Below are 275000 nucleotides of genomic sequence, written 5' to 3'. Positions count from 1 at the left end.
ATTCCCTAGGACTTCACACAGTCTGTAGCTTTAGAGGGTTCACTGTCTAGAAAGACACTGTGGACAGACCCAGAACCTGTCCCTTTCAATGGAAGAAGGTAGGAGCATCAAGCTACTTCAGGTTCACGATATCTTACTTGATCTGTCTGTTTCTGCAGTGATGGAAAGCATCTTTGACAAGATTCAAACAATAATCTGCAATTCCTGCCATTCATATAGACTTTCTCATTTATGTCATGTAAACCAGTTACTTCACCAAACCTCAGTTCTGTCTGTTGCAATGTAATCTCTTCAGTCTTGTCTGTGCACATGCAGCCCTAGCACAGGGATTGTGCCTTTGATAATAACCAGAACTATCTATATTACAGTTGGAGCCCTGCACACCCAAATGGTCTTGGTAGAGGGTATATTCCCACTGATGGCACAGAGAGGTCAGTGAGCCCTAGCAGTGTATGTGGTCTTGGATGGTCCAGGCCTTGTAACTGGTGCTGACTCCAGAAAAGGCCCATGCCAGGGAAAAACACTACCTTGAACCAATGCTTTCACCATCTCTGCTGATAGCACCTCAAGCAGGAAGAGAAGCAAGGGGAGGAGGGAAGGGAACTGTTTTTTTAACTTAATTTAAAGCTTTTTATGAGATTTTCACAGCTGTGATCTTATCAGGGTTTGGCTATAGAAATTAAAGCAGCAATTATATTTTCGCCTTCCTGGAATGTAAAATAAAGTCTTGTGTAAAATGCATTAAAAACTGGAATGTAAAAGTGTAATTAATGTGGAGCAAAAAGCACATTGCGTCATTAACTTTTTTATTAATATTCTCATGCAGTGCAATTTCAAAGCTCAGTGCCACTCCATTTCCCCCAGTGAAATATCTCCCACACTTTCATTGCTGCTACCTTTAACCTCATCTTTAATGGGATGACAGCAGCTTTCCTCTGGAATTACATCTCTGCTCATCCATCTGTCCCACTAGATCCTTTCTCCTTCCACTTAGGGTTCCTATCAGGCTAGATTGCAATTTTGTTCCTACTGGAAAGAAAGAGGGACAGATACATGAAATATTCATTTGAAATCTATAGAGCAACAATGGAGATGCTTCCTTGTCTGGAGGAAGGAAAAAGGGTAGGTTTGTTTCTTCTGCTGAGCTGCGGGAACAAGGCTTCATCTTGGAAAGGCACTGCAAGATGTCTTGCTTGCAACCCTAATCTCTAGACTTTGTTTTCAGGTTCGTTCTAGATCTGTTTACTCTTGCTGTGTTAAGGCCTAATCCTGTAACTAACAGTTGCTTGGCACCATCTGGGTGCTGACTTAATTTCCCTTATTTTGTTGTCTCTGCATGCAGCAAGTATTTTTCAGTTTCTGCTGTGCAAACAGAGGCCCTATTTTTTCTGTGAGATGTCAACTCAGGCTCTTTATACTACCCACACAGCATTGAAGGGAAGGCTGATATATAGTCCTTTTCAGCATGGTTCCTTTCCCCAGTGTCAACTTGTGCTGCAGAAGGAAGAACAAGGCTGGAATCAATGCTTGCTGAAATAGGGGATGGTTTGAGTGACAGATCTGTAGTCCAATATGCAGAAAACAGGCTGAAAGGTATTCTGCAGTGAAATCATATGCTCAGTAGTTGTGCCCTGCACTGTTTTACAGGAGAGGCCAAGGGATAAGAAAGATCTAGGCTCACCACTCAATTCTTTCTCATTTCCAAGCGAATCAATTTTTCTTGACTTCATTCAGCTCTGGAATGGGCAGACACCTCTCAAACTTGCTTTTTGAAGACCTCCAACAGCTTGTCTGCCACAGAGTGGCAAATTATTTGTTTCCTGGCTCCTAAGCTTAGCTCCTAATTTCCTCTCATTTCATTAAAATTTCATGCCAACTTACAACTGAGGGTCTGAGTTTTAGTCTCTGTGATTAGTGTAAGGCTTGAAGTAGAGGCAAGACTTTGAGAGCTACCAGCTATTTACTTGGTTTTGAAATGCTTGTAAAAGTTTAGCCCAGATATCTGTCCACTGCATGTGCCTGCTGTGTGTATTCACAGATGGTCCCTAGTATCAGACCCAAAAGATTCCACCTGTATTTCCTGGTAAAGGTGAGATGTAAACAAACCTAGACTGTATTAGGAAAGATAGGACATTTACTGCATCTGATGATTTTATCAGATCCTTGATGGATATTGTAGAATGGGATTATATGCTCACCCATCCATCTGTGTAGAAATCCAGAGCTCACAAGTTGTTTAGATCTTACCCTGGTCCTGGGAAGTGGTTGAAAGTTTGCTTGCATCTCACTGGAAGTATTTGCAACATGATTGTGGCACTCTGATAGGTCATGACCATTAGAAGTGGAGGTGTACAAGTCATGTCAGGAAGGGGAAATTTGGAGAAAGGAATTTGGGTCTCTACAAGTCAACAGGGGTAATTTGGGTGCTGGGTATAGAAGAGAAGGCTTCTGTGAGTCTTCAGAAACACTCTCACCTATGCTGCCATGAAAGGCTAATTGACTTGTAGGGCCTTGGCCACGAGTTTTCTAGCACCATTAATGTATAGAAGAAAAATAAAAGATAGCCTTGTCCCAGAGAGCTTATAAAGTGCTCTGTCTGGGGAAAATTCCCTTGAAATGTATGATCAAGTCTTTACTGTTAACTGTCCTTTCTCCAAAGATCTGAAGTAGCTAATAATGAACAGAAGTTGTCCTTATGTGTTGGCCTGGGGTTGAATCCTAAAACTCACTGGATATGAGCTGGTATTCATTGTGATCTGAAGAAGACATCTGATAGTGTCAATCAGAGTTCCTATTTACTGGTTTTTCAACTGCTTGTCTAACAAACCCAATGCATTTCATAATGCATTGCCAGTACTGTCATCATTTTAGTGGGAGCTGTTGTTCACATTTTGACTGAAATTATTATTGCAATTGCTTTGAAATTATAAAAAATAATAATTTAATGAAAACCATCTCCATGGAAATTATGCTGGGTTTCAGATTAATTATGTATGTATTTCACACATCTGTGATTCTGAGGTCCTGTAGTAGCAATTTCAATCGTTCCTTTTCTTAAGGCTTTCTTCTGCAAAAAAATGTCACGAGGTAAAATGAGATTGTTTACCAATGTTATCCAGTAACAAAGCGAAGTTAAATGCAGGCTGGCATCTGGGTCTTCACTCTTTTGCAATATGTAGTTGACTAGGTTGCTGCTGTTTTCCAGTATCCTGTGACTGGACTTGAGGAGAGCTGTGCATTGTGTACTTGCCTGGTACTTCACAGTGCTTGAAATCTTGTAATCCCTCCTCAGCGAATGCCAGCTACCTGTCAGATGTTACTGAGTCAACTACACCTGGATTAGAAGAATTACTTATGACATGAACATTTTGCATTGATACCTTGTAATAAAACTATGCCGAGGAAGTGGAAATGTTTGGCTTCAAACATGGAATACTTTTTACAAGACAGTTGTTATTCCGTACATCCACATAAGCACTTCTGCTTGTCATAGCATTTGTTTTCCTCCTGCTGGAATTCTGCTCATCTGTGGCCTGTATAAAATAATTTATAGATGCCTTCAGGATTTCTCAACTCCCAAATGACCAATACAATTCTGATATAAAGACAGGACAGTATTTTGGGAAACACCATTTTTAACACATTTCCTGCAGTGATGGAAGTGCTCTACCTTAAACTGTGGTAGTGGTTTGGAAGAATGCTTTCCCAAACTCCGTATTAATCACCTCAGCCAAAATGCAGCCTTTTTTCTAGGAGATAATTGTCTAGAATGAGACAAAGTTATTAATTTTGTTATTAATTTTAAATGAGACTGATAGGCACAAAATTAAAATCTGGACTTCTGTTAAATGCCCTGGAGATTGGGTCAGTGGCCAGTAGAACTCTCCTCTGCTTTCATTTGAAAGTATTTCTTTATTTTAATAGGTTTGTTGGGGCAGTGGCAAAATGGAATTATTGGTTACTTCAGAGAACACACAATAAAAAGAGAAAGGGGGTGAAAAAAGGAAATGCTGTCCTGTCCCATCATCACCGTGTTGCATCAATCTAGTTTTTGTTAGTGCCAAAGAGACATATGCTGCTCTTTTTGATATTCAAGGTTATGTTGTAAAATGATGTTGTCACTACTGTCTTTGAAATTTCCACTGACAGATTAAGTCTGTGCTTACTGTCCTACTGCCTACAGGGCATTACCTTTAGCTCTTTCAGTTTCATGCTGTTTTATTGAGATTTTCACTCTATGTTCTTTGAATAGCTCTGTGGAGTGGTGCTGTAGGGTGCTGGTTAATACAGCTAGTTTAGATATTTATTCCTTGCAGTTTGCCATTTCAGGGTATGTTGGCACCCCTTTGAATGTTGAAGGATGGATATTGATGGTGATTTCAACTTTATCATGATCTACCTGCATGCTTTTCTGCTTTTGCTGGAGGGTGTGTTATCTCTCTTTAATATGATTTGCATATTTCATGCTCATTCAGCCCAGCAGCTCTTTTTCTCTTCACAATCGCCTTGAGCCTTTGATCATTTTCTTCTGCTGTTTTACCCCAGTTGAAAATGCCATCTGTAACCATACCATCAACAGTTTGTTGTTCTAGTAACAACCCAAATGGCAGTCTGCAGAAACAGCATTTCTCTGAAGTGTGCAGTCATCACAAATGAGAGTACTGTTTTTTGAATCCTATTGATGCATCCACCGTAGAAAAAGATTTGACAATCTTTCTCCAGTACTTCTTGTAGACAATAAAATGCATTCCTTTTGACATTGTTAGATACCTTTTAGCTCTGTACAGTAGTAAAAGATTCTTCATCCTTGTCCTACAAAAGCCAATAAGTTTCCTTGTTTTGATGATTCTTCTGATTACATTATAATTCATAGTTTATTTTAGCTTTTGATTTAGCAATCATAGAATGAGACAGCATGGCTTTTCCACCTTTATTACTTACTGTGTTCATTCTGACTCCTTGTAATACATCTTTGGCAGTTTTGGCTTCCTGGATCTCCAATTTATATACTTGCTGGATGATATCCAGGATGTAACATACTTTTTCATCCATTATCAGGTGCTCTTTTCCCTGGTGCTGGTACAACGAGTATTGCAAGTTGTATCCCTTGTAATTTATGATTCTACTACATGATCCTGCCTTCCCTTTCCCCCTTTCTCTTATTCTGGCCTTTAAAAAGAGTTATTTATGGTGGTTTTGATAATATATTGGCTTAAGCCCAGATATTCAGCTGAAGGCTGTTAAATGTCTCAATTCTCTAACTGGTAAAGCACGCATTTTAAACATCATTGTGTCCATACCACCTTGGAGGAATTTGGAGGGCCCTGGTGGGATGCTGCTGTACCTGCCTGTTGCTGATGGCTGCTTTATCTGCTTCAAGGACTTATCCAGAGCCACATGGTGGTTCTGTGCTAATAGAGGTAGCCTGAAACCCAGTCAACTCTCCTGGTTAGTGGGAGCTTTGGGTAGGAGGCTGGGCATCATTTGCAGGAAAGCAGGGATGATAGAGCTCATCACAGCAGCAGAATGGTTGTGCCTGTGTTATCTAGCATAGCAAAATTCTTGCTTCTTGTACTGGGAAGCAGTTGTGATCACTTTTTTTACCATTCTCTCTACTCCTAGCCCTTACTGGAAATCAAACTTCGGGGCAAAAAGCAATGTAGTTGCCTGCATCAGCTGACTACTACAACTCTGATGACAGCCCTACCCAGCAGATGCAAAAGATGTAAGAAGGGGCTGTCTGATGAGGGGAGTAGTTGTGGATGTGCTGGCAGAGACATGGCCTTTTAGAAAAAAAGTAATCAAATGCTTATTAGATTAAAATAACCACCTTCAGATGCACTTGGGAGCAGATGGGAAGCTGGTACAGTACCCAGAGGACAGGTGGGCTGTGCTTATGCCAGCTTGCTCTTCTAAGCAGGTGACTTGCTGTCTCTGGTCTAGCTGAGACTCTCCAGGGGTCTTTGAGGTGTTCCACTGTTTTGGTCCTATAGCATGAAGGAAGTAGAAGCCATATAGGTGCAGTGCAAAGCTGTGTTCATAGCTAGGCAGACAGCTGCCTGCTTTCAGACCTGAGCTGGCCTGATCTTATCAGTACACTGGGCTTCCAGCAGGGCAGCTGGGCATAGAGGACTTGCTGCTACCAAGTGCTGAGAATCTCCTGGGTAGTGCTGTGTATTTGTACTTCCTCAGCTGAAGATCAGCAATGACATTGGAAAGGAAGGAGCTCCTGTTTATTAGTATGGCCTTGCTGTGTAATAATTTGTGAACTGCCAGCATCTAGGGCCTTATCCAAAATCCACTAGAACTGTGGAAATATCTTGAGCTTTTTTAAAGTGATTAGTTTTCCCCGTGCACGTGAAGTTTCCCTGGGGGAGAAGCAGCAGTGGCTTTCCATGTTCCAGAGTGTGGCTGCAGACCTATGCCTTGCGCTGTGCCAGGGTGGCTCCATCATACAGTGGTCAGATGGCCTGGAGAGGTTAAATATAGCACTGTCAGTGGTGAATGAAACCAGGATCCAGGGATACCTCAGGCCCAATCACTTTCTAGCTAAACCTACCCACTGTCTGGGAAATACATACACTTTTGAAGACAAATGCTGGTTTCTGAGCAAAACCTGTGCTCCAGACACTTGAAAAATGCCTGGTCACTATTTTTCATTAGTACTGGAGTCATAGTACCTTCCCATTTACACCATGCTGAGGGGACATATGCTTAGTTCAGTAGCCCCATGAATGAGGATGGGAGACTTAGATGGTGAAGAGAGATTTCCATCTTCCTCTTCAACATTTCTCCCCCAAAGGTCCCTCAAACTGATTGAAATGATGTATGGGAGAAAGAGGGATTCACAGACAAGGAACTGGCTCTCTTTACAGGGTATACAGTGGACTGTGCTTTGTTCAGGAAGGACGAAAGCCTAAATGTCCCCATCCACCTTGTTACATTCAGAACTACAGGGACAATTACTGCTATGCTATTTTCTCCAAAGACTAGTGGCATATGGAAAGGGAGGACACCCTTCAGAACAGCTGAGTAAAAAAGGATAGCACTAACCAAACACACTGGTAAGGGGTCGAAGATGTCTTCCTTGCTTGGTTGCCAATACCCTCTTAAACTCACAAGCTAGCCCTAGAGAAGAGATTTGACACATTGAGCTATTCTTACCTCAGACATAGTTATTGCCTTTTCTTGGCGGTCATCATGAAGGTCCACTTCATCCTCTGCATGACCAGGTATGTGGATGACGGAAACTTGGGTTGCAAAAGTGGTGCAAATGGGGGAATTCTATTTCCAAGGACTTGAGAGGTCATGCTGGATCTTCTGTCTGTTCTGGCTGAATCTGTAGGAAAAGTATCTACTTTCCTTTTGAAGAAACAGTTAATCTTTGCATACATAGTCTTTTTGATATCTATCTCTAGTTTTCTCAGAACAATCTTAAGAAAAAATGCAGTCCACAGGATGGGGAGCTGCTTATGGTTTCATTCTGCGCTATGCTTGTTAAGCATTTGCTAGAGAAGTAGGTGCCTACACATTTTTACAGAGAGCTGGATGGCTACAGGGTCACTGGGTCAGTCTGCAGTCTGTCACAAACACCACCTAAGCTTGAAATAGACTGTGATCCACTTTAAGACATAAGAAAATGTAAAATGAAGCAGAGAGAAAGCTTGGCTGAGCATGGAACTGGCAGAGCCTATCCTCTTGCCCCTCTGTCCCAGATGAGGATCAATAGATAACACCCATTTGCTGACCACCACTTGTATCTTCCCATCTCTTTCTCTCCTTCTCCCTCTTCTGGCCAAATACTTCCTTAATTTTCTTATATAGAAATGGATTGGCAAGAGTCTTAAGGCAAGAGAGCACACCTCGTTCCCTAAGGCAAACTCCTTGATTGTTGAGGTGGTCTCCTTTAAATCTGTGCTGGAATGCGGTGGAGTATTTGTCTATGGCCAGACTCCAAGTCCGTGGTGAATGCAGACAGAGAGAATGGAAGCACAGAATAAGAGAAAGAGGAAAGAAGGAAAAGGGAGGCATTGTGACCCCTGTGCCGAAGCCTTGTGAGCGTGGCAGGGACTTCTGTGTGTTTGTGTGGAATGGGGGCTGTTTAGATAAACAGATGGCAACAAATGGCATAAAATTATATACCCATAATGTCAGTTCATAACATTTTGTTCGACATACTTGATTTAATCGCTTAGCTGACGATTTTGCTTTTGGGCCCATATGGTGGCAAATGGCAAATGAACCCTCTTTACACAGCAACTCCAATCTGGCACTTTTATCACTGAGACTTAGAGAAGAATCCAGGAGGAGAGAGATGCAGATGGAAAATGAATGAGCAAGCAGGGTGGGGTACATGTGTGGGAAGAGGAGGTTTTGAAGGTGCGGCCAAGGGAGTGTTCTCGGGACATGGAATTGGGGGGTGGTGGTGAAATGGGGAAGTGAGGGCTGGGGCAAAAGGAATCAGGATGTGCTATTTTTATGAGCATCTAAGAGATGAAACAAGGAATTTCTTAGCAGGGAGAATTTGAGTGAAAAACTTTGGAGAGAAAATACGTAAAAAGAAAGGCGAATGGTGCTAAGAGGAAAGAAGAGAAGTAGAGAAGGTGGGGATAGTAGCAGAATTTTAGGAAGTGCATTCAAAACTCATCTGAAAACACAGATGAAATGAGTGTGAAACCAAGAGAACCGATTGTTTGGCTGGATTCTTCAGAGGGCCCAGGAACAATGTCATGGGAAATGTACCAGATGAAACTGGGTTCTCCTGTGCTTGTGACCAGTGTGGTACTCCTGAGGAGGGCAACATGATGATGATGAAGTTCCCATGGCAGCTGACTTTGTCATCAAGATTGTCATAGTATCTGGCAGAGTCTTCTATCTGTGAAATTGCTTTCTCCAGCCTAGCTTTTCCTAAAGTTGTGATGAGGCTAGACTTTCACTTTGAATTTTTTTTCAGCCAAAGTATGATCTTGCAAAGTATGAAGGACTGTAAGTTTGCCTGGCAGTCAGCAAGCAGGGAGTTCCCCCAGGCACATCCAGTGTACCTAGGGATTCACTCCGTGATGGGGATCTCCTTTTGCTTATGCCAAGGGAAACATAGAAGAGGCAACTTTTGAAAGATGCTGCGCTGCTTCAGTGACTAGGGCATGGTCCTCAATAGGATGGAAGCAATATGATGTAGTAGTGCCATGCTGAGGCCATTGCCTAGCAGAGTGAGAAGTTAGGAGAAGTCAGAAGGAGCAGAATATATACTTTTTGATAAGAAATGTTTCCTAGCACAACATCAGCACCCTCATTGCATGTAGTTCAGAAAAAAAAAAGCCGAACAACACCACTCACTAAAATCCTCACTGAGTCCAATTAATTGTTCAGTAAGGCTCGGGGAAATCTATTTCCTGTGATTCCGAGAAGTATGCTGCCAGTGAAACGTCATCATGACAAGATACATATCTCAGCATAATGATACAAATCAAAAGGCAGAACATCACAAAAGAAATTTATAATAATTCAGGCAAGCTTTGTCTAATACCTCTTCCCCTTTTTTGTGTTCTTTTCTGACCCCTGTTCAGTAGGATAATGGCAGGCAGGATCTGCTCTTCTCACTATGTTGATCAGTCCAATAATTGATACAAATCTGATGTGCACCGTACTCAGGATGGTGAAGAAGGCCATGAGGAGGGCTAAGCTGCTGGGGAGTATACAGCTCTTTTATTGGAAAGTAGGGTCCTTCTAACCCACTGTTGTACGTCTCTCACTACTGGAAGATTCAGCTATAGGAGCTGAACTAGGTCCAAGTTTCCTCTTAAGATGTTCTACACATGTCTGAGCATACTGAGCTCTCAGTTTCACTGTTTCTCCTAAGTATTATTACACCTGTGGCTGGTACCTATCCACTGTGCAACTAGTTTGTAACTAATTAGTACTAATTAGTTACAGCCCGTTTGTTTGATTGAGGCTTCCTGGAGTTAAGCCTTGGTATGGCTCATGTCTATCAAAAGTTTGGGGTGACTCTAATATTTGTGGTACCTACAAACAGTCCCTTTCTGACGAAAATTAGTGCTGCCCCTTCTTCCCAGGTTTCCTTTTTTGTTCTCCTGAACAACTGGAGCTGCTTCCCAAACAATGCAACCCAGCAGGTGGCCATGTAGTAGCAGTTGACTGCGGACTGTGCCCAGCCTTATGATGCCACTGACTGGTGGTGATGGAGTCCCAAATTTGTTGCCAGAATCCACGCTGGAGGCTTATTGGCTTCCAAGGTAAACCTTGGAGGTTGGTTCCCCTCTTCTCCCTCCCCGTCCGTAGCTCTTAGGAGTTCAGTTTCAAAGTCTCTGCAAAGTAATTTGACACAGCTCCCTCCTCCTTCTCCTCCCCCGTTCACACCCCCCAGGCTCTTTACAACTAAACAGTTTGTCCTTTTCCCGACGTTTTGGAGAATCTGGGAACGTAAGTGCTCCAATAACTCATGTCTGAGCTCTCATTTACCCCCTGCCGGCATGGGGATGCTGCGCACCAGCCTCTCAGAATGCCAAATGAGTCGTGGCTGCCGCCTTGTCCCCCGCGCTCCCCGAGGCCAGCGAGAGGGACCCTCGGTCTCGACTGGGGCTGCTTGGAAAGCACCAGCTGGACATCCTCATCGACACCCAAGTGTGCCAGTTCTGGCAAGCCGCTGGAACTGTGAGGTGCTGTGTACAGGACAGGTGGCTTCACTGTTTAGGCTTTTTGGATATAGAGAAGGCAGGAAGAAGGTTATTCCCAGAGCTTAAGAAAGAAGAGTTTTGTAGCTTGGATTGTAAGGAGTGGCTTCATCAGGGAAATCCCCCTTTTAACTTTGGCTCTGCCACGGATGTGCCACATTGTCTTGGCTCAATCACTTGGCTTCTGCCCATCTCAGTTTCTTACATTGGCTGAAGGACAGAAAAAGATTCTCCTACCATCCCCATGCAGTTGCACACTGAGAACTGGTGCAAAATGTTTTGAGATCCTTGATTTGAGCAGAGCAGACTGTGGTGAAAACAGGGATGGGAAAAGATATCAACAATTTCAGCTTTTGGAGAAGTGGGGATGCTTCTCAAGCTCTGGGTTTTGCGGTTAATGGGCTGGACATCTACCAAATCTCCTTTGAAAACAGCTGAGGATGATTTAGGATTCAACTCCAGTCATGGCAGGGCTTCTTTTTAAGATGAAGGAAAAGTCTGGAATTGGGATTTTCCCTAAAACCACCCTTCCCCTCTGGCTCTGACTACATCAGCTGCTTTTCATTTGCATTCATTCTGCAGTGTATTTCTCTCCCCTTCATTGTTCTCCGAGGTGTGTTCCCTGGTGTTCTCCCAAAGGTATTTTTTAGTGTAACTGGCACAGTTTTCACTACCTGCCCAGTTCATGAGGCTCTGTGTATCCACGTAAGGAGTACTATTCCCATTTTGCAGAAGGGAGCATGCCACAAAGTGGTCTGGGGCGCTACCGGTGTCCTCCACTCGTAGCCCAAAACGGGAGATATAATACACAGTTCTCACTCCTGTGAACCTGTAAGCTGGTTGAGGTGTTCCCCGCACCGGCAGGTGGGTTACCAGCTGTTTGGTCGCTGAATGCCAGGCCGATTTCCTGTCACCCTGTGTACGGGCTGGCTGCTCAGCTCACATCACGCGGAGTTGCGTTCCTAAGGGATCGTGCCGGCAGTGAACACTGACCCTTTAGCTGACGGGTTTTGCTGCCATGAGGAGGTGGCTCCTGATCGGTCCCTGCAAGTCTTGCAGCCCCGTCCCCACGGGGCCGGAGCGGCGCCGCCGACCCGCAGGTCTCCTGGAGCGAGGGTGAAGCTGGCATTTCCCTGGAGGCTTAGAGGAGAGCGGATCAAAGGCGTCTCCCTCTAGAGCCCTCGCTTACGCTCCCCCTGCGCTTCTTCCAGGATTGCCTCGGGAGCGGGGAGGTGCCCAGCAGCGAGGGCAGCATCCCGTCTTCGGGATAGAGCAGCAGCCCTCGGCCCTGGAGCCTCACGGCGAGCTCTACCGCTGCGCCACTCACCATCCTTCCCCCTTTCACGCTCCCTGCCTGTGGCCCTGGCAGGCGACAGGAAGTGCCGAGGAGGAGAGCAAGTCCCTGGTGTCTCCTTTAGCTGCCATTGCAGTTAAATTAGAGCAGAGACCTGCAAATAAAGCACCCCCTCCCCTAGCCCCCCTCCCCGCTGCCAGAAGCTCTGCATTTCACTTCAGTGCCCACCGGGGAATTTGCCCATTTACTCTTGTTATTTGCATGATAAAGGCTGTTCTGCTGCCTTTTCTGCAGCCTGCCTTAAAAAGGCAGGGAAGTCGGAGCAGACAGGCAGAAGAGCCAGAGAGGGGTCAGGGCACCCAGCGCCGAGCCCTCCTCCCCCGGCCGAGCCCGCCGAGGGTGCCGCGCCCGCCGCCCCGGTGCGGAGGAGAGAGGGAGGCAGGCTCCCCAGCCCGGGGTTTTGCTTTCCAGTTTTGTTCTCATTAGCGACTCTGTGCATTCCCTTCGCTCCTCACAAAGAGGCTTATTCTCGCACGGAAATGTGCCCTTTGGGATTTACTGAGACAGAAAGAGAAAGGAAGGGGAAAGAGAGATACACGGAGAGAATAGGCGCAGATCCTGGGCTGCATCCAAGCTGCCTTAGCTGAAACTCAGGATGGAAGTATAAGGGTAGCTGTAAGCCTTTCTGGTTGCAGCCCAACACCTTGAGCCTGGATTAATCACCCAGAGCAGCCTGTGGGTTTCACTGGCTTTGGCCTGGCTTCTTCTGCATAAAACTAGTCTGAGCATTTTTGATTCAATGTAATTTCCTTGAAATAAGCTGAAGTGGAAATATTCTGCCACTTACATTCCAGTTTTCCCCCTAGTTCTGATTTAGCTGAAGAATCTTATGTCCCCTCTGACCAAAGAAAATTTACCAAAATGAAAACATGACTTTGCAGAAGAAACACAAATTTTGAGACCTAGTCAGCAGTCAGGAAATTATTCTTTGGCTAGCTTTATTAGGCAAGGGTGGCTGATGCTCAGCAGTGCCCTATTCCCATGCTTTCCAGCCTGATGAGGCTCCTTGTGCGGGTGATGAGGCTGGTGATTACACAGGAGCTGCAATGGAGATGCCTCATCTCTTGAGATGTTCACATTTGCCATGGGAATCTTCTGTTTGCCTGCTGAGCCAGCATGCATGCCCTTTGCAGCTGTGGAGCTCGGTGTAGGTGGGCCTTGCTTATGTACCACAGAGTAGTTGCACCTGTAAAAGTCTGTCTCAAATATTTCACAGCTCAAGTGTATACTTACCTCCCAGTCAACAAGCACAACCAAAGCCCCAGCACTCGGCCTCTGAAACGCTCTAGCTATGTTGGCTGCAGCTGCCCTCAGACTTCTCCCACAGGCTACAACAGCGGGAAACTGTAAAGGCTATAAAGGCAGGTTAGGGAAAAATGCCCAGAGAGAGAAAGCTCTCTCTTCTGTCTTGGATGTTGAACTGTGTCATGTGGTTTGGGGGGGGGTGGGGGGTGGGGTGGGTGTTCCTTCCTTTTCTTTTTTCTTCCTTCTCATTTATTTATTTTTAAGTGGCTTTGCTGCACACTGTGTATACAATAATGTGCAAGGTTAAAGAACTGGTGGAAGTTTAAGTAGGCACAAGCAGCAGTCATGGGTGCTGTATCAGTGCCCAGCTGTGTTTTCCTGAAGAGCCCATGACAAAAACTTGAAAGCCATCTCAATTTGTTGTGCTCCCCAGACCTGTATGGATTATTACTTGATGGGGAGAACTGCATTCTGACTGCATCCACAGTGGGCTTAAGAACTAGGATGCTGCTGATGTGTGGTCATGCTCATGCTACAACACAGAGTAAGACAATACTATTGCAGACCCTGTGACCAGTACTGTTGCAGTTCCTCACTGTTGCTCACGATGGGTTCCAGAAACAGAACTCTACAAGCTTGCTTTAAATTAGGGAAGCAGGTTTCTGCAAGCATGTGGCAGGCTGCACAGCCAGGATTCTGGCATCCTAAGTGGGTTCTGGAGCCAGCAGTCTGGGAGCTTGTGGCAGCTCAGGGCTAGTGCTTGGGAAAGGTTCCAGAATGAGGTCTTAGTGGCATTGCCTTTTTTCACTCTTGATCAACAAGTCCAGAAGGTCTGTTCTGACATCTGAACTCCTTTCTGTCTGGGAGACCTTTTGCATTTTCAGAATGGGTAGTGATACCATTTCCATCCTTTTTTGTCTGTGAGGAATCAGATCTACAGCCCTACCTGTTGTCTGAGCTGCTGTTTCCCAGCTGCAGAGCTCTGAACATCCTGGAACAAGATCACTCTGGAAATTTCTTCAATTGTCGCTACTAGTATCTCTGGTCCTCAGGTCTGGCTTTCTGGGACATTGATTCCAGTTTTACATCTGAGCATAAACATTCCTTCTGAGATTTGTAATTTATTTTTTGGTGGTATTTGCTGCACTATTGACCTAATAGAGGCAGTTTGACAAGAAGCTCTTGACTAGCAGGCTTCTGGGAGTCCTGTCAATCTCTTCTGATGGCTTTCATCTTGTACTATTTATAGGTTAAAACTCACTAAGCAGTGCCTCATGCATTCTGAAATGGCATGATTTACTTATTTACCTCCCTTGGCATCAGGAAGACTGGACATACAAGGAGCTTGGCTGTGACTGCTTGTTGCGCCTGAAAGGCACTATGGGAAAGATGGCAGAGGGATGTGGCAGGCATGATCAGTAATAAGTAGTCTGGCTGAGGAAGGCACTGCTGAGAGTATTGGACGGGTCTGTCTGGCTAGTGACATCCGGAAAGATGGAATCAGAATGCAGGGACTAAAACTGTGTAACTCCTGGTGCCTCCCACTGTGTGCTGGACTTCCACACCAGCTTAGCTGTGGTCAGGATGCTGTCATCAGGTAAGGAGAAGCAATTCTCTACTTGAACACAGACTTCCTATGTAATTCTGAGAAAACTACTCAAGGTAGGGTTTGTCTCACCTTGCTTTAAGATGCCTGGAATCATCTCATTCTAGGAGGCTTACTTACAATAGGCACAATAAGTTACCATCCAGATGTGTTAAGTCTCTCTCCATTGTCTATAGAGGGTCTACACAGATGAGACTATGGCTAGTTTTTGTGTGTCAGAAACCTGGTGAGATGAGCCTGAGTCTTGGTTCTTTGTATGTAGAATGGAAATGGCAGCACTGTGTAGTGAGATGACTGCAGTTACACACTGAAATGGCATAATGTCCTAAGATTCTGCATAGGTGTGGAAGAGGCAAGAGAGGAGTAGAGGAAGTGTCTATGGAGTAGTTTACCTGCCAGTGTGCTGTGAACTGGTATTTGGCCCTACATGAGTGGGAAGGTGTTAAGATTATTCTGGTAAGCCTCACAAAACATGTTTTCTGTTGTTTTCCTACAGTGCCATGTTCATGTTACCTAAGTTGCATTATCACCAGCTATCTGATGTTTTTTCTTGAACAACAGACAGAAAAGGAAGAGTACAGTATTTCCATCATCATCTTGAGAAACAGCATCATACATAGCTCAGCTGCTGTGTTTTTTAGAGGCCTTGAGATTATTCTTTCACTTTTTCAGGTTTCCTGCTGAAGTTTTCACTACCCAGATGTAACCATTAAGGGCTTCTGTTCTCTGTTTTTATCTGTTCAGATGGGAAATGTAAAGAAAAGTAGAATGAAACAAGAATGAAAGCCCTTCTAAGAGTCTCTTCCTCACTGCATTAAGAAGCCAAAGGTTATGAAAGGGGAGTTTATGCTGAAGAGATTCTTTGCAAGCCCTCTGAAGCAAGTGTTCTGCTTTTTATTACTGGTTTGAATTAAGATTGATTTTCCTGAGATTCCTGGTCTCCCTCTTGGGACTAGCTCCAAAAACCCTGAGGCTCAAATGAAAATGGAAGGTGCTAATTAAAAGCACCATTTATCTCTCTTTGAAAATAGACCCCAAGAGTATGTGGGGATTGGTGGGAGGTGCTCCTGTAAATAAGCTGCTCTCCTGTTTGATGCTGCAGGTATTCACTGCCAACGGGGCAGTTAAGAGTCATATATTAGTGTTAGAGATATGTAAAATGTTAGCTATGAGCTCGAGTTCTGTCCCAGCACAGCCACAGATTTGGGGTCTGAAGTACATATGACCTTCGGGCTGCCCTGGGCAGGGATTGCAGGTACTGTCCGAGTGTGTATCCAGGAGATAAGTGCATGTTATGCCTCCTCTGTACCCGATGTATAGAGCATCAGACCTGAGCCAGACGCTGTTAGCCCTGGACATCTTGAATTCATTTTCTAGGACATTGGCCAAACAGGGCTGTCACACTCTGACACCTTAGGACTGAGACCATCCTCTGGCTGCCTGCCTTGTTCTCCCTTTCTATCCCCCACCCTAGAAAGCCTTGGAATAAGTTGTGTTGGCACACTGAGAAGAGGAAGTTGAGCAGCCAGGGACTGATAATAGGGAAATGATCCAAAAACTTCCCGTACTTTGAACTCAACTGAGTGCAACCAGAATGGTCAGTTCACTTATTCTCCCATGAAGCAGACCTGATCCAAACTGCTGATCAGGATTATGCTACTATCTCTGCACAGAGCACATAGAGCTAGGGCTGTATTAGCTCCTTATTACTAACAGGACTGGGAAGTCTGCTATGAAAAATGATAGAATCGTTTAGGTTGGAGATTTCCAAGATCATTGAGTCCAACCATTAACTGCCAAGTCTACTACTAAACCATGTCCGTAAGTGTCCCATCTACATGTTTTTGTAGTGCAGAAGATGCATGGGAAATTAAAACTAGTAGGAGCACGAAGCCACTCTTATTTTGCTTACTCTAATTCACATTTTAGATGGTAAGGGGTTAGTTAAGAGGGTCAAAGTAAGAAAGCCTATTCGTAGCCATTTAATGAGATAGCAAAAGTGGATGCTGAATGTTTGATGTAAGAATACCCCAGGAAATGAAAGGGCATGCCTACCTACCTTTGGCTTCATGGATATTCCTGGTCTGACCACAGATCTTCAGAGTTGTTTGGATGAGGTGCTTCCATCGCATGGTTGTTCTTCTACCACATCACTTCTAACACATGGGTTATCCTCTTAGTGCTGAGTTTAGTGCAGTCTCCTTGCTCTTGTTATATGGCATCTAGAAAAGATTTGGATCACTTTTTGAAGCCAGAACTTAAAATTTCTGTCCTCGAGAGGCTTCTTACCAACTTAAAAGAGTTCAGAGAAAATATTACATAAGATTCCTGATCTCCTGTTGTCTGTTTCTTACCATGGGTAGCGAAGTGTCTCTTGGAACTGGTGGTCATGGATAGGTAATCTGCTTCTTGTCATTGCCCACTAATGCCACTGAACAAAAGTTCCCAATTTCTGCAGCCTAATTAGTGAAGTGCAAGAAACAAAGAGCTGGAAGCTGAGTGTAGTTTTTGACCGGTATATATGACAAAAGAGTATACATTTTTACTAACAGCAATAAAGGTCAGACTAAGCTTTGTGGACTAGACAGTGAGAACGCAGGGCACTGTTGCTTTCCAGGTCTGGGAGGGACCATATTCTCTGTTCTTCAAACAGCAAACTATTGCTTTGGTGACCAGAAAAATTCCATGATGACTGGGTTTCCTTGTCTTTCTGTGTATCTGTTGTTGATGACTGAGAGGAAGTGGCAGCAGTTTGGTTGTCATGGTGCCCCAGCAGCCAAACAAAAATGGTATACTTTTGCCATTGCAAGGAAAAGCTCTTCTCCAGAAACTTGGCAAGATGGTCAGTGGGGAGGTGATAAACAGTCCCTACTACCTATGGTGGGGTTAATGTCATTAGTTTCAATACAAATGGCATCCTGCAAGTGAAACTACAATCCCTGTGCTTGCTGTTGCTTTCTGCACTACAGCCACCACTCTGGAATGCTTCTGCTTGTGTTTTCTAGGCCTCTGTTGGCAGTTTTTGGGGTGTACCTTGTTGTGTACCAGCCCCATTGTTGCCAAGCTGAGGTATTCCCAGAGTAAGGAATCTATGTTCTCTAGTATTTTAGTAAGACACTTGACATTCTGGCTCATTATCTCAGACTACTCACTTTGCTTTATGCAGTTTATTTTCTCTACTAGAGAAGCAGGGATAAAGTTATCATTGCTCTTTGCAAAGCTTTTTCTTGTCCTGCAGTGAAAGGGGCCCTCCAACACCCTCTCAGAGAGACAGTCATTGAGTACAGGAAACACACCAGAGGATCACCAACAGCCCAGATGACATAGGCAGTATCCAGGACATTTCCCTGCCTGATTCCAGCAGGGAGACACAGGTGGCATCTTGGTAAACGCTTCACAGCAACTTGACCTGGAGCAACACAGGAGAGCGCTTGAGTTGGGTGTGCTCCCACTGCATGTCCCAGTGTCCCATCTTTGGCTGTTGGAAACCAGGTCTGGGCAGTGTGGAGCAGCCAGGCAGGAGGTGGTGAGGGCAGGAGGAGATGGGCGCATGTAGAGTGCCCCTGGGGCTGCCAGGCACCTCTCATTAGAATACATTTGTTCCATAATATTACAGCCGGCTGGCTCATCTCTCGTCTCGCAAGGCTGTTGCTTACAGAAGGTAGAGGCAGGGACTTGGTCTGGGTCCAAACTGGTGCAGCTCTGCCTCTCCTCTCCTCGGTCTCTCGCTGTGCGCAGAGCCGAGCCCCCTGCTGTGCCCTCGCCAGCTTTTACAGCCGCCCTGCCTGTCAGAACAAATGGTACGGCTCAGAAAATAAACTCATCTCATTTGTATGACAACACGGCCCCTCTGGTTACAATGCTGCACCATTGCTTTTAACAAGGCTTTAAGCTGTTCAGTTCAGAGACTGTTACAGCCCCTGGTTTATTGAAATACAAACCTTCTTCTGCTCAGTCATCCCAGGCATGTTCCCTAAAGCCTAACCTAGGCTATGATGCCCCCAGTGCTCTGAGCCCTAGCTGAGGCTGCCCAAGCTGAATGATAACACTTCTTCCTTCATGGTAGTCCGGGGTCCTGCATCCCATGTGCTACTCTGTACAGTGGAAAAAGGAAGAATGAAAAAGACCTTTATTGCTAGCTAGTGGAAGCGGCTGTGAATTTCTTCCTGTGCTATGTTGTGACTTCTTCAGTTTGTGTGCAGGGCCGTCTTGGGATATGGCTCTGATTGTGTGTGTGTGTTTGTGTGTGTGTGTGTGAACCCAGGGACTTCTCATTTCTGCCTCCCATGCTGTGAGAGTCTACGTGGTCATGAGGTTTGAGTTTGTGTGCTCCTGTTTACATGTGTGTATCTATCTGTGTTCATGTCTTGTTTCTGTGTGTGATGTGTTGGGTGTTAAGCATGCTTCTGCCTGTGCCTGTCTTTATGCAGCTAATGGTTGTGTATATTTCTGTCTCTCAGCTGTGTGTGTGTATTCCATGCTTTCATAAGTCTCTTGCTTACCAGTACTGAAGGGTGTGCAAAGGTCTCGTTATGTTGCACGTTTCCCCTTGGTGTGACACATTCTTGCAGTTCACAGGCAGGTGATTGACAGCGTCTGTTTTTAATGTGCTGCTTGGAGTGGAGTGGCCCAAAAAGAAACCCTGGAGTTTTAGATGAACCTAAAGGGTGCCATGTTAATAAGGAAGGAAAAAATTACAAGAAGAGGGAAATAAACATTCAGTATATACTTGATGACATGCAGCTCTTTCTAAAGCATACCATATGTTTTTTCCAATGATAAACAGAAGATCTGGTCCTCTACTGTCAGTCAGAGGTAGATTTTCTAGGGAAAATGGTTGCAGAATTGCATATGTGGAACAAGATAACCTGTTAACCTGATAGAGATGCATACATGTGCTGTAGATGGATCTATTATTCTCCCCTTTCAGCAGCCTTACTACAGAATAACTATTTAAGGTTGCTCTGTGTCTTCCATACCCTATTTAGCTTGTGGTGGACTGAATGTGTAACTATTTTATCTTCTCATTAGCACAAATGCTTAGAATCAAGACACTTGAATCCATACTTCGTGACTAGTTTCCTATGTGACCTTGACAAGTTGCTGTGTGTTTACTTCTCCTTCCCTTGCAGGAAGGGTAACCAATGATGGTTTACCTTATAGAGATGCCAGAGGGTGGGTATTGCTAACACATTTTGAGATCCCTGGAGTAAAGTGGTCCTGGCAATCAGAAACTATTCACTCTTTAGCAATATTAACATTGCTGATAGCCAGAATGCCATACATCCTTAAACACGTGATGAATTTCCCTTAGATAATAGCAAATCTCTGGGATGTTAAAAGCAAAGCCATGGCTGTCAGTAAAGCAGGGGGTCTAACATGGATCTGTCTGAAAAGGTTTGCTCTCTTGACTTGGTGATAGGCAGTGGCTGCTGCTCTCCTTGAGGACGTGGGTTCTGTGAACCCAATTTTCTGTACCCATTTGTTGGGTGTAGGGTCAGAGGCCTCTCTGCCAGTCTTCTAATGCCTGATCAGGGATTTCGATGGTGAGCACTGATGGAATGTGCAGCCATTTGTTAGTTAAGGACTTGGGGTTTGCAGAGACATGCACATTCGTGCTGACCAGTGCATAGACAGGGGAGTAAACAATGGCTGTCAGATTTACTGCTGCAGCAAAAATAAACCATTTGTCAAAGAGAGGATAGCATAGGGATGCCAACACCTTGAGGCCACCCCGCCTTGTGGTGTGATCTGGTTTTAGAGCTTGCGAACCAGGCAGGATGGGGCAGAAGTTCCCCTGGGATTTAGCTTGAGTCCATTCTGAAATGCATCCTCCAGAAAGGAGAGAGGAAAGTGGTGGGGAGTCAGCAGGAGGTACACAGAATATTCCTTTAAACAACATTATGAGGTCCTGGCAAATACTAGACTAAGTAAAAACCAGTACTAGCCTAAGTTCTATGCTCTAAATCATTTTGTCAAATAAATCAGCTGCTCCCAATTACAATGCCAGAAGAAGACTCTTTTCAGTATAGACAAAAAGATAGTTTCAAGGCTTTGCTGGGCATTCTACCCTATTTTAAGAGTACTGCTCTCTGCATACGGTACAGCAGCATTGATCAGAACATTTGCAGTAATTAAAAACCCCCCAGCAAGTTTCCTCAGGGACAGGTAGGTGACAGGTCAGTTAATTATTTTTAGGAAGCAAAGTTCCGTCTTCAGTTATGAGCAAAACAGAAAAGTAACTGCAAAATCAGCTTTTCCCAGGGGTGATATGATACTGCTATTAATATTGATATACTTCCCTCTGTATTTGGCAAAATTTTGCTGAATGACAATATACAGATTAATTTTGTATTTGGCAAAAATTAGCAAGAGTTAGTAATAAATTACTTAACTTGGAAATCTAAAGCTGATTTTATGACAAAAGGGTTGTGAATTTAACCTGAAGCACAGATTTTTTAATAGCAGGAATAGGTCTGGGAAGTAGAAACATTGATACAGGTCTGCCTGGTGGGAAGTTAGATGCCAGTCTGTACTGATATGTGTTGTGAACTGAGGCAGCTAGTTGTCCTCCCCTTACACATTTGTAGTATATTTCTGTATAGTTAGTGGCACAATACTGAATAAGATAGATTTGTCCACCTAATTTTTCTCTGGAGTTACTGACTCCCATGTTGACAAATTAAAGGGACCAAGGCTTGGTGAAGGACCAGGCTGTGCCTGGAAAATCAGTATGCCAGGGTACTGTTGCAACAGTCTCCCTTTGTATGAGAGATGCAAATTGAAATACATCACTCGTATGAGCTTCACGACAAGGGTGTGTTGTCCTGAAGCAGGGGGAGTATGGTCCCACTTGCACACTGGATTGTGACTGGATGTAGAATAATGTGGGTACTTGGGTACCTAGAAGAGCAAGCTCAGAGAAAAGCAGGAAATAGTGTAGCGTGGGCTGACAGTTCTCTTATTTGAAAGAGTGAGAGAACTGAAAGATACCTGTTAAGATCTGGGAGAGCCTTCCATCTTCCAACAGAAGGGAAGTGGGAAGGAGCAAACATCCCAGTGTTAAGCAGAAGTGGAGCAAGGAGATGGACTGCATGGTTCTAAAAATTTGTGCCTGACTATTTTTCTATGACTGTAACAATTAAGATGAATGAAATGTCTAATGTTTGTCATACAAGAAATTCAGTGAATTCCAGAGATAAAACTTGCAATTGCTGTAGATGAAACTCTTACAAATGGATTTGGTTTTGAAAGTCTTCACGGGCTGGACAAGGGTAAACCTGAAAGCTAGTGGCAAGAAAGTTATCCTGAGAGCTTTTGTACAACTGCAGAGCAAACACCACAGCACATTCTGTCCTGTGTAGCAGAACTGGCTCACATGAAGCCCTTGGAGAGACTCTGATGTGAGGCACCCAGCTGTCTGCCATGTTCAAGGAAGCCATGCTTATCACTCTAACATCCCCCTTCTAGAGACAGCCTACCACCTCTACCAAAAACAAGAAGGAAAGAAAGCCTAAAAAGGTGAAGAAGGAATTTCATTATGAAGTTAATTAGCTCCTGAGCCAAGCTGCACCTTTTCAAGGGGAGGAATTAGAGGGATTTAATTGCTTTATCAGCCTTCTCTTTGATTTTCAGCAATCAGGCCGATTCCATTTAATTTAACTGCCACAGATGAGAAGAAAATTGATGCACTCACCTGCCTTGGAGCAGAAAAAGAGAGTGAGAAAGAAAAGTTGGAGAAATTGGCAAATATAGTGTCTGCAGATTAATGAAAACCAACAGCATTTGCTCACAATTGGAAATGATCTGCCTGCCCTGAAGGTGTTTGGAGCTGCGTGTGTGCCGCTGTGCATGGTGATGTGAGACCCATCTTAATGGCAGAGAACAGAGAAAAGCGGGTGGACCTGCCCTGGGGAAAGAGGGAAATATATCTGTGAGATGATCAGGGATCAATTAATGAATGGATGTGCAGGGGGGTAGGCAAGAAGAGGGGAGGGAAGTGGCCAAAGGCCTCCTGCTGGCATAAAAGCAAGCAGAGGTCAATGTACTGAGTGGGCTTGGTGTGGTATCTGCTGTTATACAGCCAGAGGGCTGTATCCCACACTTGCCAGCTGAGAGGGTTGGTTCATGTTATAGGTAACTGATGTCTGTTTCTTTTGCCAAGGTGCAGGGGAGAGGCTGAAAACTGCAGTGCAGGCTTTTGGTATGTAGCATGCCTATGCTGAAGTGCTTTTCCTTCTCTCAGAGGGAGATTTGCTTTTGCTTCCTTCCATGTTCCTAGAAATATTTAATGCAGAGGTGAATGAGGCACAAAACTAATGTGTTGAAGACAAGGTAAATAGAAGTGATGGGAATAGCAGAGGATGGTTCTTGAAGAAGTGTTAGGGGAAAGTGGTGTGGGAGGAGCTGAGACCTGTAGAACTGTGATCCACATGAAGACAGTTGACTTCTTCCAGCTAAGGTGTGCCTCTGCAGAGGGCCTGCTGGTTTTTAGTCATCTGTTAAACAAGACAATTGCCTGCAGCTGTCTGTAACCACAATAACAGTCTGGGAAAGATGCGTGGTTCTCTAAACCTCACTTTTCAAAACAAGAACTCCTGGAAGTGTCTAAAGAAAATCCTTCAAAAACGGGCCCAAGTAACTTACATATTTTTTTTCAAATCATGACCAAAATTATAATGTGACTGTGCTGGAAAGCCTGATTATCAGTGACAGAGTACTAGGATTCCACAACACATTTCTTTGGGAGTACATGAGCTAATTTCTTCATCCTTGGTGGCCCACAGTTTCAGAAGGGCTCTTCCCTCACTTACAGAATGTCTTTGTTGGAAAACTTTGTGTCCATTTGATCTGTGCAGCAAAGGTGAGACTTCTCCCTGGTTCTCTGTCCAAATATTTGTTTCAGAGAAGATGGTAAGAGTGGTTGAATAAAAAGCTTTCAAGAAGATGGCATTTCCCTTTAGCTGTGTCTTCTCAAAAAAAGATAATCAGGGGAATGGATTGGTTTTAAGGGATTGTTTTCTACCAGAGGAGACTATTTAACTGAAACTTTTGACTGAAATGTCAGTCTCACTGAGATTTTGTTTCACAAAAGTTTTTGACAGAAGCCTCTAGGTAGGATTGTCACCTTCCATTTCACTCCTTTGAAAGCAAAAGGTGTTTTTCACTTTGAAATAACTTTTGTTCAGAAACATTTGAATCTGTAATATTCAGAGGGGTTTTAAATGAGAATTTTTTAAAATTACTGTATTTTATTGAAATGAAACATTTTGATTTACTCAAATTTGTTTCTGCCCGGAAATTTATTCTTTTTTTTCTGTGTGGATTATTTCCAGTACCACACTAAACAAATTTCAAATTTGGAAGTTTTTTTAAAAAATTATGATTTTCAATGCCTTTACAAATACCATAGCTGGGACTTTGTTTTCTCCTGGGATTCTGATTCTGTTTTCTGTTTCAGGTCTACATATTGAATTTAACAAATTGCTTATCACTGGTACTTCTCCCATTGTTTAGTTTTCATATTGTCTTTGGTTCAACCTGATTATGAGAACAATCTCTAATTATTTATTGAAGGACATGTTAAGTTTTGATTCTGTTAGCTACATTATTTTAGATCCTGCTGGAACTGCATGTTAAGAAATGGTTTTCCTCTGGCAAACAAAGGAAGATGAGCAGAAGCAAAGGAAAGGGAAGGCACAGAGGGACAAGTGACTTGGCCAGGGCTCCGCAGCAGTGGGCAATAGACTTGGGAATGCAGCCCATGTGCGTGGACCTATAGGGACTTGCTAAAAGCCTATAGTGTGGGCTGTCTCAATGTCTGTCTGTCTCTGAGCTCAATACCAGTGGTCAGTCTAGAGTAGAAGCAGGAGTATTTAGAAGCTGTCATCACCCTTACAAGTCAGTCTGTAGGTCTTGTGAGATGGACATGGTTCTTTGCTGGAATCTAACACCTTTAGGTATAGTTTTAAGAAGGACCAGCTCTGTGGGCTGTAATTAAGACTGTGGAAGAGAGTTTTTTTCTGGTAATTCTCTCTGCTCACCCACAGCAGGTTAAATGAAGGGGTTAATAAGGTATTATTTCCCCACAAAAGCCCTGACGGTGCATTTCCTCACAGCTTGCCTGCCAGGCTTGGCCTAGCTCTGTGGATCAAAGGCTGGTTATCGCTAATATTGAGCTGTTGTAACCTCTGTCCCCTTTGATTAAAGTGGTGCTGCTGTGAATTTCTCAGTTAATCATGCCTTGGCTTGCAGGGTCAGCTTGCAACTTGGCAAGTTCAGAAAACTACAGCAGAGGAGAGAAAGGTAAAATGTATTATGCAAATGTAATTATGATTGAGTCTGACTCCATCCGGCCAAGGCCTTGTGCTGCTGGAGAGGCTGGAGGGAGAGGGATCAATATCCCATCCTTTGACAAGAGCCTCTCAGCAAGAAAAGGGGAATGGAAAAGGAGGCTCTCCTTTCTTCTCCCCGAAACTTCCCACATGACTGAGGAGTGCTGGGTTTTGGGGGCTCTGAAGCCCTTGGCAAGTGCAGTATGTTCAGAGGAGAATGTGACCTCCCAGACATTTTCCATCCCTGGGAGCTATGATTTGCAGTTTTTCCTTGGACTACATTGAAATAGGAGCTCTGCCAAGCTCTGTTCAGGACCACTAATTGTGCTTTCCACTCCATGTCACTTCCCAAAGCCTCAGGATGAGAAGAATCAGCAGGCATCATGGCAATGTGGATCCAATTTCAAACTGCACAGTAAGATAGGTGTGTATGTCACGACGTGTATGAGCAGGGCTAAAGATGGAGGTTTGAGCCCCAGAAAGGCCATAGTGTGGGACATGAAATTCAATACAGTTGGCAGTGAATTAGGTTAGTGAACACAACAGCCTAACCTTGTTTTGAGAGTGATGAGGAATAGGGGACTGTTGAATACAAAGAAGAGATCTTAAGAGTTGAGTCTTGTTATGAAAATCACTCTGTTCTGTGTTTTGATTTTCTGACCTGCAAAAGAGTGTGATGGATTGCCCTGCCATATGGGAGTGGATATGAGAGTTCCTCAGCACTCAGGATTTGGGTTATTTTTTATTTAGTAAGGTGCCCTATTCTTAGAGTTTCAATAGCCCATAGAATCAGTCTGTCAAGAACAGGGCTATCTGCAGGCATATGGTAAAGCCATATGTACATGCAGAGATTTTAATGATGTAGAAATAGCAGGATGATGTACCAGTTTTGCAGCCACAACAGGAAAGCTTCATTGAGCTGTGTACTTTCCTAAGGAATCCAAGTGAAACAAACTATGGCTATAACTCCTTTTCTTGTCATTATTTTTGTCTCCAGGTGTGTTTTTCCTAACCATCTATTGAACAGGGTTTAACGCCTAGTTAGCAGAGTTACTCCATGAGCATTGTGCAACATAGGAAAGGTCATTGCCAGAGACTTAGTCCAACAGTAAGAGTGGCAGAGAGACTGAGCTGAAGTTTCAAACAGCTCAGCAGTGCATCCAGGAGCAGAACCATGTGCCCAGAGCTACAGCTCTCCTCTGACAAAATTTATGCTTTTGCTGGCCCTTGCTGACTTTAGCAGTGATTCTCAGATTCAGAAGGTTGCCTTCAGCCAAAAGGGTATTTGCTGTTTCCACTGACCAGGCAGTATCTTTTCTTATCATTCATAATCTATTGGGTTCCCCAACTAATCTGCTGAGTCATTACATCCTACCATCCTACTCCTGGGGGAAAGAGGTGTTTTCCTGCCACTACTGAAACCTGTTGTGCTTTCTGGCCTTGCTGGTGAGAAGAGAGAGGAAAAAGAATAAGATGTTTCTAGGGAGACTGATGTTCAGGAGTGCTAGTTATGGTAGCACAGAGAGATGTCCCAACTCCAGCTGTGCTGCAGTGCAGTATTGAGCTGGTGGGCAGGCAGTGCAGGGGCCTGTGCTGCTGCCGTGTACCTCTGAGGAGAGCACAGAGCAGGAGTGGGGAATGTTGGAGGAAGAATGAGCACGGCAGGGCATTCTTGATCAGACCCACTAATTAACTGCTTGCTCTTACTTACTCTAGTCTTTCTATTTTTGCATCATTTGTTTCCTTGTTCAAGTGAAACAGCGAGGAACTTTTTAAAATTTAAATTCAGAAGTGCTGGAACTGAACTCCTGCTGGGGAGAAAGAACTGGAGCTCTGCTCCCGATGGCTTTTGGGAACAGATTACAGTGTTTCATTGTCTCTTACTCCCTTCCAAAGGCAGGTACCATTCTGCTCGGTTGGGGCATGTGGTTCTTATTATGCTATCAAACCTCACAAGCATGGGAACAGAACCACAATGCCTGCTGGTGTTTCAAAGACCCTTAAGCTTGAATTTTAGTAGGTAACACATACAGACATCTTCCTGTTGAGAGCTTTCCCTCACTTTACATATATCTTTCCCTTGTGTGCTTCTCAGTGCCTTTGCACTGTTTCGTTGTTTTGCATTCCTAACATATGAATACTCTGTAGTTTTTGGAGCTGGTAAAGGTATCATCCAGATGGCTCGAAGGTATGACATGGTCCTGAGTGGGTTTTAATTAAAAATTGCAGTTAATAATAAAACATAATAAGAATAATGCTAAATTACAGCTTTTTCATCAAAGTGCTTTGGGAAGATAATGCCATACTGCTGTCTCTCTTGCATGCGAAAATTGTAGCTGGGAGAAATGATTCACCCAATGTTATGGGAGAGGTTGGTACCAGAGTCAGGAAGTGATAAGTGTTCAGGTAGTCCATGCGTTGTATCACATGCTCCCTTCCTACAGAAAGTGGGCTTTCTTCATCTTTTTGTTTTCCCAAGTACTGAACCTCCATCTGATTTCTTGTTCAAGCCTCCAAGAGAAGAAATGAGTGTTGAGCTGTGAGCCAAGAAATAACAGAGGTTGCTCAGGCCCCAAATGAGTGCCTTTTGTGATTCAGTCTAAGCACTAGTAACTTCACTGTCCAGGAGATAGTCATGAAACAGCACAGTCAGCAACACTGCTCCTCAGGACTCATTAGGGCTCTGCAGAACAGGAGCTGCACCTTGAACTTCCTCTGTAAACTGTGAACTACTGTAACTGTGAAAGAAAGGGTGTGATGGGCCAGAACCAAAACCCTTAAATCTCTGCTTCTTACTTCACACACATTATGTTTCCCCTGGCAAGAGTGAGGACCTTCAGTTCAGATGAACCTTCCAGCAACCTTTCTGTGGTTTCCTTTGCGAATCTTGATCATCTGTAAAGGTGATCAGTGAAGGAGCTAAATGAAATTAGGCTTCCAGGTCCTTTTGAAGTCCAATGGAAGCTGGACATCTCTAAAAATTCACTTAGTTAAAAAATCTCTAGCAGGGACATACAATGGGCTCATCAGAGCAGGCTTCTTTGAGCACTTAATGCCATATTTCTGCAGTCATTAGTATCTGATCTCTGCAATACTGGATTCCCCAGTAGTGCTAATGCAATTGAATCAGCTGCAGGTACAGGTGGAATTGCTGTTCATGTGATGGAGCACTTGGTAGGGTTTCTAGGCATGCAGTGTTTTTGTGCTTTACGGAACATGTGGGAGAGTTGTGCCTGGACAAACAGAAGTTATAGTGGGATAGGTCTGTGGCTCAGGTCATTACAGGCTTTTCTAAAGAGGTATTTCTATGGACAGTCCTTGCCATAAAATACAGTATTCCTGAGGCTGCTCTGATATACATTCCCATTTCCCCCTGCAACAGCCCAGGAGGTAATTGCTAACCCCCTTTAATTTAGAAGTCCAATATAGAAGCTTATCTCCTACTTTTCACTGTTAATTTTTTCAGTGGTGCCTGGCACTGTAATGTTCTGCTTTCTTTCCCTGCATCTTCCAGCCTTCCTTCTTTCCTTCCCTTTCCTTCTTCTTCCTCTTGTCCTTCTTTTCCCTCCTTTCTTCCCCTCAGTCCTCTACTTCCCTGCCTCTTGATTAAAATGTTGACTTTAACTTGGAATTAACCTGATTAATGTAATTGAAAGTAAAAGTCCGCTGCTCAGCACTTTGGGTGATGAGTGGAGATGGATTGAGAAAGAAAGCTTTCAGATTGAATACACTTCTCTCCTCTGGCTGTTAATTGCACCGTTTACTGGTACCTGACTCACTGACCGACAGTGTTTAGTCCAGTTAATGATGATACACAGTCCATACTTTCCAGAGATAATTAAAAAACATTCCAGCAGACACTGCTGCAGAGAGCTTTTCTATCTGTCGCAGTCAGCAGGCCCCAGGGGTTAGGGATTGTAGCATGTAAAGACAGAGAAGGCTGTTCTCTGGGTGCAGAGCTGAGCTGGCCTTGGTTATGCAGGTGTTTTGAAAAGTATCATGGAATGGTTTGGGCTGGAAGGGATCTTAAAGATCATCTGGTTTCACCCTCTCTGCTGTTGGCAGGGACATCTTGCATGCCTAGTCTGCCCAGCAGCCATCTCTGAATCCCAGATCTCTGAGCTGCTGACAGACAAATGGGCTCCTGAGGCTGCAGCCCCGCTCCAGTTGCTTGCACAGACCCTCACACTGGCCAGGGTCTTTCCAGGTCCCAATAGCTGATCGATCCAGAGAGCTGTTCCTAGTGGCTCATGGCTATGGGTTTCACAGCTGGACACTGGAGCTAATGAAGTAACTACTTCATATGTTCTCTTTGGTGTGTGGGTGAGCATGAAGTCTTTCTGGAGTTGGGAGCCTATTTTTGTACTTCCAAAGCACTTTGGCTAAGACAGGATTTTTAAGTAGATCACTCTCCCCACAAAGTCATTTGAGATCTTACCTATAGGGGTAACTCAGCACTGAGATCAGTGAGAAGTAGTCATTTAAAGGCTTTGTGCATCTGGATGTAGGTCTCCTGTGGCATAGTCTTACGTCTGCAAAATAGGAAGGCTCAGAATTCCTTACAGATGGGGAACTCTCAAATGACTCTGGACAGAGATTTACAGAAAATGCCTTGGCTGCCATATCCTAAAGACTCACATACACCAAAGTGGCAGTAGAAAAAAATTCTCCAAATAAGAGAATCTGGAAGCACATTGGCAAGGGATGTGGTGCAAACTCTTATATTGCTAAAGAAGTATTCATGCAAAACAGGCAATCTGTACCAAGGCCAGCAGTGGTTAATATATTTACTAAAGACCTGAAAAAGGAATAAACAAAGGGAAGAGGAATTTGCAGGTGGGACAAAGGTTGATATGCTGATCAAGATCAGGAAAGATGACAAGGAACTTGTGAGAGACTGACAGCAATGAACAAGTAGGTAACGCAAAGAATAAATTTACCCAGAGAAGGAATCCTGGAATAATCTCCTTTGACCTCCTGAGTGAGGCATATGTTGTACAGATTATATTAAGAGAGTAAGAACTGACTATTTTAGTTGACACTTTGTTCAAATATCCAATCACAGTGAATTAAAACTGAGGGCTATGTTTTTCATGTGAATTTCTCTTCTAACTTCCAAGCCACTGGTTCTTGTTAAGTCTTTCTCTGCTAGATTAAAATGCCCTTTTATACATTAAGTTTTCTCCCTGTTCAGATAGTTCTATGTTAGATTCAAGATTCAAGATTATGCACACCAAAAGCTGTGTTTTGCATTTCTTGTATGCCTTATGCTGTCAGCTCAGGGAAAAAAAGCTAGGTGTCACTGTGACCAACTCAGCAAACATAAGTATTCAGCATGTCCTCATCCACCCTCTCTTGTTCTGCTGCCATTTCCCCTTACACATGGGCTATGTTCTGTGACCTGACTATGAACAGTGTCGAAGCTCTGGGGAAGAAGATGAGATTTTAATGAGAGGAGTGGGGTTAGTGTTTATATTACAGTAGCAATGAAAGACTCTTGTGAGATTAGAGTCCTTGTCATGATAGGTTTTGTGTTTTGATTAAACAAACAAAAAAAAAAAGGCAAGCAGATAATAATTCAGCTTTGTAATCCAAATGATCTGGAATTTAAGATTATGTATCCTCACACATAGGAAATCAAGTATTGAATTTTGAACCCACAGAAAGGAACAAAATGAGACCTATGAGAACTGAATTCCTCACCTCTTGCCCCTTATTCCAGCACTGGTATTCTGCATCTTGGGTAACTTTTAAATTGGTATTTGTGTACAGAAAAAGAGTAAGACAGTGATTTTATTTTTTTTTCTACACTGTCTCCTGTTTCCAAGAGACTAGGAGTCTGTATGTAGCCATGGTAAATTGCTATATATTGAAATAAAACTCTATTAGTGATAGTAATGAATGTTAGGCTCCTTTCCTCTGAGCAAGTAACTCTCCTAGGGGATTTTCAAGCATTTAAATCTGGCCCATTCCAGACACAGTATATGGTCAGGCATTTGGTCTGGATACCTAGCCAAAGCATCCAAAAGTACTGAGTCCTATTTCTCTATCTAAAGGCATGTGTTGTTGTTTGGGGTTTTGTGGGGGTTTTTAGCTTTAAGTAGAAACTTTGAACAATCTCTGGTAATCCCACCTTTAAAAAAAAAAGTTGCCAAAACTTCAGAGTATGAATGAAGAGCTATGTTATGGCTCTGTTCCACACCCCTTCCCTTTACATTTTTTATTTTCTATTCCTGTATCTGCTTTAGCATTTGTTTCGTTATCTTTTCCATGGTTAATCCCATCTTCTCTGACCCTTCTCTCTGCCCTGTACCACAGCTGCTTGTACCCTTCCCCACCAGCTGCAAGGGCCTTTATCTTTATCTGTAGCCCAGGCTGTCTTTGTCAGATTTACCCTCAAGGCCATCCCATTTAGTATAGGAGTGCTTTTGTCTCCATTCAGCAGCAGGAAAAAAGAAGACTCAGAAGAGCAAAGGGACTTGGGTAAGAGCCACCTAGCAAGTCTTTGGAACAGTCCAGGGGTATTTAGTCACTGGGCAATCCTCCTCTAGATTTTCAGTGGGATTTTTTTCACTGAAAATTTTTCACATCATACCAGCAGTGCTCAGATGAAAAGACGAACCATTTCCTCACACTGGGCTGGTCCCTGCTCTTGACTGACCTGTGGCTCTGAAAGTGGAACATAATTGCATCTGGGGGCATAACTATGGTCCTTGAGACCTGTCCTGCTGGGTGCTGGGTGGGTTCTCAAGGGAGTTTGACCCGTCACAGTGGAGAGTGGTCCTGCTGTGGGTTGCCTTGAGCTTGACCTCGGTGCTGCAGTAAGTTTTTGATGGTGCCTGACTGTGTCTGATGGGTGAGGCTGTCTGAGGCAGAGCACAGTGGGAAAGGTGCTGGCATGGGACCGGCTGTGCTGGCATGTGCAGGAGGCCAGGCTGGCTGTTGTTTGCTATTCCCTGCACACACGCAGGGAGCCTCGTGCACTAAGTGACATCAAGGCTCATTATTTTCATCAGATGCCACATTTGTAACCTGTTACCAAGTAAATTGTGATAAAATAGACTGGAGCAGCCCAGAGCCTGAGTCTCTGTGCTGAGATGGCAGCTGTGAGCATAGCAGGCAGGTGCAGAGCCTTACAGGACTGCTGGTTTCAGCACCTTAAAGGAGCAGGGAGTTCTCATGGATAGCAGAGAGTTCAGGTCAGAACCAGCTTATTATGCATTTTTCGGTGGACGCTGTGTGCTTGGGATGAGGGTGAACTATGTAATTCCAGTAGTTCCAGGAGGGTAGGTCTTTTACCTCCCTTCCTCTCCTTATTCCTATTGGGGAAACTGAGAGAAGGGAGAACTATCAATGTCACATAGTAAATCTACAGCTTCATCTTGTAGCTCTTCATCCTGTGCTTGGAGCCAAGAACAGGTCCCTCACAAGTTATGAACCAAACAGTAGGGTGAACAGCAGTGGACCCGCAGTTTTCACATTTCCTTTCTCCCATAATGGAGTTCAGATGATGTGTGTAACTTGCAGTGGCAGCTGAGAGCACAGGAAAAACCCCAACTTACTACTGAGCTTAGTCTTCTGTCTTAAGAATTGCAAAGTCTGCCTGGGATGTTGAGGTTTTTGAAGAGGAACTGTGCTTGTTTCTGTACTAGAAGATACCAGCTGTTTCAGTTGCTTTGTCCTCCCAAGCCTCTGCCTGCCCCACAGAGAGAGATAAGTATATTTACCTTACATCATATTGTGAAGCTGGATTAATTAATATCTCCAGTTTGCATGTGGAGAAACTGAGGCAATTGGGAAGGTAAGAAATTTCTGCGTGGCCTGTCTTGTGACTTTGAGAGTTAGAAAGCTGAGAGGAGGAGTCTCTCTGGAGCACCCTCCCTCAGGATTTCTAGCCTGACATACACAGAAGAACATGCTGTGGTTTTAAGGACCTAATGGGACCTTTAGTGGAGATCAGATCTTCCAATGCTGTTCATATGCAGATTTGATCTAGCAAACTTTATTTGGCTTCTAAATAAATATATTTTTGCAGGATTAATAGATGCTGAACAGCAAATACTAAAATGCTTTACATGTGAACAGTGTATGTTACTTGTGGTGCTGCAGTGGAACATGCTGGAGGTAGTTATAATGGTAGTTGTAAATACAGAATTTCTTATGAATTTTAATACATCAAAAGTATTCTGTGATCCTGAATAGTTTTATAAGTTTGACTAAATAGCGTAAAGTAATTTTAGTACCAATGTAAATATTTCACTTTGGCAAAATTAAGACTATGAATTTTAGTGCCTTTCTGTATTCTGGTGTTTTACAAATAGAAGAAAATATTGAAGGGACAGTATTTTCAATAGAAGTGTAAACACTGGTCAGAAAATAAAGCTGGTAATATTTGCTTCAGATTTTTTGCTAAAAATATCTGTGGCATAGTTAAATTATGAAATACTTTGCTGATATGAAAGGTACATTGTGGGCTGGAGGGGGAGTGCATGAGCATTTTTAACTTTAGCTTTGTGCATCTGGGCTCTGGTTACCAGCTAACTAGCTCTTTACAGCAGCACTTCTTTAATGCTTACTGATCCCTTATAAATATAATAGCTGTGCTCTACTCTCTGCCCCAAAGGTCTTACAATTTAAATTGGCAGTTCAGAAGAATTATCTCCCTATTTCAGGAACTGGAGCATAGCAAGATCAGTGATTTGCTCAAGGTGACATGGAAAGTACAAAAACCCAGCACCAACTCGTTCCACTGTCTGGTTGAGATCCATCCTCCAAGTTACCCCCTCATTTGGGGACTGCTCTGTTTTCTGAGCTGGCTGTTCTGCCCCCATGGCTGTAGGTGGGGAGATGGCCAGCAACAAGGATGGGAGTGTCCAGCCAGCTCTGCTGCAGCTGTCACTGCTCTTTGCTGACAGTTGCTGTAATCCACAGTGCCTGCTTTTATGGGGATAATTAATCTCTTTTAATTAATGAAATCCTTCTCTTAATGCTCCTCCCCTTCCTTTCCTCTTTGCCTCTCTTCACCTTCCACAGCTGAAACCTACAGTCCTCCTCGAGCAGGGGCTGATAAAATCTTCAGCCTTTAAACATCTCTGTGTACTCATCTGTGGCAGTGCTGGTGGCTCCATCTGCTTTTCTCTTTTGGTGCAGTAGCAGCTTAATCTTCATGGCCTGTTATCTTTGAAGCACACTTAATTTCTCAAAAGAAAAACAGCTAAACATTTTAGCACCCGCTGCTTTCCTTCTTAGGCTGCTACATGTCATTGCTGTTTAATCACGGCCTGAGTTTGCAAACACTGTGTATGGAAAGGTACTCCTTTAAATAGACCTACCGGCTTGACCGGGACAACACATTCAGATAATACTGCTTGCCAGCACCTTTGCACTCCAGGACTGTTTATGTTCTTTCATTTTAATCCCTTAACTCCTACTCATAACCTCTCCTCTCTTCTCGGGGCACAAAGTCTAATTCTTGTCCTTGTGCTGTGAAACTTGTCATTCCATGTTGGGTAAATCCAGAAGCAGAGAAGAGGCTTGGGAACTGCTGGACCGAATGTATCCAGCCTGTCCACCAAGTTACCATGTCTGGTATTCCTGAAAATGCAAGGGCCAGAGTACCACTGCACAAGCAATACACAACACACAACAAAATATAGTCCTTGTCATTCTGTTCATCTTGGGACAAAAAACCTGGGTTTGGATTCACAGATACATGTCAGTGCTTAGTTGAAAGGTAATAGAATATTCCAATGAGCAGAGCCATCAGCATTATGAAAGTTTCCAGACTTTTGCTCATTCATCTGCTAATCACAGCACAATTTTCCCCTTTGCAAGCCCTGCCAGGTAGTTTGCTCTCTGTTTACATTTTTTTCAGCAGCTTCTTTTCCTCTCTCAATATCTAAGTTTACAGTGCCTTTTCTCCAGCTCTAGTGGCTTGTCTTGAGCTGGCAAGATGCCAACTGCCCAATACAGAGTGTTAGAGCCTCCCTCCCCACGCCGAGAAAAGGGAGAAAGGAAAAAAAAACCTGGAGGCTCTAAGATTTAAACTTAAATTAACTATATATAATTATACAGAAATGAGAAAATTAAAGGAAACTACAATATAACACACACACAAGTTAGAAATAACAAGAAGTAACTCCCCACTCCTCGCTGAACACAAATCCCACCATTCTAACTACAAATCACTCTAGGAGATTTTTTTTTGTTCGTTCCCATCCTTTTGGGTCAGAACATGCACACAGTTCAGTGGAAGGTAGAACTGCAGATTGACTCCTCAGCACAATGAAGGTCCAGGCCCACAAAGCAATACAGGGAGATCTATTGAAATCAGAAAACTTCCATGGCTCATACAGTATTTTATAGTTTAGTGAGAGAGAGAGAGAGAGGGAAAGAGACAAAAGACAAAAAGCATACTTTAAAAAGTGATCATAGGAAAGTGACTGTAAAAAACCCAAACAAAACTAAATAAAAAATCCTCTGTCTTGCTGAATGCATCTGCTCACACTCTCTCTGATTATGACTTTCCTCTTAGATTTACAGGTGTAAATCCAGAATGGTTCCCTTAAAGTTAATGTGAATAAAATTATTTTCAGCATATGTTTTCCATGTACTTAAACAAAATCAAGTGATTGCTGTAGCATCAAGTCACTATTACATCAGGAACTGTAAATGCACTATGAAAAGCATATGCCATTTATCTGTAAAGAACTAGATTGTTTTCTTGCTTGGACTGATAAGATCACAGATGATCCTGTGCAGGTCAAGGTGAAGTCTGATAGGCTGAATAAAGCCTTACTCAAGATGCAGAATTACCTGAAAAAGGAAGGGAGTAACAGGCAGACCACAAGGACTTAGTAAAAGCTTCTCTCATGGCTGCACACAAAAGGTCTACCCCAACTGTGACTCTGTCACAGCCAAAAAATAGACCCCAAGCATCCCTTGCAGAGACCTTTGCCTCTGGATTAGAGGCAATTTCAGCCAAGCAGTGATGTGGACATATTGACCTTTTCTCCTCAAGGACAATCTCATCCATCCTTAAAAGGAGACCTGTGGAGCACCTGTGAGCTCTCATGCCCCACTGTGCTTCTCAATCTGTAAATGAGTAGCATACACTAAGAAAGAGGCAGTGGGGTCTTCACTGACACCAAACATGTCACTGAGCTGCCCGTACAATGGAAGCTGGGAGAGCTGCTGGCCTAGGATCAGATGACAAGAAGAAGTAGCAGGAGGTGAGAAGTGCCAGGAATACTGCTTCCCAGCTGGCTATGGAAACAGTTTATGCCTGTGTCCGTCTGCACTCGGATCAAAGCCTCCCTAAATTATTAAGGTACTCTTTGAAAACTTTCCTCATGCAGAAAGCAAAGGCAGCTTGGCTTTACCTGCTGGAAAACAAGCACCCATTGTAAGTTCAGGGCCAAACCAAGGTTCCTCTGCTCACACAATGACAGCAGCTTCTGCCACCTTTATGGCAGGAGTTCTCTTCTTGTTACACCAGATTCTCACATATAGGTCTTGACTGTGTGGACCTTCAGTCCTTGCAGGCTTCAGTAGGTACTTTGCATCTAATTCAGCCCAGCCTTGCAGTCCTGCACTAATGCACTGATCCCGCCTTCTCCAGTGTGCTGGGCATGTGGAAATCGGTGCGCTTAATAACAGCTGCTGGCAAACTCACCTGGATGGTGTTGAGTGCTTCCAGCTGCATCAGTGAGAAGAACATTCAGTTTAACCTAAAAAATATTAATAAGATAGCACAAACTTGAGATTTCCAGGAGGTCAAGGGCAGTGTGTGCTCTTTTGTGCCATAATGCTGCAGTCACTGTTGAAATGTTGGGGCCCTGAGACTCTGAGAGCAGCAGCACACAGGAGACAGTACCACACAGAAACTAAAATTAAAAAATGGCCAGAGAAAGGTGAGACAGGGTCAGAACTCTCTGCTGTCCTTTAAGCTAACAATAACTTCCTCTTCTGGGGAGTGAGTCCAGCAATCCTTGTGTTAGAAGAGTTGTTTTGGTATATATCATGGGCAGATGTGGCTGTCTTACAAAGAGGGACTATTTGCAGTCTTCATATTGCTTTCTATTGCTTTATATTAAACCCTCTCCATATCCAAGGCTGGGATTACTTAGTCCAGCATTAGAAACTGTGACGTCTTTGTCATATTTCAGTTGTGTGTTTTCTTTTAAATGCCAGCACCAAGAGACATATTACTACATTAAAAAGTAACTTCCATTCTTAGGGCGGTGCTTTACTAGCTGTGTGACTGAGAAGGTGAATGGATTAGAAGGAAGATGGAAACCCTTGCTCATCCTTGACATTTTTTGCTTCTGAGGTTTTAATGCTGCTTTCTGACTTGCTGAACACTTGCATCTAGCAAGTTTATCAGCCAAATACCACTTTTCATCCTCTGGTGTTGACTAAGTCAACAGGCTACAGTCTTACAGAGACAGGCTGTTCCTACATGAACAGGTATCAGCAATAGTGCTTATGATAGTCCCCACTGATCTCCTAGAATCACAAGATTCTTTTCTCTGTTTAGTTACATTGCAAGGTCTGTGTCCTTAGTGTTCATAACTGTGGATGATGATGGTCTGTACCCCCTGAAACCCTCCCAGACCCCTCCACATAAATCATTATCAGATGCATCACAGGATAATTCCCCAATAAACAGTGGTTTGACAGTTTCATACTAGGAACTGATGACCTGTCGCCTAGCTCAGGCAGGTAGTTGCCACATAATGCCAGAAGATGATACTTTGAGAACAAATGCATGCTTCATAGAGGAAGTGATTATACAGAACGGTGTCCACAGCAGAGCTGCAGAACAGGGTCACACTAATTTCTTCCATCAGCAAAAAGAGCTCCTTGAGGACAAAGTATTGAGCAAACTTGTAATAGCAAAATACAGGGTGCTCCAGTAATGGGGATGTCTCTTGGGGTAAGCAAATGGAAGTTCAAAATATCCTTTCTTTCCACAGAATGAAATCTTTATTACCTATCTCTTTAGACAATAAAAGTGATCAGAATCTTCTTAAGAAAGTCTGTCCCAAGACAAAAGTAAATTTTCTGACCTGATTGTTATTAGATCCTCCACTATCAAAACTATTTCATATCTGATTTCTTCTGTCATCATGCCTGCTCTGTGAAGGGGTAATTTATTTCTGGCACCAAGTAGGGTAATTTTAAAAAGTTTTTGTTTTTCTGGTTATTTATAGTATAACTACAATATCTGCATGACATCAGCAGAAATTGTGGTTTCTAGGCATTCATGGTTCCTGTTACAGAGAAGCTATAATCTACTGAAAATTATGGTAGTCCAGTGTTCCATTCTGAATATTATCTGTAACTTGAGAGAATTAGTTTGTAATATGATCCCTTTTCTGAATATCTGAATATGAGGTTTTTAAAGGCCAAATGACAGTTGTATATCTGAGTTTTGATTTTTAAATTAATTATCTTCCCCATCACTTTTCAGCTGAAGAACAGGAATGAAATGAACAGAACTAGCAGGGATCTCTAAGGTCATTGAGTTTGTTTTTTCCCATGGGAAAATGACTGGTTTTTTTTCTCACTAGTACTATACTGTAATGATTACAAAAAGTGAAGAGAGTTGTTACTATTTCTACATGCATGATATGACTTGCCCCACAGACAGTTACCTAAGAGTCAGGGGTAAATATTATTGCAGACTGTACATTCTACAGATCAGTTAAAATCATCTTTGCACATGTAAATTACTCATTAGTTAAAATAAAAGATTCCATTCCTTTTTTTAATATGAAATAAAGAAACAGAAAATATTTTAAAATCTAAATTCCTCTATAGAATTTTGGTTATTAGCAACAAACAGATGCTAAAAAGCACACAAAGCCTGTTGAGAAACACTACTATGGTTGATCTTGGAAGGGATTTGCAAGGATCTGATATGCATTTCCTGATCAGACTGTGCCTTCCACCATACACTAAGATATTACTGAGTAAGTACTAACAGACTGGAGCTGTAAATAGAGATGTAGATAAATATATAGATACAGATTGTCATTAGATCAGATGTTTTGCTTCCTGGCTTTTGTTGTTCAAGATCTGTTCTTTAGAGATATTGTTGGGTCTTGAGGACAGAATAGATCTCTCTCCCTGGCTTGTATAGAACATCTCTCTCTTAAGGACATTGGCACAGTTATTCTAATTTGTCAGCTGGCCTGTGATGCTCTAAGATGGTTGTGGAGTTGTAAAACTGGAAGATTACCTCTGAGATAGGGATAGCTACAGGGAAGCAGTCTGGTATGCCTTCAATGTCTCCTCCAAGCTTTGGAAGGATCTGACTGGTAGCTCCAAATCATGAAGATACATTTTTGTATTCTGGGGCATTTAACTAAATCTAATAACTAAATCTGAATCTAATATCTGATGTGCTGGAGGGTCTATCTGAACTGCTAGGTAGGTGTGTTCTCCCCTCTGTGTACCCTGATAGGCAGGGCAAGGATTTCTGACCTCTTTAAATTGGACCATGGTGGAGTTAGGAGAGGTAAAGGCAGCAGGTTTTTGCTGAGATAGAACTGCAGTGGTTCACCACCTCAGAATTCTGCTTGGTTTGTGTCCCTGTTGTGCTGATAAGCATGGTGGGACAGGTGTTTATTTGGAGGGACACCTGCAGAAGAAATGCACTTAAGCCTCATATTTGAACATTCCTAAATGTTGGGAGAATCCAGATCAGGAATCCAAAACTTTGAAGTATAGCTCTGTTTCTTCAGGCATCAGATAAAATAATATATGGACTGGAAAGGTTCCAACAGTGCAGTTCTTTACTACACATCATGTGTGAAAGAAGAGTTGTTCCTGCTTCAGTAGGGCACTTCAATGAGCAGGTAGTGAGAGGCCTAAACTCTGCAGTGCCCATGCAGTATCACCACTCCCAGAATTTCTTTGTGTTTTTCAGCTTTTAAATAGAGAATGAAATTTTGGTTCTACAACCCAGTTGAAAAATCCATGTTATATTGGATTAAATCAGAATGCATCCCATTGTTTTCCAAGCAGACAAGAGAATGTGAAGAGCAGCTCATGCATCGTTTACAAACCTGTACCATATGGTAGATGTATATTTCTGTCTCTTATTTAAAGGTGGAGATATATCTTGGGGCCTGGCTTGATGTTTTTGTTGGGAATTGAATGTTTTCAAATCCTAAAGCCATGGCAAGGTGAAGAGTGGAATGGGGTAGTGGAGTACTGGGATGGACTGCAGAGGGAGGTTGTGTAACCCTTCATTGTTGTTCTTAAAAACAGGCCAGATGAAAAGGTTTAGTACTTTGACAGTGGTGAAGGCATGGTATTGGCAATTTCCTAGGGTCAATTTAGGCATATTTTCTGTGATTCTGTTAAAGGATACATTGTTGCTGTCATTATTATTATTTCTGTTACTACCATCTGAGGGGTGGCACTTCTCAGAGATCAGAATCTGGCATTGCCTAGTGCTGTACTTGTATGTGAGAGAAAGATGGTCTTGCCCTCAGAGCTTACAAATATGAGTCAAGAAGCAACGGCTAGTGTGGACTGCTGAGGGAATACAGTCAGGAGCAATGAGACACTATTGATCAGCAGGATAGGCAGTACTCATAATACATCAGCAGCCTAACTGCTGTCAGATTTTTGCAGGCATCATGGCTAAGGAGAATTGGAAGGAGGATAATGAGGATGCTTTGCAAATGAAATCTCCAGGCTCCCACCACCTCTGCTCCAGAGCTGGAGAGCAGCAGGATAATGGTTTGCCTCCCACTTCTGACTGTTCTTGTGTCCCTGCCTGTCACTGCCCACTCTCACTGAGGGCACAGGTTGTCCTCTTGCAAACTTGCATCTAGCCTGTATTGTAGCAGGATGGCAGGAGACAGAGCCAGGATAAGGCCTGGCCCTCTATCCCACATGCTGTGGGATCTCTTCCAGTGACAAGAAGTAAAGTTGATGAGTCTGTATTGAGACAGTGAAGTGACCCCCGTGCTGCTCCACATAATTAATAAATAAAGCACTGGGGGAGTTTTTGCCATGCCGGCTGCTATGACAGGGCTGTCTACGGTGCACTTAAGCATTAAATGACCAATTTCTGTCAGACTAACTTCCCAAGCCTCTCTCTCTCTCTCTCTCTCTCTCACACACACACACACACAAAGCTAGCTTCCTCGCTCCCTGCACTTGGAGTTTTTCAGCAACTGATGGCTCCTGGTTCATTTCTGTGGAATTAATTGGTCCCTGAATGAATTCTGTTGACAGGGCAATTTATCATGTGTTTGGGTTGACAGTGTTGGATACCGGTAAAGGGGGGGAGTGGTGTGTGAGTGGGATGAGGGAGATGGACAGGGTGGGGGTGGGTGGGAAGATGAAGAAGAGGAGGAGTAGAAGAAAGGAGAGGTGGAGAAAGAGATTGTTTAAAATAATAAAATGGGAGAGGAAAAATTCTCTTCCTCTTTGGCACCCTCCATTACAGCTCAGTGCAATGGATAATGTGCAAGAAGGATTGGAAGAGGAAGGGAGTGCCACTTGTCTCATGATGGGACGATACTGTTTTCCCACAATTTTCACTGTGGCTTGGGAGGGGGATAAAAATAAAGAAAAAACTCCAACAGCAAAAGCTCATAGTTGTTATGTGGTGTTTCTAGGGCTCAGACAGAAGCTCACACCTGTAATGCCTACATCTCTTTCTCCCTCATACTAAAGTGAGTGGGAAGTTAGGGACACATCTGGTTAACGCTCAGATTCTCATATGGGCCCAAATACTGTTTCAGTAGGTACTGAATGATGTCTAGCAGCTTGTGGTACATTGGTAGCTGTCGTGTCTTCTAGCTGGGAACATCCAAGGAAGAATCACATCTTGCAAAACAAATTCCATGATTTGGGTTCCCAGTGCTTCTTCAGTATGAATCAGAAAGGGGTGCCTGGTCCCATATATGTGTCATCTTCACCTGTGTCTCCTCCGCCAAACTTCCCCACACTGGGGGTGGGATGTTCCAAACACTCAATGTTGAGATCAATGAAAGGGTTACCAGTAGCTTTCTTGTGCATCTCACTGAGATCAGCATTAATTTTAAGAAGAAAACGTGAGTGTAGCAATTTTTTATGTGTGCTTCCTAAGTGTAAGTTTACATTGTTTGGTGTGGGGACCAGCTCTCTGTTGTAGGTTCAGACAACAAACAAAAATACATGTAGGAACTCACATACACAAAGTGACAGTGGTGGCGACAATAACTGAACAGTGATTTTTCTGCATAAAACTCATGTAAACAGAGGTTAATCAGAGGACTTGTGAAATGTGTGTGGTGCTTGGAAAGGACCAGTCAGAAGCGGGCAAATGTGATGGGTTACAGTCTCAGCGAAATCGAACATTGTTGATTGATAACAATAAGGTGCTTGTATAGGAATTGAGTGTCTTTTTATTAGAGGGACACCACAGAGATATAAAAACTTCATTCAGATTATTTATAAAGGTGGGGTTTATAAATATGAACCAAAATTAAGAACATAGGTTAGTAGTAAGGGCTCTGCAACATAGATACAAGTATCTGAGAAGCTCTAGCAGCTCTAAGTTGATAACAGGTAAATTCAGCCAGAAATAATGCGCGTATTTCCAACAGTGCAGGTAATCAGCTGTCAAAATACTATAGTTAGGGTTCACTGTATTTTCCAGCACTTGAACCTTTATACTTGGTATCAAATGTTCCTCAGAAACAGATTCCCTTAGCTCAGCTCCAGCTACTGGACCTGCAGCAGGAATTAATTCACAGCAGCCCTATGGGTATCTCATATCAGAGGCCAGACAAGATGATCACAGTGCAGTAGGAGTCTCCTCTGGGGTAGCTGTGGCAATGAACTTGAAAACAGCTATCTTTAAAGTCAGTGCCTGATTCCAGTTTCGCTTACGGACTGTTTACATGACTGTAACTCTTTTGACTTCCGAGGTCTGATTGACAGTGTTGAATACAGAAGTCAAAGTAAGCTTCTGAGAAAAATGGTTATGATCAGGCTATCCTGAGCCAGTGGGGTGAACATGACAAAGGACACATAAAAGGAGTAAATGGGCATACTTTCACTTACAATACTGAACCTTTGAGACAGAAACACAAACATTTTTATTAAAAAAAAATTATCCCTGAAAAGAGAGAGTAAAATCTGAAACAATGCAAACCTTTCAGTGTTGTGAAATACAGATGAAAACCCACCTGTGGTTGAAGAGGCAATGATTCAAAACTGAACTCTGCATAAAACAGTGGTAACACAATGGACCAAAATAAGCTCCAAGAAGGTTGCCTTTAGAACTAACCAAGATACATAGCTATGTTGGCAAGACATATTACTTAAAAATATTCAATATGCAGCTCCTGGAGCAGGCTCCACTATTAGAAATGTAAGCCAGAGTTGCAGGCTGTGTTTCCTCACTAGTAATGCTCAGTCTGTGGATTTAGGAGTATAGGATTTGTAAGACTGGGCCAGGCTCGTGTTTTGTGTGGTTGACCACCTCTAGCAGTATTCTCAACAGATTCTTAAGTGGAAGGTAGAACTGTGCAGTGGGCAGTCACAGGAACCATCTACAGTTTGTTTTGAGCTCAAGTCATCTGCAGGTTGGCTCAATCCCAGAAATGTTCGTAACTTTGCAGAATGTTTGTTGAATGCTTGCTCATGCCTCCCTGATGCCCAATCCTGTCAGACCTCAGAAGCTGAGCAGAGTCAGGCCCGGTTAGTGCTTGGATGGGAGACCTCCCGACAATGCTGTGGGTTCCAGTCCAAAGGACTTCACTGTCACCATCCAAGCTCGCTCAGCCATGGCAGATGAACCTCAGGAGTTAAAGGGTGGGGCCAGTTCTGCACACACTATGCCTCACCTAAAAATCCACTGTGCAGGCTGGAAGGACACACCCAAGTGGGGAGAGCCCTTCTGTAATCTTTGTTTGTGAAGCAAAGCCATGACGATGAATCCTGGATTTTTATCCTGTCTATAAAACTGTCCTGTCTTTTCTGGAATCTTGGTAACTTCCTTTAGTTACAAATTCAGTTGGTCAAAATACAAACTGTTGGGAGAAAATTTTAATCAACTTTGAATTTGCTGCTTTGTAATGTAATCAGTTGTCATCTTTTTCTTGTGTTTTTGTGACCTGCAGAGTCTGGTTCTGCTAAGGAAGCCTCTGGGTTGTCTTATGGGAAGTGTTCAAGAACCATTTTGATGAATTCCAATTAAGAGTCTTTCTGACACCAGGGGAAGCAGAGGTCAAAGAATGCCCTGAGCAGCACAGCAACAGACTACGTGGCACACAGAGGAAGGTAAGAAAATGGCACAATTGTTTTACAATTGTAAAATTGAACAGAAAATTCCTGAAGAATTTAAAAGCATTTGAATTTGGAAGGATCTTCGAGTGGTGCAGGTAAGATTTGCCTGAAGCCCTGTAGAACTATGTAAACAGTCTTGTATGCTTGGTGAAGAAAGTAATAATAATGCTATGCCTCATTATGTAGTGATCAATCTGGAATGGGAATTTAAAGAAAGTTGTAGACAATCTCATCAGAAATGAGAGTTTTTGTAGTCACGTGAGACTTGTAAGGAAGAATTAGTGTGGTTGCTTGAAGATACAAAATCCCTAAGTGCCTTCTGGCATGCTTGTGATTCAGGCAGGAGATCTCAGGAAATTGCTAGACATGGCAGTGGTCTGCATAGCAATTTGTCTTTAACCAGCTCTGTTTGTGGCTAGTAAAAAGAAATTCAGGGGACTAAACTCGCAGCCAAGTGATATTCAGTCATGGGCAGAAATGACAGATTCTCCCTGATATTTGTAGAGTCAGTCTCTGTCTTTAGCGCAGCACAAGTAACTTGTCATACCAGTATTGCAGCAGTAACTGAGCTTGATAGGAACTCTTCAGTGAGTCTGAGAGAGTTAACCTCAATGTAGATAAACATCCTGTAGGATTGAGAAAATGTAGTTGCCTTGGACAGAAAGGGAAAATCTCATTGCTCAAATTGAGAATCATAATTAATTGCATATACAAGTTGGTGGCTATCAATATCATGTATTTTCCAACACTGAAGTCATGCCTGAATTCACAGCAGAAACTTCTGTCTGCTACTTTGGAAGCCCAGAGAGTAGCATGAAGGGCTCTTTTCATGTGTTTATTCAAGGGATATGAAATCCTCCATGGAGGAGGTATGGCTAGTGCTTTTGTTCTTAAACTGTTTCCATCTCTTCTAATGACCATTTTCTTCTCTCTTTGGCTTCTTCAGTCTGGGATGTATCTTGGGTGACTTGTGCAGGATTTGAATAAGAGAGGCTGAAAACAGCTCATTTGGGATGAAAAATACACTTCAATGGGGATAGATGGCAGAAACAATAGCTGTTATTATTTTGGCCCCACTAACCAAAACTAGAATCCTGCCATTTTTTTTCAAGGTTGATCAGTTTAGGAGCAAGGCATATTAGGCCACTCACTAGTTTTGTGTGCCAAGGGAGAAAGAGTGTCAGCAAAAACATTTTCTATATTTTCTAAACAAATCAGATGATTAGTGGCTTGCAGATTCACCAAATAGGGTTAATGGGACAAAGTGAGAGGACCTGCAATCACAGCACTTATGTCTGAGAAGAAGGAGCATAAGGAAATTTTTGCAGCTGTATGATTTTTGTCAGTATATATATCCTCTGTTAGCAGCATGGGGAATTTCAAACTGAGTTTCTTTTTTGGCAAATTAAGAGCTGTTCTGGAGCATAAACCAAACTCAGTAGTCTAAGATTCCAGCTGCCTTTTGAGACTTTAGGTTGGCCATTTAATGTGTTCTCTGATGCTCATTATTACGGTACACAGATATGTTTGCATGAAAAACACACATGATTCTGTGTATATGCAACCAAATAATCCAGGCTCAATTTCTTGGTATTCTGGGTGGTTGTGCAAGGGAAGAGATACATCAAAGCTTTGATTTGCCTATATTGAAGCCTTTGTAATTCAGAGATGACACAAGCCTAGTACCTTTGCTGATGTATAGCTTACTTAGAAGGAAGGACTGCAATAAGCCTCCCAGTCACCTTTGAATGAAACACAAAAACAATGAAGCACAGCCCTGGGATAGGACCATGTAAACATTTGCTTTTCCCTGCCACACTCTTCACCATGGCTTCCAAAAGTTCTGGTGTCTCCCTCTCTTCTGACGGAACAGGTGAATTGTGTGTTCAGTCTTGGCTTGCAAAAGCAAACAGGTCTCAGAGCAAATGAAAATGCTATTGATTTTTTTGCTTTTGTTGTATCATCCAACTAAAATACATATGAAGAGGTAAAACATATGAACAAACAAACTATAATGGGTGAAAATATACAATCTGTACTCAAAGACAAAATTAGAAAGGCACACATGACAATAGTGGGGATAGGGATAAAGACTCTACCAGGTTTCCAGAATCAAAGACTGTTTTGAGTTCCCTTTAGTTTTGTTTTCATTCTCTCTCCTCCATTTGGTGGGAACTTGACATGTGGCACCTTGGCCCAGAGCAGGATTTTCTGGAACCTCAGTATTTCCAGGGAATTCACCTTCAAGGAGAAGAAATGCTCAACATCACCAGGATGTTTCACGGGAATGGTACTTTGTGGCCTTTCCCCCCAAAATATTTTGCTGTTCACGGTTTATTTCATGGTAGGTCTTTGAGACCTCTGGTGTGGGCCAGGAGCCCACTATGTTTGCTATGTAAACACAAAGCAGCAAGAGAATTTCTGCTACAGGAAGTAATACTTTAGTGAGAATGATCACCTGACACAGACAGAAGGGGGAGCAAAATGGATAGCTGGAGCACAAGGTATAATTTAATTTCCAAAAAGCTAAAGGTCAGTTGGTAGTGTACAACTGCATGTCCAAACAGGTCTCAAAGTCTTCTAGTAAAAATACCGAACTGTACATATTTACATGCCTAGCTCACATTTGGACCCTTTTGAGGAGCTGATCCCAACTGCAGAAACTGAGCCTTTGGAATACTCTGACAAACAGGAAACTGAATAAAAAAGGATTATGCAGTTCAGAATACTGACCAGTTTCTTAACATTATTGGCCAGTGAACCTTCAAAGCAGAGTTCTGGGATCGGAATAAATCATGGAAGGATATCTCAGTCCATTCCTGTGTGCATCTGCAACAAGAAAAGATGCTCATGAAGTGCTGGGCTTTTGGTGATTCTGGGAAGCTTATGGTGTTTGGTTAAATCCCTAAATATGGGTTACATAAGGGTTGCATTTTGGTGAGCTGCTTTGGGGAACCTTAGCCAAGCATCTCCCCAAATTACCAGTTTTGTGGCCATTATTTGGGCTATTGGTGTTGCTTCTGTGACCTGTCTGTTAGCACAGGTTCTACTATGCAGCATCCTAAAGTTTCTCTTCTGTTTTGTCACAGCATTTTCCAGCTCACTTGCTTAGACATTTTTATGTTATGTGTATGTATTCCCCTGACAGAAAATGATGAGGCAGGTAGAAAACCTGTGTTGAAAATTTATTATCTTTTCTTTAATTTACTTTTCCAGGAATTTGGGGAAAAAAATTACTTAGGGCTAATTGATGATGGTCTGCTTTGCTTTTATCCATACCTGCATAAAGGACAGGACAATCCAGCCTGCTGGTGTGGCTGGTGAGATGTGTGTCATTCCTTTTCTCTGAATGATCAGGTGAGCGGCAGTGAATGACTTGCCTTCCCTTTCAGTTTTGTCTAATGATAAGTAGATTGGTCAGGACAGGAATGATGTCTTACTTTGAACAGTACATAGCACGCAGAGTTGTTGTCTTGGTATCTGTAGGTGATATTAATATGGTTCATAGTCGCAGTACATATGGACTGTAATGTTTCTTTCCATGGCTGTAGCCCTTGGCTATGCTACTTTGTGTACTCATTCAGAGTAAGCTGCCTGCTAAAAGCAGTCTTTTAGCAGTCTTTTCAAGACCCTGAATAATGATGTACAGATTGTATTTTGACCATATATGTGGAGCCCAGTAAATGTGTATATGAATGCTAACTAGAATCACCTGGTAAATGTTTTAGCAGATTCATCTCTTCCATGAAAATCAGTACTTTATATGCCAAGTCTCAATCACTCAGTAAGCAAGAACTGTTATCCTCCACCTGCAAGAATAATGACATGAACTTAAACATCATAAAGGGCTTTTTTACTGTTTGTTTTTAAGCTCTTTTTCTTGTATTTTTGAGCCTGTAATTGAAAGTGGATAGTAGAACCAAATGAATATGAAGTGAAATGAACTTTCATGAAGGCTGGTATTTCCATCTTATATATCCTGTAAGGGGAGAAAAAGCACAAAACTTTGATGAGACTTGTGAGGCAACTGTGCAAAATAGTCATGTTCTGTATTCTGATTTTGAAAGAACTGGTTTGTTACTGCACTGCCAAGCCAGTTACAGTGATACCTGCAAACAGCGTAAATGATGTGTGATGGCTGAGCTGTTCTGAGCAAAAGAAAGTAGAAAGAGAAAATACAGGTACCTGAGATGAGATTTATGATGGGGTACCTAAGAGGCAATGTAAACCCATCATTGAGCAACAGCTCTGTGGAAGAAAAAGTTTCTTGAATGGTTCAGTGGCAACCTAATACAAATATGCAAATAAGAACACTTCAAAAATTGGGATTTTGAATGCAAAAGAAACAATTAATAAAAATTTGGCACACTTTTTTTGGGCAGCTAGCAGAGTTCAGAATTTTCTAGGGAAAACTCAACAAGTTGAGATGTCCTCTGACGTCTCATCTCTTTGAGGATAATTTCCATAGGTATGATCAGCTTCTAAGTGCCCCAGCTCCTCTCAAGCGCCATGGTGGGATATACTGCTCTTTGCTGGCATTTTCTTCTTCTTTTACGCCTTTATATGAAATGCTTCCCTTGACATGCAAGCAGTCTGCAATCCTGTTCTCTCCTAGCAGACAGGTAGGAATACCTTCTCTGCTTCTCCTCAAGGGTGACCAGATAGGCAGCTTTGGGAAGGGGTTTGGAATATGTCCTGTCTCTCCTCTGTGGTGTCGTGGCTCCATTCCCAGAGCCCCAGGAATGTAGCATGTCACATTTACTGCTCCTGCTACATCCTTTTAGCTACCAGAAAACCTGCACAGTTTAAGAAATGAAAGCATTCACTTAAGATGTCAGAAAAGCATTTCCAGAACAGAAGGTGATGCCAGTTCTTTGCCTCAGCAGAGTTGTGAGGAAGGAGCCAAACTGCAGATTGTATTGAAAGTGAGGAGGGTAAACTCCCCCTTTCTCCTTTCCCATCCCAGCCCCAACCCAGCCCCCAATAAGGCTTCATCCTTCCATGAATGGAGTCCCTCTGAGCATGATGCTGAGCCAGAGGAGTGACAGGTGCCTCCTGATATGCCTAAATGAGAAGAACCAATCGGAGAAGCCTGCCTATCTTTTGTTGTCATCTGGCTTTGCTCACGAAAGATGAGTTTGATTGACAGATGCATCAAGGTTCACAGTTTATTGGTTTTTGCAAAAGAGCCAGATCTGCCAATTTAGACAGGGGAGTGACACAAAACTTTCCATCTAAATGGACTAATTTTACCACAGGGAATTCCCAGGCAGAGCGCTCCAAGGCAGGCGCAGTCCTGTTTTATTTTTTAACAAGGACTGAATGACAAATATAAACGACAGTTCTAGGCTGACGGAACATCAGCATTTGACACTTCACAGGGGAGCGGTGAAATAAACAATAGGCAGAGAAATTGAATTAGAATCAGATGAGAGTCAGCTCGAGAGGGAGAGGAGGGCCTGATTCTCTACCAAATAATTTATAAAAGAGCAAACTGAATACTAAGTAGCTATAACACACTCATATCCTGGTTTATTAGCAAATTTAACATACTAGAACATTACACTTGTGTGATGTAAATGGATGGCTGGACAAAGGTGGATGGTTGAAAGTGTACGAGGAGTTTCTGTTCATGGTGGTGCAAAGCTCTTGTGCTAATCTTACCCTGTGTTACTGATAGACTCTAAAAAGTTAGGGAGCAAAAAGTATAATTTAGTTTAATTTTTCTTCTGTTCCCTCTGGCCCATTGTCTGCAGAATTCTGTCCAGTCTTCCTGTATTCTGGCACATACTAACTTTTGGGTACACAGCTTTGCATCTTGGGCTCAATTCTTTTACTGCCTTTTTTTTTTCCTCTGAGACTTTTCAATTTAAAATAGGCTATTCATGACATTTAAGAAAAATTATTCTGTGCAGAGTCTTTCTGGGACTTTCTGAGTGTGGACTGTGTCTGCTTGAGATAAAAGGTTGTCTCACCTGATAGTGTTAGCAAGCTATTTGCCTATTTCTACTCAGCTTTAACAGGGGGATAGGATATAAATTTTTTCCGATGGTTTAGGCAGCCAACTGTTAGCTAGATGTTGCTTGGTAGAAATTTGGTTTCCTGGATTTTACATCATGTTCTGAGATTTGAAGCATATCTAGAGAAGTGATTTTCAATGGTTTTCAATTAGCAAGCAGTAAGAACAAAAAACAATCAGTAGAATAGCTGCCAGTACAGCACATCTAAGTCCATAAGCTCACTTTTCCCAGTTACATTAAAAGCGTAAATTAAAAATTACTGGTCTTGATGTTAGAGAAAGGAGCATGAAAATAAGGGGCCTTGGACTGATTTGCTTGTTAGCAATGATTTGACTTTGTATATGAGCCTGAGAAGTGCCTTATTAGCTAGGTGCTGTAACTAACAATTGCTAGTGTATTAAGGATGTCCCAAATGCAGCTCTGTTGTTAAAACTGCATTCTCATGGATGCTGACATGAAAGAAAATGTTTCTTTCTTCTGTACAGAGTGGTTTTTCTATTTGTGTGAAGTTTCACACTGTTCAGTCTTATACCATTTTCTGTGTAGGTTTCGTTTGTATTCCTTTCATAAGTGTTCAACAGGATGTGTTTGAAATTGGTCTCAGGTTGAAGGTCATTATAGAGTCATAAAATTGTTTGGGTTGGAAGGAACCTTTAAAGATCACGTAGTTCCAACTCCTCTGCTGGGGTGGCACCACCTCCATCAGGTTTCTCAAAGGACTCATCCAACCTGGCCTTGAACATTTCCAGGGATGGGACATCCACAACTTTCCTGGGCAATCTGCTCCAGTGCATTAATACCCTTACAGTAAAGAATTGCTTTCTAATATCTAGTCTAAACCTACCCTCTTACAGTTTGAAAAAAACTCAAAAAACACCAAAATGATCCCTTACAACTTTTCTCCCAGGGCCAGAAGCCAAAGGCATTGCAGTTTCAGATGGTCAGCATTTACTTTCAAACTCTGGCAGCAGAAATTTAGGCTGCTTCTAGTAAAGGTTAATGTTGCCTCTCTCCTGAATCCTGGTGTTCCTGTTATAGTAATAAAGGGAACTGTGAAGAGCAATGGAAACAGTAAGGACAGAGAAGGTCCTCTGAATGTGTGGGGCAAAGGGGTGTATAGAGAAGCCAGTAGTACCTGAGCAGGAAATGTGGGGGTGCTGGATAGTCTCCCCAGTGTGCATAAGGAACACGTGAGGGTTTATACCTGAGAAGCTGGGAACAGAGAAGGAGAGAGTGTACAGAGAGTCCATATTTTCCACATGGTGGGCCATACCAGGGGTCAACACGCCTTAGGCAGAACTGGCAGGGCATGGAAAGGGACCTTGAAGGAAATGGTAGAAGGCAGGGCAGGAGACTGGGGTTGCAAGAAGCAGCCAGGGTTGACACCAGGGGTTCTCCTGCTGCAAGGATAAGGACCAGTGCAAAAAGGTCTTTTCCAAGCAGCTGCTATGGAATAAATTTTCTGGTATAGTTTTGAATCTGAAACTGATGAACATACTTTGGATGGGCATCTTCCACTAAAGTGTCACATAACAGAAGACAAGAAAAAACCCAAGTCTTTGATAAGCTTTGGTATCTGACCAGCTCTGTAAGCCTTGTCAGGAGTTAGTGGGCCATTTCCATGTCTTGTGACGTTTGAGCTGCTTCTAAAGGTACTAGACCACAGTGTCCCCGTGATGTGGTGAGATCCCTCCTTTTCATTGGAAGTGAATTTCTGACTCTTACAGTGGAAGAGGCACCATTAAAAGTGTAGCTGTAGATGTCTTAAGAACACTGAACTTAGAAGTTAAATAAAAATTATTTTGTATTTATTTTATATACATGTATAAATATACATATATACAAAATGATGTGTGGTGTTCAATACAAATTACATGATTTCCAATCAGTCTCGTTATTTCTGTGTGTACTTGGCTCATGATTTTCGAGTATGAGGGGCTGAAAATACATTGTCTAACAAACTTTCTCTGCTTCACTGCAGACGGCTCTGGAATCACACAAGTTAATTGTCCTGAGGATATTCCCAGCTTTTTTCTAAAGCAGAGAAGAATTCATGTACAGACTGTTTATTATGCATATAATCATTAACTGCTACTTGTCTAATGAGCTGATCTGATCCTTCCCTTAATATTTTAAAATATTTTCCTTCAGATATAACAATCATTGTGTACATTTACTAGATTATGGTTTTCAGGAAAAAATTTTTCCTTTAAAATATTGATGCCATGTTTGCTGTTCTTTCATTTTTACCATTTGCCAGGTCCTTACAGTTTTTCAGAAATGATAGTTGTGCAGTAAATTCATCTGCTACATAAATTAATACCTTCAGATGTATCTTTCCTTGCCTATACCTCATTAAAGAGTGTATTTATTTTTAAAGAAGGTTGCCATCATCTCAGAATGTTCAAACTTTATTTTTCTTGTCAGAGTAATCATAAAGAGGATTTCTTTAGTTAGTGTTGCATAAACTCTTACAATATCATTTTCCTCATTAGGAGATAGACTGTGGTGCTCTTTTTAGTTATATCATGTAACATTTTTACACTGAGAACTCCCATGGATTATGCAAGATTATTAAAGGAATATAATACTAGTTGGAATGGTGGAAATAGCTCTTTCATGCAAGTATGTCTTTTTGCAAGAAATATAAGTTCTTGAAAGTTGGAAAAGTTTTGCTGTGGTTCTACAATCAGTTATGGAGACTTATGGAGGGATGTCAGATTGAAGGTCTCTGGGCTGTATTAAGTGCAATACAAATGAGATGATTGTGCTGGTTTCTAAATCATTCTTCTAAGATTATTTTACCAGGGTGAATTTTGAAAATCCATTTTGCTTTCTTCTGACACATCTATCTCTTGATTCTTATCCCGTCTTTCACCTCTGACAGTGAACATACATTAGTAATTTCCTTTTATTCCAGTCAATTTAACATTTAGTATCTCATCCATCAATTAGTTCTTTGATTCTTATAACCTAAACTTTGGTAGATAAAGAAAATTCTGATGCATAAAAGATTTCAGAATTTTGGAACCCAGGTTTGGTCCAATTTTGACTGCAAGCCTATCCCTTCATCACATCCCAGGCCTGTTTGTCTTGTAGGCAGCAGACCCTGGAAACCTGAGGTCTCTGACTTCAGGATAGTTGCCAGGCAGTTTTGCTGCAGTGTTATGAAAATTGAATTGCTTTTACAATCTGTTTGGATTTTCAAAAATTGACTTTCACTTATGGAAAATGTCATTTTGGAGGATTTTCAGCCTATTCTGTTAATACTGCAAGTTAAAAATAGAAACTGAAACAAAAGGAAATGTTTTCAGTCTCTGATGAGTGAAAGCATTTCATTTCATGGCAGTACTTCTGCACAGGCTTTCCTTAAGATACACACACACACTGGCAGAAAATGTGACCAGCTGGTTTTCATGAGATATTGTGAAAATATTTTTTAATTACTACAAATTGTAGGAGCAATATTGATTTAATCTAGCCTGACTTCTTGCTACATTTTTGCTCCGCCTCTATGACCTTAAACTGCATATGACTTCCTGAAGAATTAATACTTAAAGGAGGAAAAAACTGAGTGAATGCCTCAGTATGTGGAATGTTTATAGCATACCTTAATATAATGTCCAGCTGTTTGTTAGGTGGATGATGAATACCTTGGAGAATGGGTTGTTAATGACTTCACATTTGGTTTTGCACCCCAGTTAACCAAAACAGAGATTTAGAGAGAGCAAGCTGTAATGAAACATCAGACTAAGAGAATTCCTCTTGTGAACGTAAAATCAGGGTAGGAGAGAAGTGGGGGTAAGAACTGAGAGCTGTTAGGCACCCTCCCATTACTGAAACCTCTCGCAAGGCCCTCTCAGTGCTCTGATGGAGCATCAGGGCTGATTCTGAAAGATTTTAGATCCTCCCCAGGGGCACACTCAGCAGGCGTTGCTTATCTCCAGTTGGGGCTAAAGGGAAACAGCCATAAAGGGGAAGGAGAGCTGTGTTTTACCCCACATCTTTCTGATGTTGTGGCTACCCAACGGCATTTTGATTTTCTGAACTACCTGGGAACACCTGATGTGTTATGGATCATTGGGAGTCAATTGAGTGAGATCAATAGAAGAGGGAGTACTGCTGGCAATGAATAGGAGCGTGTGGGGGCTGATGGGGACTCGGAAGGTGGATTGTACTGTGGGGTGTTGCAAGTATGTGCTGTGCCTTCCATAACGCAGCGTGGTTAACAATCATGGTGTTGTTTACATGGTGCCCAAAGGGTGTGAGGTGCAACAAATGTAACATCCCAGAGACCTCAAGGGGAATCTATTAGAGAGTGAAGTGCTGGTGGGTGAGAGAGCAAAGGAGAGGAAAAGAGAAACAAGCCAGCAGCCACAAAAATGACATACAAAAAAAAATTGCTTTTATTTCTCATGTGCACAAAAAAGAGAAAAGAAAAGGGTCAAACAGAACTGAAGTGATGAGGAAAAGCCAGGAGGGGCTGCAGTAACCTAGAATGTATGTGACCCTGCAGCTGGCACTGGCCCCCTCCCCTCCATGGTCTCGTGTCTTGCTCGGCCTGGAGATCATCAGCAGAGCTGCTCTACGGTTAGATTTGTCATCGGTTCTGTAATTGTCAGTTTGGTCCCTCCTTCCTGCTTTGCAAGTTTGACACTGTCCTGGGCCCAGCCAAGGGAACACACTGTGGTGTTTGTGGGTGCCTCAGACGCCCTTTCTCTGTCAGTGCCAAAGGGGGCAGCTCAGCTATGATTCTTGTTTCTTTTCCCAAAGGGGTGCTTTTCCTTAAGGACAAAAGGGTGGGGGTTTTCCAACAGTTCAGCAAACTAAAAATCCCTTTCGGAAAATGTTAATGTGCATATATAATTATATACTCAAGAGAAGAAATTGGCGCAGTGTTTTTTGTTTTCCTTTTCTTGTTTGTTTAACATCCTCACATTCATGTTGTGATTGATTCTGAAGTCTTACTCTGAGGTTGATTCATCACTACCAATGGGTCAGGAAGCATGCAAACTTCTCCCTGTTTCCATAGCAGGGCTCATTGCCACCAACCCTCCCCAACATATTTAGAGGTCACAGCAGTGTCAGCTTACATGCATCCACCTCACGCAACCCTTCCCGTGTCTTGCCCCATGTCCCATTGGGCCAAAAGGACATGGGAGCTTCAGAGAACAGGACTCAAAAGTGCTGCCCAGTTTTACATGCCACAGTCCCTGTTATTTTCAGCCAAGCATGGCATCTGAGAACTCACAAGATTCTTCCCCCAAGTGGAGACAGAAGGAGATCCAGTCTCACATTTCTGCTTGGTCCATTAGATAAAGCAAACATAGCAGCACAAATAAGAATGATAGGAGAAGAAAAAAGTGAAGGGAGGGCTAAGGAAGAAGAATAAAGAAACAAAGGATGATTTGCGAGAAAAAGGACAAGAGGGAAATGTAATGGAAACATTAATTATTAGTCACAATAATACTTAACAGTTTGATAGAATTTTCTATCCAGAATCTCAAAGCACTGAGCCAGTGCTAATTGATTCGGCTGCACAATCCCCCTGTGAACTAGAAACTATTGTTATTCCCATTTTAGAGAGGGTTGAAACTGGGATGGGCGGGGGGGGATTGGGTTTGACAAAGGCTTTCTAGAGTGAGAACCTGGGAGTTTGAGGTCCTAGATACTTGCTCCCATATCAGTAATGCTGTTCCCTCCCGAGATAGAAAAGTACACTGGGAATGAGAAATAATAAAAGAGAGGGATAGAAACTGAATGGAAAGAGGGTGTGAGAAAGAAAGATGGAAAAGGTAAAAAACAGCAGAATGGAGGAGAGGTTTTAGTCATGGACTTCACTGGATTTTGCATAATGATTTCTTCCTCCAATCCTTTTCATTTTTCCCTGTACATTTTTAAAAATAAAATTAAAAAAATTCCACCTATAAAAAAGCAACTGTTGGCCTGTTGGGGAAAGGGTCCTTCCAAGGTTTGGCTGTTCCCTCAGGTTCTGAATTTGTGCTGTGCTTTATTGAACACATTCTTTTGTTTTCAGTGAGCACAACGAGACTTGCACAGTACACACAGCGTGTTCCTTATCTACAGGATGAGACGAGGCTGTTTTAATAACTACCATGATGAAGATGGAGATGAACTTATATACAAGAGGAATTGCCTTCACATTACACACATTATCTTCCTACAAAGCAGCAATTGTTTTTTGCAAATAACATAATATTAAATAATTGGTAGAATTTTTGCGTTTCCTGCATAGTCCAGTCTAATGGAATCTATATGAATATTGATGGTTTTCTTCTGCATAATATCACCACATAAATCCCCACGTCAGCTACTAGACTTGGGCTATAATACTGCTTTACAATGCATCCACCGACTGTAAATCAAAACAACCAACACAAGAAACTCTTTGGCAAATGTAATTCAGTACATTCGCATGAGGGTCTACAGATGGTGGTGGAAGAGGATTAGACTGCCCAGATTTTTGCATAATTCTGCTTTCCTTTTTATTTTCCAAGTCAAACTACATGCTGTACTTATGAACTTTCCAGACCAATCCAATGCCTGGTGGAAGTCCTCTTTCATCAGTGGAGTTAGACCAACAGTAGATTTGGCCCTCCAAGGGTCAAATCAAGCCAGCTATGAGTGAGCCAACTAAATCCTTCTTTCAGACCCTAGCTCATGTCTCAAGTTTAGTGAAACACCATTATAAAAAATAAGCATTTCTGAGCTGCTAGGTTTTCTCAAGCTGGTTGGCCCCGGGGCTGCAGGTGGCCAAGTGGGAGGTTTGACAGTCTCTTTTCTCTAGCCTCCTCAGGAGCTTCTCCTTGCTGGTACTGGGGATTTATTGCCTCTGCCTTGACCACCTGCTTAGTGAAACTAGTGGTGCACAAATAGAGCAGAAGTTGTACTGAGAGACTAAAAGAGACACATTGCTAACAGAGTTCAGTGTCTATCTGATGTCTGTGAAGGAAAACGGAGTGGTGAAAGTATATTTTTAGAAATTGCACAGAATTTTCTTCTCTCATAGACTAAGATGGGGTAACAGGCCGAATTCTGGTCTTGCTATTTGCAGCAGGTTACTCAGAGGTAAGATGTGCAGAATTACAGTTTTAGCAGATCAGGAGTAACCTCTTTGATTTTATTCTGCATAAGAACAGATTTTAGCTCTATATCGTCTATGTAAACGTCCCCCCAAATGCCCTTATCATTTGGGCACCCCATTAAAGAAGACACAGACCAATAATCAGCTAAAGCCATGCAAAGGCTAAAAGAGTTAGGTGAAAGGGGCCTTTGGGATCAACACAGCTGTTTACTGATGATGGATTTCATACATACAAGTTAAACTTGGAGACAGAATACTGAGTCCACTACCACATCTCCTCAGAGGCTTTGAATTTTGGATTTTATACATGATGTTGGCTGTACAGATTGCTCCACTGTTCAGTTCTATGCCCTTTGGGGGTTTTATTCTCAATCCTTTCTTTGTCCATAGACAATAGCCCATGAGTTTTATCTGAAACCTCTCTAAACAATAAGGATCTACTTTGGCAGACTTGATGCCCTGGGGACAGGCTATAGCTGCCTTCATGTTTTCTTTGTGTAATTTTTTAGCAAGTGTCAGTGCAAGGAACAGTTTATGAGTTTGCTGACAATACAGAAGTAATAAACATTTCTATTGACAGCCTTTTGCAGAACAGTGTTTTTCAGTCACTTGGAAACCAAAAAGAACAGAGAATCCCTAGAGAATCATCAGGTGAGCATTTGGGATAAGGGGTAAATATTAGGGTGCACAGTATAGGATTGAAGATGAAAAGATGAGGCTGTATGTTGGGACTGGCTGGTAGGATGCAGGCACATGGATTTGAATGGGGGCCTATAAATTAGTAGGTGTATGAGCAGATGGACTGGGAATCAAAGGGGGGGTGGGCATATAGCAGGGCTATAGTGATTAGGAAATTAGGTGTTGGGCACAGATAATGAGGCTGTTGTCACTGGCAGCGGAGATCTGGAGAATAGGTGTTGGGCATATCTAAAATTGCAAAAGTGGGGATGTGGGTGAACTGAAGTCATCACGAGTACAGAGGTTAAGGTAAAAGGATTGAAGGCTAAGGGCTAGGGAACCAAGCAATAATCCCAGCCAATCCTGAATTTGTCCATCTCAGTCTCAGCTGTCCAGAGGGCAATCAGATGGGCCCACATGAAGCCCCACACTTTCCACCACACAGCGCAGTTAGAGCGCAGCTGGGCTTGTTTTCTTTGTTCGCCAACCAGTGACATGGAAAACGTTTGTTGATTCAGAGTGCTTTTTTTGTCGACTGATGTGTTTGGTAACTTTGTCAGATGTGACTTGTCCACACTGCTCCCCAGAGACAGGATTTGGGAAAGGGGGAGGAGGAGGTGACCGAGTGGAGCTGGCATCCAATCCTCTGCAATACCACCATCCCATTGTAGTGCAAAACAGAAAGGAAACAAAAACCTAGAGTGAAAGAGGAGCATCAAACGTCAGAGGAACTTGTCTGCCATTCAGGTGCTGGGGAGGGATGGGACTTGCTGTTATATTTTTGTAGGATTTTTAATTATTATTTTGGTTTTTTTGTTGGTTTTGTTTGCTTGGGTTTTTTAGAAAACTGGGGATTTTTTTTGTACTCTTTTACAGACCATCATGACAAAGCATAAAAACACAGTTATATTTATATATCTATTTATATATTTCTTCATTTTGTTGGTTTGTTTGTAAATGTAGCTCCATCCTCCTGTCTGAGCTGATTGTGTGTCACAGAAATTGTGGGTGTATGTGTGAGGTTCCTCCCAACTCTGGCCTGCAAAGTCACCACCCGTGAGGTGCAGCCAACTCTGGGGGAATCCATGTTGGAGAGTGGGGATGAGGTGCACAGAGAACCCCTCGTAGGGTGCAGGTCATTACTTGGTCCTTTCTTCATTGCCAGATGGGCCAGGGCTCTGTCCTGCCATCGCTGCTCTAGCCAGACTGTTCCCTCTGTCCTGGGAAACAGGGTGACCATCACAGGTTACACACATCAAGAGTCCACCACAGAAGAGTATATATCTTTGGGGAACAGTGTTTCATGAGCGGCATTCACCCCTGTTTCCCTGGCCCTTACTGCTCCCAGAAAGGGGTCCTGTAAGGCAATGGTTACCAGCTGCATTGCTTCCTAGTCCCCCTGGAGTCCTTGAAGTCGAGGGGACTTGGTGTGGCTGAGCTTTGCCAGGGGCGTTGGAGGGCACAGGAGAAGCCGCTTGGCTACAGGCTGTTCCCGGCGTGGGGCAGCGGTTGGGGAGGGAGGGGATCTCAGTCTCGTGTGGTGAGCGCTTGGTCTGGCGCCTTCATGGCGAAGAGGAAGGAACTGGATTGTGGGGAGGAACGGAGAAGGTCTCTTCACCCTTCCCAGGGATGAGGGAGGTGATCAGACAGGTACAATGTGGAGACCTAAGCTGTCGCCCTGCAGTTTCATGTGGTTTCCATGGTAACTAGTGGCGGTCATAGGCAGCGGCAGCAGTGGGAGGTGCGGAGCCCCGGGATGTGGCACTATAATAATAAGGGGAACCTGAAAGTTAACACAGGAGAAGAATGGACTGGTTGAAAGGACAAACAGTAAACAAAAAAGAACCAAACCAAAAAACACAAACAATCAAACTAAGAAAAGAAGTAAAGGAGAACTGAAAAGAAAAGGAAAGGTAGGAAGAAAGAAAAGCAAAGGAACCAAAAGAACATATTGTGGGACTGAGCTCCTACTGGGGTTAAAGAAAGACAGTCAGTGGTAGCCAGCTGAGGGCCACATTTCAGTGGATAGATGCTACTGTGGCGTCTGGATCTGACACCTCTCTACGGGAAGGACATCCTTTTGCTTCTTCTGACCATCAGGGAGTAAGCCCCATGAGCATTGTGCTGCTTTCAGCTGAGGCAGAGTTGAGTTTCTTCACAGTGGCTGGTATGGGGCTGTGTTTTGGATTTGTGCTGAACACAGGGTTGATAGCAGAAAAGTTTTTGTTATTGCTGAGCGGTTCTTACACAGAGCCAAAGCCTTTTTTTCTTTTCATACTGTGACACTGGTGAGGAGGCTGAGGGTGCGTGGGAGGCTGGGAGGAGACACAGCTGGACCAGATGACCCCAACTGGCCAAAGGGATATTCCATACCATATGGCATCATGCTTGGTGTATAAAGGGGAGGAAGAAAGAGGAAGGGGGACGTTTGGAGTGATGGCATTCGTAACCATTTTGTGTGAGGGGCCCTGTGCTTCTGGAGATGGCTGAACACCTGCCTAACCATCGGAACCACTGAATTAATTCCTTGTTTTGCTTTGCTTGCATGTGTGGCTTTTGCTTGCCCTATTAAACTGTCTTTATCTCAACCCACAGGTTTTCTAGCTCATATCTTTCTGATTTTCTCCTCAATCCTATTGGTGGGGGAGTGAATGAGTGGCTGCATGAGACTTGGCTAATGTCTGGGGTTAAACCACAAAAACATTATAGCACAAATGTCACACCTGATCCGTAGCCACAAGGAAAGTGTCAGGGCCAGATGTTCTGAGCATACCTGACAAGGTATAACAGGTCACTTTTAAAACCAGGAGGAGAGAAATGAAACAAAATTACAATGTTTTACTGTTTGGGATTTGGGTCACATTTGGCATGAAATCTCTCTAGGTGGTTATTCAATGTGTGTTAGTGATTGATTATTAAGATCACATTTACTGAGGTTTAACAGCCCTGGAATAAAATGTGCATCTATTATCCAGTTGTTAAACCTCAGTAAATATGTGGGTAATAATCACAACTGATTTATTTTACATAAAATAAGTCTCTTCCTATTCCCTTGCAAAGAAATGTTGTATTAGAAGATAAAATCTCGTAGTTTTTTTCCCCTCTAAAGAAACCACTGATTATTTCGGGGAGTCTTTGTCACTGGAGATGGATACATATCCTTTCAAGACAACTCTACTGGCTATTGTAAACCTAGTGATGCAGCCTGTTTCCTACTCTGGACACTGTTCCAACTGTTCCAATAGGAAGAATTTCTATGGAATTTACAGATCCCCAGGTTTAGACTCTGAGTTTAGTTTGGGAGAGGAGTAAAAGCTTATCTGGATTTTTAATAAGGCTTTGAAAGGATGGTGGTTGTGGCCTGGAAGAGCAGCAGAACCTGAATTTAATTTCTGATACAATCTGTAATAAACTGTGGATTCAGCCCATAGAGACGCCAGAGCTGAACTGGAATTCTGAACTGTCTCATGAAAGAGGAATCGGCTTCAGAACTCATACAAAACATGCATGAGGTATATACCCATTTCAACACTGGACTGAGAGTGAGGAAAAAGACCTCTCACCTGCCCAAATACTTGAAAATCCTCTTCAGAAACAAACAAACAAACAAAACAAAAAAAACAAGGAAAACAAAACAAGGAGACAAACAGAAGGAGCGCGAGGCTGGGGGTGTGCTGTGGGAAAGGTACTCACTTAGTAGTGCAGGGTTGCTGAACCGCCAGGCCTCATTGTAGGTCGTGTACTGAGGGTGGCTGTAGGGGTTCCCTGAGAACTCGCTCCCTGGAAGAAACCAAGGAAGGTGTGAAATACAGTTAGGAATAAACATTTATGTCTGCTATTCCATCAAGCCAGTGTTGATGCTGAAATCTGTATGCCAACAGGAAAACTAGTGTATGTAGCTTCCTTGCCCAGCTGGGACTCTGCTCTTCAGCACCCTGCAGTGCTTGTTCAGTGCAAAGTTGCTTACCCATACCATTAAAAATCATAAGACTGACCTCTTCACAATCAAGAAATTAGTTTAAATTAATGAAAATAAATAATTAAAGTGGTTTATTTTTTTGTTTCCTTATTTTTCGTTGCCTTCTGATTTCCAATTCTCAAGTTGCAGTTGGATTGCGTATGGAAGCTTTTTTTGCACTTAACTGTCATCTTTCTTATAAATAAAATCTAAGGTTCTCCAATAGTGTCAAGACAGCAGCCATGGGAGCTTGATGCGACAAGCTTACAATAAACTTATTGGAAGTAGCAGTGCTATTGATGGCAATAGGTATTGCTAAGTTTTGTTCATAGGGTACTGAGGGTGATGGAATATTTGTGGAGAAGAATATAATTCATTTTTGGAAATGAATAGGCTGAGTAGGCTGGACTGAATTGGTTCTGAGTAGGCTGGATTTAGATATAAAATAAAATAGGAAACACATGAATCACTTTCTTACTCTGTATGATGGTATTAGTCAGAAAAGTGACTTATACATGATTAACCCCACTTTTGTGCTTAGTGTGTTGCAGAGAAAGTTGCTGCATTCCAGCTTCAGAAAATAATTTTCTAATGTTTAGCACTTTAGGTACTGTGTTGTATCTGAAAGACTCAGTGCTACAGCTCCCTTTTCCACATTTTGTAAAATGGGCCCAAATCAAAACACTTGCAAACTTGCTGATCTGCTAAGACTCTGACCCAAGATTTGAATGTTTTAGAGTTTTCTTTAATATTTAGTTTTATGATGCAGAAGGAGCTGGAACTCCCTGTTTAATAGAAGGCTGAGGAGGTGTGGTGCTCCATTCAAAATAAATAAATCTTCCCAAACTTAAACATGTATCATTCTGTTAAGAAAAAATGTGACATTACCTGATCATAACATCAATTTAATGCAGTAGCAACAGACTACGGACCAGTAATGCCATCTGAAAGGCATTATGCACTTAGAAGACAGTAGAAGAACAGTGTGGCTATTAGTTTCTAGTCTGCCCCAAGGCAGGGGTGGAATTGTTACAGGAGAAGTGTTTAAAAGCACCTGGCAGTCCCTGCTGGCTACAATGGAACAGGAAATAACGGATGGCAATGCAAGATGCGATGGACGCCTGTGATACAATTACCAAAGAATGTCAATTGATTATACCGTAATCTCTGCAAATCTCCCCTCACTGGGATACTAAAGCCAAAACCACAGATTCTCAGATGCTGGAAGTGAAGTCTGTTGAAATCAGGGGATTTGCACTGCTTTAAACTTGAGGAGGATCTTTCCAGCCAGGTGTCTTAAAGGTACTCAGGGTAATAACCTAAGTATTCAGTGGAGAAATGTGTGTGCATCAAACCCAGTCAACATCCAAAGGTATTTCAGTCACAGTAATTTTTAGTTTCACCATAAACCCTTATTTTGTGTGACAGTTCTTGCTAACTACGGTTTTAATGATAATAACAGCATAATTCCATAGTTAGAAACATGCTGCACTGGAAATCCTGACAACTAGCTGGGAAGGAATAGAAATCTGCTAAGGTGGCCAAGATGCAATACACAGTCCAGAATTGTCTCTACTGAATGACTTATCTGTGGAATATACTGGATTGAGTTTGCCTCCCAAAGGAGAGAACCTATCCACATGAGAATGCCTCACATAACGTCACTTCATTGCATGGAGAGAAGTTATCGTGCTATTTCAAGACTTGCCTCTCACCCCCTTCAGAGTTGACACCCTAAACTGTTTATAGCGTTCCTAAGGCACGGGTTAAGTACAGGAGAAAGAGTCACAGCTATGGAGCGCTGGGGAGGAGGGAGGGCAGCCACTGGAAACAGTGTTTATTGACGAGGAGTGAAAGCATGCATGCAGCAGGATAATGAGCTTTTGAGCTCAACTGTGACCAAGAGGAACTGAGCTATCGCCTTCCCCAATCACTAATGAAACAAGTGTAATTTCCTCATCAACATTGGATTCTGTTTAACGACTCCCTGCCGCTGCCATCCCCGGCCCTTCGCAGGCTCCGCACTGCTCTGTGTAAACTGTAGTTCCCTCAGCTGACGCTGACTGCACTAAAACAGTTTGCTGAAATTTGGTGGCCTTTATGGGAAACAGGAAGAATTGAGGAAAGGATCAAAGGTGTTCTGTTACCTGTTCAGGAAACGTCTCAGATGAATAGGTTAAGTGTAGCACAATACCTGAATCATGCTTCTTTGAGTGACTAACCCCTGCTTTTTCAAGTGTGTGCTCAGGACTGCTGGCTTTCTTCCATGTCTACAGCCAGGGACCTTGAAGTTACAGTGAAGGGCAAACCCAGGATATGTACCTTATCACATCATCCACATAAACCTCAGAGATATTTGCATGCACTGACCATGTTGAATGGATGTACTGCTACAGGAGACTAGCTCTTCTCTAGGCTATGCAAGTAGAAGTCTAGTGAAACGTTGTCGTGGACTGAACACACCATTGTTAATTAGCACTGGTCAAACAACCTTCTCAGAAACAGTTTCCCACTGGAAAATGCTATTTCATTGAAATGAAAATGTCTTGCACAAGCTTGTCAACGTCAATGGAGTTTGGAAAGAAAAGTTCTGAAATTATTCCAAATTGAAACAAAGTATTGTGTTGCAACTCTCTTGTTCTGTTTCATTTTGCCTTTCTCATTTCATTTAATTTCCTTTCAATTCTTTTATTATTTTAATATGTCCTGACGTCTAGAACATGTTGACATTATTGAAATGTTTCATCCTGATGTTCACAAATTGAACTCTTTCAAGATTCTGTCTCCTCATACCAATGCAAGATGAAAACAAATACCAAAAAAATCAGAATTTGCATGGATTAGAAATCTGTTTTATGAATGGTTGTGTCTTTATCTCTGCATCTTTGTTTAGAGAAGGCAGAGCCTCTTTCTCTTATTCACACATATCTGAATAACAGGTTTGTTTGCATGTCAATGTGTTTCTTAAAGATACTTCCTGAGTGGTAATCTTGCTGGCTTCTTGTTTCCAGTGCAGTTAGAGCGCTGGCCCCTGATCTTTCTTGGCCTGAGGGCATGTAACAAACCATTGCCAATATCGTGTTTGTTTTGTCTGTTCAAAGTGGACTCTTAGAGGTTGCAAGCAAGCACAGAGGATTGATTTCATGAGGCCTATACTCTATGCAATCCGTGCTCTGGGAATCTTTACTAGCAGTATTTCTTGGCATCTGTATTTAAATCTTGTTGATTTACTCTTCTAATACAGAAACGATGAGGCATGAAGTGAGCCCAGCAGGTGGCATGTTCAGAAAAAATAAGGGAAATAGTTTTCACAAAACATAGGTAAGCTACAGAACTCCTTACCATAGGTTGCTGTGGATGTTAAAGGCTTATATGGGTTCAGGGCACATTGTTTAAGTTTGTGGAGGGGAAACCTATCAAGGGTGTTTAATATGAAATAGAAATATACTGAGTCTGGCTTAGGAAGTCTCTTACGTGCAACTTGGAGGCTGAGAGATCTTTTGAGAACGTACCAGTACATGCTTGTTGTATTCTTAACACTTCTTCAGACTTTCCCTGTTGGCCCCTGACACAAAGTGGTGGCTGCAGAGGTCTGCAATGCGACCCATTAAAGCCAAGTCTTCTGTTTCTTCCCAGGAAGCCTCTTTATCTCCATCTTGTTGGCTTCAGTCACATTAGAAGACAGGAACAGAAGGGCTTCCTGGCTGAGTCTGACCAGTGGGGTATGACTGAAACAGCCAGAACTTGATGCTCTGTTGAAAGATGCAGTAACTACTGCAGGATGCCCAAGTAAGCCACTGGAAAAACTTCCTCTGATTGAATGTTGACATCAGATTTAATGTAAAGATATCCTTTTGACTGGAATAATTTCGAGGTTTTTACTTTGAAGTATAACAACCTTTTTCCTCCTATATAATTATGTTCCTTTTCTTTTTAGGAGTATTTCTGTGGGATTTTTGGGATACTGCTGTCTTAAACATAAGGAACCTCCACATCAAGAAGCTAAAATAACCTATTCATGGATAAGGGAGCACTGAGATTAGTGGTCTTAAAATTTTTGTCCCAGTTTAGAAGTCAGTATCATTCTTGTAATGAGGACATTAAACTTACATAGCAACGACTGAGCAGTTGAGAACAGTGGAGAACAGTTGGAAAGAGCCTGGTTTTTTAGAAGTCTCTACTCAAAGAGCCAGTAAGTTTGGTATTATTAATAATGGCTATATGCTGTTACCTCCTATAAGTTTTGACCTTTAACTGATTTAAATATTGTCAACCAAATCTACGTTCTGTTACTGGTGTGTGTGTGGGAGGTGGTGTGTTAATTGATTTATATTGTCTTAGTGCTTCTCTGATTCTGGAACCAAACCATCTACAAGGATGTAAAAGGAGATTCCTTAAAATTTGCCACTAGGACAGGTTGCCCAGAGTAGTTGTGGATGCCCCACCCCTGAAAGTGTTCAAGGCCAGGCTGGAAGGGGCTCTCTACAACCTGGGCTAGTGAAAGGTATCTTTGCTCATGACAGCAGTGTTGGAACTAGATGATCTTTGAGGTCTTTTCCAACTCAAGCCACTCTGTGATTCTATGATTTGTCATTTAAAGATGTTAAGACTTTGGCCTGAGAACATTTCCTATCAGTGATATTTTCACTATCCTCAATACAGTTTATGCTCATTTAGCTATCTGTTCCAAGATCTGGATGAGAGTTAAGTTAGGCTTTCCACTCATAAGCCCCAGCAAATCATATGATAGTAATATAGGAGCTTTCTGTCCCCAACATTGTGCTGCTTTGTTTCTGGACTCATCCCTTCAGAAGTAGAGGTTGCGGAATGGACTGTGTACCTGCTCCTTAACTGCTGCGACTCACAACCCTGGGCCGTAAAATAAGCAGAAATCAGTGTTCAGTAAGTTCTGTGTTCTGGGCTACTGTGTCTGAGAAATGCAAATCCTGTCTCTTCATTTGTCTCCTGGAGACAACTGTTTTTAGAAGAGTGGGGAATAGAGCCTCAGGCAATAAAATCTTCAATTGCCCTAGAGCAAATGTCTCTCTTCTCCATAAAGAATGGAAGAATCCATATGCTGAGATAAGGTATTTCTCCAAAGGCATTGGGTAGCAAAGAAACAGTTTTCATTTGTATGTAGGATTAGGTAGATAGTTTCTTGGATTGGAGGCACAATCTCACAAACAGGAGATGGGAAGTGGTTAGTTGTTAAAAGTGCATAGTTAGTTTTTCCTGAAATGCTGTTAATCATTGCTCAGTTTTTTGCTAGTTTTGGCTATAGGCAGTAGGTCTCCAAAACCTGCAGGTATTAAATTACCATTGGTAATTTTCAGTTTGATGCCATGGCTTTAGATAGAAGGTAAATTGTTACCCTAAGTTAGTGGATAGGTGCATATCCTGAGCCATAAGCAGTGCATAATAATCTGCATGGGTAATTGGAAAATAATTACGTTAGTTAATGAAACCTAGGTTAAATAATTACCAAGTAATTGTCACAGGTTATAGCTAGCAAGTTGCCCATAGCAGCAGTGAATCAGTTACTAGGGGGAAAGAGATACATTACATAAAGGGTTGTTGGCAAAATTGGTTATAGGCACCTGATGATTTCTTTACAAAAAGAATAGCTCTTTATGTCAGCAAAGCAATAGCCAAGCCAGCTGTGAAAGCTCTTACAATGCTAATACACTGTTCAAACGTGTGTGCACTGGGTTTGGCAGCTGACTTACCAGGAACCATTCCTGCAAGAGTTGAGGTTGGGTAGCTGCCTTGTCCAGTTGGGGGAACATGGGGTGGGTATCCAGGCAAGGTGGTGCTTGCCATATCACGACCTGGAAGGGGAAAGAATCAGGTGATCAATAAGGATAAGAACTTTCAGTATTGATTTGATATCACCTTCTGTCCCATGGTCATGTGACTAGCAGCTTGATAGGCAACTGCTGTGCAGCCTTCTCTTTCATAAGTGCTGTCCATCCACTGGTAATTCTGTGTGAAGATTGTGGCAGTTTTGATCTCATGCTGTAAGGATGGATGTTAAAATCTTGTTGTGAGGCTCAAAAGAATTTGTTTTGTTTCATTGTAGATTTTGGATCTATTTTAACTAAATCAAAATGGCCCTGATCTGCACAGAGAATGGCACCATATTCATTGCCAGAGTAGCCGAGGTCCTGTCTATATGCAGTGGATGCAGTTCCAAAACTGTGGTGATACTGTTTTAGGGCATGATCAATGTGCAAGGCACTGGAAAGTGGTCCAACAGTTTTCTGTGCCTGTCTCTCTTACCACCTTTGTCATTTGCCTGCTTATGGTTTTAGGCAAGTCACTTCACCTCTCTGTGCTTCTTTTATGCTGCAAACTCTTTGGTGCAAGGCTACACTTTTAGTGCATTTGCACAGGGCTTAGCATGAGACCACTACTGGTTGGACTCCTTCCAGGTGCTGTTGTACTATATGTAATAATAGGATCATGCAAATTAGTTTGAGTCTCACTTAATTTTTAACACAGGTACAAGTTTTGTTTGTAATACATAGAATTGTGATATCTTTTCACCATCAAAGAAGTAGAAAGGGATGTGGACTGGGTGTTTGATTGTAGTTTATTTTTCATTTCTTAGGAAGTGCAGCTGAGGGCTTCTTGCTTGATGCCAGAGGCATTTCCTCATTTGGACTGGTTAGCCTGAAAATGGGCCAGCCAGAAGGGCATTTGCTGTTAGTGCTTATTGCATTTAAATGAACTAAAATAATCTCAGAAGCTGCTGGGATTTTCAAGCCAAAACAAAACAAAACCCAAACCAAAAAAACCCAAACCCCTGCTAAATAAATTAAGATAATCTTTCTCCCACAGCTGCTGAGAGATTTACAGCTCAACCTCCAACACTGCCTACTGAGATGTCAGCCTGTTCCAGGTATTCAAAGCCTTTCACATTTCCTAGGTGAGCTGTAGCTCACCAAGAAGTTTGTGCCATTTGTTGTTCCTTTGTTAAATTTTATCTCTCCTGTCTGTTCTAACTGGAGGGCCGGAGTCTGATTTGCCTTTAGAAGTGACAGGTTAAGTATGGCCCATTAACACCACCGGAGTCACTGGAACCGTGCTGGGATATACCAATGAAAGAAGAAGAGTTGTTTTGCAGCAGAATGGTAACTGATAAAGCAGGACCTGGAACAAGCATGAACCTTGGCTGGGGAACCAGAGATAACAGTTGTAAGGCAAAGTGAGAACTAAGAAGCATGGAGCTTAAACTGAAGGGAGGAAGTTTCCCTGGGATGAGGTGGGTTAAACCAGTGTCATTGCTTTCATAGGTCTTGACTAAAGATTACTGAAGTGATTTACTCAAGAAAACAGAAGTGCAAGGTCATTCTTTCTCCCTGAAGAGGTTCCTGACCAGTGGCTGATGTTCCTAGCTCACCTCCTCTTAGATAAAGGCATAGAACTACCAGACAATGGCCGAGCCATTTTCCAACCACTCCCCAATATCAATAAAAATAAATATGGAATGTCTCAGGGATTTATATTCTACACTCTTTTACTCTTTTATCACCATCATTCCTTTAGTGATTTGTAGCTGTGTGTTAAGCTGCATGAATAACACCTACTAGATGTAGTTATTTTTTCTCTCATTTTTTTAAGGCAAGAAATTTTTATGCTTAAAATTCTTGTTCTTTTAGTTTGGTTTATTGACTAATCTGAGATATAACAACAAGTGATGAGTGAGAAAACAGTGTCACTGAAAAGTTGAAGATAACATTATGTAGCAGCAGGCAAAATTAATTCATTTTGACACTTCCATTCAGGTGGGAACACATATACACTCTCTGCCACTTGATGTATGCACATATGCCCCTGTGCTTTTATTCAGACATGAATGCGAGAGGCTGATGTTCAAAACTGAGCATGGAAAATTTGTTGGGAAGTGATCATCTGTCTTGGAAAAGAAGATAACAAGTACTGTATCAGCAACATCACTAAGAGTCCCACAGAGAGGCTCTTAAAATGCTGTTACATACAAGCAGGCCCCTTGCATTACCTTCTGTCATTACAAACAGGTAGACAGGATTAACTAATTCTTGTACTCCAGAGCTATGGCAAAGCTACCTCAGAACATGCTTCCAACTCCAACCATTCTCCCTCCTCTGAGAGCCTTCTGAGTGAGGAACAGCACCTGAATCATTGTGACATTATTTCAACTTTTGAACTGTTTGTCCCATGTCTAATTCTCTATAAAGGTCCTAAGGCAGGTCCCTCTCCTGAAACACAGTGCCTTCTAGGCTAGAGGATGGGCATATATGACACCATCCCCAAGGAGCTATATTGTTGGAGAGAGTCTGTCAGGAGACTTCTTGCCTTAGGAAGTGCCCAGAACTCAGAGGCTCTTACTGGCTGCTCTAAGGTTGGATCAAGACAGTATTATGAAAACAAGTCTTCCTGTTGTTACTTTGTGTTTGCCTACATGGAAGTTTAGAAATTTAAATCTCACATGACAATACCAAGTAAGGATGTTGGGTCAAAAGAGAAGAATAATATAGGAACAAGAAGGAGGCAGAGGTAAGATATGTTTCTTGAGTGTTAGGAACTGTGCTTTATGCTAAGACTTACTTGTTCTGAAAAAGCCCAGAATACGTCCTTTGAAAAGTGGTCGGTGGTCACCTAAGATGATCCCCACTATTTCATCCCAGTCACCCTTGAACTTCTACAGTAATGTTGCTTCAGTCACCTTGGTCCAGAGTTTCCCTTAGTACCTACCTGAAACTTGTCCTTTCTCCTCATCCTCCCCTCCCACCTGCTGCTCATAAGTGCTGCCTTCTTCTGCCACCTATTTCTTCACTTATGCTCTTCCCTTAAGAGCCACCTACCTCAGGTCTGTATTTTTTGGCTGTAAAACATTATAGTCTCTCACACACCCTTCCTGCTCTTGATATTCAGGTGTGATGCTGGGTTTCTTAACTACTTGGTCTGCTGTGTGAAGGCACCAGCTCACACTGACACTCCCAAACCAGGTGACTCAAATTCTGCTCACAGCATAGCTGTGGCAGTGCACACCAACTGCCTATGTGTTTATCTGACTTAGTGGCTACAACACATTCTGAACGACCCAGGCAGGCCTAGAGCTGGCTAGGATCTTCAAGCTGCTATCATCTCCCTTAGGCCAGCACGCAGTACCTTTGCTGGGCTCAAGGACATTGTGGTTATTGAGGCAACACAGGATTTTGCTGTATGAGTGCTTCCATACCAAGTCCCAGACCCATCCAACTGGGACACCCAGGCACTTCTAGGTAGTTACAGCTTCTTTTCCCATTTTATTCTAAAAAGTGAAGGACAGGCATGAAATCTTGCCATGACTCTTCATGGAGTTGAGAACATATGCTGCATGTGGAGATCTGGAATGTACTTGCTCTGGATCCCACTTGCGCTCAAAGAGCTTGCAGCATTTACTGGCCTCCCCGTCAGACAAAACTGAACCCCTTGCCTTGTAGCATCCCCACTCAAAGGCTGGTTACCTGCTATCAGAGGCTGGCTGCTGGACTGCCCAAAGTGGGCACCATGATGAAGGAAGGCACTGTAGCAGGGCGTGGACGCATCGTCTGAAAGGGCCATGTGGAAGGGCTGAAGATCAGCCTGCCCAGAGCCGACCGGCGTGGTGGGGGTGAAAGGGGTGAGAGAGGCTCCATGAGGCTCTTGCTTTATACTGAGGGGAGAGGAGAGGTTTTCTGTGGTAGGGTAAGGGATGGACACAGACAAAGGGAACAGGGGAGGAAGAGGAGGGTGGGGAAGGGAGGAGAGGAAGAACAAAATGGGTAAATGAAAATGGAGTGGTTAAAATCTATAGGGAAAATAATTTTAAAACAAAAATAAAAATAAAAAGGTGTAGGAGTAGATCTGAGGAGCCAGTGCTGAGACAACAGCAGTAAATGCACCTGGGCGCTAGGCTTGGATTGCAGGGATGCCTCTGCAGGGGCAGCAGGAGATGAAGGGAATGGAGTGCAGTGGCAGAAGGGATGAATGGGATGCAGGAAGAGGAGAGGTGAGGGAGGGAACATGCAGGAGAGGGAGGACAGGAAGAAGCATAGGGTTGGGAAGAAGAATGCTCTGAAGCTTTTGTACTCCCTTTCCTGTTGCTTTCTCTTGCTTGCTGAGGGCAGGGGAAGATGCTACACTTACACAGTTTGGCCCAAGGAATTATACCACTTTGTCTCTTCAAACCCAAGGTAACCTTCCGCAGGAGAGCAACGCTGCTATAAGTATCTATTAAACAGGTTGGTGGGTGTATGGCCAAAGCTTCTCAGGCCAGCTCCAGCTGGAGTCTCCAGCTGGAGTCTGAGGTGGTTAAAATAAAAATAGGACTGTGCAATTAATAGGTGGATAGACAGATGAATCAATTGAATGATCTTGTTCACAGTGGCACACTTTGGAAATGTAATCAATTGATTGTTTGCAGAGTATAATTTTGCCAGATAGGTACCTTGACAGAGAGATGTAATGGAGGAGAGGAAACGTGGGGGACTTTTAAAAGGTCTAATTTTCATTGTTGTTTGCACTGGACCTCCATTTCTGATGTGTAGATTTGCATAGGCACAATAGATACAGCTTGCAACTGCTCCTAACTTGGCTGCCAAGTAAAAAGTTCAGGAATTGGAAAACTCTGTGACCTAAAGTATAGGTACTCCAGAACACCCATTGTTGTTGGGTCAGCAGGAATGGAATGCTGTATTTGAACATCTGAAGGCAAAGCATGGATGATGTGATCAGGTCCAATCCAAATCATCCGGCAAACCATCCATCCTCAGGTAAGCAAATTAATGCCAATAAATGAAGGCCATCTCTCTGCTATGACGGCAAGTGTTGCCAGTGGCCTATGAAATAAGTTAGTTCTGGTGGTTTTGATTTATACAGAGAAATACAAATGTGACATATAATTAGGTCATAAATCTGACTCCATTAATGTAGAACTGGCTTAATTAACTCTAGCCACCTTATTGTGAAGCTGTAATGCTCACCTAGACAATAAAGGGCTGGGCAGTTTCTATCTGTGAATGCTGTTTATTCTGAGATATTTGTTTCCTAAAGGTTTGCTACCTGGTGAAAATGATAGTTTGCCATCTGTGTTCTCCTCCAAGTACTTCTAATCTGGATGGCCAGTAAAGGTCTCTGATCACCAAGACTCCTTTGCACCAGGGACATATGTTCATGTTTCAATCTACAGAGAGGGATCAGTCCTGGCCAAAAGGTGTACAGTTCCTCTTCATTTAGTTTACTTATGTGCAGTCTGGTATGCTAAGTTAGGATTGTAATTTCTTTTCCTTTTTTTGTTAAGAAGCTCTGTTTGGCAAGGAATTTTTTTGTGGAGGATATGGGGAAGAGAAGCTGGAGTACCTGGATTTTATTGCACAGTTAATTAAAGTCACCAGAGTAGGCAGCACATCAGCACCCAGGTTCTGCTTTTTACAACTATACACTGTCCTACAATCCTACTGTGAACCTTCATGTGCCAGTCTCTATAGATGGAGAACCCACAAAGCTTATTTTCTTCTGCATCCTCTGTTATCAGATGGCAAAGAGTGCACAGATTTACCTTCAGGCCAGACAGGCTGAGTCACCACCAGCATTCTGGGAGTGCTTGAAGCCTTTATCCAAATAATGTTGATACAAGATAATTTGGATGAATAGATCTAACTGCAGGCAGAGGGCCAAAGTTCCCCTGGCTTTCACAGGCTGCACATGAAGTGATATTTTTCAAGGAAGCCACTTGACACTGATACGTAAATAAACTAGGGATGCTTTGGTCCTGGGCAATTTTCAGACTCGTTTTTCAGCTCTCTCTATTATACCAGAGACAGCAGGTGTGGAGAGCTGGTGGGAAGGAAAGGACAGAGAAGAAGGTGGTCACAGGAAGCGTGGGTGGGCAGAAGCAAGAGGTGCTATGGGCAGAGGTTAATCCTGTTTGCACAGCCCCCAGGCACGTTGGGTTTCTTAGTCCCTCCCCTGCTTTATTTCTCTTTTAAAGCGTGGAATTTTCAGCTATAATCCTTCCTAAACCACAGCATTTTTCAGGCTCTCTGTGTAAGTGAAACCATAATCTCTGGTAAAACAGATCGCTTAAGCTGCTGTGGCATTAGGCCAATCTGATCCAACCCCTGGATTTCCGCTCTGCCCAGCCACCACAGAGAGGATTTCAACCTGAAAGACTGTGTAAAGCCCTTGCAATGGGAACAGCAGAGTTGGGCCTTGCCTTGCAAATCTGAGAAGAGTTAAGGGACCAGGAGCTATTTGTCCTGGTGTTGTGAGGCTGTTAAAACCCCTGTCAAGACTCACAGTGGAGATGAGCCCAGCCCTCTCTTGAACACATCGAGGCTTATGAAGAAAAATTCCTTGCACCTTCCAGAGGCAGCACCACTTACTCAGTGCAGGGGGTGATAAAGAAGTCAGCAGTAACATGGCAAAGAAACCTGGACACTATAATGCTAAACACTTTTCTCTCTAAGAGTAGTGGAGAGGAGGTGAGGATAAGGTCAGACAGCAAATGACTACACAACCAAAACTCAGGCTTTTATGTGTCTGTTTATATATCTGTCTGTCTGTCCCTCTATGCTCTGCAACTGCACAGACAACTTATATCCCATGTATCTTTACTGATGGATGGTATTTACCATTTTTTACTCCTTTGTTGTCCAACTCTCCCCTGACTAAAAGCATCTGAACTCTGTCTCTGATATAGCTCCTGCCACTGCTATGCTGGAATAATTGCCCCAGCAGTGAATTATAGCTCCAAAGTGTGTCAGTGTAGATGAGATCAATTGATTGATCGATCTATCTACCTGTGAGTGGCACAGTCTCATTTTTCATTTTAACCACCTCAAACTTCAGCTGCACCATTTTTGTTTTCACTTTTCGTTTTCTCCATTCTCTAATTCTTTTGTATTTGTGATGGGTAACTTGACCCTTCCTATCCTAAGTCCCACTAGTGCTAGCAAGCTGTGGAACAGCGCCATACTGGCTTGTCTGTGTCTTCTTGGGAGTGTTCCTCACTAAGGCTGCATGACTGAACCCCAAGGTATTTGTCTTGCTCCTAAGTCTGGAATTGAATGGGGGGGTGATATGAGTTTGCAACCCCTTTCCAAAGCAGCAAAATCTATTCCTTCCCCAGTCTCCTTTCTTCTTCTAAAAGACAAACAATATCCTTGTTTATAAGTGACCGAAAAAAACCCCAAACTGCTCACTGTCCTGATAGGGGGAAACTTGAAAGAGTTCAGCAAGGTGGGAATATAGCTGGAAACAGAGAACCATGTTTTGTGCATCTCCTATTCCTCTCTTTCTGGCTGTACTTGCTGAGTTATGGCTGTTTTTCTTCCTTTCTAACCCTCTCCTCTCCTATTCTGGCAAAGAGCAAGAACTGATGATCCCTGGCCTAAATTCCCTCTTGTGAATGAAGGGATTTTAAGGAGACAGGGTAAGAGGAAAATTCACAGCTTTGAGTTCTTACAGAGACTTGTCTCAGCTTTTGTCATGCTTTCTCCTGAGGAAGAGATGGGAAACAGGGAGTGTTGCAGAACTAGATAAGCTTCTTGTTTTTCATTGCTGGCTTCCTGGAGGATAAGCTACCTGCATCCAGTGCTCCTTTTCTTTACAGTAAACAAGGAATACCAACATGGCACATCCATGCATAAGGGATGGCTTGTACACACTCACTCAACACTATTTACCATTTGGAAAACATTTCCTGAGATCTCTATCAAGTATTTGTATGACCCCAGTGCCCCATCCTGTAGAACACATATCCTTAAAGCATTGCTTAGGAATCACTGTTTTATCTGTGAGAAACTGAGCCCAGAAAAGATGTACCTATGCTTGTGTAGGAACCCTGTGCCAAAGCTGAATCTTACCTCAGGATTTTTGAATCCTATGTTTATACCCACCATTGAAACATCTTTTTCATCTGAATACCTTATAAAAGTTTCATTATGGCAAACAGAATGGGACTGGGTCCTCAGAACTCATGGACTGACACTATAGGCTGTGGAGTCACATCACTTTATTCCATGTGGGAACCTTCCCTGGAATTCCAGAAGCCATACAAAAGACCAAAGTGGACTGACACAGCATATTATTTGTTTTTTCCTTCTGTCATGTCAGAAGAACCACTTCTTCTGGTCTTAGTTTTCTAGATTTTCTTTTGCAAGGGTATTATGCAAGTTGCACTGAATATAGAGACCATCCTACTTTTTTTTCCCTTCTCTGGTCATAACAGACCTTTGCTGGAAGAACTGAAAAATGTGCAAAGACTAATCTACTTTTCATTATACCTTTCTGTTTTCCTGTTGACTGGAGAATGAGCTTTGTGTATTCAGGTTTATTTTCTGTTTCTGCACACATCCATCCATGTTTTTTAGCCCATTATATTGTTGAAGTGCATGTTTAGAGAAAGAACCTTGGATTGCTGAGAGTCAGTGCTATTGTGGCATCACATCACATGTCAAGTTTTGAAATCTATTTGCCCTATTTTTTCATAAAACTGTGTCTGATCTGATTAACTGCTGCTCTCCAAGTAAACTGACCTACTAACTCTGTATGTTACTTTGAAGTACAGAGTAAAGCATGGAGCTTCCAGTGTACCTGTGATCTGGACCTACTCTTTGAAGCTACTTGAGCACTGTTGAGTAATAGTTAACTGCTTGAGAACTCCACTGAAGTTAATTTCATATGGCTCTAAGTACATTTGTTTGCAGATGGAGCTGATGAAGGAAGTTACACTTTAAAGCCTTGGGCACAGGGGGGAAGGTTGTGCAGCTTGTGCACTTGGCAAACAGGAAATGCAGTTAGAACACATTAGTTTTTCACACAGTCTTCATTACAGGTAACTCCAAGGTTTCATCATAATGGTATTTTACTGACCATAAGATAGAATAGATCTTTCTGGGCAGCCCTCAGCAATCCTAAACTTAAGAAGATGGGCCAAAGATTGCCATAAGCACTCCATTTCTCTGAAAACCTGCAGGGGGCAATTTCAATTGTACAAGCAGTGGGTCTGAGTAAATCCAGTACAGCTGATGGAGATCAAGAGTTATTAACATCTGCTGACAGGTGTTGCTTAACACAGATATAAAGCACAATCTTTGCTGTCAGTGAGCAAATATCTACATCATAAAAATTTTTATCAAAGCCATACTCATTGGATCCTTCATTTAGCCTCAGAAGAAAAGGCAAAACCTGAATTGTGGGGAAGACAATATAATTATTTTCTCTAAAAAAAGCCCCCTTTTGTCCTGCCGCATAGAGTGTGGCAGCTGCAATGCTGTCCTCTTGCTGAAGAAAATTGGACTAGGAATGCCCATTCATTGCTACTGTCATTATATGACATTTGCATTCACTGGTATTGTTAACTTAAATGCTAATTTAAGGAAGGCAAAGATATTATTTCTTTTAAGTCCATTCATTTCTGGGTTTCTCAGTTCAATATGCCTTTCAAGTCCACAAGCTGCTTTCTTCAGCATCATAAAATTATTGTCAGTGAAACTTACATTGAATACATGGGAATAGTTTATGTGATTCCTTTCACTGCCTGCTATTCCTGTCTGTTCCAGGAATCATTCATCTGACCATCTATCACTCTCAGCCATTTGGTCCTGGAGAAGAATAGTAACACCTTTTGCCTTTCCAAATTCCTTGACAAGATAAGAGATACCATCTCTTCTTAAGGAGGGGAAACAGTTGATTAAATTTGGAGGTCCTATGGACTTCTATGTTTGCCAATTCCTCATCTTAAATATGAGAGACAGAAAATGCCTCCTTCGTTTTGGTGAGGCAGGGTAATACCAGCCTTTCAGCAGCTACACATTTCATTTTGAAGGCATTGGGGCATCCAGAGGTGTGCCCGGCAGGCTGTTGAACTGCTGGTGGCTGCAGCTATGATGCTGTGCTGCAGGGTGTGGGTCTGCATCTGTACGATCTGCCATCACCAAAGCCAGTCTGGGGCCCTTTGCAGTTTGCTAAAGAGGTTTGCTTTAAGTCACCTCAGTCAAGCTGTGACCAGATCCAGTGCTCGCTGATGTCAGACACTAAAGTAGACTGGAGCGAGATGGGAGATTTTCCCCAGTAAAAACAAAGAAAAGGGGAAGGAAATGTTCCCCCTCTCAGCATAATGATACAAGTACAATTGAATGTAACAGTAAGTTTGAGTCATGATTTAAAACAGCAAACTGGATCGACCTGTTTTACATTTCCACTGTGAAGCTGTTTTCTAAAAGGCTGAATTTTATGGGTGGTAAGAAATATTTTGACAAGTACAAAATTTACACTAAACATGGTTATTTCAGTGTTTTCTGTGTAGATGGACTGCATCATGTGCACATTTATTTAAGCAATTATGTTGTTTAATGTAATTTGTCTTCACATATTATTATATGGGAAAATAGTGAATGATGAGTCCATATTATTATTTTATTAGATTATTAACTTTTTACTTGTGATCTGTGTCAAGTTATATTTGGATGTAAATTAGAATTAAATTAAAAACAGTATTTGTAATTATTCATGCTAATTAAATAAAATGACCACAAGTTCCCTGACTTCCTAAATGTACTAGGACAGTAAAAGCTAGCTTTTCTAAGCAGAATCTGCATTAAAAATTACTTACAAAATGAAGGAAAGGATAGATATAAGGAGGAATTTGGACCGATTTCAGAACCCTATTTGAAAACTAATTGATCTCTCAACTTTAATTCTCTCAACCTTATTTCACTTAATTTGAGGAAAACAAATGTTCCTGCTTTTTCAAATCTTAATTTGTTTTTTAGCTTTGAGTGACTAGGTTATTGAACAGAACAAAATTCTCTTCAGTTCACTCACTAACCTGCAATGAAGGAAATAATATCTTTGCCTTGAAGGAGGCTAAAGTTGTCAAAAGATTGTTAATAATTTCAGAAAAATTTTGTATCCAGGTGTTTAGCCAGTGATTTCTCCATGCTTAGCGTCACAGCTTTCTTGAAAACTCATAGAAATCAGATGCTATTTAAGTACTATTTCTTTATGCCCTTCAGACATAGCAAGTAGCCTTTACATCAGTAATTCCAAATTTTTTTCATACATGAATAAAAAAAAATAAACCAAAACCAAGTCTGAACCCATGCCAGAGAGAGGAGGTCTGGAAGAAAGAGAAATTGAGGAGGTTTGTAGTTTTTTGGTGCCTTTGTTTGACACACTGTGAGTTGTCAGGATTTCTCACCCTGGATGATACTTGTTTTAGGGAAGAATTTATTTCCCAGAGAGAAGGAAACGTTTTCTATATAGAGCATAATGGCTGCTTTGGTGGGTGGTGATGACTTTAAGAGTTCTCTATTCCTGCTAATAGGTGCTAACTGTAGCACAGAAGTATCCATAAGCCTCCTCACAGGAAGAGAGGGGGGACACATTCTCCCATTTCAGTTAACAGCAGAAATTCCTGAAGTGATTTTTTTTTTGCATCTTATCTTCTACCTTTTCTTTGTAGATCTTGTGGTTGTAGTGTGCTCACAAACAAGGTCTGTTTAGTTAAAACTGGATTCACTTATAAGGAAAATTTTTCTTCACCTTTGCAGTTATTTTATGATCCACATAGTAGGTAAATCCTCCCCTTCAGTAGTCTGTTAATCAGCAAGTTTCAAGCAATACATGAAAAGTCCATTGTGCTTTATTTGCCACAGTGCTGCCTCTCTGATGGGTAACTCCTGGGCTAGATGATTGAGTTGGAAAGGGCTCTGTTCCTTAACTATTATTCTAAGTCTCCAGAACCCAAAACCTGGTTTGAAGACACCCCACTTCTTTCATGCATGGCTATTCCAAAAGGTGTGACTTGTGGTGCTTAAAGAAGTATCTTATTGTTCTCTTCTTGATTCAAGGCTTTTGTGAACACCCTTGTGCAAAGCCTCCTGTCTTGAGGTTCTCCTCTGCTCACCTCGGGCCTATTAGCTACCAAGTACCTTCAAACTTAAAGATTGGTGGAAACTAGTGAATAACACAAAGCTATTGAGATTTTCTGGTTTTGCTTAGTCCTGTACAGATTTAGACTCATCTTCCTGGACTGTTTGCCTTCAAAAAAAATAATTGAAGTAGAACAACTCTGAACAACAAAATTCTTGTAATGGTGTTCAACAGTATGTACTCGCCTTATCTTGGTATGTTCAAGCTTGGATCTTTGCTTCTAGGAATTCTGCTTAGTGTCCAAAGATAGTTTCCAAGAAACTGTGAGGGATCTATGCCAATCCAGCTGTGAGGGCCATGCAATATCAAGGCAAGATGTAGGTGGCCCACAGGCCTGTGTGTGCAGAAAGAGGTGAGGTAGTACACTCACACAGCTCTTAAGAGCTTTCTCTCTCTGAATCTTCAAAAGGAAGTTGAACATTTCTGCATTTTCTGTTCCATATGAAGGACAGCAAGAACATGTTTCCTAGCCTAGTGTCCTGCTAGTCCCTAAGTGTCAGCTCATCCATGGAAATTGCTTGCGTATTCTTAATGGGGAGAAATAAGGGTGTCCTGTCTGCTCCACGGTAGGAAAATGTTTTCGTTTACTTGCTTTAGGAGATGTGAGAAATAAATGGGCCATCTAAGATGTATTAGTAGAATAACTGTCTGAAAGGGAGTGTTTGATATTGGCCATACTAGACAATGCTGTGCTGTATGTAACTGTGGTGCTAAGCTGTGTCTTTGAACAGATGCCCAGGACTTTGGAGAAGACCTTCTGGAGGCTGCCTATTTTGTAGCATTTCTAGCTCTTCAACTCCAGGAAGCCTGCAGACAGATAAAGGGACTTGAGCAACACCATTTCTTAATTATCTCACTACACTTCAAGCTACATATTGTTGAAGTTTAGGTAGCTTTTGGAGGGGTATATTCTCAGGATGGTGTGAGGTGAGGGAACTTGCTGAGGAAGGCAAGAGAAGGGAAGGACTTTCTCTGAAGTCTTCAGGAAAGGCAAGAATCCAGTGCCACACAGCTTTGTTCAGAAAGACCTAGTGATATTTTTTTTCTGTCTGGGAAGACTGACCTGGGGAGATTTTCTAGTAGACTGAAGCTAAATCTTACACTGTGAAGTGACTGCACACAAAATATGTACCCTGAATGAGTAGATTTGTTTCATATTTGTTTCAGGTATCACCTGAAAGAGCAAAGAGGCATTTCAAGGATGACACCATAGCAGCAACACAGCCAACAATTCAGTACTCACTATTACTCCAATATCTCTTCTTGAGAGCAGGATCTGGGTGATACCAAAGAAATCTGCATGCTCCCAGCCACTTCCTTAATTTGCTAACTGGGTAGATCAGGAGGCATCTCTGAGTTCCTCACCTCTTTGGTTCTTCCCGAAAGCATTGCCCAGCCCCATAGCAAACATATCATGAAACATTCATCTTTAATAGATTATGCAGATTGAGAACATCAGATCAATGAAGATCAATACCTGCAACCATTTAATTGCCAGCAAAAACATTTTAAGAATGAGCATTATCTGAAGTCCTTTCTTGAGTAATGGCACCATTAATCCAAACATTGGATCCTGGCCTAAGTGTAGAGGAAAAACTCTCTGCCCCTTTTCCCCTGTTGCCTTACAGGGTGTTGAAGTGGTTTTTTCCCTTTTCATTTCCAGTTTGTGAGTTTCTCCATCATTGCCACCAGTGAACAGCTCCCAGAGCTAATAGTTCTGCCTTTGTTACTCTACTCTGCACTGATTGAAATGTCGCATACAGATTGAGATGTTAGTGCTAAGTTGCCACCTGGGAATGTCAAGCTGGGTCTGAAATGAACTTTCTTACTCTTGGATCCAGATGGATCAGATGGGGATGTTCTTGAGCTGAGCTGCGAGTGTGGCAGGGAACAGAGGGAGGATGGAATAGGGTGAGGGGGACATGAAGAAAATTTTTTGCCTTTGCATATAGTCTCTTCTGAGAGGCCAAATCTTTCTTCAGCTCTGCCCTTGTGAGAGTAATGTCCAAAACTTGTGTAGTGTTCCCAGCCTTTAAGAAGCCTGCTCTGACATTAACAGACTGGAAGACACCATCTTCACATAGGCAGAAGAACTAGAAAGAATAATTTTAATGGCCCCTTTGAATCTTAAACTCTGTTTGTAGACATGTCACCTTTACATCCAGCTGTGGGGATCTACCTTGCTCTCCTACTGTCTTTTCCTGCCAAAGACAGGAAAATATTTCTTGTAAGAATGTAGATCTGCTAAACAGTAGATGAACACCAGCTGAGTTGTGTCTTGCATATGCAAATATAAAGAAAGGTAGAGTAATTTTGCCACACCTAAGCAATTTTTTTCCTGGTTGGCTAAGAAACTGCGCAGCTACAAGGATTCTGAATCAAGTCTGATAACAGTAAAAGCCATGAAAAAAGTCAGGGAATGTCGTGTTTTCTAGACATTCTTTAAATAATGCAGTTCATCTCCCTATGTTCCCCATGACATTTTGCAGACCTCACACTGGATATCCTCTGTATTTGAGTTAACTGTTACTAATCCTGCCTGGTCACAAAGTTCTTGGTAGCAAAAAGTTGTATGCAACAGCGTGCCTTTGCTCAGTGTTTGCTGAACAAGCAATGACTGCTTGCCTCAGCCATGAGCTGCTTTGACATCGGGGCTGTTAGCTGGGGCTTCTGCCAGGAAAAGCTGAGATACAAACTCCAGCGTTCTTGATTCTGTGCAATTAGATGACAACTTTTTGGCCAAGAAACAACAGCTTCTTCCCTTGCTAGCAGGATTTAGACCTCTTTGTCATGAGTTATTTCTCAGCTTATGCTATGAGGTTTCTAGAGAGGCCATAGCACTTGTAAAGAAAGAATATACCAAACAGGACAAGTCACTTGAGCCTTGCCAGCCACTTTGGCTACCCAAGAGGAGATGTGCAAGTCTGTAGCAGCTGTGTGAGCAGTGACCATTGGCAACTAAAGCCTGAGAAGAAGGGCTGTGGCACAGAGTACCTCATTATGGCTCTAGGCAGACACAGGGCAGTCTAACACTAGTGTCAGGACAGCATGTGTGTGCCCTCTGGCCCCAGGACAACTCTGTGCTGCTCAGGTTCTGCATGTGCCACCAGAAAAGAGGATGTTTCAGTGAACCATCTGCTGCGGAGATTGCCTCCTATTTCTGTGTGTCCTGATTCCTCTGCTGTCATGCACTCACAGTTGCTACTCTCCCAGACACACCTGACTTTATTGTACCCACACATGAGGGAAGGCTGTGCACAGATTTCTTTTGCTATCTTTCATTAGAGACTCATGGGCTTAAGAAGGAGGGAGTTTAGCAGCCACAGTTCAGCAGACCTCAGAATAAAACTTAAACTATTTCTCCCCAAGAAAACCAAGCATAGATCATGGGCAAGCCATGACCCTGTTGTTCTCAGATACATAGGAAAAAATCACAGTGCATATTTGGACATATCTGTCCTCCACCGACATCCACCCTAAGCCCCATCTGGGCACACAAGTTCCCAATTCACATCTGGGTTTGCCTGTCCTTGAGTCACACTTGGACACCTCTAGGTGTACCCAAAACTGCCAATACTCTGAATTTCAAGCTTCTCTTGAGCCCTTATGTTCTGCACAGTCTTTGTGTCTCTTTCCATGTTTGCCACAGAGGGATATCTTGCATTAGCAGAAAAAGCAGAAGCTAATGGTGATGAGGGAAATAAATAAAAAGCTTGTTTCTGCTGTTTGGTCAGACAGCTTACCGGTCACCACAGGGTACGTCTGGGGTCCTGACACATTTGTCCCCAGGTCTGGGTTAGCAGAGCTGGATAGACTTGATTTGACTTCATCGAGACCAGGGGTCAGAGCTGGGAGGGAGTACTCATTACCCTGGGGAAGAGAGGAGAAAGACAGCTCGCTATTGATGGGACTGGAGAAAGGGAAGGGTGTACAGATGGGGGGGAGGAAGAGGAGAGATGCAAACCCCTGCACAGATGGAAAGAGGAGGAGGAGGAGAAGGAAACAGAGAAGATAAAGTGACAAAAGGGTTGTGGGGGGATTTCCTAGGGTAAACTATCACACCCACCTGCATGATGCCTTGAAGGGGAAGAGAGGTGAGGGATCTGTCCTGTTATCTGTGGTGTGGCTGAGCCTTCATTTAGTGCTGTGGGGATGGCTATCTGTGCCAGCCCAGGGGAAAAGAAAGGTGAAATCCACATCCCCTCCTCTTGGCTGAGTGGAGGTGGGAGGTGTTTGCCCTGGTGACAAGGACAGCTGGAGCACAGGACTGCAATGACATGACTAGGACAGGCGGGCTATAGGAGGCAGCCAGTGTTGGCCCACTGTCGCCAGGGTTTCTGTGTTGTCTGTCTCCCCTCCACTGTTACCTCTGTCCTAGCTTTTTAAAAACAAAGAAGCCTCATCCCCTGCCTCTGTCACTCTGTGCATTGGGGTATGAAATTGGGGAGGGGGGAGCCACATGGCTAACAGAAGGGTGGGAGGGGGAGAGCCATTGAATCTGAAAGGGTGTCCTGTCCGAAAGGCTCTGGTAATTGCCTTTTTATTGTGGCAGCCTCCAGACCAGACGCAGGAGCTGGAGAAATCGGGAAGGCTACAAAACAGCAGGAAAAGTTGCTCTGATTAATATTATGTTAAATTAAAACTGATTTTCTGCTCTTTCTTCTCTGTTTTTTTCCATGCACTTCCCCAACCCCCTCCTCACATCTCCCCCTCCTCCAGTGGGCTCCCCACATGCTGCCCCCTCCCCGCCCCTGTCCCTGCTTGGCTAGGACTGCCTAGTCATTTCCAATTCCTTCTTGTATTGATCTTCCTGTAGAAATCAGTTTTGTAATTAGCTGCAAATTAGGCCTTCTACTGGGGGTGAGCCTGCCCCCTGATTTATCACCAGAGTAATTCGCTGTGATCGGAGAGAAATTAAAATGAACTCAATTAGGCTTCGGATTTGCTTTATGGGCCCTGCTCAGAGTTTCAGGGGGAAAAATGACTGTGCTGGTGCTTAATAGTCTAATGAAAGTAAATAAAGGTTATTCATTGTAATAAACCCAGGGACTCTGGGATGAAGGGAGTCCATAGCCAGCCTCTCCTTCTTTTCCTTTGTTGGTTTATGGCTTGGGGCGGTTTAAAAAGACTTTTGATTTTCATTTTATTAAGACAAACAGCTTTTGGGATAAAAGGCTGGGAGAGCGGGGGAGTAAAGAAAAGGTGGGCAGAGCTGCAGAAGTATGGAAAACTAGGTTGGAGATGGGAGTCAGGTCTCAGCTTTGGGCCATGAAGGAAAATGACCCATTAAAACCCAACTCTGTGGCTTGTTGGTCACCTATGTGATCTAAGAGTGCAGGAGTTTCTGCGCAGTGTTGTGTGCCACTGAACATGCATGGTGGTGTGACCATGTTCATGGCAAGAACATGGATGCATAACTGCAGGTGTGTGTGCAGAGGGCAAAGCAGACAGGGATTTAGGAAAGCACAGTGTGTGTGTATATAGCAGGTTCACAAGAGGAGGTAGAGCTCATGTATACACCAGCATCAACACAGTGATATATAGTTACACCTGGAAAGTGCTGTAAAATGTATATGTGGTGTATGTGCAATAGTAGGTCAGTGTCAGAATGTGGGATGGAGAAGGGGAGAAGGATTTTGGTGAAGGAATGTTCCTGCCATCATCCTATCAGTGCCTGTGGGTTCCCATTACCAGGCCAGGCCCTCACCTGCTCAGATTTGATGTGCTCTGATGTTTGAAAGACGTCAGGATAAGAAGGACGCTCAAAAACTCGATCTAAAGCTTCCAGCTGCTGCTGGGTGAAAGTGTCGCCACGAAGGTGCTTCCGCAAACTGTCCACGCTGCTCTGGGAATCTCCATTGGGAACTGAGCCCTCGGATACATCTGCAGGGCACAGACAGAGAAAACAGGGAGTTAGCCCACCCTGGCTTGGACTGGCAAGGGATGCAGGACAAGGACAGAGTGGGGAAGAGTGGGACCCTCTGCCTCCACCGAGGTAGCTCTGTCACTCCCAAGGGAAGGAGAGGCTGCAGGAACCCAAGGGAGCCCCCTCATCTCTGCTGGAGTGGCTAGTCTGCTCCTGTGTGCTCTGTGGGACTCTCCTGCCCAGGATGAGTGAGGCTGTGGAGAATGGTACTTGGCTCAGAGATGAGTTTCGGTTCCGCTGATTTTCAGTGTTAAAAATTGCCAGATCTCTACTGCTGAGCATAAAATGGGAGCAAAGCACAGCAATTTGCATTGCTAGAAGACTACTGGAGAGGCAGTTCATAGAGTAACCAGAGTGCTGAGGATGGACTGTACTGGAGAGGAGTGAGGAAGCCTGCAATGGAAAAAAGGCTCTCTTACACCTTTAAGGGGAGTCAGTGTCTGTTGTAGCTCGCCAAACCTGTAAGCAGCTATCAGTGTTATAATTTCCTTCTCATCTGATCATACCCCAAATGAGTCTTTCATTCCCCTCTGATAAAAAGAACAATCTTGTTTCTGAGTCCATGTTTCACCAGAGACAAATCTCTCCCTGTGGGGCAACTGTCCCATCTAACATATGTTGGTTTCTGTCCCATTCGCCTACATGTAGCTTGTGATTTATCTTAACCTGTAACTGTGCTAAAACTCCCTCCAAAATGAGAAGAATCTATGCAGCCCCCCCTTCTTATCCTCCCTCCAAAATGAGAAGAATCTATGCAGCCCCCCCTTCTTATCCAAACTGAATAACTGTATTACAAAACCTAGTCCTGCTCCATGGGAATCAGCCTTCCTTTTACTGGGAAAACAGCCATTTTGGTAGAAGATTTCCCAGAACTGCATCTCTGCCCCTACAACAGTCCTCTGACATAGTTCAATCTCACTGCAGTGCCTCCTGCCACATCCCAGGGTGCTTCTATTTCTGTTGTGCCATCCAACATCTCTTACAGCCTACTCCTCCCATCCGAGGTGAGTCCATTGTAAATGCTCTGCTCCATCCAAAGCGAATCTTTGTCTGTGATAAACCATCTGATCACCTACCTAGTTTTGGTTTTTTCCCCCTTGTTATCCCCCAGCTCAAATGAGGTGCATTTATGTCGGTTATAACCACTTTTTATCTCAAGTGAGTGAGTCTCCTGCTATTAGCATCTGTCACATCCAAGGTGAGTCTGTCTGTTATAACCTCTTGTCCCAGCTGAAGTGAATCTTCCTCTGTCATAATCCCTCATCTCATCTGAGGCAAGTCTGCTCATTATAATCTTCTCCAACTGTGCTGAGTATCTTTCTGCTGTCACATCACAGCCTAACTTTGGTGAGCCTGGTTATAATCCCTTGCCTCATCCATGCTGATATACCTCCATACCCTCCATACTGAATCTCTACCTGCTGTACTTCATCAGACACAGGCCTGCCTGCCTTATCACTCTGTCTAATCTAAGGTCAGGTTGTCCCTCTTTTGCTGTGATCATCTTCCTGCTTTTTCACTCTTATTCCTCATACTTAAGCCTTTCTTGGTGGCCTCCAGTCTGTGAATCTCAGAAACTTGCTGTCTGTCAAGAAATTGGTCAAGGGTTCTGTATAGACATTTTGCCTCCTCCATCCAATCATGAGATGCTCATGGACACATGATACTCCCAGGACCCTGGAGTGGCATTCACTGTGCAGTGAACACCCAGAACAATGCAACTCTGCTGCTTCCTCTTTTAGCTCATGAGTGACGCCAAGATGGGTATTTTCCTGGCACTGTTAATACCCAGCTGGTGGCCCAGAGTTATGACTAAGCCTGCTGCCTTCTGGCTATGAGATATATCCGTTTATAGGTGATTATACGATATGATATAATCAATAGTACATTATATACAGTAGCGTAGTACAGTACTACTTGCAAGACCATAGAAAATATTACATATTGATTTGTCCCTGCCAGCAGCCTTCCCTCGAGCAGCCCCTTCTCTCTCTCTTTTTCACCCCAAGCCAGAGCAGGCCTATTTACTGGCACTGATCCCTGGCATTTTCTCCTCTCCACAGGCTTATTTGCACAAGGGGAAGTTCTCAGGTTCCTGAAATCTGGAGTTCATGACAGATTCGACTAAGAGAAAACAAAGCAAAGATCAGGCTTGCTGGACTGCACACTGTGGGTCAGGGCAGTTTTCATGTTTTATGTGGGCTGGGCTGTTATTGCAGGGGGTGGGTTTCAGGAGGACGTGAGGAGCTCTGGTCCTTCCTGCAGGAAGCTGGCACAGAATTCTTGGGTTTCTCCAATATGTTTCTCTATTAATGCTTGACTCAACCTGTCTGTAGCCTGTGAAGCTGTTTGCCTTTGAGGATTTTTCCACCTATCAGTCAGTGTGCATAACTGTGCACACCATGATGCTAATACTCATGGATATTTTTGCAGTAGATAATTATTGTGGTATTCTTTAGATTCTGCATCACTGTACATGCCTGACCAGGTGTTTGTCTGTGGTGGCTGGTTTAGGCTGTATTTGATTTTCAAGGATGACAGCCCTACTCTTTTCTTGGTGCTTGGTGTGAGTGGGTGGGTATACAGTAAAACTTCCACTGATTGTCATTAAAGTGGATTTTATCCTTAGTGAGTTGCCCTGTGTTGTTACACAGATTAGTGCATGTGTGCACATGTATTTGCAATTTCTGTCTGCCTTCAGAGCCCTGTGCACGTGTGTCTCCCGTGTGTGCACAGGCTATGCCTTTGTGCAAAGAAGCTGAAATCACAGCTTTCCCAAGTCGCTGTAAGAGTCTCTTTTCCTTCATTTATTCAGGGGCCCTTCAGATCTTGACAAATCTGTCACTCTAAATTTGCGAGAGATTATGGTGCTCTCTGCCTAGCATGGAGAGAGGTGATATATGATATCTGCTGCCCCTATTGATTGCCTGATCTGGTGGCAGAGGGCTGGCGAAATGAACTTGAAATGAACATCATGCCTCAACTCATTGTGCGTATAATACACTACTTAATCCCACATTTTTGAGTCGCTATGGAATTCAATTGATCAATCATGTCCCCCTGATAGTACTGTTTTAGGGGTTATTGCTGCTCTGTTCACTGACCTTTCTATCTATCTATCTATCTATCTATCTATCTATCTATCTATCTATCTATCTATCTATCTATCTATTTATGTGAGAGTGAGTGTGTGTGTACACACACGTAAGTGTGTATGTGTATTTGGGAAACTCAGGACCAGCTGATGAGAAAGGATCTATACAGTGAGTGAGGAATGAAAGAAAAGGATGAAAAAAGGAGAAGGGCAAAGAATGGGGTTAAAAAAGAAATCAGAATGTTCAAAGGAAGCAAATGGATAGGGAGGGGTAGAAAAGTTGTAAGGAGAAAGGCAGTGCTTGAGGTTAGGTGGAAACTTCTGGGGTGGTGCAGTGGAGGGGACTGTGAGGAGGAGGACAAGAAGGGATTGGGGCTTTCTGCCCTGGCCTGGGCTTTAAAGTCTGCAAATGCAAAGGAACTTTTGGCAGAAACCTACAGGCTACCTTGAGGTGGAGCTGGTCTAAACAGCTTGCAGTATTATTGGCCCTAATAATGGTAGGGCACATGAATTCCAAACTTCACAGAGCAATAATATGAACTGTGTATATAGATTTTACTTACGAAGCAGAGAAGATTTCACAGAAATGGTCCTGAGAGACAGATTTATATGTCTTGTGTTGCTAACATTGAAACATTCACAGATCATTTTATTTTCTTCAAAACCAAAGGACTGTAAATCCCCCATATTTGTTTTGTGGTGTCAAAACCTATAGAAGATGTGTTTTCATTTTTTCCCTGAAACTGCAAGGACCAGATACTTACATATGGCAACTTAGAAGCTGCAATTCTCTTCTAAGCTTATGACTCTGTGAGCTTGACTATCAGGAGAAGCCTCAAATAGTGTATTACACAAAGTATGGAAGCTGACAACCACATGGATATGAGCAAAGGTGGCAGAAGGGAGCAGAGAGAACTTTGGGGAAGAGATGGGGTCCAACAAAGGCCTGTGGGTGCTAGTCAGCTGAGGGCTCATGGGCAAAATTTGACTAGCAGATCCCATGAGGAATGGTACTGTGGTGGGCAATAGTCACTTCTATTGGTGAAGAACAGTGCTAGGAGTAAAAGCTTAAGGGATGGAGATTTGTCAAGAAAGCAGATATTGGAAAGGGTGCTGTTGGAAGGGCAGAAGCAAGGCTTCAGCTGCAGGATGAGTCTGGGGATGCCACCTAGGTACTGCAGTAGCTGTAGCATTAGGAAGCACCTTCACCTTTCCCAGTTTCCTTTTACTGGCAAAACAAACTCTGTGCAACTGTAACACAGGGAGACCTCTCTTTTAAATTGAAAGGATGCTTAACAAACAGCTTTAGAGGTGCACCATGGCCTCAGTCACTGTGTCCCTCACAAAAGAGCACACAGTTGCTGTCAGTGTGATCAGGACTGGCCTTGCACATGTGACAGGAAATATCTTTGCTCTTGAGGGGCTGCCGAGGGAGTGCATACAGCCAATGTTCAGCATAAACCCTCGACACAAGACACAGAGTTGATCCATGGGTGTCACAGAAGGATCCTGACAGATAACAAGAAACTGCTGTGCCAGAAAACATAGGAACAACCTTAACTACAGGGACTATGCCCAATATCTGACACAGGGAATATGCCCATTAAATAAATCCAAAACAAAGAAATGTTTCCAGGTCTGGAAGCCACAAAGACCTCATCATGTACAAGTAGCACAAAGCAGCATAATACAGTTACTTCCCTGGCAACAAGTGACAGGCAGCACTCTTGCTCAGGTGGTACGGGACTATCTCAACAAATAACTTGGAAGTACTGCTGACATAGAGTGACCTTTGTGGCAAAGAAACATGTAGGAAGGTCATGAGAAGCTGTGGAGATGCCACACAACCATGGAGACACTGCTCTCTTTTGGGGCAGGGACTATTACCATCCCCATGACCTGACTGCCTGCAGCCTTGTGGGGTTCTGATCTCAGCTGGGGCTTCACAGATCTACCAATAAAAATCACAGTCATAATAAAAGTGAATGTGACTGGCGTAAGAACTACCAGCCAGGTGATACAGCAGTACCCATCTAATTGTCAGAGTCTCTGAGGGAAGCACATCTGTCTGACAGAGCAGTGCTGAGCCGGCTGCTGCAATGCCATCCCTCTGCACCAGTGAGGCAACCCTGTCCTCTCGCACAGCCTGCCTGAACCATCCCTGCTACGGAGCTTAACCCAGAGCAGCCCTCTCCCACTCTCTGGGCACTTGTGGCTACACATGCTGCCCTTTCTCGAGTCACCCTTTTGTTTTAAGATTGCACTTTCCCTTTATCCGATTTCCCTTCCCTTTTTTCCTCTCTGATGTGTTCCTGTGTCCCCATGCAGCCCAGGCCTGTCAGGCAGCTTTCCTGACCATCCCGAGGGGCCTTTCCCTGCACTGCCAGTTGTTGCAGTTTCAAACTCAATTGTTCTCCTCGGTACTGAGGCAAATGGAGTCATTAATTACCTTCTATCGGCTGGGCCGAGTTCAGAACGCGATCGATAGCCAGTGCTTGTCATTCACAGCAGCCAGCCCTGCACGGGCCCTCATGCTGCATTCAGTGTGGGGCCAGGAGGGAGCCCAGCACTATCACACTGGGGCTTCGAACCCTGGTCTCAAACTCCCACTGGGAATAATGGACCTCCTGCCTCTGTGTCTGAGCTGACCCCCAAGCAAGGGAAAGAGCAAAGACAAAGACCTTGTCTTGAAGGACTGGATCACACATTTCACATGGTCAGGAGTGTCTGGTACTGGTGTTCTGGTCTGTACAAGCTGATCCAGTCCAGCTGTCACAATGTTTCTAGACACCATTTGCATCCTCAATAATTATTAAACTAATAGTGTACTTCCTACAGGAATGATGAGGGAAAGGACTGGCAGCCCCAATCTTGAGATCTTTTCACCTGTGCAACTTTCTTGCCCTACTCAGTGGGGTTTGGAAAAGGAAGGCTATACGTTTTGGTTACATTTCCTTCCAGAAGAATTTTTGCAATCTTTTAGGCAATGTGAAAGAAGATGTCGTCTCTAGATGGGTCAGTTCTGTGTTTCAGCATGCAGCAGCATGGAGTAGGGTTGCAAGGATTTTGACTGCTTTGATTGTGATAACTGAGCTGGTGAGGAGAGAGGTGAACCTCAAATTCAAATGGGAAGGAACACAAGTGACTGCAGAATAGAGACGATGGAGCTTGGAAGGGAGTGGTAAGGTTCAGTAGTGCATAGAGAGGGAATGTTGTCAGGGATCTACATTGTGGTGGTGAAAGAAGATAGAGTACAAGTTCAGGTTATGTACAGTATCCTGCAGAAACAGGGACAGTGGGAGATGAGTACTGGAGGATTAGCACCTCAAGGACGTGCATCACCCTTCGTGAACTCCACAGATGTTTGGATTCCTGTGTCCATTTGCCTCAAGGGGATCCACAAGCCTGAATTTCAGTATGCTAATTGATGGTATTGTGCTGATCCATATGCCTCTGTAATATAAGTGTGTCAACAACACACAGACTTGGGTGTATTTGTTGCTTACATGCTCACACTTGGAGCAGAAGGGCTTAGAAAGAAATGAAGATACTTTATGTTTTGAAATGAGGTTATAGCTCAGATGAGGAATAGGTGAGCAAAGAGGGCTGCTCATGCAGGGAAGTGAGTGTGCCTGACCAAGGAAGGGTGAGCTGTGTGCCTGTGCTTGACAGCTGGGGGCTGCACTGTTTTTAACAGAGTGATTGTGTATGACTAGGTACCTCTGATGTAGCAGGAATGGGCAGTGCAGCTTTAATACAGGGCTTACATGAGCAAAAATGGCAATGCTCAATGAGAATGTAAGTGTAATGAATTGTGTGTGCAAATGTGTAACGAAGTGTGTGTTCAGATCTGTCTTGAATTATCATGGAAGCATGCAAAGTGCATTTAAGGAAGTGAGTGTGTGTATGCATATGAAAATCATATGTATTTACTGCAGTATCTACGTGTATGATTGCAAATTTGGCCAATAGCCTCTGGGAAACTAAATCTGTGCAGATTTAGGGTTGTGTGTTGGATAGCAAAAATCAGCACATCCAGCCTTACTGAAAATGCCAGTAAAAGCCTTTCCATGTGTCAGGATGCAAGCAGCTGCTTCAGATGTATATGTAACACATACTACAGCATGTGTGGATGTGCAGATGAGGTGTGTTGGCCTAGGTAGTCAAAGCTTGTGGCTTCTGTGTGAGCATCACTGCAGCTTCATGAACTTTGAGAATGCTGGAGGTGAGTAGACATATTCTGCTCTAAGTCAGGTAGTTGCAAATCCACAAAAATTCCCTGACCTCAGAGAGGCATTGGAGTTTATACCATTGTAATGAGTGACAGAGCATGGGTCCAGTATCTCTTACTAGCACTATTAGACTTGTCTGCCTCCTGGACCCAGTACACTTGCTTTGTTTGTGTTGGTGGAATAGTGAGCAGCACTCTCACACAGTGGGCCAGATCCTCTGGTCAGTGTAAATCTGTAAGTCTCTTGCATTCAGTGGTTATACTGATTTACACATCCTGCAAGTTATCAGGAGGGTTATCTTGACATTTCTGCCATTGTGGTGTCGGCGGCATTGTATTTAGTGCAGAGCCCTCAGGGAGAGCTGCTATTGGAGGACTCCAGAAACTATGCTTTCCCTCTGCCCGAGAATATGTCCTTAGCATCATTGGCATGACTTAGCTCTCTTCTCTCACCTTCCTAAGCCAGTTTGTTGGGGAGCTACTTCTTGGCAGGATCCCGCTTGGTGAGCACATAAAAAAGGGTGGCATTTGTTAGCTCCAAAGGACAGAAGCAACAGAAAAAATTACATTGCATGCAGCCCTAACTATGCTTGTTTAGAGAAACTGCTTGCATTTATGAAGTCTTTGGTGCGGAAAGCAGGGTTGCAAATGACTGCATCAGAGCGACAGTAAAGGCCATTAATTTCCTGTTATGTTTTCCTGTGTTGGGGGCTTTATTAATTTAATTTTACACTGTTGAACAACAGCGAGCGCTGACACCGCCACACTTGGAGGGTTTTTTTCTCAAGCAGTGCTTTGCCTGACATGCAAATCAACACTGCTATCAGGACTGCTAGTGATGAGGGGGCACAGACCTGGACTGTTCCCATCCAGTTCTTGAGAATCCCTGTGATTCCAGTGGAGAACACTGAGGATACCAGTGCTAGGGCTCAGCAGATCTGAATCAGAACACGGACATCTCTAATCTACAGTCTAGAAAACATGAATTCCTCTTTAACCTGCTGGCTTCCATTGGTTGGTCCCCCACTAACATGCCTCAATACCTCGTTTTCTTCTGTTTCCCTTACTCTAGACTTTCTCTTCATTCCACTTTATTTTCCCCTCATATACACTTCTACCTTAACCTCACAAGTCATAGGAGTCTGTGCCTGCCCCTAAGCCAGCTGCCAGTGAATCATGTTATTGGAAGCTCTTCTGAGTCAGCACTAAACCTGTGCTCAAGCAGAGTGTTTTTAGAGCTGCCATTTCTGACATGCCATAAAACAAAGGCTCCAATCACTCAGAGTCATTAAAATTCCCATGGCATTTTTTGCAAGAGTGCAGACATTAACCTGGCTGTCCTGAACAAAATCCAGCCTGAGTGATTACCCACAGCATATCTTAATTCTCCTGTGGTTTCATTTGGACATGGCACAGCAAAATTTCACAGTTGATGCTCTGTATTGTTCAACATCTGCCATGGTCCACCTGAGAGTCAGCCACATTTCAGTAGTAAATGAGATCTTAAGAATGGGAAGGTTAATAAACAATATATGATATAGGATGAATTACTGCAAAATGCCATGCAATGAAAGGGCTACAAGCTTGTCATAGACAGCAATCTGCTTGAACTGTCACCATGCAAACTCTTTTTTTAATGCTCATTCCTATAATAACTGTAAATCATTAGTAGAGTAATTTATCATCTTTCTGCATGAGCACATGTAAAGGCCATTAGTGGTATATGAAGGAATCTATACTGATATGACCTCTATAAAATGTTTGTTGGAGATATGTCCCAAATTGTAACAGGTAGTCCCCAAACAACAGAGGGCCCAATTGTGGGCAGAAATCAGTTTCACAAATAAGTGAGGGCTGTGCAGAGAAGACCTATAAGTATCTTTGAGGATTAGCTAGTGCGGTATTGTTTTCAATTTGCTGGGATTTAGTAAAGTTGTCTCAAACTCTAGAATAGTTCTGGTCTTCCTGCAAAGTCAACTCTTCTATTCAAGGCCTACGTCTTCTCAGACTAGATGCCAAAAGCCAAAGCAAAAGAACAGCAGCTCCTTTGGGAAACTAGGCATGGAAGTATACCTGTGCTTTTTAACAGCCTTTTCTCAAGCATCTAAGAGAAGAGTATAAGGCACTCAAGACTTGATGGACATGTCATAAGCCATAGTCACCTCATTAAGGTTTAATCAGATGTCTATAAATCTATTCTAATGCAGATCTCCTAGTTTAAAAGCAAAATAGCACCTCTGAGCTCCCCCAAAAAGGCAGGGCCAATGATAAAAAGAAATCCTGACCTTCTGCACATTCGAATGGGAACAGTGATACCCATGACCTAGATCCTGTTCTGGCACTGAGCTCCTGTGTGTTTTTCTGTAGCTGTTGACCTCTGTGGGAGGAGGACTTCGTACCTTGAACGTGTTGGGGTGTAAGCAGTAGGATGCTTGGATCAATGAGGGAAAAGGGAAAGTCTGGATCTAGGCATTATTTTTAGGCCCCTTAACAAAACTCTGACATTTTAAAGGGCCTTAACATAGTAATTAATTGCATTTGACACCTATTCAAAGCACCCTTTATTTTATCTGTTTGATGCATGGAAAAATAATCTTCAAAGAATTATGGATGGAGACAGACAGAAGACACAGTCTGCTGGGTGTCAGTAATTAGCTACAGATACTTAACTGTAACTGCTTCTTTCAGGCCATCTACTGTTAACAGTTGTCCTCCATATGCAAGGTCTAAGAGCTTAGTCTAGCCTCTACAGGCCAATACAAAATGCTGTTTGTTTCAGGTCTTGTTTGGCAGCTACAGAGAGCTGGAGGTAATCCAGTGCTTCATGAAAAGGTCTTAAAATGTTCACAAACTGCATTTTTCTTTAATGCAAAGTCTGATGACAAAATTAAACATACTGGTTTTCCCATCTTTCTCCCTTCCACTCACGTTGCCTCCCTGCCCCTCATTTATCCGGCCAAGATTCTCACGGGCTAATCACTTGGTAAGATCTTGTTGCTTCCCCCGGGATCCAGTGAAACAAGGCTAGAGGATCTGATACTGTCACTTAGAGAAGCAAAGAGCTCCTGCTTTCCTTCCAAACAGCAGCAGCAGCTCCCATTTTGGGAGGAGGGATTTCTCTGGCCCTGACTGAGAACAAGGTGCTTAGTGTTTTCCTTTAGGGCAAGAAGACACTCCTCTATAGGAAAGATTTACATCTATGAACAGCAAGTGATGCTTAAGATTACATTGATGTAGACTTGGGAGTGCAGAGATCGCCAAATTAGGAGGTAGTTGGTGCACTGGGGATTGACTGTTGAGCTCCCTTGGGAGCTGGGATGTGATCAGGAAGAGAAAGAGAGAAAGGGTGAAAGCAGGAGCCATCATCCGCCAACGCCTCTCTAAAGGTTGGGATTCCTGAGGCCGATGCTGTCTAGTGCTGTCAAGGTCAGCAGGTTCAGGTTCACTGAACGGTCAGGATGGTTTGAATTACTGGCACTGCCTGCCGATTCCTCCGTTGATCGTGATCCGTCTTCCAGCACCAGCTGCGGGATGATGCTCCCCAGCCATGCGCTGTGCACGGTGTGGGGCACAGGGAATGTCAGAGAGGCAGATGCTCTTGTTAAGAGGATAAGGTTTTCAGAAGATTTAAGGAGCTGTGCCAATGCTGAAGAAAGGCACATACTCCATGTGCTGAGCATGTGGAGACCAGGTTTCCAGAAACAGCAGATCTGATCCATTTTTATTTTACCTGGATAACTAACCCCTTAAGCAAGCTTGAACCCCTTATGGGATAGTGAAGATTTCTGCCCAATGCTATATAGGTAGAATGTTTAGTGTGCAAGGACTTGCACATTAGTATGTGCAAGTCTTTGTGTAAACCACACTGCTTGGACATTTTCTCCCCAAACACATGTAGCTATGTGACCAAGCTAAAAGGCAGGGGTAGCCAGCATGTTCCTACAAGGCTGTCTGCAGAGAGCACCAGAAGGTGTTCAGAAAGCTGACTGAAAGTGTGTCTCCCAGCAGGCAGCCTTGGAGCTGCTGAAAGGGACTTCTCCAGGTCAGGCAGGGAGAAGCCATGTCTGCAGGGGTGAGAGCTTCCACAGTCAGGCTTCTAATGTCAGAGATGCGTGCCTGGGGTGGCACCAACATGCAGCTGAGTGTGCACACGTGTGTCTGTATACTGTACACTTGCTGTCCAACCATCCATAGCACCAATGATAGTAGAAGGAACCATGTGAGAAAGTCTGTTGTTGCAGGAAAGAGCAACAGAAGAGAATCAGAAGTAGTCTGAGGGCTGTGTGGAAGTCCATTGTTTGCCTTTGACAAGAACATCTCCACAGGCATCATTGACTGGCTTTCAATGGAGTCGTACTACAGAGAAATCTGGCCTTTTCAGTCTGTAAGCTCAAGTGCTTACTCTTTCTTCTTATTCTGAGCTTTGTTGTGTACTCCTGCGAGTCAGGTAGCTCCTGGGTGCAGTCAGCTATGTGTGCTTATTGCTATGTGTACATAGTTTTTGTATTCACATCTCTGCTTCTGCTTGCCGTGAACATTTCTACACCTGTTGAAAAGTCATTGTAGTGCTGAAAATGGGGCTGCAAGGAGCTGTCCATACCTGGTGCCCATATATGAGGCCTCTTGAGCAGCACTCTCCATTCTCACCAAGACATGGAAGAGAACAGGGTTAATGTCATGTAATGTCCTCCCTTAGAAGGGAAGCCTTCATCTCCTCTAAGCTCAGCACAGGTATTCTAAGCAAGTTCTCTGTGTGGCCTGGTCCCCATGCATTAGGAAGTACTTTGTACCTACTATGACCTCTGCTCAACACTTCTCCCCGTTCCCTCTTCCACTGCAAAGCAATGGGCTATGGCAAGAAGGGTCAGAGACAGTGCCCAGTATCATGCTGGTTTACATTAATGAGATACACACAGTGTAATCCAGCAGTGGAATCAGCTCTACAAAAGGAGGTAATAGCAGGCTGCCATGAACAGAGCAGCTCAGGTAATTGGTTTATCTATCTAGAAGCAGTAGTAGCAATCTCTGCACAGACAGAGTAGCAGTAAACTCTCTTCCTTAAGGCTATTTCCTTTGTCTTTTCAATTGCTTGCACATCCATGTGAGATAGAGAGAGAGAGAGGAAGAGAGAAAGCTAGAGAGAGGGAGAAATGTTAATTTGTGAATTAATGGCTTTTCTCTGCGGAATTGTAAATTCAAATGTCACCTCACAGGGTGACACTACGCTGGGCTGCTGAGGAAGCAATGATAAGATCCCCCCCACCCCCATGCCGACATATACCCATACCCCTCCCCTCCCTGAAAGATAGCTATGAAGTGGAACATGCTACTTTTAATTTGCAGTAACACCACAGCAGAGGAATGCAAGACCGACTGCTTTCCAACCCTCCCTTCCACAACAAGCTGGGCCACATCTTTCCCTTTCTACCTCTACCTCCTTCCACCCTCTTCAGCGCCTCCCATTTTAAACTGAGTCCAAGACAACACATTATCTCAACTCCCCCCACCCCAAACTAATCAAAGGATGAGCTAAGGGAGGGCTCTTTAGAATGGATGCCTCTGCAACACTCTCCTCTCCTGCAATAATCAGGTGAATTAATGACCCTGAAGTTAAAGTGAGCGCTGATACTCAGGCGTTGTGCAGCGTAGGGGAGAAAGCCTTCATTGTTTTCGAGCAGGAGGCGGGCAGCAGCAAGGGAGATTCATGGATGGAGATTGAATATGCAATTTTCTTTCACCTTGCCAAGAGCTGCCCCTGGGCTGTGCCTGGCCTAAATTTTTTTTTCCTCTTGCCATCTCTGCCTTATCCGGCCCTCCCACCTCCCTTCCATTCTTTCCAGAAAATTACCTTCAAAATTGATTTCCACTTTTACAAACAAATATAATGGGAACATGAGGGGGAAAAAAATCTTGGGCTGTGATGAATTAGGGCTGTCAGGTGCTTCCAAGTCTCCTTTGTTTTTGTTTTACTGCCCGTTAGATTCTTTGTTTTTCCAGCAACTGGGAATAATGCCCCTGCCCACACAGTCCCTATGGTCCATGGCTACCACAACAGGATATGTCAGTCACCTGATGTGATCACAGTGTTATCCCTGCTCTCCATCACTGTGAGCAAACAGCCACTACTAACAGACTGCCCCAGCCCTTCACACCAGGATGCAACTGATCTTGTGGAGATACTGCATGGTGACCTGGCTCCTACAGCCATGGCGCAGGTCTGTTGATTTGCCTCTGATCTTCTTCACCCTTCTGCTCCTGTTCTCTCTTGCCTTATTCAGCTGATTCAGGTGATGGAGATATCCCAAATCTCTTATCTGTTCTGATAGGTCTGCCTGAGTAATTGGCATGTCACCGTGATCCCGGTTTTGTCTCAGTGCCATGTCACCTTGATTCCATAGCAGTGTTTTCCTTATGTCTCATTGCCATGCCACTTGACCCCCAGACAGTGTCAACCCTATCTCTCGCTGTCATGGCATCCTCATCCATTGTTGTACCAGTCACCAACAGCCCTCTAAAATAACATTTACCTGCACATTGTTAGCTATTTCTAATTCCTTTTACAGTTTATTCTGTCACCCACTGTGCATTGACCTGCAATCGTCATGGATCCAGACACCGTGCTCCCTCTGACTCTAGTACTCTTTACATCCATGAAAAAATGTAAGTCACCTTCCTGATTGCAGACAGACTCAAAGTACGGCTAGAGTGAACAAGAAGATCCAGAGAGACAGGCATCTAGCAAAGCTAGGGAGCAGCCTTTGCAAGGTAGACACACAGAGCAGGCAGAGATGCTGGGAGAAGTTGTAGCTGCCTGACTCCTGCTGACACTTTAGCTGCAACAACCCCTCCCACGAAGGAGTCAAAAAGTGGAAGAAGATCTAACCACAAACTAAATACCCATAAATACTCAGACAAGCATTCTTTCATGGTATTCACACAATAAATGGAAAGAAAAGCTCTATGCATAAGTAACACCCACAAAACATAGCCAATAACTTTTAAAGACAAAAGAATGCAAACTGGGACACACAGAGGTACTAATGCAGGTGCATGTCAATTAAGTGTAATTTCTGAATAAACAAATAGCTTACAAAAATATACATACACTAACTAAAACCTGGAACTCAAAGTAATTTCCTTATGTTCACATATACAAAATGAAATCATGTAAACAAATGCAAACTATTTACATAAATAAACAGCCTTTATATGGGCAAGAACAACCAATATAGCTATATATATAGATAGATGTATACAACATACATATAAATATATAACCTCAATGCAAATACACATCTGTACAAACTATATACAGAAGTGCACAGCACTAACAGGCTACATATTCATAAGAAACCACAGAGGTACAGTGATACTCCAAGTATGTAACAACACATACACTCAGAATATACATACAAATATACAACATTCACATATATGCTCAAAATATGAATACAAATACCTGGCATTCAGAGAAATACATAGCATTAATACTGAGCCATATGTGCTCAGACATCCATATGATCCACAGTATGCATTCTCCTACTAGGCAGTATTATACACAGCTTAACATACACATTTTCCAGGTCTCCATGGGCATGCACAAAAATACGGGTCCAACCTGCCACTCACCCCAGTATATAAGCACAGATAAGTAGAAACCAGTGATCCTAACACAGAAATACAAAAAACAAACAGGCGTGCATTCCTAGAGACACAAATACACAAGCAGAGATGCGCACAAATACAGCTGAAGCCAGACCAGCTTGTCTTCAGAGAGTACCAACCCCTGCCAAACTAAGCAGCACTATAAGCTTTAGAAACAGAGCGTTCTATCCAAACTGCTTTCTGTGATGTAAGCTGTTAACTCTCCCTTACCTGACTTCCTCCTGAGCAATGCGTACTCCCCAAACTCCCAGGGTGTGTGCAGACACACTCACGCAAACACACTTTTCCTCTTTCTCTTGCTTACAGACTGACCTCCAGATTCATGGTGCAGCAGCCCACATTTCTGACAGTGCTGTGCTGCTTATTCATTGTCCTCTCCTTTATCCAGTTTCCCCTCTCCGCCTCTTTTCCCATACATACTCTCCCTTTTCTGACATCCTCCTGCAGTTTATTTAGAGAGGTGCAGGATGAGTAGCAGGTGCCTTTCTTAAGTCCTTCCAGGAGTCTCACCAGCCAAAGACAGTCAAGAGGGAGAAGTAGGTGTCTACGGAGAATAAACTCCCTCTTTGATTTATATTTTCATGTAGAATGGAAGGGTGTTACCTAGACCTGTGTGTCACACAATGAGCCTGGACATCCCCTGTGACTACTCCTGTTTGCAGTGATACACCATTGCTGCAAGATGCCAGTCACAGGAAACTCAGCCACACTGCATGAAACAACACAGTCCCGGAGAAAGAAGGAGGAAGACACTGGTAGAGTGTGAAACACTCCAGAAACTGCTCATTCTGTCTGCACAGCCATAAACTGCTGGGGGCACACACAACTGTGTGTGATGGCTGGAACATGGGGTTAGCACCTGAGGCAATGCAGCTGTATGTGTCTCTAGTGTCATTAATACTATTTTTGACCTGCAATAAAGCAGTCATATAGAATGACACAAATATGTCAGCCATGGGGACAAGGAATCACACCGTGAAACAATGCAGCCGTACCACAAACAGTGGTGCCGCTGTGTCACCTGCAGAGGTCCAAACACACCCTGTTGTCTTCAACAATACTATGGCTTTGGGAGCACAGAAATATACCTAATAAGCCCAGAGATGAACATACATCAGGTCATGACACAGTCAAGTGGAATGACTCGCCTATACTCTTTGCAAATGTATGCAGGCAGCATAAGAAAATGAATGTATTTCCCTACAGACAGTTAAGGGCTAGACCTCTCTGCACTAGTACAACTACAGCACCAGTAAGGCATCATTGTACTGCAGATGACAGCATAAGCACACTGTATGTCCTGAAACAACCCCACTATACTGTGGAATTCTAATATCAGACTTTATGAAAACATACCATTCTCAACATGGCACTGCAGTGACATAGCTATATTGACTTCACTGTCGTGGCCAGGTGTGACAGTCTGTTTTCAGCCAACACATTACATGAACTGCAGTAACAACTATATGAATTGCAGTGACAGTACAATACAACCTGCACCAGTGTATCAATAATGACCACATTGAAACAACCTTACTGCATGCAATGATGCAAACATACCACAAGAAACAATTCACAGCTGCCTCTGTGAAGAGTGTTATGGCCTTGAGTGTAATGGGGCAGCATAGCAAGTAGTGATACAGCTAATCTCATCATTAGTGTCACAAACCCACAAACTGAAGTGATAGTTACAACAGGATAACCAAACCACACTGCCTGCAAATGCATATTGATGCCACTGACAATGACACAAAGTCACCTGAAATGTCATAACTACATCTCCCAGATTATCACTGCCACTTTGAATAACCCAAATGGGATCCTACTTGCAGTGGCATACTCAGCTGCTGTGTATCTGCTCAAAAACTCAGACACATTACACATCTCTTCTCTTTGTGCTACTTTCTGCTTAAAGAATCGAGTTCACAGTTTTCTTCAAGACAGTCTCTGTCCTGAAGGAGTATCTTTAAAAACAGCTTTCAGGACTGGGACTGTCATGGATCTCCCTGCCTCACACTCCACCTGAAGGAGGCATTTGTAATTTTCCAATAAGAAAATGAGATCATGGCCAGGTAGGAAAAGTCGCAAGATAAACACTGTTAAAACCCTGCTCTGCAGTCAGAGTCCTCCCATTTGAAGAAAGGGAAGAGAAAACCATCTGTAACAAAAGCACTACTTCTCAGTAGAGGGTATTGTGGTAACAATAGTCAGAAAATGTTACATGCAGCACCAAAGAGAAGGGCAATGACACTGCCTGTCCTGTATCTAGAGGACTAACAGTGCAAATGTCCCTACTAATAGTAGGCAGCACCCTGTTCGGCATAGCTCAATCCCATTTTTAAGAGTACGATGAACCACCTGCACTGATACAGCTAACACTCTTTAGAAAACACCACCAGGCCTGTAGAAATTTTGGTGACCCTTTACTGTCCCCCTGCACTGACACAGCCCTGCATTGCTGACTATGAATGTGAATCACTCTAATCATCAAAATGACAGTGGAAGAAAGGGAAGGAGGAACTTTCTGCCTTCTTAGATTTGCTTCCCCACCTCTTCTGGAGACTCCTTTACTGCAAAAAAGCCAGAGTATTATTGCCATTTACAGTAGCAATCACTCCATCCCCTCCTCTCCCACAAACCTGCTGATATTGGCACTGATCACACTAACAAGCCTGTGGGTTTTATTACTACTGATACTAATAATACTAGACGCATTATGTATGCTCCCACCAATAACAGGCTGCAGATACAGTCCCTGCTAATGCCAATAATATGGGGGAATATTATCTCTGTCATTGTTGGCACTGCAGATATTATTACCAGTAATGCTGTCAAGTACTACAGATACTGTCAGGGATCAAGATTAATAATACTGAGAATGTTACAGCACCAATCTCACTGGAAGATGAATCCCAAATGAGAATTTGGATTTATAGAGGAAGTCTATTTGTGACCTGTTACGGAGAGAAAAGTCCTATGTCTCATAAGAATAGTTTTGTAAAAGTCCCTGAAGTTTCACCCAGCTGAAGATGCTGTGGCTGTGGTATGCAGGGAGCAGTTTGATATATCGTTTTCATGTTATCTATTTATCTGTCTATATCCATCTATCTAGCTGTCTGTCTGCTGTTCCCTTTTCTGCACATTTCTCCCTTTTTCTCTTTGTACAGTGCTCAAGACTACAGTATGAGTGATACTGATCTTTTATTAGTGCCTCTGAGTCACCCCAGTTATCATTCTTTTAGCTTTCAGTCAAGGGGTTACAAAACAACAAAAGTACTTGCATATTATTTTTCCCCTTTATCCTTCTGGACTTCATATTACTGCTTTGAAGTCTGACAATGGCCCTGCTGAGCTTGATTGGCCTGCCGTCACAGAATACTACAACACTAGAATCATGAAGAGCCAGGAATTCCTGCTTTCAGATGCAGCTTGATACTGCAAGACTCTCAGTGGTCTTGAGAAAGTCATTAAATGCTATAGGGCTACCTCTGTCTTAGGAAGATGGTGGGTGTAAGTGCTGCGGAAGGACAGAGGGAAGTTCCAGCAATATTCCAGCAATATTGGCAGCGCGCATAGAAATGCCACACTCTGTGCTACACAAATGGTGGTGAACATTTTTAGACAAATAATTTAAAAAATCATAGGAGACCAACTCTGTCTAATCTGTCACTGAAGTCAGAAGTTTTTCACTCACTGGTCAAACACTGAAACAAAAGGAACACATGGTCTTAACAGGACAAATCCTGACCCATCCTTCCTAGGCATTTACCTGAGGAAGACACGCTGAGTTTTGAGGAAAGACTGGTAAACAGACAGTTCCTTGCTGTGACTAGCAGACTAGCTGTCTCTCAATGCCATAGGTTTCGCAGGCCACCCTTGCAGTTGCAACCAGCATCTTTGGTAGGCTGGGATTTCCACTGTTCCCTTTAACTCCCTGTGAGGGACACACCTGGCTGTCAGCGTCCATCTCTGAGCCCACCTCATGCATCTGTCTGGCTCCTTCTGTCCAACTCGGGAGTTCTGCTACATCATCTTGACACATAATTATCTCTCTTCTTCTTAATCATCTGTGCTACTGTCTAATGTAGGCACCAGCTGCAGCAAGGAGGACCTAGGGGAGGGGGTGTGCTCAGATAGATGCTCCTCTGTCTTTCTCCCACCCTGTTCCCCCCAGCCATCACAGAGGTTGCTAACAAGGTTTTCAGAACCGGGGATTCAGGAACAGCTTGGTACTTCCCCCTTTCTGCTGAACTGCATTCCTCACAGAGGAATCCTTGCAGCAGAGCTAGTCCAACAGAGTGGAAAGAAAGAGAGCGGTGCTGTTTCTTCTGCGTCCTTAAGGAAAGAGCCACTCCCTAAACGCTGGGAAAGTAGATGTGCAAAGCTCACAAGGGCTTTTCAATGCAAGAATAAACCCTGCAGTTAAGAAACTGCAATAAAACAGTGTTCAGAAGCTCTGGGAAATACTGGGAAGTTGTATGCATCCAGCATAAGCATGAAAGAAATACCCACATTGGATTTCTTGACTTTTTCTAATCCCCATCTCAACCAGGAACAATCAGAATATTTAGACCTACAGAGTGGATTGCCCAGGGATGAGAGCAGATCCCTGGCTTTGCGAAACCTCCCCTTGGACCCTAGAACCTTAGGACACAACCCTGAAAAGGGATGATGTCTTTCAGCATTTCTTAAGGCCAGTGTGAGCCCAGATAACAACTCTTGGTTGGGGTGTTCAGCAGCTGGCAGGGGGTCCCATATGAGGTTTCTCTGGGACAGGAGCACAACATCTTCCTGCAGCCTATCTAGGATGGTAGGATGAAGGCTGTTCTCTAAAGCAGTTGCAACCATGTCATGTAATTGTCACCTAAAACTCTGAGAGCTAAAGACAACCAACATCTCCAGGGTTGTCTGGTACCTTTTTGATTCCTAGTGGGATATGTGGGCTCTTGGCCAACAGCAAGGAGTTGCAGACTGTTGCTTGCCTGAATAAAATCTAGGATGAGTTAAGGACAGACACAGAGAGTAATTCTTACTGTCAATCATAGTGAAATGTAACAGTCTTAGATGGCTGCTTGGTTGTTTCTGTGTTTAATTGTATTTTCCAAAAAACCCTTCAGGTTCTGAGACTGGAATTTGCTGTGTGGCTGCATCTAAAGCGGGATGATCTTTCTAGGTAGAGCCTGAATAGCTGCAAAAGCCAAAATGAACAGCTTCATTTCAAATGAGATGTGGAGGCACCATGTTGAGAGCTGGTGATCACCACACTGGAATGTATGAGAACAAGGATTCGCAAAACCCCCAAATAACTGCCAGGAGATCTGCACGACCATTAGAGAAACTTGTCATTCAATTTGAAACTTCTGTATTCCCTGTATATGTAATAATGGCAAATGCTGGAGGGGGTTGCAATACTGATAGTCTCTTGTTCCTGGCATGTTTTGACTTTGAGGTGTTGACTCAGTCCTTCCATTGCTACACTTTTCTCTTAGCTGGGCCCTACTGCCATCTAGCTGGGAAATGGATCTTCCTCTGGGGCCCAATCCAATTTCCAGTGACATCAGCGAAAATGTTCTCATTTGCTTTAATAGAAGCTGAATTGGGTCCTTGCCTCTAGTTTTACTCTGTATTGGTGAGAAAGGGGACATGATGACTGCCTTTTATTCTTAGGATTATTGTGTTTATTTGGATCAAAAACTTACAGATGTGAACCTCATCAGAACCAATGCTCAGACAATTACTAGTAAAACCCCAAAATGCAGCATCTCTCTCAGGAGAGCTTTCTCTTCTCACCACTTATCACAAACAACTCTTGTGTTCTCTTGCACTGCACAGCCTTGGAGTTACAGTACACACAGGACACTGAGCCACCTGTACTGCTGAGAGGTCCCTCCATGCAACAAGCAACACAACAAGCAACACAGCATCCTGAAGTCAGGGCTGAACCCAACAAACTGATCAGTCACTGCTCCTAGAAAAGTTCACCACCTGGCCCTCAATTTTAGAAAAAAATCAAATTAAAAGAGCAAGAGTTAAGGAAAAGGGTTTAAAAGCCACCATAACAGCACCAAGACCTTACCCACCCCTCCTGACTCAATCTGTCTAGACCTGAAGCTCCAGCTTTTGATTAATTTCAGGATCCCTTTTGCCCCGAGTACTTCCCAACAGGTAGGAAGCAAAAGGAGATAGCTTAATCCTGTTTCCTTGGAGCCCTAGCGAAAGGTTTGGAAAACAATCTTAGGGTCACAGTACTCAGAAGACCTCCTGTTCTGCTTTCAGACTGTTCCAGACATGGCAGTTCTGCTGTAGTAGATTCTACCCATTGAAAACTGGGCCCTTGTGATCACCAGCTACTGTAGCTCATGGCACGTCACAAGGCACGAACTTGATTGCAAGGGGAATGAAAGATAAATCCCACATTGCTGGTGCTTCTCCGAGACGGCATTTTGTTTGAAAATGAGTGAGTTGGGGAAACCATGTTTACCCACAGTTCAAAGTCCGGGCACCTGCTGGCACCTGGGGAGTTCAGTTCCAGCCATTTCCAGCAGTGAATGAACTTGGGATCAGCTCCAGCAATGGAGACGGCTCTCTGCCTGCTGAGCAGATGTCTGGAGATGCAGCCTGTCATGAAAGGGCCTCGGAAGAAGAGCATTCCAAGCCAGCAGGGCAGTGGCGGGGAACTGGTCTCTGTTGCTAAAACTGATCTAGCCCCTGGAGCAGCTGCAAACCTTGGCCTGAAATTGGAGCCTGTACATGGGGACAAAGAATATAAAAGGGAGGATGAGCTTCTCCCCTCGCCCTACCTTCATCACGTTTCCTCTTCTCGCCATTCGACCGAGGAATCCCCAGGATCCCGTTAATGGAGTAAGAGCCCACTGGATCATTGGAGGCACTGGAGACAGGAGGGGATGCTGTGCTGGGCACTGAACAAAAGGAAAAGGGAAAAAGGGCCATGAGGAGAGCAGCACAGCACTCAGGGATCCCCAGCTGAAAGCTATGCATGCCACCCGTCTCATACTGAAGCCTGGGCACTAAGCAGGTGGCCAGTCCCTCACACTGAAGAACATACACTCACTACTCTGCATCCCAGCAAAGCTGCATCCCAGCTTTGCTTGTCCATTTCTATACTGTAGCTCCAAAGCCTTCCAGTACAGGGACATTATTTACAAGCAAGTGTATTCCATCAAGAAGGTAAACCTTGTTGTTACATCACAGTTCAGAGCAGGGTTCCCATTGCATGCCAAAGTAACTAAGTCAAGTGCTGCATAGGCCACATTCTCCAGTGACTTCACAGTCCATCCATATTTTACCAGATCACTTCCTCTCAGCATTTTTTCACTAAGAGTGCACATGATCTGTCTTAAGCAGATCAGCTTCTTACATGCCCACCCAAAACACTCATTGAAAAACTATCTTTTTAGCATAGGTTCTTCAGTGTTGAGCTAATAAATTCAGCTCCCTACTAGAACAGCTGGTGAGTTGGTGATACATACAACCAGATTAGTGAAAATCTAGTGGTTCCTTTTGTACTGACCAATGTCAATAGGCAGAATCCTGCAGTCACTCAGGGCTGTCCAAGATTGCTCATGAATTTCCAACATATGACAAGTTATTCAGGTTAGAAATGATCACTTAATCAGGACTTTAGAAAGTAGAATTGGTAGAACTGTGCCTCCAGCAGACATGCCTATTATGTCCCAGAGTGTCCCAGTACTGGAGAGAATATCCCAATTCTCTTACAGACCACTATTCAAAATTCAGCTCATAAAGCGCTGACCTGAAGCAATCAATACCTCCAATACAAGCCTTCCAAGATGGAGCAGAACATGTCAACACTATCCAATGTAGAGACACACTTGCCATACATCCCAGAGCAATGAGAGATGCTAGCAGAAGCACTCAAAATCGCTATCCTGGCTCAGCCTTTACATTCCCTAGACATTGCACTACTGTTCCAAGAAAGAATAATATCTGACAACTCCATCTGTTGTGATCAGTGATTCCCAATCCAGTGAGCAAGTCCAGATTAAAAGGGCATCCAGAAATGGTCTTCCATATTGGCCCCTTAATTCAATTGTACTCATGAATAAAAATTGTGTACAGGATTATATCTACCAGCACTTTCCAGTAAACCTTTGTGTAGCAACAGATTCTCAATAACCCACAGAATCTAATACAGTGTATTAGGTCATAAATGGGCCACTGTATTTCACAGTATCCCAGAATATTGCATGTTTTCCCTGCTCTGACTTGTCACTAGATAAAGCTATGCTACCAACAGCAGACATACCCACCATACAGCGCACAGATTGAAAAGGACCTCATCACACATCTACCACAGTACCTTTAAACAAACTAAGAGACAGTTGGTCACTTTATTACAGCCTCTGTCTTCTGCTCACCTTGATAAACCAGTGAAACATCCCCCCCAGCAAAAAAATTCATTTCCTCAGTGAAATACACCCACGGGATACCTGACTGCAGAGCTAGAACAGTGAAGAACTTAGTTGTGAGGCAGCAGGAATATCTCACATATGTTTGTGTATTACTAACTCTAAGAAAGGGATCACTTCCAGCAAAAGGAGAGGAGAGAATTAAAATTGGGAGTAAGAGGGGGGGAAACAAAACATAAAGACTGGTTCTTAGCCAGCACAGCAGTAAATACTTCTCTATAGGAAGACGAAGGAGAGCATGAATGTGAAATGGATGTTAAGGCAGAATCTCTTGGACAAACCCCTACCTTGGGCTAGTTTCTCCATGATTCCCTTCTCTGCAACGCAACAAGTTAAACAAAGAACAGAAACCTCTGATTTCCAAGGATGCTTCTTTCCTCCCACCCCATCCTCCATTTTGCTCTGCTTAGCATCAGCTTGTCAGACTTTGTTCCCCCAAGTAAGCTTCATCCTCATTTCCACTTGACCTGTCACCACCCCTCATGCCAGTCTCCTTACCAATAGTATGTCCTGGTGCAGTCACACCGGTTCCACTCCCATCTGGTGTTGGGTGAAAAGGTTGCTGAACTTTGGTTCTGATGATCCTGGAAAAGAGCAAAACACATTCAGAACTCAAATGCAACTTCTCTGTGTCTTTGCATACCCACAGTCCCAGCCATCAGAACCTGAAGGCTTGATCTGAACTCTGGATGCAGCAGAGTAGCTTCATTTGCCTTGTTGTCACCTTGATTCTACCACTTTAATGGTCCAATTCTTGGTGAATTGTTCTAGTTCTGCTCTTTCGTCTTTATCCCAAACTTGGGTGTTCACTGCATAAGGATGGTGTTCAGTGAGTGAGCTAAGATCTCTTGTGTTTTAACAGCTGCATTATCATTTATGGTTCTGATCTGTGAGCATAAACACAAGGTGGTCTTTGCAGTTAAAAGACATATTGCTGGATTTACAAATAATGTAGTTTTAATTCTGTTGTCTACCTAAAAAATACCTTTACGAATGACTGAATGCCTTTGTGGAAGGCTTGCCCAAAGCCTTTGCCCTTCATAAATGAGAAGTTAAGAGCAGAAGGCATCTGCAGGGAGTGGTGAAGAATATAGATCACCAGAAGGAAGAAGTTCCATCAAACAGGGCAAAAATTGGCGTTTATCAGGTGGTGAATGAATACAGCATGGGAACTCAAAAAGATGCTACAAAGCTCATAGTATATCTCAGAATGAAAACAAACTGAACTGTAGTTCAGTGCTCCATTTCTTGTTACATGACATCTTTCACCTCTAGGTCACTGGTTTAAATCCAGGTGAGGTCAGTGGTGAAGGAAAATCACTAGCACCTAGTACTTGACTAGCAAGGTCCCTGACTACTGGCAGATATTGGGTATCTGTGACTCAGGAACGAATGTTTCACCACAGAACTCGACAAATAAGGCATGACCTGTGGAGGCATGGAGACCAAATTCCTTTCTAAGATTAAAACAAGCCTCTCCTCTCTTCAACCTCTCCAGCTAGGGTGAAGGCTGCAGATGCTCCTCAGCCTGAATTTCTGGAACTCTCAGCCCTGCATTACAATAGCTTTATTTTCTACCCTAAAATCTCTCCAGAAAGTGAAAGCAAATAGTACATTCTCCCTGCCCACCTGAGAGTTTCCCTTAAAAATTTGTTCTAAAGAATAAGTTGACAAAACTTCAAAGAGTAAATGCATGGCTGGTGGGTGGTATGGCATGGATAGAGACAGGTAAAGAAGTTGGGAGGGCAATTTTGAAAAAGCAGAACTTCTGAGAGGGAAAGCTTTTTGGGAAAAGAAATAGATCATCTTACCTCACTCAGCCTGTTAGAAAACTCTGATATACACATGATGAAGCCTGAGCAGTAGCTGGAGTGGCAGAGAGTCTGCCTGGGACATAGCTGGAGACAGAGAGTATCAAGGTTCTAGCTGGGGATGGAGATCCAGATCCTCACCCCATATTAGATCAGTGGTACCAGGTGACCTAATCTATAGCTTCTGAAGACCTATAACAGAAGGTGTCTCAAGGCCTCAGGACCAGATTCTGAGGTCATGCTATTTGTGTTACCTGAGGAGCTGATCTGAAAAGTCTGTACTAGGGCAAATAATATAACTTTTTTCCTTCTTTTCTTTTTTTTTTTCCTTTCTTTTCTTTTTTCCTCTCACATTCCCCCTAAAACCCCCCGAAGTGCCACTCTGGTTGTGTGAGTTTATTGATTTCCCCCAGCTCAGAGAAACAGAAAAAGGGGATGGGGTACAGGCAAAGGGATGGAAATAGAAAGCTATAAATTATTTGTGACAGGAAAGCAATAGTGCCAGAGTGCTGAGCACAAGTCCCGTGTCACTATTAGATTCCTTTTAGCCTGATGACACTGTAAAAGAGGTTAAGTGTCTGATGGAATCGTACACCTTGGGGGCAGGGGCAGTCCAGGAGAAGAACAAGCCACAGAGAGCGGGTATATCAATTCTCCAGGCCAATAATATTCCCCTCATTGATCGCAACACAAAGTTCAAAAATCTCATTATAGCTAGGCAGTCCTGGAACTTTTTAAAAATCAATAGAGTGATATAATGTATGTATACTTTGTATAAATGTATCTATCCATCCATCCATCCGTCTATCCAAAACCTGCCTGAGGGTGTCCAAGTTAACCTACACATTATACTGTTATGTTCTACTGTAGTGTAGCATAGTGAATGGATTAGAAGATTTCCCCTGCAGCATAAAATGACACATTATAAAACGTCCTGTTAGCAGGGAGGTGACATCAGACAGTTCCATTCATAGTGACATATGACATCAGATTCACCATTCATACTAGGAGATGGCATCAGAAGGCTCAACTTCTGCTGAGGGGAACCAAACGATGAATCTAATTATACTGAGATGGCAGACCAGGCTGTGCTGAATCATGCTGCATGAAAATTGCAAAGTTTCAAAAAGCCATTTAGAGTAAAAACAGCCTGTGAAACAATGCAGATATAAAAATGCCTGTCCATAATACTCCAAAAACCCAGGCAAGGAATGAAAAGTTCAATTTCCTTCCCCATTCAGTTCATGGGCTAAGAACACCAGTTAGTGCCAGTTGTGACTGTGTTTACTGAGAAGTGTCCATTAGGAACTGGAATGGGGCTCACCAGCCCATTGCACCAAGTAGCTGTCAACTGGTAATGATTTTCGGTCACTACCAACCAGGGCCAGATTTCAGCTAGTGACCCAGAGGTGAAAGGCTCTGTTCAAAAACATTCCCTTTCTAACAATGAAACTGGTTTTATGTCAGAAGGTGCCCGGAAACTGTGAGCAGAGGGGAGCAGTTCTGGTGGTGCAACCTCCGGTGGCTTGGGTCAAATAATTCTTGGCATGAAATGCACAGTGAACCTAATGAGGCCTCAGGTAGAAGGTATTCTCTATGGCTAGAAGAAGAGGCAGGTCTTGAAGAGGATCTCCCCTGCAATGTTCCTTTGCCCTAAAGTCATGACTGAACTCTAGTGTTCTAAGGAAAGAAATTTCAGGATTGTAGCACTCAGTACAGCACACAGTAGTGCATCCCCCTGGGTCGATTCACTTAGGGACAGTGATAAACAGCAGGATAGCAAGGCATCGCTGCTCCTGCTTTAAGAGGCTTTGAGTGAGTCTTACCTACACAAGACCACCTAATGAAACAGCAGATGAAAGATGAACAGAGCTGACCTGGTCCTGTAGCAACAAATGCAGCATAATAATGCTGTCTTTAAACCTGGGGATTGCTGAAAGCTTCTCACGTTTTCCAGAAACTGAAAGACGTGCTAAGCCAGCTCTCTGCTGCCTCAAACCTAGGATTTCTGGATTGTTGCTGTATAAGAGGTTGCAAAACCTCAATCACCTCTTGGTGTCTTTGATGGCTTGTTCTTGCCTTTACACACTGAAGAAAGACAAGTGTTTTTGCAGACCACTTCCTAGGCCCATTCCAAAAGCAGAAGGGACACAAGTCCTGGCACAACAGTTAGCAATGCTGATTTCTTGAGATAAATGCCAATATTTTCAAACACCTTTCTTTTCTCCAAGAGAAATTGTCAATTTGGACTAAATTCCTCCCTGCTGTAACTCCATCAGTCAGTGACTCCAATAACAGTATTTGTATTTAATTAGGAACATAAACTGGTATTTACTGTAAATTCCCATTTTTCATTTTCCAGTGGGAGGTTTGTGCACAAGTTGTCTACTTTGAGTTTCAGAATATAAACAGATTTAATACATAACCTTCTGAAGTTTCAGCAACAGGACATTTATAGATCTTTGATTGCAGTAAAGCAACTGAACTTCATTTCACAATCTGAATTTAATATGCAGTATTATCTCAAGTAATGTCATATAATATCATTACAGTACACAGTATCATACTGAGAATTATACATCCATTCTTGAAATTCAGGAGTTACCACAGTTGCCTTGTAGTATCTGTTTCTAGAGTTAATATTACATACAGTACCAGCTGAAACCAACTGCCTGTTTCCAAATCCCTCTCACTTTCTTAAATGTTCAGTATTAGATCATGAATTTCCAAAGTTTGATTTCTATTTCATTATTTTTGTGAGTTTTCTTGCAACTCCTTGTGCTGATTCTGAATACAGACAGACAAACTCGAATTGAGAATGTAGGAAGAAATATTAGAAGTTAAAATTAGCTGAGCCAGAGGCCTTTCTGAGAAGCAGAACTTTTGCTCCTTGTATAAGCACACCTGTCAAGAAATTATTTGCTGATAGAATAACAGATCATAGTAAATTTCCCTTGCTACTCTGACATTTCTATCAAAACTCTCCTGTAACCTGACATACTCTGCGGTTTCTCCTCTCTTACTATGGCTGGCAGAGTCTTTAGACAGCATCTCAAATAAAAAAAATCATACTAAGGCTGCTTAGGGGGAGGTAACATAAGTCTGAATCATCTGGAGTCCCAATCTAGCAATTATATTAATCCTGGAAGAAGAGAGTAAAGTTGCACTAGAGGAAAGAGTAGTGTGTTCTGCTGCTTCAAGTAGACTCTGGCAGATTTCAGAAAGCACTGGTATCCTCACTTTGATCATATTCCTTTGTTGTGGATTATTTTTCATAGTGGAAGGATACAGTCAGCAGAGCACCAAACTCCTTGTAATTGTTTTCAAGTATTCATATTTTAAATGCTCCATATTAGCAGCACATTACAAGACCCCAGGGTGTGCATTACTGGGCAATTAAAGTGGTTCTTGGAAGGCTAACACTGTGAAGCTTCAGCCTTTTCTCTGCAGTATGTCCAGGGGAGGCTGTGATGGCCAAGGCACACACACCCTGCTGTGCTGCACTGCTTAATTAGAGCAGGGCCGTACTGCTGAGCCACGGACTGTGCCGGCAGCACACACAAGGCAGCCTGCAGAGGACATGGTGCAGGGCTCAGTGAGACAGTGCTGCCTTCTCTGCATCAGATTGCTTCCTAGAGAAGGGCTTGTGACCATCCCGGTGCTGCTCGCATCAAAGAGAAGAGGCAGCTCTGGGGTCCTTGGTGACAGCCCCCATGGAGCCAACAATATCTCACCCTGCAGATTGGCGCTGCACAGGCATAAAGAGCTCTGAACATGGCTTTGGTTCAAACAGGAGTCAGTCTTACGTTTCTGTGCATAGGTTGAAACACAGCTGAATTCACAGTTGAGCTAAAGAAAAGGTGGGGGGGAAGCCTTGTTTGCACAAACAAAGTTCAGAACGAAAATCAAGCTTTGTAACACAGTGAGGAAAAACAGCCAAGGGATTTGGGGGTGAAGGAAGGGAAATAGAATGTCTGATAGAGCCTAATCCGATTTAGGGAAGGGCTTCACTTCCTTGCTCTGTCATGGACCTCTCTCATCAAGAGTTTGGACAAATGGCATTTCTCTCTGTGCTCTGTTTCCTGCCTGAAGTGTGAAGATAGGAGCATTGCTGTGCCACCTGGGGCACAGTGAGGACAGCTGGAAGGAGGAGTGAAGGGCTCAGACTCTCTAATAACGGGCCAAGTAAGTGCTTCAGCGAGCTGTAGCACAGTATTGGCTTCGTTCTCTTGCTTGAAGCAGAAGTGACATGTACCCTGCTGACAGCGGCTGTATGTGAAGGGAAGGGAAATAAGCAAAGGCAACAGGAATTGTATTTCAGCTACACAGGCTTTGGTGGTCGTGTTTGAATTTGCAGCAGCAGATGTAGTTGGGAAGATCAGAGCTGCAGTTGCCCCCAAAAGCCACAGCTTAATTTCTACTAGGACGTGAAGGGGGGGCAGTAGCTTCAACTGCTCTCAAAATCTACCGCAACTCTTAAAACCCTCAGAACAACAGCTGACATTGGCAGGAGCAGCAGATTCAGCTTCCTCACTAGCTGGCCTGAGGCTCTGGTGCTCCTTGCCAAGATAGCAGAATGCCTTCAAACCCTGCCATATTCAGGGGCCACAAGCAATATTCACACGTTCAAACTCTCTCCTATAATGAAAATTGCATTTTCTTCTCCCTACCTTTCAGAAAAGGAGAGAGAAGAAGAATGATAATGTACTATGTTAGTATATAAGCACAAGTATGACAGATTAGATTGATAATTAGATTGATTAGATTGGTAGTCCTGAAAAGCTCATGAACAGGGTCTATCTGCTTTCCCAAAGCTTCCAAATAGGTAAGAGGTCAAAATGGAGATGGCTTACATATCTCAAAACACAATCCCAGCCCACTCTGAGAAGATTTGACTCCTTATCTGCTGTTAATCTGTGTAGGTCCATCACCTTCACTGGAGCTACACTGCCATCATGCCTGCGGACACTGGGGAAAAAAATGCCGCTTTATTCCAGGTCAACCTGCTCACTACAGACAGCAGAGAAACCCCAGGCCTGCCCTTTTCTCTCACTGCATTTCTTGGCTGCACTCTAAGAAGACTCACAATTCACAGCATCAGTTTTACTATCTGAAGGGCTTAGAGAGGAGCTAGGATTTTTTTTGTTGTTTTAAATCAGTGACCCATGATGACACCATATGGTTTTATTTCGTTTAATTTGAACAGAGCATTAACGTTCAGCTTCTAGCAGGTCTCTGCCCATTCTAGTTCTGCTGTGCTACAAGACGCAAGACCAGACATAAGAGAGGTGGAAGGAAAGAAAGGAGAAAATGCCTGCCTTTTGGGAGTGAGCGTTGGCAGGACGTTGGCCTGCCATCTCATTCTGCTGAGCAGTAACACACAGCTTTGTGCCCCTGGTACTGATGGCACTGACAATGGTCAGCCCCATGTGTATAGGTTGCTTAGCCTGACCTCCTGGAATAAATTGTTGCATTAGGCTGTAAGAAACATTTTCTCATCTGGGAAACAGGTGTGCTTGAATAGTTGCTATGCTGTGCAAAGCTGTGGCTACAGGGCCATCAGGACCCAGACTGGCTGGCTTAAAGCTGACCAAAGTATATCTACGTGAGCTGCAATCAAGCAGTGACTGCAGCAGAGAAATGTCCTCAGGCAGGTGCTTCTGCTTTTATTACCCTCAGTGCACATTTGGAAGGCTTTCTTCCAGAAATTCATTAAACTCAAAACATCTAGGTGTCATACAGTCAACAAAATATTGGAAGTGAACTTGATCCCTGTTGTTGGACAACCCAGGTTTAAGGTGCATTAAGGAAATCTTATAGAACAGAAAGAGGTTTGCTGCTCTTGGATGTAGAAACACAGGCCTGGGGGGAACCACCTAGATCATTAAGTCCAAATCCTAATATCATAGGTAACCATGGAGCAGACATTCAACTCACAGCATCCATGGAAGTATCCATCCCAGCAGCTACAGGCCTACCATTCCCCCTCAACAAACTCAATCTCTACAACAAAAGACCAAAAGCTACAAAACCAACAAGCCCCAGGAAGAGAACAGGAGAGAAACATCACCAGTGGCTAGGTCCTCTTTACTAGCAAGACATTTCTGCCTTGAAAAGGCTTAGAAATTTTTGAGCTCTGAGGAATTAATAGTTTTCTGAGTATAGCTACACTGCAATGATTGCCCTTCAGAGTGGCATCTTCTATTACTTACAGACAGTCCAGCTTGGGTCCTGCTAGCAGTGTTGCTGCAGCAGCATGGAGCTGGCTTAGGGTATGGCCCCATGAGCTGCCAGCACACCGGTGACTGCCACGCAGCGCGGGCTGGAGCTGTCAGAACAGCAGCTGTGCCAGCAGGTGAGTTAAGAAGACCTCCAGAAACACATGGACTTGCCAAGGTTAAATATCTTAATCTGGAGTATGGGAACTTTTAATTGAAACATTTGCTTTGAGCCCATTTCCAGTTATTAAAATTCAGAAGTCTGAGCTGAATTCCTTGTGGACATTCATTTTGATTAACAGAAGACATGTGTGTACTAGGAAGGGAGTCTTGAACTGGGAGGAATCAGATAAATGTAGGTAACATTCTCAACCCTCGTGCAAGTTATGCCATACCTGGCATTTTGTGTAAAGCCTCAGATCTTGGAGATAAACAACTAGTTCTGCTTTCATTTAATACCAAGATATTTCTGTCTTTCATGGCTGCAAAGACAAGGTGGAAGTGTGACCTGGCTGCCGCCCAAGGGGCCAGAACTGGAGGCAAAGGAAAAAAAAATACATTCTTACTTACAGCCTTGGAAATTTTATGCAAGTCTCTTACTTTTGGAATGTATTGAATTAGGACTTTTTAACTTCTGGACTAGGCAGCATTGTGTATTAGCTGTGTATTATCTCTGTATCCTGCAGAGTGCTGCACTGCAGTATGTGCTTGTGTGTGTGTGTATAAGTAAATGATCCCCTTTACAGGGATGTCATTGTGTGTACCTCCCTCATGCTGGTCAGAACTGGGAAAATTTTTGTAGTGTACCCCTTGCCATTAAAAGAGTTTTTTCTGAAAATCAAAACAAAACCAGTGCTGAGAATGTGTAAATTTAGATCTAGTGTTACTTTTACCTTGGGTTTTAAAGAAACAAACAAAATTATATGAATGTAAGCTTTATCAGAATGAAAAAATTGGGAGGAGGTTCCCTTTAACTTTTTCAAGTAAATGAGAGACTATGCTAAAATATTAAAAATTAGAATAATATCTTTATATTTTATTGAAAAAGCAGGTTCCAACTCCACTGAAATGTAGCTGTAGAGTTTATTCGAGTTCTGATTCAAAACCACATTGAAAATATTCATATTCCTGTAAAACTTGAATATTTCCCTTCCTGTTCTAGTCCTCACTGTTCCTTGTATAATTTATTCCTTGCTTTATTGTGCCACCCAAAGCAGTTAGGCACAGGTGAGTTCTTCAGCATATGGATGCTTCATAGACCTCCAGCACCAAGTTGGTGCCTGCCTCTGCAGGAGGTAATCTACTTTTCTTTTTTATAGACAAAGCCATTTTTTCATAATGAAAAGACAAATCTTTAAGCAGTCTGCTTGGCTCACATAAGTCACTATCAGGCCTAACGTTTAGAGAATACAACTTGTATGTTTATGTGTCCATATTGTGTTTGCAAGTGCACTAGTTTGGTTCTTAGTATGTTTTACTTCACCACCCAACTGGCAAACTTGTTTATCTTTGCCTATAGGTCTGCTTTTGTAACTGTGGCTAATTGGAGTTAGACATTCGGGCCATATATTATATATTCAGTTACCATGAAGAATTAATAAACATTTGTTCAACCATTGTGGGTTTTAACAGAGTTTAATGGGAAAATAGTCTGTTCAGATGTGTGGCTTGTAACCATCACCAGCTAGCTATATGGATGGTTTTGTACAGCACCACACACTTATTACAAATAATAAGTCATAACCACCTAGAACTAATGTGTAACAAGGCTATAATATCTGTGATGTAATAGCTAACATATCTGAATACTGATACATGATTAATGGAGAACCTTGCTATATTATAAGGCCCACACCTGTGTGTATATTTGCATAGTTGTGTAAGTTCGTGAATGCAGATCTGCTCTATTTCTAAGTAACATCTCTGGAATCCATGTGATTAACTGTAGAGCTTGGGTTTCTGTGGGTCTTCACCAGCCAATTATATCTATATTTTTTTGCTATGGTTGCAATGGCCGATAGAGTACCCTGGGCCTCTAGATATACCCTTTTCCTAGCTCCTGTATAAATATAATCTCTGTCCATGGGAGTTAGCAGTCTAAGGGTTTATCTACATACAGCTGTGCAAAATAACTAATTTGAATTAACTGAATGTGTGAAATTAAAGTTGTCTAGTTAAACTACATTACACCTCTGACTCCCTTGTTTAGAATTAAGGCAGCTTTAATTTAGTTTAGCTTAATTCACTTTGGAAATGAAGTGAAATAAATTCAATTTAGGACACTTAAATTTTGAATGAGCACCTGAACAATGTTTTAATGCTTTTAACCAATGTACTTGCAAAGTTAATGCAGATTAATTTTGTCATTTAACCCTGTGTAAACAAACCAGTTGCCTATTCCCTGTCAATGAAACCATCTCAGCTGAGACTCCTTCAACAACTGCAAATTGACAACCAACATCCCAAGAGGAGCAGTTTAAATTATTCTCCCACAGGCACAAGTGTTTCCTCATCCTTACATTCCCATGCAGACAACTTTTCTCCTGGTGAGCTTTAGTAATCTCTAAGACTGATTTGTCCAGGGCTCAACATGTGAGCCAGGCACAGGCTGTGGTTAATACAGAGGAGGTACAGCAATCGTTTAACACTATCTGAAGGCCTGAGTTATAAATATTAAATTATTCAAGTTTTGCAGGTTAGGCTTTTGCACTAGAATACCATACTGCAAATTGTGAATAATTATTTCTGAAAATCAAGATATTATAAAGAATTTTAGTGATTTTATCCAGTTCCATTATTTTAAAACATGGTCCCCTTTGAATTAAGTACTTGTTCACCTAATGAATTGGGATGTCTCCAGCTGTAAATCAGCATGTGTTTAATTTTTTTATCTAGCTTAAGTCCAACAAGATCAGATGCAATCAGGATTCATGGATAGAGGAATACATAGGGACACAGATGATGGTGTTTTAAAAACTTTGCTACCTTTGTGGTTTTTCTTGAGTGTATTGTAGTTTAAGGAGGTAACATAAGGTGACTCAGAGATTCTACCTTGTTATTTTTAGGAGCTGTTGCAAAATCTATCATGAACAAAATAATCTTAGAAATAAGGCAGAAGCATATTTTAATGCAAAATAGTATTAATATTTTTAAAGCACCATTGTGGAAATTTAAAACTTTTCATTACCTTGCTTTATTTTTAAACCACACTGTGTATTTGGTCAGAAGATGTCTTAGGAAGGAAATACTGTCAAACATAATTTTTATCACAATGCAAAAAAGCCCTTGAAAAATTGCCTTTTGGAAAACCTCAACTCAAAGAAAGCAGCTGCCATAAGTCTTTGCTAAAAAGTCAACCAGGCAAACAAAAAACCCAAAGAAAGCAAAGAAAGACCACTTAAATGTCCCAAGCCATCAAGTACTGTTCGATTAGATGGTTAGGCTATATTTTATTTAATGTGCTGTTTTTATGGAGTTATTGCTAATGAATAATGTTGTTTGATGGCTACAGCAGCCTCAGATCTTTGACTGGCAGAAAAATTATCATGGTTTCACTAAAACAGCTACAGTATAATGCAATAACGAGACAGTCCTATATATTAATATGCTTGTGCAGAATGCACTTTAGTGTGTGTGGGCATCCATTTATGTGCAGCTAGCTAAGTAAGCACTGTAAGTAAAATCTAGGCTTGTAGGAACATATCAGTTTGTGTGACTTTTTTAGTGTGGATGTGCTGCCATAGGAGGCTGCTGTACTGATATACCAGTGTGTGCGTGTGTGTGTGTGTATGTGCTTTTTTTTGTGTGTTTGTATGCACAGGCATTTGCAGGTCTGGCTGTCTGCAGGTATGTTTCTACTTCTGTGTGTAATCTGACTGTGGTGCTTTCTGAATAACAATGAGCTTAGTAAAAGCAGGTACATATTTGTATCTGTGTGAGCATCTATCTGCATATGGATGGGCTTGCATGGTGTCTATAGATGCATTTCTTCTGTGTGGTTTGTGTGTCCCTTCTGTGAGATGGGTGACTTCTTGCAGTCTGATCTCAGTTGCTGTGTGTGCTTTCATTCCTCTAAAAGGCAGTGTCCTTCAGGAGCAAAACACTAACTGGGCATCAGGAGACTCTTTTAATTCACTCTGTGCCTCAGTTTCCCCTCCCAGCCTTTTTTATTTTTTTACAAAGACTGTGGACACATGCTACCTGCTGCTATGTGGGCATATGTAATGCCATCTGTGAATGGCTCTATCTAGTTCATCCAAGATCCTGAGTCCTGAGGGGACCTTCTGATGCTATGCCACTGCCTTACAGTAACATTCATCTCTGCACATGCCTGCCTTTGCGTATCCATGTTTGGGGTGTCCCTCTGTGTACTTTGTGGCGGTCTGTTTGTAGTTTTTATCTCCCCGTGTACAAACAGAGCAGGGGAAGATGGAAAAGAAGGAGTTATTAAATGCCAAGTGGATATGCAATAAATCCCATTGATTTTACAAACTCCAGCTTGTCTTCAATCTCCTTCCATTCTTTTTCCTGGGGGCATTGCAACAAAACCCTATTTTAAATACCTTTTCTTTCCCTTCCCCCTCCCCTCACTCCCAAAAAAGTGTCAATATTTTATTTGGATTTTTAACTTCGCTCCATAACAGTTGTTTGACCTCCTGACTCATGTGAGTCACATAAATTCTGGGACTTTATTCAGGAGCCATGTTCCTTCTATTGAATAAGCAATTTGGGAGGGTGAATTAATGACTTGTGCTGTTGCTGGAAAGTCCCTGAAGAAATATTAAAATTGCTTGCAGACTGAATCAATACTCACTGAACACTCAGCATGGGGACCTGGGCTTTTTAATGGCTACAAGCAGCGGCACTTGGTACAGAAAGGGGAATTCCTGTACACACAATGCATGCAGGCACACACAACTGACAGCAGTCTTCCCCCAGCCTTGCTGGCTTTTTCAGGAACAGCAAATTCTTGTGCACAACCTGCTACAAACTGATGCCTGCTGTGCCACGGAAAAAACTTGCAGTCCAGTTCCCATCTCCCTCCCAAGAAGATCAGGATTTGCAGGATTTGCAATAGCTGGCTGTTTGGGCCGTGTCTTGAGTGCTTGGGTTAGCATGCTCTGACATAGTCTGTGAGGCTTAAGGAAGGTTGATTATTTGTGGTATTATGAGCATGTTCTATGTGTCGCTTTACTTTTTTTTTCTCTGAAGGGGAAAGATACTAGTGCTGTGTTAGGTTTGGGTGTGCTCTTGTGCTTTGGGAAAAGGATTGGGCTGCTTCGCAGCAGCATGTCTGTGAGATGATTCTGTGGCTTTGGGTGCTGAACAGTTTTGCACCTCTCCACAGCATGAATTTATTTTGTTTCTGATATTCTTGTAGACATTGCTTTCTTATGTTGTGTTTTGCTGAGCCTTGAATGTCATGCACCCCTGCTTGTGTTATGACTGACTGTATGATGCCTTTGATTATTGAGCAAAGGTGTCACTTCACTGGATCAATCTATTTCAATGGCTGTGGGTGCAATCCTGCGTGGTTCTGAGTGCCCTGAAAGACCACCAGCCTCTCTAGGACATGAATGTGCTCAGTGTGCTGCTCGACAGGGCTTTTACTGTTTGCTACTCGCTAGGCTGACAACTGCCAAATGTTGCCCATACCCTAAGTTTTGCTCTAAGCCCCCTCTGGCAAGGGTGGGTTTTGTTACCAGAGTTCTCAAGTCTTCTTTGAGAATGTGGCCCCATGTTTTACCCTGTGGTTGTGAATGACTGTTTTGTAATCACTTGTTGGGCGGCTGTTATTGTGTATTAACACCAGGGTGGGTGTGCTTTGTATGACCACATGTCTGTCTCATTGATTCCATCAGTATTATTTTGTAATCGTGTGTCTCTGTGATTGAGTTAGTGTGCATTTCAGGGCTCCTGTGTATTGAATAATTATGTCGGGGATTGGGTTGTTCGACTGGGTAATGGCCTCTTTTCAGTGTTGTAAGTGAATGTGTCCTCCTGTTTCCCTGCCTCAGCTGGGGCAGGATCGTTTACACTAGGCGATTCCTTAAGATGCTGACAAGCACTTAAAGAATATCCCTTTGGCTCCCAAGCTCTCCCTGTCAGTGGGGCATGCCAAAGGTACATCTCTTGCATGTGTGTGACGCTCAGGGTGGAATGTCTGGCTGATTCTCAGCTGTATGCTCCAAGGTCTGTGCTTGTGAATATGTGTGAGAAGATTTCTAAGGCTACGTGAATATGTTTACATGTGTGCGCACCTTCTTACACGCTCAGGGGTTTTTCTAAGACCTTTCAGTTATGCTTTTGGGTAAGTTTCTTCACTATTATATGCAAGACTATACTGTACAGTTTCAAATAGATTTGACTGAGTCTGTGAAGGAGTCTATAAATTATTACATATCTCTTCAGTGAGGTGCACACTTGCCTTTGCAAGGGCCTTCTTATGTGACTTTCTATATTAATGCATTGAAGGGCATCCATGTCAGTTAGCAGATGCCTCTGATCTGTGTGTGACTGACTGGCAATGTTCCCAAGTCTGAACTGAACTGGGTGTCTCATGTATGTAAGAAAGAATGGGTTTCTGTGTCAGCAGCATTTAGCAGTAAATATATGTGTTAAGACATTTTAAACATAGAATGAATCTCTGGGTTTGTGCAAAGTTTTCAGACCTGTGTGGATATTGTGCAGTAATGCCTTAAGACAGTGTAGCCACATTTGGTCCCTTGGAAATGAACAAGAGGGTTCAGTTATTTTTCAGCTGATGATTGTGTGTCATTGCCACATGGATTTATTTGCTCTGCACAGGCAATGTGTCTGGCATCAGGCCTGATCTGTCCTTCCTCAGCCATCAGGATTTAGCCCAGCAGCAGTCACATCCAGACAAAGTCTATGAAAAAGGCTGTGAAAGATCCAGCAAACTTTCAGAAACCATTCTGATTTGTGCCCTCTCACCAAAATATCCCATCAGGGAAAGATCCATGACCTCTCTCAGTCAGGTCATCTATATATGGCTGGAATTTAGCAAGCCAGTGAGTTTAGCTTGTATTTTTCAGTGAGGTTGCTCACAGGTAACTCTTTACTCCTTGCATTAGCTCAAGCCTTGTTATTTCTCCTACTCTGTTATTTGTTCTCTCACACTCTTTCCCCCACTTCCTCCTCTGTATTCTGGCCTGAATTTGACCTTGAACAGATGACATGATCCTTAGCCCACCCACTGTTTTACCAGCTCCCACCCCTCATACTGGGGTAGTAGCATCAGGGTAATAGGGAGAAGGGAAAAAATGAGGGAGTGAGGAAGGGAGAGAGGGAAAGAGAAAGGGAGAGAGACCTGTTTGAAAAATAATTGGAGGCTGTTAAACAGAGGAGCCCAGCATATCACTCTAGTAATGGAAATAAATTCCATTGTATTTGCATTTTAATTTTCCACATAAACAAAGGCCCGGAGTGAGCTGGCTTCGCCAGAATCACCGGCCAGAATTTAATTAGAAATGAAAAGTTTATAGGGTCCTCTTTAATGCGATTAATGCACAGTTAACATTTATCACATACATATGCTGGAATCGCCTTTTTTAAGCAACCACCGGCCATGAAATGAATTTCTTTTCAACTTTTTTAGCATGTGTGAGGAAGGCTGTCTCTGGTGAGGCGGTCCAGTGAGCACACTCCTGACAGCTTGGTAAACTGCAGCCCACAGAGGCTTAGTAGCCCCCATCCTCACTGAGGAAAGTTCAAGGTGGCTTAGAGGGAAGCATGGTCTAGTGGTTAAAGCCTGAGGCTGGGAGTCAGGGGATCTGGGTTGTATTCCCAACTCTGCCACATGCTCACTGCATGACTGACTTGCTCTCAGCATCTGTTTCTCTGGGTGTTAAAATAAAAGAGAAATCAGCTGGAAGAAGATATCTCAGCCCCAGACCCCTCCGAGTCTCAGTCTCTCCAGCAACTTGCCCAGCCCTGTTGTATGGGATCTGCACTGGCCTCCGTGCTGTGCTGGCCTCTCAGCTTGTCTCCCTGTGCCTGAGCATTGCTACACCAGCTACAGGGACAGGGGAGCACAAGCTTGCCTGATGTGAGAGTCTGGGCCTCCTGGAATGACTTCTTCACAGTGCCCAGCTGCCTACACATTCATATGGTTCTCACATGGGCTCCTGTGGATCTCATGTTGCTTCTGCAAGATACACGTCTTCCTGCCAAGGAGCATGAGTCAGGAGTGCACCAAACTGCTGCCTGTGCAGTGTGGGAGCCCTGGCAGCACTGCCATGGGGGGACCTGTATTCACTGCTGAGACAGTTCCATGTTTCACAAGGGGATCCTCTCATGCTGGTTTGGTCCAAAAAACTACTAAGAACAACTTGTAAGATACCATTAAGAATAGCTTGTATGATACTGGGTCTGTCAACTCTGAACTTCAGATCCCGATATAAACCTAGTCTGGAGCAGCTACTAGCCCTCCTTGTGGAAGGGGTAATTATGCCTCTCTCACCCCGAGGGGCCCTGAGAGGTTGCCCTGTAAGTGCTTATAAAAAGCTTGAGCTTCTCTGCACAGGGATGCTAGGAAAAGCAAGCCTAAATCTAGAAAAGTTATCAATATCCTTTCCTTGCAGAGCACAATGCTGAGATAAAAGGCCAAAGGTGAATACTTCCCCTGTGAGCCTGTGCCCCAGCCAGAGCCAGAAGGGTTTCAGGCTTGTCACCTCCCTGCCTCCTCACGGCTCCCAGAGGAGACTGTATCGTCTCTGGTGTCCCCATGGTCCCTTCCTTATGCCCCCTCCCCTGCTCTGGCTGTGTGACAGACAGGGGCTACAACCCCCCTCTACTCCTGCGCTTCCTTCTCAGTCTTGCAGACAAGCAGAGCAAATAAACCAGGCCCATGGACACAGAGTGTTAGCGTGTTAGGGACACAGCAGGGGAAGGAGGAACATGAAACCTCTATTGATCCCTTGAGGAATGATGTCCCTTCCTTATCTTATCAGATTCTCTTCACTCTTCAATTATATTCTGTTGAAATTGGCCTCTTAACCCAAACAAGATAACCTGGGTAATGAGGAGAAGAGTGCAAGGGGAAGGGAGGAGAGAGGAGGGGAGAAGAGAGGAGGAGAGGGCAGGGTACAGTGCATTAAACTATAATTAGAAATATTTCCTTTAGCATAATCTCTTCTACCCTCATTATCCCCAGGTATCCTTTTCTTGCATCATGTATCACGTGAAGAACCACACATCCACTCCCTGATAAATATATCACGCCATATACACCCCTCATTCCCTCAGTTGCACGAGGTACCTGCAACAGGCACGTGCACCCACACTTGTACATGACATTTTCTTGTATATATTTGTCTGCCCTGCCATATGCCTTCTGTGTTGACATACCTCAGCAGATGCCACTTTGTTGTACACACACTTGCACAAATGTTTGTGTTACTGATGCTGCTCATCTCACCAGCTGCATTTCCCTTAGCACATTGGTGGTACAGCTGCCATAGCATCTTATCCCCAGGTCTGCCCTAAAGAATTGCTGACAAAGATGTGAGCATTGCTAGGACTCCCCCATGCATCTACTTACAGCCATAGTTCATCAGTACATTTGCAAGACTGTCTCGCCATCAAGAAGCAGTCACACAGAATCCCACGCTGAGCCCTGCAAAACTAGACAGGCTTCCCAAGGCCCATATTGCCATGCCTTTTCTCACCACTATGAATTGCTGAATGTAACTGCAGAGCTGCAGCATTGTTTCCATGGATAAGACTATTCTTAGTTCTTACACAGACCAGTAATACCTACTTGCTATAAGTCTATACTCCTAGCTGGACATGTTGCCCTAGCGATATGCCCATGCTCCTCCTTGTACACATGTCATGGGGTATAGGGCATGTCTCACCCAAATATCCATTACAGAGAAGATTGTCTGGAGGAACAATAGACACTCAGCGGTTTATCTGCACAAATGCACCTGTGTTTCCTTGCTCAAATTACTTCACTGTGCACAGAATGATCCTGGAGCACATTCAAATGATGTAGAAGGTGCTTTCATTTTGGAAAGGTGGTGCTCTAAGCAGTACTAACGTTTCATTTACAGGGCTGGCACCCTCCTCTGGCATGCTTCTAAAGATTGTGTTCCCCAGCATCACTTTATCCCCTGTCTTCCCCCGTGCCAGGGTCATTTCCTTCTGTACACATCCACCTGAAATAGTCCACAATCCCTTCCATTTCATGTCTCCCCATGCCCCCAGCTCTGCCAGTTTTGCCTGTTGGGCACCAAGAGCCATAGAAAGGTCACCCATAGTCATGTATTTTTCTTTAAATATTTGCAGGTCACAAAAACTAATATAAACTGCAAAGGAGGTTTAGGATAATAGCAATCCTCTTTTTACAAATTTACATATGCTTTCTCATGTGCAAGCATACAAACTCACCCATACATTTCTTTCCTGCTTTCCTCTGTTAAGAATCTGCACACAGCCAGATGCACTTACTCTGTCCCCATCCTGGCTGCCTTCATATGCACAGATTCCAGACTCAGGCACATGCGTAGCCTGAAATTGTAAAAGCCACGTAAGGGAGTTGGATGTCAATAGCGAATGACTCTGTACATCTTGTTTGGCACAGTGTCCAAAATTGCCTTCTGTAAAACCACAGCAGGTCTGATTTTGACAGTATCCAAGAAAAATCTGCCTTAACCTTTCCCTCCATCCATATCTCTTGCCTTTTCCTCCATCAGCCCTACCCAGCTGTGCTCCTTACCTATTCTGGAAGCTTCATTTTGTGGCTCTGTCTGGCAGAGTCGGCACCATGGATATTGTCTCTTTTAAACTCTAAATCTACTCTTTGTTCCATAGGGAAAGGGAATTTGGGAGATTGCACATTTCCACTCTGCCTCTGCCTGCACAGCCTTGGACCATTTGTACATAGCACATCCCAGAAATACACCTTCCTTGTGCATTCACTGTGCCAATATGATGTCTTTTTCTTCAGAAATATTATTCATTTCTGTTCTGTTCTCTTCTTTCTCTTCTCTTCTCTTCTCTTCTCTTCTCTTCTCTTCTCTTCTCTTCTCTTCTCTTCTCTTCTCTTCTCTTCTCTTCTCTTCTCTCTTCTCTTCTCTTCTCTTCTCTTCTCTTCTCTTCTCTTCTCTTCTCTTCTCTTCTCTTCTCTTCTCTTCTCTTCTCTCTTCTGTATTGATTTTATAAATGTATATGTAATTTTTTATTTATTTGTAATTTTTATATAAATATTTTATTTTTCAAGCTCAAAAGTCTACACTTAAGCAAGAGGTGGCCTGAATTTAAGCAAATGTTAACAGCAGGCCCTATTACATTGCACTGTGGTCTTTCTTTTTAGAGGCAGATAACAAAATCTTGTTCTTAAAAGAACTTTTAAAGAAATGTGAGTATATTGAAACAAATAGTCCCTTTAAGAAGAGCCCAAACATTAGTGCCTGAAGACTCTAGTGCAATTTTAAAGTGAGAGCTTAAAAGTGGGCAGTGGGATAATGAGGTTGGCCTCATATTTTGTCCCAGCTTGAAACAAATGATTACTAGTACTGAGAATCAAAGGACTAGGATATTTACTCTTCCTGACCCATGAAATGGGTGCTGTTATTGTTGCCTATACCTGTATGTATGTATGGCCAGACTTTGCAAACGAAGATTTGGGCAGGGCTCTCCCCACATGGGTGTGCCCTTCCAGCCTGTGCAGTGGATTTTTTAGGTGAGGCACAGCGTGCGCAGAACTGGCCCCACCGTTCAAGTCCTGAGGTCCATCTGCCACAGCCGAGCGAGCTTAGACAGTGGCAGTGAAGTCTTCGGGACTGTCACAGCACCCAGTACTAACCGGGGCTGACCCTGCTGAGCATCTGAGATCTGATGGGATGGGATGGCAGGGAGGCTTGAACTGCCAGGGGACTGTCCCCACTGAGACTCGAACTCAGGTCCTTGGGATTTGGAGTCCAGAGTGCTCTCCATTACACCACGGGACCAGAACCACGCAAACTATCCTGAAACTAGAGGTAGTGCAGGGCATCCTATCTAACAGATTCATGAGGATTTCTTTTGTGGCTGTCCTCTGGTTGCAATTTCTGCTTTTCCTTTTACAAATTAACAGACATCAGTCTGCCTTGCAAAACATGGATACCACCCTTCTCAGCTGAAGTTGAGATGGGCAGTGATGGGCATTTTGAGCAAATCTGATCACAGTTCTTGATGCAATTTTCCTCCCAACCAGAGATGGATATTTAGCCCTTATGCCTTGGACCCTGCAGAGAGGGAAGGGTTCTTCCTTTGGAAGGAGGAAGACCTGTTCAAAACAGAGCTAAACAAATGAAAACTAAATTGGCCCCCAGAAGAGAGCAATTATTAGAGACAAACTCCAGCATACCTCTGTGTATGCATGTGTGCATGTGTTGGGGAAGTTGCTAGAAGCTTGGGGAACAATACACTGTGCAGGTTTTAGAAATACTACCGGAACTGCAGAGCTAGGGGATGACAGAAATAAGAAATGTCCTATATCTGTTTTTCGCAGAGACAGAGACAAGCCACCAGTCTCACTCCCTGAGTTAACAGGGAGGTTTGAGTAAATGTTTCATACATAGCATTTTCTGGAAAGTGTATCTTCTGTGTATTTCTGTGGCCTCACAGTCCGTTAGCTCAGGCTTTCGGATCATCACTCTTCCTCCTCTCTGTCAAAACTATTACACATATAAATCCCAGGCCAGACAAAGGACAAAGGAATATCCTTCCCTGACTACATCAAACTCATGCATATGCTTCCTTTTGCCTACCAGCATTTTGTGTCACCATTTCCGTGTCTGCTCGGAGATACTTGTTCTCTACCATACACCGATATACATAGTATCCAACCAGCAGGAATATTTCCCCTAAGGTACCTCTGCACTGCACTCACAGTCCCTGCGTGAATGTCCTATACAAAAGAATGCAGTATAGTTCTGCTTTTTCCTTCCCTATGCCCATCTCAGAACACATCAACCTTTCAATTTTGCCTACTATATGTCAATGTACCCTCTGCGCTCCTCCTCAGTATCTATATAGACAGATGTATTCTCTCCATATGTCTCAAACAGTTCATGCATACATCCTGTCATTCTTCACACCCCAACCACAGCTATTCCTCTCCTATGGCTCCAGGATTGAACTATTGTGTTGTCCATTTCCCAGTGACAAGGGGTCTAGTTACAGGGTTATTGATTGGTTTTCATGCAGACAGATGGATCTGCCTTTGGTCTCCCCACCAAAATCCACCTCTGTATGGGCTGATTGTCACTGCTCCAGGGATAGGATTTCACCAGGAGACCACCCTCCATGCAAACATCCTTCACCCAGGCCACGGATGGTAATAAATGGAGTCAGGCTGAGCCATAATAAAAGCAATTGAGTGGGTTACCTGTGCAGACATGAGATTTATACCTCCTCATATTTGATGTGATTGTTTTATTGAGTTCTCAGTGCAGTTAGGATGCCATTTATTTATTTATTTATATGCCTACTTATCATGGAAGAAGGGGGAGGCTGTTGCAGTCTGGCTGGTGTTCAGCCTCTGAGCCCGAAGAAAAGGGCTCTCCAGTTTTGCTCAGCCTTTTACCTAGACTTGGACTTGATGAGTGAGCCCTTCCCAGATCTCTCATTTCCTATGACAAAGATGTTTCTTTCAGGACTCCTGAAACCTTGAGGACTGTCTGAATTATGAGCCCAGTAGAAGTTAAAGAGATGGTGTAAAGAAAGACATGTATATACTGATTTTCTAAGAGCCTCTCAAAAGGAATTCCTGTTTACCCTGTGCCTGTTTTGGACAGTGGGTTGTGATCTGTGCACAGAGCCTCTTTATGCTATTGCAATAGGTCTAGTAAGCACCAGCACTGCTTCTGACTCTGTCATCACATGTGAGCATTGAGAAATATTAGCAGGTGCAAACTGATTGGAAATTAATATTTGTAAGTGCACTCTGAGGAGTTTGGAAACCAAGTGATTAGATTTGTGATTTTCAGCTGAGTAGATAGCCATATAAGTGCTACAAAATCAGCCCTCAGTACTGGCACTAGAGAAAATTGGAGGCTAGTGCAGAATATCATACTGTCTAGTATTTCATCACAAGCCTAGCGGTGTTTTTTGTGGGGTTTCCAGCTCCTCTAGTCGAGTGGTAGCATGAGAATTTCAGTTCTCATTTAATAAAGTATGTTTTCCAGTACTTGTGGGGGCTTGAAAAGTGGCCTGTCAGCTCTCTGAAGACTCAAAGGACTGCATTGTTAAGGTGTTTTTAAAGTTGTTTAATGGGAGTCAGATATACAAATCCCTTATAAAATTTAGAGTAGAAAAGAGAAAACAAGTAAAAACAAACCCACATTGTATTACAAGTGCTCATGATTTTCATGCCAGTTACACAGTTTAGGCTCTGCCTTGGCATTTTTAAACAGTTGGGAGACTGGTAAATATGCTATACATGTATAGGCTCCAATGGATTAATTTGGGTTACAGTGGAAAAATCCTTGTTTCTTTTAGTCTCAGTTTAAAGAATAATCATTTGGGAGAAAATCTCAAACTCTTCTGATGCTTTGACAAGTGATAATCATCATTAGCTGTGTGGATGTCAGACTAATGACAAATGCTTTTAGAATTCTCTGCCTTTCCATTTGTAGAGACCTACCTCAGCAGTGGAATCTCTAAATATTTTGCTGGGTTTAAGTAGAGAGCCTAAACTCCAATTGAATTTCAACCTGCCTCGATTAAAGACAATGGAATCTAAGGGAAGTTCAGCCTTGTTCGTTTGTTTTGAAGTTATATATTTTTATTCAAGTAATATGAAAATCTTTTGTTTGAATGGGCTTTAGGATTAGAGATGTGGGGGTTTTGGTTATTTGATATACATCTGAAAATGTGACTGTTTTATTGGCATCATGTCATCATATCATAAAAGGTCCAGCTATCCTGTTTGACCATTATCTCTTTAGCCAGCACAAAATTATTTCTTATTGTATATTTGCTTGTTATTAATGCCACCTAGTTATATATATTCCAAGAAATCAGGAATTCCTATGGGATGCAATTCCACAATTTAATGGATCTCCCTATCAGGGGATACCTTCTGCTACCATTTAAATGTTTCCTTTCTTTTTTTCCCTCCCTTCATTCCTGGCTATACTGCTTTGTTTAAATGTGAATAATTCCTTTCCTGTTGGAAGTACCGTGCCCTTCAGATCACTATATTGTTCTCACCACTTCGTCATTTCTTGGCCAAGCCACTTATATTTTCTCCTCTTCTCTCCCAAAGTCAAATGAGTTTTTTCACATAATAGTGATTCTGGTAAATGAGATTTAGTTCCATAAGACTCACTCACCCAGCACAGAAATGCAGCTACCTCTATGGCAGAATGCAGCAATCATTCACTAGTTGCAAAAGCTTGAAAATATTTAACTTCCAGCAAAAAATCAAGCTTTCTGTACATCTATAAAAAAGGAAGGACTGGGATTTTTAGGTGATAAAGGGACTGATACGGTTCTGAACTTCAAGGTTCATGGAACAGGGAGCTCAAAACTTCCCAGGCACAACCAATTTTACTTGCTGACTGCCTCTGTTGAGCTAATATCTCTGCATTATGAAAATTAGAAAAAATGCTGCTAGCTTATTGTAGTTCTTCCCATACCATCTTCCAGTGGCCAGATATGATGAATAAGACAAAGAGAAATGCTCTGAGCATTCATTTACTCTTTCAGCTGCAGTAACATTGTCTGTAACCTCTGCTTTATGAGCCTGTCCTTTATTTGCAATGAAAAAAAAGAAGATAATACCAGGTTTGTGTCTGATGGAAAAGAGTGTGAATTTAAAGAAGTGTATTCCCTGTAATGAAGCCCTGTGTGACCCAACTGCATTCTCTGCTCAGTTGACAGAGACTGAAGTAGAAGTGTTCTACATTGAGAGCATGGCCTGATGCAGGAAATTGCATGGGAACTTTAGACTCAGCATCAGAGAGACGATTCCTGCTAGGACCCTGAATATCTTCTGTGCACGCTAGGAGGTGCCAGATTATGAGACCTGGTAATCAATATTGAGTACTGTTTTCTTCACCCCTCCTTTGCACCAACACAATGTCAGACAGAGGCAAATCCAGGCTACATGACAAGTTGAATATTTGGTCTCTACATTGAGAAAACTGACTTGTGACTACCAAATACTAACAGTGGTGATAGGTTTGTGTCACACACACACACACACACACACACACACACACACACACACACACACACACACAGACTTGTGAGTTAAACTCTCCCATTCAGCCCATGTTTGCTGCACACAATGCAGTGGTTGCTACTTTTGATTGCTATGAACAAGTTGCCATTAGAGGTACTCTGTACCCTTCCGGCTTCTCCCTAAACTCATTACCGGTCCCCAAGAATTCCAGATTTGTTTAGTGGGAAAAGTAGGAAGAGATTTACCCGTGAGTTTGGCTGGGATGTCCACTGGGGAAATTCTCGGGTTTGGATGGCTATCAACAGTGACTCAGAAAGCTCTGTTTGCATAACAGTGATTTCTTCCTCATATAACACAGCCCCTGCCCAACTGTGCCTGCCTTTTTTTCCAGACTCGATTGTTTCTCTTGAGACATTACATTTACCTCAATTGTGATTCTGTTCAATTCTATCTCCTTTGCATGAGCTAAAGCCTCAGCTGTTGTAAAACAACCTAGCTCCAGTTTTGAACTTTTCTCCTTATGTGTTGAACTCCATGGACATTTTTAGTGAAAGATCACACTGAGTTTTATAGAGGTAGCTAAAAGCTGTTATTTTCATTTTACAGATGGCAAAGCAGCCTCATAAGGACTCTGTGTGACCTGCCCAAGATCAATCAGAAAATTAATGGCAGAACTGGTAAGAGAAATCTGATCTCCCAGTATGACATTCTTTGCTTTAAACTACAGGCCAGCCCACAGCCACTGAAATTGGCCACATGCTCAATAATATTTCAGTGTACAAGTATATTTCACTCGTCTTTATAACCCAAGTCAATGTATGTGTCTTTCCATATGTAATTTTAAAAGCACATCGTTATTGGAGACTATAACTAGGCATCATTAGCCAATTGCTATATCCTGAAAATGGAAACATCTTCCTAAACCAAGTGTTTAACACTAGTAATTAATGCATACCCAATACCAAAAAGAAGATTGAAAAAACCTCTAAGAGTTTGACTGAGATAATACATCTGCTAAATTCTGTTCTCTGCCGTAGGGCATCAGTTAGGCCTGGTCTCGGGAACTCAGGGTCCAAAGTGTATCCAAAAGGCTGACTGAACTCTGCGATGCTTTAGCTTTGGCATTGCTTGGATAAGGACTAGCTGAGACCCCTTGTACTGAACCCGGGCACAGAAGAGCTGAGATAGAGCGACAGATCGGGGGGAGACTGTTTTACTTTGCCTGTCTGGACCTCATTCATTAATCCAAGAGAATTCATTAATTTAAGAGAAGCAGGAAATAGTGCTTGAACTACAATGCCCATTGTATCACTTTCAGCGAACAAATGAACATATGTCTGTGATGTATTGCATCCTATTCCTACTAAAGTACACTGTGTAATTAAAAAGATTTTTCTGGGGTAATTATTATCTTATGGAACCTGTGTTCTTAGGTTAACTGTGTGTGCTGCTAAACAAAGGAAAAATTCTCATTGACATCTGCCTCTAAGTTCATGCTTAGAAGACAGCTGCAAAGCTTAGGGCAGTGCCTAAACCCAGCTGAAACCTGAAGTGACTAAAGATAGCTGGTTATGGTCGTATCATAGATGAAAAAGTTTGGGCTAGCAGGGTGCTCTAAGAAGCAAGGTGCTCAAGTGATTTAAAGTAAACATTAATTGCTTACCAAAGAATTAAGATTTCCTGTCATTTGCCTGCTTCTCAATTATATGCATTATTTGTATGTGTGTGTGTGTGTCTCTTTACATATATATGAACATATATATATATGTGTATGTTTCTATATATGTATGTGTGTATACCTACACGTATGCCATTGGTTTATACCGTATGGTACCTTATGTAAGAAGTAGGAACAGGAAAGCTCTTGGCTCAGGGTAACTGCACTATCTTGATCCTGTAATTTCTGGTGCACTTTGCTTATTAACTAGTATGCTCTCTAGACCTTTTTTGCCAAAATTTAAAGAAAGCTACTGCCATAGCAGAAGACTTTAATATTTTTTCCCAAATCTTAACAGGATAGTTAAGTCATGTTTTTCACTGAAGCTTGCATTTACCCTTTATCTGCATGAGTTTGGTGTGAACAAGTTTCTGATAAATTTCAGTAGTGAATTACATCATCCCAAATGCATCCTGGTATTCTCCTTGCAATACTGACAGATCAGTGTATTGTAGGCAGACAGAATTAATGTATGACAAAAAAAATTAACAAAAAGTAGTTTTTAAAAATGTTTAAGGGATACTTTAGAAATTGAATTGAACTGTGTTGTTTGGTAGTCTCTCACCCAAACCCCTTTGCTAATGGCAGACTAATTCTCAGAAAGAAAATAAAATGTAATTAATACATTTTCAGAAACTCTTATAATAACCAAAATTATTTTTCCTATGCACAAGGCCAACTCCATTTTGAAGCACAGTGTTCACAGTCTATCTAGGAGCATAGGTAACTTTTATTTCTGTAAATTCCTTTCTAATTGTCTTATGATATTAAAACGCTCATGGATGTAGCTCTAACAGTTCTGGAGACTGGGACAATCAAAATTTGCTTTGGAAACTCCACATTTTGCAGAACTAAGAAGACAGATAATTATTGAAGGTTGTTTTTTAAAACTGTCTTCTGTCTGAAGCTTCTCAGAGACTCAGAGTTTGTGATTGTATCGCAGGAAAGGGATGTGCTGTTACAAAGAACTGACCCGATTCTCTAGGTGTATTTTTACAGTGGGAGAGAGAAAAATATGTATCTAAATTGTGAACTTAGTCCCTTCTTTGTGTTTGTGAGTTCTGTGAGCTGGAGTCACAAAACTCACGGGAGTGATGACGTTCACGCTACTCTCCACAGCTATAGAATCAGATCCGTATATACTCAATATTTCCTATTCCACTGCAATCTTTTCCCAGTTTGCTGTTCTGTTCTTGTCTAGGTTGAACTTACAAATTTTATGACCTGTGATATGATGGACTCACTTCCTCACAGATGTAAGGTTTGGGGAACCTCATACAAAGGTGAACAGTGGGAAGCTGGGTCTGAATTTTCAAAAGAAATGGGGAAAGATGAAATCATAGGAAGTCAAAATGCTCTTGAGCCTTGGGGACTATACACACAAATGCCATCGCAGTGGTGGGGTCACAGCTGAGCCTCTTTAGTATAATAATACTTAGCAGCTCCAAAACACTTGTCTTCAAAGTATTTCATAAGTGCAATCTAACTGACATCTGTTTCCACCTCCTTCTGAGAAAGATCAGTTTTCATTTCCAAAGTGGAGAAACTGAGGTACAAAACTCCAAAGCCCTGCCACAAACTGGTAGCAAAGGTGGGAGCAAAATCTGGCACTCAGCCTTCTGTTGGAGACTTCACAACCCAAACATGAGACATTGGGTTCAGCAAGCACAAGGCTGAAATTTCAGTGGCTTTTGAATGCTGACATCCCTGGTACATGTGTGTTGGGTCCATACATGCTATTCCTCCAAAAAGCCTACAGCTGTTCCTCTGGAATTCCATACTACCAACTCAATTCCTTACAGGGGTAACTGGCTGTCCTTCCACAGCTGCCTTTGTAAGGTGTCTGAATGTCAAACTGTTATTATTTCAATACCTGACTGAGAGAGTAACAGAGACCTGGAGGTTTTTTAGGAGGGTGTATAATTAGCCGATCAGTATTATGTTACCCTGTTCATAACTTAATAACCATTTTAATACAGATGGCACACACAGGGATAATTTCCTAGGGTAGCCTAGCAGTATATTACATAGACAGTGTGTCTGAGGGAATCTTTCTTAGCCAAGGTACATTCCACTACCTAATTCTACCTGCTGTTTTCAAGATGATTTGGGATAATTCCATATCATTTGCAAAATATTAAAACCCATTTATAAGGGATGCCAGATTTAGAAATACACAGTCTGCATTATTAGACTTATTTTTATAAATCTGCACAAAAAGTGCAAGACAAAAAATACCACCGTGTTTTCCTTGCCTTTTTTTTGTTTTGCTTCCCTTTCTATAACTACACCTTTTAAAAAAACCCAAACCTTGCTAAATTTGTTATGTATTAAAAGGGCCAATATACTGACTTGTGCATTTTTATCTATGTAGACACTAGAAAAGCTTGCATGCATATCTACATATACCCTATATACTTTTATTTGAGTGGAAAGAGACATACATTTGGGATTGAGTCCAAATTTCAGGTATTTTTACTCTCTCAGTGAGGTGGGTTTTGCCTGTGCATGTACCCTTTACAAGTATCCCTGTGTTACTCTGTTTCTAGAGGTTATACTTCTGTGGGCATAGTAAGGATATCATACATACATTACACTCTAACAGTGTACTTACTTTTACTGTGTGCACAAGAGTGCTGTGTGTTACCAAAGTGTGAAGTTCTGCTGTATGTTGTGTTTGAATGCGCAGGCATGTGAACAGTCTGAGCGCTTCCACGCGTGTTAGTAACTCGATTACATCTGTTACCGTCCCTTTTCTCCTGCACCGATCCCAGATTTTTGCCTGTCACATGGTTATTTTTGTCTCCTCAAACCTGAAACCAAATCTGAGTGCCTCTACCAACAAAATTCGCATCCTAGCAGCCGGGGCAGGAGGTGGGGTGGGAAATCGTTCGATAGTGCGGAATCGATCCTGCTGCTGCCCAGCCTCCTGCGAGAGCAGGGATCACATAGAGACAGGACCTCAGGGAGCGCGGGAAGCAGCACTACCTACCCGGGGAAAGGATCCCCGGCAAATTTAGCCGTTCCCTCGGGCTAGCGATGGGGAGTGAACCGGAGGAGTGGTTGCAAGACAATCCTTTCTCCCGCGCTCAGCGGTTCATGGATGTGAGCACGGCTTGGCAGCAGATAATGGCAGCCCTTCGGCTCAGGGCTCTAATACCCTGGAAAGGCCGACAGTTTTCTACACCCTGAGAGGAGCGTTGAAGGGACACGGGGAAACCTGGCTTTGGCGGCCGTCTCCCCGCCAGCCCGAACAGCCCCCAAACCTTGCAGCAGCGCCAGGCTGCTCGGCGGGAGCTCAGCTGCTCTCGCAGCAGCACGGTCTGCCCCGGCCCCCGGCTGCCCGCCGGGCAGCGAGCGCAAGCAGTGGCCCTGGGGCGGGCAGCAGCGAGCCCCGGGACCGGTCCGCGCACCCGCTGTCTGGGGCAGATGCTGGCGGGGCAGGCAGTCCGTTTCGGCCCCGTTTCCCGCCGGAACTGGGCTTGGGGGTCACTGCGGGGCCGGGGAGAGCCCGCTGGACTGGGGCCGGGGATTGACGGGCCATGCCCGGGGGTCCTGGTGCGGGCGAGGCACTGGAGTAGGGTGGATCTACCGTGATCGAGAAAGGACTGGGCCGTCCGCGCTGTTGAAAGGGGTTTTATGGGACCATAAAGATGGGACTGGGCCGCGAGCTGCGGGTTGCTCTTACCTGTTTATGGAGGAGACGCTGGGAACCGTGTCGTTGTCGCAGATGCCTTCGGCGAGTAGCCTGTCCCGGATCTCCCAGGCGAACATTGTCGGGTTTTGTCTCTTGTACTCGGCGATTTTATCCACTACTTTGGGGGTGGCCACTTTGGGTTTGGAGCCGCCGATGACGCCGGGCTTGATGCTTCCCGTCTCGTAATACCTGCACAAAGGGTGGTCAGTGACCTGCCGTGCCGGGAAGGGAACCGCTGTCCCCGAACACTCGGTGCCCAGCTGCCCTTTAGATCGCCCCACAACCCCCCTGCCCCGTGGCCCGCCTCGGCTTCGGGTCGCGGGTGCGCGGCGTCGGGCCGCGGCCGCTCGGGTGCTGCATAGCGCGGCCCCGCGATGCGCCAGACCAGCCGGAGCTGGGGCTGACATGGTCCCTTCGCCTCTCCAGGGCTCGCTCCTGCTCTCCGTTTTATTTCTTTTTTTTTGTCCCTTTTTTTTGTGTGTGAGAAGCGAGAGGTGCTGCCTCTCTTTTCCCCGCTTTATGCGCACACATTTCTTTCAGGCCTGAGGCTCCGGAGGCGAAGCCTACCGAGCGCGGGATCGGGCCCGGCGGCCGGGAAGGGGGCGTGGGGAACAGGCACTGCCGGACTCGCAACCCCCCACCCGACTCGGGAAGCTGGCCGGGCTGAGAATGCGAGAGAGCGGTGTATCTCCGCATCGGGATCCCTCGAAAGCGGGTGCTCGTACAGGGCAGGTCCATCCCACCTCGCCGCTGGCCATCAGCTCTGCTGGCGGCAGCGTCTCCGGCCCGGCCGTCCCCGTGGCACGGCAGCGCGCACACGGCGCGCACCGGCGGCTGGGGCTCTGCCGCCTGCTGACACCTCTCCGCATCCGAGCGGCCGGGCCAGGGCGCCCGTTCTCCCCGACTAGCCCCTGGGGATATTTCACTCCACATTTGGCAGTGATCGGTTACCGCGGGCATTTATTTATTTATTTGGCCTGTTGTTTGTTTATTTACCCATGTATTTGGTAAGGCTGCTCACGGATTGTTGTGAGTTAGGAGTTTGTTGTTGTTGTTGCGTTATTGGTTTGGGTTTTTTTGTTTGGGATTTGGTTGGGGCTTTTTTGGTCGTTTTTAGTTTGCCTTCTCCCGCTCCTACTCTTTCCCGCCCTCCCGCCCTCCCCTCTCAAATTATTTTGTCTTCCCAGGAGTTTTCAAACACCGCCAGTGGGAGAAGGGGGGAGGAGAGGAGAAACACGTCCTTGCCAGCTGGAGGAGGGGGCCCTGCTCAGCCGCGGGCTCCCACTGTGAAGGTGCCAGAGCCGCTCGGGGTCGTGGCGGGGAGAGCCCGGTACCGCCGGAAGGGCGGAAGGTCACACCGAAGCGGGAAAGGGATGCAGTCCCAGGGGAGGGGAAGAAGCTGCCTCTTTCCTTACCTGCCCAGGATCTTGCTGACACAACCGTGGCTGACCCGCAGCTGCCTGGAAATGTCACAGGGTCGCACCCCCTGGTGAGCCAGCTCCACTATCCTTTGTCTCACCACGTCAGGTAGGGGCCTGCCGTTCACAAACACCCCCCCGAGCTGGTTCACACCCCCGTGCCCTGCTGGGGAAAGAGAAATAAAAAAAAAACAAACACAGAACAACCCACGCACACCAGAAACACATCGTTAGTCGTGGATTCTTCACCACTCCCACTGCAAAATCTCTAGTCATTACAGCTGGATGAAGGTGATGGCAGGGGGTCGAGAATGGGGAACAAGACTTGGGGGAGAGAGAAGATGACAAAGAGGGAGAAAGAAGGAAAGAAAGGAAAGGAAAGGAAAGGAAAGGAAAGGAAAGGAAAGGAAAGGAAAGGAAAGGAAAGGAAAGGAAAGGAAAGGAAAGGAAAGGAAAGGAAAGGAAAGGAAAAAGGAAGAAAGATAAAAATCAAGGCAGAGGAAAAAGGAACTAAGAAAGAAAGCAAAATAATAGAGGAGAAAAAGAGAAAGAAGGGAAGATGGAAAGGAATGATAAGGCAGGGCGAATTTTCCCGAGCCAGAGGGGACTGCCCTCCAGCTTGCCATACGCCACCTCCTCTCTCTGGGCCAGAGAGCCGCTTTCACTCCTGCGATCCCGACCGGGATGCCGGAGCGGTGGCTTCTCAGGGCCATTGCGGTGGGCCGAAGACAGAGGCAGTGCCCGCGCCCGCTCCTCTCTACAGAGTTGGGCAGCGATGTACTCCCAAACTGTAGAGCTCGAGCTCTTAGCGGCTCCGAGCGGACTCTGCCGCAGTCCCCCTTCTCTTTACTCCGGGGCTTTTTCTCTCATTTTCTTTCCAGGATTTTCTATCACGTTGTCAATTATAGTTCCTCTCGAACTCCGCCCTCCCTCACCCCGCGGCATGTCCCCCATGCGAGCCGTCCTCTCCCGTTATTTTAGGAGGGCAGTTGAAGGGATTCAGAGAGAAAAAGAGAAAGGAAAAGAAATGGAAGGAGAGGGAGGAAGAGAGAAGGAAAATATTTTGGATCCCGCGGCCGGTGTTCCTTTATAGGCAGACCTCTCTGTCATCAGCTTTCGATCTTCATAGGAAAAATTCTTCAGGAAAAAGAATCTGACAGACTCATACCGGTCTGTAATTTTTCCCATCACACAAATGTAATTCAGGGAGAATTTTAAATGCTCCGTTATCTTCTGTTCCCCCCTTTACAGGCAAACCCGCACTCTCTCTCAGATAGGACTGCTAGTATGGCTTTTTCCCGGTTTGTCTTTCTCTATTTCGAGAAATACCTTGAGGGAAAAAATAAGTATGCACCTGCTAAGCGTAGGCACGAGAAACGGAGTCACAGGGATAAAGGGAAATATCTCCTTTTAGGACGCAGCACGACAGTTGGTTGTGAATCAAACGTCTACGTTAGAGCCGGGAGCAGTTCGCCTTTGCCCGGGTGTGGGGAGAGCCCACTCTCAGGCGGTACAGCTTCGCTGGAGCTGCTACCTTAGTGTCTCTATCTCCGGAATACCCAGCTGATATAGCTGTGGAGTGCACACTGTATTAAAGCTTTCCTTTCACACAACCCTAACCTCCTGTATTCCTCGCCAAGAGATCTTAGTTCGTTTTGCAGTTTGCTGAAAAATGATCTGTTTGTATTTTCGCTGATGTTTTTTTCTCTCCTGCTTCTGACACTGACTTATTGTCTCTGAACTTAGTGGAAACTCTCATTGCCCTGCGATCGATCCAATCCTGTCGCACAAATAGAGTTTTTTCCATCTCCCCCACCCCTTCAGTAACACCTTCACACATCCCCTCCCAGCCGCATCGGCCGGGGCGCCGGCAGGCTTCCCCTTCGTTCCCCGGTGAACCGGCGTTGTTTGCTGCATTCTTTGGTTAGTTTTTTCTAAAAACGTATTTAGGGTTTCATAGGAGAGGGGGCATATTTGTCTTCCTCCACTAAAACCCGCGTGTTTATGTTTATCTGTGCTTCCTTCATTTGTTCAGAACCCCTTCTGCACATGTTGCCTCTAAAGTTACAAGACAGCAATTTCTTCGGCAACTCCATGATAAATAATTCAAAGCACCTATTATAACTCGCATTACAAAGTATTAAAAGGCAACTGATGCAAAAAGATTAAAAATAAATAATTCAAATTATTGCAGTCCGGATATTTTTCACACGAGTTTGTTTTGCTCTTCCCCGTGGTTTTCTAAGGTTCTTTCTATCAGGGCAGTCTATATTTATATGTATTTATCTGCATATAAGCGCCGGCGTCTGTATATGGACATACCCAGTTGTGCCGCTACCGTAACGATGTGTGTTGCTGGCTGGCTGTGTGTCAGGAGCCTGCGTCCGCATTTGTTTTAATTGCTTACTAATATCCAGGTCTGTAGCTCTAGAAATACACTTTAGGAAACAGATCAAATGTTGATTTTTTTTTCTCTTCGGAAGCCAAAAACTATTCACGAATCTCCCTGGAGTTATTAAAAAATCAGCGACAGTGAAATACCTCTTTCGTCTGCCTATTTGTTCCGGATCGTACCGGAGGCAGAATTACTGCAATCGCGTCTGAAAGCAGGTCGCACTGCTGAAAACTAAAAATAATGCCTAATAATGGACTGTTTGCTGTTAAAGGTCGTTGGAAATTAAACTTCACATTTTAAGCGATTTATCCTGGAAAGCGATTTTTTGAAAACAGAAGGACAGTTACATTCATGTTTGGTGATCTAATAATGAGTTTGTATTTCTTCGCCTTCCGCCTCACGGCAAAATCTGGATTTTTTTGTAAACTTTAAGCATTTCTATTTAATATCTTTTCGATTTGTATTTTACGCAGCGGGCAGGGCGTGTCCTCAAAAGTTTCAGTGTCAAAAGTTACAAATTGCTCTTAATTATTCATTTCCTGACTCAACATGCTCTCAATCTCTGCTTTCTGCTTGTATTTTTCTGTCTTTAATTTAAATCGCTTAATTATTTTTCCTTCTGCGATGGAATTAAAATCACTGGAAAATCCTGTTAAGGTCCCTGGTAAAGGAGGCTTTTTGCTTTCCTTCGTCCCCCTCTTACAGAAAGGTTTTTAAAATTGAAAATGTATCACGAATGCCCTTTACTCTGTGCCAGGAATACATTTAAAATGCACAGAAGGGATCTGGTAAATAGACCAGGAGGGATCGTGACTTCTTGGGAGCCTCCAAAGCTATTCCATATCCTAGCTATACAATTGTCCTATTTTTCCCGCAGTCCAACCTTTTGCCAAACCAAAACGAAGCACGGAGCAGTCACCGACCAACCCGTCATGAATTTGAAACTGGCATCTCCCCTCTCTGCCACTGAAATCCGAAATCAAAGCAAACAGCATCAGATCGCGGGGGAATCTGCGGCGGGGGGGGCGAGGGGGGGGTGGACGGTTAAAGCCACGCAGGGTTGCGGGGAGCCCTGGCCCGGCGAAGCGCGAACAGGGAAAGGATCCATCCCGGGGACTGATACGAGTCAGAATAAACTCGTGTTCTCTGAGGGGCGATGCGGGAAGTGTCTTTGCGGAGGACAGTTCTGTTTCAGGGAAATGCTTCCTTTCGCACACACCAGGAACGCAGCACGGGCACAGCCGCACACGGCCCCCTGTCCCCGGACTGGAGGTCCTGGCCCCCGCCCCACTGCCGGCTCGGAGCTCTACTCCTCCCGGGTCCGGGGCTGCCCGGCATCCTCTCGCTTCTGCTCGGGCCGGCGGTATCCGTCCTGCCTTCTGAACGACTGCCTAAGCCCGATATCGGCAAGGGTGAAAGGAGGAGGATCCTGGAGAAGGATCAGGTGAGGAAGAGTGGTTGGGAAAGGAAGAATGGAGGGATGAGAAACAGGGAAAGAGCAGCGGAAGGAGCCGGGCTCCAGTACTCACGGTGCATTGCTGAGAAGGGGTCTGCTTTGCAGTGCATATCCATGGGGAGGCAAAGGAAGGGGAAGAAATCGGCTGAAGCCGCCGTGTCGCCTCTAAAACTCAACTTCAAGACTTAGGGGAGAAAAAAAAACCAAAACAAACGAAAACAAAACAAAACAGCACACAAGGAGAGGAAAAGAGGGGAATGACGGGGTGCGCTGGGCCCCCTGCCCGGCGGAGCGGGCAGCGAAGTACTTTCCGGGGGGCGGGAGGGCTGCGCCTGCCTTGGGGGGCCGGGACGACGGTGCTGGCCGAGTCAGCAGAGTCCGTGGGAGCGAGGGACTGCCGGCGCCGAGGGGCAGGTGGGTGTCATGGCTGGGAGGGCTCAGAGCATCCCCGGCGGCGGGGAGGGGGTACCGGAGCAAGGTGCGGTCGGCGGCCAGGCGGCAGAAGGTGCAGGAGGACGCGGCTCTCCCTCCTCCTCCTCCCGCGGTCCGGGGCTAGTTCATTTAAGTTCAAAGCGGAGTAGCAATCCCCGGGAAAGCGGCGAGCGGCGGACGGGCGCGACCCCTCCTCTCGGCTGGGCGACGGATCCGGCGCCGGCGGACTTTCGCCCGAGGTGGGAAGTGCTTGCGAGGAGCCGGGGCCGGAGACTGGAGCCTCCGCTCCCGGTGTGTGTCTCTCTAAAAGCCGCAGCGCCCTCAGCCCCCCGCCCGCCTCCCCGGAGATGGATGACTTGTCAGACAAAGGCAATAGATTCCGACACTCTCTGATTCGCCAGCGCGCCGAGCCGAGCGCGGCCAGGAGAGGAGAGGAGAGGGGAGAGGAGAGAGAGGAGGGCCGGGCCGGCGGCGCTCGGCGCGGGGGGGGGGCGCTGCCTGCGGGACCCGGCGGCGTGGGAGCCCCGGCCACGAACTCCGAAGCGCCTCGGGCCGCGCGTGTGCGGGGCGGCGGCGCTCCTGCCCGGCCCGCGGGAACGGGCGTGAGCCCCGCTTTTTGTGTCACTTGCGACTCAGGATCCTTAACTCCCTTATTTAAACATATGCACACACCCCTTGGTAGTTTCATCTCCCTTCCTACGCCCCGCTCTTTTTCACTGGAGACTTTATTCGGGGTAAAGCGGGACGGGGGTGGGAGGGGGGATTTGACACAAATCAAGTCTTCCGTGGTGTGAGGGTTACTGTGGGAGACGGACGGGGACAAAAAAGGAAGAAAGGAAGTGAGGGAGAGAGAGGAAGACGAAAAGAAGAGAGTCAGTGAGAGGAGAGAGAGATCAAGAGAGAAAGGTATAAAGAAGGAAGAGAAAGAAAATTAAATAGAAGTTAGAGACACCGAGAGAAAGAGAATGAGATGGAGAGAGAGTGGAAGAGCGAGAGATTTTCTTGAACCTCTTTAAAGCAAGACGTTGGGCCCTTTTCACTAACTGCCAAGTTTCTTCTCACACGCATTTGGGAAAAAAAATAGCCAGTCCAACTCCAGCCTCACACTTTTCACATCTCTGTTGCTTTTCCTCTCTCTTTTTTTCTTTTTTTCCTTTTTTTTTTTTTTTTAATGCTAGAGTGGAATTTTAGAATGATTTTACAAATAAGTCAACTGCTAAAATAGACATGACTTTGACCTAGCAAAGCAACATAGAGCAAGTAAGAAACTCCTTCTTAGGATATTAACTAGGGGCGAAAAGACAAGGCAGAAATTTTTGTGAGATCAATTTTCAGACTTGTGAGTTTACCATTACCTGAAATATACTTTCTTCTCCTCTCCTCAGTCATCCTTCCCTGTCTCTCTGCTTATCTGTCACAAAACAGCCCTTTTTTTCCTAACCGCTTAAAGTAAAGAATCTCTGAGAGATCTTTATGAAATATTTTCCACTGTCTCATAAATCATTTTGGCACTTCAGCTGATGTTTTATCTTTCTCTCTCCCCTGTGTGCAAAAAAAAAAAAAAGAGGATGGTTTGGAAAATAATTTTTTTTGTTACTCCAGCGGGGTGACATGTGAAGTGAATCCCCGGGGCTGCAGGGCCGCGTTGCGAACTGGCGAGGCGGGCACGGCTGAGGCGACCCTGCCCGCTCCTGACAGCACCCCTGCACAGGGCGAGTTTTCCGCCAGAGCGAGGGCTCTCTGCTGCCCACTCAGGAGCGGGGGTCGCTGCCTCCCGGCTGGCGAAGGTAAAGGCACCGCTCCGTCCCGCCCGGCGAACTCCCGCCGCACGCCAAGTTGAGGGCGGCCGCAGCTCCTCGTGAGCTGCCCCGCCGGCGGGCCAGGGGTGTCCCGCTCACGGCCGACCTGCCGCGGCTCTGCCCCGCCGGCCGCAGCTCATCCACCCGCCGGGTCCCCTACCAGCGCTGCCGCCCCGGGCACCGGGCACGGCCGCGGCGGGGCCGCCCCGCGCGGGGGCGGAGGGAGCGGCCGTGCTCAGGTGCGGGCGGCGGCGCTCCCCGCCGCGGCCCCTAGATGGCGCTCTCCGGTCGCGTGGCGGTGTGGGGAAGGGGCGGTGGCGGGTGCGATCCCGCCGGGATCTCTGCCCTGCCTTGCCCTGTTCGGCACGGCACGGCCCGGCCCGGCCCGGCCCGGTCCGCGCGCACCTGCGGCGGGACAGCGGTGGGTATGGAGTCCCCGCGGCAGCAGAGATTCCTGTCCGCGGCGGGGCCGGGAGCGCTCTGATCCCCGCTGCCCGTAACCCCTCCCGCCGTCTGGCGCCTCCTGCGTTGCCCATGCCTGGAAACGGCCCTGTTACAACTCTGCCCCGCCGAGCGCTCTTGGTCGCTTCTCGTCTTCCAGCAGCCACCCCCGCCCTTCCTCCCTTCCGCCTCAGGCAGCCCCGATCGCCCCGCGCCGTTCGGGCCTTGCTCAGGCACACAGCCAAGCCCGAAGGCAGAGCGGGAGGTGAGGGCGGGAGTCCTCGGCAACGTCGGGTCGAAGGTAACTCCCTGCGCTTTCACTAACACTTGGGGACCCTCGCTCAGAGGTGCTCTGAGCCTTTGTAACTGCTGATTGTACGGTGAGCAGAGAACAGCTTGGTGGTGGGACGGAGCAGCCAGTGAACTCAAAATCTTCTCCCGATAATATATTTTGCCGTAGTTTTCTCACTGTTTCCCCATTTCACTGAGGAGAAAGACAGAAAGAACAGACCCGAGAAATACATAAGGCGAGCGCTCTGTGAGATGAAGCCTGAGTCTCGCGGCGCGGAGGCAACCCCTGTAAAGGTAGGACCCCTGAGCTTGCTAGAACAAGACTGCTTTCTCAGGAGAGGGAAGGAAAAAAGGAAAAGGCTCACCGCTCTCTGTCCCCTTCCCCCACCACACATACGACAATATCACCTGATGCTCCTTCCCACACCACACTTCCTGGAAGTATTGCGTTGTCAGCATTTAAATCCCCCTAACAATTTCTCTCTCCCTAGATTAAAAATACTGGCGTCTCCCCGCGCCCCTGGGCACTGCCGTGTGTGCCGCGGGACTGGCTAAAGCCAAGACCACGGACTTCTTTCCACTCCCACGGTTTTGCACGCATCTCCCGATCCTATTTCCACTTCACAAGGAGTTTTTCTTTTTTTTCTTTTCTTTTCTTTTCTTTTCTTTTCTTTTCTTTTCTTTTCTTTTCTTTTCTTTTCTTTTCTTTTCTTTTTCTTTTCTTCTTTTCTTTTCCTTTTCTTCTTTTCTTTTCCTCTCACTTTTCTTTCTTTTTCGCAAACAGGACCTGAGGATCTCCCCCTTCTTCTCTAACCCAGCCCCCCCCCCCCCAAGCTTGAAACATTTACACTTCAAAAGAGGCAGCCGCCTCTCTGCGGAAATTTCAAGAAAAATAAACTTTTTGGGGAAGTTGCAGTGATAGCCATCTTTCGATCTGCCTCATTAGCCGGTTTTCTCCAGCTGATCAAGTCGACATCTTGTCCATTGATCCTGTTTCCCACCCTCGGCCCCAATACACATAACCGGGAGGACCTTGTTAGCTCCCCTCCGAAGTCCTCTGAGTTCTCCCGCGCTGCTTTGACTTCTTCAACTTGCCGCCTCGCCTTGTCCCTGGGAACCGGGTTATACAGACTCTGCTCTCGGAATTGCCTTCCCTGTTCCGCTGCTTGCCCGGGAAGGGCGGTGCGCCCGGGAACAACAGGGGTTGTGCGACGGGGGAAGCCCCTCGAAGGGGTCAGGCCTGAAGCAAAGGGTTGTGTCTGCAATCGCCGTTGGCTCCAGAGCCAGGACTTGCTTTCACGTTGCTTCCCAGTTTTCTAGGGGTTGTCTGTAGCCAATTACACTGGAAACCAGTTGAAGGCGACCTCTGGCCATAGGACGGCCTGCTGCAGGGGTACAAGTTTTGTATTTGTACGACATGGAGATGCCGCTAAGTCCTCAGCTCCACACTCCGCCTGTCTTCTTCCTTTTGCTAAGTGCATGAACCCTTACAACCTAAGTGTTCATAGTTTGGAGATGGTTTAGCTCAGCCCTTAATATTCCCAGCACTATATTTAAGAATTCATAGGATAAATCTATGCTGAGCTTCTATAGGTATTTTTCTAACACATATAGTTTCTTCATCAATTAATCTAAACCTCTCGTGAGAAAGTCGGTGGGGAAATCCCTGGTTGTGAAAAGATAAAGATGAAAAAAAAATCAAAAACCCCCACAGAGTTGTGAGCATTTAAGGGAAGAAGTCGGCGTGTGAGTGTCAGAGGATCTTCAAGGAAGGGAGTGCTTTGATAAAATCTTCCCGGACGACTTTTGGGGTGCTTTGTTTGATGACAGGATGATTTCTGGCCTGAGATTTCCCGCTGCCTCTCCCCAACGAGCGCCCAGGGGAAAGGGGTGTTCAGACCCTCACTACAGGAGTACTGTGATCTGATATTCCCGAGGGCAGAGGGTGATGGCGTAGGGCGTAGGTGCCAGGCAGCAACGTGGAGATGTGGAAACAAGATCGAAACTGTTTGAGAGGATTTTCCAGGGTCGCGTAGGGGCCTGCCAGGGCTAGGCAGGGCGAGGGGAGACAGATGGGGTCCTGCCACTCCTCCCCGACCCCCAGCCGCTCTGCCCGGGAGACGCGAGCTTGCTCTTGGTGGCCGAGTTTAACAAATAAATATAAAGTTAGGTTTTAAACGAACAATTAATGAGTAAGAGAGCTCTAAAAGAATAAAAGACCCCCGTCCTTCCCCTCCCCCTGTGTCTCCGACCCCCTCTTCCCGTCTCTCTCTCTCTCTCCCCCTCTAAGCACCTCTGGTCACGTTGGAGGATGAGTTTTTGGAGAGCTTCTGGTACAATATGGAGCACCACGGGCTGCAATTTCACACTCCACAGCACATTCCCCCTAAAGCTACTTTCCTTTTTTCCCATCTAAGACCCCCTCATGTCTCCCCCTCTCTCTTTCTCTCGCTCTTTTGTGAGCCCTGGGTGGGTTGCATGTCTGGGGGACGCCGAGGCCGCGAGGAGGCCGGCGGCCGGGCCCTGCCAGCGGGGCGGGTGCGTGTGTGCGGCGGGGGGGCCGCGCTCCCCCCTCGCCCTGCCTGCTGCTGGCTTTTCCCTTCTCGGCATTTGTTTGCCTTGAATGGTAATAGCCCACGTGTGCTGCTCTTTATTCAGTCACCGACACTTTAACCTCTCCTCTTTACAAGAGAGCGTTTGCCACAAAAACGAGACAAGCCGAAGACCTTTTGCTGCCTCATTGAGAAAAAGAAAGAAAAGAGAAAGAAAGAAAAGAAAGAAAGAAAGAAAGAAAGAAAGAAAGAAAGAAAGAAAGAAAGAAAGAAAGAAAGAAAGAAAGAAAGAAAGAAAGAAAGAAAGAAAGAAAGAAAGAAAGAAAGAAAGAAAGAAAGAAAGAAAGAAAGAAAGAAAGAAAAAGTGGAGGTGGTGGGGGAAGCCGACAATGTGAAGAGACACTTCTGCAACAAAGCCGCCTCGTAGCGCACTAGGGCGGCCGGAGCTGGGGCGAGTCTCCAAGCCTCCCAGGCCACAGACATACGGGGACAAGGACGGCTTCGGCAGAGGCCACGCCAGCCTGTCCCCTCCCCTCCTAAACAGGCAGGCAGAGAGCGCGGACACGGCTTTCGGCACCAGCTGGGAGGCTCGGTCTATCCATGCCCCCGAACTTCACACTCAGCCCCGGGCTGGGGGAGCACACGCTGCAGCGGGGTCCCCAGACCTGGCCCCTGTCGAGGTGGCCTGCGCGGGCCGGCATTGCCCACTCGCCACAAAACCCCTGTCACCGACCTCTCCTTTTGTCTGTCCCTCAGTCCCAGAGCCTCTCCGGTCCTTTGCCTGCTCATTTCTTTGCCCCGGAGCGGCAGAGTGGGGGTGATGGCAAGCAGGTTCCGTAGTGCTCCTCTGCCCCAAAAGAAGCTGGCCCAGATGTGAACTCTCCTGCCTCTCGTGACGGGAGGCTGTGGCACTGGTGAAGCCCAGCTGTCTCTTCCCTTTGCCTTAGGCTGCCACTGGGGTAGAAGGATGGGAGCCCTACTCTGCTGCCCCCTTTCCCTCCCCGCCCCTCTCCCCCCACTGGAGATTCCTTTTTTTTTTTCTTTTTGTCCTCTAATTTCTCCATAAAACTCCCGATGAGTGAATTAGACCCTTATTAAAGTCTCCTTTTAATCAGCAGTAGTGGGAGATCCTCCCTCCCTCTCTCTGCCCGTCGAAGGTTAGTTTGCCTCAGGGCGATTTGCAAATGTTAGGATTTACAGTTATCACACGGAAAAACATTTATATAACCCCTAACTATAATACACCCATAAAAACGGGGAGGCAGGGAAAACTGCTGCGGATCAGCGAAAAACTCTATGGCTTGCCTATTAAGTCCACGGTAAGGGTAATTCCACCAGTCAGAGAGGCCAAAGCGTGGTTATGACTGCCTGGGATTCACATCTCCAAAAACGATAGCACAAAGGGACCTGCCGGGGAAAGGGGCGGCTACTTAGCTCTGCTCCCTTCGCAGGGCAGGCGGGGGAAGTTGGGAGCAGACTTCACACCTGCATTAGGAAGTAATAAATATGCCTCGAGACCTTCCTTCCTTCCTTCCTTCCTTCCTTCCTTCCTTCCTTCCTTCCTTCCTTCCTTCCTTCCTTCCTTCCTTCCTTCCTTCCTTCCTTCCTTCCTTCCTTCCTTCCTTCCTTCCTTCCTTCCTTCCTTCCTTCCTTCCTTCCTTCCTTCCTTCCTTCCTTCCTTCCTTCCTTCCTTCCTTCCTTCCTTCCTTCCTTCCTTCCTTCCTTCCTTCCTTCCTTCCTTCCTTCCTTCCTTCCTTCCTTCCTTCCTTCCTTCCTTCCTTCCTTCCTTCCTTCCTTCCTTCCTTCCTTCCTTTCCTTCCTTCCTTCCTTTCCTTCCTTTCCTTCCTTTCCTTCCTTTCCTTCCTTCCTTTCCTTCCTCCCTCTCTCCCTTTTACTTCCCTTCCCTTCCCTTCCCTTCCCTTCCCTTCCCTTCCCTTCCCTTCCCTTCCCTTCCCTTCCCTTCCCTTCCCTTCCCTTCCCTTCCCTTCCCTTCCCTTCCCTTCCCTTCCCTTCCCTTCCCTTCCCTTCCCTTCCCTTCCCTTCCCTTCCCTTCCCTTCCCTTCCCTTCCCTTCCCTTCCCTTCCTTCTCTCCCTCTTTCTTCCCATCTCTCTCTTCTTTTCCTTCCGAGCCAACCTGAGCCCGGACAATTTGTACACACACACAAATCCACCTCCCCTCGCGTTTCTGGCAGCGCTTCCCAAGCCCCGTTGTGAGCCCTGCCTCTGTCCCCGGCTTCCCACCACCACGGACGGCTCTCCGGTCCGATGGGATGCGCCGGGAGCTGGGTCGGGGAAGGCAGCCTTGTTTCCACCGCTAAACAAAGGCTGGAAATGCACCAACAAAGGACCTGGCGCGGCCCCTCCACCCGGTGCGAGAGCCGCAGGTGAGGGCTGGGGCTTGCCCGGCCGAGAGCGGGGGTTCCCTGTTTACGGAGCAGTGCTTAAATCTGCTCGGGGCGGAGGCGCGCGTCTGCAGGGCTTCTGGAGAAAGTGGTCGTAAGTTGGTGGGCAAACTCTCTCTCCCCCATCCCCTCTTTCTGGGAAAGCCGTGAAAACCGGCTAATTCAGTTCTCTCTCCTCCTGTCCCCTTCGCAAAGAGGGGCTCGCTTCCTTTCCCCTGTCTGTGAGCTGCCAAAGTCCCCAAGTTCGGCGCCTAATTAAAATGAGTAGCAGGAAGACTCATTCCTCTTTAACATCATCTGTTAATGGCCTCGGAGTTTACTGCCTCTGAGGAGGAAGACACAGAGGGAGAGGCAGGGGGATGGAGTATGCGGAGCAACGGAGGGGCTGAAAGAAGTGGAGTGTCTCTAAGCGTGGTGGAGCAGTAGAAGGAGCGATGAAAGGAAGTGGAGAGACACGGAGAATTTTAACTTTTAAAAAGAAGGTAGAGGGGGCGGGGAAGGACTGAACTGTGAGCCGACATCATATCCCTCCAGTTTCCCTGGCTGTCTCAGCTGGGCATCTCGGGAGGGATGCGAAGTGAGAAGCAACTGTGCGGGCTCGGGGGAGTGACGCGCGCAGAGGGGAGAGGACTAGCGGATCAGGGATGGAGGGACGGACGGAGGGAGGGAGCGTTTCCGACCCAGAGCGTTGTTCCCCGGTGCTTGACTTGCTTTTTCTCTCGGACCCTGGTCTTTTTCCTCCTTCCTCTCCTCTTTGAGGTTTGCAAACCAAACGTCACCAATCAATATGAACCCCGGCTCTGTGGGTGCTTGTGTGCGTGTGTGTGCGTGTGTGAGCGTGTTTGTTGATCCTGACCTGCTGGACTTCAAAAACCTGCCTCTTCCGACTCCCTCCCAGCCTGTAAGTTCAGAATTACAACCTTCTACATCTATGCAAACTTTTATTTATCGGAGGATTCCTTTCTCTAGGAGAAATTGTCACCATGCGATCGGCTAATTTCTGACTCATGGGACTTTACCCCTCCCCTAGCGTGGGGAAAAAAATGTCTCCCGTGGATCTCTTTGAACTGTGCACAATCCATAACTTTGGCAATGTATATATAGTGTTGTTTCTGCAAGGCAGTTTTCCACGGTTAGGGGAGGTGGTTGCATTCTGCTAAATGGATCCTTTGTGGTGAGTGCAGATTTATGCCCAGTTTTGATTTATAATTAAATTAGCTTCTAATTCGCAATATGTGTGTCTGTGTTTAAAATGTATCTAATCTGTGAAATTGAGGACGGGGGCACTTTAAATGAAAATCTACCTTTCGCCTCAAGGGTTTCTTTATGAAGGGATAGCCGGGAGGGCAGCGTGAAAGGGAGGGCAGCAGGAAAGCTAGGCTGTAATTTCCATTAGGAGATGTCAATCAATGCTTTTTTCAATACATCAATTAATAAATCCGATTGGTGCTGCAGGCTGCTCCCCCCGGGCACTCTTTCTGGCCGGATGGGGAAGTGTGAGGGGACGGCGAACTTTGACAGGGAAGTCCCCGCAGGCAGAGTCCGAGCCGACCCGCCCCCTCCCCTTCTCCCCCACTCCGGCCCTGCTCGGGGCTCCTGGATCGGCTCCAGCCTCGGCGTGGCGCTGGGGGCGGCAGGCTCTCCCCGTCCGTTCTCGGGGTCTGGCGGAGCTAAATTAACACAACTTAGTGAGATACGGTCGATTTTTTTCGACCCCACGGTGGGGGCGTGCACACGCTGTTAGATCCGGACGCGGAACACCCCCCCCCCCCCCCCCGTCTTAGCTGATTTATATTTAGGCTTCACTTACTTAAACGACCCTCCTCCTCCCCGTCCCTCCCCACGCAGCTCTAACCCGGGCAATAACATCATTGGTTTGATTGGTTATTTTGCAACAGAACCGCAGCACCTAGCTTTAATTTTTCACAATTAAAAAGGGGACGGGATGATTGGGAACTCCTCCAGCCTGACAGCTCGCCCTAGCTCTCCCTGCTGTTAGCATGCGCTCCGCACCTACAAATTACCGGGGAAATGGGGGGAAAGGGGTATTTCTTTATTACTATTTTTTTCTACGGATAAGTATAGTAATACCGTGGTTTCTCTATAACTTAGCAATTACACCGATTCTCCTTTATTTTCAAGTGGCGCTGGTAGTTCAGCAACATAACATCACCATGGTGGGCAGGCGGATGGAAGCCCGAGGACAGCCCGGCACAGGGTTGCCCGGTGCCCACATGGGGAAGGCTGGCCAGACAGGCACAGGACAGGTGTGCAGAAGCGAGACGGTGCCGGAACAGGGCGGCACTGAGGTCATCCGGTTCGGTCTCTGCCCTCAGAGCTTCACAGTGAGGAAAGCCCAACAAACAAAACTATTTCATTGTGTCTCCTCTCCCTGACAGCACACACACGTTATTTTGTAGAAATCCGGCTACAGAAAGGGCTGACTTTCCGGAACCCACAACCGATGTAACAAAGATGCTTAGAGGGAGAGAAAACATCCTTAAACTACTCCATAGTCGTCGTCATCATCAAGCCTGTCTATTTGATTTTAAAATACCATGATAAGGAGCACGGTCCCACTGAACGCTGTCTCCTGAGTTTTTTTCTTTTCTTTTCTTTTCTTTTCTTTTCTTTTCTTTTCTTTTTTAATCCCCCCTCAACCACACGGATTTGTACCCTCAGATTTGCGGGCTGCTGCTGTCGGTTTGAGTTGCTCGGCACAAGCATTGTTCTGTGTGTTTCCAGCCAGAGGGGTAACGCTGGGTGAACAGAGGGCTGCGAGCAGGAGCACAGGGGCTACGGGGCTGAACTTGGGAAAGGAACGAAGTAAGGAGAGAGAGAGAATGAGAGAAAGTCTCCCAGGCAGCTTGATCCCATTAGCTCCGTCCTTGGGTTGCATATTTATACGGTCTAGGAGGTGAACAGATGGACTATCAATTTAATTCCATCTTCAACACCATCAGAGATTGATTTTCTACTCGCTTTTAATTTTGCCATAATTAATTAGATCATTACAACTGTTTTCTATTGATCTCCCTATTTAAACCTCAGATGCAAAGGGACTTCGGCAGATCCTTTAAAAACACAGAAGGGAAAAGGAACACGGGGGTTTGCAAACTTTCTGAAGGGTTTTTTCAGTTTTAACTTAGAACATTATCTGTGTAGAATATCGAAAAATTGCTTCTTTGGCCTTTTCTTTTAGGAGGCCTTTTTCATTGCCTTTTATCTTTTTCCTTTATGTCTTGGTGAATCCTTGTCATATTTATATATAGTATACAGCATATGTAATGGATTTAATTGGTTCGATTACGAAAACATAAGCTTTCAAGTGTATATGCGCGTGTATATTCACATACAACGTATTAAATATTGTGATTTACAGAGGTGGTGCACACACATTTATATATGCGGAATCTATCGACAGACGAGATGTAGCTTTCTGAAGGGCGAATATTTTCATTTGCCTCTCGTGCGTGTCTCTCTGTGCACCTGAATTCCTCTCTAAATGGGGGATATTTCACCCTGCGACTCCACCAGAAATGACAAAGGAAAACCGAAGCTGCCAGCTCCGGTTCATAGCCTCGGTTCCTAATGCCCGCCGCAGCCTTTCTTTCCAAGCCTTCTCAGCAGCAAACGATTAGCAGCCGGGGCAACAGCACGGCTCTATGCTGGCAGTCGGTGACGTTTGCATTTTAAACAACTATGTCCTTTTTTCCCCAAAATCCCTAAATTAAGACCTCGATATATATACGTAATTTGAGGGAACCAAACCGCGTAATTGTGCTTTTACAGCGAGCGGCAGCACCGAGGAAAACCTCTCCTCTCCGGCGGGATTTGTTTGAAGCTTTGTTTGCAAATCATAAAATTGCTGCCTGGGAGAGAGGGACGATCAGGAAACCTGTCTGTCGGCGGAGCAGGTTTGGGGGGCGCAGAGCCAGCCTGCGTGGGGTCGACGCAGTCCCAGCCCCCGCCCGCCGCAGCCCCGCGCCTTGGCCCCGCAGAGCCCGTCTCGGTTCTGGTCTGCCAGAGGGGCCCGAGGCGAGGACAGCACAGGTCCAGAGCCACCACAGCGAACAAAGTTTCACGAGGTGGGGAGGATGTCGGCGGAGGAAGAGTTTAGGCAATGCCCTGAACTTTCTGCTCACGGGAGGGAACTCCGGGATTGAGACAAACAGACAAAAGCCGGTGGCGTGGTGAGGCCCGGCCGGCAGGGGCGCCTGGAGGGTGGTGGGGCAGAGCGGCCGGGGCCGCTGGCGTCCGAGCCGGGCCGAGCCGGGCTGGGCAGGATCGGGCTGGGCGGGGAGGGACCAGGGCTCGGCCCGGCTCTCCTTCGCATCTGGGGGCTCCCCTGCGGGTTCTTGCGAAGCTCCAACGGTAAAAACGGTGGGAACTCAGCCATTCGAGGTGGTGTGGAGCGGGCACCCGTAAGGAAAGGGGGTATTGAGCAGGTGAGATAGCAAATGTTAGCGGGGAATCTGGCTAGGAGAAGGTGTGTGTGGAGGAGAGCAGAGGCAATCTGCCTCCTGGCAAAGGAGGGAGTTGGGGGTGACGATCTCATCCCTCCCTCCTGAATATTCAGGGCCCCCTCCCCCCCCCCCCTTACCTGCTCTCCCTGAGCTCTGAGCCATGGCTCCTCTGCCTAATGGCCCGTCTCCCCGGGACGGCTGCAAGCCAGTAGATCTGCCGCGGCCTTTTCTTCGCTTCTCTCCTCCCCGCTTGGGTGTCTTGCTTTCCCCCGCTGACTTTCGAGATCTAGGCGCAACCACCCAAAACTAAACGGTTTAGATAACAACACACACACACCAGAGCACCACCATCACAAAAAAAAAATAGCCAGCCATAGAGAAAGAAACGCCGCTCTACTGAGCTGGGACAAGCTAAAAGGAGGGGAAAATAAATAACGATCAAAGCAAATGCAGCGCTGCTGCTTATAAAAGTGGAGGGGGACTCACCTGCTCCAGTCTAGCTGGACTGTGCAGCCAGGAACGAAAGGGGCTGGGGGAGTCTTGCGGGGATCCTGGGAGAGCGGGGGGGGCAACGCCTGGACTTTGAATCTGCTTCCCCTTGCCCCCCTCCTGCAAACTGGCTACCTGTAGGGAAGTCTTGTTGCAACAGCAGATTAATTTGTTGTCTTATTACCATAAAAATGTGCTCGAAGAGGGACTGGCAAGGGAGAGGGGACGCGGGACAGAGGAACTTCCTCCAAGTTGAAAAGGGAGGCGGTGGGCTCAGGCTGAGGGGGGAGCGCGTTGGGGACGGTGCGGGGGGTTGGTCTGGACTGTGGCGCAGCCCACCGGGTAGCTGGCAGCGGTTAGCTCGGGAGCCCGGGCAGACTCCAGGTGGGATGGCGGGGACGGGGATTCCGCCGTTTACTTTGGACGCGACGGAAGGCAATCCTGTGAAGTCTGCCTCTGAGCATCAAGCTTCATGATTCTGAGAGATTATCTATCTGCCCATCCATCTATCCCTCCATTTATCTGTCCACTCGTCTTTTTCCTTGCGCCTATGGTCGCGTTCTGGTACAGGCTTCGCGACTGAATATGAAAAAATAATAAATAAAACAAAACCTCAAAGAAAAGAAGAAAAATCCCCAGTGCTAAAGACATCACTGAACGAATATTTTTCTTTCTCTCTTTCTACCCCTCCCTTCCATCTCCCCATTGATTGAAAGTCTCTCTCAGCTCCAACAAGAAGTCCCAGGAAAAATGAACCATTCTGCTATCGATTCTTCATTAAAATTACATTTCTGCATTTGCTAAATTGGTTTTAAAAAGCTTCCCCTGTTATTATTGTCTTGTCAGAGTCGGCGGTGCTGGGCAAACAGTATTTAAAAGCTTGGGACCTCTCCAAGATGAGGCTGTTGGGGGATATGTGTGTACATATGTTTCTTTTTCTAAAGCGTTTAGGAAAACGTTAGCAACGAGGACCGGAGAAAAGTATGCCCCAGATAAGTGGAGAATTGTAAAAATAAGGAAGGCGGGAGAGAACGCTTTTCTTCACATCACTTAAAAATTGTCGATTTTCTCTTCTAACAAGGAAAAAATAGTTTAATTTGAAGTATTAAAATGGGGCATCAAAAGTCAATCATTGCAGGAACAAGTATTTGCCTCAGACGCCGTCTCCAGCCCGGTCTGCATCAGCCGCCGGATCTGGCTGGAGCGGTTTCTCACCTCCCTGCAGCCCGAGCCCTGCTCGTAGCCGCACGCTCCTGCCGCGCTGAAACGTGCTTCCTCGGTGAGATGTTTAAATAAGTCCAGCTAACCCTCACACACCCACCAGAGTCTTCCAACCTAACCCCAACAAACCCCTCGGAATCCCTGTCCTCCTTCTCCAAACTGGTGTGGGAAAAACCCACGAGGGACTCTAGGAGATTTACTTTGAATTCTGCAAATCTCTCTCGAAAGAGCAGGGAAGCAGAAATGTCTTCCTGATGTGTTTATCCCCTAATCAGTTCATTAGTTATAAACAACATGACATTAGAAGTTAGGAGGCAGTTGATATTAATTTTTATTTAACTAGTTGATGTTTAATCCGTCATGCCAGACTGCTTAGAGTGAGCTGCCTGACACAAACCAGTTAGAACTTCATACACTGCGATGATCGGCCGGGCACTGGGACAAACAAACGTCGGCGGAGGATGGGCGGGGGGGGGGGGGGGGGGGCGTGGAGAGGGGCAGGGAAGGGTGCGAGGGGGAGAGGGGCAAACCCGGGAAAGAGGGAAAAACAGGAAAGAAGGTTGGAAAATTTCCCCCTCAGTGAAAAAAAAAGGGTGTGTGTGAATCGGCGGAGAGAGGGAGGTGGGGGACGAAGCATGAAAAATATCTCCATGAGGCTGAGCCGAGCAGGTCGAGAGGAGCCCATGCCAGTCACTCCTGTGGGGTCGGGGGCTGCCTGGCGGGCGGCCCGGGGGCGCGGGGCGGGCTGGGCGACCGGGCCGGGGCTGCCCGCTGGGGCGACAGGGGCGACATGCGGCTGCGCGCCGTCGAGCAGAGCGGGGGTCGCCGCCGAGAAAGTCTTCTCTTAATTAAAAGGGGCGCCGGTTAATTAGAACGAGGCTCGCCGAGGGAGAAGAGCAACACATTGTGCGGCCGGGATGAACGAGGACCGGACTGTTCCCGGCTTCCCGGGGTGTAACAGTTCCCTTCGGTGTCAGACTGTGATTCTTAACCAAGCAGCGCAGGTGCTACAGAAGATAAAAGGAGTGAACGATTGATAATGGGCACACTTACGGACCCACGTCTCTTCCTACCTTAAAGCCGTGCTGAAGTATTATCTAAGTCAAGTCTAGAATTACAGACTTCCCTGTTATAATTTCTTGTTTCTCCCCTTGCAGCAAACTGGTGCTCTAGAACTGGTTATAGCATACCTGTTTGGCTCTACACCATCTTCATCTACGTGAACCTCCGCTCTTTACCCACCGACCCTGCCAATATGTAGGACCCCCGCCCCCGCCTTTGCTCCCGAGGGGAGCACTGAGCATTATCCCAACACCTCTCTCTTCTGCAGCGAGACTCCCCCACGTGCCCTGTGCGCGCCCCGCATGCCCTTTCTTCAGCACTATTCAGAGTGTATTAATGCGAGCTATTATAACTATATGTATTTCACATTTAAAGCATTTATTGGCGAACCAGTAAAACCCTGGGCAACACCTCAGTGCGTTGCTTGTCCTGGACGCCTCTTCCTCTGTGCTGCAGTGGCTGTGCGGCTGCTACTACAGGGAAAGTGTTCCTGCCTACGACCCATATTTTAATATCAATTTCCATATTAATCAATCACCCCAAACATCTATCTGCTGGATAAAGGAAATAGTTTGCATTCCGAAGAAAATTGCCTGCTTTCCTGCAGTTAATAGTTAACTCCGGAATAGAAAGTTCCCAGGGAAATGCGGAGGCAGGGGGAGCCTGGAGCTCCCTGCTCCCAGCCAGCACCGGCCACCGCTTTTCCCTGGCCGCAGCTGCTCGTACCACTCGGGAAAATCTCCCGGCTTCTCTGCTGCGGGCTCGGCCTCCGGCTGCCTGCACCTTTTAGGGAAAAAACCAAGACGGAGCGTTTTAAGGAATAAACTCCTGATGGGGCTGTGGTGTGCAGAAGGGAGGCAGGCAGGCTGGCTCTTTCCCTATAGACCGAGACAGAAAGTGGATGCAACAGGTAATAGGGCAGACACCAGCGACATGGGGAGCAGGGACGCTTCCCAGTGGTGAGGGGAAATGCACACTGCTTGGCGATTTGACTTGAGAGCATCGTAAGGAAACGTGTGCCTTTCCCTTTGTCCGACGTTTTCTCTCCCTTTCTCTGAGACAGGGTGTGCTTTGAAGAGTGGAGAGGAAATTAAAGAGGGGACCTGCCGAGGAACTGGCGGGAGAGATGGAAGGGGAGAGGCAAGGCTGGACCCTGGCCGGAGGTTGCGGCGTTCGGAAGCTGCTCGTTGTGGCCTGGCCTGCCGGCAGGGGAGCACGGGCAGAGACGGCCCTTTCCTAAGAGTTTCGGGGTGATTCTCTTCTCCGCACTGTTGCCTTAGTGTGGGGCTGGCCAGCTGGTGCCTTTTGGCAGTGATGGTGGAACTGAGGAGGACACAGAGAGAGGGGAGAGAAGCAGAACAAGGAGTGGATCTCCCCCATGTTTCGGGGTTGTTTGTAAAGGCTGTGGGATGAGCAGGAACACTTCAAGCTACAGAATTTGGAGGGCTGCTGCTGGCAGGGGAGAGGGTACCTTTCCCGGGGCTGGGCTGGTGTCAGAGCACCGAATTGGGAAGGGGTTTGCTTGAAGAGTGGAGTGGGTGGGGTGAGTGCCTTGGAGGCAATGGGTTAAAATTGCCGTGGGATCGGACCCGCCCGGCGGCCCGTGGAACACACCCAACATGGGCTCCCACTGCGTTCGGGTCTCTCCGGCGGGGCGTCGGGAGGTGGTGGAGACGGGCGGGAGGCAGCTGGGAAGCTGTGACAGGAGACGCCGGTGTCGCGGCCTTGGCGTGAAGTTGCCGGCCGGGACGTGGGGCAGGGAGGAGCGGACTGGGCGGGCGTCCCGGTGCGACCCGGGGACAGCCGGGCCGGCTGCGGGAAGCCGCGTCCCCGGCCAAAATCAGATCGGGAGCTCCTGCACCGGCTCGGGGGAAGCCGGGAGGGTCGTGCAGCCCCCCTTGCCCGGGGCTCCCGTTGCCCCGGCAGTGGGCGGTCCCGGCCCCGTTCCCCGCCAGAGGGGGCAGTGCAGATCGGCAGTGCCGGGCACGGGGCTCCGGCCCCGGCCCGGGCAGGGGGCTTCTGCCCCATTCCCAGCGAAGCTGGGGCGTGTTAAGCCCTCGCTACCCTGCGGTGGGCTTAGATTCATGAATGCTTCCCAAAATATTTCCACACCCCCGGCTGGTCGTCCCAGCCAGAAGTGGCGGACAAAACTAAAAGAAGTCTCCCCGGGTCCGGGCTATAGCTCCCTCTGAGCAGGGCCGGGGGCAGGCGGGTCAGCGGGTAGGAATGCTCTCGGGTTTGGGGAGACGTTGGTATGGTCACTTCTTCCTTCTTCAGCTAGTTCAGCTTAAGTTTCTGATTCAAGGAAGTGGACCCGGCAGCCAGGCGGCCTGTGGGTGCCCTATGCTTAGGGACAGCCTGGGCCCGGAGGGGCCGGGATGATGCCCTGGGGCTCGGGGAATGTGGGCAGTCACTGCGTGGATTAGTATAGGATGAAGGAGGGGGACACGCAGGCAGGGGACTCCAGCTCGCCGTTGGCAGAACTGAAAAGGAAAGGAAAAACGGAAGATCACATAAACCCCACGAGATGCTGGGGACGCAGAGCGCGCCCTGTGTCAATGTGCAAAAGACAGTGGAAACTAAGAAGAAAAAAATCAGGATGAATGGATAAACAGAGAAACAAACCCTGATTTTTGCTAATATTAGAGAAGAAGGTCTGAATAAAGAAGGAGACGTCTAAGTTGATGATAATGAATGGACGGATGGATAAATAGAATAGATACAAAATTTTAAGGCGAAAAAAATTGAACATATGAGAAGAGGAAAACATAAAGTTATGAAAAACCCTACCTTTCTAGCATTTGTGGACAGAAAGAAGGGAGTGAGAGGAAAGAAAAGAATAAAAGGAAAACAAAATAAGTAAAGAGAAAAGAGGTTTTTAAGAGCCGTCAAACAGTTGGTAGGCATGAGAATTAGAACAGAAAAGCAGAAACATTTATGGCAGCTGCGCCGAAGCGATTTCCCCATTGGCATTTTATGGAGCTCCTAAATCTCAGCTTAACGCTGTTTTGAGCTGTAAGAATTATTTTCCATCGCACTTTTCTTTTTTAGGTTCACTTCCAGTTTCCATCGCGGGTCTCCCGGAGCAGGCGGAGCAGCCGCCCCCCCGAGCACGGGCATCCCGTCGAGCCGACGGGCAGCGGGCACCGGGCGGTCGTCACTCCGCGCCTTGGGGGACGCGGCAGCGCCCGGCTCTCTCATCCTGGCGTCCCCCAGCAGCCCGGAGGTCCCGCGGGGTAGCAGCCGGAGCGGCTCCCAGCTGCCTCGCAGGAGCCGGTGAGGGCCGGCGGGCAGAAGCAACAGTTCCCCGGCACGTCGAGGGAGGGGAAGGGCCTACTTTCCCCCCGGGCATGGCTTTCCCCAAGGTGGGGAGGGGGAAAGCGGCGGCACGGCGAGGTTGACTAGCTCCGCAGCTCTTGCCGGGCGCGGGGGCGAGGGTTGGGGAACAGCTAGGGAGCAGCAAAAGATAAACCTCAAGGTGTGAGAAGTGAGGAAACAGTGGCTCTCCCTTCGTAGACAGCCTGCCATTACACGCCGTCTCCACGTCGGTGGAAAACTCCAGACCTCGGTGGAAAACTCCAATACTCCAGGCACTAATAATGATAAGAGGAACAATAATGACAACAATGATAATGCATTTCCGTATATTAAAACACAGAAAATAAATATCCTCCTACACCCACTGCCTTTCTGGTCCCCGGATCTCTGGAACGCGCTGAGTTTTCAGAGTGTTTTGGAGCTTGGGGTAGGTTTGAGGTAGGAATATTGGCTATAAGAGTAAAAGCCGGGGGAAATGTAACACGTGCGTTTTTCACCTTTTCCCGGGAACACAACCATTGTCTTTGTGACGAGAATCTCTGTTATGGTCTGAGAGCTACAGAGAAAAGGGAACTTTGCAGGTCTGTCTCCTGATTCTGCTGCGGGCAGCTCCCTCCGCCTCCCCCCCACTTGCCCCGCCACCCCGGCAGCCCCCGGGCTCTGAACCCGTTGATATAAAAGTGTGTGCGAGGGGGATAAAAGTTCTGGTCTCTCATGAGGGGAGGAGGCTGCAGGGGCAGAAGCAAGTTAATTTCCAGCCGATTTCTCATTACTCTTCTTAACGCCTGTAAGGGAGAGAAAATTAGGCACACAGCACACGTTTTGGCCACTTCATAAAAAATGCAGATTTGAGAGATGATGTGAAATGTGCCCTCGAGTCAATGATTAAAGATAGCTGACTACAATTTTTTTTCTATTTGAAGTTGAGATGAGAAATGCCCCTGAGCTCTGTAGGTCCAAGAAGGGTCCTTTAATAACTCATAAATTGGCCCAAGAACTCCTTCTCCTCTTCCCCCCCCCTCTTCCTCCCCCGCCCTATCCCCTCCACCGTCATAGGTCGTCGACCGTCAGGGGAGAGATGCAATCCGCTGCTCTTCGCCCCTGCGATCAATAGGAATAGCTCTCTGGGGATTATTTCCCGACCGGTCAGTAAGTGCGTGGACAGGCCCAGTCGTGACACTCCAGCGAGTGGGTGCGGAGGGGTGAGGCCACTCCTGCCTTGTCCCATTCGTGTCAGTAGCTTTCCCTCTCCACCATCCCCTTAGCTTGTCCACTTTATCTGCGAGCTGGCCAAGGGACAGAGACTCTGGTTCAACAGCATTAAATATTTGCACTCAGAAATACTCGAGGAAGGAGATGGCCGATCTGGAGAGAGGCGTTTTCACGTCTAGTTTGGAAGCGGAAAAAGTTAAGGAGAGCTAAACGCCATGGGCATCTTTGGCAGCTGTTATCTCCGCGATTGTCAGGAATAGGGTCTTTGCAAGTTTCCTAAGAAAGTTTTGTCCTCTACGGATGTCCATGTAAAGGGGGAACACCCGCCTCCCCTCGCCACGGCCACTCCTAAGTGGACAAAGAAGCATTTGCTGAGCCCTGCCAGGGGAAGGTTTAAAGGCACAATGAAGGGAAACTGTCATCAAGAGCCTCGATCTGCCTCTTCCTTGCCTGGCGTCGGAGGGTACAAAACGCCTGGACTGCTTGCTGCCAGGGCTGGCATCGCCGGTGGAAACAGCAGTTAGGAATGCTGAGGGAGGGACGAAGTGCCCTCCAAAAAGGCTCTTCAATTTATGACTTTCTCAAACGCATCCCTGCGGCCCCCACCACAAACTTGAGAGAAAGGAAAAATTGAAAGAGAAGGAAAGATAAGAGGAGAGAGGGGGCTCAGTGGGGGGGATAAAATCAAAACTTTCCAGCCCGCTGGAAGAAGAAATGTGTATTTCTTTTTTCTAAGCACTTCTAATTTTTCAAGCCAATTGAAAATAATAAAATGTATAAAGAAAGCAGGAATGCAGTTTTCCAGAGCTCAGCTGCTGAATAACTCCTCATCACCCACACCGATTTCTTTGATTAATCCCGAGGTCTGAAGGAGAAGCAGTTCCAGTGTGATACCTTACACGCCAAGCTGCTTCTGCTTCCCTACTTTGTTAGTCTCGTTTATGCGCATTTTTAAACAATAATTTCGACTCCTTTCCCCCTTAATAAATCCATTTTTTGAAGCGGTACCTGCTTTCTAATTGCCCTGAATAAATGCCTTTCTCCATCTCCGGTTTGTCAAGTCCAACGGCACCCTGGTGGGGAGGAGGTCGCAGGTACCAGGCCGGGATACCGGACCACCCCAGCTTCTGTCAATTTCCTGCTGTTCTGTAGTCGGGAACTTGTAATTGTAATTTCGTGTGCGAAACGGTGCAGACCGACATTCACTCTCTTAATGGGACTTAATGTAACTGTACACGATCCTTTATGCAACCATATATCTAACGAGCTCTCTCATCGCTAGACGTATTGCCAGTTCTCAGATTCCCTCTGTAACTATAAGTATATATGTTATGTTCACAACTAGGCATGTGTACCCAAAATAGATTCGTCTGTGGAAATGAATATGTAGCAATATATAAAAAATGCATATTATAAACCCGAATCTTTATATCAAAATGAAGAGACTTTAATTTATATATATTTTATTGCATATAATAATTTCTTTTGGAAACAGCTAGGGAGCATTTAGAACGTGGTGAGAGGCACCTGTGTGGAGATCTGAACGGGAATGTTCCCATGTGCTTTCATAGCCTGTGTTTATGAACATATGTCACAGATCTCTCTCTCTCTTCCCTCTTGTACATGTATAAAATATCAACGTGATGCTGTAGAAAAGCTGTTAGCTCTGCCCAGTTCTTTACTCTTTTTCCAGATGATGCTGTTGTTCATAAAACCGCACTTCTCTGCCAGGCGGCTTGCACCCTCCGTACTAATTCACACTACTGAGCCATTAATCCAGCTTTCATTTCTCACTGAATTACCCGTCTCGGAGTCAACCAGAAGCACCAAATTCCTGCCTTTCTGATGAATGAACAATATTGTCTGCTCTTTTCAGGGCGAGAGAAAAATAGGTCGGGCAAACGAAAGCTAAACCGGGGCCTGCTCGGCGGCTGCCCCGCAGGGAGAGGAGTGGGGCTAGTCCCCGCTTCGCGGCCGAGCCACTCCCCGCGCCTCTCCTCGCCGCGAGTGGGTGAGCCGTAGGTGCGGCTGCGGCCGTGACTGGGAGAGGTACTGGGGAAGGCTCGGTCTGGAGCCGGGCAGCCCCCGGCATGGGGAGCCGCAGCCCGCCGAGGATGCGCTTTCCTCTGCTCCCCGGCGTTCGGTGGCTGTGTGCGGTTTTCCTGGGCTGGCTTTGGGCTGCTTTCGCAGGAGGCGCTAATTAGAGTGTAACTGCCAGGTCATTGATTTCATGTTACCAGAGTTGTTGTTGTTGTTGTTGTTGTTGTTTTCTTTTCTTTTCTTCTTCTTCTTCTTCTTCTTTTTTTAAACATGAAATATCATCCCAGTTCACAGGCTGTAAGACCTGGGTTGGGGGTAGTCTCTGAGATCCCCCAGACCAACAAAACCCAATTAACCTAATACACGCACATTGCTGGCTTGGGAATTTCAACCTACAGACCCGCGGATCTGTCTGTATTTCCTTTGTTGCTTTGTTGTAAGTCTCCTCCTGAAGACGATATCTGAATGCAGGGAGCATTATCGATGACTTTTAAATAATAACAAAGGGGAAAAATAAAAATAATCAGCCCCGCCTCTTCTAGTTTCAATTACTCTAATTAAAAACCCGAAACGCAATTCCTAGGCAATATCTAATAATAGAATTAGCAATCGGATCCATCATTTCACACGGGGATTTACTTGCAGGGTACTGTGCGAGCTCTATTAATAATAATAAAAAATCCTGCTAACCCTCTTTTTAAAATTAATAACTCTGTAATTATAATAATTTTATGTGCCTTTTTATAAGAAGAGGTTAATGTTGCCACAGTCTGGGGATGGGAAGGATGAAGTGAAGCGAAATACTGCTGCTTAAACTGACACCTTCCTATTTTATTAGGAGACATTATTATTATCAGACATCTGCAGGTAGAGAATTAAAATTAAAATCGCTTTCAACAATTCAATACACTTTTTATCAGCCATCTATCTGAAAATCATGAACATTCATCATCGGAGGCATTCTCCCTGAAAACAAGAACCCATTCAAATTTTATACAAATTATCATATTTATCATAGTCTGAAACTCTGGAGTAACATCTCCACAAACTGTCTGCTAACTCCCCAGGGAACTGAATTCCACTCCGCAGTCGCTCAGAGCAATTCTCACTCCCTCTCCCTCTCTCCCGGCCCTTTCACACTATTTGCTTCCCGCGACTCCGCAGCTCCCAGAGCAGAGGGAGAGAGGGTGCAGAACGAAGGGGGTGGAGGGAGAAGGATGCAGCGACAAACAACATTAAAATAACACACAACATGGGGAAATGTCATCCCTGCTTCTTGCAAGAGAGAGAAGTTTCGTCTGGTGCAGCGAGACTTTAAAGCTTAAAGCTCTCTGCCGATTTTGGGAGGGTGGCATCGGTTTATCTTTGAGATTGATGTCTTGGCATGAGACCGTTATTATCAGGAGCATAATAACAGTAATAATAATAGCACTAATAATAATGTCTGATCCTCTCCAATTTGATGGGGTTTTTTTGTGTGTGTTTTGTTTTTGTTTTTGCTTTTTCTTTTTGCTTTGTAGAATGCCATCGGTTCAGGGAAAGATACTGGCTGTAATTTATGTGGGCACTAGATGCTGGTGACAAATGATATGAATCGGTGCTTCCTGTTTGCGGGTTTGGATGAGACAAATCACTTCTCATGCTTTGCTAATGACAAAAAGTTCATCAGTGCTGAATCAGGGGCTGGAGCTGCGCCGGCTCCACGCTTTCACCCATCCCCTCCGCAGATGCGCTGCTCGAGCGGAGGGACCAGCAGCGCGGAGGGGCTGCCCCGGCCCCGCCACCCCCGGCCCCGTGCACCTCAGCACCGCGGGAAAAAAAGTAGTTCCAATACAATGTTTGTTAACTAGGTTATCTAGGCTGTAGAAGATTTTAATGTTGAATTTTATAGCTTTACCACGCTCTACCGTCCTTGTGAATATTGTAATATTGCATTTTTTACAAGTTACTCTTCTGTTAATGTTCCAGCTAGTAACTTTTATAATCCTCCTCAATGAAATTTTTTTGTATTCTTCCGCACCGTTAACCTCAATGGCGGCACCTCAGCCCCTGGCAGGAGGCAAAGATGAAATGAATTCCTCTTTAATCAGAAATAATAATAATAAAAACACACACAAGGCTCCCTCTGCCTTTTATTTTAGTTTCCCTTTTCAGGGAGGGGGTGATGCCTCAGGAGTTTCCAGCCCCTTTCCTCTGCTCTCCTCATGTGTCTCTCTAGCAGAGCTGGAGGTGGGCCAGGGGGGTGCTTGCCCAGCCTTGGTCAATCCACTGGGGATGGAGGCCATAGCCTGCTCTGCCTTGGTCCCTCTGACCAACCCACACCTCCTTTGGAGTTGCTTTCTGCTGACAGCCTGGAAGCTGGCTGTGCTGCATATGTGAGCTGGTGGCCTTCTCAGGGCTGCCCACAAGAAGGAAAAGTTATGCACTTTTCTTCTTTCTTCTGTGATTCTGTCTGTGGGTTGATTCAGATGCTCCATAAAGCAGCAGCTTTAGATCAAGTCCTGCTGGTGTCAGTCAGCTGAGCTCGACTCACTCTGGTTTCTCTTGACCTCGGCTGGGCTGCACACACCCAAGTCCTAGCTGTTTGTTTTGGTGAGTGATCTGAGGTGGATCTAGAAGAGGTACGTGTGCAGAAAATACATGCAGATGGACTTTTAAGGAAATAAATCCCTTTAGATGTCAATAAAGCTGGAAATCAACTTCCAACCGTCCCCCCACCCCCGCCCAAGCTCCCCAACCTCTAGATGCCCTTACAAATTAATTAGACTTGCAAGCACAAATGGTCATCACCCAGCAGAAAAAGGAATAATACAGCAGCAATGAGCTGAGTGCCCATTAGCCCAGGGACTGCATTTTGAACAAGGATTGGATTCTGTTATTTCCCTTGGTTGTTAACATTTAAGAACTTTGTCCTAAGCTCAGCCTGAGTCTTGTGTCAATAAAACACTGGAGGGGTTTGTGTATTTGTTTCAGGGCATGTGCAAGGATTGCCTCTCAACCTTATCTACCAGCTACCTCCAGAATCTGCCCTGACAGTTCTTGCAATATTGGCCCCCAGACTACCCTAACAGCCGCTTCTCTCAGCCAAAGCCTGGAGTAAAGTGATTATATGCAACTCTCAGTTTTGATGTATTTTCAAAAGACTTTTTAGTCTAATATAGTTGCAAGGAAAAGCTTAGCTCAAACCTTAGCAATAAAATTAGAAGGATGTAAAGGATGAGAAGGAAATTTAAGTTGGATATCAGAAAAAAATTCTTTACAGAGAGAGTAATCAGGCATTGGAATGTGCTGCCCAGAGAGGTGGTGGATTCACCATCCCTAGAGATTTTTAAACGCAGATTGGACGTGGCGATGAGTGCCATGATCTAGTAAATGGACTAGACTTGGACCAAGGGTTGGACTCAATGATCTTGGAGGTCTTTTCCAACCCAATCGATTCTATGATTCTATGATAAAGTTTGTAATTCATTCTTATCTCAAACTGTAACTGATTTGTGATTGATACAATGTTTGGGGGTGACAGTGGGACTCTTGTATATTTTATGAATCAATACATCTTCCTTCTTTAAAAACACACAACAGTATCTCTAGTAATTTCAGAATATAAAGATAATTTTTCTCTCTTAGAATGTCTATAGCTGAGTAATTCCATAATTTCATATAGTCCAGTGTTAAAGAATAACCTGAAACCAAAACACAGGTATACAAAAGAACTTAATCTTTAAAAATTATTTTTCAGTTATACTATTTTAACAAGTATTATAACTTCATTGATATTGCTTCTTCTTCCTTTTTATTTTTTTAAGGTAAACAGGTCCAATGGGTGCAAGTTTTCTTAAAAAAATGGTGCAGGTAGGTTAGATTATTTTAACAAAAATTCATTATTTAAATAGTTAATACTTTGGTGTCACCCTCTAAGGCAAAAGTGTAACACAGAGTAGTCTTTGCTCTAAAATATTAATTTAGTACAGAAAAAATTTTCTTTAAAGCACCTATCTGAGAACTTTATGGCATACTTTTCAGAAATGCTTTTCAGAGCTAGCACAGAACAGCTAAGTACAAAAAGCGGATAATATTGTTTCCGTGTTACTGATAAGAGGCAAAGGCAAAAGCAGAGGGAAGACATAGAGAAAAACAGCATCAGATCTGGGAACCAGGTCATTGTTAATTTAGTAAAGGACTATTATATGTCTAAGCTGTCTCCCCAGACCTGGACAAAATCAAACTCAGGTTTGATATTCCTGCCCAGACACCAGCAGGTTGCATCAGGTTTCCTCAGTCCTGCAAAGAAGCAGCTCCTCTTGGCAGCAGCACCTCAGTTGTCTTTCAGTACTCTTTCTTGGGTGTCTTTGGAGCAGCATGGACTATGCAGCACTCTGTTCAAGCAAGGCTTGGATGTTAGGCTGGTTGCATCCTATTTGGACAAAGTACCTTCTCCTAAGGAAAGGGCCTCAAATTCCTCAATAGGTTTTAATGCTCTGACCTGCCTCACCTGTAGCCTACACACACCCCCCACTCCCTCTGACCAATGAGTTGGGGCCCCAAAGGTCTGTTTAAGCTCACACCTGGGTTTTATTTTGCCTGTGCTGTAGGTGCCTCTTCTCCTCAACCTTTGGATTGACTTTGGACTTCCATTGCAGGTAGCTTGTCTCCTGGATCTTCCCCTTATACATATGTTACAATTTGCTTCCAGTCATGTCTGTTAGCCATGGCTTTTGCATGATCTTTGGACCCATGTTGCAACACTTTCTCTGGTCCTGTCTGACTCAGTCTCCTGTTGCTTTCCAACTGTACCTCCCAAGATGGGCTCTAGAGCTGACTTACTTCTTGCTTTGCTTGGCTCTGCTGAAGCCTGCTGCTGGCTCTGCTTGCTATGCTCAGGCAGTGTGCAGTCCTGCCCCACCACTCTGTGCCTGCACTGGGCCTGCCCTTGGCCCTGGACTTGTTCACCCTGAATGGTCAGCTGGCCCTTGTCCTCCTCTCACAGATGCCTCTGCTTGTCCCGCAGAGCTGCTGCAGCCCCCTGTGCATCCTGTGGAGGTTTGTGTTTGGTTTTGAGAGCTAATTTTGTAAACAGAGGCCTGAAGGCTCCATCGAGGAGTAATCTGAGGTTCTTGCTACTGTTTGTTTGTATCCTGGCTGAAGTCAGGAATTTGAAAGATTATTCAAAACCTATAGTCCTCAGGGGTTTTTTTCACCATTAGAGCTCAATAAATACTTTCAATGTTTTGTGAATTGGTGGCAGAGGGGCATCTGTCTCTCTTAATTTCTGTTGTCTGTGAAATCAATGTTTCAAAACAATTTCCTAGGGTTAGGTGAAGGATTCCAGGTCAGACAAAATTTGATGGAGAGATTAAAAGCAGTCCCTTTCTCCTTCTCTTTCTCTCTACAGCTTGGATACTATTTTTTGGGTCAAACCCTTTGCAGTTTCTGTTTATTCCTTATAGAGATTAAACTTCTTTTTACTCACTCCTCTGCTATTTAACATCTATGTTAGGATATTTTGGTGCCAGTACCTTTTATTCCTGAAGCCTTGGAGAATACTTCAAGAATGCATTGCTAGATGTCTTTCTGATATTACTGTGTTTGCTCTTGTATGAGTCCTTATGCCTAAGAACATATGTGAAAATTTGCATGCCTTGACTCAAATTTGGTGTTCTCTTAGCCTGAGACTGTAGGCCCCCTGTCTTTGCTATTAGCATGTGATAAAAAGTTAGCTTGAATTTCTTCATTTTAGCAACTGAATTACAGCAGGGAGTTTTCCCTTATAACTATTTTCTTTTTCCTTAAACTCACTGCTTCTCTTCTGAAGACACTTACATTCAGTTTGAAGCTAGCCTATGACTGCTGAAATTATTTGGAGGCAGACCTGTCAATGTGTCTCCTGTGTAAGTGCTAGCAGTTTTGGACTCAGTGCCTCATACTTCTTAGGGGCAGAGTTGGGGGAAGGAGAAAAAAAATGTAATTCTGAAACAAGTAAGTTCACACATATAGCTTTTCCATAACTAGCAGATCACTGACTTGTGAAGAAAATTTACTTTCAAAAAAAGTATGAAAAATTCCGATTGGAAAGATCAATGATAAACTAGCACATTTGGAGAGAGGAAAATACTCTTCTAAGCAGGTGAAAATTCAAATTCACATCAGTGATTGTGTTGACGATGTAAATATGTGTGTCAGAGACCATTATGTCTTCACATTGTCACAGCTCCGTGGCTGTTTCGGCGTTTGGCAGGTCTGCACCATCACTCTCTGCAGAGGGTGGTGAGAACTGAGTGCCCACTGGTGAGTCCAGAGGGGAAAGCTGTGTGTGTTTGCCAGGAAGCTGGAGGCACAGAGGTGTGCAGGGGGAAAGGGGGAGAGCACAAGCAGGCACTGGTCATCCAGGCACAACAGGGCCTAGCACTGTCATCTTCTACTGTGCTGCACAGGGCATGAAGGGAATCACATATTGCCTACAAAGTCAGGATCATTCTGTACAGTTCCCAGAACTGTGGGCTCCTGACTCCTCACCTGGGACCTGGTGCTGCTGCCCTACAAGTAGCAGTGGTGCTGTTAAAGCTGACTGTATGCTGGGTACAGGGACAGAATTTTTTTCTATCTTATTTAAACTGCTTTGTGAGGAATCTTTAATGATAATTATGGTAACAAATATCTGCAGTTTAAAACTGCTTCATGTTTCCACCACGATGATGAACTGTGAAGAGAAGAAGAGCTCAATCTTCACTAAAGAACAACTCTTCCCCTTATTGACTTGTCAGTAATTCATTCCTCATTGAGGCTGCTTTGCACACACAGACATGAACATGGCTTTAAAGTGTTTCTTTCTGTAGGTTTGCAGTGTATTTGTGCTCTTTTGGAAGCACGTTTAAATATGCATGTTTTATGCATATCTTGCATGTGAGTAATTCATGTCTTTGTATGTCTAAAGAGTATGGGCTTTACATATGATGTCTCGGCTGTGGTGCACGTGAATGCTTGGGTGGTGAATGTCTAGGATAAGGATTGTATCCCTTTAAGTGGAGGTATCTTCAAGCATGCACACACATTTATACTGATACGACTGTGCCTGAGAGCGAGGAGAGAAGGTGTGTGTTCCTGTGTCACAATGTAGGTACCCCTGTTTCCCTGAGCATTTGGTGAATGCCTATATGCAGGCAGCCTGGGCATTCTTGTATTGGACATGTGCAGGGGTATCCAAGTCATGAGTGGGAATGTGTGGAGCACATGTGAATATCAGCCTGCACGTGACTGAACATGTAGGTGTGGGAAAGGAAGTGTAATCAAGCTGCACATCTTCTGTTGAGCAGAAGCATAAAACTGCAGTATTGGGAGGACCTTGGCTGACAGTCTGGCAGAACCAGGCATGTTTGCAGAAGATGAAGCAGAATAGACTACATAAAAGTTATTTTTATCTATCAGCTGAAGCGTTATAGAGACATCAACAAGCTCTTGTCTCATGCCAGCTTAATTCCTAGTTAATAAGCAGTCTGCTTGGGCAAAGGAAGGAACTCACATCAGGGGCTGATGATGAGCCAAACTTCCCAGTATGGATTCGGGAGCCTGCAAAGAGCCCTTAGTATGGCTCTGCCTCCACTTGGCTGCATTGCTAACCACTGGGCAATGCTCTGGGATAGCTGAATGCTTCATCAGATGTGTTCTGGTGGGAACCACTCCTGCATAGGGAATATGGGTTGGTCCTTTGGCTATCCCTCTTGGTGGTGGGCAGAAGTTTTTCTTGACTGTGTGTGATTAGATGCCTTATCCAGGAAAGTTTCAAGTGACTTAAATAATTCCAAGACTTTCATCCTCTCACTTGGGGCACTTCCACAGAAGCTGCAAGTTGACTCGTTTCATTTTTGTTACATCTAGTGAGTTATTCTTCAGTCTCTGGTGCCCTATAGAGATGCTTCTTTCTTCTCTCATTCAAGAACTCATCCCTCTTTTTCTCATAGGATTTGTGTATTGCACCTGAGGGTCAGCTCACTATCTTTTCTAATCTGACTTTCTTACCTGATTTGCTGAAAAGCCACCTTCCTCCTTGTTTTCCTTCTGGCTTGTTTCTCTGATGTCACCAGAGTGGTGTAGGAGGGTATCTGCCTGCTCCATAACTGGCATGTGTTTATCACAGACCTACAGCCAGATAATTAAAGTGCTGATTGCATGGATCCTGACCACCAGCCTGATAGTCACTTTCTGGGGGCTGCTGTTCACATGTCCTCAGAGTAACAGGAAATTCTCATCTGTGGCTGTTTGAGATTCAGCCATGCAAACCACCGTGGAGTGAAATGAGCTTGGACATGCCTTGAGTGTTGGCTATTTTAGGCAGCTTCTGTGCACATCCTTGTCCTGCAGCACTCCATACTGAGAGCAAAGTCATGAAGGGCAAACATCTCCCACTTCTTAACACCTTCCCCAGCCACCCCCCCCAAAAAAAAAAATAAGAAAGGAGAATTACTAAGCTACCATGAATTTCCTAGATATTAGAAAGCAGGCATGGGCAGTTGTTTTGGTATAGCTGGTGTTCATGCCTTGTCTGTTTTCATATTGGGATTTTATCATGATTAAGTATAGTGTGATTCATCATCAAGCACTCAGGTAACTCCCAGCACATCAGCTTGCCTCCAGCTTTGCTGTGCAGATTGATCTCTTATCCTTTTGGAGCTAAGCAGGCTGGGGTTTATTTCATTCTTGCAAGGGAAGTGATCAACAAATAGTGGGTGCTGTGACCATACCTGTGGCAGAAGACCTTATGTATATTAGACCACTGGCATAAAATGAGTAGTGTCTTCACTTGGCTTTGTCTTTGTTGCTGAGCTGACAAATGGGAAATTTGGTATTATCCACTATAGTGTTTGATATGCTTTGCTCTATGTCATTAATAAACCTATGAATTGGCCTGACACCAAACTTACCTATTCCCTCCCCTCTGCTGATCCTTATTATGTTACCTTACCTTTGTTTTATGGGCCATCAGCCAAGTTTGGGTCCACGTGATGGTGCTCTGTGCAAGCCCATCTGGTGTTGCTTTCTAGTAGGGCTTAGCCAGGCCCTTGTCTCAAGGCTACTACAATACTGCTGGGCTTCCCACTCTCCCTTCCTGTACTGATAGAAGTTCAGTTGTGTTCCAAACCTTTCCCAACTTCCTCAGTGGACTGTCTGCTATAGTTTATCATTGTTACCACTGTGAGGCCAGGTACCCAAGAGAGGCCAGCAGCTGTGTGCAAGGTGCTGTAGAAACATGCAGAGCACATATGTCTAAAAGCTGGGGGTGAATGAAGGGGAAAAAGTTGAGAAGAGGGGGAACTAAAAGGCACTGAGAAGGGATGTTACTTGTATTGCTTCCCCTAGTTCACTTTGATTTTGATTTTCTCATCTGTGTTGGCTAGAAGGCCAGGTTAAATACTGCCAAATGTTTTCCTACCTTGCTTTTTTTCAATGAAGAGCGCTCTTGCTTTCTGAAGCTCTTTACCAATATGTTGCCTGCTCTGGGATCTTCTTGTGTAATCTCAGCTATTTTGGCCTGGGAAAAATGTGAAGCAGATCCTGAGAATACTTTCAATAGGAAGTACCTGGCCAACAGGGGAACAGCTGAAGTTGGCAGGAGGAATGGAAGAAATTATCTGGAAATGGGCTCCTATTCTCTTCAACAGTACAGTCTCCCTGCTGGGTTGCTGGCCTTGGGCAAGTATTCCTCCTGATGGAGCCAGGCTAGCCAAGTTTTTTCCATGGCATTCATCTGGACTGCATGTCTATGCTATATCCTAATGTCTCCATCTCTCCTTGCAGTTCACAGTGCAGACCTGTCTATGAGAGTCATTGGGCAGTGCGCTAAGAGGTAGCGGCATTTTTCTAAATGATCTTTTGGTGTGCTAGAAGGAAGGGTATAGACACACAGTGACCTGCATCGAAAGATTCCACTTACCTCCCAGGATGGAACAGAATGTGACATATACTTTCTAGTCTGGCTTGGGGAAAATTGCTGGGAGTGAAACCCCAGCAGTGTGACTGATGCGTGCCAGTTACTGACTTTCTGAAGTTTGATGGTGATGATATTTTGGTTTCACCTCTCCTTCTGCATTATCATCTATCCCCCTAAGTATAGTGCCTTTGTTTTGCAGTACTCGCTCCCACTCTTCCTTTTTGTTTTGCCTGTCAAACTGCAGCTCTTGCTCCCACTCCAGCAAAATGTCTTGTTGTGTCTCTTTACCTGGAATCCTGGATATTTGAGGCTCTTTCTATCATCAGCAGAGCCAGATATGTAGTTGGGTAACCTGAGATCTGACCTAAGATTCAAGTTACTTTCTGGAGCAGTTCTTGATATTAGAGGCTGACTGTGTGCCAGTGAAGTGCCTAGGGTAGGTGTGCTGAAAGGCTGGAGAAGGCCTGAGGGAGATATGTCAGTGAGTCAGACAAAGCTACAGAAGGGAGATGGGTAGGACTGAGCAGGGGTAATCAGATCTGTTTCCTAGAAACTCCTCACTGATCTCCATCTCCCTGTTAGTTCTGCTGTGGTCAGTGCTGAGCAAGTGCATATCCCATCACTGTTCTGTCCTGCCTAAGGTCTCTAATATTAAACAGTGACATGCAGAGAAGACTGCCACAGAGGAAAACATTGTTCGGGCACATAGCAGACTGTGGCCGTAACCCCTGAAGAAAGAGCTGAGACTGATGTGAAGGGTAACTGCATTTCTGCCACTCCAGCCTCTTACCAAGACCTGGCAAATGCTCTGTGTTTTGACCATCTCTTCTTAAACCCATCACCTTCATTATAAATGACCTATGGAGATGTTAGTCACCAAAAAGTGGGTGGGGAAGGTAGAAGAGACTTCTCTTCATCAGAGTGGCAGATGGAAAGTGCCCTGGTATGTCTGCTTTGGTACTGTCCATCTTCATGTCAGATTGAAAGGAACCTGTAAACACACTCCAGCTTCTCTGATTGCATCTGAGTAACTTTGGGCTTTGCTCTAGGGCCTTGTTTACTGTTTGGGAAGTGGTCTTTCCAGTTCTCCCTCCTGTATCCAGATATAGTCCAGGACTCACTTCCCCCTTGTCAGCTCTAACAGTGATTAATAAGGACACACATTTCCTCAGGTTTGAACCCATTTTTCTTAAAGATTTGCCTGCCAGTGGTGAGGAGAATGAGATTATAAACCACTGCTGGCATGTGAAGGGCCTGGGGGTGGCAAGTCTTGGAGAGGCTGTGATACAGTTCCAAGCACAGAGAGAGCATGGGGCACCTTACAGAGATAGATTCTACTGTCAGCTCTAGGTTTCTTGCAGCTCAAGTGAAACACTGAGCTCTGTGGTTCATAGTTAGTCACACTGATAACTTTTCAGAGGTGACAATCCCAACAGTAGCTATTGTGGTACTTCTGGCTCTTGCAAAGTTTTTTTTCACTGTTTCAAAGATCATGAAAAGCCAACAAGTGAGCCTCTGGGAAGACTTTTCCATTGGACTTGAGACTTTTTGCCTCTCATATGGTTTATGTGAGATGCAACATGCCCGCTGTGAATCTAAGTGGTTAAGTGGATGTTCTTTTGCTTGCCTTTTTCAAATGGATCATGGTCAAGGCAAGTCTTCCCTTGTAACGAAGGAGGGTCTGACCTAAGTACAAAGCTCAAGGCCAGTCCCACTGTAAAAAAAAAAAAGTACTGACAGGTAAGTGGCAGGGAGTTTTCTGGAATTGTTGTTACTGCCTGCCTGCAGTAATGTCACGTTGCCTGAGCTCTTTCCACCCAGATACATTAAAAGTCATGTCTGGAACACAAGTGTGTTTTGCAGTTAATTCGTTTTCCCCATCCCGTCTTACAGGGGTGTAAATGCCAGCAGTTTCCTCTCACTCCCATGTTTAATGCCTTCTTTAAACACTTTGGTAAATGGGTCATATATTTAATATTTAGGCCTAAACCAAATCTATAATAGGAATATGCAGAAGATTTGGACCGTATTTGTGGCTAAGCTTAGTGTTGTAGGAAATACTGGCTGAATTCACTCAGTGTTTGTATCCTGTCTTTAAGACAGAAATAACTGTCCCAAAGATAATGTATAGGGATCTCCAAAATGGTCTTGGTGCAGAATTACCAGAACAATGAAACCCATAAAAGTAAACCAGGGATAAAATATTGTAATGCTCGTAGTCAAACACAGCTTTCTCCTGAAGACAGAGGGCCTAGCACTACAGGACATTGAACTAGAAGTTTCAGTCTTTGCAGTCCCCAACCAAACTAGAATAAAAGTCTGATTTCAGTCCCAAATATAGGCTGGACAATCACCTCAATCCAAATGATTAGAACCAAGTTTGATTGGACATTACAAGGCTCTCACATCTGCCGAGTCTTAAGTTTCTCTTCACTGCAAGGCTTGGCTGTCCATTATAATTCAAGTGAAGTTTTAAGTTGAGGGAGCCTAAATCAATGTGTTCTGTAGGATCATCTTCCTCAGAGAGACACTTGGCTATCATCAGGGCTATTCCCTCTGTTCTCTCTTACTACAGGATTACAGCTGTGGCTATCACTTGGTTTTGGGTCAGAATACAAAGACTGAATACTCCTATTTTTCTACCAGAGTCTGCTGGCTCTTTAAACTAGGAAAGACATCTGATGCCTCTGGACTTCCATGTCCTTCAGTCTACTTTACTGCAGTGATGGGTGATTTGGCTCTGAAGCCTGGGGTTTTGATTAGGGTTAAGATCAAGGCTTGGTAATTGTGGCACCAAATTCCAATGCTTTCTGAGAACAGAAGCTGAGAGTAATGTGAGAGGAAGTAAATAGTTTTCATGAGATAATGCTGGGTTGTTCTAATGGCACATTACAATGATATTGAGAATTATGGCTAATAGGAACAGTGTCTGTGAAAGTAACCCTGACCTGAGAAACCTTAAACAAAAGAATGCATTTTAAACCAGGCACTATAGTGCTTTCTTATGGCATTGTTTTTCTTATTGCTACATTCTAAGAGAAAAAAGGGAAACAAAGAAGGTTCAATACCTAATTTTTAGTTGTCTGAAGTACTGTGGAAATTCCTGATTTCTGTATTTCAACTATCACACTCTGAGAGGCCATGGCACAGGGAGAGGAGTGCAGCCCTTTTCCATCAGCAGTCAGTCTTCACTCATGCCTTCCTCCTCTTCCTCACCTGACACACACATGCTGGCATTCCAAAATGCCTTGAACCAGAGCTCCTCAGTGCTGCCCCAGGTCCTGTGGGAACTCCTGAAAGTGTTTTTAAAGTCATCCAGTGCTTAGCTTTTTGGTGAATTTAACTTCAGCTGCTGTGGGGTAAACTCAGCATCCAGTGCAAGGAGACAGGAGGGAGGGATCACTGTTTCTCTCTGTGACTGCCACAGCCCACAGACACATGAGGGAGAGATGAAGGAAAAAAAAGCAAAGGCAGAAAGTGGAAAAGATACCAGTTAGCAACCTCTGAAACCAGAGTGAACCATGTTGCTTCCAGTGATGGCCATATCCTGCTTAGAGCTAGACTTGTGTGAAGCTGGTGATAGCAGCCAGAATGCAACAGCTCACAAACAAACAAGCAGAGAGAGGAATAAAGGAAGGCAGGAAGACAGATGCCCCTTGGGCAAACACTTGTTAAATTGACAAACTTGTAGAAAATGATTAAGGCTCTCGCTGTTCCTGGTCCAGAGGGGCCCTGAGCTGCTGCCTTGAGCTAAGATACAAAGGTAGTTGCTTGGGAGCCTACAGTGGACAGGGCACAGAGGGAGGTGAAACAATTACTGCCTGTCTCTACGGTGCAGTCTCTTGTCAACTGTTATTTATGTTTCCCCAAATGCTGCGGTCTTTTTACCGAGAAAGCAAGCCCTGCCAATCAATGGCAAAATAATTGCAGCTACGTTTTTCTCCCTCCCTCCTTTCTTCCCTTTCTCCTTCTTGCTATGTCTTACTCTCTCCAGCTCCAATTTACTTTGGATTCCTTTGATAATGAATTGTGATTTAACCTCCACTGGGAATTCAGATTGCTCACAGAGTAGTAGGGTTGAGTGCTCTCTTGTGCGTTGGACCCTGCTGTGAACCTTGCTGGAAGCCACCCTAAGACAAGAGACCCAGGTCACTGCAGCAGCTCTTTTTGAAAGCTCTTATGCCATACTTTGTCTTTTCTCTGTGAGGTTGCAGCTGAGGCAGTGTAAAAGTTCTTTCCTGTCCTTCACAGATGAGATACACTTCCAGGAAGGATGGTTGCAAACTTAGTTTTCATCCATCTTGAGGGATTGCCTATGCTTCTGCATCTGTGCTATATCCTGTTGTTGTTGCATTTGATTTTTTTTTTTTTTGGAGAGCTCAATTTAGGCAGCAAAGACTCAAACCAAAGATGTCAGACTGGGACAGCTTGTGCTAATAAACAACCTGAAGCAGCCAGGGCTAGTCCAGGACTGACTCTGTAATTGCCTAGTAAGAAAGTGTGGTGCAGGGTTAAAGTTGCAGTGAGCAGTTCCTGGAGATTATCAGGAACCTAGTGTCTTCCAGCAGCCCATGGGCTTTGTTTAACAGAGGAGCCTATGCTCTCTTCTGTTGTTGGCCCCACACAGCCCAGACAGCAAGGTAAATGAAAACAAGCAGAGGCCTTTGCCATTTGTTTTGGCCTCTCTTAGAGCAGGGATGCTTTCAAAGAAAGCTGTCAGCACTTGGACATGATTTCAAACTTTGGGCTTCCCCTCACCTATTATTCTGTCCATTGTCCTGCCCTTTTGTTCATTCCAGATATGCCTAAAGCCTGTCAGGAAAGGGTTAAGTGCTGCTTACCCCAGCCAGCTTTGCGTATTTAAAGTGAGTAAAGGTTTAATTACCAAATGATGACAGTGTCATATGGTTTTGGTGATGGCGCGTGGCATTCGATGAATGCAGAAGAGGGGAGGATGTGAGAAAGACACTGAGTGGCAGTGGGGAAGCGAGGAAGCTAAAAATGCCAAAGACAGTAAAACATCTGTAATTTGCAATTCGCTAGTGTTCGCTGATTGCTCATGGATTAAAGATTAAAATCTATTCTCTGGCAGATGGGGGAGAGAGAGGAAATTCTTACGAGCGTGTTTTGCATCTGCATTTCATTCTGCTCCTCTTTACAATAATCACGGATGAGGAAATAAACCCAGATCTGGGCTGGCAGGAGGCGGGGAAAGTGCACAATATAGGCAGGACTCAGCATGCTTCTCCTTCGTGAGAAATACCAAGCAGAGAGAAGAAGCAGCTGACATCAGGATTGCTCTTCTTGATGCCTGGGACTTGTTTTGGCTGCATGAAGATGAATGTTCCCACGAGGCTCAAAAGTGCCAAGAGCCACAGCAAAGTCTTTCTTCTGGTCACCCCAATTCTGCATTTGGGGTTTTCTTTAATAGGAAGGGGACGTTAGCCATCTGTCCTGTCTCAAGGGATGACTGAGTCTGGCTATAGTGTCCATGACGTGATGTTAACGCTTGCAGGCAAACAATACAAGTAGAAATAATGTTTGCAAGTATAAATCATTTTTATAACTTCAGCTAATCAGAATCTGTCCCTTTTATGGGCATGATGAGCTCTCTCTCTTCCTCTCTCTCTCTCTTTCTCCCTCTCTCATTCTGACTCTCACGCAGGATTTCTCAAGTGTGCAGGACATTAAAAGAAAAATGGATAATAAAACTGCAAATGCAGGTCCTGCTCCTTAGAGGGGCTGGGTAGTCATGACTGTGGTTGGCTTCACTGGAGCTGGCTTTTGTGGTGAAGCCCACAGTGTGAGAAGTACAGGGCAACCTGAGACCTTGCACACCCTGGCAGCCTTGCAGAGGTCAGGGAGCTCTCCCCCTGCAGTGGAACAGACCTGGTGGTCTCCTGCCTGGCAGATCTATGTGGTCTGCATAAATTCTCTTGAAATAATAAGGATTACATCAAGTGATCAGGATAGTAGAAAGGAGCTCATAGTTCCTGAGCCCTCCTCCTGGCCCAGTTGTTTAAGTAGTTCTGGTTGCCAAGAAGGGCAACTTCTACCTGCTGCAGTATAAGCCAGTATTGGTGAGAAACTAACTCCTTTCTGCTCCTGCTGCTCTCACTTTGAATAGTGCTGGTTTAGCTCCACCCACACTAAGTTTTTTTCCCTGTGGGAATACGGTTTTTTGTGCGTTTTTGGAAATGTTGCCTGAATATGGAAATGCTACAACCTATCAATAAGAACAATCATTCCACAAAGAGCATGCAATGCTGTAACATTTATTATACAAGCATATCTGTAAATTCATTGTGATACTTTACCTCCATCTGTATGCACATACAGAGATGCTCCAAAATCACAGTTCTCATCCAACAACGCTATGTGCTCTGGCCATTGAAATATTGCCATAATTTTGGGGTCATGGAAGTGAGAAGGTGAACATGCCAAATGGAATCTAGACTAAGCTAGGTACAGTTCAAATGGGTATTTGCTGCGATAGCAGGAAAGGACACTGGTCTAAGTGTCCTTGGGGTCCCCCCATCACAGCTCTATTCCATTTCCATGTCTCTGCCATAGCTGTGACCTAGCTGCAAGATCCCCATGCCATAGTGGTACCTTGGCTCTGTGTCCCACTGCAATAGCCCCATGTCAACCTACAGCAGATTGTTTCACAGTCAGTGAGGTTGTTGTAAGGTGTGAATGCACACCTTGGGTGGGAGGGAAGGAAAGCTGCCTGAGAGCTATTACTGCACTTAGCTAGCCTCACAAACCTCACCTAGAACTTCTTCACTCTCTTTCTGCCCATTGTTTTGGGACGTTTCATTTAGTCTGGGACCTGGCCTATCATTCCTTGCCAAGCCTGTGTTCTAGGCACACCCATCTTCCTCTATCTTGTGGAAGGATCTCAGACTGAGATTTAGCTTTGTCTTCAGTCCTATTGATAGCACCATCTCATGCTGCCCCTAACTGGCTCCCTGGAAGTTTGCTGAGTCTAATTCAACACCTTGTCTTGTCCAGGGATGCTGATGGACCCTGTTCTAGCAGTCTTGTTTAGATATTGTGAAACTGCACTGTAAGTGGTGTGTTGCCTCTGCTGTCATTGACTTTGGGTCTTGGTTTATACTCTACCATGGAGCAGCCCTACTCTTCCTGCTCCTTGGTTGTCTTTTTCAGCCTACTCTGACTGGAATTCTGGGCTCGCACTTTCTACTGATTGTAATGATGGTCCTTTTTTTTTTTTTAAATTGTCCTTTTCTTGGTTAGTCAAAGAAAAGATCCTCCTTAGTCCTGGTCAGTAGGAACATTTCTCGCATCCCAGATCTCCTGGCAGTACCCTGCTTCCTTTTGCCATATGTTTTTTAGCCCTGCTCCAATGGCCAACCTGCACTTTCTCCTTCTCTTAGTTTTGACCCAAACCCCAGTTCCAATCTTTCAGGTTCAAAGTGACCAGGTCTGTCTGTGTAGTGCCTGTGGGCCTCTGTCTACAGCTTTTCTTGGAGTTAGTTGGATTCTGTTAGTGGTTAGGGATGGGACAAAGGTAAAATGTATGGTGCTATACTAGAGCTAACAGGGAAACTTAGCTGGAAGGTTTGTTTTGTCTGAGCAGTGCCTGGTACAGCTTACCTACAGGTTAAGAGAAAACTTAGGACTTGGTTTAGAGTTGAGAGAATAAAAAAGCTGGTCTGTACTAGGAGGGGACTGGGAAGAGTCTGGTGAAGGGAAGTGGAGGGTGCCAAGATATGACATGTGGTAGATTTTTTTTTCTTAATGTCTGGAGAACAACTGGTAATTGTTGAGGTGTTTAAATTTTTATTAAAAAGATAGTTTTATATTTGCACTTGATAAGAGGGAGGGAAAGTGTCAGAGGGAGAAAAGAATGTGCACAGAAGGAAAAAAGAAACCCAGATGTGTGGGCACAAAAGAATTTGATTAAGAAGAGGAAAGTGATCTCTCTGAATTGGGTCGCTGCTGTTGGACCACTGGGAAAGCAGTGTCTCTGTTTGCAAGTGATCTGTTTCACCAAGCGAAAAAGATGAGGCAGAGCAGAAGAAAAGCTGAAGAAAGATCAATGGGAGGAGGGGGACAGCATGGCAGATTTAATTAATTACTGCATATTAAAATGTTTGTTTACAGTAACAAACAGCTACAAGAGGTCTGATGTTAATTAATTTACAGCATTTTTCACCAGTCCCTTTGCCGTTGCTGGCAGCCAAGGAGGTAACACTGTGGCAGGTAAGATAATCTCTCTTTGGATTTACAGCAGCAAATGAGGGTGAGCTGAGGAGGCAGTGCAGTTCTGACTGGCTGCCTCTGCACAGCAAGGGATTCAGGGGATCTTGTCCAGCCAGTAAAAAGGACATCATTTGGCAGCCTGGGCAAATGGGGCTCCAGTATAGCATGGGAGCTGGGCAGTGTAAGGGCAAGTGCTTGGATAAGAAAGCCTGGCTGTTTGGGATGGGGTTTTGGTGTTATCTTGGTTATGCTGCAGAGGCAGGTGTGCTGAGAGGTTGCAGTTAACTTCATTGTGGGTCCTGTAGCTCCAAAGAAATCTGAGCAGCGTCTGTGGTATTCAGGACTTTCTAGGATTGACATATAGAGAATCACTGTCTCCTCCACCTGTGAAAGATTCTGGAATGGCATATTCTTCCCCAAAGGTGGATGTGGTCAGTCTCTGTGAGCATTTAGCAATTTTTTTTCAACCTAGGATCACTTACATATTGATTGGTGGATACAAAAGGGGAGCAAGCCTGGAGCAAGGACATCTTACACATCTGTTCCTCTAGCCCAGTGTGGCTTCTCTGCCTGCCCACCTTATGCTCTGGCCTCAGTTCTCACCTAGACAGCTTTGGAGGGCAGAGGAGAGATGGTATTTTTGTATCTCTGTCCTGATTGTGCTATAGCTGTGGCTAGATGCCTTCAAAGTGGATGAGAAGATAGGTCGAGTCCTAAGAGCAATATAAGAGCTCTGCAAACAGAGGGGAAAATCTCTAGTTTTTTATAAAGCTTTGTCTGTTGCTCTGAGACAGCTGGAATGCTCAGCAGAGGTCTGAGGAGCCCTTTCACACACTGCATAATGTGCTTATGGATGGGCAGGTAATAAGCATGTGAAGAGCAAGGCTGAGCTTGAAACCTCTGATCCTGGTTTCACTGGTGTCAACACTAGCAAAGAAGCAGTACAAGAGGTCTGGATTTCACACCTGGCTGGTTCCTCAGGCTGATAGAGCTATGCTCTGTGCTCTTTCTTCAGTGAGCCCTTTTCATCTGTCTCTTACCCCTCTTGGTAGTTTTCTTACCACAAGACTGTTAATATCATGGAGAAGGCAAGTCAGATCTTCTAGCATCACTGAAGTCCTCCCAGCTGAAACAGTAGCTGGAGTAAATCAGCCTTATTTCCTGAACTTCCCTGAACCTCAGTTGTATCAATGGAGAGAGAGACTGAGCCTCTCTCTTCTGCTGCCTCAAGGCAAAAAGGTGGTCTCCTACTTTTGGAAGCTCCTCATCTAAGTTTCTCTGTGTGGCTGCAGGTGGGCTTTGTTCTTATGTACTTGTAGACCTTTGCTGTAATCCCATAATTGATCTTTGTAGTGGCCTTGATATCAGCCCTGTCATTTTAATTGGCAGTTAACACTTCTAATTTGTCCTGACTCTATCCTGCTGGCAATTACATCTTGTCACTGTGGTTCAGTTCCAAGTCCTTGATACCTGGTGTTAAGAGGTCCTAACACTGGCCTGCTTAAACTGCCCTTTGCTGTTTGTAATTTGACCGACTATAACTTTGGACATGAGCCACTCTGCTCCACCCTGATCCCAACCATACCCTAATCTCAACATTAATGTTTCTTGTAATCTTCCTTTTACTGACCTCTGCAATCAATCCCTGTAACAGAGAATCATAACAGTAATTGAATGATAATCAACAGAAGAAAGCACTCTAGCTGGGAGACATGCTGAAGCACAGGACTCAGAAAAACTGGGTTAACTTTTTATATTCAGGAAACATTCAGCTTAACCTTTGTGAGTGTGTGCAGGCAGTCTTAACTGGGTGAGTGCCTTTTCACAACTCTATCCGCCACATATCATGTCATCAAATAATTTCTACAACCCAAAGAGAGAATACAGAGTGTGGAGGGTTAAGAAATGACAAGGGGTTTCTAGGTACTAAGTGTGTCAGAGTGAGAGTGAGTTCTTCTGTAAGTACCATGTCGTTTCAGAGATAAGCCTGCAAGGCAGCAAAACCTTTGCTGACGAATGATTTCTCAAATCGTTAACCGGCTGAACATAGCTGAACATCTGGGGAAGACACCGAAGCAGCTGTTGCTGCTCTTTAACTTTCCCTCAGCTTTGCCTTTAACTAGAAAAGTGCTGGCAGAAGGTAGAAACTGGGAAAAGTGATGCTACTCAGAGCAGGTATATCCCTGCCCTGGATAGAGGAGTTGCACAGGCCTATGACTGAGCTCACAGACCATGGCACAGGGTCTGGGTTTACACCTGGGGGTCTGGGTTTACACCTGGCAGTTTTAGTGAAAACAAGGCCTAAGACCCTCTGAGTCCTAAACACACATATGGCTCTTGGTCCATCCGAAAATTCCTGTTTTGTGGCTATTTGCTATTTCCATGGTTAATCCATGCTGCAGTAGTAACAGCAGATAACTTCAGTGACCTCAGATGTTTTACATAGGAATGAAAGTTCTTCTGAAGGTGAATCACTGCAATAGAGATCTGAGCATGTTCCTTATGGAAGGAGTACTCCAACTGTCTTGTAGAAAGCCCTTTTTAGATCCATGAACAGGAAAAGGTAAAGGCTAAACTTGTAACAACTTGTACTTACTATGAAAATGTTACCGATGTTGGTGGTGAAGCGGAACACAGCTGCTTCATTGGGGATGTTTTAGCATGGTTCTGATGCTGCGAAGTGAACAGAGGTTTCAGAGACCCTGGTTTTAGTCCTGCCTATTGTGTGAGCTAAACTGAACCATGCCACCTCTCTGTATTTTGTTTCTTCAGTCTTCCTGTGTCTTTTCTATTTGTGGTGTTAGAGATGTAACATATGAGCTGCCAAGTTCCAGCTGGGCTCCAAATTCTTTTGCAGTAGGTTTCTTACAACACCAGTAACATGCTGACTAGGGCCAGTGCAGTTATTTGATTTAATTTCTGATACTTGGTGAAAAAATACAGTTAGAATACAGCTGAATATTTCCACATGTCAGGCATGTACCAATGATTTCCATAGGGAGGTCAAACACTGGAACAGGTTTCACAGAGAGGTTGTGGAGTCTCCATTTGTGGAGATATTTAAAAACTGACTGGACACAGCCCCAAGCCATCTCCTCTTGTTGATCTTGTTTTGGACAAGATGGTTGAACTAGGCAATCTCCATAAGTCCTCCCTACCTCATCCAGCAGTGATTTTGTGTAAAAAGAGTAAAAAGATCCTGGGAAGGAGAGTCCTTCTGGTACAGGCACTGTGGGACGTAGCCCTGAAGGTGTCTCTCATCACAACACCAATGAATTATTCTTTGAAGAACTAAGGGACACTTCCAAGTCAACTGCCCTTGTCCTTATGGGGGACTTCAACTTCCCAGAAATCACCTGGGAGTATCACACAGCTGGTATAACCCAGAGCCAGATGAGTCCTAAAAAATCTGGATGACAACTTTATGGAACAGGTCCTAATGAAGCCCACTCAAAAAGATGCCCTCCTTGATCTGCTTCTTGTTAACAGAGTGGATCTTATGAGCAAAGTGGAGACTGGTGGCTGTCTTGGCCACAGTGACCACAAAGTGATTGAGTTTATAATCTCTGTTGACAGGAGGAAAAGTGCCAGGAAATCTTCAACTGTGGACATGAGGAGAGCAGACTTCAGGCTGCTCGGGGAATTAGTAAGGAAGGTCCCCTGGGAAAATGTTTTTGCAGGTGCTGGAGTCCATCAGTGTTGGTCTCTTTTAAAATATCACCTCCTAAATGCGCAGGAGCAGGAAATTCCCAAATGCTGGAAATCAAGCAGGAAAGGCAGAAGGCTGGCTGGGCTGGACAGGGATCTTGGAAATAAGGCAGAAAAGGAAGGTGTATGCCCAGTGGAAGCAAGATCAAGTCACATGGGAAAAATACAGAGGTGCTGCTTGGCACCACAGGGAGAAGACTTGTGTGGCCAAAGCTCAGCTGGAGTTGAAGCTGCCAGAAATGTGGGGAAAACCATTTTTTTTTCAAATACGGTAATGGCAATATGCAGTAGAAAAATATCAGCCTGTTACAGGGTGAGGATGATCAACTCACAAACAGGGACAGAGACAAGGCAGAGGTGTTAAACACTTTCTTTGCTTCTGTCTTCAACCTGGATGACAGACCAAGGGGATCTCAGTGCCCTTAACTGGATTACCATGGCTATGAGAATGATCAGCTTCCAATTTTCAACTGGGGCAAGAAAGAAGACTCTGGAAACCACAGACTTGTCAGTCTCACTTCAGTGCCTGGTAAAATTATGGAGAAGATTATTCTGGGAGGTATTGTAAAACACCTGAAAGTCAATGCAGCCATTGGTCACAGCCAGCATGACTTCATGAGACAAAAGTCCTGCTTTTCAAACCTGATTTTCTTTTATGGCAAGGTAATCCACCCAGCTGATCAAGGGAAGCCTGTTGATATAATATTTTTAGATTTCAGTTAAGCTTTTATGCTTTCTCTCACAGTATCCTTCTGAACAAAATGTCCAGCACACAGCTGGATAAACACATCATGGGGTGGGTGAGTAATTGTCTCATGGGTAGAGAACAGAGGGTAATAGTGAATGGGGTGACATTAGGCTGGTGTCCTGTCACTAGTGAGGTTCCACAGGGCTCCATTTTCAGCCCCGTGATCTTCAACATCTCCATAAATTACTTGGATGCAGGACTAGACAGGATACTAAGCAAGTTCACAGATGACACAAAACCGGCAGGAGCTGTTGACTCCCTCAAAATCAGAGAGGCCCTGCAGAGTGACCTGGACAAATTAGAGGGCTGGGCAATCACCAACCATATGAAGCTCAATGAGGGAAAGTGCCAGATTTGGCACCTGGGAGGGGACAAGCTCAGATGATTATACAGACCAGGGAATGAGAGGCTGCAAAGCAGTGCCATGGAAAGGGACTGGGGATCCCGGTTGATGGCAGGTTGAATGTGAGTCAGCAGTGCCCTGGCAGCCAGGAGGGCCAACCCTGTCCTGGGGGTCATCGGGCACAGCATCACCAGCTGGTCAAGGGAGGGGACTGTCTCCCTCTGCTCCGCTCTGCACTGGAGCGGCCTCACCTTGAATATTGTGTGCAGTTTGGGGCACCAGAATATAAGAAATATATTAAACTGTTAGAGAGTGTCCAAAGGAGGGCAATGGAGATGGTGGAGGGCCTTGAGGGAGAAGCCATATGAGGAGTGGCTGAAGTCACTTGGTCTGTTCAGCCTGGAGAAGAGGAGACTGAGGGGAGGCCTCACTGCAGTTACAACTTCCTTGTGAGGGGAAGAGGAGTAGACACTGATCTCTCCTGTGTGGTGATCAGTGACAGGACCCAAGGGAATGGTCTGAAGTTGTGGTCAGGGGAGTTTAGGCTGGATATTAGCAAATGGTTCTTCGCCCACAGGGTGGCTGGGTGCTGGAACAGGCTTCCCAAGGAAGTGGTCACAGCACCAAGCCTGACAGAGTTCGAAAAATGTTTGGATGATAGTCTCAGGCACATGGTGTGACTTTTGGGGATAGTCCTGTGCAGGGCCAGGAGTTGAACTCAAATTCCAACTTGGCATATTCTGTGTCTTTTGATGCAGAAAGCTTGTGAGTGCTGCAGAGTTGTATCTCTAGGACCCTTAGGATGGTCCAGGAAGGATGCAGTACTTCAGAAAGGCCCTTGGGCCATCTGCTAACAGCCATGGCATTCCTCCCATCTAGACTGCAGGTGCTGTGCTGTCTGGAGGGCCAGCACAACCTCTTATTCTATGTGGGTTTTTTGTTGCTTTATTTTGTTAGTAATCCTGTGTATGGGTAATAGCAGCAGCTGCATTTTGGGAGACTTGGGTTAATCCCTTTAACTAAAATAACACAGAACACACCCAGGCAAGGAGGAGCCACGCTGTTTCTCACAGGCATTGTGGCTGCCAGCTCTGCATAGTTCCCATACCACCATCTCAGACCGGTGGTATATTTATTTTCTTTCCTGGTGTGTGTTGGTAGGCAGAGATACATGATTTCTTTAGACCTGAATAATAAGCAAGTAAAATAAATGTGCACATCGAGTTGGTAGTTCTGACTCAAGTTCAGGCACGTTGAAACCTCAGTCTGGAAAGTTTGTGTCAGTTTTGACTCACAAGGGTTGTAGTGGCACTTTGTTAACCATTCGTTCCTTCCTATTGTTTTGTTTTTTGGGCTTCTCATTCATTCTAGATTGATTCAGCACAAATTGGATTGAAAGCCAACCCAGCCATGCACTGAAGATGCAGCTGGAAGTTAAGAATGAGCAGAAAGACCAGGATGAAGGTCTGAATTGTGAGGGTTCTTTAGGTAAAAGAGAAGCCTTTCTCTGCAAGATCTCATTAACTCACTAGACTGCGAGCTAAGGCTTGAAGAAAAATTATGGACTTGTTTGGGTTCACCATGCAATTGTAAGACATGTTAGTACTTTCATCATCTGAGAGTGTATGCAGAATATACCTGGTTTCAGTCTCCTTTCATGGCAAATTGTTGAAGCAGGTGCTGTATGTCATTACTGATCAGTGCAGAATGCTGTGGAGTGGGGACTTTGGCCTTCATAGGAGCCCCCAGGCACTGCGATCATACTTTGTAATGAATAACAGCATATGGACATGGGGTGATCTCGGACAGGGTCTGAGTGTGCTCTCTCCCTGTATCATGTCTGCAGGGTTTTTATATGAAATTGGTGAACTGCACTGATGTGTATTAGTGGAGTGTCTGGAGCATGGCTTCTGATTTACACCACTACAAAAGTGTTCATAGATTAAGCAGGTGCAAATCTAAGTATTTGATGTAGACCTCTGCTTTCATTTGGAGTGCTTTTGGAGCAACTTGACAGTGTATTTTTGTCTCTAAAGCCCCTAATTCTGCTGTGAAGAGCAAAAATTGTTATTTCACAAGCAGAGTACAATGTCTCTCTTGATAGAGGCAGCCTGTATAAATCTGTAGTAATAATACCAATCATAATAATTATTATTGGGTAATCTCCTGTTCAGGATTCTGACTGCACAGACAGTTCCTCTGCATTTTGACAGCCTTGTGGACAGTGAGAAAGCATTAAAAATGATGCAAGCATTTAGCATTTGTGAACTTAACTCTATAAACTTGATGGGGTGAAGAGAATCTTTTTGTTCTGTGCTGAGCTGAGAAACACTCTGGCACTCTGGACTCTTGCCATCTTCCTCCTACTGCCTCTTTTATGTCCTGCTGTGAATCTGCAGTATCTTCTGCAGTGGCAGCAGCTGGCAGGACTCCGGTGCCTCTACCCCCCTGACAGCTTTCTGTATTTGTGCATCACCTTTTGCTACATGGCCCAAGTTCTTGTGCAGGGCTCCTTAGGGCTCCAGCAGTGAATGTGATAAATAATGATATAAAATATGTCAACAATGAACAACGTGACCCTGTAAATCATTGACAGCTAGAGCAAGTGTTTCCTCTTTGGAAAATAGTCACCCTCATGTCTGTATTATTCTTTCATCTCTTCATTGTCTTTCCCATGTTAACATCAGGCAGTAGCCATTCAAATCCATGGTGTAAATGTGCCGGATCAGATCCACAATCTGAGTGGAGGTTTTGGGGTGTTGGTAGATGCCATTGCAGTGCAGTCCCCTTGTCCCTAGGACACCCTCCTGGGTGTATAATTCCTGTAATCACTCACTAGGCATATTTCTGAGAATGAGATCTGAGCCAAGAGCAGAAATCTAATTCAGGATCTCAGATGATCTTTCTTTCTTCTAACTGGTGGCCTTGGGCTCAGACTGACTGACTCACACAAGGAAATGAGTGTGACCTGGACGTTGGTACTGCTGTGTGTGCATGTAAGGGCAATTGAGTTGGTTGATATCTGATGAAATCACTGATGACTTTTTGGTGACCTCTGATGGAAAGGTCATGTTTGAGACCAGGAGGTTTTTTTTCTGCACGGTGGTCTGTCATAAACAACAGGACCTCATTTCCACATGCTGGCTCTGCAGGAAAGAGCAGCAGTCCAGAATTTTCAAACTTGCCTGTGTAAAACTTGGGGTCTGAATTTTAGTCAGCTTAAATCAGTGTAGCTTCCTGGGAATCAAAGAAGCTGAACTTGTCTCCACCAGCTGATTCTTAAACAGTAGGCACTGAATACTGTGGTGTGCCAAGTTTTCCTATCCCATGCCTGAATGGGTGTGCTACTTACACTAACTTTTGAGCAGCAGGACGTTTTAGTAGTAGAGAATGTACAGCTAAGAATGAAATGTTTATTTTCAAGGCTTGAAAATGTTGGTCAGAGAATGATACACATGATCTCTTGTAGGTCCCTGGAACTTGCCCATATCTGATTTGTCTGCAATTTAGTACCAAATGAAGAGAGAATTGGGTCACATGCTATCTGGTTCAGCCCCAAATACAACCACTGATGTTTAGGAATAAAATCAGGCAGTAGTCAGAGAGATGAGTTAGGGAAAGACTGAAACCTATCCCTGCCCAAAAGAGGGACAGTGTACGTACTTGAAAACTGTGGATCACACAACATGGAAAATAGGTGACAGGAATATCAGCCTCCTGAACTGTGTGGCTGACAAGGAGGTGGGGAACCACACAGACCAAAATACATAACGTGCAGCCCATGGCCCCTAACAGTGTTATCTATCTTGACCAGTGAGCAGTCCTGTCCCCTGCCTTTGCTTGTCATAGGGTTGATCTGTCTCACTTGGAAACTTTGTAGTACTGACAGTGTGTGTATATACATGTCTTTATTGGGGGATACCCTACCAATGTTTTCCACTGATCTCATGGCAGCCTAATCCCTGGTCTTCCTCTGCTCTGCTGTCAGCCAGTACTCAGTTCTCCATACTTCTGTGTGGTATGTGATTGTTGAGTTGGGGCTGTTTGTCACACCTCAGGCTGCTCTCCAGTCCTCTCTGAGGCTTCTCTCTGCACATACTAGGATTATGGAGGAGGTGAGGAAGAGTGCTGATATGTTGATGATGACAAGGGATGAGCCTAAGGTTGAGGGAAAGGATTAGGCTCCGTTGGTTTCACAGCTGCTGTATTAATTGGTGTCAGCAGAGGGTTTGCTTAATTTCCTCTTATGTTTTGGGCTGCATCATCATATGTTACAGGCCAATTGAAGTAGCATATGTGGCTTTCTACCAGCTAAGAATCTGCCCTCACCTCACACTGCTGCTCTGCACAACACTGCTGCCATTGTATATTCTTCTACTGTCTGCACCTTCCCTTACTGCCTAGGACAGATTGGCAGGATTGGATGTGGCTCCCTTTCCTACCTGTGTAGGGTGTGCAATCACAAAACTCCAGTGGTGAAATGTGTTTTGAAGAGTCCATGAATGGCTCTGAAAGGCTCCTTTTGCATCCTGCACTAACAAATGAAGCTCCTTGTGCCGTCAAAGTAAGATGGATAACTCCTCTGACATTTCATATTTAATATTCTGAATATTGAGAGATGTGAGTTTCCCTTGAGACACCAGCCTTTCTGTTTGTCTCCCCCTTTTATCTCTGGAGAGCCTGCTGGAAGACTTGGGGGAGGGGGGTGAAGAAGAAAAAATAAAAGAAAGACTTGGGGTGAGAAAAAGGAGAAAAATTATATAGAGAAGCTTTTTCCTTTTTTGACTTCATCATCAGTGAGTCTCTCATTTCAGAGTCTGGCAAATGGAATTGTACTGCTCAGCCACGATGAATGATTTTGTTCCCTTACACCCCCACCCCAGCAGGGTCATAGAAATAGGCTTCCAAGCTAAAATAAAAATGGTCCAGGTTTTATGGACACTAGAATCTGTGATCTGTTTCAGTTGAGAACTATAGAGAGGTCAGAGTTGGAAGAAGATGGAGAGAAAAATAGAGCTTAAACCAACCTGAAGCAGACTTTTCTTTTTAAATTTACCATGAGGAGGTGATCCAGGTGTTTGTCTATCCAGGAACCCAGGATGAGAAACAGAAAAGAGCCAGTTTCTGATTGCATTTCTTCCACCCCTACTCCTCAGTACTTGAGGTTGTGAAAGGAAAAAGTAGTGGCACCTGGAGCAATTGTAGATACCCAGAAATGTAATTCTGGATATATCTTTGCCATGTGAGACTTGTCCTGGCTCAATTCACTCTGATGATGTTTGCCCAGATCAGGTGTCTGATCCAGCTTGTTAGATGATGAATAACAGACCTTAGATGCAGCTTTGTAATACTATTTTCTGTCTTACTATGCCTGAAAAGGAAATAGTCTGCACTTTCTGCCCTAGCATGTTATTATATCAGCTGATGTCACCCTCTATGACCTCTGTGTCTCATCAAATCCAACTCACAGATGAAAAAGCCTCATGTTACCTTGTTCTGTCTCATCTGCTGCCTCAGCCAGTCAGATGAGGTGGTCTAAATTCCAGATAGTCAAGCTGGAAGAGGTGGACAGGTGTTTTTAAAGTTTTTTAATTTCCCAAAGGAAATGTGCTGTGTAACAATGAAATTTAGCCTGGCTGCATCTGGCTGTGATGCTATTTTGATCCATGTTGTGCCTATGGATTCATAGTGTATTAGTGAAGAGACTCTGTAGCATTGAAGTTTATGATAGGCTTATCTTCAAGATGCCACCTGTTCTCTATATCCCCTTGAAGGTCCTCTCTGCTGGCAGTCCAGAGGGCAAGCCTGTGAGCAGGGAAAAAGGCAACCATGGCAGTGTCATTCTGGGGCAAGAAGTGCTCTGTTGGCAGCACAGTATTCTTGGTGAGAGTTCCCAGTGCCGCAGCTCAAAAGCTGACTGGTGCAGAATGTTTCCTGTGCTGCTGAGAGATGTTCAACAGATGGGGTACAGCTGGCTTGCCATGCAGTAGCTTAGGTGGCCTATTCCCTGTAGCATAAAAGAAATATGTTGTCCAGTGGAGGGGGTGGATTGCAGCCTCTTGTGCAAGAAAAACCTCTCTCTGTAGGCTATAGCCCAGGGCAGACATTCTTTGCTCACTCACAGTAATTCACTATCTCTCAAGGGACCCATTGAGCTTATTTAACAAAGGTCAGCTAAATTTTCTAGTATCCTGCTGTGAAAGCAGGATTAGCAGAAATCTTATTTATCCTTGGTGTCCACCTACTTGACTGTTTCACTTCAAACTGCCATGCTGGCATAAGTCTGAATGTGGTGTGGTGGTGGTGGAGAGAATCTTAAAGAGCCTACTGTGATGATTTGCAAGAGGTTGCAGCTGTACCAGAAGGGCTTGATTTGCGTCCTCACTTTCCCTGCCCTGACTGTCCATGGCTGAGACTCCCTAGGTTTTGGGTCATTCACTTTTTTCATCAGTTTTTATGATTATAGGCAATTTGGGCCAATTTTGAGTTTAAACAGGACTTGTTTTCAGATGTACTAGAAAAAATTGTGTCTCACTGTGTGTGGTTTCTGCTTGTGGAATGTTCCATGAATTCAGTTGGTCTGTTCTATTTTCATTGCTGCTCTTCATGGCCTGGTGGCCCCATCTCGGCCAGGGGTCTGTGGTGGTAGGAGCTCTGTAAAGCATGACAGGAGGCAACAGCTGCTCTGAAGACTGTGCAGTCTAAATGGCCATGGCTACCTGGTTTGCAAGGATGGCGTTCTGGTTTTTGCAAGCAGAGATCTGTTATAGCCTCTTTCTTCTTGCTCCTATGAGGTACCTAATTTACTCTCCCTTTCTCTTTCTTTTATTGTGCTGTTGAATCTGTGTATCCCGCTTCTGGCATTTCCCCAGTCACACCAGCAAACAGCATGTGTTTCTAGCCTGTGGTGTGCAAAATCCACCCCTCATCCCTCCTGTCCCAGATTTTGTTGCTGCCACTGTTGGCAGTTGTTGCAGCACTCGTTCAGTCTGCAGCCTTACTGACAGCATTCCCACACACCACCTGGCTCACCAGCAAGGTTATGGTAGCTTCTCTGGCTAGCTGAGGAAAAGTAACCACCAAAATCCTGGGGAGCTTTTGCAGCTTCTCCAGGACACAACCAAGGAGCATGCAGCAGACCTGAACTCCTGTTCTTCTGAGAGCAGCAGCAGTGTCTCAAGCACAAGGTCACCCTTACCTTCATAGCAATAGGTTCAACTTATGACTACAGATGGCTACATGGTTTATGAAGCAGACGCAGACAGCAGAGTGGGTTGTGGGTCAAGACAAAGCAAAGGGAGGCAACAGTGAGGGCTGAGAGAAAGCCTCCCTGCCCTTTGCAGTTGAGGCTGGAGCAGCTCCATCCTTCCCAGACTTTTACTTGCAGCACCTGAGTGAGTGTAGTAGGAAGTGTCAGTTCTGCTGGTATGAATTTAAAGCAACATGGCAAATGGTGTTTTCTAGCTGCTATAATTATCCCTTGGGAAGGAAACAAGTAGCTACCTTTGGCACAGCTCTGATCATCTGTCTTGGACAGGAAGGGTGATTTCAACTTCACCTGTTGTGTTTCCTTTTGTTAATGTGCTATGATACTCAAAGCAAATGAGGCTAGGCACCATGAAAGCTTGATCCTGGCACAGAAAAAAGCTGGATGGGGAGTCAAACTCCTGCCTTTAGGGGGAATCTGAGCACCGATTCCTTCCAAAGTGAGATTTCAGTATTATCTTCTGCTCTGGGACCTATTTCTGCTTTAAATAGACGTTGATGACATTTTTACCACAGAGGAAGGAATAAAGCTTTTCTTCTGTATTCCTCCCTGTGTCAGGAATTAAAAATAAATCAATCTATGTGTTTTGGATTCATGGTCCCCAGTCTCATCTAGGCCATAAACACGATGTAGGTTTTGTGGCAGATGTGCTTTGTCTTTTAAAGGAAAAGGCTTCCTGGTGTATATTACTCTTGTGTTGTGTCCTGCTGGTATCTAACCCATGGTGCCTGTGCTAAGTGTAAAAACTTGGCTTGCTGTGACTTTCATTAACCAAGGATATGCTATGCTCTTTTGCTGTTGTCAGCCATTCTATTTCTCCTCCAGTGTATTCCCATTCTCCCTCTATACAAGTCACTCAGGTCATGTAAGGTCTTATTTTCAAGCATGGACTCTGAAGGGTGTATGTTACCTGAAGGTGCACCTTATATGACAATATGATAGTCTGGTTCTATCATGGTTAAAGTTAGGTTCTGTGTAATAGATACTGTTGTTTCTTGGCTTTTGGCCCATCAGAGCCATGGCTTCTCCTTCCTGCCATCTCGCACACCTCCTTCCAAAGATCACCTGTTCTGAAAAACATTTCTGTCAGTGGGAGAGGGAGAGGAGGGAAATACACCTCTGAAGATAGAGATTCCACCATCCATAACTCTCACTGATCTAATGTTGGGCTAGGGTGGACATAAACTGGGTTGTCTGGAAAGGTAGGCATCATACTGTGTATTCGCCTCTCCCTAGAGACTTGGTCAGGATGACTCTTGCTTAAGGAAGGGCATCAGAACTCAGGGGTGGGCAGGGTCTCCCTGGGTTTTGGAGTCCAGTCTTCTTCAGTGACAGTATCAGTCAGTGGGTCAGATGTATAGCCCAGAAGGGGATACAGAAGTCTGTCTGTATGTCCTGAGTGCTCTCAGACCCTTCCCCAATCCTCTGTGAAGCCTACTGTGCTCCAGAGTTGAAACCACACTGAGGAAAGCAGGAAAGATCAAAGACTGGTCCATACATCTAGTGGGTAAAAACATCCTGGTGGTCCCAGGCCACACTTTGCTCTGCAGAATAAAGTGAAAGCATCCCTCTCACCCCAGCAAAGGTGACCTAAAAAATGTAAGTAGCATATGGATTTAAATCATCACCAGCCTCATATTCTCCACTGACCTTCCTTACCTGTTCCATGCATCTCTGCCCAGACCTGGACAGGGAACCAGCATGCTGCAAGAGCTGTGGGGGCTTTAGAGTAAGAGATGTTTATCTGCCCTTCTGTGTGCAGTCAGTCTTTCCTCTGTGTTGAGTTAGTTTGTTTCATGGCTCACATTGGGATGCCTCCTGCAGCCCATGGACTGTCTTCATCTGTCTAGCAGCAGACAAAAGAAAGGAGACACTTGCACAGCATCAGGAAAGAGAGACAAAGGAAAAACAAAAGGGAGAATATGAGGTAGGAGCAATTATTTTCTTTTTTTTTTTCCCTTTCCTTTTTTTTTTTCATTCTTCCTGTGTTCTGCCTGTTCCTGTCAGAGCTACTGGAAATTGTTACCGACAGATCGAGTGTCTTCCAGTTTCTGTGTCAGGGAGTTTTGCCGATTCTATGAACCATGCAAAAGAGGGGTCAGGGAAGAGAAGGAGAGAGCAAGAGAATGACCAATTCAGCAGAGCTCTGGCTTTATCACTGATCTGGTCAGGTTCACTGGGTTTTAACTCCATGAGCCAGTCAGGCTTAGAAACTCACACCTTTGTTATCACCTTTCAAGAGGAGGGAGCAGGGCAGTGGGAATTCTCTGGGGTCATCAAGAAAGGCAGGCCAGAGATCATCTCCTGTAGCAGAAGCTGCCTTGCCCTCGTGTTCCACAGCATGCCAGACATTTGGATGCTCGCTGTCAAGATTTATCACTATTTATTACCTTATAGATCAGAGTGGGAACAAAGGCAGGTTGGAGGAGGGTTTGGGTCCTGTTTGACCCTGTTGTCATGGCTTAGGGCAGGGAGGACCATGAAGGGACCAAAACTTGTCAGCACCATGTAAGATTGCTGTTTTGGTCCAGGTCAAAACAGAGCTCTGACCATGGGACCACTTTCAGTTCTGCTGTGTGTTTTCATGGTTATATCTTTACAGGTCTATAAAGACAGACCACCTACTAACTGTCCCTCTGAATACCTTGTGTGTGGCAGCTTAAAGGTTGTCTTGGTCCACTTGGCCATGAGCTCCTGTGCCTGGTGCTCTTGTGTGCCCAAGGTCTCTATACTCAACAGGATGTGATGGCAGGCTATGCATTGCCAAGGAGGGACCTTGGAGTCTTGTACCTGCCAGTATGACCATATTCAAGGACTTTGATGCTCACTGTTGCTCTCCCTGCATGTAAAGATTATACTGGATCTGACAGTATTGTCAGTCATGCTAAAGGGAGCAACTGAAAGGTGAACCAACAGTCCCTGAGAGGATCAGGCTAAACAGACATCCCAGACTTATGTGAGACACTGGAATAATATCTTTGGAGACTTTGCTGAGTCCTGTTCTGTGTGCAAAAATTAACCACAGGAAGCCTTACAGCAGTGAGATGCCTGGGCAATTTCTTCTAGAAGCTGGAACCTGGTAGCCATGACAAATAGTGTCTTATGGGGAACATATTATTGCAACAGAAAGTCACTTTTCTGGAGGCTTAGGCCTGGCTGAGCTTGAGTGGAGGCTTGGGAGATCTTTACTTAGTTGGAATAAAGTCTCTGCTGATCCAGATTAGTTCATTAAATCTGTGTATCTTGCTTTCACTCACTCCTAAGGCTTTGTTCTGGTGTTATTGGTAATGTGCAGGCTCTGAGAAAAGTATCTCTGCCTACAGAAGTAGGTTCTGTATCATCACAACTACCTTCATAATGAAGGTATAGAAGGTGAAATAGAATTGCTTAGTAGAAGAGAGAAGCTGTAAGCCACTGGGGCTCTGGAATGCTGTTTCTTTCCTGGTTGACAAGGACCAAGCTGTTTGAGTGCCTTTATTTTCCTCTCCAGAAGTGGTCTGCTGTGACCCCTCTACTCCAGAGGCTACAAGAGCTGTTCTCCTGCTGCAATCAGTCAGGCTACCAGCTCAGGAAGGATGTCCACAAGAGGCCCTCCAAGCATGTGCCAAGGACCTGAGATCCCCCTAAGCACTGCAGTGCTCTGCATAACTATTTACTGTCCAAGTAGGAAGGCAGAACAAGCAGCCAGTGCCAGCTCTGGGGACAGTGAGTTTAGGGAATGACATGCACATTTTGGTGGTGGCTTTGGCAAGGACAGTGCTGAATGTGGAAATTCCAGAGAACATGTACAAATAGTAGTGGGGCTGTTGTTGCTCTGCAGGCTGATAGGAATTGGCTTTCCTGCTGATTGCTGGCCAGTGCTATTCCATCACCTTGCAGAGAGTGCAAGACATTGGCCAGGTGTAAATCAGTAAAAAAATAAATTGTGGTGCTTCAGCAAAGGTTCCTGGAGTTCAGAAAGTGGAGGGAGATTGAGGGCAATATCAACTGACTTTTCTTTTACCACCGGCAGAAGGCACAGAGGAATGTCAGGCAGCTCTCTGTGTGTGTATGCTGGAGCACTGTGGGGGCTGCTGCTGCTTCCTGTGCTAGTAGAGAGGCCTGGGCACATGACAGGTTTTGCACAAACAGTGGACACAAAGCTTTGCCTTGCCCAAAGAACTAACAGCCTAAGGTGGCATAGGGTTGCTGACAGAGGTATCATTGATTGAGTAGAAGAAATGTGAGTTTATACCACCTCAGCTTTAACTAATTTATTGCCAGAATGGAGCAACTAGAGATCATCTACTGCAAAGAAGGACAACTCTAGGTCTCTCAGCTCCCTCCCTCAGAGCAGTGTGTCTGTGAAAGATATGAGAATCAAGGGAGTGATGGTGGTGCTACTCATAAAAGATTCAAATGGGTCTTAGGTGCAGTGCAGAGATGAAGTGATAATTTGATATCTGGAGTTTCTTCTTTCCTTGAGTAACTTTGCTTTATTGCTTTTGACATGGTGGCAACAAGGCAGGAATATGCTGGGTGCTGGTATGTAAGGATTCTTGGAAATATTGTTGGTGGGGCAGGTTATAGTTCTAGCTCAGGGTGGGATATTGTTTCTATAGGTGCTGCACAGCTGAACAGCAGCCTGGATCTTGCACTGTAGAGCCCTTGGGCAGAAAAGTGGGGAAAAAAGATAAAACAGAGTGGGTGTGATTTGATTCAGGTCAGCAACAGAGTTTGTAAATGGTCCTAGACGTCCTGACTCTGAAGCTTTTCCTCTTTCTTCAGATTCATCTCCCTTGGTGTTTAGTCACTCAGCTGTGGCTGGGTGAGAGTATTTTGAATTGAGATTCCCACTGGGGAACTGTAGCTCTGCGTGCTCTTCGGCTCTTGTCATCTGGACAGAAGTTAACTGCATTGTGTGTGAGAGGGGTGGCCTAAAATATCAGGAACAAATACAATAGTGATGAGCTATCTGCCAGTTAAAACCTTTTTTCCCCAATTCTGTTTCTTTTGCCTTCACATTTTTTAAACCACCCCAGAAGGAGACAGACTAATATTTCTTGCTAAAACAAAGATTCTGTGAGGTTTTTGGAAGAGGTCTGTTTTGCCTCTGTCATTGCCTGGGCTGGCCATTGACATCAGGAGAAAAGAGGTGGGTTCAGTACTTGGAATGGAAAGAGAAGGTGTTTGAGGTGGGTTGCTAAATCCTCTGGGGATTTGTGACCCAGGCTTAGAGAAATTTTGGTCAGTTTGTTCCTCTTCCTTCAGGGATGCCACCCTTGCTGTGGAATGTTTTCTGATGCCTTCTGTGATGCACTGCTGATTCCCAACTATGTTGCAGAGTTTCAGAGGTGTCCAATATCCTGGATACTGAATATGTAGAAACTGAGGAGACAGCTCTTGAATTTGGGTAGTTGTGGGCAGCACCAAGGAGAATTTGATAAGTAAAGGATCCTTTTATTTAGATTCTTGTTTCAGAACAACTTGGATTGTATTTCCAAGCTTTTTCTTCAACATGAGAAGACCACAATGTGAAAGCTGAGGTTTTAGTCTACTCACTTCTCTCTAGTGCTCTTCACGTGGACTATTATATCGGAGATCTGGTAACTGTGTCAGGAAACATCCAAAACCAGACAAACCTTAAGCAGTTGAGATTCAGTGTAAAGCACATAGATTCCAGTTCAATTCCATTATAATTGGCTTTGTATTTCATGTGCTTTCTTCTCCTTTGCTGATGTTCTGTTTTTATGGGGTTGCCCAAAAAATTTCAACTGGACTTAATTTTAGGAATTTGGGTTTCAGAATGTATTGATGAGCAATACAGGGAGGAAGGAGACAAAGCTGACTTTGGTGGGAGTCACAAAAGTGTGGATACTGAGGGTGCCGTCTTCTGACTGTGGGATCATGAGCAACAGTGACATTGCACATGGAAAGGGTGCATCTGGATGGCCTGGATCGCCCATTGGCTGAACCAGCCCTAATAGGTCTGGAAGGAGCATGTGCACAGCAGTTATGAAGAGGAAAGGGAGAGACCTATGGTGTGTACTTTTAAGATGGGGGAACTTTTATTATATGGGTATTACAATTAGCAGAGGAGGTGTTTGTTCTGAAGCATGTGTGAGAGGAGGGGGAGTCAGGGAGTCAGAGCTGGCGGTGATGGGAAGGAAGGGAGGGTGCCCTGACCTCTCCTCATAGCCCTGACTGTGTCCCCATCTGAAGGTCTGGCATATCCACTCTCACTACTTAATGATAGTGACATTACCCATCCGCCCAGCATCGCGGGGCTTTTGTCTTCATTCAGGCAGAAATGAAGTTCTCCTGGGCGCACTTATCAATCACTGCAAAGCTCCAGCTGTTCCGGAGCCTTTGGATCGACTTCAACAGCCGTGCTTACAAATTGTCTCTGAATAGCACCGAGCTGAGACCCCCTTTTTTGTCATTGTCTTCCGACAAATGTTTTTTTTCGGCAGCCTTTCGCAGACGTTGCCGGCTGCCTTCTGCCGTGGTGATTGAAAACAGGCCTGTTTTGCATTCTCCTGTCGGAGTCCTGGGTTCAGGGAGCTGTCCCTGAGTGCCACTCCAGCGAGTGCTGTGCCAAAGACAATTACATGCATAGTTTTGCTGATTGCATTAAAATCATTAGAATGAAAGATTCTGAAATCGTACATTAAGGGGGGAAATTAGAAAAAGCTTCAGAGACAGACAGCAACGTCCCCAAAGTGAGGGCAATACAATTAGCTCAAATTGTGTTACATACACACAGACTAGGAGTAGCTCCTGTAACAAATGACCTTATTGCTGCTCCCTCTCTCCCTTCATTCCTTTTTCTATCCTTCACTCCCTTCTCATTCCCTTTTTCTGTCCTCTGAAACTTCTTCTCTGGCCAGCACCACTGTTCTCCGTAATCTTCTGTTCACTTTTCTCCCCTTTTGTCTTGAGCAGTGCCTGGGAAAGGGCAGTCGTGGGATCCCAGGAATGTAGTACTTTGCTTTTTGTCTTGGTTTGCAGGGCATTTAAGAGGAAGTGAGCAAGTGCAAACTCCAGAAGTTAATTTTCAGCTGAGAAAGGAACTTTGCTCTCCTGGGGAACAAGGAAGTACATGACTCCAAAAGCTTTGTATGTGCACCAGCCATCAGGAAGATCAAAGCATTCAGCTGTCTAGCTATACTCCTTATCCAATGCCAAGAAAGAGACTAGTAACTATGCCTGAGGTGGGAAATGTTCCTGCATACCACAAGTACCAGCGTGGCAGGAGGTACAGAAAGGTTAATTCTTTAGGGGAGAATGATGCTTCTACAGTGTGATTTCTGGGTTGTTGAAAAAAACCCCAACACATTATGCCAGAGTTTATGGGCCAGCCCTTTTGTCTTCCTGCAACAATGCTAACAGAGTGCAGTCAGCCACCTCTGAGTCCCTTACCTATGTCATTTTCCTCAGCTAGTGGTCAATGTCCTAACTGGAAAAGCATTTATGTCACTGCACTGTGACATTCTACAGCTTCTCTTGAGGTAGTTACAGTACAGGCTGGGGGAGCTTTTTTGTTTCCAGTGTACCAGCTTGTAGCAATCTGTGTCAGGTATGCCTGTGCATCAACTTGCCCTGCTTTGCTCCTGGTACTTTCACTCAGTCATGGTCTTTGTGTCCTGCTATAACTTTATTCACTGTAGACCTTGTCTTTGTGTCCACTTGCTAATTCCAAAGAGCCTGGACAGGCTATGCAGGTTCTGTTGAAATGTACATCGAGGCATGGAGCACAATGGCATACATGTGGCAGTGAAGCAGCACTGCTGGTCCAGGCTCTGTCTCCTGCCTCACTGTTTTCATCGCTTGGTGGCATCCTGGGCTGTACTCAGCTGGCCTAAATTCCACCCATATTTCTGTGCCAGGTTCCTATTAACTGACTCTGGGCCTTCAGAGGAGCTGATGTCAGTAGGCACCTCTGCACTAAAGGATCTGAAGACATCTATGCAGTGTTATGGGTATTGTTATCACAGTGTGTTTTCCTGCTGTTCCTGTGTATGTCTGACTTTAGGCTTCAATTCTGCTTTCTGAGATGTAGGGTATTGTCTTCCCTATCAGTTTACACTCCAGCACAGAATCTTGTCCCTGACAAGAACTGCTGAGGCAGACTTAGGGGAAAACTGTACCAAAAAGGAAAGCAGCTCTAATACCGCCTTGATATACTTAGATGCTTGGAGCAATCTGTGTCTCAGGGATACCTGAACCTGAGACAGTATCTTTCCATTAGTAATGTAATAGTCATTCAAAGTACTGTACATTGACGAGGCACTGTACAAATGTCACATAAAGTGATGTGCTTCTCTTGATCTCAGATTAGATATAACAAAGAAGGAAATAGAATGTCTACTCATGTAAACGTTTATGGAGAGGAGGAAGCAGAGTAGGTTGTTGAGATAGTGGGTCAGGGACCATAGTAAGTAAAAAAAAAATAATTAGGGGAAAATGAAGGTAAGAGTGAGGAAAGCATTAAGGGAGCAGAGGATATATCAGCAGAGTGAAGTTGGTGCAAGATTTAAGTAGCCTTACTAATATGAATCAAAAGTGGGAATGGACTATGTGGGACAAGTGGAGGAGTCCAGGAGGTGAGAGGATGGGGGTGTGAAAAGGAGAATGCATTTTTTATGGTAGGGCAGCACAGACTGGACACAAATGTAACAGCTGAAGAAACCAGGAAGGAAAGGAAGTCAAGCTAGGAAGACCTGTTAAAGACAGAGGAAACAAAGTGCTGGATTTAGTGGCTTTAAGGAAGAGCGGGGTATATATTTTAGATAAGGGGAATTGGGTGTTGGAAAGACAAGCAGAGATGAAGGCTTGAGATGAAGAGAGTTAAAAAAAGAGAAGGGTGACAGATGAGGGTGAGGGGAGGAAAGGAGTCTGGTTTGCTTAAAAATCCAAAGGGAATATGGAGAGCCTGAGTAAAGGAACAGAGTGAGATGTGCATCCCAAAGATGAAGAAGTGGGATGCTAGAAAACTGCAAACCTTCAAAGATATATCAACAGCCAAGATTCCTCTTGGTAGGACAAGACCTGACTGACAAGACAAGACAGCTGTCCCTTATGGAGATTTGTGTTGCTTTTGTTTCAACTTACCTCTTAGGAGGAACAACCAAGAGTCAGTGGAAGTTATCTCTGTTACCTCTACTTGCTTTGAAGCACCTTCCTCCTTACCTTGTGTGGCCAGTCAGCTTTCTTCCTAGCGACTGTTAGGCTGTAAAATTTGTTGTAAAGTTTTGGCATCACGAATGCCAGAAGACTCCTTTGTCCATTGGAGGTGAAGACTAACCTTGGCTCTTTCAGCACATGGTAGGAGGCATTCATTCACACAAGCCTCTCCCTGCAGATTAGAGAGTCATGTGCAAACAGTCTACATGCCATGTCTGAAAATGGAAAGGTTGTGGTATTCAACCTCAGGTGAAGCAGCAGAAAGATCAGGTTGTATGGATGTAAACCTCAGATATTTGAGCCTCAGTAACTAGTTTCCAAGCCAAATTAATATTCATCAAATGATACAAAGCAGAACCTAGAGCAGTGCCATCAGAAAATGCTCTTGGACTCTTCTCCACTGCCTGGCCTATGTCGGAACCCTTATCACAATATGCTCTCCAAATTCGAAGATCCTCTCTTGCTCTCACCCACTGCAGACATATTTTATAGACTTCCCTGAGACAATACATACCTTTCTGTAATATACCTTCTTTCCATCAACATGAGAGGAGATCTGAAAAAATGAGTCTCCCGTGGCAAAGTTAACCTGTCTGTACACCTGTCTGTCCTGCCAGAGATCCCGCTGCTACTGTTGATGTGGCTTATGAAGGTGACCAACTCCTCGTTTGCTTATGTGAAGTGAGGGGAAGGTATGGAAGAGTACAGACTGGAGTGTGTTGGGGCCAGCAAGGGCCTGACTTGATCAACTTCAACAGGCTTTGTGTCAGGCCTTTAATGACTGTTTGCTTGTGTGAGAGCTGGTGTTAGTAGGCTGAAAGGGATGTGGTCTATGGCACGATCATTGCAGAGAAAGGATGGTTCTTTACTGGGGGTGGAAAATGGAATTGTCACCCTGGAATGAATGAATTGTACAGTTTCTCTTTTGTAACCCAGGGAATAATTAAGATAGATGGGTAGATGAATTAGCTGTCCTGCAAGGTCAAAAGTGGATTGCCTTATTACTCTATTATTTCACTGTTGTGGAACTATCACCACTAACGCCTTTTTCATGATATTTTGTACATCGCACAAAAAAAAAAAAAGGATAAAAAGAAAAAAAGGGGGGGAGATACAAATTGATCGTTTGCTGGTGAAATCAGTCTTCGTCATCGCCAGCAGTGCTTGGATTAATGGGATTGAAGGCTGCTGGAGGTTCAGCCAGAGAGACGGGCGGAAAAACAAGAGAAATTGGTTTGCACCCCTGGGAATGGAATTGATGTGACTTGCACAGAGCTGCTGCAGCAGTGGTGGCTGCTATACTGTGATGCTGTTAAAAAAAAAAAACAACAAAAACCACAAAAGAACAAAATAAATCCCTAGCTGGAATTCTGGGTCATTACAAACATGGATGGTAACCTTCTAGCATGTTTGGGAGGTCCAGGAGAGTACATTTACTGGGAGCCTTTATGAAACAATAGAGCACAGTCTTTGTGAAACACAGCTGCTTTCTGATGATCTTCCACTATTCCTGTGGGGCTTTAAAGACGAGGTTTGGAACAAGCACTGGAAGCTGGACATTACTCCCATTACTGGCAAATACTCTCTAATGTATTTAGCTGGCTGTGGAGATCTTCCAAATGGGTAAAGACCATCACGTGGACATCATAAAAGTAGAGAACACCAGTGATAGAAATGGTTGTAGAATGGCAGAAGCAGGGACTTGTCAGTTTAGATCATGGTGGCTTTGACATAACAGTCATGGAAAGAAATATGGTGGAAGGCAAACCTGTAGGTAGTCTTCCCACTTCAATGCCAAGAGGTAGCTCAAAAATGCTTGCTTTCTTCAGAATTTTTTTCATGGATTCTAGTAAATAAGAATTTGATAGGTCTGAACTTCTGGAGAGAAAGCAGCTCATTTTGCTCACAAGAAGTCCTGTTTATGCTTGGTGTTGTGGCTGTAGTTGATCACATCTTCCTCAAGCACCGTGAGCAGGGGCAGAGGGAAGCCCTGTCCCTGTGCAGTCAGTGGTATCGGTCTTCCCTGTCAACATACGTTCTCTCTGTGTTTGGGCAGTGTTAAAAGGGGGTGGGGCAGGGTAGATGCAGCACAAAACTCTGAAGTGCTGAAGTTAATGCTATGCTTGACTGCTCTTAAGCAGCAGCATGCACAGCATTTATCTGATCAGCTTAAAGGCAGAGCCATTAAAAACAGCTTTCCTAATGTGGGACTGGATCGGAGGAAGATGAAATCAACACAAGAGTTCTTTGTGTGAACTGGAGATCGGGCAGATTGTTTCCTCAGAAATATTTTCCTTTTATCCTGCTACCATTTGGTCAACATGGATGTCAGTTATGAGAAAAACTGTGAGATGGAAAGAGGGAAACCCAGATTATTTCTGAAAACTTTTGCACGTGCTTGAAGACTGAAAATACCACACTGCACAGCTGTGTCCTCCCCACAGGGAGTCAAAGTGAGATGGGATGTGGCTTCCCAACTCATGAGTGGCTCTGGGAGCACTCCCCATAAATGAGACTATCCACAATGTAATGGAGTGTAGGGCAAATTTCTTCTTTGCTTTACCTTGCTTTGGTTCCTGGGCTACACTCTTGATTATGAGAGATATTTTAAAATTGGCTATGAACTCTAGGCCACTTATGTGTTCTAGTCTTGGAGAGCAGAAGATGCTCTCCTATTGATGGTTACATTTTTTTTTATAGACTTATAAATCCAGAATAGCACAAAAGTAGAATGAAGACTTCTAAGGTATAACACAGCTGTGAGCTGTGTTCATCTCAAAGACACATTAATTCTGAAGTCTAAAGAAGGCAATTTTTATCTCAGACAACTAGTGGGTGGTGTTTGGACAGGGCTTTGGTGAAAAACTTGAACTTCCCATCCAAGATGTCACTTGATAAAGGAAGTATTTAAAAGAAAATTCAGAAAATGGGGTGTGTGCCCCAAAAATTCTCTCAGCATCTTTTACTGTTTTCTTTTGTGCTTAATGCACAGATGGAAAAGACTGGGCAGTGGGGGGTGGGACTGAGAAACTCCTTTTACAGCACTGTGAACAGTACAGAAGCAAGACCTTGATGCAAAACATTACGGTGTTTGCATCAGGCAACTGTCTCTGAAGATAGTCAGGGTGAGCTGAGCCTATTTACTAGCAGGAAGAACAGCTGCCACACAAGGCCACTGCTGTTTTCTGCTCTCAGATCTGCTCTGTGGATCTTGCCTTCTGCTTTCCTGATGAGAAGTCCTTGCATGTCTGAGGTGTCCATCTCTCAGAGCAGGCTTTCTGAACTGTAAGTTTCTATACTAGATAAAGAAATTTTTTAACCCTTGTATTCTTTAGATGAACTTCTTGGTTTTGCCAATCTGATTTGCATATAGGATTTTCCAGAACACCTGTTACTCATGGTTTTGACCCAAACTATCTTTTCCTGCATTGCAGAAGGCTAAGTGCTAAAGGATTTCTGAACTACAGCTGTAGCTTGTAGTTGTAACTATAGTTTATAGCTGACTCAAAAGTGAAACCAAGTCTGAAGGAAGATTGGCTACACAATGTGAGGCTGGATTCTGGCTCAGGGGTCTCGGTCCTTATAATCAGAAATAAGGAGGCATGTAAATGCAGTGGGTGGTTACCTGAAGGAGCAACTGGTAGGAAAGGCTGTGCTCCAGCACTGCAGGTCTATGGGACTGTGATGTGACCTGAGCAGGCCACTATCGTGAGCTCCTACTTCACCCTTTACAAGAGGTACTTGCAGGATGGATTGGCCACTTCCGGGGAAGTGACACTGTCCAAGTCCCTATCTCTTCTTTGTTTTGGATCATGTAAGAAGACAGATGGTTTGTCTCTCAGTTGAGAAAATGACATGTTGGCATCACATGGTTCTTTGTGTGCCTTACAGAGGTAATTATGAACGCCAGAGGAAGGGTTTGGAGACATATATGTGGTACTTCCACACAGTTCCACATATGTAGCAAAATAAAGGAGTAATTCCCATTAGTGGTTTTGTAGCTCTGATCGCGAACTCTGTGCCTGTCAGCAGGTAAATGGTGTTTTGGCTGAAAACCAGGTTTTTAATTAAAAACAGTGATTCAGGGAAACTTTAATTTTTTTTTTACTAACATTTAGAAGCAGAATAAGCTTTGATTTTTCCTGTTACATTGGTTATTTAGAGCTTCAAGTGCAACTTTAAAGAGTTGCGTAAAGAAAGTGTAATACCAAATTACAAGGACTAGCTTGGAGTAAATCTGTGCATTCTGGTTGCTCTGAAACACTTTTTTTTTCACTTTACTAAGACAAAACTTGTCAAGACTAATCCTTCTTCCCTTTTTTTCCTGTTTCCAGCATACTATTTTGTGTGGTTTTACAGTCAAAACTTATGGGGGAAGACAGCAGGTAGCATCAAGTAGATTTGAGTAAACCTAATGAGGTGTTTCTCTACCTTTCTATCCTCACAGCTGATAGAAGTTCAGTGTTGGAAATCCATAGCTTTTAAAACTGTTCCTATGAGGAATAAAGTTTTTCTCTGAAGCTGAGGCTTTCATTGTGTCAGCTGAAAGTAATCAGGTATGCTTGACCTCTGATGAAAATCAGTGCATTTACACTGTGGTTGGTTTTTCTTCTCTAACACAAGCCCCAAGTTTTCATCCTTTCATGTGTCCCTCCTACTGAATTTGCATACCTTACTGCATGTCTGAATTCAACCTATCAGTTATGGTAACTGTTGTTATTTTTATTATGGTCCTGCTAAGTCAGTGGGTATTCATTAAGTTAAAATAGGATGAGTGGAATAAAATGAACAGAAAAGGTACTGAATATACACTTCTGAACTCACAGCTGCGCCTTTGAAAGCTGAAGTAGGCACTTTATCTGCTAGGCTGCAGACTGTAGTTATCATCGATGGAAAATTAAACGTATTATTTTTACCACTGGAGGGCTCCCATATTTTTCCATTAATGCAACTGAAACATATTGAAAATGACCAATACTCAAGTGATAAAAGCCATGAAGTTTGGACAAAGTATGTTCCCTACTTAATAGCAAGATCTGTATGTAGAGGACCTTTGACAGAAACGAGAGTAACTGTTGTATTTCTCCTTTGACAAAAGGACAGGGCAGACCATGTGATGAAAAGACATTTATTTGGTGATCATAGCAACAAAGCAGTATTAAAAATGTGGAATTTTTGTCACGGGATGACAAACTCCAGATTCTTAGCTGGGGGGGAGCAGAGGGGTGGGGATTTCAGCTGAACAAGGCTTTAGGAGTGAGGACACCAACCTAAATGAGGTGAGAAAGCAGCCCAGAAGAGGGAACTGGTCCTGCACAGAAGCACAGTTTAACCTGCGTAAGTCTCATTTGTAGTGAAGCACATAGGCTGTGTTTGGATAAACGTGTGTGTGTTTCACCCTTTGAAGAAGTGCTCGGTTTAATGACCCTGGGTTTGTGTCATTCCTCTTTATGCCACTGATAGCTCACTATACATATTGGTCATGATCTGATGAAAGAATCTGGGTGGACTCTGTGCATGCTCTATAACAATTATTTTGCTGACTTGGTTACATAGTCCTGGGAAATAGCCATGTAGATTTGTGCATATTGTACCAGCTGCATACAATAAATAAAATCAGTCAATGTAACAGGAACATGCAGGACAACTGGCAGCATCAGTGAATATCAATGGATTCTACTAAATTCTGCCAGCAGAGACTTTGGCCACAGGAAAGCAGGAGAAGCAGCCTTTGCAGTTTTAGATGAGAGAAGGAACTAATTTTTTAACATGTGTGTCATGCTAGAAGTGGAGTGTCAGGAAGCGAGCACAAAGTTCAAGTTGGGATCAGCTGATCAGCATGCAAAGTGTACTATACTATGTAAAGATGTTATTGTCCTATAGGGAATGGCTTCAGCAGGCTGAGTTGGAGCAGCAAGATGTTCAGGCCCCTTTCCGAAAATGTAACTCTGTACATGTAGTTCAGGATTTGTGCTGTAACAGGAAAACAACACAGGGACATGCTCTAGGACAGCATGGCAGCCTCCTGGCAACCAGTGGTGCTGTGCCTTGACCACAGAGTCATCAAGATCATTATCACTATGCCTCTCCACCTATCTGGGGAACCTCAAATTCTTGCTGCTACCTTCCAGAAGACAGCATCACAAACGTGCTTAGATTGATTCTGAAATCTGTACTCAGAAATGCCAAAGCAGGAAAGTCATTTGCTTAAAACAATTTTGTTTTTCTTTCTGAAGAAAAGGTAGGTATGGAACAACCTGAAAAACATTTGCATTTCATTGTATTTTGTCAGGGAAAAATGTTCTGAACAAGTCTAAATATTGTACTTCTCTTTTAACAAAATACCTGTATTCCTTAATGAAAAGTATGATAATTTTAATGCTTAACATTAACAACACCACCACACCCCCCCACCCAATCTTAAAGAAAAAAAATATTTCAATTTTGAGAGAAATTTTTCTACTTAGGCAAATATAGACGTATGTATTACAGCCTTTTGCTTAGGCTATTTCAGAAATATTTTCAGACACTGAGGAAGGAAAATCACAGTAAATTACCCTTCTCCCCATTTGCTTCTCAAATTATTTTGCAGTTGGTATTGAAGCAAATGTCACTGATGTGCATGTACCAGTTACTTGTGGTCTTAAAGCTCTCTTGCTACTGATCTAATATTTTCCGTTTTGAACATATTGATCAGCCTCACTGTGAATTAGTTTCTTAAAGTTGAATGTGATTATCAGAAAAATTAAGCCTGGAATTAGCGTCATGAGATGACCCAGTCCATCTCCCTACCCTAGAACAAGGCCCATTCTACCTCAGATGAGTATTTTATAACTTTCTAGCTAATTTTCTGTCCTTAAAGTCTTTGAGTGATGGAGATATCACAGCATCCCTATAGCAAACTGTTCTGTACTTCACTAGCCTCCAGCACTAGTTCACAGCATTAGAAACTTTGTCCTTAAATCTAATCTGGATCTTGCTGCAGTTTAAGCCTTGTTCTCTTCTCCATGTTGGCATTTGTTCAGTATTTTACCTACTAGGAATATGTTTCTCCTAAGCCTTCACATCTCTAGACTGAACACCTCTAGTTCTTTTCACCTTTATAGGCCATGTTTTCCAGGTCTTGGGCCAGTCATACTTCTCTTTACAAAGAGCTCTTATTTGCCACCTTCTCTCTTGAATTTGGGGTCCAGACCTAGATTTAATATTCTAGCTGAAACTGCACCAACACAGAGAGATCTGACATACTTGCCCACCAGTTCTCCTTTTTAAAGTGTCCATGAGTGAGTTTGTTTTTTGTTTGTTTTTCAGAACAAATTTGAACTGACTCTGGTTCAACTTGAGCTTTTTCTGCAGAATTTCTACCTCACTTACTGTTCTTGATCTCGTATTTGCTATCGATTATTCTGACAAAGTGTGGCAACTTGTGTCTCCATTCATTTACATCCAAGGAAATATTAAATAACTCATTTGCACAGGAATTGAAGAAGACACCTCTACTGTCTAGTTGGAATTTAAATAGGGAGGAACTGTCCCTGCAGAAACTTGGAAATGCTGGAAAATATGGCTGGTCTTTCCAATACGAGGCAAGAGTTATGACTGTAAAAATCAAGTGTTTGAGCTTAGGACTTGCCTGATCAACACTCACTGAAACTGCGCAGGGCAATCTGTTTTGAATGGAGTCAGTGTTTGAGTACAGCCATGCCATTTCTGTCAAGGCTGCGTGGGTTTTGCAGCTGTCCTATCAAAAAATCAACCTAAGATGAGTCTCTTGAGCTAATAAAATCATAAAAGGTTACAGAACAAGGTGGTTTGTCTTTAGGCCAGGTAGCATGATTAACAGTAGGCATTTAATTGTTTCTGATGTATTCAACATCAGCTTTGGAATGGATTATTGCCTTCCAGCCCAGATTTACTGTTGACAATGTACCATATCATGCCACTAAACTGTCTTGAAGGTGATTTCTAGCCAGTACAGTATTATGCAATCGCATTGCTATGGTATTTTGTGAAAAAACCCAAATGAATAGCATGCCTTAGCTCACCAGCCATGTACCTGCAGTGTGTCCTGGCAGATGGTGACCCTTTCCAACAGGGCAGACCTAAAACTGCTGCAGGTCAGTGTAAGTATGCCCCAGTTATGGGGAAGTGAATCCGATAGCTTTAATTTAATTTTTCATCTTAGTAAAGAAGGGAGATGTTGTGAAACAGACACCATCTTTCATGTAAAAAAATCCCTTATGTTTTCCTTTGCTTTTTCCTGTTTTTTGATGTTTTTCATTAAATGAACCAAAAAATATATCTTTTTTTAAAAAATTATCTCCCATTCTTTTGCTTTCTGATGAAAATGCCATTTTGGGGCAACCTAAGCTTTTATATTTAACCAATAAAGGACATGTTTTGTCTTAGCCATGTTCAGCCCTTTTGCTAATTTTGGTCCTTTTTTACACAAAAGAAATAGTTTTGATGGATAGCCATCAAGTAATGTTTGGAGGACATTGAACTTCAGCATTTTTAGAGCTATTTCAGAACTACCTGTATTTTCAAGCTGAAATAGTCTGACAAATTGATTGGAGGGTTTCTGGAATTTTCTCTTATTCTTAAATATCACCTAATTGGGGTTTGGGGTGAAATACCTCCCTTGAATCCAGCAGGAGAGAAATCAATGCACTTTACAGACCCTTCTCTCTCTAGTTCACTGTTCAGAGTAACTTACTGTTGTGGTTCACTGTCCACCAGCATTTATTACACAGGACTTGGTCTTGTTGGTTCTTGTAGGGTGGGGGAATATGAAGATCCCGTGCTGAGTATAATCACTGCTGTGCCTTGGATTCCCAAATTCCCATGGCCAGTTTGCTACTAGGGAAGTCTGTCTGTCTGGGGCTTACAGGCCTTGATTGGCAGTGACTGACAGATGAAGTTTCAGGTTGACCTCGATGCAAATCCAATTTCCCCTCTTTATTAGTGCTTCTTGAGTACTGTCTTGCATTGGTGAAGCTGGTGTGATTTGCTGAGTGGATTTACACTTCAGTGATGTGGCAAGAGCTATGGTAATGAGTGAAAGCCAGGTTAGATGAGCAGCAATACTGCTGCCACTTACTACTGTGACACTCTCCCACCTGGCTGAAATTGCCATGAGGGCCACATGCTGTGCTCGTGGTATGTTGGAAAGGCTCCGAGATCTAAATTCTTCTCTCAGGGTCGGTCACCTCAGTGAGCATCTGTGCTGGTGATGTACCACTGGCAGTTCTGTGTGTGTTGTTTGACCACCTTGGGTGGAGTCGTGGGACTCCCATCTTTCTGCTGTGCAGTGTTGCTGAGCTGGGACCATCCCTTGCTACTAGAGGAAAAAAATAGCAAAGTGAACTTTTCATTCCTGCTTTCCCTTTTTCCCACTGCTACATGGACTGACAGCCAAACTGACCTGCTAGGGTATTTTGACCAAATTTTCCAGTATTTATACAATATAAAAAACATTTAATTTCTGTTTTTTAAGACTTTTCATTACATGTTTTACTTTTTTATCCTAAAGGGCTTGCTAAAACTCAGCCTGTTTTAACCACTGCATTTTCAAAACACAGATCTACTTGTTCCTGTGTTAATTAGCCAAAAACAGCCTGGAAGTGATCTCTGAAATATGTTTTTACAAGGTAAGTTTTAAAATCATTTTTTTTTGAGGAAAAATAATCTTCATTCCTTTGCTTACTGCACATTTTACTTTTGAGTGATGTTCTGTTGTTTGTCACATCTAATGCTGAAATGTAAGAAGTCAACTCCTGCCTTATAGTAGAGCTGCTTGGAGTGGGAGAAGTGAAGACAAGAAATCTCAGCTGTAGGTCTTGGGGGCCAATAGGCTGTCTGGGGTGTTGGCTGAACCTCTGAGCTCAATGCTGTGCATAAGAGCAGTTCATAACAAAAATGGGATTGTGCAATATGTAGCTGCCCTTAGCCTTCAGGCACAGTGTGAAGCTGGGGACTTGGAGGATTTGGACTGGTGGGAATACTTTTTGTGAAGCTTTTTCATTGAAACACAATGTAGTTTAATTGACATTAAAATGTTTGATGGGAATACAGGGAAGTCTCCAACCACAGTATTAAAATTTTCTGAGTGGAAGTTAAGTTGCCTTATCTAAGCTAGCAGGAGAGAAAGTGACCTAGTACGATTAATAGATATATGCTCTGGGCACTCAGGGGTCAAGGGCAGAGTGAAACTCAAACCTTAGCACAGTGTGATTCAGAGGATGAACAAGGCCATGCACCTCCTTCATCCCAAGTGGATGCTTTAGCCAGTGTGGAGGTACAGATCACTTCTGTTAGGCCTGTTCCACTGCATCAGTGACTAGGAGTTGACCAAAGCTGAGATTAGACTATCTGCCTTGTGCAGGACCCTTGTCCACAAGTCATGTTGGTGACTTCCCTTGGAGTGAGGTGAGAGCTGGGCCTTTGACCTAGTACTGACTACCTGTGATATTTTGCACTGAAATGATGATGAAATGTTGTGCTTTTATCCAAGCCCTGCAACATTTTGTAAATATGGTATCTTGATTTCCTCAGAAGAAGTTTGTGTGGTTAGGCAATAGTCTGCTGGGATTCAATGTTTTATCACTTCCTTTCTTTTGCTTTCTTCTTTGGAGATTTGTGGGCATGATCTGTGGAGATCCAAGCAGTGCTGGGGGCCATTCTTTGTCCCTTGACTGAACGAATCTCAAGCAGATCTGAGACACTCAGACCTTCTGTCTCATTAAGTCTCATTTCTCTGTTTTACTGCAGTCTTACCTTTCTCCTTGTTTTTCATTTTCTCTTCTATTCCATCCTTCAGTGTGATGTCAAATACCTCTTTTAAAATCTAGACATGCCACTTTAGCCTACCTCCCAATCTGGTCCTGTAAATGCCATAGGTATTTGCTGTGTCTTCTGCACATATCTTCATGATTCTGCAAAACTCCCTTTGCTCAAGAAAGAGGGTTTCTTGAGGGATTTGTGCATAGTAGGTGGGTTGTCAGCAGCCACCAAACACATGTAAAGAATGCTACATTCATATGCAATCTTCCTTCCTCAGATACATGCTTCTTGCAAGGCTTAAGTTTCCATTGGCCTTAAAGTCTCCTTTTGGGATTTGAGTTTTGCACTGCTGTTGATTCACTTCCTCCTCAGTCTTCACAATGTCCCATTTCTCTCACCTGAATTTACCCTCCCATTTTCATGCCAGGTTAGTCGTGGCTTATATTTAGAGAATTTCCATTGGGTTTGTCCCATCCTATATTTTCTTTAATACAGGTTCTTGTTTTCTTGTCCAATTGTATTAACACCAGAGTCAACCAACATTTATTTTTCTCAAGCACATTGGACCATACGCTTATTCATTATGGTAAAGCAAGGCAGGACCTCCCCTGACCATTCACTGTCCAAGCAAGCTCCATGGCTGCAGTGGCAAGAAGTAAAGCCCAGCTCCCTTGTCATCTGGACCAGTGCCTTGACTGTGGTGAGCTTCTCTGTACCTCTCTTTTGGGACAGGGCTCCTCAAGTCCTTTGTTTTTTATTTCAGGATGATTGTACTGCATTTTCCTGTTCTTTATTGCTTTATTATCTCTTGCTGCAAAGTTCTTGCCTCACCTAATTGCACTATGGCTTGGATCCATCTGTATTCTTTCTCTGGGAACATTCCAGCATGCTACTCTTCCCTTTCTCAGTCTGATGCTTCATCACTTCTGTAGCTTTTCATGAGTTTTGTGCAGCAGAGATGAGTTAGAGTCTCAGCCTTTCCCCATCCCCACCTGTCCTAAGGCTGCATTTTGGGCTATCCAGTGGGCTGATATATCTATTGCACACGGTTGTTAAATTCTTTTGAGTTTAGTGCCTTAGGCAAAGTCATTAATATGGTGCCTTTGTCTAGCATTTCTGTTTAGGTAACTTCTTTCCTGTTGCTGTTTTCTCATCTTCACCCCACGGGTCTGCATGGAAGGGGTGCAGGACATGGTCCAGGGAGGTGACTTGAGAAGTGTTTTGGCCCTATGTGTGGCCTCTGGGGCTGTGCTGGTGAAGGCCACTTGTGCACCCCTCTCCACAAATATGTGCCAGGCGATGCTGGCAGGTCCTGTTGTTTGATTTCATTTGTTTGCTTTTTGTAGTTTTTTTGCAAAAAGCCAGCAGTAACAGCAGCAGCTGTACAGGAATGGCACAGCCGCTCTATTCCTGGCCAAGAACCCTGTGAAATTAATCCACATCTCGCTGAAATCCTACCCCGCTTTCGGGTCACTGCCTCGTTCCGGCACTGCGGAAGGCAGGGATCCCGCGATGATTTATTACCAGCCCCAACGCACATATTATTATGAAATGAGTTTATTACACTCTAAATCTCCTGTTAATGTGCTACTGTTTTAATCCCTTTATCCAATTTTCAGTCTCTCAGGCTTGGCTGCTGTTCACTTGCACAAAACTCTCCATTCTGAAGGTTTTATTGTACGATATCCATATCCATTTATCCTGCTTTAAGGCTGCAGTGCTGAAGCTCTGGTGAAAAGGGAGAGCATGAGAAAGGAATGGGAGAGGGGATCAACCAGAGTCTGTGCAAGAAGAGGAGAACAGTCTGGCTTAGACTGTAAGGGTATAAAAAAGGGGTTGGAAGTGCATAGAGGAAGACAGTGAGAGCAAGAGGAGCAGAACTGATTTTAAGGTGACTAGCAAAGATAGCTACTGAGTCAAGAAATAAGGGAACTAAGTGAACATACTGAGGTAAATCATATAATAAGTGGGTAAGAGGAGAAGGGGCCTTAGCCTCTCCTTTGAGAGGACCATGAATCAAACAGCTCTAGCAGTGGAGAAAACGGAAGGCATAAATGGAGCAAAGACAGAAAATGAAGGGAAAGCACAAAAGGAAGAGTGTATAGAGGGAGAGGAGCAGCATGAGGCTGTTTGAGAGGGCGGGAGGGAGGAGAGCTGGGGGAAAAGGGCTGTTTGAGATCCAGGGTGAAGAGAATATGCTCTGGTATGCACAACAAAATGGTTCAGGCAACAAGGCAGTGAGAGGAGATTGCATTCCTGATTTTCCCATCAGTCAGAAACCAGTTCCAGCGTGGACAGAGGGAAATGCCTCCTAGGTATTTCTGTGGGTCAGATCTGTGTTGCCATGGGGAGGTACGTACGTATACGTATGTACTAACTGGGGCTGACCCTGCTGAGCATCCGAGATCTGATGGGATCGGATGGCAGGGAGGCATTTAACTGCCTGGTACGGTCTCCACTGAGACTCGAACTCATGACCTTGTGATCAGAGTCCGGAGTGCGCACCATTACACCACGGGACCGCCCTCACCATGGGGAGGTGCCCCACAAGTATTGACATTTCCCTCCTATGCCTATGTACTCAACCTCACTTGTCATCACTCTGGGCCCTCCAGTCTGGTGACTGTTCCAGCTACCTGTCTGGAAATGGCCTCCTGAAAGGAGGAGGTGACTCTTGGCATTTCCGATCACTGCTTGGAGGGAGTTTGTTCTGCAGTGTTGTGGCAGGTGATGAGTGTTGGGTACTTCTGCTTGGCTCAGACCAGAGTGGCTGCAGTACACTTAAGATGAGAAAATGTGTCCCGGAACAGATCTATAGAGACAGCACTCCACTCACTGTGGCAAGTGTAGCAGTAGGTCCTGCTTTCCTTTACTGCAGCTAAGGATCTGATCTAGAGCCATACCCAGTACACAGTGAAAACCAGTATACAGATCTGTGCTTATCCAACCCTGCTGTTGACTCCAGCTGTGTGTGCACTAGAATATAGAAGCTGCCTGAGCTATAAAGCAGCATTGTATCCCCTAGCTGGTGGTGGAAAACTTCAGAGGTGGCAGCATGTAGTTACTTGCAGAAACAAGGCAGGATGGTTGGATCCCATGCCCAAATCTGCTCTTGGTTTGCTGTAGCACCAATATACTTTCAACATCTCCACATGTCCTGTTACAGGATGAGCACAATAACCCTGACCTATCTTGTCCTTTTATAGGTAGAAAGGAGTAGAGTGATGTATGTGGGCTGGTACTTTGTGACTGCCAACTGTGGCTTGCAGGAACCTGTGAGGAGAATGCTATTGAGATTTTTTTGTGTCTAACTCCCTAGGCTGCTTTAAAAAATCACAACCATGGAGCACGGTGATAAGTGTCTGACCTGGAATATTCCTCTCCTGTTTTATGCCTTCTTACACAGATCTATGACATACTATGCGCTGTCTAGTAGATACTTGTGCAAAACTCTGTTATGTTTTGCACGGAACAGTACATAGCCTAGTGCAAGGTCATTAAGTTTGTTTCTGATGAAGTGCAATTCTTTATGGCTTTTACCCAACATACTTCATTGTATTTATAAGACAAAATAAGAATAAAATATGTGCACAAAGTTTGAAAATGAAGTTATAGGACAAGGGAACACAGCTGAATAAAAATCCTTAAGACTTCTTTAGGAGTAATGGAAAAATCCCCAAACTTTAAGCCAGAATAGGGAGGCAAAGAGATATGCTTAAAATAGCACAAGCTCTTGTGATGGAACTGCTGAGTAGCTAATGTCCTTGGCTTTTTTAGCTAGCCAGTTATTTAAAATAGATCCTGCCCATGGTGTTTGCTTTATAGTGTTCTTCTCCTTCCTTCCACCTATTCTTTCATTTTCTCCAGAGAGATATTTTATCAGATCTTGCCACTGAGAATAGAAGAGACAGATTAAATGAGGTGGTTAGGAGGCTAATGTGTTTGGTCCATGAGAGGGATTCAGAAGCTGGAGAGGCTTCTTGTAGTTCAGCCCATGCCGAAGAGCTGGTCTTGTTGCACTTCTGTTGTGCACACAGGATTAGTTGAGGGAAGGGAGTGCAAAGTAGGAGTTGGAGCAGAAGGTCTCAAAGGGTCTCCCAGCCTGGGCTAGGGTCTGGTTCCAGTCCTGCTTCCAGTCTTGCCACCTTGGGCACTCAAAGATCTATTCTGTGCCTTGGTTTGCCTTTTGTACAAGGTGAAAATGACTTGGGGGAGAGTATTCAGTAGATCACTGAAGCACTTGAAGAGGAAGAGGTCTGCTAATAGTCAGTATTCATTTGAATCTTGTAGCCAATGTAGATTTTAAGTATTTAATAGGCAGAAAAAGCCTTCCTCTCACATTCTTGAGGATTTATTCTGGGTCCTACCCTGTGTTTTGTGGGAGACTGGTGAGCTGATAGGGGAAGAACTAGAAAAAGCCACCAGCAGGAACCAGTGTGCTGGTGTTTATCCAGTGAACATGCTCAGCATCCTGTCAGGTCATGATTGTGCCAAGCCACTGACTCTGCTTTCATTGTGACACCCAGCTGGCTCCGTGGCAGCACATCCTGAGCTCTGCCATTGAGCCCAGCAGATAGCTCTACCTTGCGTGGTGTCCCTGCACTCTTCTTCCTCACCTCTCCTGCTCCTTTCTCCACCCTTCACCCTGCCTGGCTGTCTGCCCTGCTTCTCTGACTGCCTGCTGCATTTTCCCTCTCCTTCCATGCCCCACTCCTCCTTTTCTCCCCCTCTTCCCAAGACTCCAGTTCCTGCTTCCTTTTTGTCTCACATGCTCCCCCTCTCCCACCATCCTCCCACATCCTTATAGCCTCCCCCACACACTCTTGCACTCTCCCTCTCATGTCGAGCACTTGCCTCTACTCTCTGACACAGAAGCCTGTATCACTTCCAAGGCTCCTGCTGTCAGCTGGGGAATAGATAAAGATAAATGATATTATGTTAAATTCCACTTAATGACAAATTTTTAATTTTCTGAACATGGTCATTTTCTGGCTAGTGAATCAAGTGTAGGGAGCTAATTACATGAAGATCTGAACAAAAATAACTCCTAATTTTCAAGGATAATGGAAGAGAAATGTTGGAGATTAATGGCACTATTTATCTTTTTTAAATTTCTATCTTTCTCTGTGATAGCACTGCTCCCCAAGGAAAATATTCATAAAATGAAATTGAAGTCGTAACTTAATAGGTTATTAAAATTTTTGAGTGCATATCACTTTCCTTCCGCCGCACTGTAAATTTAAATTGAAGTTTGCGGCTCCTCGAGTCACCAGCGGAGTTTTTTTTATGATGGCACAATAGAGGGAAACATGCATCTTTGTCAGGAGGTATTTGCTATTCTAATTTTATGGCAGGCCGGATTATCAGAAAGGAATGTCAGAGCACGGGGAAGCTGACAACACTACAGCCTTCAGCCATGTGTTTCCATTAACGCCCAAAGCCGTCCAGGGGTTTCTCTGGACTGTTATTTTCCATTTCAGTCTTTTATCTTGATTTAAAGTGAGGGCGCCGAAAATTCAGCTCCTGTCATTTTTCTCACTCTCTCTCTTTTTCTCACTTTCTCCCTTCCCACTCCTTCTTTCTTTTTTTTTCTTGTCTCTGCTCACTGCCTCTCTTCCCTATTTTTTCTTTTTTTTTTTTTTTTAATGCTCCCCAAAATTTCTAGTGGGAGATCCCCTCCCTGTCTCTGTCCTTATCCCTTCCTCATATGCCTATAGTCCTTTGGATGTCAAGCTCCAGGGAGTGATGCCTAGGGATGGGAGCAGGTAGGATAATTTTGCTTGGTACGGTAGGAAAGGGATTGCCTGAAGGCTCTAGAAATGCAGCACACAGGGCTTCCTGGGCAGTGCATCATGCCATGGTTTTAGCTGAGTATAAATTTGATGCTTATCTTGGCTGTTTCAGATGCCAGTGCCAGGGATGAAGTGCTTTGTGGCATCAGATCCTGCTTTCTCAGTGGGAGGCAGCTAGAGCAATGGGCATGGGCAGCACATGAAGGAGTACTCAATACTTTTCCACCAGCTTGGTGGGTAGCCTAAACCATCGTGCCCCCCTTCACCTGCCCTTCTCTGCCTCTTACACTTAGTGCAGGGTGTGCTTGCACTGATGTGTTGCTGGAGTTTCCCAGCCACTGCTCAAGTCCACTGCAAGTCAAGGCACTCTTCAGCAGGGTTTCAATATACCAAGTATGGGACTGATAAAGCTGGGCAGCTCTGTTGGTATGTGTTATCACCTTGGAGATCTCCTTCATCAATGTGTGGCAGGCTTGACCTGTTCCTCTCTGGCTGGTCCTCTCTTCTTCCAACAAGAACATCTTCACCTCTGAGGGCTCTGAAGGTTTTAAACCATGGATGGCACAAAGCCAAAACCCCTCTTAAATGGAGGTTTCTCTCTCTGAATCACCAGCCTGGTACAATTCCTCTTAGCTGAAGCACCTGAGCTTGAGCTTTGGGCTTCTTTTGAATGGGAAGATGACAAGGTATTTTCAATCTCCCTGGTCTCTGCACACATAGGACCTTTCATGCTCCTTGTGAAGGTGGAAGGCTTGGGTTGATTTTTTGGTGGGAGGTTTTGTTCAGCAGGTCTGGAGCCAAAGCCAGTAAATGACATAATAAAACCCCTTTGGCTTTGGTATAATGTTCTTTTTATTTTTATTGCCTTTTGGGGTTGTTGAATCTGTTAGGTTTCCTTTCACTGAAGGACAGCTAAACCTCTGTGCTCCCACACCTTCCCTTAAAATTCATATCCTCTAAAATGTTATGACTCCGGATGCTGAAGTTTGAAGAGAAGCAGCAAGTATCAAAAGGCCCAGCATAAAGCTAAGAAAGCAGGCATCTGCAGCAAGCATCCAAGTTTTTTCCCAGGTCTAAAGGGACTGTGGCGGCTAACTCAGATCTCAGGGCTGTGTGTACAGTGTGTGCCCGGGAGCCAAGGTGCTGTGGCCAAGGTGCTGCAGTGCTGCCAAGGAATGAAAATTGCCAGCACCTCTGGCAATTTTGCCTGTGCCTATTACAGGGCACACAGCAACTTGATTTTTCTCCTGGGATCTGGTGATGCAGCCATGGCCTCCTCAAGCTGCTACCTTGATGGGAACTGGATATGTACCAGGCCCTTCTGGAAAATGTACCCTGGAGGCACGATCCCAATAGAACCACTGTCTGTCTGACAGATGCCACCATCACCCCTTGTGCTGACCCTCCATGGGAACCTATGCTGCTTCTCCCATCCGTTCCTCTCCATCCATAGACAATGACAGTCAGCCCATGGTATCTACCAGATCAAATGTCCACCTACACATCTCCTCTGTCCACATCACTCCTCTTAAGTGACATGTTTGATCTCACTGCTCTTGGTCAGAAAATGGTTGTTTTGGAGGGTCCCAGTGAGGAAGGTGCTGCAGAAGAGAAGAGTTCTGGAGTTCTGACTAGAGGCAGAAAGCTGGAGGCCTTGGCACCGCTGGAAGCAGGGAACATGTTTCCTTCCTGCCCTGTGAAACTGGGCAGGTCCTGGCACTGGTCCATGCTGCATGGTATACTCTGTTATTTCAAGGAAAGAGAGGAAGCTTTAGGATTCAGGCATTTTCTTTGCAGCTCAGCTCTGCACCTGAGAGAGCTCTTGTCTCCTGGATGCATGTAGAATGCACCAGCCCTTCTCTGCTGTGCACCTGCAGGTTAGGGAGGCTGGACCACTGTCACCCTGTGCTGCTACATTGTGCTCTGCCTGCTCAGCACCAGCAATGGTTTTTCAGGAGGATCGCTGGAGACCCTGACTTACCAGAGACAGGGGAGGTTTTGGCAAGGTCTGCTTTTCCCCTGTAACTCCATATGCTTGGAATGTGCCTTCTATCAGAGGTTTCAAGTTTGTCTTGGAGGTGAGTGATGATTTGCAGTTGGGAGATGGGATAATATGCAGGCTGGACTGAAGGTCTGTGATACTTATGAATGGTTTGCATTTGATGAGTTTTCTCTCTTTGGTTCCCTTGTTCCTCAGTTGGTGGCAAGTGTCACAGTGTACCAGGGATGATGGCCTGGTGCTTAGGGGACCCTGCTTCACCTGTCCACACTTCTCTGACACACCTCTGAGAGGTTTTGTAAACAGCTGCCAGGCTTCTCCCCTGCCTCAGTTTCCTCATCTTTCCAGAGGCACCTGAGACTTTTACATCTTGATCTTTGTGTGATGTTCAAAGTCCTGTGGACTGTGATGGAGACATGCTAAACCAAAGTTAGACCTTCAGTGTAACAGTGTGTCCTCCTTTCCCTCACCCCCACCTTCTTCGCTGATGAGGCGTCTCTGGAAAGCATGGGTCCTTAAGGGATGGGGAACAAAATAAATGGGTTTACGTTTTTTCAGCTTCTCTTATTTTCTTTGCCCATAAGGATTCTCAGTAACAAATGAAACACGACTGCTATCTGTATGACTGATCTATTTGTATAATTCTGTCTGTGGACTCAGACCCCAGAAGACACATCCAAAGAAGGGAGGGTGTAGGTGGGAGGAAATCTATTTATCGCTGATAGAAACTTCTGTGTTGGAGTTGATGACAGCTCTTTGCCAGTGTGTGGGGAAGGCCATAACTTGACTGCAGAAGATGCAAAACCTCCTGGAGAACAGTGTGGCAATAGAATGGATGTGGAACATGTAGGAGAGAGTGGGTTTGGTCCCTGGGAAAGCATCAGTGGATCAGATACTGTGCTGTGCTGGCATGGGAAGGTGCTGGTAGACAGGGTCTGTGAGGCCAGAAGGTCCCTGCTGATGTAAATCAAGAGGGCTCCATTGTGCCTGCAGTGCAAATCAGCAACACGTCACCACTGGGCCAGCCAGTCTTGCCTAGGCAGGCACTGGTGGCTTTCTGAGCTGCTTTCTTACAGCTTTTTATCTCACTGCCTTCCTCCCCTCACCTTTTGTACTTAATTTGATCTTATTAAATTGATGCGTAGATGTGAGCTGGCCAGGCTATAGTAAAGCAGCCCCGACCCTGGGAGGAACATCCTACCTCCCTTTGCCAGACACCGAGGCCAGTCAGCCCTGGGTAATTGAGCTTTAATAGACTCTGAGAGGGGTGTAGCTCTCCAGGGAGCAGCCTCAGCTGGCAGCCCAGGGGGGACAGTGCCTATGGAAAAAGGTTTTCATGACAGCAGGGAATGGTCCTAGCTCCGTGCCGACAGACGAGGCAGAAAAATTACCAACAGGAAACACTGAATGCTCAGCCAGTGCTTCTGAATGAGCAAGCAAGTTGGAAAACTTGCATGTGGAAGTCTGAGGTGTCTGAGTAAGGATGTGCACTGGGATTATTTGGTGCTTGGTTTCTGGGGCTCTGTCCCCCTCCGTTTCTTGTACATTTTCCATGTGGTCTGATCACTCATGCCTGGTTTTACTTTATCCCCTGCACCTTCTCACTCTAGGATATTATTTTTTGTCCACTATAAAGATATTTAATGAGATCTCCCCAATCTCAGGGAGAAAATAAATTTTCCCTGGAGGATGAACTTTGTGCTATGGAACCATTTCCCTGATTGGCAGATGAGATTCTCCAGCTGGAGTTGTGAACAGGGCTCAGGAGACGGAATAGCCAGACTCCAGGACTGCTGACTTCTCCCAGTTAAACTCACTATTTGATTGAGAGGAATGTACATGATCTTTCTCTTGTGTCTTTGAAAGAAAAATAGCCTGCAAAATTTCAAATGAATGAAAGTCCCAAGCCTGGCTGCTACTCTTGTTTTCAGGTGGAGATGGAGACAAAGTGCTGAATATGAGCTGAACATGGAATCCAGCAATCCTGGCTTTGAGTCCTTTGCCCCAGCACAGAGTGGACACCTGTGCATGAATGTTGTCCCTTCTCTTTGCAGGCTCTTTCATTAGAAGGAAAACATTTCTTCATCCAACTGTAAGATCACTAAGATCCAGAGAAAGTGATACAGATTTACTTTGCCACCAAGATTGTCTCTTTCTCTCAAGTTTATGAATTCTTCTCAGATGAATTAGTATATGATTTCCAGATGTGACTTCTGCTCAATAGACATATCTCTTATCAGCTTCTCTGGGGTTTTATGACTTAGCACACATATGATATGTGTTTCATGAACAGCACTCCCTGTATAGTCGCCACTGTTCTTCTATGCTACTGTCGTGTGAATTCACCTTGATTTGCAGGAGTGCCTTCACCTGTATTCTGCAAAAGTGTTTTTGTTGGCTAAGAGGTCACACACCCTTTCCAGCTCATCTGGTTCATGTCTGTCACCTAAAAGCACATCCGTTCCTGAGTGAATTCCACAGCCGTCATGAGCAAGCCTGGATTCAGCTTGGAAAAGGGGAAGATGTGTGAGATAAAAGTATGTGTGTGGATGACTTAGGCTGGGACATATTGACAATGGATGAAATAAATACCTAAATTAGGCATACTTACCACATACTGTTGGCAGCCCTTAAAACAGCACATATAGATGGAAATTTGATCTAGACACAAAATATTTTTTTCTCTGAGAATTTGTAGACTGCAGTTACTTCTGCTCCAAAATGGGATAAGGAGTAAAAACATGTAATGCTTTCACAAGGGAATAATTTGATTCTTGTCCTGTTCCTATCTCCCTTTCCCTATCCCAAAATTTTGTATGGGATAAAAAGAAATATTTTGGTCCTACGGCAACTTTATACCATTTGAAAGTCACTTTTAAGCCTAAATGGTCTAGAACTTAAAAATGAAAAGTAATTTCCAATCATAAAACAAATGGTTTTGTTTAGAAAATATTAGAGCTGGATGTTGCCATGGTTCCACAACATTTTTTTGTGGTCCCCCCCTGAAATTACTTCAGAGAGAGAGAGTTGATAGAAATTGACCCCTCCCTTTTAATCAACTGATACTGGAAAGTAAGAGGTTTTCATGGGAAATTTGCACAGGGCTATAGGGGGGAAAAAAATCACATTACATAGTATCACCAGTTCTGGAGATTTTTTTTTCACACCATCACAATATCATGTGTTCTGATGAACTGTGAGCTTTCAAGCTCAGGAAAACAAAACAAAACAAAAACTCTCTAAATCTTTTAGGAAAGCATGGAAACCGGAGTGTCATAGACTGAGTTCTCTGAAGGTGTGTGAGACCCTTTGTACCTGGCCCTATCTTTCTTGAAGATGTCATGATTTTTTTAAACAAATCTCATGATTTTGGAATGAGGGGATGGTCTGATTCATCATTTTTAAGTGCTTAGTTTTAGAAATACTGCATTATTCTCAGATAGCAGATGGGAAAATGGAGAAATGTGGTGAATTGCCAGCAGCAGAGCCAGAAATAGAACCCAGATGTCCTGGTCTTGTGTTGAAGCTCCCTGGTCTCTCCAGGAGGGCAATGAGGAGGCTGCAGTGCCAGGGGATCTTCCAGTAGAAAGCAAAGCCCTGATGGGCAGGGTGAATGACCCCAGCCCACTGATGGGTTGTGAAGCACCAGAACTGTCAGTCTGTCTGTCTGTCAGCACCGGTGCAGAGAGTCAGAGCAGTCTGCTGGGTCCCTGTCAGCTTTGTTGTCCGTGTCCCATGCTGTGGTGTGTGGCTCTGCCATGTCCTTTCATGGAGTGGGGAGGGCAGCTCATGTGTGGCTTTTCCACCTCGCTGCGTGTACGGCACAGGTCAGCTCGCCTGTGGCTCCGCGTGGCTGTGGGAAGCTGCCGGCTCCCGTGTTTAGCTGCCTTCAGGCCTAGCTAAGCTGAGGCAGTGTCTGGCTCCCCAGCCACAGTCTCTCGTTAGAAAGAAATTAAAAGCCACTCAATTTTGGCTAATATCCCTCTGTAGGCCTTTAACTCCACCTGTGACTAACCCATTCATAATAGCTCTGTTTTAGTGGCTTGAGTTGATGTATCCTCGATTAATTTGGGAGGAGAGCAGCAGGGCCATATCTCTTTGTCTCCCCTCCTCTTACTCCCTGTCCTACAGTCTCTCTTCTCCCACTATTTCAAATCTGCTGTCACTTATTCATTCATTCACTCTCTTCTCCCCCCCACTCCCAGCTGCTTTTTTCCCTCCTCTTACTTTTTGGTGTTTTCTTCCCCAACTCCAGTTTGTTTGCCTTTCCCCTTTGTTTTCATGTCCTTTAACCTCCCTCCTCCTGCTCTTTCCTCCTCCTCTTTTTTTTTTTTTTGACTGGTATTGCTTCCTTTTCAGCTTTCCTTTCCTATCCTTCTTTTCCCTCATTTGGACTCTTCTCAGATCCTCTCTCCTACACCTCTGCTCTCCTCCAACCTTCCTCTTGTTGCCTCTCCCCCCCTTCCCCAGGTTTCAGATGCTCACTCAATCTCTCTCCCTCTTTGTTTCAGTCACCCCCACCCCACTCCCCACTCTCGATTATTATTAATGATAAAGGCTAAAACATCACATCAGTAATTTCTGAGTGAGTTTTGCAATGAAGCTGGGGCCTTATCAGCCCCTCCCGAGTGCCACAAATTTTACTTTTGCAATTTCACGCCTTTGGTTATTATCACGCTGCTTCATCCCTGCTCTGCCTTGCGCTTTCCCTCCCCCCCTCCTCTGGAGAGAGTACTTAAACTTGTTTTCATTCCCTTATTCTTTATTTTTTTAATGTCCACTCTCTCTGGAGCCAGTAATGTTCTTCCTCTTTTTTCCTCTCCCATTTTCTGTTAATTCTGTGCCATCTGCCTTAGCATCTGTTAAAAATAAAATTTCCCTCACAATGAGAAGCCCTCCCTGCCTTGCCTCCATCCCCTCCCCCACAGCCTCAGCCCCCCTACTTTTCCTACCAGGCTTCTGCTCTCCCTCTTGGGGTACCTTATCATCCCCCTTCCCAGCTCTCTGCCTTCCTGGGCTGGCTCAGCAGCATCTGCTGGGTGCTGGGGTGGAAGTGGGAGGAGAAGCAAAGAAGAAGGTGCTGGGTGCAGCTGAATCACTCTCACCCCACATATGCATGCGTGTGTTCATGTGCATGGATCTCTTACCTGTGAGTGTTTCTGTGAGCCTGGGAAGGGTATGACTAGCATTAAAGTGGTGAATCAACACTGCGTCAAAAAGTGAGTTGTCTTTCTGGGACTGATGAGTGGGGCCACCCTGGGAATAGGAGAGGATGTAGCTGCTGTGTTAATGCACCCAAGTCTCCACCATCCATGCTCATCAGGTGAAGGCTGTTTTGACCTGTGACCAGGTGTGGATTTGGCTACTGTGGAGTAAAGCTTCTACCAACCTGGTTGACAGGAGCATGAAGAAAACTTCCTGGTCCATAAAGAAGGTGGTTTTCTTGAATTTTTTTCAGAGTGGTTACTTTTTACAGCCAAACTGAGACTAAGAAAAGGGCCAGACCTCTGTGATTTCCCATTTTCATGGCTATGGATCTGACACACATATGAAACCTCCCTCTGTGCCTTGGAGGGACTTCTCATCTGAAAGTTTATGGGTATAAGGAGATACTGTGGTTACCATTAAAAGTTTCTTTTGTGACTTCAGGTCGGGTAACTTCCCACAGCAGGAGGATGGATTTGTCATGGAGTCTGAGAGACTCACGTGCCAGGTTTTTGTGACTGCCTGGCTCAGTTGTCCTGACACAAGTCAGCCTGGAGTTTGAACTAGGCTCTTCTGCCCTCTTTACCCTGACTCTATGATCTCTTGAGTCACATCCCAGTTTCAGGATCAGGGGCTTCCTCTGATCAGTCAAGGTATTTGAAGGGTGTTTGGAGTGCAGTGTTTTGAGAGATTCTTTGTTTGTGACACACAGCATCAGTGTTTGCAAAACTGTTGAAAACAGACCTCTGCCTTCAGCTTCTCTTCCTGTGATACAGATGAAGCTTTTAGAACAACCTGGTTTAGCATCCCTTCTGTTAACTCTACCATGTGCTCATGATCTCTGAGTCAGGACCTTGAGACTTTCTTGTTTGTGCCTGCCAGGAAAAGAGTGCTTACATACTGTTGTGCATGGCTTTATCTGACTCTGTGTGTTTGAGTTAAGGACCTAGATGTTGAGGGTATGCATATGAGCCATCAGGTGTATCTATAGTATGTCCAGCTGTAGGTGCCTTGAGCAATGAACTGTTGTCTTTGCAGATCTGGATGTTCATATATTTATCTCTGAATCCATGAGTGGCCAGTAGGTGCATCTGTCTGTGTGTAAGCAGGGGTGACTTCTCTGTGCGCACCTGTGTGTTTGTCTGTTGCAGGTGTGTCAGTGAGCCTGGCTCCCTTGACAGGTGTCTGGATGCTGGTGGATATGGATATGGAGGGTGCAGAGCCATCCACCTCTGTCCACACATGCCTGCTCAGAGGCATGAGCCAGCGAAGTGCATGCATAGGGAGACCCTGGTGAGTTTACATGGAGCAGATCCCACCCTCTGTCTCCCTGCAGTGCCTCCATTAAGAGCCCCACTGAAGGGGCTCAGAAGCAGCGTGGTTCTGCTCCAGCACAATAACCTCTGCAGCTTTGATAACAACAAGCCCCCTTAAGCTCTCTTCCTCCCCCCTGCTCCCCTTTTCTCTCCCTTGCTCCCTTTGAGCCCTGCCGACAATAGGCAGGCCTGCTGCAGAGCTGCCCACAGCCCAGGCAGGCACACAAAGCCGCCGAGAGCTTACAGGAATTCTTTGGCAGGCTGCTGGTTGCTGCGGAGAAGAAGAAGGGCCCTTCATACTCGGAAGCTGTCTCATTGCCCCTGGCCCTATTCTCTTCCCGTGTTTGATAGACACTGAGCCACGGTAATCTCTCTCTGCCCCGAGGGGAACAACAGCTTTTGTGAAACAGATTTTTACAAACTGTTTTGACCCCACATCCCCGGTGCCCCCCCCGTGCCTCCCCCCTTCCCTTCCCTCCAGTTCACTGGCTGTATCAGTGTCACATAATTAAATCAGCTTTCCTGTTTGCCTCTGCTTCCTGCTAATTGTTTGCTCACAGCTAGGATTAGCAAGTCAGGGTTATTTTTCACATATCCTCACACAGGTTTTTCTGCTGCAGGAGCTCACTTCATGGTTCTTGGCCTCCCTACTGGCCTGCTCCTCATGCACTATGGACAAACATCTCTATGGACCTTGAAGGTGCAGGGAGACTGGTGGCTTCTCAAGAGACTCCTGGCAGTTCTGCATGCTGGAAAGTACAGAGAATCTGTGTCAATATTTCTTTCACTCTCTCTTGCAAAACAGGCTGAAGGAGTTTGGAGAGTGGGGATGAGCCCACTGGGCACTTGGTGAGCCTAACACCCATTCTGCAGATCAAGTTGCAGCTCAGGGGCTGGTCAAATGAGGAGCTCCTCAAATGGATGCTCATGATAATCCCTTTGGGAACTGCTGAGCCACACCATTTTAATGGTATTAGCATGAGGGGTAAGCCTAAAGCAAATACTTGGAGTCACTATTGCAAGTGCATAACAGTGTAAGAAGTTATCTCCCATTACCTAAGCCCATATAGCTGCTTGGGAGCCCCACTTGCAGCCTGCCTCAGCTAGGAGGCAAAATGAACCAGCTTACCCCACCTTTGTGGTGTCTCTGCACTCTGCAGTTCATGGAAGCTAAAGTGGATTGCAGAGCTCAGCTGACAGATTGCAAATGGTTAAGGCATAGTTACATCATCTTTGATGAGTCTGGCCTTCCATCTTTAAGCCTAATCAAAATGCTTCTAAGAAAATATCTTGTTTTAAAAGGAGAAAAATAATTATTTGACTCAGTTTACTAGCACAGTAAGTATCTTTTTGCAACAAGCACTTGGAAAAATTCACTCTGATGTTTAGGAGGAGGGAGCAGAATATGTACATCATACTCCCTGTTCTATATGGCCTTGGTCATTTAGGAGTCCATGTGATTTTCTTCTATTGGAAGAACAGTGTATTGAAATCCCTCAATTCTTGAAGAAAAGTTTATGTGAAGATGACAACAAGATTCTGTTTTTCGCCCACTTTTATTTTTTCTGGGGTAACAACTTCTTTCACCATTCTAACAATAAGTTCTTCACTCCTTGATGGCATGAGTCAAGGATCTAAAGCAGCTTTAAACAGAAATTTAACTACTATTTTATTTCCACCCCATGCTAAACAGACCCAAACATTTTTAGCTGGACATTTGAGGGTTCTTGGCTAATGGATAGAGTGGTCTTGAAGCTAGGAAATTTGTTTCCCTGTAAGTCCAGAGGTTAGTAACTATAATAACTACTAAAATAACAGTCCTATGTCCTCCAAAAAAGAAAATCTTTCTATTTCAGATAGACATTTAGACTTTTCACTGCAGCTGGTTTCTGACTCCAGACTGTTTGAGTGACTAATCCGTGGCACTTGATATTCCCCAGCCACACTGAATGCAGATGCTCAACTTTTCCTGCTTTACCACGTTTTCTGTTGGCAGATTCCCTCCCTGCTCTCAGTATTCTTACATCCCTGTCACTTCAGTAGGGATCTGGTATTTTCCATGTGGGAAAATGGATTTAGTAGGAAGGACTTGAACAGGAAGATGGTTAATACACCAAGCCCTGTGTGATAAAAACACCTTTATTAGCAGGTTCTCAACACTACACTGCACTTAAAGTGTACCACTTAGATGTAATTTGTGAAGGTATGGCAGAAACTTTGCCTACTGTATGCAGCAAAGGATGTGCATTGCCTCTGGCCCCCTGGAAAGCATATTGGGACTCGGGTTCAAAACTGTCTTTCCAATCATCTCTTCTCTGGCCAGAGGATCCCTGTCTCCTCCAGCAAGACCCAGGCATGTGGACCTGCATGCAGTAGTCACCAAGAAACTCTGCTGCAGCACTAGACCCTAAAGCTGACCCTGTTCTCTGTTAACAAGCTGGCCAGGGCCTGGCATGTGGTAAAGCTCTGCTATTGCTTGTTTAGATTCTGCCATCCAACTTTTTTGCTAGTACAGTATTAGATGGCACCCTGAGTAAATGAATCTGCTTTGTTTGGTTGCTAATTAATTGGCTAATTATTAGGCTGACTGATGGTTTAGTTGATGATTCAGTGATTGCTGGTAGCTTTATCATATGAGTAAAAGTGTCCTTAGTGTTTCCAAGGGAATGGAGTGGATACAAGGCTGGGAACCAGAAGTTTCTTCTAGCTGTTCCTTTCCTCTGGATGGCGTTTGCAGTGTGGAGCAAAGATTTTTGCCTCAGTTTCTCTATCAGCAACTTGGAAGTAAGCATTCATAACTCATCGGGGTGTTATGGACGTTAATTAGTTCCTGATTGTTACGGGTTGTTTGAAAATGTAAAATGCAATTATCTGATTACCTGAGTAACAGGCTGGTTTTCTGGGTGGCAGGATGGCTAGCATATTGGTGAGAAGCTTTGTGGTTTGGGTTTTTTTTTGGTGTTTGGGGTTTTCTTTAATTTAATTTTTTTTCCTCTAAGATAATGATTAGTAGGAGAACCTTTATTCAATGTAATAATTATAGATCAAAAATTGGTGCAAGGTTAAACTATCATTTAGAGTTCTGTTTCAGAATTGGTCGTCATTCAGATTTAAGTATTTCCTTGGAATAGATTTCAGCCCCCTCAAGGTAAACCTGAATAAATCACAGGAAAGGCAACTTTCTACCGCATAACAAGCTGCCTGGTAGACGACTCGGGATGGAGATGCCCTCGCGGAGGAGCCTGGCCCCTTTCCCCACAGCATGCAAGGGCGCTCTGCTCCAGACCCGGGTGGCGGGAGGGTCCAGGGCCGCTCTCCGCGGTGCTGAAGGACCGGCCCGTCCTGCTGCTGCCGAGCGCGGCCGCATGGGATGAGCGGACAGGTTCCCTCTCGGCTTTCTGGTGGTCAGTAACATCACAGCATAAAAGAGCCCATGGTCTGGAGAGAGCTGCTGACTGCAAACAGGCCACTGATATACAAGTAAAATCAAATTAGAATTCAGGTGATCGTTGGGATGAACTGGCCCTGAGTTGAAGTTCTCACCCATCCCTACTTTTTTGTATAAAGTAATTCTAGAACTTTCTCATCAGCTCCACAAGCCATTGCTTCTTCAGTCAGTACAAATCTCTTGATTTACAAGGGAGACTGAAGGTACCAGCTGTTGGTAGGATCTGCCCAAACTTCTAATTATCAACCCCTATTTCCTGCTCCTTATGATTTTGTCAAACATTAACCACACTGTCTCAGATCTTGCAGGCCAGGTGTTTGCTTAGCTGAAGTTTTACATTTATTAATTAATTTATATATTTTGGGAAAGTATAAATTTCAACAATGTCATATTATATGTTTCTCTGAGCAGAACCAGCATGCCATGCTATGGATCACAGTGCTGAAACTGATGGGTACTGAGCTTTACTCAGGATATCTTTAGCCTATACCTCTGCTCCCAAGAAGACATCACAGCTATCTAAGGAATTCTGACAGATGTTTGTCTAATCCATCCTTAGAAACCTCCACTGAAGTCATCTTCCTCTCTCCAGGCAAATCTATTGCAGTACTTACTCCTCTAACATTCTTGCTGCTGTCCAGAGTAAATCTCCTTTTGTTGCAGTTTAAGTTCATAACTTCCCTTTGTATCTGTCAGTGACATGGAAAAAATTTATTCCTTCCCATTATTAAACTGCTGCCATGTCTCTCCTCAATCTTTTTTTCCCACTAAACATTTCCTGTTCTTTTGGTCTTCCATCTCATCCTCACAGATGTCTAATAATTTGTTTCCCACTCTGAGGACTTCGAGTCCTGAGTATATTTAGACATTGCTTAGACCGCCCCATATGAAAGCAGGGCAGAAAAAAGGAGGCCTTTCTGGGATAGATTATAGTGGGAAGAGTAATTCACATTATCTGCCAAAGAACACTGCTATTCACAATCCTGGTGTGGTGACTGCTTTTTTTTTTCCCTGAAAAGCTTGACATAGTTGACTCATTGATGTGATTCATCATCACTCCAAGATATTTTACTGCAAGTCTGCTGCTTCCTAAATGGTGTTTGCACAGCCAATTATTCTTGACAGTGTGGTGCATGGTCTTTCTTTTGATTTGATTTGAGGAGGGAAAGTACGTGGTTTTCTTATGTGCTGGAAAAGCAAGCTAAGAATGTCTTTTCTCCCTTCAGCACACACAAAAGAATAGTCACAGTAGCACCAAACCAACAATTTTTTTCTCCTTGTGATTAGCATTCATGTGGTGAAGATCTGGTAACTTCTGTCAGGCATTTCTGCTTGTATTCCTTATAGAGAAGTATTTGGTTACAAACACTTTAAATAGCTTTCCCATCTTCTACACTGCTCAGCCTGGATGTACTGAGGAGTGGAGCAGAGTGTAAGAGATTTATCTGTATGGCCTGTGCCTCTTTGCTTACTGAATCTGCAATGAGTCAGGGGCTGGTGAAGAAATGCTTATTGCACGGTTATTGAAATGGCAGTTCCAAAAAGGTGTTGGATGAGTCTTTGCTCCAGTAGTAATTCACTAATTTTTAGGGCCGTGCTTTCCCCTGCTTTGTCTTGAAGTGTGGCTCTGAGTCACAGATATCGTTGCTGAGTATAATGGGAGCTGTGGTGCTTCCACAGAGTGAGTTAAGTGCACCGAAGGCATAGAGGGTTTCTAAAATGAATCAGATGCCTTTGAATCTTAATTCCTGTGTGCCTCAGTTTCTATGTTGTGATGAACACCTGAAAAAAAGCCACAGAAGAAAGAAGTCTTCAGAATTCACAGAAAAAGGTTTATGCAGTGCATACTACCTAAGTGAACAAAGAGAAAATAAGGGCAGAGCCACTTACTGAGGGAACACTATCCTAAACCCTAGATTAAGGAGCGATTTCCTTGGAAATACAATTGAGGTTGTGTAATTGAAGCTGATGGCATTATGTATGTAGGGGACTTAATACTACAAGGCAGTTTTAATTCTAGCATTGCGTCCTTTTGGTTTCTTGGCTTTTCATTCAGGTAGGATCTGTTACTGCTTTAGGCAGTGATGTGTGTGTGTGTGTGTGTGTGCACACGCACAGAGTGGAGGAGACACTGCATTTAGTTGCCCAAAAAAACTAATTTGGACTCTACTGGAGTTATGAAATGCTGCTTACCCTCTCATGGTATGGGCATATCTGGGGAATGGAGGGAAAAGTCTCAAGAAGCCCTGTGTGGTTTATTACTTTTTCAATTTTGACAGAAGAAAAGGTGAATTGAAATATAAACTTTCAATAACAAAAAAAGGGAGAAGTGTTTTAACGCTCTTGTCATTCCCCTCCCTTCCCCTTCTTCCAGTTCTGAAGCAAATTTAGAGCTGGTTGAATACATTCACAAGGTGCAAATGACCCACTACCAGCAAAAAATTTCTAATTTTCCCTTTTACCCAGAAATCAGCTTCACTGTGGGGCCCTGCTGGTAACTATGAGAGTGTCTCACAAGCTTGGTGGATACTGTTTCTCACCCATATTAGGAAATATCTTTTTCTAAATACAAGCTAAGGGAATATATTTTTCTCTTGAGCCCTTTTTTAGCTAAGGGCTAATGAGTTTGAGCTGGTGGGATCCTCTGTAACAAGTTAATGACTGCTGAAGACAAGCAGTCTGGTAGGGCTGTCTCAGCAATGGCAGAGTCGTGAAGTGAGACCAGAGCAAAGCAAAGAGGAGAGGCAAAGAAAAAGGGGTTGGGGACAAACTGAGAAAAGATGAGGAGAAAAGGAGCAGATGCACGGCTTACATGCGATTCAGGTCCCTAATGATAGTATTGGCTCACCATAGGCACACAAAGCTGTCATCAATGTCCTCCCTGTTTTCAGCAGGAACAGAAAACATAGGACAACATCAACTCGAGAGCCCCAGAACTGGAGAGGAATGGCATTTATTAATTGTGGTTATCTACATGACTCCCTGATGAACAGAGATGGTAAAAAAACTTTAAAAAAAAGCAGAAATTACATTGCTGCCTTCATGGAAATAATCTCACTCTCCCAACTACTCATCAAGTCTGGACATGTATCATACTGCACAGTTGGTTGCACAGGAGGAAGCTATCTCATTCCTGAGAGGAGGTCACGTCTCCCCACATTTGTATGTTCCAAAAGCTTGCACTCTTCCTTGCATTGCCCCAAAACTGCCTTGCATTGCCAAGGCAGTTTCCCTATTGCAGGAGCATGGAGAGATCTGCTCTTCAAAAAGTCCTTGAATAGTTCACCTCTACTCAGAGAATTATTGGTAACTCTATATTCTACGTCAAAGTTGTGATCAGTGTTAAGTGTCTTTTAAAAGCCATGGAAACTTTTTTCCTGATTCCTGCCAGATGTTTGGTCTGCTGTGCTGAAGTTGGAATCTGTGTTTGAATAAGAAAGTCTTTATTCCAGGAGAAGTAGTATTTATGTGTTCTTCCAGGAAAAATGATACCCTCATCTGGTAATGGGTACTGGTGGTGAAGATGACTATGTTGTTTTGGTACCTACAATGAAGAGGTGATGCTGGGCCATGGTTTTTGTGTCTCAGAAAGCCCAGATTTTTTCAGTTGGTGATCACAGACATGTACTGGGAATATGATTCCTAGGGAAAGATGAAGAAAGAGCAAGCTTTAAACACTTCTTACAGAGACGACTTCTTTCTGTGTCTACAAATATGGCACCATCCAGCTTTTGATTTTGATCCTAGAGCTGCTAAGTGGCACATGTCCACCAGAGGGCATGTGGGCCATTTTCGCCTCCTGAGCACAAAAAAAGGTAGAGAATGGTTTCTAAGCGAGTGCCCTTCCCAAGTGGGATCCTGCACTGGCTGCATTGGCCGTTCCATTGTTGCTGGGATGTTGAGGGATGGTGTATGGGCAACTGAGCTGGCAGCAGCAGGGCTGATGTGGCTGACTCTGAGCCACTTCTACAGTGTGCAGAGCTGTTTTGGTGTGTCGTGGGGTGTTCTGCCTGTATGAAGGGTTAAATGTAAGTCTTTATAGTGCCGTGACTTTATGGTTACCCAGACTTGCATTTCAGACCCCTATATATGCACCTATGCATATACATCCATGAGAGACAGGGATACACACAGTGTACATGTACTCACCCACATTTGCTCACAGAAGCATCTGTATCCACACAGGCCCACTCTATAGCTTGCAAAGTAAATTAGTCTTAAATGACTCTTTGGAAACAAAATAAATCAAATAGCATAATAGTACCATCTTTTTATCTCATTTGTTCCCATACAATTAGTAGTTTTACTGCCATGTTGTGACAGGTGACTGTGTTTGACCTTTGCCGCTTGGGTGGTTGGCTGGTGCTCAAACTAATGAAGACCCTTAATGGATTGGCTTTTGTGAGGCTATGAGCAGTGGGGTTAAAGAGAAAATGGTGCCTTAGACAGAGTCCAGAGAAGATCCTTCAATTAAACCTGAAGTCTATTAGCAAAGAAATATTGAGGAGGTTGAGAGTTAGCAATGATTTAACCAGCAAGTCTTCCTTGTGAGTCATCTAAAAAAAATCTCCCTGGTTATTTATTATTGAGTGTGTGGTTGGACTCCCATCCTCTTGGGTGAGAGGGTGGGAGCGGAGTCATTGACTTGGAGAGGCTGGGGCTGTTGGGACCGAGTCCCAAGTCTTTCAGCCCCTTGCCTCCCACACAGCCTAGCATACTTTGGACAAAAGAGTGAGGAAAAATTAAGCAATGACAGAAACAAATGAAGAGTGATGCCAGGGAAGATAAAATCAGATCTCTGGGGTAAATAAGACTTTTTGGAACTTAATCACTTTTCATGAAGTAAATAAATTACAGTGAAAGAAAAGGAAAACCAGCAGGTTCTGGGCAAAGAGTCAGAGGGCAGAGCTGAACTGTAGGGCATGAGTAATAAACAGGAGTGGAGGGAGATGGAAGAGCAGGAGTCTGTCTGGAGCAGCACAAATGGACACAACAAGGAATGTTAGGTGTGAGGGCCAAGGGATGGCTGACTTGTGAGAGCACTGGATGGGCCAGGCCTGATTAGAGCAAAGGGCCATCAATCCGTTCTCCTGCTGCATTAGACACTTCAACAAAAATCATGCATGTAGCAGATACAAGCCCCCTGCTCCACAGGATCTTCTCCTGCCTCCAGTGGCTAATGAGCTGGTTCCTGTCCCTTTCAGTGTCAAAGGGACACTGAGCATTTCCCATTCCTCCCAGGCAGGCTTCCTTTCTTTTGTTTTTAAGACTTGCTTAACTTGCAACTTGAGCATCATCTTGCTGCAGTGTTCATGGTCTTAAGCAGAGCTGAGGCTGCCTCTGGCCCTCACTGGTCCTTTGGGTTATATACTGTCCCACAGTTGAGACATGGGAGATGGGAAGGCTCTGATAAGGGAAAACATGAAGCTGATTGTTCTGGATGGAGAGACCTGTCTTCCCACTGGTCAGCCAACATCTAGATGCTGTTGGAGTTTCCTAGAGATTGCAGGCATAGCTGAGACCTTCATCCCTGCACACTTCCCCTGCCTCAACACACTATGTAGAAAACCTCCAAGAATTCGGTGTGAGACAGGCAAAGGCTGCAATGGGACAGAAGGGAAGAGTGTCCTGTGTCCTGACATGCCTCCATCAGACTGCCCCATGCTGGGAGCTGGTTTGGCATATTGGTGCCTACATCCTTCTTTTGAACCAAGATGACTCAACGGTCAGGAAATTTGACTCTATTTAAACCCTCTATTTTCTCCTAGGAGTCATGAAGGCAATAAAATGGGAGGGAACTAGGCCCAGACTGCTTACACAGATGCAACTGGATTTGCCAGGTCTGCAACCTATTCTGGCTACTGGAAAAGGAGTGGCTTCACTCCACTTCAGCTGAATCATCCAGTAGCTTTGAAACGCCTCAAGTGTGGTACTCAGCTGTTTGTCTTCCTGAAACATTTCACCTCAACACCATCAGACAGGAATCCAAAACTGAACACCCTACTCCAAAGGTCCTCAAGCACCATGGCAGGCCCTCAGAGCTGGACTCAAGAATTGCCTGAGTCTTCATTTCTTTTTTCATGTATGTATCTATCAATCTAATCTGTCACTCCTTTCTCATGGAGCAACTCCTTCCCTTCATTTACACAGTCTTTTCCTCCTTTCTTTTCCTTTTCTCTCACTCTTAGACACGTGGCTCCCCCCTCCTACCTCCCCCTACTTTGGGGATAATTTAACATGTTACACACTAACTTTCCAGTAATGGCACTTCGGCTTTTCAAAATTCTGCTTCCCTGTTTTATGGCTGGGCCTCTAATGGTTATCTTGCAGCCCTGCCTCTGGCAATCATGTAAGGAATAAATAGAAGCTGACACAGTAATTTACTTAAATCTTCTCCACACTTTTGCAGCATTTTCCTCCAGAGGATACCCCCGAAACAACAATTATTTGAAATGTCATGCGTTCCTGCCCCTAGGCTACCGACAAATGAACATTAAATCTATTAACAACAAAAAAAATTAAATGTTTACTTTTCTGCAAAGGTAAAGGAGAAGCTGAAGAGAGGGAGGGATGTCTCCAATAAATTTCTTCTCAATAATAAAGAGGTGTAGTTAATGTTCTCTCTAAGCAGAGTCAGCTTGCAGCCCACGTCCAATAAGGACTGAGATGGGATGCCACAGGACTGCCATGCAGCCTTGCCAGGGCAGCTCCAATAGTGCCATTTTTCAAGGCCAGGAGCTTAGTTTTAGGTTGGTATTTATGCAGACTAAGTCAGATACATAGTGGGCCAGAAGCCACAAACAAGGTGGTCCCAGTTTTCAACCCATCTGGCTGCTAACACATGTGGTGCAGACTGGAGCAATGGGAGAGGAGGCATTACCATCTGGGCAAAAGGAGGTTAAGAATATAGCTCATCTTTTTCACAGAAAGAAAAACTGAGCATTTTGGAACTCTGAGCTGCAGTAAGGCCCAGCTCCTCCTCTTTTCTGCCCTCTGCTCCCACCCCTTCGCTCCGCTTTCCTGAACTCAGGTAAGCATAGGTACGGAGTGTGGGACCACATGAGGGTGGATTCAACGCTGTACATAGGTGTAAGAGGGTGTGAATATGGGAGTCATTTGCATCCACTTGCTGTGGATGAAAGTTACCATGGGGAGCTGGGCACAACAGTCTTAAGTACCAGGCCTAAGGCACAGGAAACCATTTTCCATTCTGCAAATGGGGAAGTTCAGGTCCACAGCAGGTTAGATGCTCACCAAGACACAGTAGCAGAAATAGAAGTATCTCAGCTTTATTCTGATTGCTTCATACTGTCTTGAAAACACTGTCCCATTGCCTGAACTTTCCAATTTACAGCTATTTTGGAAAATGTTCTTTGTCTATTGATTCAGCCTGAGGCTCTCTTGGGAACCACTGTGTTTCTACAGCCAGGAATCCATCCCTTCGACTTGGAAATCCTCTCTCCATGTGAGTTTAGGGATTTAAAGGACTCAAAAAGTTCACATGTCTTCTTGTGAATGAATTAACGAAGAAAAATTTCTCATCTGACCCCGTAGAAAAAATTGCTTCTCTATTCTTCATTTTCCTTTATTTTCAGCAACAGAATCTTGGGCATAGACCTCAGACACCTTGGAGAGACTGGCACTTCTGACATGCTCTATGAACCAATTGTGATACAGACTGAGAACAGAGACTTGTTATCCCCCTTTTAAAGAGGACACATGAATATCTGATCAGCCTTCTATTCCTTTATGTAGAATGGCTGGGCGCTTTAAAATTTGCGGTCACCATGGTCCACTGTTTCACCAGATAAGTGTGCCAAGAAGTGTCTCTTTTTTCCCCAAATAGACCTGGACCCCATTTCCTTGTCACTAGTTCTGATTGCATACAAGTCTCAACGGAGCTTACTGTCCCAGTCCGTATACTAACATGATTCATGATATGTGGATGCTCAGTCAGGCATCTGTGGTGCTGGATTGCTGTGGAACTGAGACCACTTTGCATGGGTGGGAGATAGTGCTCAGAGGATGGTGTCTGCTTGGGATAAGATCCTCCAAAGTAGTTCCCAAAGTCCTGTGACACCAGCCTATGCTCTCACAGGGTAGTTTATATAGCCTGATCATTCAGGGCTTTCTGAGTCCCATGGATGCCCTTGACATTTTGTTGCTGAGTTGGTTGTCTACTAAAAATCTTTTAACATCCCAGTGTGTTTCAGAGAGGAAACTATCTCATCCAAGGAATCAGACTTTGACTCTGGTAGAACAGCTGCTTTGGGCTCTTCTCAGGCCTGATGCAAGTACTTTGCCTGTTTTCTTGCACTGCCGTGACTGCATAGAGAGTGTGTCCTTTGGCATCCAGAGAGAGAAGGGTTTGTGTGGGGCTTTTATGGGTGTTTACTTTCTGAAATAATCCCTTCTTTTAATAAGAAAGGGTTATCTTCTTCCCCACTCCTGATCCAGCTAAGTGCCTGATGTTTAGTGATACATAAAGAGCAAGGTAGATGTTACATCCATGATCAGTCAGCTCCACAACATACATACTCTGTATGTGAAGCTACAGAGCTCATGATGTACAAAGCACAGGCTTCTGACTTGATCTTAACACAGACTTCAAAGTGTACTGTAGATTCTGGGGTATACACTGCAGCTGAATTCTGTCTCAGTATTGCAATGGATTGATTTAAATGGTTCCACTGCCAGCCAAAAGTCTAAGCACCTCAGCACATTTAGGAATTATCCTAACACATAGAAACATAATTACATGGTCTAATATACTGGGATGGACTCTTAGATAGCATACAGTATCAATACAAATCAGTGTCTGCCATTATACATTGCAGGGTCTCAAATACATGTTATTCTATTGCTAAAAAAAAGCAGGAACTTGGGAAGAGGGTTTATCAAACTACTTTGCATTATTAAACTTCCTCCTGTAAATGTCTCCACTTTGTTGTCTTCTCTGACCAGATTCAGATCCCAGCTCCTGATTTCTACCAAGGAAAGTGTATAGGGAAGAGGGGTGCCTGCACTTTCCTCTTTTTTTAAGCTTTGTAGGGTGTTCTTGTTCTCTCAACTCCGGATAATGCTGGATCCCTTTTATCCAGCCCCTCCTCTTGCCCTTTCAAGTGAAAAGAAGACTCCTGTGCCCCCCTCCCCATCAAAGTTAAAGGGAGGCTTTAGAGAGGAAGGTTCAGCATGCTGGGGCTCTTGAGCCTGTGTTTAATCTCTTTTCCCGTTCCTGCGTGCCTCTGTGGCTTCCCTGCCAGATTCTTTGTTGCCAAGTTTCTCATTTCCTTTTATTTGTGTGTGCTGGAGGTTGCCAGGCTCAGTGGAATGCAACTGAAGTCATCTTGGGGGGACGCGCCTTGGCCCCCGCCCCGGGCGATACATGACCTGCCGCGGCAGCTCGCCCACCCCAGGCAGGCTGGAGCGGGCTGTCCCGGCTGCAGGAGTGCCAGGGAGAGCAGGGGGACAGGAGAGGTATCCACCTGGCTGCTGCAGCTGCCTTGTGCTGGGGTGATGTGTCCAGTGCCATGCAGGGTGGGAGGAGGATGGAGGTCAGGGAAAAAAGGGACTGAGAGCGCACCTTGACCTCTGGGCTGCTGTCTTGCCTGGAAAAGGAGAGCAGAGATCTGCAGACTTTGGCAGGGATAGGAAGCCTTGTCTGTCTCAGTTCCTGCCTAATGTCGACTGACCTCAGTGCAGTGCCCCAACTCCCGGCCACAGCTGCCCTGCTCCACCAAGAGATGTGAGGCTAAAGGTGTGGCCTTCAGCCCTATGCTGGGATGTGCTCCCAGCATCAATGTGGGCTTCATTAGGCTCCCAAGTGAGAGAGCTTGAATCAGACTGGTTCACTGGGGACTGTGAATGTTCCTCTAGAGCTGGACATAGCTCTGAGGAAAGCATTGGTCTTAACAAGTGAGAATAGAGACTGAGTTTGTATTCATGCTATTTGGCATCCCTTCATCACAAAGGTACCTTACTGGAGGTCCCATCTGTCAGACAACATAGAAAAGGGATGTCCTGGGTGGAACGAGACATTAAGCTTGTCCATGGGCCCTCAACCTTTGACTGTGTAATGCTGGAGGAGTGCCTGTCAGTGGATCAGGTACTGTCATACCCATTATGGATCTTGTTAATGCAGATGCCAATGTGTGCACTGACTTCTCAACTTGGTCTTGGTTCTGCCTTGTGGTCTGTGACATGCTGAAACTAGGAGTTACTCACTAGAGGAGTTCCCAGTGTAAAAGAGCAAATATGTGGGATGGTTTTCCTTAGATGGGCCTGGAATGTCTGGAACTGGCAATTTGCTGTACAGAACTCTGGATCAGTCCTGTTTGGGGCTGTCCCATGGTGCAGTGTTGAGAACGCTGAAGTTTTGGTGTTATTTTTTGCTCATGGGCACTGAGAGCAACTGTGATAATTAGGACCTTGCTCAAAAACCTCAACAAACTCTCCTGTGGCTCTGAGTGGTTACTGTTGTACTGCACAACCCAGAGCAGTGAGACTCCTGGACTTTCTGGCTAACAGTCAGCATGTCACTGCACTGGTATCTGCCAAATCTCCCTTCTGCTTTGTTCAAGGAGCATTTGTGCTGCCATTGTGTCTGTTCCCTTTGGACAGGCTCATGGGGTTGTGCAACTCTGAGTTTGTGCAGTGTCTACCTGAATGTAATTGTTTTGGCTTTGCACCTAGAACAGTCTGTCAATCTGCAACCCTGAAACTCCTGCAGGAGACCTGCAGATTGCATCACATGTCAAGGGGAAGATTGACTGGTAAATATATTGCAGTGAGCAGAAAAGAGAGTCGCTTGCTGTAAATACCCTTCTATGCTTTGTTGTGGTGCTGCTATTTTGACCCAGTGGTTTAAGTATCTTTGCAGAGAGGCTTCCACACTTGCATTTTTTAAAGATACTTCCATGTTATACATCTGACAGTTCCTGAATCGCTTTTATGGAGGACTCCTTGAAAATTTCCAGAACTTTTAAAAATGACAAATGTGTTTTCTTAACTAAGATATTGTGAAGAAAACTTCTGATAAAGCCTGTATCTTATTCTTGTGTTGTAAACACTTGTAGTCAATAATATTTCAAGAAGTTTCAGAAGCTTTGGCTATATCCCCTTTCTATTTTCAATTCTTTTATCAGCCTCAGGTCTTTTAATTCTGTTTTCTTCACTGAGCTGCTATAGGATGGCAGAGCAGAAGGAAAGCACATCATCTAACCCCTCTGATTCTCCCCTGCTGCTGCTTGGCATCCACATGTACTCTGTATTGCAAGAGAAAAGCAAGACCTGGAATCAATCTGCTGAGGGTTTCAGATTCTCTCTGTTCCTCTCTTCCACTTCACTGGGTCAGAAAGAGAATGACTGTCAACAAGTGTTTCATCTGGAAGTGTAGTCCTGGGATTTCCCTAGATTTTTACCACAGCTTGAGCTGAAGATCAGTTACTCTTGCCTGAACCTCTATTTTGATTTTGCAGAGCTGACTTCCACCCCCTGTTCCCCTTATAATGCCTCCTTTGCACTCATTCAGAGTGTGGTTGAATCAGGCTCCAACACGGGAGAGGTTTCACACTTGTGTTTGTTACCGCTGTCTGGATACAATATGGCTCTAAGCTGTGATGCAATTATTCCTTGGAAAAGAGAGAAGGTTTTGTAGGGATTGGCCTGGACCTACTTCTGATTAATATTTTAGAGATTTCAATGATAAAATGAAAACAAGAGTAGCAAACTGGAAGAAAGTTGCAAGTCCTTTAGAGGACAGGGTTGTAACTCAAAATAGCTTGATAGGCTGGAGAGATAAACTAAATTTAGGTGAGTAATATCCCGTGGATTCAAAGGCTCAGTGTGACTAAGGAATGGAGGAACTAGTGCACTGCCTGGGGGGGAGGGCAGATCTCAAACTGTGTGGGAGTCACTAATGTTGGACTCTTGCAGTAAATGTTAGGGTCTGCATTTTATCAATGCCAGGGTCGCTGCTGAGACACAAGAGGCCCCAACAGCTCTGTGGCATATTGTAGTGGAGTCTTGTATAGTGCTGAAGGCTGCATAGAGCTAGAAACCAGGGCCTATGAGGAAAAGTTAAGTACCTGTTTTTTTGTGAAAGTAACGAAGACCATGTGTGTAAAAAGCTTCGTTTCCCAGTATATAAATGAATGATATTAACCATTTTCTCTGCTCACCTGCTAAAAAACGGAAAGAAACAAGTATCCCTGGAATGGAGGGAGATGATCTAGTGAAAGCCCTCGCTGAGTCATGGAGCATACAAGTGCCAGCAGAGATCCCCTCACAGCTGCTGGGATCTTGGCTGGAGGTGCTTCAGAGTATATCTCAGCCAAGGATGGTCTGGATGTTTCTGTCTCAACAGGAATGTACCTGGGTCATTGAATTGTGTTTTTTTCCCTATTGCTTTTTCTCCATCCTTTTCACTTGCCTGAAAGCTGACAGAGCAGTAGAAACTTTGAATGAATTTGTAATTTGAGGTTTTTCCTATTTCCTCATGGAAATCCATGAAAACATAGCACATGCTTTGTATTCCCCCAACAGAAAGCAATGCTAGCAAGCTACTGCATATAAAATGCTTTGAAATTTCCTGGTTGCAAGATTTGATTATCAAACAACTGTTATACTGTGCAACAGAGATCACAGTTCCTTTTTGATACTGGAAAAATTAAGGATTAAACAGGCTGCTCCTAGGGGAGGGATTGTTTGGGACAGGTGTCCCCTGCAGAGCTGCAGTACAGTAAGCACATGATTCTTCCTCCAGCCACCAGCTCCTGTGTTCCAGGCCAGGCCACTGGCAGCTCAGAGCTCTACCCCTTTCCCTGCAACCCTGGACTGTGCATGCCTCATTAGCAGCCTGACAATCAGAAGAGCCTACTATGGCAGCAGCAGCTTTTCCAGAGCTGTCCATGTGCTGTTTGCCAAGTAAGACACTCCCTGCAACTGGCTGAGATGGAACCTCTAGGAGAGGGCGTTGGTCCTCACCAAATGCAACCAGCTGGAGCAAACTTTGTTTCCTTGCAAAGTGCTTCCATCTTGCAGTCCTGCCTGCCCAGTTAGTCACCCTGCTCCCTGATGCATATACAGCCACGTTCCAGGAAGCAGATGGACGAAGAACCATCTGGCTTCTACCAAGCTCATTCCCAAGTTGGAGCTGGGTGCGCTGCTGGAACAAAAGATGGCATAGATTGGGAGTGCCTGGACTAGAGAGTTTGAGAGTACTGTAGGAGTCCTAAGCTTGCTTCTTTCACGCTGATTGGCTTCCCAGTAGCAGGTTTCCCAAGCTGCTGTGCTCATGTGTGTTCCCTAATAGTTGAGCTGTGGGTTCCAGCTACTCTCCCTCTTTGGGGGACTTCTGCTGGACTCATGGAAACAACACATTTTTTCCCCTCCTCAGCCTACACTGGTGCCTTGTGGTAGAACCATATGGAACACTCTCATGGCTAGGACACCCTGAATTTCTTTGTCATGGCAGACACAGCCAGACCCTGTGGTGCCAGCTGAGATTTTCCTGGCTCAAGTTCTGCTTCTCTCCATGCTAGCTCCACACAGCTGGGCTGTTTGGGGCTAGTCACCAGGGAACAGAGGCTGGCAGAGATGAATAGAGGATGTGAACAGTTCCCTTGGTGCCCTTTTCCCTTACTCTTGTTTCCCTCTCAGCAGGGGGAAGCAGGCTCTGCGTGGTCCTCTGCCAATTGCATTGGGGAAAGTCATTAAAAAGAATTGAAAAGGAAACAGAAAGAGATAGAAGAGGGGGAAAAGAACCCTAAACAGCCTCAAACAGTTATAAACTGGAACAAAAGGACAACAAGATCTTCTGGGTCAAAACCCTGGGCCACCCTCACCTTGACAGCAAAGGACAGCAGTGCTCCACAAACTTATTGAGAGAATGGAGGAAAGCCTTGGCTGTATTTCTGCTGGGGCAGGGGTGATATGTGTTGTGGAGTTGGTTGTGGAAGCTGCCATCTGACTGTTCAGGTGGGAAAAAAAAGTATATCTACAGAATTAAATTAATTACACAAGGTTGACTCATCCATCTGCTTAAATTGGCAATGGATTGGTATCTTGGTTTTTGGAGAGGGAATAGTGCAAGATACCATCCTGGGGGGCAGTGTCTCTCCTCCATTTTGTTGTGGAGAAGTATCAGCCTCTCTTAGATACTGCTCTAGCTAGGGAGAAAAAGAATGGGATAGAGTGCCTGATTCCTCCTGTCCTGTCTCCAGAAAAGATTTGAGTTCCAATGTTACGTGGTTGTGTCTGATCTGGGAAGATCTGGTTCATAACCCAAATACCAAGTACCATAAAGGTTTCCCCAAAATAGTTGCCTAAATTTTGAGTCTGTATTGAGATACAGAAGTCTGAGTTCTTTCAGATGCCAGCCACTCATGTGTTCTGAATTGTGACTGGACATGGTCAGTCATCTTTAAAAGGGTTGATATTTGAGTTCTGGATGAGTGCTTGCAGCCTGAAGCCTCTAAAACACTATGGAGGGTTGTACCAAGATTGTCACTATCTTCACTTCCCTCAGCTTCTGCTTCAACACCAGTCTGCACCTGCCTGAACATGTCATGTTAGGACTCTGGAGCAAAGGCAGAAACTTTAATATAACAGTGAGGTAATTTTTGCTGCAGTAAAAGTGGCCTGAGGTCTGGGGACAGAGATGCTGATGGGAGAGCTTAGCAGAGCACTGACTCTGAAGATTACTTGAAGAATATCATTCTGAAGCCCTACGGGCCACACACTTGCCTGGGTCTGACACAGTCACTGGTTCAAGTTTCTTCTCAAACCATCACAGAAACAACAGCATTTCCCCTGGGCTTATTTCTGCATGCTTCAAATGAGTTGGATTTTCTCACCCAAGTATTGGCCCCAGGAAAGCTCCTGGACCATTTTCCTATTAGCCCTCCTTGGTAGAGTTTCACTGAGGCAGTTTCTAGCTGCAGATGTCCCTATGCATTGGTTACTAAGGCTTAGGCTACAACTATTGCAGAAATCCTTACATCTAGCACAGTGGATCTCCGTGACCACCGTGGGTGTGTTCCTTTATGTCTCACCTATCATACCACAATCTGAGGCACAACTCAAAGGGTCTGACACTGGGAAGGTTTGGATCATATACTGAAATGAGTTTAGCTGCTGTACGAAGTATGTTTTTCGTTGGCAGTGTTTGTTAAAGCTTGCAGGTTTATCTATATACAGATTACCTGTATTGGGGTAAAATGCCATCACTTTGATATACTTACAGTTATCAGTGGGTGATTCTGTGGAAATATCTGGTCCCCAGATGAGGTCAGGTAAGTGTGTAGTGTCGTGTTTCTGAGGTATGTTGAGGTGTGCATTGTTAAGTTGTGTGCTGGATGCATGCCTCCCTGGGGGTGTTTCTGTGGGGTGTTTGGAGGCATTCACTCTGTGCATCACCATGGGGACAAGCAGCAGCAGGGGCGGGGGGGGGGGGCGGGGGAAAGGAACACAATTTGTATTTCTTAGTGTTGTGTGATTGTGTTCTCACAGTGCCTCAAAGTGAAGGTGCATGATGAACTACATACCTCTGTCCTGTGTGTTTCTGTATGACAATAATATGCACACACACATGCACTATCACATACAGGCACACACCCTCCAGGCTCCAGGGCGTGTAGGAAAGAGAGAGTGTGTGTGTGTGTGTGTGAATGCTATTTAAATAAAAAAGAAAGGAAGTGAATCAGGGTCGTTTCCATTTTAATTGTAAAACAGATAAGCACTAAACACTTTGAAAAAGTAAATGACTTGAGAATAATTACTATCTATTACTCTGCGTCCCAGGGGGGCAGTTGGAGGAGCCCAGATGGCTACAAAAATGGGATTTAGCAGAAAATTGAAGACATTATTCACCGTAACACATTATCAATTACCTTCATATCAATTACAATAACCTTACATTAGAAGAAGGGCCAGGAGACTATCTTCAGCCCCCAGCCTGAATAGTAATTGCACTACCCCTATGGATGGTGTGTGCATGTATGCGCGCACATGTGTGTGTGTGTGTGTGTGTGTTAGAGAATGGGGACACCACAGGGTTGTGCAGGGGTTCTGGCAGCTCCCACTGCTGGGAAGAAGAGGGGAAGAGGATAAAAGCTGCTCAGAGCAGTTTTCTCTCCCCTCGCTACAGTCACCTCATGGAAGGTTTTCCTCTGTCCTGTTTGTGTGGTCTTGAAGGGCAGCTGATGTGGCTCCTTCCAAGAAATTCTGCTTGGCTTGCCATTTGGGATGTTCAGGGTCTCTGTGCAGAGACTACTGATTCGCACCAGTGTCCTCTACTTTCGTCTTCCCTCTCTCAGCTATTTCAGCCAAGCTGCTCTGTTTGTTAATAGGGGCTGGTATGCAATCTGAGGTTCTTTTCTGTAGGATCTACCCTTCTTGGTCTAGCAATCTGTCAGGAGGTGGGAGCCCTCTGCAAGACCCAGATGGGGTATCAGCTTGTGTTTCCTGTAAACACTCAGAGATCACATATGAATTTTGATGGGATACAGAGAAGAACCAACCAAAAACAATTTTTCAAAAGTCTCTCCTCTTCCTTTTCTCCAGAGATGGTGGAAGGTGTCTCAGGAAGGAGCAGAACCTGCTTCAGCAGGCTGGTATCATGAAGGTAGCTCTAAGGACATCTTGTTGCCTGTGGCTATCTCTTGTTGCCAGCTAGGATAGCCCTTGGAGCTGGTGATAGGTCAGTGCTTCTGACTGTACCTGGCTATTGCTTCTGCCTTGCCATAATGCCATTCTGAAATTCCACCTCCTGGATCTGGGGTTTATCCAACTCACCCGAGTATTTGCATGTGCAACACCCAGATCTAGCTGTTGTGGTCCCATTCTCTGCTGCAATCCAAACAGGTTTCACTGCCACGGCATCCTGGCCTGTGCACAAACTTGTGTGTAAAAAAAGAATTCGGACACACCAGGGCACTTATGAGTTAAACTGTTGGTGACGCTCCCTCTAGCCTCCCCCCTTCCCAAATATGCAGTGGAGTGTCCAGTGGGTTAGTGCAGAGAGGACTAATTGCTATTAAAAGACTTTAATCTGGGAGATTAGTGCTGGCTCCAGGCGGTGTTTGCACATGAAGGAGATGTTTCCGATGAGATGAACTAGAATTTGTCCCTGCTGTTTTGTTGATAGAAAATCATCTTCCCCTTGGTTTTTTCTCTTTATCTCTGTCTCTCTTGCTTTCTTGCTCTCTCTCTTCATTTGCTTTTGCCTCTTTCTTGAAGTTGAGCTGAGAGCTTTATTGTATTTTGGAGTGCCAGTCCTCTTTGACCTTTGGGGTTGGTTGTCTTTGCACATATGTACAGACATGCATGTGTGCACACATAGATGTGCCTGGAGTTTCCTGATTCACAGTCCGGCAGGATCCTGATCAAGAAAAGTGATGACAAATATATTTTTCACTTGTTTGCTGTTGAGCATCTTGTAGGTCAAAGAATGGCCTGCAGACCTTCCTTTAACATGGGTCAGGCCAGTCCCTTCTCCTGGGCAAAGGCTTGATCCAGAGACAATCAGGAAGAGGTGTTGCAGACTGAAAATCTTGACGATCCCTGCAGAAGCAATTAGAGGTAATTAAATGATTGCATATGGGAAGGTATGGAGCATTACTGGACCTCTGGCATGACCCAGGAAATGTCAGTATTGACTTTGATGAACATTGTATCAAGCTCAATGGAAATTATTCTGGTAACATGCCAGATGTGTCCAGAGGCCCTGTCCTTGGAGGAGACACATTTCATCTGGGAGCACAGAAATCTTTGTTCTGTACTTGCTGGAGGATCCAAAAGCAGAGGTGCTCATTCTGGATTTACTGTTGTCAAAAATCCATGAGTGTCTGTGAGGTCTGACTATCCAGACACATGATCCCCGCTGTGCCTAGCGTCCAGCTGGAATTTTCACAGCACTCTCAGGAAGTTAAGTACCAATGCCCTTTGAAAACTACAGAAAACTATGTGCTGTTTATATGTAACTTGAGTGGAAGGAACTGAAGACTTTGTATCCCAAATATCTGAAAACTTCATCAGAAAAGGAGAACTTTGGTAGGACCACAATGTGACTGGACAGAGTGACCGGACAAATCTATGAAAGAGAAATGGTAAGAAAGAACGAGTGTCCTCAAGTCCGTGAGGCCAAGAATCAAGGGGAGAGTTGGGCAGGGGGAGGAAAATTGGTTCAGGATCTGAGTCTTCCATTCAAGGAGGTCAAGACTTTCCAAGGAGTAAGTGCTTTGTTTGCAAAGTGTCACACATTCTTCTGTGCACTGTCTGAACACCATGGGGTTTGCTCTTCTACAGGATGCTGCTGAAATCTTCCATTAGACAGCACTGTCATTACTTTTACCATAAGTAGGTATTTTGAGGAGGTGTAAATGAGGCATTGAGAGAAGAGAGAGGAAAATTAAGTCACATTTGCATCCCTGGGAGCTGTTTGGCTCTCCAAAGGCAGTTGTAGAGCCTGTTGCTTGGCAAAATGGTGTGGTGGTGTGTTGTTCTTTGTTTTTTCTGAATCAGATATGAAATGTCACAGTATGGGGCCTTTTAGAACAGCATTGCAGAGGGCTGCAGTTCCATATAAAGGTATTTATTTCTGTTCCTCTCTCTTTCTCTTCCTGCCTCTGCCTGAAAATCCAGACTGTTACTGTTAGCCAGCAGGAAGGCAGACCTACTGCTCATGTCAATTGCTCTAGTTCTCTTGTTTGCCCTTGTTCTCTCAAGTTTGCAGATGATGCTGGTTACACCAGCATAAGGATCTGGCCTCTAGCATGTGTTTGTCCCATCTGCTGTCCAGCATGTTAATTTTCATGAAAGACACAGACTTGCACGGACTGTGATTTTAAGGAGGAGGGGGGGGCCCTTTTTCTTTTCAAGAGCCAACTGCAAAGCCTCAGGGGCCAGATTCCGAAAGGCAGTTAATGCCAAGATCTGGAGGAGTTGGTAACTTAGGTCCTGACAGTTTCTGGCTTGTAGTCCTATCCTGGTAAAACCTTAAGGAAAGAAGTATGTGTTAGGCATTTGTGAAAAAACAGTGATGGTGTTAAACTTTTGTCAGTAGCAACATTCTTGAAGGAAAGGACTAGGCTTGCAAAAAAGGGCTCAGCTGAAATAGGCCCTGAAAAATCCTCAAGGAGGTTAGAAATAGTGGAACAAGGGGTATATTTCCACTGCAGTTGTCAAACAAAGTGAAAATAATTATTAAAAAAATAAAGGAACAGAGAAGGGGTTTGTTTTGTTGGGTGGTCTTCTTTAACACTTTTATTTCAATAGAAGCAGAAATGTGTGAGGTGATGGCTCAAGTGATTCTTCTTCCAAGTATTTGATGCTGAAAATGTGTACAAATATTAATTGACAGACTTCTTAACATGCCCACTGATCTTGCAAGTTTTGTGTTTTGGCTGTAAGATTGGAAATACATGAGATTTTCTAAATTATCAGACATGAGCTTTCCAAAAAGTAAAAAAGGGCCAAACCAAAAATTATAAATGTATTTTGAAAGTGTCCTAAAACTGAAAATGTAAAGTCCAACTCAAATATTGTTTATTTTTGTTAATATTTGGTAGGATACATTTCTTGATTGTTACTGGCCTTATGCAAGGGGCTTGTTGTGCATTTGGGTGGTAGTGTTGGTAACTTTTTATTACATCTCTTGAAGTTTTTGAAGCTCTTAGAATCAAGTAAGTATATGACAGTATCAGTAGTCTGTTCAGTTTGTTACCTTTTCAATGTTTCTGTTCCAAGGTGAGCATAAAATCAGAATAAATAGCCTGAGAACTTACTAGAAGATTAAAATTCAGACGGTACTCAGAATCTATATGATTAATTATTTTAGTGAATTTCAGTGAAACTTCTGGTTTTAGCAGATATGGCATAGCATTGTACAACACTTATGTTGGAAATATCACAGATAGGCTTCTGGTCACTTTTAAATGCTCATGAAAACTGATCTTTTACCATATTCATCTCACTTCATGACTGGAATGACAGGAGTCTGCATCCAGGGCACTTGGAAGGAGTCAGCCACTCAGTGTTTGGAGCTTTCTCTTCAACTGCACTGGTGAAACTTCCACTTGACTTCAGAGAGGTTTGAGTCATGCCCCACATCCAGGAGTGCAGTCCAGTCATGTACAGGACCTAAACACAAGTACTCCTCAAGACCATGGGAAAGGATGTTTTTGGGGTAGGGACTGCACTGATGTGTGGAGGGGACAGGAGAGATGGTGAATGGTGCAGGACCAGACTGGGGAGAAGACTTAGAATGGGCATAGGAGATATATGTAAAGGACCATTGTAGGAGGTGGATTCCAAAAAATGAAAGACTCTGACACAGGCATTGGAATTGGACAGCTCCATGGACACAAGACAGCAGGGAGCTCACTCAGCAAATAACTAATCCCTTTTTTCTGAGCTGGAGCCAACCAAGGATGGAGCTGCCTCTTTTAGTCTGCCAGTGACCTTAGAAATTTTAAGGAAACCTAAATTAAACCTGGCTCCTGATGGGTGTTCTGTCTTCCCAAATCCAATTAGTCAATCACAACTTTTCACTTAGCTGCAATGACTTTAATTGGATCAGAATAACAGCAGGAAGGATAGAAAACTGCAGGAATTTACTTGGCATGCAGGGTGGAGCCTTGCAGCAAGGATCCTCATTATTTCTAGCACAGGCTGTAGAGTTCATCCGAGGTGTGAAAACTTCATGAACAGTCCACAATATTAGGTATGAAGTATTTTCATCTTCTTATAAGCTTCAGGTATCCACATGGAAAGCTGTAATAGGTGTGGTGGTCCAGCCTGCTATTCCCCTGTGTATGTACTTTAGCCCCCAGAACTTGACTGCATGCAATACCTCCTTTGCACTGGGTGGAGTGAAGGGGCCTTTGGACAAGTGAAAGGCCTGTGGATGTCCTCCAAGTCTTTAAAGCTGAGCACAAGCTTAGATCTATGCTGAACTGAGGCCTTTAGATAGCAGATTTTTTTTTTTTGGACTGCCATTCAAGGATGCAGGGGCTGTAGTGAAACACAACAGCTCCAAAATGTGCATTCCTGTCATTCTACTGAACCTGAGGTAGCACCAGATAAGTCTTAAAAGCCAAATTTCAGGGTATCAAGAAAATAAAAATGCATTAGCACCAGCACAAGACTTGGCACTGACAGAGATGATCTAGCAATGCTACTAATAAGAGCTAAACTACTTCTGAACAGATGTGTCATTGGCTTGCTCACCAGGATGTGGGAAAGAGAAGACCTGGCTGTCATGGCCAACATTTTTCAAGCATAATTTGGAATGAGATTTTGGAGATCAAAACAATACATAAAAAGATTCCAGCTTAGTGATTTTTTTTTCTTCTGCATTTTACTGGTCATGGTTGGAGATGAACAGCATATTATGAATATAGCACCAAGCAAAATTCAGAAAAACCATGAGGAGACAAGCAACTATTTTCCTGCTTTCTGTACAGCTTAAGGGACCTCCCTTCTACCAGAGCAAATTTCATCATGCAGGCCACACTTCATGCATGCTGATGCCAGTTCATATCCAAGGGATGCCTTGCAGCCTCAGTGAATGTTGATCTGGATTTAGCCGACATAACAGGGATCAGATTTTTGCCCACTGGGAGCTGTCAATGAATGCAAAGTGTGACGTAGTGCTTATCTAGCATACACACGAGGGACCCTGCTGCAAATCAGGAATGACTTCACTAAATCCAGTGGAGCCGAACAATCATAAATGAGCAGAATGAGGCCCACACATTATCCCAGGCTAGCAAGCTATCTTTAGCAGGCCCTAATGAATTCAGCTGCAGCATGTAGTCATTAATCCCAGTGGAAGGAGCAGCTCACCATTACATGACCTAGGATTTCAAGAGTTGGCTATTAATGCACTGTGTTGCTGTCCTAATGCAGAACCCTCCATGGCTCCAGGCTTGGGGAAATACACATTACCCTGGACCTGGCCAAAATCTTGATAAGGCTCCTTCAGTGCCTTTCAGCCCAGGTAAGAATGGAGGAAAGGCCAGGGTAATAGATGGCACACCAGACTCAGAAATTGTTTATGATGCAAGTATGTTTAAAAGCACTGCCTTGCCTCCTCTGGGGAAAGGAGCTTAAAATTGAAGTCTAATGATAACAAATGATTGTTAATGAGTTGTCTAAACATAATAGATGGAAAGAATTAAAAGCCTAGAATAAACAGGGTTTCATTAAAGAACAATAAAGAAACAACACAAATTTCATATTTTAGAATAAATGGGCCCTTGTGGTCTCTCTGGGAGAGGAGCAAACTGAGGTGGATGCATAGGCTGGGAAGGCAAGTCCTCTCCTGCCTGGATGCATTCCCTGAATGCAGAACTCTGGTGTCTGGGCAGTGCTCACTGGCTGGAGCAGCTTTGCGTTCGCTGCTTGGGACTTTACTTCTCCACATGCCTGACCTGCAGCACACAAGGAATTCCACCAGCAGTCCTCAGGTACCTGAAAGCAGGCACTTGCTCAAGTGTCTTGCTTAAGCACCTCTCAGCATTTATCAGTGCTCTGAGACAGGCTTGCTCAGAGGTGTTTACAGCCAGGGGCTGGCACTGGAAACCTCCATGACCTCAGTTCAGGCAGTCCATGTAGCCCTTCCTTACAGCACCAAATATCAGTTACAGGGTCCGCAGGACTCCCTGGGGAATTCAAGCTGTTCCTAAGTGAGTCTGTGAAAGTTACTGGAAAAGGCAATTTAAAACCAGCCATGTAACAATCTACAGATTGTCTTTTAAGCCCTTCAGAGGCAGATCTGTTGTTTTTTTAGAGCCCACAGGTAAAAATAAAGTTGAAAATCACTTCTCTAGAAAAGTGTGCTACTGAGAAAGCGATTCTGCAGAGATTTCACAAATGGTTCATCAGTGTTAGATGCCAAGAGCACACACCATATTTCATCTCAGTGCGTGGCAGATGGCATATTGTAGATAGATTTTAGACCAAGATTTTATTAAGGACATGTGAAGAGATGATCGATACTTCTTTGGTGGGTTTGTTTCCAAGACTGTCTGCATTTGACATGGTGACACTGTTATTATTATTTGTGTGTGGTGGGAATTTTAAAATTTCAAAGTTGTTTTCAGACTTTAGAACAGAGCTCCACAGCAGGTTTCATTTTAGATTGTGCTCTGATAGAAGCAGTATTCTGCAAGACCCTTTTAAACTCTGGGAGTCTGACAGCTTTTAGAATTTTTCACGGAAAGGAAATGGATGGCAATAAACAAAAACTGAAATGATGTGGAAAAAAACACACCAAGATTTCCTTGGGAAACATTGCTTTTACTATTATTTCATTTATTTCTTTTAAAAGGCCCTTTTTTCTCTAGGAATTAAAAATTTAAAAAAAGTCAAATCTCAAGACTCCTCCCCCCAGTTCCCCAATTTTCATTTTTTAGCTTGGAGATCTTGTTTGTGTTTCTGAAAGGGTTGCATGTTCAGCAGAGTGCATGTGAGAGCAGGTGTTTTTTCTGTGGTGATGCGTCTGTGCTTCAGGGTGTGTCCATGTCCAAGTGTAATGTACTTGTCTTTACTGTTATGCTTTACAATGGTGGATTGCAGATCTGACAGGTTCTGTGTGTTTGTAAGGCTGCACAGGACTCGGCACTAGAAGACTGCAGAAATCCTGAACAACTCTAACATTGAGCTGAGGCTGTCTTCTGGCTTTATTCATGTTAATTTATCCTTCACCTGGTGACTGGTTTATCTGAAGTTGCTGGGAATACTGTGCACAAGTGCAGGATAAACCAAGCTTGAAAAATCCAAGCAAGAATTAGAGTTGTGCAGTGTCAGAGCTCATCAGTGTTTCCCAATGGGAAAATGGCTTTCTCATGACAAGATCGCTCTCTTTTTCTTGAGTAAAAATCTGAACTTTGTTTTTGGAAGATGCTGCCTGGAAGTTTCTGTTGAAACTGGAAAATGATTGAGTTTTCAATATGGATTTAGGATTTTTTCTTTAGAATTATATAGAAAAAGTATCCCACCTCCTCGCTTCAAATCAAGGAAAATCAAGATTTTCAATGAAAGAAGATTTTTGATAGGATCAAAAATATTGCTTAACATTTTATTAATAAGAATTAGTGCTAGTATTATCGTTGCTGTTACCCTTTTGTTAGAAGTATTAATACAGGTATCTCCTTGTGTGTTTAGGCTTAATGTAACTTAGTTTGCCTTTCTAAAGACATTTGATTCTATAGCTGGATGTGTGAATATTTGGGGTCCTGCTGCACCTGTGATGCTGTCAATGTTAAATACAGCTGTGCAAAGGTATTGAAAAAGATGGGTGATCTCCAGCCATATTTGCATTGAACTCTGTATGTGAATGTGTGGGGAAAAGACCCATCCATGTGGATATGTTGCTAGTCCTTTGAAAAGGAGATCTGGTAGTTGGCAGTCCTGTTCCTTGGCAGCTGCTGCAGTTCCTAGCACAGTGAGAGAAGAGGGAAACTTTCCAAATGCTTCTTGTGTAGCTGAATGACAAAAAAATGCAGACTGGGGGTTCATATCTGAGCCCCTTGGAACCAAGGTGTTCTCAAGAAAAACTTGAGCCAAATGGATCCAGTTCCTCAAATAGCTCAATTTTTCTAAAACTGAATTTAATTAAATGAAATTATATTAAAACATTCTGACTGACTCTAGTGAGGGTTATCACAAGCAGCAGTTTGAGACTTGATCTGGGTATCTGATACCTGGCATCATGGCCAAACAAAGTCCACTCCATTATTTCATACACAGGAATGTATGAATTCACCTGGACATCTGCGTTTGAGCCTGCATCTGCAGGAGTGTGCCTTGCTGGCTGAGCAGCTTGTGTCACACCTCAAGGGTCTGCACCAGGTGGATTTGACCATGCTGTGTGGCGCCTAAAGCAGTGCGGGTACAAGCAGTGTTGTTGCTTTAATGGCTGGCATGCAAGTCTGGGAGCATCACAGAATGGTTGAAGTGGGAAGGGATGTCTGGAGATCACCTTGTCCAGATTCCCTACTCAGGTAGGGCCACCCAAAGCCAGTTACCCAGGACTGTGTTCAGACATCCCTGCTGATGTCCCTGCTTGTGGTTGCAACTTCTGTGGAAGTTGTGGCTGCCTCAGTTAGACAGCACAGGTCCCGTCAGTAAATCATCGTGCAGTTCAGGCTGATTTTTCTGCTGGATTGTACTCCGTAGAGAATCAGACAGACTGTGCTGAGCTGGTCCCATCTGCACACAACCTGGGCAGCAGCTTTATCTTGCCTTGTAAAACTGCAGAGCTCTGTGACAAAAGAGTTAATCGCTGCCTTTGTTTCTCTTCCTCTCTCTCTTCTCTCTTGCAGCCGACTGAAAGGCAAGATGAGAGCAGATCCATCAGTGTCAGCTGCTTTCAGCATATCAGCACTTTTGGGGGGTTTATTGGAGACTAGTCCATCAGCAGTGCTTCCAAACTGCAACCATGCTGCAAACATGCCCCTCCTCCTGCACAGCAGCCAGGCTGCCTGGGGACACAGTGCCGGGACCCCGGTGCCACTGGCCAGGGGCTAGGTGATAAATGACTGTGTGAGGCATCTCTATGGCTAGCAAAGTCCAGAGGGTAGGCCAGAGCCAAGCTCCTGGGGAGACACCAATGAAACCATATTAATTTCTGGGTGTGCGTCCATGTGTGTCTGTGTGTCTGTACTGTCTGAAATAATACACTTGACACAAACACACATGCTTCACTTCCAACACAGAGAGTAACGTGGGAGAGGGGTGAAAGGGAGAAAGCAGTGTGATTGACAGGTTAATGAAGCAGTTCATAATAGCAATGGATATTATAACCTTAGAAACAGCTTGTAAATACCCAGTTGCTTTACATGTATAAACATACTCCCATGCTCAGGTCTGTGTATATACATTTGCCTATTTATGAAATATATATGCATATCTAAAGGGTGCAGGAATGCAAAATCAATGCTCTGAAACGAAACAAAAGAATAAATAGGAGCTGGATAAAATTAAGCTTCATTAGCCTAGCAGTCGTATATATCCCCTGCCTTTTATTTTACTCTTAGGGCTGGAAGTCTTCCAGAGCAGTGGAGGGACTTAGAAACAAACATCTGACTGACTTGCTCTCCTAAGCCCTTTTGGTACTCTTGAAAATTTCATCTATGTGGAGGTTGTTTAATTGTTGTGGTTCGTTTTTCTTTTTTCTTCTTTTTTTTCCTCTTTTTTTTATTGTTGTTTGTTTATTTGGGTTTTTTTTGTGTGTGGTGTTTTTTGTTTGTTTGTTTTCTTTTTAGTCCCAGGGTCTTAGGAAAAGGAGCCTCAGCCCATCCATGCGAGTCTGGGAAGCTGTGTTAGTATGAGAAGAGTGGAGTTTGAACCCATGTCTAATCCAGGGTTTTGACTAATTCTTCCTCACTTTGGTATGTCACCCTTTGAAAAGCTAGACGTATCTTTTACTAGGCAGGTATTTGGATGTCTTTCTTTGCTTCTATATTGTATATATCTGTGGGAATTTCCCGACATATTCTGGACTGGGGCAATAACTTACATAGCAATTCTTTCTCTCTTTTGTGGGACTTACTAGCAAATATAAATAGTGACACACTGAGCTCTTGTGGATTGGCAACAACCCCAGGAGCTGAGAAAGCAACATCAGCATGACTAAAGACCTTTAACTTTTAATTCCATGACCCTGCTTTTACTTGCAAGCCTCAGTTTTACAGTAAGATAATTCCCCTGGGTTCTTCTCCTAGATCCTCTTAGAGAAAAATAGGAGAAGATTAGAAGATTTCTCATACATAGAAAGGAGGGTTAAATTTGCCTGTTCCCAGCAGAAGCCAAGCGCTGTTTCTAAGCATCATGTCTGTGGCTGAAAAATTCAAAGAACCAAGTATACTGGTAAGGATCAGAACCCAAACCAACACAATGGAAAGTTGATTTTATCACCTTGAATTTTGGCTCAGACTTGAACTCTCATGAAAATCCCCAGAAAATTGCCATCCAAGTTTATACAGCTAAGTTCCTGGCCTCAGGTTTTCTGGAAAGACTTGTTTCAGATATTTTCTTTCCTGATGGGAATTCCAAGATAAAAGCACTTAAGAGGTGGGATGTGTGCAGAGACTGCTGATGTGATGTGTGTGGCACCATGCAAGGAACATATATTGGACAATGTGAAAATAACCATGCCTGCAAGACTCCAGCCATACATGCTTATGCTTTTGCTACAGCCGCAAGGGATCCTTTTAATATAAGGCAACTCATACTGTCTTGGTCTCTCTTAACTAGAGTTCTTGATGACATTGTGATCTGAGCTTACAGGCAAAACAGTCAAACCAAGTATTTCTGTGTTAATCTTACAACTGTGGAACAGAGGTAACTTGTCCCTGAACACATGCAAAGCTGAAGACAGAGCTGGCAATGGAACTGAAATGTCCAGCATGGCATGCTCGTTATTTCTGTTTCTGCCTAGACTAGTCAATGATGCTACAGCAACACCAGCCAAATGTTTGCAGAGAAGCAAATAGCTGCATATCTTAGTTTCTAGGAATATCATAGCCCTGTAACTGGCAATCTTCTGGGTTTGAGTGCAGTTTGAAACACTGTCTAAGAACACTGTTCTTGCCTAACAACCCCTGTCCTTTTTTAAGTTCCCTTCTGCTCTGTTCCCTAGAAGTAGGGTCTGTAATTGCTCTCCACAAGTAATTTTAACCCTTAACTATGGGGTATATAAAACAGAGGAGAGTAAGTTGACTTAAGCCACATAGGGGGAGATTAGGGAGGTGAGAATTTTGATCTGCAGCCTGGAGAATAAGTGTCCTTGCATCAGGAACTTGTCTTTAATTCTCCACTGGGGAGTACTGTCAGGTTGGAGCAGAGTGATGCTGCTTGTGCAATTTTCTCCCCTGCTCCAGAGACCAGAGGTGGGGTGGGTGTTGGTGGGCAGTTAACTTCATGTGGGAGCAGTAGGTTAGGGAATGGGAGGTGACAAAGTCTCTCTGCCTTTGGTGGGGAGGAGGAGCAGGCTATGCATGACAGTTCAGCTGTCTTCTACTATCCAGTTCAGCCAGCCAGATCTGTGAGGCCTTCCCAAAGAGCACAGCAAGCTCAGCTTTGCTGCTGTCAGCATTGCTGAGAGCTGAAGCTGGGAATGGGTGATTTCAAATATCCGGATTGCATGAAAGCGTTGCATGGATTGCTGGAAGCGTTCCACCATGTCCATGTGGCTGCCTTTGCATGATATTCATGCTCATCAAAAAATTAATCATTCTATTCACCAGGGTCTGTGAGCCAGAAGGATTACCTCTCAATACCTGAAGTTCCTCCTGGGTGTGGGAGGTGTGTGTGTGTGAGTCCGTCTGACTGTCTTGCTTATCCACAGGGTAGTTGTGAACATAGATGTGTACAGAAAGCAAGAGATTGTACATGACTGTAGATACAGGGAAGGACTTGCACAAGTAATGCAGAAGAAAGGAAGATGCCTTTCTCTGTATGTCTGTGAGAGGGAGGTGCCCCTGGGGATGCTGAGTGACTTTGCCTACCAGAAAGAGAAGTATTTTCTTCCAGGTAAGTGAGTTGAGTACAGGAAGCAGAGGATGCAGGGCCTGGGTAGGTGGCAATGTGTTCCTTATCTTTGCCTTTATGTGTATGAGGGACATATGCATAGCCAGGCCATGTTCCCATGCTTTTTGGATCTACCTTCAGGAAGGTTCATGTGTGTTTAATACAGGCTTAAATCTGCCCATGGTTTCCTGTGTACTCATGCTTACAATGGGAAAAAAGCTCATGTGTACACAATGAGTATTGAAAAACTGCATATGTGGTGGAAAAACTGGTGTCAGGTGGCACATTAGTACCTGTGATTTTGGATGCATTGGATTTTGACTATGGCCCTCCTAAATACAGCTCCAGTTTTCGTCTTCCTATTAGTACAGCTGGTTAATCCCATGTACATCAAGGGTAACTAAGTAGAATCAAGTCTTGAGAGATTTCAAAATAAAAGCTTTTCACCTCAGTTTGAAAGCTTTCCTGCAATCCTCTAAGTTACAGTATGCTTTATCCCATATGGGATAAAGTAGTATGGTATGTATATGTGCATGTGTTGGGGTTTTCCAACTGGAGCAGCAAGGAGTGATCTTTCCTGGAAAGCAAAACTGCTTTATTGTGGCTTGACTCTGAGAGTGCCCTGATTGGTTCTGCTAGGCAGCACAGCACGGAGTTTCAAGCTCGGGGTATTCTCAGAAATTTGTGTTATTAATTGAAAGCTTATTAATGGCAAACACAGGATGACATTTTACATGGTTTAGTTATGTTCTGTGAGTCATTGGTACAACACAGCCTCAGCCACAAGGCAAGGAATCTCCTGCCGTAACTGATAAGAGAGAAGCAGTAACAGCTCTGTTCTCACTAACTGGTCCTGGGGCGACAGCTCTTGCAAATGTCTGATCATCTCCTCTCTGGTGGTCACTCATCCTGGGGTTAAGAGAAGTCTCAGAGGAAGGCAGAGTTACTGAGGTAATAAGCATTCTGGTTTGTTACCAGCTAGCTTGGGAACTTTGGCCTCTCTGAATCTCTGGAATTGCCCTTACAAATAAAAGGGCCTCAGAGTGAAGGAACTACTGACATCACACTGAAAGTCAGTAGTCCCAGATCTAGAGCAGGATATGTGATGTTGTTCTAAATAATTAAACTTTGTTGTGCTGAACTGTGTTCTCTAGGATAATGCTTGGTTCTCTAGGATAATGCTTGAGTTCATCCTGTCATGTTTGAGATGAGTCAGGTCTCCATCTGGTTTATAAGGTAATGAGGAAAGCATACATTTTTGGATGAGAATTGAATATTGTTTCTAATACCCTTCAAAAACACTCAGTTTCCTCTGCCCAGCTGCATGAATGGTCAGTGCCATGCATCATAGAATCATAGAATATCCTGAGTGGGAAGAGACCCATGAGGATCATCAAAGATCAACTCCTGGCCCTGCAAAGGACAGCCCCAAGAATCTCACCACGTGCTTGAGAGCATTATCCAATCGCTTCTTGAACTCTGTCAGGCTTAGGACCATGACCACATCCCTGGGCAGCCTGTTCTAGTGCCCAACCACCCTCTGGATGAAGTACCTTTTCCTTGTATCTAACTTAAATCTTTCCTGACACAGCTTCGTGCCATACCCTCAGGTCCCATCACTGGTCATCAGAGAGAAGAGATCAGTGCCTGTCCCTCCACTTCCCCTTGTGAGGAAGCTGTAGATTGCGACATACTCTCCTTTCAGTCTCCTCCAGGATGAACAAAGTGACCTCAGCTGCTCCTCATATGGCTCCCCCTCAAGGCTCTTCACCATCTTCATAGCCCTCCTTTGCACTATCTAAGAATCAAAATGAGATTCCTGTGTTGAAACAAGAAGTTAGCAAATGTCTTAGATTCTTAACATATTTTTAAACAAGGGGACATTGCCCAGTCACTGTGAGGACATGTCTATGGTTCCCATCTAGTCCATGAAGGGTACATATTTTTAAATCAGATTTCAGCTATAGGCATTGGCAAAGCAGGCGTACTGCTAGGAGAGGCACTTCTGCAAGCCACAGCAATGGATCTGCAGCCACTTTTGTCTGGGAAGAAGCCAAGTTCATACAAAACCCTCAAATATCTCTATCAGTCTTCTTGGTCCTGTCTTCCACACTGGTATGTATGAATCTCATGCTGTCTGACAGAACTCCCTGGGTCTTTCCCAGGCACACTGAGAGTAGTTAAATTCAGTGTTGTCACAGGTAGCACTTGCTCATGTTGCTGAGGTTCCTCTGGGAAGCACTTACTCACCATAAGCTCTGCTTAGGTCCTCAGAAAGGGAGATGAGAGTTTTCCAAAGCTTGACCTTGGATTGGGAAATTCACCCTCTGTGATTAAAGAAGCCAGGGGAGCTGATGGTGAGAAGCCACCCACCATCTGGGTCTGTAGAAACAGCAGTACCTGTCCCCCTTCACAAAGGAAAACTCAGTTGTGGGTGCCAGCTGGATTGTTCCTTGTTTCGGACAGCTTATAAAGTTAAGCATCTGCACAGAGTGAGGAGAACCTTCTTAATGACCTCGACAGATCTGTTAGATCTGTGGGACATGTGTGGTCTGTCACCCTGCAGCTATTGACTTCATCAGTGGCTGGAGCTGGGGACAAACAAACTTCTCAATACGCTGCTGAGACCTGTGTAGGGGAATATAGAAAGGAGAGCTCCTCTGCCCTTCCTTTTCCAGCAGCAGAATTATTTCCAGAAAGGCATTGTAGGCACTGGGAGGAGATTATAGGCCAAGTGCTTAAACTCTTCCACCCTGGTTTAGGAAGAGCCCACAGCTGTGGACTGTCTGATGCCAGAAAATAAACCAGATGGATGACATGGATGGAGAGAGGCCAAGCTGGGATGGAAAGCACAGAGTGCCCTCCTGTCTTAATGGGCTTCTGGAAGATGAAGTAGTACAAGCTGAAAAGAGCCTTCAGCTGCAAAGCTCCCTGTGTTGAAGTAATGGGGAGCTGGACCGATTGTTTATTTGTGAAGCTTCCACTGTGGCTTGTGGAGATCTCTTCTAATGTTATTGAAAGAGAGGTGGTGACCAAGGTGTCTAGAGGAACGTGGGGTGTTTCCAGTCTTCACTGGAGGGAAGAATCCAGATCTACAACTGCAGAGAGCAGTGGGCGTGGTAAGAAAAATCCAGCAGTCATAGTGCGATGTATCATAGATCATATGCATGCTAGAGGGTACCACTGCAGTTGCCTGTTCTGGTTAGCAGGTTGTAGGAAGATGAAGCCCACCCAGTCTGCAAAGGACAGTGATGGGTCAGTGCTTCTGAGCAACATATGCTGCTTTTGCAAGGGGCCAGACCTTGTTGTTCTTCCAGCACTTCATGTCTGTGATATTTTATCTGAGTGATGGCAAGGCCTACCACTCAGATCAAACTCTCACTGTGCTAGGTGCATTATATACAAGTTTATACAAGACATTCATGTCCAAAAAGAACTTTCTCACATGATAACATCATTTTATGGATGGGCTGTCACAAAAGGCTATGAGAAAACCTCAAAGCTTCACTTCACCAGCTGTCCAGGGTCCCTTGACTCTGACTTTCTCCAAAACATGAGATAAGGCAATCTACCTTTGTCTATGTTCACCATTTAGGCAACCAAGCTTGGTGCTACCAAATAACAAGTGATTTGAATTATGGATCCTTTGAATTTGGAGGCTACAGAAAATGCTCAGGACTTTGAATAAACAGAAGACTCGCTTGGATTCGTACATGGAGCCCATTATCAGCTCTGAGAACCTAACTTGGTCCTAGTCTTATGCCTTAGGCCCATTACTGGTTTTCCTCCCACTAGGCTAGTTGAGATGTTTCAAAAGGTAGCAGCAAGTATGTTCAGCACCCTTTGGGCTACTTTGAGTTTAGGGTATTCAGCTTTACTAGGAGATCAGTCTCTCACCACCAGAAAACATAATCTGCTGAAGCCTTTCTCAAAATAAAGGCTTGAATTCAGCTCAGTGCCTCTTCAAGCCAGGCCAAGCTGCTTTCAAGTCTGTTTTGGAAGAGATTACTGAACACACCCCTCAGTGTGCTGGAAAAATCACCCCTGCTGGTAGCAGGTACTGTCCAGACAGATTACACCGTGTTTATGGGGTTCACTGTGGAGCAGGGGAGATGGGATATGTTTGCCAGGCTGTTTATGGCTGTGGGGGAGTGTGCCCTTTCTAGGTGTGATCCTCACCTCTGCCATTTGTCCTTCCTCTATTCTGCCATCCCTGAAACAGCCTGGATTGGTTATAGCCCACATGTTACAGTGGCCAACCTGCAAAGAGAGAGCCAGAAAAGTTAATGTGGAGTTCTGGTCTACTCCCAGGATGCATTTGGGCTGCAGCCCATAATGATATGTATAATTGCAAAGGCCTGCCAAAAAAAGCAGGCTGGATTTAATTGAGTCAACACACTGCTATTAATAATAAAATGGCAGAGACTTTGCTATTAATCACTTGTGCTGGCTTTATCACAAGCAGTCTCGGCTATCTGGCTACCAAACAAGACCTTTAAAAAAAAATGGTGCAGTGAAAAAATCTTACTAGTGGGAATACACCTGCTAACAAAATAAACCGTGTAAACAAAATATTTCTTGCAGAAGAATGTTCTTTCTGAAGGGGCAGCTTATTTGGGAGGCAAGTGGAATTATGTTGAATGCCTGTGTCCTGCAGCAAAGTCCTTCTTTTACAGGAATAGATCACAGGAGGATGCACCTGGCAAATGGTGCATCTTTGGAAAAGGGTGTGCTTGATAAAGGACTTTGCATTGGGTGGGCATTCAGGAAGAAATGAATCCTCCAAAGAGTAAAGTAATTGTTGCAGGACTGTAGCACAGCCCAGAGAGGAATTCATCTGTTACTAGTAAATGGAAAACACCAAATCTGATGAGTTCCTAAACAAAAATGGAAATGCAAACTAAATAGGATGCCTGGCACCTCCTTGTGGGGGCCTGGATAGACTGTAGTATATTGAGTTGGATGGCTGGATGTGGAGCTCTGTACCCCAAAGTGGATGCTGCCAACACTGCATGCAGCATCACTGAAGGAGAAGAATCTGGTCTTCTGAGGGGCCACTGAGGCCCAGAAGTGCCCTCTTCCCTGTGACCTGACTTGGTGATGCCATGAGATGGAGGAAAGGCTTGAATGGGGCTCCAGCGCTTTCATGCATGTGCCATATTTGCTTTCATGCCCATGTTCCCTGTGGCCCTTCTGATGAACTCCAGTCCCTGAGACTGGTACTGTTTTCCTCATAGCAGTGCAATGCATTTTTAAAGTCCACCCTTGCTGAAGTTGTTATCATAGCAAACATGGTAATTGCAATCTTCAGTTTTGTTTCTGAGTAAAGCAGCTTGCAATGACTATGTCTGGAAAGGCACTTTGTAGCAAAAAGGTCTGAAACCTAGGAGGAAGTAATCAGGCTTGAAAACCCAGCTTCTGAGCAGGGAAAAGGATGTGTCTGTAGGCAGAGCCAAAGGACATAGAGCAGGTAAAAAACCCAAACAACACAGATACATTATTTTACTTTTAGTCTAAGAGGTTGTGAGGTTTAAAACTCTTCCAGAAGACAGCTGGAACGGGAGAATCCCTTGACTGCCACATCTAAGAATGCCAAAGGAATGGATCTTTTTTCTTTTGCAAGTTTTCCTGTACAAAGGGATATATTTTCTCTACACCAATTCAAAAAATCTGTGTGCATCATGCACCAAACAGTCAAGCAAAATAAAAGATTTAACAGGCTAAAAGGCCTCTTTCTGCTATGAATTAACAAGGTCAATAAATGAATGTAAATGTTATCACTCAGAAAGAAAGAGAAAAAAAGAGAAGAGAGAATGCAACAACAAATAATCTCAGAAAAAAAAAATTCGCTTCCTGCTGTTTTCCTATCCTCCCCATAAAGTGAGTGTCTTATCCTCAGAGAAATTCACTTCATTGTTAGAAATAGCCGAAATTGGCTTGCAACTAGTAAAGATGCCAAGAATTTGCACCTTGCTCTGTGACCTAAAGCAAAAATGACATGAACATTGACAAATTTGACAAGGAAATTTGTGCAAAAAACAACTTCTATTTGGCTAGCCAAGCAGCAAATATGTCGGATGATATGCTTTATTAAGCAATCCATTTTTCAGCAATAGCTGCACCATCTGCAAAGGTTAGTGTGCATCAGGCTTTCCACAGAATTTCATCTGCGTCTGCAGCTAGGTGCAACACACGACCACATTTTTCATGTACATACAATTTTGGATGCAAATAGAATACTTGATGAAAGAGGTGACCTTCCAGACTGACTTCCCCCATGCAGTAAAGTCACAGGCGCAGAAGCAGCCGAGAGAAACATATCTCTGCTTGGAGGGAGGCAGGGAGTGGGAGAGAGGAAGGAGGAGGGAAATGAGACATAAAAAGAGGAAGAAACTTCAAGAAAAAGTGTTTCCCCCCAAAAAATGGCTTGATTTATTGCATAGCAGAGACTCTGCACTTTTACCAGTCCAAGTGGAATGGAAACTGTTGTGTTAGGTAGCTGCAGTTTTCCTCTGGATGGTATCCCTCTCTCCATCTTATAGTTTTTCTCTTGTTTTCTTGTGTAGTTCCTGCTTCTACACTTTCTAAACATCCTTGTCTTCCATTGTTTCCTGTCATGGTTTGCATTCCAGACTTGCCATCTCTTAGGGAAGAACCATTTACCTTTGTGGTCCTACAGCCCCTTCCTGGCTGCTGGATCTCCTTCTGAACATCTTTGACTGTACAGGATGTATGTTCTAAACCCAAGGAGGGGAAGTATTGCTTTCAAGTATTATGGGGCATACCTATTTTCTGCCTTTTTTTTTAAGTCATGAAGATCTTGCCTGTGTATTTTCCTACATTGTTTTCTAGTGGATGTATATGGTTCTTTCATGTCCTGTCTGCCCTACATTAGGTGAAATCAACTCTTCACTAGTCCCCAGTCCTCTTCCCCAAGTGTATGCTGTACACATGGCTCCCTATGCCTCATTGGTGGTTGCTGGTTATAAATTCATGTTCTCAATCCCTACTCCACTTAGCTGAAGTTGGATGCCATCCCAGTGCCTTGCAACTGTCCCTGGTCCAATAGAAAGTTTAATCTGCCAGTTCACGCCATGTCGTCCTATGGGGAGAGTTCAGTTCAGTGCAGCTCCACATTGCACAGAGAGAAGCTCATTAGCAGGGCATGGTAGTGTCTGATGACACTGTGGTCCAAGAAGGCTTCATTAAGCACAAAATGTTTTCTGTAGCTCTCTGAGATTTCCTAGTAACTTCACTGTGGGGGTACAGATGAAATGGGAAGCAGAGATACGCTCTCCAAGGGCTGTCTCCCATCTGTGTCTTTTGGAGGAGCTGATGTTGGACAAATCCTTTGACTCCTTTTCTGTAGCCGTAGATCCTTGCTGCAGATGGGACTGGCTGGACCTGGCAGGCACACTCTTCCCTGGTTAGCTGCTAAGCAGTGTTAAGTGATGAATGTTAAACTTAACAAGGGGACTTACAGATTTACGTAAGGATTTTACTGCCTGCCAGGTATAAATGATGGAACAGCTTTGATCTTTAGGGGGATCAGTACTGGAAGTGATTTAAACTAAAGTTAATAAAACTGCTTAAAACTACTCTGTAGTCCCACAGGCTGAAGGAGCCCTTGGTCACTTGACTGCTCTAAGTAAAAATTGTTCACATTTATGAGGGAGACCAAATCCCACTGGTATTAACTGTGTTTCCAGCTGAATAATAAATGGTATCTTCCAGTAGTCCTGCAAGTCCTTCCCTATGTGCACTGCAGGTCCCACAATCTGCAGGAGCCTCCAAGATGTAATCCACAGATAAAAAATAAATTGTAGGCTCTTGGTAGTTCCATTTTTTTTTTCTTATTGGGCTTTTCTTGTTGTCTCTCCACTTCATAATCCCTAAATCAGGTTTGATCCTTTTGCCATTTTGTAGTATGTCACAAGCTGCTGTTGGTGATTTTTTAAAATTTTGCCAGCAAGCAGAATTTTTGGTGTGTTTTATCTTCAGAATTTGCTGGCCAAAAGTGATAAGTACATGCCATAAACATTAATATTTCATTAGCTTCATGGTGGGCCTTGCCATCAATGATCTTTAGAAATTGGACACCACATTGCAGTTTTTATGAATGGTCCTGTAATGTCTTCTTACACCACAGTGCATCTTAAGAAAGTTCCTCATGAAGTGAAAAATATCTTTTTTTATTGGAGGGTCTGTTCTCTGTCTCCCAGGAATCGCAGTTATCTCCTCCAGTATAATTATGGGTATTTCCTCTGGGGATTTCCATAATGTCCCAAGATGAAGCAATGTGAGCTGCAGTGGACAGGGTATTTAGACGATGGTGCAAACAGCACTTTGTGCAATCTGCACTGATTCAGGTGAAGAAGAGGCTCTTTTGTAACTATTAGAGGAGTTGATGGGATTTACTGGCAGCCCTGCATCAGCCCAGCTCATTAGGTTTACAAGTGAGAACAAATTCCATCCGTTAATTGTGTTTGCAGCTATGAGGCAAACAGGCCTTCCCTGCATGTCAGGGGGTCATACTGTCAACTGGAGTCACCAGGCTGTCCCTCCACAGACTCACAAGTCATCCTGCTATTGCTATATGGTTTTTTAATTCTCCTGCCATTTCCTAGAAACTCTTTAACAACTACCAGAATGCTTTCTGTCTGCTTGGTAACAAAGCAAGTAGCCTTTCATGGCCTTCTCTAGAAATCAGTGATTGGCAGCCACTGAAATTGAATTAGCAGTAACTCACCACTGGTAGGAAAAAATACTTTTTTTTGTTTTTATTTCAGCCCAGTGCACTGTTAGTGATGGAACTCTGCAGTACAATGATTTGATGAGGCCATGATCTTTGAAAGATACAAAAAGAGATGGGTTGTTTCAGGTGGATCATGAAGAAATTCTGAAATATAAAGGTACAGTCAAGTCTGGGATGGGATTTGCTCTGTGGGGGAGCCGGCAGTAAACTGCCAGTGCTTGGGGAGGAAGTTGCATGAAAATCATGTTACTTGTACCTTGTTATACCATTAACTCTTACAGAGTTGGGTGTTTGTTGAGGTTTTTTTATTTGTTTGTTTGTTTGTTTGTTTTTCTGAATTACAGTCACTGTTGAAGACAGGCTATGTGCTTAAACAGACCACTGGCTGGACAACCTGGTCTTTCCTTCATTCTTACTTCCACAGATCCTCTATTACCCCTGCTGCCTGTCTTTGTCCTTCTATTGTGCCTCGCTGTGAGGATAGTCCATGTCTGAGATTGTCAGGGGATTTCTGCAGATAGTTCCTAGTGGTACTTTCAGAGCCCTCCCCCATATGCTCCTCACACTCCTGCAGCACTTTCTAAATTTCCTGGGGGCTGAGGGTCATCTCTCACTTTGCATAGGATAAATTGATAATGACGCAATGAAATCAGTCATGATGAAACGGCTCCAATTTTATTACAATGAAAGGGGATTTTGGATCTGTGTTTCTGTTGTGTTGTGTCAGGAGCTGTGCTTACACCACAGTGGCTTTTTACCAGATATTTCCAATTTTGAAGTCTCCTATCCCATCCCATAAACTTGTAGCTAGATCTAGCTAGAGGTTTTGTGTGTGTTTCCAGAGAAGTTCTTCCTGTTGCATCTTGTATCAGCCTGTCCATTCACTGTGGCTGGATTTTTGTGGGGCCACAACTGTTGTGTTAGAGAATGAGGGAAGTAATAGATCATCTAATGAAGACTGAATGATCTGCCATGGCTGGAATTCACTCCTCACCCACCTGTCAGTGCAAGAGGAGAATGAGTTTGGGAAGCATCACTAGATTTGTGGCCATTTGCTTGTGGGTCCTATTTCTCTCTTTCCTTGTACTACTGCATCAGACTTAGGGCTAGTTTACAGTAGCTTTCTTACTCCCTTGAAAAAGATGTTCTATGTCCCTTGAAGCTTGGGGAAATTAGGCACATTATACCATGAAGCTCCTTTGAACCTGAGCCCCTGTTCTCAGCTTGTTTCTGCTGCCTTAGTATCTTGCCTGTTCTGCAGTGTGGAGTAGAGCATTGAAGTACTCAGGATAAATCAATGGGTGTCTGCTGATTTACACCACTGGAAGATTGCACCCAGGTTGGACAGAGAGCAGAGAACCCTCCAACAGAGTCTTTTTTAGTGAAACCACAGGCAGGTATTTCAGCCCAGTTAGCTGGGCATTCAATTATGGTTTTTGCGACAGAGTAAAACCAGTTTTTCCAAAGGACACCAGTAGCAACCTCTTAAAAAAGGAGTTATGGCCCCTCCCCAGTGACCTTTCCTTGTCAAATGCTACATGCTGTGATGTTCCTACACAATAGAGAACACTCTGCTCTCTGTGTACTTGGCAAAGGAAGAAATGGCTTTTCTAATCTCATTGCATGAATTATTGGCAAAACGTTTGAAGTGGCTCCAAGATTCCTCTCTGACTGACTTGCATTTTCTCAGGAGATTTGTGTAGTTTGGGAGCTTGGAACCTGTAACTGAATAACTTGGAGAAAGCATTTGCTACTTTTTGAAAGGATGCTGTGTCCTTGCAGAATAAACACTTCATGTGCTGCATCAACATCCCTTTGCAGAGGACAAGCTTTGCTGGGTGTTCCATGCCGTGGCCTCAGAGAATACCTACCCCTTCTGCTGCCCCTCCTGGCCCTCGGTGCAGGTATTGCCTGGAGGCAGCGCTTCCTGTGGACACTGCCCTCGGCATTGCCCTTAGCCAGCCATGGGCACAGGAGCAGCGCTCTGCTCTGCCAGACCTTGGGCAAACATAAGCATGTGCCAGTGCTTGCCCTGAATAATCTGTAGGGACAGGGCATGGAAACACAGGCAGCAGTGTGGAGGCATGTATTGAGGAAGTTCCAGAGCTGGAATTAAGACCTGTACTCCTGTCGCTGCAGCCTCATCAGCCCTGAGGTACAGGGAGGGACACCTCATTTTGGTAGCCAGCATTTTTTTCTTTGTGTACTGCTTCCCCTGGGGTCACTAATGTGGCTTTGCCATGGACCAGGTATTACTTCAGGAATCCAGTGCAGACCACATCCATTTCTTTTTGTGGAGCATCCCTCCAACTTCCTGCTGACCATGGTGAGCGAAGGCTTGTCACATCACCGGGATGGCCATCTCCCCTCCTTCAATGCTAGGCTTCTTTTTGCAAGATCAAAGGGAAGGGAGTGTGCCAGAACCTGCCGAACTGCTGCTGAGGAGACTGACAGGGACTGACAGAGCCTGAAACTGTCAGGCAGATTGTTTGTTTAATGGGGGGAAATGTTTTCCTGACACTGTAGAGCACTTTGAATCACAAACGATGTCAATAACACACATTCACCTGTTCCTACCATGGAGTTCTTCTCCCTCTTACACCATCCCTTTAGTAGGAGACTCCATTAGTGTCCAGACCACCACCAGCCAAATGCCATGAGCATGTGGCTGATTTGCCAGTCAGGGCCAGCAGTGCAGGAGTGACCATGCAGTGATCCCTGCAGAGTCACCAGTGCGGCAACTCCAGGAGAAGAGGAGGGGAGAAGAGGCGAGGGGATCACAATGGCTTCATTCTTCATCACAGTGCCCCTGGCCCCTTCAGCCTGCCCTGGTGATCAGCCTGGCCTCAAAGTCCTCCCTTCAACTTTGATTCCATGGGCCTGCAAAGTGGAAAATGAATTGGATCTGAGCCATGTGCTACCCTGCTGTCACCTGGTGTCATTTTTATTTTTCAGGCTGAAATGGTCCCAGAATATTGGCAGCTCTGAAATCGTAAGGATGTGTAATCGGGAGATTTATGCTGGGAGGAATTTGACCAGGAGCCAGGAATGAGTAGTCACATTCTCCTCTTCCCTAGCCAGAGAAGGAGCTCCCACTTTTGGTGGAGGTTATGGGGTGTCATTTGTTTTGCACCAGCGGTGGTCCCCTCCTTGCCCCATACTGACCACCACAGAGCTGCCAGCTCAGCTCCCTGCCTCCCCAAGCCAGTAAATAATTACCTCCCCCTTCCCATCTCTGGAATGCGTACATAAACAGCATAGCCTACCTATGGCTACTTGGCTTACTGTTAAGTCCTAAATAAAGCTTAAAAAGGATTAATAGCCCTTTGTGATACAACATTAAAAAAAAAAAAAAAGAAAGAATTAGGAGGCAGTTTGTCTTGTACTCCGTCACCTTCGGACCCAACAAGCGAGCATGTGGAGTGGTTGCCGCTCTAAACTGCACCCACGGTGCACGCTACAGTAACCCAGAATGTGTATTTCTGCAGATGATTAAATCAATACAATTTTGACAAGACTTGTTGGAACATGCTTCTTTATTTTACGCA

At 44.5% G+C, this 275000-nt stretch overlaps 2 protein-coding genes and 1 non-coding gene across 12 annotated transcripts; 1 reads left to right on the top strand and 2 right to left on the bottom strand.

Annotated features, from left to right (window-relative positions):
• Positions 1–54940: 54940 nt before the first annotated feature.
• PAX2 (paired box 2) lies at positions 54941–158811 on the bottom strand. 10 transcript variants are annotated; one of them, XM_071563066.1, is made up of 13 exons: positions 158806–158811; positions 157382–157446; positions 157033–157181; positions 140659–140827; positions 139235–139432; positions 110101–110186; positions 107953–108072; positions 85944–86119; positions 83980–84106; positions 71785–71994; positions 68020–68121; positions 62029–62115; positions 54941–60099 (listed from the first exon to the last, which is right to left on the bottom strand). In XM_071563066.1, the coding sequence occupies exons 3-13, from the start codon at positions 157055–157057 to the stop codon at positions 59978–59980; spliced, it is 1422 nt and encodes a 473-aa protein (XP_071419167.1). In that variant the 5' UTR covers positions 157058–157181; positions 157382–157446; positions 158806–158811; the 3' UTR covers positions 54941–59977. The 10 variants fall into 10 exon arrangements, with proteins under 10 accessions (XP_071419167.1, XP_071419168.1, XP_071419164.1 ...); XM_071563067.1 differs by lacking the exon at positions 158806–158811 and having other exon boundaries at positions 140659–140824; positions 157382–157606; XM_071563063.1 differs by lacking the exons at positions 157033–157181; positions 157382–157446; positions 158806–158811 and adding an exon at positions 144586–145443.
• TRNAW-CCA (transfer RNA tryptophan (anticodon CCA)) lies at positions 129534–129606 on the bottom strand. Its single transcript has one exon. It is a non-coding gene; the product is annotated as a tRNA-Trp (tRNA).
• Positions 158812–159522: 711 nt separating the features above from the next.
• On the top strand, positions 159523–164191 carry LOC139675454 (uncharacterized). Its single transcript, XM_071563093.1, has 7 exons — positions 159523–159559; positions 159763–159862; positions 160297–160577; positions 160731–160917; positions 162719–162943; positions 163184–163412; positions 164042–164191. The coding sequence occupies exons 1-7, from the start codon at positions 159523–159525 to the stop codon at positions 164189–164191; spliced, it is 1209 nt and encodes a 402-aa protein (XP_071419194.1).
• The last annotated feature ends 110809 nt before the right edge of the window (positions 164192–275000 follow it).

This window comes from Pithys albifrons, chromosome 9 (assembly GCF_047495875.1).
Source record: "Pithys albifrons albifrons isolate INPA30051 chromosome 9, PitAlb_v1, whole genome shotgun sequence".
NCBI classification, from domain to species: domain Eukaryota; kingdom Metazoa; phylum Chordata; class Aves; order Passeriformes; family Thamnophilidae; genus Pithys; species Pithys albifrons.
Note: the sequence above shows the minus strand (reverse complement) of the source record. Positions and strands in the feature narration are given on the sequence as shown.

Coding starts and splice junctions, on each gene's coding strand:
- PAX2 (XM_071563063.1), bottom strand. CDS start 144,628: ATGGATATGCACTGCAAAGCAGACCCCTTCTCAGCAATGCACC. Junction 84,107..85,943: donor AGCACATCAAATCTGAGCAG/GTGAGGGCCTGG, acceptor TCTCTTCCCCAG/GGTAATGAGTACTCCCTCCC. Junction 60,100..62,028: donor CAGCAACCCTGCACTACTAA/GTGAGTACCTTT, acceptor TTATTATTATAG/TGCCACATCCCGGGGCTCCG.
- LOC139675454 (XM_071563093.1), top strand. CDS start 159,523: ATGAACGAGGACCGGACTGTTCCCGGCTTCCCGGGGT. Junction 159,863..160,296: donor CCCACCGACCCTGCCAATAT/GTAGGACCCCCG, acceptor ACTCCGGAATAG/AAAGTTCCCAGGGAAATGCG. Junction 160,578..160,730: donor ACAGAAAGTGGATGCAACAG/GTAATAGGGCAG, acceptor TCTCTGAGACAG/GGTGTGCTTTGAAGAGTGGA.